The 230,956-nt window shown below is 53.7% G+C and overlaps 19 protein-coding genes across 40 annotated transcripts; 8 read left to right on the forward strand and 11 right to left on the reverse strand.

Moving 5' to 3' along the window:
- Positions 1–1,504: 1,504 nt before the first annotated feature.
- DPM3 (dolichyl-phosphate mannosyltransferase subunit 3, regulatory) lies at positions 1,505–2,167 on the reverse strand. Its single transcript, XM_055696859.1, has 2 exons — positions 2,019–2,167; positions 1,505–1,812 (listed from the first exon to the last, which is right to left on the reverse strand). The coding sequence occupies exon 2, from the start codon at positions 1,804–1,806 to the stop codon at positions 1,528–1,530; it is 279 nt and encodes a 92-aa protein (XP_055552834.1). The 5' UTR covers positions 1,807–1,812; positions 2,019–2,167; the 3' UTR covers positions 1,505–1,527.
- A 745-nt stretch (positions 2,168–2,912) lies between these two features.
- KRTCAP2 (keratinocyte associated protein 2) lies at positions 2,913–4,789 on the reverse strand. The gene is made up of 5 exons (XM_055696864.1): positions 4,475–4,789; positions 3,868–4,022; positions 3,732–3,795; positions 3,381–3,447; positions 2,913–3,121 (listed from the first exon to the last, which is right to left on the reverse strand). The coding sequence occupies exons 1-5, from the start codon at positions 4,476–4,478 to the stop codon at positions 3,001–3,003; spliced, it is 411 nt and encodes a 136-aa protein (XP_055552839.1). The 5' UTR covers positions 4,479–4,789; the 3' UTR covers positions 2,913–3,000.
- Positions 4,790–5,018: 229 nt separating this feature from the next.
- Positions 5,019–10,974, forward strand: TRIM46 (tripartite motif containing 46). Its single transcript, XM_055696867.1, is given in 11 exon segments — positions 5,019–5,151; positions 6,514–6,693; positions 6,695–6,770; positions 6,888–7,231; positions 7,338–7,481; positions 7,600–7,695; positions 7,815–8,068; positions 8,165–8,286; positions 9,445–9,744; positions 9,833–10,130; positions 10,270–10,974. Coding segments are annotated over 11 exon segments (2,253 nt in total). The 5' UTR covers positions 5,019–5,088; the 3' UTR covers positions 10,646–10,974.
- A 2,859-nt stretch (positions 10,975–13,833) lies between these two features.
- MUC1 (mucin 1, cell surface associated) lies at positions 13,834–19,179 on the reverse strand. The gene is made up of 7 exons (XM_014276272.3): positions 18,689–19,179; positions 16,639–17,792; positions 16,352–16,425; positions 16,107–16,246; positions 15,713–15,828; positions 15,284–15,430; positions 13,834–14,227 (listed from the first exon to the last, which is right to left on the reverse strand). Exons 1-7 carry the CDS (start codon positions 18,732–18,734, stop codon positions 14,156–14,158), a joined length of 1,749 nt encoding a protein of 582 aa, XP_014131747.3. The 5' UTR covers positions 18,735–19,179; the 3' UTR covers positions 13,834–14,155.
- A 2,000-nt stretch (positions 19,180–21,179) lies between these two features.
- On the reverse strand, positions 21,180–30,045 carry THBS3 (thrombospondin 3). Its single transcript, XM_055696637.1, has 23 exons — positions 29,100–30,045; positions 27,873–28,079; positions 27,449–27,705; positions 27,263–27,365; positions 26,975–27,001; positions 26,575–26,657; positions 26,415–26,466; positions 26,183–26,331; positions 25,851–25,991; positions 25,593–25,670; positions 25,358–25,510; positions 25,116–25,226; positions 24,885–24,992; positions 24,483–24,642; positions 24,269–24,387; positions 24,088–24,140; positions 23,710–23,903; positions 23,456–23,634; positions 23,297–23,345; positions 22,919–23,115; positions 22,664–22,836; positions 21,639–21,778; positions 21,180–21,441 (listed from the first exon to the last, which is right to left on the reverse strand). The coding sequence occupies exons 1-23, from the start codon at positions 29,194–29,196 to the stop codon at positions 21,383–21,385; spliced, it is 2,889 nt and encodes a 962-aa protein (XP_055552612.1). The 5' UTR covers positions 29,197–30,045; the 3' UTR covers positions 21,180–21,382.
- Positions 30,046–31,023: 978 nt separating this feature from the next.
- MTX1 (metaxin 1) lies at positions 31,024–34,060 on the forward strand. Its single transcript, XM_055696807.1, has 8 exons — positions 31,024–31,130; positions 31,225–31,294; positions 31,864–31,943; positions 32,095–32,187; positions 32,549–32,731; positions 32,917–32,993; positions 33,428–33,582; positions 33,662–34,060. The coding sequence occupies exons 1-8, from the start codon at positions 31,050–31,052 to the stop codon at positions 33,886–33,888; spliced, it is 966 nt and encodes a 321-aa protein (XP_055552782.1). The 5' UTR covers positions 31,024–31,049; the 3' UTR covers positions 33,889–34,060.
- A 1,736-nt stretch (positions 34,061–35,796) lies between these two features.
- Positions 35,797–39,634, reverse strand: LOC102056935 (lysosomal acid glucosylceramidase-like). The gene is given in 15 exon segments (XM_005434614.3): positions 35,797–35,905; positions 35,985–36,110; positions 36,202–36,365; positions 36,445–36,669; positions 36,750–36,758; positions 36,760–36,988; positions 37,092–37,264; positions 37,440–37,573; positions 37,751–37,897; positions 37,986–38,094; positions 38,096–38,178; positions 38,336–38,454; positions 39,333–39,538; positions 39,540–39,607; positions 39,610–39,634. Coding segments are annotated over 15 exon segments (1,926 nt in total).
- A 2,123-nt stretch (positions 39,635–41,757) lies between these two features.
- Positions 41,758–45,215, reverse strand: LOC102046183 (lysosomal acid glucosylceramidase-like). The gene is made up of 10 exons (XM_055697232.1): positions 45,143–45,215; positions 44,736–44,927; positions 44,506–44,652; positions 44,238–44,371; positions 43,725–43,897; positions 43,398–43,632; positions 42,398–42,622; positions 42,157–42,320; positions 41,949–42,074; positions 41,758–41,863 (listed from the first exon to the last, which is right to left on the reverse strand). Exons 1-10 carry the CDS (start codon positions 45,213–45,215, stop codon positions 41,758–41,760), a joined length of 1,575 nt encoding a protein of 524 aa, XP_055553207.1.
- Positions 45,216–48,999: 3,784 nt separating this feature from the next.
- LOC102046013 (lysosomal acid glucosylceramidase-like) lies at positions 49,000–52,347 on the reverse strand. The gene is made up of 10 exons (XM_055696735.1): positions 51,865–52,347; positions 51,517–51,708; positions 51,296–51,442; positions 51,031–51,164; positions 50,776–50,948; positions 50,438–50,675; positions 50,042–50,266; positions 49,790–49,953; positions 49,503–49,628; positions 49,000–49,384 (listed from the first exon to the last, which is right to left on the reverse strand). Exons 1-10 carry the CDS (start codon positions 51,953–51,955, stop codon positions 49,282–49,284), a joined length of 1,593 nt encoding a protein of 530 aa, XP_055552710.1. The 5' UTR covers positions 51,956–52,347; the 3' UTR covers positions 49,000–49,281.
- A 186-nt stretch (positions 52,348–52,533) lies between these two features.
- ENTREP3 (endosomal transmembrane epsin interactor 3) lies at positions 52,534–58,736 on the reverse strand. 5 transcript variants are annotated; one of them, XM_055696671.1, is made up of 12 exons: positions 57,713–58,736; positions 56,976–57,032; positions 56,695–56,805; positions 56,401–56,526; positions 56,195–56,302; positions 55,849–56,009; positions 55,627–55,726; positions 55,457–55,541; positions 54,784–55,362; positions 54,427–54,492; positions 53,951–54,213; positions 52,534–53,414 (listed from the first exon to the last, which is right to left on the reverse strand). In XM_055696671.1, exons 1-12 carry the CDS (start codon positions 57,920–57,922, stop codon positions 53,223–53,225), a joined length of 2,058 nt encoding a protein of 685 aa, XP_055552646.1. In that variant the 5' UTR covers positions 57,923–58,736; the 3' UTR covers positions 52,534–53,222. The 5 variants fall into 5 exon arrangements, with proteins under 5 accessions (XP_055552646.1, XP_055552645.1, XP_055552649.1 ...); XM_055696670.1 differs by having other exon boundaries at positions 54,427–54,495; XM_055696674.1 differs by having other exon boundaries at positions 52,534–53,393; positions 57,713–58,730.
- Positions 58,737–58,918: 182 nt separating this feature from the next.
- On the reverse strand, positions 58,919–73,130 carry LOC102056756 (dual specificity protein kinase CLK2). 4 transcript variants are annotated; one of them, XM_055696742.1, is made up of 20 exons: positions 72,928–73,130; positions 71,151–71,320; positions 70,750–70,984; positions 68,900–68,996; positions 68,486–68,552; positions 67,986–68,102; positions 67,586–67,752; positions 67,016–67,110; positions 66,525–66,654; positions 66,087–66,169; positions 65,773–65,852; positions 65,462–65,552; positions 62,118–62,195; positions 61,883–62,023; positions 61,670–61,790; positions 61,452–61,580; positions 61,098–61,257; positions 60,727–60,828; positions 60,501–60,618; positions 58,919–60,354 (listed from the first exon to the last, which is right to left on the reverse strand). In XM_055696742.1, the coding sequence occupies exons 2-20, from the start codon at positions 71,318–71,320 to the stop codon at positions 60,208–60,210; spliced, it is 2,328 nt and encodes a 775-aa protein (XP_055552717.1). In that variant the 5' UTR covers positions 72,928–73,130; the 3' UTR covers positions 58,919–60,207. The 4 variants fall into 4 exon arrangements, with proteins under 4 accessions (XP_055552717.1, XP_055552716.1, XP_055552714.1 ...); XM_055696739.1 differs by lacking the exons at positions 58,919–60,354; positions 60,501–60,618; positions 60,727–60,828; ... (3 more) ...; positions 61,883–62,023; positions 62,118–62,195 and adding an exon at positions 64,367–65,028 and having other exon boundaries at positions 68,900–68,993; positions 72,928–73,129; XM_055696738.1 differs by lacking the exons at positions 58,919–60,354; positions 60,501–60,618; positions 60,727–60,828; ... (3 more) ...; positions 61,883–62,023; positions 62,118–62,195 and adding an exon at positions 64,367–65,028 and having other exon boundaries at positions 72,928–73,129.
- A 135-nt stretch (positions 73,131–73,265) lies between these two features.
- On the forward strand, positions 73,266–83,725 carry HCN3 (hyperpolarization activated cyclic nucleotide gated potassium channel 3). 2 transcript variants are annotated; one of them, XR_008729886.1, is made up of 9 exons: positions 73,266–73,883; positions 76,524–76,953; positions 77,102–77,263; positions 77,727–77,945; positions 78,409–78,555; positions 78,660–78,900; positions 79,509–79,673; positions 80,226–81,478; positions 83,145–83,725. XR_008729886.1 is itself a non-coding variant. In XM_055696638.1 (8 exons), exons 1-8 carry the CDS (start codon positions 73,573–73,575, stop codon positions 81,359–81,361), a joined length of 2,811 nt encoding a protein of 936 aa, XP_055552613.1. In that variant the 5' UTR covers positions 73,266–73,572; the 3' UTR covers positions 81,362–83,725. The 2 variants fall into 2 exon arrangements, 1 of the variants encoding a protein (XP_055552613.1); XM_055696638.1 differs by having other exon boundaries at positions 80,226–83,725.
- Positions 83,726–85,817: 2,092 nt separating this feature from the next.
- On the forward strand, positions 85,818–88,486 carry FDPS (farnesyl diphosphate synthase). The gene is made up of 9 exons (XM_055696793.1): positions 85,818–86,116; positions 86,192–86,332; positions 86,407–86,487; positions 86,588–86,710; positions 86,947–87,035; positions 87,309–87,381; positions 87,526–87,603; positions 87,682–87,816; positions 88,090–88,486. Exons 1-9 carry the CDS (start codon positions 85,979–85,981, stop codon positions 88,288–88,290), a joined length of 1,059 nt encoding a protein of 352 aa, XP_055552768.1. The 5' UTR covers positions 85,818–85,978; the 3' UTR covers positions 88,291–88,486.
- Positions 88,487–88,616: 130 nt separating this feature from the next.
- Positions 88,617–95,974, forward strand: RUSC1 (RUN and SH3 domain containing 1). Its single transcript, XM_055696619.1, has 10 exons — positions 88,617–88,691; positions 89,228–90,858; positions 91,534–91,635; positions 92,141–92,217; positions 92,364–92,538; positions 92,648–92,753; positions 92,843–92,889; positions 93,144–94,161; positions 94,489–94,617; positions 95,254–95,974. Exons 2-10 carry the CDS (start codon positions 89,298–89,300, stop codon positions 95,420–95,422), a joined length of 3,384 nt encoding a protein of 1,127 aa, XP_055552594.1. The 5' UTR covers positions 88,617–88,691; positions 89,228–89,297; the 3' UTR covers positions 95,423–95,974.
- Positions 95,975–97,638: 1,664 nt separating this feature from the next.
- ASH1L (ASH1 like histone lysine methyltransferase) lies at positions 97,639–161,864 on the reverse strand. 5 transcript variants are annotated; one of them, XM_055696552.1, is made up of 28 exons: positions 161,706–161,864; positions 153,420–153,942; positions 144,997–145,060; positions 133,793–133,894; positions 129,766–130,507; positions 128,453–128,632; positions 121,549–121,643; positions 118,811–118,884; positions 117,189–117,234; positions 116,841–116,949; positions 116,266–116,472; positions 115,112–115,258; positions 114,055–114,163; positions 113,709–113,870; positions 113,389–113,483; positions 112,972–113,129; positions 111,334–111,486; positions 110,807–110,861; positions 110,572–110,704; positions 109,863–110,111; positions 109,329–109,415; positions 109,043–109,133; positions 104,381–104,519; positions 103,597–103,769; positions 102,948–103,114; positions 101,747–101,787; positions 100,717–101,018; positions 97,639–99,966 (listed from the first exon to the last, which is right to left on the reverse strand). In XM_055696552.1, exons 2-28 carry the CDS (start codon positions 153,840–153,842, stop codon positions 99,875–99,877), a joined length of 4,395 nt encoding a protein of 1,464 aa, XP_055552527.1. In that variant the 5' UTR covers positions 153,843–153,942; positions 161,706–161,864; the 3' UTR covers positions 97,639–99,874. The 5 variants fall into 5 exon arrangements, with proteins under 5 accessions (XP_055552527.1, XP_055552526.1, XP_055552524.1 ...); XM_055696551.1 differs by having other exon boundaries at positions 141,469–145,060; XM_055696549.1 differs by having other exon boundaries at positions 140,311–145,060.
- Positions 161,865–161,950: 86 nt separating this feature from the next.
- Positions 161,951–176,836, forward strand: DAP3 (death associated protein 3). The gene is made up of 14 exons (XM_055696777.1): positions 161,951–162,050; positions 163,490–163,568; positions 164,235–164,281; positions 167,753–167,872; positions 171,062–171,163; positions 171,949–172,057; positions 172,515–172,607; positions 173,116–173,246; positions 173,639–173,719; positions 174,128–174,286; positions 174,679–174,738; positions 175,433–175,522; positions 176,201–176,318; positions 176,719–176,836. The coding sequence occupies exons 3-14, from the start codon at positions 164,240–164,242 to the stop codon at positions 176,802–176,804; spliced, it is 1,191 nt and encodes a 396-aa protein (XP_055552752.1). The 5' UTR covers positions 161,951–162,050; positions 163,490–163,568; positions 164,235–164,239; the 3' UTR covers positions 176,805–176,836.
- Positions 176,837–176,888: 52 nt separating this feature from the next.
- On the forward strand, positions 176,889–181,261 carry MSTO1 (misato mitochondrial distribution and morphology regulator 1; the record flags this gene model as incomplete). The annotated part of the gene is made up of 12 exons (XM_055697237.1): positions 176,889–177,032; positions 177,365–177,479; positions 177,699–177,875; positions 178,072–178,210; positions 178,318–178,435; positions 178,524–178,658; positions 178,759–178,911; positions 179,463–179,594; positions 179,746–179,930; positions 180,160–180,261; positions 180,357–180,475; positions 180,734–181,261. Coding segments are annotated over 12 exons (1,758 nt in total), but the record flags the coding sequence as incomplete, so codon positions are not given.
- Positions 180,959–213,081, reverse strand: LOC102056417 (GON-4-like protein). 8 transcript variants are annotated; one of them, XM_055696556.1, is made up of 32 exons: positions 213,054–213,081; positions 212,173–212,542; positions 210,209–210,370; positions 209,268–209,464; positions 207,757–207,831; positions 207,371–207,421; positions 206,930–206,980; positions 206,183–206,278; positions 205,831–205,935; positions 205,125–205,295; positions 204,091–204,283; positions 203,216–203,317; positions 202,485–202,525; positions 202,091–202,194; positions 199,649–199,847; positions 195,689–195,775; positions 194,995–195,166; positions 194,142–194,286; positions 193,788–193,938; positions 192,994–193,110; positions 190,263–192,005; positions 189,439–189,682; positions 188,250–188,431; positions 187,534–187,731; positions 186,851–186,994; positions 186,229–186,372; positions 185,797–185,916; positions 185,398–185,511; positions 184,698–184,905; positions 182,991–183,777; positions 182,425–182,527; positions 180,959–181,830 (listed from the first exon to the last, which is right to left on the reverse strand). In XM_055696556.1, exons 2-32 carry the CDS (start codon positions 212,528–212,530, stop codon positions 181,681–181,683), a joined length of 6,714 nt encoding a protein of 2,237 aa, XP_055552531.1. In that variant the 5' UTR covers positions 212,531–212,542; positions 213,054–213,081; the 3' UTR covers positions 180,959–181,680. The 8 variants fall into 8 exon arrangements, with proteins under 8 accessions (XP_055552531.1, XP_055552530.1, XP_055552528.1 ...); XM_055696555.1 differs by lacking the exon at positions 213,054–213,081 and having other exon boundaries at positions 182,991–183,774; positions 212,173–212,913; XM_055696553.1 differs by lacking the exon at positions 213,054–213,081 and having other exon boundaries at positions 212,173–212,913.
- Positions 213,082–213,133: 52 nt separating this feature from the next.
- On the forward strand, positions 213,134–224,964 carry SYT11 (synaptotagmin 11). 3 transcript variants are annotated; one of them, XM_055696770.1, is made up of 4 exons: positions 213,134–213,305; positions 216,722–217,545; positions 220,193–220,316; positions 221,885–224,964. In XM_055696770.1, exons 1-4 carry the CDS (start codon positions 213,272–213,274, stop codon positions 222,193–222,195), a joined length of 1,293 nt encoding a protein of 430 aa, XP_055552745.1. In that variant the 5' UTR covers positions 213,134–213,271; the 3' UTR covers positions 222,196–224,964. The 3 variants fall into 3 exon arrangements, with proteins under 3 accessions (XP_055552745.1, XP_055552744.1, XP_055552746.1); XM_055696769.1 differs by having other exon boundaries at positions 220,193–220,313; positions 221,882–224,964; XM_055696771.1 differs by having other exon boundaries at positions 220,193–220,313.
- Positions 224,965–230,956: the final 5,992 nt, after the last annotated feature.

A 230,956-nucleotide genomic window follows, 5' to 3' on the forward strand; every position in this document is an offset into this window, starting at 1 on the left:
CAGTGGTGAGGAGCCCCCCAGCAGTGGGGTGCAGCTCCCAGCCTGGGTGACGGTGCTGCTGAAGGACCGACTGCCTGGGGAAAGGGCAGCTTTCTCCGCTGACGCACCGGGCAGAAACTTGGCTGCCGACCGGTCACTCCGGCTGGCATGTGCCGCAAGCGGCTGGCGGGAGTGGCCACGATGTGGCCCCGTGCGCGAGGCCAGAGGTGAGCGGAGCATCCCCCAGGGATGCAAGCGCTTGCAGCAGGCATGTCTCCATGCAGGGAGAAGCTGCTGCCTTGCTACTGCCTACCGAGCTGCTGGAGGGCTATGAGTAGCCCCTGGATGGTCCCGAGTAGCCTGCAGAGGGCTGTGAGTAGCCCACACAGGGCTGGTTGCCCTTGCCCTGTGCCCAGGCTGCAGTCCCTGCCCCAGAAAGGCACCATTTCGTCGAATCCAGTGTGGTGCCACCTCACAAACAGCCGTGCACAAGTGAGACCACGGGAGCTGCCCACCCTGCTCTGAGCTGCCATTGTTGCTCAGGAAACAGCTAATTAGTTGCTCCTGCTAATTAGCCTGAGTCCTCCCTCATGATACCAACTGCTCCTTTTTGCAGAAGGATGCGCAGCCGATAATTAAAAACAAGAAAGTCCTTTGGCTGGTATGCGAAGAAGCCGGGGAGGCTGCCAGGAAGGCAGGCCCTAGCATGTGTCACCATCAGCCGCGCAGCTCTTCCAGCCGGGCCGGCAGCGTGGGTCTGGGGCCCCCCAGGACAGAGGGGCACCCCCGGACAGAGCCCCTCCTGCCCACAGCTGGGACGCCTGCGCTGCAGGGCGCCCGTCCCGGTGCTGCGGCGTGTCTGCCTGCCACTGCCCACAAAGGTGAGGGCAGAGGAGTGGCAGCTGCAGCCGCTGCGCCGGCAGGAGCGGGGAGCAGCCCCCCGGCGTGGGCTGAGCCACCCCAGCAGGCTGGGGGAGACCACAGGCTCTGGGCACTCTGCATTTTAAAGGCTGCGCTGCCTGCTCCACCCAGCCAGCCTCTCTCCTCCTTCCCCTGGAAACCGGCCAGCGAGACCGAGATGAGTTTTCTCCAGCTCCCACCTGACGGGGTGAACCACATCTGAAGGGCAACCGGGAATGTGCTCTGCCCACAGTGCTACCCAGCGCCGCAGGCCTTCGGGGCAAGGCCCAATCCTGCCCTCGCCACCTCGCATCCCTGCCTCTACAGCCAAGCTCCAAGAAGCCTGGAGAGGGAGAGGCCAGGCTGGGCTGGGGGGGGGGGGCTCCCTGCAGGCTGGGGGGAGTGCTGAGAGGGGACCCGGGCCTGTGTGGAGACCCCTCCCTTGTGTGGAGCTTCCCAAGCACCAGTCTCATGCTGGGGAGATGACTGATTCCCCACAAGTGTGGCTTGGGGTGGTGTCCCGAGGTCTCTGGCTGCCTGCGGCCCCCAACCCGAGCAGCACCGCCCAGGGGAGCCCCAGCCCGGGCCCCCCGCCCCCCCCGGGAGCACCAAACATGGCAGCAGCCACGGTCCCTCAGCTTTATTGGGTCAGAAGCGCAGCCCTCGCCGCCGCAGGTCAGCCCGCGCCGCGCTGATGTGCTCCTGCAGCTCAGCGGCCGCCTCCTCGCAGTCGTTGAAGGTGGCCAGGCGGTAGCCCACGGTAGCCAAGGAGTAGCAGCCAAAGGCCACCAGCAGGTAGACAGGCAGGGGCAGCAGGGCCTGCCGGCACGGGGCGGGCAGCCGCAGCCCCGGCGGCGCCAGCGCCAGCGCGGCCCAGGCCGAGCCCAGCAGGGCGAGTCCACACAGCCACTGGCCCAGCTTGGTCATGGCGGCCTGCGGAGAGAGCGGCCGTGAGACGGGACCGGGTCGCGCCCGCCCCGAGCCCCCCGCCCCAGCCGGGCCGGGCCCATCCGGGGCCTCCTGTACGGAACCCGCCCCGAATCCCACCGGGCCTTCGCCCACCTGCCCCGGACCCCTCGGAGCCCTCCTGAGCCAGCTGAAGGGCTGCCCCGGCCCCAGGTACCGGCCCCCGCCCCCACCTGAATGGCTCTCGCGCCCCGCGCCCGCTCAGCCCCGGCGCGGCGATGACGTCAGTGCAGCGCGCCGCAGCGCGGGGGCCGCCGGGAGCTGTAGTGCCAGGCAGTGCCACGTCGCCCCACGCAGGCGCAGTGGGAGGCGGCGGGGCTCCCCCTGGCGGCGGGGCGGCGGCAGGCCCGGGCCAAGGCTGGCCCCCGTGCCGCAGGAAGCGCCGGGCTCTGGCGGCGGCAGCCGGGCGCAGGAAGCATCTGGTTTCCTCCGCGTCCGGCCTTGGCGGGTGGCGGGGAGCCGGCGTGGGAGCAGGCCCTGCCGGCCCTCCCACGGCTCGCGGGGCCTGGGCCCTTCCCACGGCTGCCCCTGCCTGGTGCAGCCCCGGTGCCTGGCCGTTGCCCCCTGCCTGTCCGGGGGAAGGCACGGACAAACTGGGCTGCACCAGGACGGGGGCCCGGGGGCCAGCTGGGGCCAGTGCTTGCCCCTCCTGCCACAGCTCCCCCTCCCCATCACTCACTGGAGCCCCGAGCCACGGGGACCCCCCAGGCCCCCACCAGCTCACTCCAGCCGGGCCAAGCCCCTGTGGCATCAGAGCCTGCTCTGACCCGCCCGGCTCTGCTGGGATTTTCCTCCCTTGCAGGTCCAGGCAGACGAGACGCTGTCAGCACATTTTCCCTGCAAAGCGGCAGGGGGGGTCGGCAGCTGCTTCCCTGCCCTGGCTGTGCTCCGCTGGCCTGCACCGAGCTCCCCCGGGCACCAGTGAGGTGGGGAAGCCACCCCAGGCTCCGCTGCAGCTCAGACGAGTGAGCAGGAGCACTCTCAGCCATGCTGGAACACAGCGGTGCGAGGAAACCAGGCTGAGAGCCAACAGAGGAACCAAACCTGCGACAGCTGCGGACAAAAAGTTATAAAGAAATGGCTTTATTGGGCAGCTGAGAGCCACAGTCCAGCCTGGTGGGGAGGGGGCTGCCCCACAGAAGGGGCAGCAGGACATCAATTCCTCTTCCTGCCTTTGCCAACAGCTTTGGCGGGAGCAGCAACAGGCACTGTGGACTGGTAGAGCGTGGAAGAGATCTTGTTGATGTAGTAGAGCCCAATCATGGAGAAGATGAGGCTGCAAGGAAGGAAAAGGAGAGGCTACTCAGCTGCTGACAGACAGGAGTACGCTGGGGTCAAACCAACCCCTTTTCCCCCTTGATCCCACTGCACTGTGGTTTCTAACACTGGCCACCCTGGGGGTCCCCAGCCAGCCTTGGCCCTGCCTGGTGCTCTGTTTCCCTCCCCACAGCAAGCACAAGCCATCAGGGTCCCCAGCAGCAGCCAGAGCAGTGCAACTGCTGCTCCCTACCCTCTGGGGCAGGCTCTGGACTTACCAGGTGGTCACACAGACTCGGTGAATGAGGCCAGAGGCAAAGAGAGCCAGCAAGAGGCAGGTGAGGACTGCAGGGAAAAACCAGGAAGAGATAAAAGATGCAGCCACGCTGCCCCAACACATCAGCCTCTGAGCAGCAGGGCCCAGGGCCGCAGCAATGCAGCACAACATAAAAGCTCAGGGTAACTGCCAGGGTGGACCCTTCCTCCAGGGCAGGGCTGGGACCCTTCAGTCCCACTGACAGAGCAGGGCCCCACCGCAGGCCCATCGCAGACCCAGCCCTGCCGCAGGCTGGCACACCTGCTGCCTTCAGCTGATGGCACACACACCCGCGCCCTTCTGCAGTGCTTACTCTCAGGGAATATCTTGGCCTGGAAGCCCTTGCCAAAGACGAGGTTCTCCAGGTTGTTGAAGGCCTGGCTAGAGGGTTAAGGGACAGAACAGTGCACTGCACCCCTGGCCCCACTCCCTGCCACCCCAAAGGATACGGTGAGGGAGCAGACAAAGAGCGCGGAGCCCAGCAGCCCGCCCTGGATGGTCAGCCACTCGGTAGAGGCCAGCTGCCGGCTGTACATCTGCATCCCAGCGAAGAGCAGCAGCGAGAGCAGCGAGGAGAGCGCCAGGGAGGTACCCGTGCCTACAGCTGGGGTTGCAGGGCCGCCTCAGCAAGGCCACTGGGACCCCCGCTGGCACAGTGAGGGGCACTGCTGGGCTGTGGCTTCACCCCAGACCCACCCCACAGCCCCCAGGCCCGGGACCCTCCCCGGATCAAGGTCCGGGTCCAGGCCCACCCCGCAGGCTCGGCGCGCCCCCTGGGCCCGGGCCCACCCCGCAGCCCCCGACCCCGGTCTCCCCCTGGGCCCGGGCCCGGACCCGGACCCACGCCGCAGCCCCCGGGCCCGGGCCTCTCCCCGGGGCCAGCTCCAGGCCCACCCTGCAGGTCCCGAGCGCCCCCCGGGCCTGGACCCATCCCACAGCCCTTGACCGCTGTCTCCCCCTAAGCCCACCCCACAGCCCCCGGACCCACCGCGGCCGCCCCCCGTTAGATGCCAGGGCCGCCTTGGCCACCCGGTACCGCCCCCCCGCCCCCGTTACCCATGGTGCCCCGCGGCGTCGCCCCCGTCCCCGTCCCGTGCCGGTGCGGCGCGCCCGCGCAGGCGCACTGCGGCCAGGCCGGCGGGACGCGGGGTGGTGTCAGTGCGCATGCGCGGCGGCCCCGCCCGCCCCGGGGGCGCAGCGCTCCGACGGGTTGGGGCGCCCCCTGGCGGCCGGGCTTGGCGCGGCGCTCCCCGCTGTCTCGCGCGCCCCCCGACGGCGGGGAGGGGCGCGGCGGGCGGCCCCGGGGCCGGGGCCGGGTGGGGGGGCGGCGCGGGAACCCCGGGAGCTCCAGTACCGGCTCCGGTCCCTCTCCTAGCGCTTACGCTCAGCCCGCCCGGGGTCCAGCCCGGGCACCGCTCCCCGCGCTGCCGTTCGCACGGACCCGGCGGGGGGTGCCCGGGGGCGCGGCGGGACCCTCCCGGTGCCGCCCCCCTGCCCCCCGCCGCCCCCCCGCCGCCGCCGCCGCCGCCGGGGAGGGTCCCGCTGAGCATGCGCGCCACCGCCCCCCGCCCTCCCCCCGGCTCCGCCGCTCCCTGCAACAGACCGGGGCGTCCGCGGCCGCCGCTGCTGCCGCCGCCGCGGGGACCGGCGCCGGGAGCGGGCGCGGAGCCATGGCCGAGGGCGAGGACCTGCAGACCTTCACCTCCATCATGGACGCGCTCGTCCGCATCAGCGTGAGCGGCGGCGGCGGCGGGGTGGGGGGGCACGGCGGGGCGGCCGGGCCGGGTCGGGCTCCCCCCAGGCCCGGTGTCGCCATGGCAACGCGGCGGGGCCCGGCGGCGGGTGCGGGCGGGGCGGCGAGGGTGCCCTTGAGCGCCGGGCGGGCCGCGGACCCGCGCCCCGACCCCCCGCGCGGCCATCGCAGGGGAAGGCCGGCACCGGCCCTACCCCCGTCGGTGCCACAGCCGGGGCCCGGAGCACCGGGAGCTGCTGGCACACCCCGGGGCGGGGGGGCTGGGCCCCGGCCCTGGTGCCCATCCTGGTCCTTGCCCAGGTGCTGGTCCTGGCGCTGGTCCCAGTGCCGGTGCCCATCCTGGCCCAGGTGCTGGCCCCAGTCCCCATCCTGGTCCCAGCTCTGGTCCCCATCCCGGTGCTGGTCCCAGTGTCAGTCCCGATCCTGCCCCTGTCACTGGCCCCAGTCCTGGTCACCATCCTGGCCTTGATCCTGTCCATGCTGCTGCTCCCAGGCCTGATCCTGGCCCTGATGCTGGTCCTCATCCTGGCCCCAGCCCTGGTCTCCATCCTGGCCCTGGTGCTGGCCCCAGCTCCAATCTCCATCCCAATCCCAGCCCTGATCCCCATCCTGGTGGTGCTGCTGCTCCCAGGCCTGGTGCTGGTCCCGATGCTGGCCCTGGCCCTCGTGCTGGTGCCAGGCCTGGTCATGGACTTGGTGCTGGTCCTGGCTCTAGTCCCAGTGCTGGTCCCAATCCTGGTCCTGGTGCTGGACCCACCCCCAATCCCCATCCTAGTCCCAGTTCTGGTCCCCATCCTGGTGCTGGTGCTAGTGGTGGTCTTGATCCTGACCATACTGCTGCTCCCAGGCCTGATCCTGGTCCTCATCCCGTCTCTGGCCCTGGCACTGGTCCCCGGCCTGATCACAAATTTGGTGCTGGTCCTGGCTCTCGTCCCAGTGCCAGTCCTGATCCTGGCCCAGGTGCTGGCCCTAGCCCCAGTCCCCATCATGATCCCAGCCCTGGTCCCCTTCCCCATCCAGGTGCTGGTCCCAGTGCTGGTCCTTGTCCTGGTCCTGCTGTAGGCTGCGGGCTTGATCCTGGTCCCAAGGCCTGATCCTGGTCCTGCTGCTGGTCCTGGCCCCAGCGCTGACCCCAGCCCCAGTCCTCATCCCAATCCCAGCCCTGGTCCCCATCCCCATCCAGGTGCTGGTCCCAGTGCTGGTCCTTGTCCTGGTCCTGCTGTAGGCTGTGGGCCTGATCCCGGTCCCAAGGCCTGCTGCTGGTCCTGGTGCTGGTCCTGACCCCAACCCCAGTGCCCGCCGTGCCCCCGCTGGCAGGTGACGCTCCCCCCTCTCTCCCCAGACCAGCATGAAGAACATGGAGCGGGAGCTGGTCTGCCCGGTGTGCAAGGAGATGTACAAGCAGCCGCTGGCCCTGCCCTGCGCACACAATGTCTGCCACGTCTGCGCCAGCGAGGTGCTGCTGCAGCACGGCTACCTCTGCTGCGACCCCACCTCCGAGCCCTCCTCGCCTGCCGCCACCCCCCTCCACCCGCAGCCCCCGCCTGGGGCGCCGGGCCGTCCCCAAGCCCGACCGCCTCGACCGCCTCCTGAAATCAGGTGGGGCAGCCGCAGGGGGACGGGGATGGCACCTGCGGGCTCCCCCTGCGCGAGGTGGAGGGGTCTGGGGTGCTGTGTCCCCCCGCCCCTGATGCCCCCGCTGCCTCCCTCCCGCAGGCTTTGGCACCTACCCGGGGCGCAAGCGGGGCACCGTGCACCCCCAGACTGTCAGCTTCCCCTGCCCGGCCTGCCAGCGCGACGTGGACCTGGGCGAGCGGGGTCTGGGCAGCCTTTTCCGCAACCTGACGCTGGAGCGGGTGGTGGAGCGCTACCGCCAGACCATCAACATCAGCGCCGCCATCATGTGCCAGTTCTGCAAGCCCCCGCAGCTGGAGGCCACCAAGGGCTGCACCGAGTGCAAGTCCAGCTTCTGCAACGAGTGCTTCAAGCTCTACCACCCCTGGGGCACCCAGAAAGCCCAGCACGAGCCCACACCCCCCACCCTCACCTTCCGCCCCAAGGTACGGCCGCCCCCGGCTCAGGATTTTGTGGGTGCTGGGGGGAGGGATCCTGGGGAGGGGGGCAGGAGGCACGGAGCCCCGCTGAGCTCCCCCGTGCCCCGTGCAGGGGCTGATGTGCCCGGAGCACAAGGAGGAGGTGACTCACTACTGCAAGACCTGCCAGCGGCTGGTGTGCCAGCTCTGCCGCGTGCGCCGCACTCACACCAGCCACAAGATCACCCCGGTGCTCAGCGCCTACCAGGCTCTCAGGGTAAGGGCTGCGGCCGCGCCGGGAGGAATCGGGGGCACCGGCGGAGCCCCGGGGCGGGGGGGTTGCACGTGCATGTTGGGGGGGTTGCCAGCACCTTGCCTCATCTCCTCCTCTGCAGGAGAAGCTGACAAAGAGCCTCGCCTACATCTTGAGCAGCCAGGACACGGTGCAGACCCAGATCGCTGAGCTGGAGGAGACGGTGAAGCACACGGAGGTGAGGGCGGGAGGTGCCTGCCTGTCCCTGAGCTGCCCCCAGGCGCTGGGTGGCACTGCCAGCCCGGGCCCCTCTCCGCCCCAGGGCGCGCGGTGTGCTGACCCTGCCGCGCTCGGCAGGTGAACGGCTCGCTGGCCAAGGAGGAGGTGTCGCAGCTGATCCAGGGGCTGTGCGCCATGCTGGAGGAGAAGCGGGCGACCCTGCTGCAGGCGATCGAGGAGTGCCAGCAGGAGCGGCTGGCCAGCCTGCACTGCCAGATCCAGGAGCACCAGGCCATGCTGGAGAACTCGGGCATGGTGGGCTATGCCCAGGAGGTGCTGAAGGAGACCGACCACCCCTGCTTCGTCCAGGCTGCCAAGCAGCTGCACAACAGGTACCGGGCTGGGGGGACCCTCAGGGGTGCGGGGCTGATCGGAGCCAAGGTGGCCACCGTGTGCCACCCTGATGTCCCTGCTCTCCCGTGCTGCAGGATCCTCAGGGCCACTGACTCGCTGCAGAGCTTCCGTCCTGCGGCCACAGCCTCCTTCAGCCACTTCCAGCTGGACGTCAGCAGGGAGCTGAAGCTGCTCACCGACCTGGCCTTCATCCGAGGTAAAGGCAGCAGGACCGGGCACCGGCTGTGCCCTGTGTGGAGGTGCAGCCCCTGCGGGCAGAGCGGCTCCCTGCCCGCCTCGAGCCAGAGCTCAGCCACGGCCGCAGAGCGCTGGGCGGGTGCTCGCGGATCTGCCGGTGCCCCCTCCCCGTCAGGGACGGCCCCCGCCCCAGCAGCCCCCAAAACAATCCCTGCCCCTGCCCTGCCCTGTGCCAGGGTGGCCGGGCGAGGGGGCAGGACAGGCAGGGCCGTGGTGCCAGGTAAGGGCAGCAGGAGCGCCAGAGGGTGAGTAGAGCGGAGGCTGCCCCGCTGCAGGGCAGGTGCTTCCCCACAGGGCAGGAGCCGCGTGGCCCTGCCGGACCCGCTGGCAACACTTTTCAGACCTGCTTCTACCTCTCTTTGTTTATAGGCTGCGGCCGCTGCTGAGTCGTCACTGAAGTAACTGAGGCAAGTCACATCCCTGCCCCAGAGCCAGCCCCGCTCTCTCTGTCCCATCCCTCCATCCCCGCTCCCGCCCCATCCCTCCATCCCTGCTCCCACCCTGTCCCACTCCGCTGCCATCCTCCATCCCTGTCCTGCCCGCTGGCAGTGGCAGGCAGCGGCTCTGCCCCTCCTCCATCTGCTGCTGCTCCTCCTGCCCTCCTGCTCCCTCCTCGCCCCATTTCTGCCCCATTTCCGCCCCCCCTCCTCACCCCATTTCTGCCCCCCCTCCTCGCCCCATTTCTGCCCCATTTCCGCCCCCCCTCCTCGCCCCATTTCTGCCCACCATCCCCTCATCTCTCCACCCCTCCTCCCCACCCTGCCTCTCTGCTCCCACTGCACCACCAACATCTTCACACCACCCTGCCATCCCCATCTCCTCCCCTCCTCTTCTGCTGCCTCCATCCTCTCTCTTTCTCTCTCTCTCTCTCCTCCCTCCTCGACTTGCACTCAGCCTGTCTGGTCCCTGGAGCCTCACAGCAGCGAGCTCCTCTGTCTCCCTGACTCTTGCTCTCCTCTGGTGCCTACACACGGTCTCCGCAGTCAGATCCCCCTAGACTCCTGCTGGTTGTGCGTCCGTGCGTCCGTCCGGAATGCCCCCTCCCTGCGTCTGGCCGCCTCCCTGCCTGCCGGGGGGGGGGATGCTGCCTGATGCCCGTCGGTGCCTCTCCCCGCAGCACCCGAGGCCCCCGTCATCGACACGCAGCGCACCTATGCCTACGACCAGATCTTCCTGTGCTGGCGGCTGCCGCAGCACTCGCCACCCGCCTGGCACTACACGGTGGAGTACCGCAAGACGGACGCCAAGGCCAAGGGGCTGAAACTGTGGCAGCGGCGGGAGGAGGTGCGTGGCACCAGCGCCCTGGTGGAGTACCTGGACACCGACAGCGTCTACGTGCTCCGGGTGAAGGGCTGCAACAAGGCGGGTTTCGGGGAGTACAGCGAGGACATCTACCTCCACACACCGCCCGCCCCAGGTGAGGAGCGCCGGGGGCTCGCAGCACTGATCGGAGCACCCGGCCGGCTGCTTGTGCCATCCTTCTCACCCTCTGCTCTTCCCTGCAGTCCTCAACTTCTTCCTGGACAACCGCTGGGGCTTCAACCGGGACCGGCTGGCCATCAGCAAGGACCAGCGCGCCGTGCGCAGCGTCCCCGGCATCCCCATGCTCTTTGCTGCCGAGCGCCTGATGACCAGCTGCCACCTCTCCATCGACCTGGTCATCGGTGACGTGGCCATCACGCAGGGCAAGAGCTACTGGGCCTGCTGCGTGGACCCCAGCTCTTACCTGGTCAAGGTGGGCGTGGGGCTGGAGAGCAAGCTGCAGGAGTGGTTCCAGGTGCCACAGGACGTGGTGAGCCCCAGGTGAGCGGGGGCTTGGTGGGCGTGGGGGTCCTCTGCCTGTTCCTGCCTCCCCGCCAGGCGCTGGCTCTGGGACGCATAGGGCAGCCCCAGCCTGTCCCTCCCGCGTTGGCGCTGGGACTCACCCACGCCCCTGCCGCAGGTATGACCCCGACAGTGGCCACGACAGCGGGGCAGAGGACACGACGGTGGAGGCACCCCCGCCCTATGCCTTCCTCACCATCGGCATGGGCAAGATCTTGCTCTCGCACGGGTCGGCACTCACCTCTCGCGACCCCAACGGCTGCACTGTGCCCTTGCCTCCGCGCATCGGCATCTGCCTGGACTACGAGCAGGGCAAGGTGAGCTTCTATGATGCCGTCTCCTTCCGCGAGCTCTGGGAATGCGGCGTGGACTGCTCGGGGCCCGTCTGCCCTGCCTTCTGCTTCATTGGAGGGGGTGCCCTGCATCTCCAGGAGCTGGTGGCCAACAAGCAGGAGCGTAAAGTGACCATCGGGGGCTTCGCCAAGCTGGACTGAGCTGTGCCTGCGCTCCCCGTGCGTGTGCCGGCCATGGCCCCCCATTGCCCAGCGAGCTCCAGGGCCCTGGGGGGACATGGGCCAGGGCCAGGGGGAGCAGAGCACAGGGCAGCCCCGGCCCTGCCGCCACTGGGAATGGGCCAGTTGTTTGGTTTATGGGATGGGTGGGGATGGGGACAGCTCTGCCGTCCCCTCCTCTCCCTGTCACCTTGCCCCTTGCCCCAGCTTGGCTGGAGGTTGCTCTGAGCTGGGGCCTCGGGCAGGGCTGGGCAAGGGGTCAGCTCTAGAGATGGGGAGCGCGAGCGGGATGCGGGGCTGTGCAGGGAGGGGGGTGGCAGGTGACAGTGGGGGTGACGGTGGGGGGGTAGAAGCTGGGTGCTGGCTGGGGTGGGGGTGGCAGCTGGGCTTGGGGAGAGAGGGCGGGGGGAGGCTGGGCTGGAATGAAGTGTGAAGACTTTTTTTTAAAATGCCTCATTTTCAACGTGGCTCACCCGGCTGCAGCGCCATGGCCGGGCACAGCCACCACGGCCAGGCACAGCTGCCATGGTCTGTGCCGCGGGCTGCCAGGCTGTGGGATGCTGGTGCCTCCCCCCTGCTCTCCCCTGGGGCTGCAGAGTGCCGCTGGCTGTTCTGCCCTGTCCCCAGCTGAGCCACGTGCCTGGCCAGCCCTGCCCGTGTCCCTGCCTGCACGTGCTCCGGCAGGACACGCTCGGCCCCCGTTACACCGCTCAGTGCCAAACCGCGGGCAGCCGGGGCTGGCTGGGGCCGCGGGGTCGGGACCTGACCCAGCCGGGAGCTGTGCCGCGCTACCATCCACCACGGGGGCCCGTGCCAGCGGTCCCATGCTGGGATCTGTCCGAGCTGCTGTCGTTTCTCCTGGGTTCTGTTACAATTGCTGTATTTTCATGGTTTCCTACAATAAACTGCGATGCCAGACTCCTCTGGAGCTGCTCTGCGGTGGAGGGCAGCCGCCCCACAGACACTGGCGCTGTGGGGTGCTGGTCGGTCTGCGGTGTGGCCATGGGGCTGAGCTGTCCTTCGGGCCATGGCCAGCAGGGGCCAATCCTGCCCAGGGAAGGGCCTGGGGCAGCGTGGGCAGTGCTGACGTGTCTGGTCCCTGCCCGCGCCCTGCCTGGCCACGTGGCTGCTGCCACCCGGTCTCGGGGTGTCAGTGGACCAGCCGCCAGTGGGGTCTAGAAAAACCCCGGTAGCATTAGCGAGGGGTCCTAAGGGTGGCTGGTCCAGCCTGGGGGGCTGCTGGGCACTGGGGCATCCTCTCAGGGTAAGGGGGTCTGGACCCCCACCCGGGTACCCCCATCCTGCAGGGGAGCAGCGTGGCAGGTGGAGGAGCCGGTGACTGTCCCCGGGGGTGGCTGGGCCGGGCTCCCCGTGAACAGGCGGCTCTTTGTGGGGCTGAGCCTTGGCGCTGGTTTCGATTCCTGCGGGCCCTGCCCAGGGCTGGGGGGGGCTGGCACAGCCCTGCCTTGGCATGTGACCCCATCCCTGGGGGGGGGGGGGGGGGGATGTGATGCTGTGCCACAGCTGACCCTCAAGGCTGGGCTTAGCTTTGCCCCTTCCTCCTGGCACACGACAGCAGAGCCCGGCAGGCTGTGGGTGTCCCCCACATCATCCCGCTGTTCATGTGCATGCAAAGACCCCCTCCCAAAGCCCTCCCTGTGCCAAACCCCCCAGCTCCTGCCCTAATCCCCCATAGGGTGCACCCGATCCATGCAGCCCCCCGCATGCAAAGACCCCCCAGAGCCTTCCCCGTGCCAAGCCCCCCCAGCTCCTGCCCTAACCCCCCCATAGGGTGCACCCCATCCCTGCAGCCCCCATCCCCGCAGCCCCCCCCCTGCCCCCTGCCTGCCAGGCTGGAAGGCTGCTGGGTTTTACTGTTGCTGTTGGCAACTCTGGCTATCGGCAAAGCGTAAAGGAAACCAAAAGCAGCAACTACACACCCCCCCTCCACAGACGCACGCAGCTGCACACACCCTCCCCCCCCCCCCCAGCCTCCAGCCCCTCTCACCGAGCAGCCCCCAATCCCCCCCCCCCAGCACAGCCCAGACACATACTGGGGTCCGCGGGCACCCAGCACGGCCACGTCCCCCACCCAGAGCCCACGTGCCGCGGCCACAGCACCCACCAGCCACACGCTGCCGGGCTGGTTCCCAGCAAAGCGGCTGGCTCCGCGCCTGAGCTCACAAGCAATTTCTTTCGGGAAGGTTTGTTTCCTTGTTTTTTCTGCCTTTTTGGTAGTTGCCAAAACCCTCCCAGCCCCCAGCATGGGCCCAGTCCAAACTGGGGCTGCCAGGGGAGCCGCCCTGCGGCTCAGGGCACAGCAGTCCCAAAGGCATGTGCCTCGGCACAGCCTGGCACGCGGCTGGCCCCATGCTGGGCACGGTCCTGTTTCGGTCCCCGGCCCCCACCCCGCTGCCCCTCAGCACATCCACAACCCCTTCCCCCTGGCAGCCCCCAGGGCCCTTTTGGGGCTCACTCGGGGTGTGGAGGATCCTGAGCCTGGACCAGGCAGGGGAGGGAAGTGGGACCAGCAGCGTGCGTGCCATGCGGTGATGCACATGGTGATGCACATGCAGCCTTTATGGCCCCACCGTCACCTTTACACTCTGCCTGTGCAGCCGCACCGCAGAAGAACCGGTTGCGTTGCCTGAACCGTGTTTGTTCACAAGACAGAAACCGAGAGTGCGGGACAGGCGGGTGGGATGTGAGCGAGAGGGACAGTGTCCTGGCAGGGCACAGGCACACCCTGGGGAACGCAGCGGATGGGGACGCTTGCCCATGCCCAGGCAACTGTAGGTGCAATGGCAGCGAGGGCAAAACAACCCCAGCACCAACCCTAGGTCTGCTCAGCCCCAGAAAGGAGAGCAGCCCCCTCAGCTGGGGTCCCCTGGGTGGGTGACAGCCGTACCATGGCAGCCACAGAGCCAGAAGGGGAGGCACCCGGATGGAGCGCTGGGGAAACCCCCGCAACATCACCAGGGCTGACGCAGCCCTGTGGGACACTGTGCCCGACTGCGCCCATCTTTTTATTGTGAAATAACGTAAATATACTGCGGCTGAGGACCCTGCCACCCTGCTTCCCTGTCAAGCTGAACCCGGCACCGATACCCTGCACACACACACATATATATATATATATATTTATTTATATAAAATAAGACCACAAAACCAGCAATTGAATCCCTAGGGGTGAGCGCAGGGGGAGCACGAGTCTGGACACACACCCCCCCCAGCATGGGGATGGTTGCAAAGCCAAGCGAGCGCGGGGAACAGGGGGTGTGGGGGACCCTCCCTCCCGCCACGAATCTTTGCTCATCCAGTTCTGTCATGCGCACGAATCCGGCTGCTCCAGAACCATTCAGCTCCCGCTGCCCGTGGCAAGGGGCCGAGCAGCACCGGGGGACGTGCCCAGGGCCGGTGCTGCTCCCCCGGGAGCAGGGGGGCACGGCCACCCCCTGCCCTTAGCAGCCACCCTCTGTCCCAGCATGTCCCTCAGAGGTTGTCGGAGGTGGCAGGGTTGGTGTAGGTGAAGGTGCCGACCCCCGCGCCATTGCTGCTGGCCACCTGGGGAGGGAACAGTGAGGGGGTGTCAGAGCTGGGCTGGGGAGAAGCTGGGCTGAGCCCCCTCCTCAGCCCCTGCCGGGAGCAGTGGGGGGACCCCCACATCCTCACCACAGGCACCACGGGCATTCCCGTGTGCTCAGCTAAGAAATGCATCTGCCCTGCATGGTGGGCAGCTGCCCCCAGCCATGGGTAATGCGGGCACCCACAGCCCCCTTGGGCCCCCCCCGAGCACCCCGGGGTGCAGGAGCTGGTGGAGGAGCTGAAGCGGCTCTGGCCATGTTCCTCCCCTGCTCGATAAGCCTGCCCAGCAAGAGCAAAGGTAAATATTTACCCAGGCCCCTGGTATTTGAACAGGGTGAGCTGCTCGCACACAGCCAAGCAGCTGGATAGGGCCCCAGCCCACAGCGTGCAGGGGAGTGCAGTGCACCAGGGGCTGGGGCTGAGCCCCCAAACCCCACATCACTTGGAGGACCCATGCCCTTTGCGCATGTGAGCAGCTCCTGATGCTGCACCTGCAGCTCTGGCTTCAGAGCCACTGGTGTGGGACACGGGGTGCAGGATACGGGGATCAGCACCCCCGGCCCCAGCTCCAGCCCCAGCCCCACTCCCCATCCATGGCAGAAGGATTCTCTGATGCCAGCAGATGCAGGGGGCCGGCTGGGATGCAGCCGAGCCTGAGAAGGGCCAGTGCGGGGCCGGCAGCAAGCCCCCCACCCGCTTCCCAGGGCTGGGCACGGGGAGCCGGCATCCAAGGTCGTGGGGAGCTCCCCGGAGCTGGGCCAGGTCTGCCAGCGCCGGCCACGCGCCCAGCGCCGCTGCTCCATCCAGGCGTGAAAGTTACGCTCACCTCCCAGCTGGGAGGGATCGGTGTGGGGCGGACACCCAGGGCCACCGTCTGTGCCCCACTGGTTCCATTAGCCATTAACCCAGCAGCCAAGGGACCTGCCCAGCTTCCCAGCTGCACCGAAAACCACCTTCCCCTGCCCTACCCCAGCCCTGCAGTGGCTGGGATGCCAGGCGCAAGCCGCCGCGGGGACAGTGGCACCCGGCTCTCACCTGGCTGTAGGGGTTGGGTTTGCTGTTGGGTGAGACGTAGCGCCCGTGGCTCTGGTACAGGGCGTACTCAGCCATGGGGTGGTAGGAGTCCTTCGTGCTGAACAGGTCCAGCTTCCCTCGGCTTTTCCGGCGGCAGGTGCAGGTGGCCTGGGTGGAGAGGGAAGGGGTGAGGGGCCTGACGGCAAGGGGATGGGGACAGGGGACCCACCAGCAGAAGACAGGAAGAGGACAGGGATGGGGACAGGGCACCCACCAGCAGAAGGCAGGAGAGGACAGGGATGGGGATGGGTGATCCACCAGCAGAAGACAGGCGAGGACAGAGATGGGGACAGGGCACCCACTAGCAGAAGGCAGGAGAGGACAGGGATGGGGATGGGTGACCCACCAGGAGAAGGCAGGTTAGGACAGGGATGGGGACAGGAGACACACCAGCAGAAGGCAGGCGAGGATGTTCAGCAGCAGCAGGATGCAGACCAGGACCAGCAGAGCAATGGCCCAACCTGGGACTGCAGGCACCGGTGCCGGGGACATCACCTCCACAGTGCCTGAAAGAGGACCAGAGCCATGTCTGCACCACTGGGCAGAGCCGTGGGGCTGGCTGGGACAAACAGCCCTGAGAGACCCCCCCAGGATGGGGTGTAAGGGGATGAGCCCACCTCCTTGGGGTCCACTTGGTCTTCCCAGTGCTGCCCGTCACAGGCACTGGGAAACCACATCATCTCCACCGGCTGCAAGCCCTGAGCCTGTTGCACTGCCAAGGAGCCTCCCCACCCTGGCGGGGCTCTGCCCACCCTCGTGCCCCCAGCCCGAAGCTCCCGCTCACTCTGGATGTCGGCCAGCTGCAGGTCCATGATGAAGCCCTTCGGGTCCAGGCTGCTCCTCAGCCGTTGCTCCATGGCCTGGCTGGTGGTTTCATTGCCATGTGCAAAGATGAGGGTGGACTGCACCTGCACCGAGCCTGGGCTACCCACGAGAGGAGGCGTCAGCGCCCGGATCACCGCCCCCCGCAAGGGGGTCTGCCCTGTGCGGCCAGGGCACACCGGCCTCAGCAGCCACTGGCCCGCTCACCTGAAACGGAGCTCGCTGCACCCCTTGTAGGTCTGCCTGCCCATGCAGCTCGCGCAGCCGAAGACATGTTCGAACTGGAACAAAGCACAGGGGTGACAGCCACCTCCCCAGCAGACACCTCCTCCCTCCCGTCCCCTTGTCACTCCACCTCACAGGACTGCCAGGGCTGCTGAGGCAGCTGGCAGAGAGGATGCTCGGGGCACTTTCACGGGAAGCCTCCACGGGCAGTGGCTCCTTCCCAGCACAAACTGGGGGTCATCACTCGCCCAGGCAGGGCCACGACTCACCATGGTCAAGACAGTGTGGCTCAGGCTCCCGTACTCCTTCGACGTGGGGTCGCGCAGGCTCTCATTGAAGCTCCTGTTGAGGATGTGGAAGGACAGCTGGACGTGGGTGAGCAGCTGGACCATGCTGGGGTTGGGAGCACCGCTGCTACCCAGCGCAGCCATGGGGGTCTGTGTGGGAGCCGTGCTGCCCTGTGTGGTGGCAGAGGTTTTCCGTGTGGGGACAGCCCGAGTGCTGCTGCTCCCACTGTCTTTGGTGGTGGAGATAGGGATCACTGTGCCACCACCTGTGGTGGAGGTGGGAGCCACAGAGCTGCTGTTGGTTGTGTTGGTGCCGAAGGAGGGGACCGAGTTGCTGCTGTTGGCTGTGGCATTGATGTGGGAGATGGCAGTGCTGCTTGGGGCAGGCACCGTGGTGCTGTTGGCAGTGGCGTTGATGATGTGGGAGATGGCAGTGCTGCTTGGGGCAGGCACCGTGGTGCTGTTGGCAGTGGCGTTGATGATGTGGGAGATGGCAGTGCTGCTTGGGGCAGGCACTGTGGTGCTGTTGGCAGTGGCGTTGATGTGGGAAATGGCAGTGCTGCTTGGGGCGGGCACCGTGGTGCTGTCAGCAGTGCTGTTGATGATGTGGGAGGTGGCAGTGCTGCTAGTGATGGGCACCATGGTGCTGTTGGTTGTGGCATTGATGATGTGGGAAATGGCAGTGCTGCTAGTGATGGGCACCATGGTGCTGTTGGTTGTGGCATTGATGATGTGGGAGGTGGCAGTGCTGCTAGTGACGGGCACCATGGTGCTGTTGGTTGTGGCATTGATGATGTGGGAGGTGGCAGTGCTGCTAGTGACGGGCACCATGGTGCTGTTGGTTGTGGCATTGATGATGTGGGAGGTGGCAGCGCTGCTCAGGGTGGGCACCGCAGTGCTTTTGGTTGTGGCATTGCCTCCAGAGCTGTTGCTGGACTGGAAGTTTGTGGTGGGGGGGACCGTGGCATGGGAGAAGACAGAGGATTGGGTCCTCTTCATACTTGTGCTTTTGGAGTTCATTGTGTTCAGAGTTGTGATCGTGGGGGTGATGGTCGTCTCAGTGGTCATCGCTGTGTCAGTCGTGTCAGTCATGGCTGTCACTGCAGCAGTTGTGTCAGTCTCCATGTTATGTGCACCTAGAGGAAACACTAGGAGTGAGCAGCTGGAACAGCAGCGCTGGTTTGGGAAGGTTTTACATAACACAGCTCCTCAGCTGGATGGTCCCCTGGGCCACAAGGCACCAAGAAGGACCATGACCTCCAGGAGCCGACCACTGGCAGCTCCCACTGCCCACAAGGCCGACAAGACCTTCAGGAACATGTTGCAACCAGGGCTTGTGCTGGGCACATATGGCACCACTGAGGTTGCAGGCAGTGCCACCTGGGCGGCTGGCACCGGCCCCATGCCCAGACCTACAGACCCCCCCTCATCCTGGGGTGACCCCACCACACCGGGGGGCTCAGGCACAGCCCTCCCACCCCAATAAAGCCTCCTTTGCCATGGGTTGCCAGCTGGGAGAGTGGGGTGCCATGCACCCCACCAGACACGCATAGCCTGGCCGCTGGCCAGCGCAGGAGGCTGCCGGGCGGTTTCCCAGCAGGTGCCACCGGAGCCAGCGGCACTGGAGGAGAGCCCGGGGTCCGGATGGCTCCATGAGACACACCTGCATACCAGCCTGCAAACCCCGGGTGCAGCCTGCTCCAGCTGGTCCCAGCACAGCCCGGCTGCCTGGCCCCAGCCGAGCCTTTCGGACACGGCTGAGAGGGGCCACAGGCTGAGCGAGGTCCCCAGACCCCAGCTTTGGGGGGGACAATCTGCCCTGGGACACTGCACTCCAGGGCCAGACCAGGAGGGACAGCGAGGTCCCTGCCACTGGGGTGCTGAGGGCCACCAGCTCTGGTGTCCTCTGGTCCCCGCTCAGAAAACAGCCCAGGGGACCCTGCCCTGATCCCCCTGTCCTGTCACCTCCCCACCTGCCCATGTCCCAGCCTGGTCCGTCCAGCTCAGGGTGCCACCAGCCCCAGCCCCTCACCTGTGCTCAGCAGCAGCAGCAGCAGCAGAAAGGCAGTGAACGCCATGGGGGTCGTCCTGGGGGGTCCTGGCACCTCTCAGGGCTCTGCGGCGGCTGCTCTCCCGTTAGCCGGTGGCACACGCCGCAGCCCAGGGACCAGGAACTGGCGGCTCGACAGTGGCCGGAGCTTTATAGAGCACCTGGAGCAGGTGGGGACGCCCCACCCTGCTGCCGGCCCCAGGAAGGGGGGGTCCTCTGCCCCACTTGGCACTGGGCACGGGGGTGCCGCCTCGCCGATGGGGCCCTTGCAGCATCCTGCCCCCACGCTGGGTCCCCCATGCACCTCCAATTCGGGGGGACATCGCCAGCAGCATCCCCACGCCGCGGGTGGACACAGCCTCAAGTGGGGGCACCAGGAAGGGGCAGTGGCTGGGCATCCCTGGGCAAGGGCGGGGGGCAGCGTCTGCCCGGCCCCGTGGGCTGAGCCACAGCCCCCAGGACCTGGTGGGAAGCACGGCGGGGGGGGGGGGGGGGGGGAGGGGATGGAGCCCCCCCAGCTCCTCGAGCAGGGAAGGGGCCTCATCCTCTGGCTCAGCCTGGGGTTAATCATTACCCGCCAGGCACCGCCTCGCCCTACATTCAAATAAACGCTGGTGTTTCCCCCGCGAAATGCTTACGCAGGTGGGGTCCAGGGCCCCATGAAACCCCAGCACCTCCCAGTAACCCCCTTCCCCAGGTCCCAGGGCCCCCACCACAGGCACGAGTGCCCCAGCAAGCACAAGACCCTCTTCCCACTCAAGACCAGCCCCTGGCCCAGGCTGACGCCCGCTGCCAAACCCAAATGCCGATGCTCCACCCCGGAGATACCAAGTGCCACCCATGCCGGGGCACCGAGCCCCCGTCGTCCCCCCCCGGTGACGTGAGCTGCTGGCACGGCCACACCTCACCAGCCCTTCCGCCTCCCCCCCCCGCCCTGGGGGATGCGCCCCAGTTTTCGGGGAGGGCTTGGCAGCACCGCATGCCCAGCATCCTGCCCAGTCCTGTGTGGAGCCAAGCGGGGGGGTTCCAAGGTGTCAGTGCAAAGGGGAGCAGAGAGGAGGGGACCCCCCCTCACTGCGGTGACAGCGGGGCAAGGGATGCATGGCCTGGGCGTCAGCACGGGGTGCAATGGGACCCACAGCACCCAACACCCCCTCCCCCTGTGGGGTCCCCAGCCATAGTGCCAGCCAGGGGCTGGGCTGCAGGCTCTGGGTGACCGTGGCCCCACCGGGAGCCCTCAGCCGTGGGAACGCTTCGGCAATGCTGACCCCCCCTGCGCCCCCCCAGGTGGCTTCGCCCTCCCACACCGGCCATGTTCTGCCCTTTGTGCCAGCCACGGCGCCGGGTTCGGTTTGGCACCGGGGATGCAGCTCCCGGCCCGTGTCCCGGGAGCCCCCCCGGTCCACTCGGGGTTTAGGGCCTCGCAGCAGGGATCCACGGAGGTCGCGCTGCGTGGGGGGAGCTCAGGAAGTGGAAGGGCCAGGACGTGCAGAGGCGCGTCCCCATCCCCCCGAGGGCACCCCACGGCACCGGTCCGGGGCTCGGTGCGGCCAGTCCGGCGGTACCGGGCCCCACGCGTGCCTGTAGGGCTGAGCGGGGCCGCCCCCGCCCCACGCGCGGCGCCGCTTGAGCTACGGCGCCCCCTGGTGGGCGCACCCCCTCACAACGCTCCCCCGCTCCCCGGCTCCGCCGAGCGGCACCGGACCGGGACCGGGAGCGGAGCGGAGCCCACGAACACCGCTCGCAGCTGCGGGGCGGGGGGGGCGCACGGTTCCCGCCCCGCCGGGCACCCCCCGGAGGGCTGGGGGCGGGAGGCTTTCGGTACCGAGCGGGGATTCACCTGCCCCAGCACCGCCGGGATAAGCCGGTACCCCCTGGGCAGCGGCCGCCCCGGTCCCGCTGCGGCCGCCGGGGTGGGAACGGGCAGCGCTCACCCGGCCACCGGCACCGGCACCGGCGCGTTGCCCTTTTAAGAAGGGGGCCCGGGGCTGCCGCGCCCATTGTCGCCGCCGCCGCCGCGGGGGGGGGGCCGGGCCGGTGGCGGCCCCGCGCGCTCCGGGGCGGGAGAAGGAGGGGGGGGGGCACATTCCGCCGCGTTGCCGGGACACCCGTCGCCATGGCGACCGGGCACTGCCGCCGGGGCTCGGAGCGCGCCGCGCAGTTCCCACGGAGCGGCCCGAGCGGCGGCGGCTCAGCTCCGGTTCCTCCGGGGCGGCGGGAGGGACGGGATGCGGTGCAGTGTTGTGCTCTCGCCTACCAATATTGCACTCGTCCCGGCCTCCCGCCGCCACGGGCTCCCGCCGCCGGCACCGGCGGGCACCGGCTCCCCCGCCCCACCCCCGCGACGGCCACCGGGAGGACGGCGAGGGACGGAGCCGAAAGCACGGGACGGGGGGGGGCGGCGGGCAGCGCCTTCTCGGGGCACCGCCCCCCCCCCAGGAACCGGGCGCGCAGGCTAGAAAACACTCAAAACTTTATGGCCAGACATGGGGCAGGGGCCGCAGCGCCCGGGCGGGGCGGGGGAGCAGCCCCCCACCCGCGGGGCCCCGCTCGCCCCGGTACCGGCAGTGCAAAGTCCGCGGGGGGCCGGGAGAGGGGCCCGGCCGGGAGCGGCTGCGGGGCCCGGGGCACCCCGGGGTGCCACTGGCTGGGGGGGCCCGGCCCGGGCGCGGCCGCTCACTCGCGTCCCTCCAGCAGGAACCGGCGGAACGGCTCGAAGTCGGCGGGGATCGTGTCTGCGGGGGGACAGCGGGGGATGGGGGGGTGTGTGTCAGGAGTCGGGGGGGACTACACAAGCCTGGGAGACCCCCCCCCTCCGGCCCAGGAGCGACCCCCGCAGCGGGGGCTCTGGAGATGCTCCACGAGCCCCCGGTTCCCAGGCCGGTGCGGGGGTCCCCGGGCCGGTGCGGAGGTCCCCGGCGGCCCCGCTCACCGTTGCAGCGGTACTGCAGGTTGGACCAGATGATGTTCTCCTGGGAGAAGCAAAAGACCCCCAGCCGCCCCCCGCGCATGGTGGTGTCGATGATCACCCCGGAGTCGGCCACCAGCCGCGGGCCCTCGTACAGCCGCACCCTGCGGGAACGGAACGGCCCAGTCGGGCCCGGTCACCGGGGAAGCAGGGCCCCACCGGGGCCAGTGCCGCGCATCCCGGGCCGGGGGTGAGGGCGCCGGGCTGGGGACGGGGCATCCCGCCCCGGGGGGAGGGGATGAGAACACTCGGGCGGGGCACCCCCCCGGGGCCGGACCCCCGGAGCGGGGCCCCCCGGCGGGGACAGGATAAAGCCCCCAGCGCCGCCCCCGGCCCGGCCCCGCCGCCTTTGTCGGGCGCTTTGCATGTGAAAGGCGCCGGCGGGGTCGCCATGGCGACGGGACAATGGCCACGGGGGCCCGGCGGGGCGGACGGGGCGGACGGGCCCGGCCCGCGGAGCCCCCCCGCGGCGGCCGCCCCGACGGGATCCTTAAAAGGGAAACGCGCCCACGGTCCCACCGGGGCAGGACCCCTCCCCAAGGCCAGCATCCCCCCACCGGTGCGGCCCCACCGCGGCAAGACCCCTCCCCCGGCTTGGCACCCCCCCTCCCAGGGCTGGACCACACCGGGGCTGGATCCCTCCCAACGACTAGCATCCTCCCTACCAGGGTGGCCCCACCGAGGGGGACCCCCATCCCAGTCGCTGGCATCCCCCCACTGGTGTGGTCCCACCAGGCCAGGACCCCTCCCCACGGCTGGCATTCTCCACACCGGGCTGGACCACACCGGGGCTGGATCCCTCCCAGCAGCCGGCATCCCACCAGGGTGGCCCCACCGAGGGGGACCCCTATCCCAGTAGCTGGCATCCCCCCACTGGTGTGGTCCCACTGGGGCTGGACCCCACCCAACGACCAGCATCCACCCCCTGCGCCGTGGCCAGAGCAGCCCCCCCCTAACCCTAGCAGCCTCCATGCCGGACCCCCGCTCACCTGATATAGCCCACCTGGGGCCTGTGCGCCAGCTGCCAGCGGTACGACGTCTTGTCCCGCCAGCCCACGTTACGTGGGTCCTTCCAGAGCAGGCGGACATGGTCGGGTGTGTGGCCCGTGTGCCACAACGCGTTGCGCAGGTGCTCCCCAGGGCCCGTCGAGGACTTCACTGCCTGTGGGGGGACGGGGCATCAGGGGGGACCCAGCTGGGGTGGGGTGGGGTGCGACCCAGCCCATTGGGTGGCCAGCACCCACCTTGAGCTGCAGCCCCGGCTCGGCCACGGCACGGAAGGGGGTGGCCTGCCAGTATGTCTGCTCCGTTTGCTTCCACATCACCACGTAGAAGCTGGCGCTGTCCTGGTAGCTGAAGATGAAGCCGGCGTAGTCATCATCGGTGACAGTGTTGACGTGGAAGGTGCCCTCGAAGTCCACTCCGTTGAAGGCTGTGTAGCCTAGAGGCAGGCAAACGCTGCGAGAAGCCCTCATCCCCAGCACGGGACCTCGCACCCCAGCTCCCTCCAGCCCACCCTTCACCCCTCTGGGAGGCAAAGAACAGCCCTCGCCCCCCAGCGCAGGGGGACAGGAGCAGGGGGGCTGCCTCAACAGGTCTGCACGTGGGCCAGCATCTCTTACCAACAGCCAAGCCTGGGTCACTGTTCATGGTCTGCACGATCTCCATGCCCTGTGGGGGACGGCTGGGTGAGGGGCAGCCCCAGGGACCCAGCCCCCCTCTGCCTCCCCCCCCACCCCCAGCAGCACAGTCCCCAGAAACATGGGGGGCAGCACCCACACCTGGTTGAGGACAACCCAGTTGGGATCAATCTGGGCATCTCCCTCGGGGTCCAGGATGACGGTCTGGTAGGCGCGGAAGTCAGTCAGTGTCACCTCGGCGCTCTCGGGGCACACGTCCAGCTGGTCCACCACCGTGTCGTTGTCGAAGTCCTCCTCGCACACGTCACCCACGCCGTTCCCTAGGGACACACGCTCCAGTCAGGACCAGGCTGAACCCACATGGCTCTGCCTCCTCCTGCCTGCCCCACGCTCACCGTCCGAGTCCTTCTGGTTGGGGTTGGGGATGAGGCGGCAGTTGTCTGGGCCAGGCGCTGTGTAGTCAGGGATGCCATCGTTGTCATCGTCATTGTCACAGTCATCCCCCAGCCCATCGTTGTCTGAGTCCAGCTGGGAGCTGTTGGGGATCTCAGCGCAGTTGTCCTTGGTGTCCTGATGCCCATCCCCATCGCTGGGAGCAAGAACAGGGTCAGAGCAGTGCCGCAAACTGGGGACCCAGCACCATGTCCCAGCACCCCTGAAGACCCTGTTGTCACCCTTCCTGGGTCCCTGAGCTGGGAACCCAGCTCTGCCCCTGGGGATGGGACAGGATGGGACGGGATGGGGAGGTGACCCCACAGCAGTGTGGTCCCCACCTGTCCTCGTTGGTGTCACAGATATCTCCTACCAGATCGCTGTCCATATCTGTCTGGAGGAGACCAGAGCCCGAGTTCAGTGGACACCCTGGGGTGAGCGGGCCCACCGGAGCCCCTGCTTCCCACCGAGCAGGGCCCTGCGTGCCCCCAGCCCCCCGCCCCAGCCTGGCCCCAGCCATACCTGAGTGGGGTTGCTCATTTCAGGGCAACTGTCACAGGCGTCCCCAACACCGTCCTCATCCCGGTCTGTCTGCAGAGGGTTGGGCACCTTGGGGCAGTTATCCAGCATGTTGGGAATCCCTGCAAGGACAGCGCTGGGTGGATGCCCTCACCCTCCCAGCGTGGTGTGACAGCCCCGGCCCCGTGCAGGCGGGCCAGACCCCAGAGCCGCTCACCGTCCCCATCGATGTCGTTATCGCAAGCGTCCCCCTCGCCGTTGCTGTCTGTGTCCCGCTGGTCGTTGTTGGGCACGTTGGGGCAGTTGTCACAGGCATCCCCAAAGGAGTCAGTGTCTGAGTTCTGCTGGTCCTTGTTGGGGAAGAGCCGGCAGTTGTCCTGTGGGGAAGAGGACGGGGATCCTGTGCTGCAGTGGCTGGCAGACGGGAGGCCACAGTCCCACACGGCTCAGGGCAGGACACCTCCTCCGGCATGCAGAGCAAGACCACCCCAGAGCCACAAGCCTGCTGCTCCCCAGGAGAAGCATCTTGAGGGTGTCAGCACCAAGTCAAAGGCAGAAGCCCTCTGCTCAGCATGGCCCCCACAGCCACAGGCACATCCCGCCTGCCCAGCACAGCCACCTCCACATTCTTGATGCCATCACCATCAGCATCGTCATCACACTGGTCCCCAATGCCATCATTGTCGGCGTCCTCTTGCCCTGAATTCGGTGTCAGGCGGCAGTTGTCCTGCAAGTGCAGACAGCATTAAAGGCAGGGAGGAGGTGAGGTCTGCAGCAGAGCCCTGCCACGGGCTCCCTGCGTCCCAGCACCCCCTGCCTGAGGATGCTGCCCTCCCCCCTGGGAGCCCACCTGCTTGCAGTGCTTGTTATTGTCGATGCAGGGCAGGGGCTCATCTGGGTAGCCATCGAGGTCTGTGTCTTGCCCGCACACATTGCCATTGCCAGCCCAGCCCACATTGCACTGAAGACAGAGTAAAATCAGGGGCTGCGAAGCAGGGAAGGGCCCCGGGTTGGGCAGGACCAGCTGCTGCTTGTGCCGACACCTCCTGCACCCCCTGCTTCGCCTTCACCTGGCCCCTGGACCCCGCTCACCGCGCAGGAGATTTCACCGTTCCTCTCGAACATGCAGAAGCCATTGATGTCGCAGGGGTTGGAGGTGGGAGTGCTGCAGGACCTCTGCGGGATGCAGCCGGACGTTTGGTTCCCCACAAACCCTGACTTGCAGGGACCACACTTGTAGGAGCCCTGGGAGAGAGAGGGTAGGGGCAGGATTAGGGGAGCAGAGTGGCCCCCGATGCCAGGCAGGGGAGTAGGCAGCTCTGCTCACCAGTGTGTTGGTGCAGATGGAGTTGGGGTCACAGCCCCCGTTGTTCCCATCGTTGCATTCATCGATATCTGTGCAAACCTGTGAGCAGTGGGGGAGAAACCATCACCCGGCGCCTTTCCCTGCCTGTAGCTCTGCCCGTCCCTGCCCCAGGAAAGCGGCCCTCCTCCGGCAGGCACAGCATCCTCCGGCTGTCCCCACAGCTCAGGAGCCCAGAGCACCCACAGGGATGCGGCCAAGTCCCCTGTGCACTGCCCTCACCTGCTTGCTGGCCCTCGCATAGTCCGCACCCACACCAGAGACGGTGTTGCCCCGATAGCCGCGGGGACAGGGCTCGCAGCGGAAGCCGGGGGCCGTGTTGATGCACTTGGAGCCAGGGAAGCAGGGGTTGGCATGAGCGCACTGCGGCATGAGGAGAGAGATGGGCTTCACCCTCGGGCACGGCACCCCCCACACCAGGGTGGCCACTGGCCCGAGTGTCCCGGTGGGGCCTTTCCTGGCTCGGGGATGCATCCGGAGAGAGGAAGCATCGTCTGCCCACACTGCTCTGGCAGCACTAGGACTGCCGACCCCCACCCCAGGAGTGTGCCCACCTCGTCGATGTCGGCGCAGTGTGTGCCGTTGCCCTCCAGCCCCGGCGGGCAGGGCCCACAGCGGTACCCGGGGTACTCGTACGTCTCCATGCAGTCCACGCCGCTGAAGCAGGGGTTGGGGTTGCAGCGGGACCGGTGCTCGTGGAAGCCTGAGAAGTGGAGGGCCAGGCAGGGGGTGAGACAGGGCAGCCCTTGCCTCCTGAGGTGGGAACGGAGCTTTGCCAGCACTCACCGCAGACCTGGCACTCCATGATGGTGTTGCGGATCAGAGACATCTCCTTCACCTGCGAGGCAACAGAGCATGGCGTGTCAGGGGGATGCAGCGCACTGGCTGGCACTGTGCCCTTAGGAAATCCAGCCCGGGGAGAGCTGACGCTGCCCCACCACCTCACCTGGTCCCTGATGTCCTCCCGCAGCTCGGTCAGGACCCGGTTGAAGAGGGTCAGCTGTGTGACCAGTGCCTTGGTTTGCTCGCCTGCCAGGGTGCAGAAGGGACATGGTCAGCCCCAGGACAGACACAGCCTGCCAGGGCCGTGGGCTGGGACTGCTCTGCCCTCTGGCACTGAACCGGGAGGATGAGACAGCCAATGGCCCATCCTCATCCTCCTCCCTGGTCCACACAGTGTCCCCCCTCTGTAGCGCATCCCATGCCCTCTGATCCTCCCCATCCTGGGACCCTGCAGGTGCCTGGGGCACTGGGGTGGGCAGCAGAGGGTTTCCTGCCTCTGCAGAGCCCCGGATGCTGCCGTCAGCCTCGTGCCGGGGAAAGGGACAAAGAGAGCAGGGACTTACCCAGGATGGAGGCCAGCACGCTTGTCACTGCAAGGAGAGAGGCGAGATATCACCAAACGCAGCCACCAAAGCCCAGTAGCACCACCTTGCACGGCTGCTCCCGGTCAGTGTGCCCACAGCACAGGGGCTCCCACCCACCCAGGGCTCCCACCCACCCACACCTGGGCTGGGAGAGGCAGGAGCACCCCTCTGTGTGGCACGCTGTCACCTCCTGCCGCAGACACATGGGTGACCACAAAAGCCCCCCGCGCTGCCCCTGCTAGGCACAGACTGTGGCTGTGCTGTCACCTGCACTGTGAATGGACTCGTCTCCTTGGAAGGGACACTCGCTCAGGGCCCCGACGCGGCTCATGGAGCCTCCCAGGATCAGCTTCATCGACTCTACGTACCCCTGAGGTATGAGGGGAGACAGAGTCAGTTGTGGGGGGCTCTGCCTGTCCCTGAGGGTGCAGTGGGGGGGTCTCCAGCACTCACCTGCATCCTCTGGTAGGCCTTCTGCCCCGTGCGCACCTCAATGGACTCCACCTCTGCCAGGGGGATCTCCGACAGCTCGGGCAGCCCCACGCTGGAGTCTGTCTGCTTGCAGTCGATGTAGAGCTCCACGCTCAGCATGTCCCCGCGCAGCCCACTCAGGCGCACGATGATGGTGTGGCTCTGCCCATCCGCCACGTGCGCGTGCTGCAGGTTGACCGAGTGCAGCTTGTTGTCTTCCCGCAGGTAGCGCACCAGGACTGCGGAGGAGCGGGAGGGGGCCATCAGCTCTGCCCCCTCCCAGCGCCAGCAACCCCCTGGGTGCCCCCGTCACTGCCCCTTGGATGGCAGGAACTTGGTCCCCCGTTTCTCCCTGAGCATCGGGACAAGAGCGGGGCCAGCACGTCCCAGCGCAGCAGGCACCCACCTTTGTTGATTTTCCCCACTATGGAGACCTCCAGCCACCTCGTGTTGTCCTTCTTGGAGTAGAGCCCGAAGAGGGTCCCCCCTTGCTTGGGGGGCAGGCGGAAGGTGGAGAGCAGGTAAATGTCGTTAACCGTCAGGAGCTCCATCCGGATCTTGTGCGTTATGCTGGCCATCTGCCGGGCCTCACTCACCATCAGCAGGTCGATGACTGCAGGAGCCAAGCACGGGGGTCGCATCCTGACCGGCCGCAGCACAGCAAAGGTGCCCAGTGCAAGGCGCTGCGGGCCGGCCCGCTGCAAGCCAGGCCGGAGCCGGGCCACGGGGCGCTGCGCGGTGGGGTGGGTGGTCTTGGGACTACCGGACCCGAGGGGGGGCCGGGGAAGCCCCGAGGGCTCCGGCCCCGCCCAGCCCCGGCCCCGCGCGGTGGCGCTCCAGGACCGGCAGCGCCGCGAGGGACCGGTGGAGCCGCCGCCACCGGCGAGCCGGGCAGCGTAGCGGGGTCCCCGGCCCGGTTCCCCCGCGGGGGCGGCCACTGCGCCCCGCCGGCCCCGAGCATCCCGCAGTGCGCCGGGCCGGCCCCGCAGGATCGCGGAGCAGCGCGGGGACGCAGCGGGGGCAGCGCCCGAGCTCCCCCCCCCCCCCGCTCCGGGGCCGGCCTCGACGGACGGCGCGGAGCAGCCACCGGCGGCCGCCCCGCCGAGGCGCAGCGGGACCAGGAGCCGCCGGGGCGCTCCGGGGAAGCACGGAGAGCCCGGTCCCGCCGCCGCACGGCTGCCTGCCCGCTCCACACGGCACGCACCGGGCGGACCGGGAGGAGCCCCGGCCCGGGGCGAGCCCCGGCAGCCGCCGGTGCCTCGCGTGGCGCGAGCGGAGCCCTCCCGCCGCCCCCGGGAGCGGCGTCCAGGCGGGGCTCCCTGCCCCGAGCTGCCCCCGGGGGGTGCCGCCGGCCGCCCCGGCGATGAATGTCCCTCTGTCCCCTCCGCCCGCAGCCCGGCTGCCAGACCTCCCAGGGCGAGCCGAGCCCGCTGTCAGCGGCCCCGCGCCGCCGAGCGCAGCCGGGAACCGGCACCGGGGGCCCGCGGCTGGAGACAGCGGGGCCGGTCCCGGAGGAAGGGGGGCTCCCGCCGCCGCCTCCCGCCTGGCAGCGGGCCGGGCGCCCCGTCCGCCTCGCCCCGTCGGGGCGGCCCCGCCGCCGCTGCCCCGCGGCCCCGGCCGGCAGCAGCCTTACCGTGCAGCCCCGGGCGAGCCGCGCCGGCGGCGGCCAGCAGGAGCAGCGCCAGCAGCGCGCCCAGCGCCGGGCCCCCCGCGCCCGCCGGTGCCCCCATGCCGCCGGTGCCGCCGGTGCGGAGCGGAGCGCGGCGGGGCGGGGTGGTGCGAGCGGGGAGGGGCCGGCGCTGCCGGCGAGGAGGAAACAAAGAGCCGTCAATCACGGCCGCGCATCCCGGGGACCCCGGCGGGCGCTCGGCCGCGGTGCCCCGGCTGCAGCCCCGCCGGCCGGAGCGGAGCGGAGCGGGACGCGGCGTCCCGGGCCCGGGGCTGCGGGTGACCCGCCGGCCGCCCCGCCGCTGCCGCGGCTCCCGGTCAGAGAAATGGAGTGTGGCAGGCGCCGGTTCACCGGGAGGTCAGGCAGTCTGGGGCCGCCTCCCTGCGAGCCAGAGCCGCCCCAGCAGCGCCGGAGCATCCCAGCCCGGGGGATCCGGGGATGCGCTGCCGGGGGTGCCCCCGGCGAAGTGCCAGCCGCCGGGCCGGGCGGCGCTGCCCGGGCAGGCGGAGCCCCGGGGCCGGGCGGTGCTCCCGGGGCGGGAGAGGGGCGAGCGCAGCCAGCCCGCCTGGAGGGCGCTCAGCGGCGTAAATCAGCGCCGGGACGCGGCCCAAGCCCCGCAGCAGGAGTGAGCTCATCCCGGGAGCTCCTTCCCCCCGCCCCGGGCCGCGGGGAGGGGGAGCGGGGGTTCGGGGGGGGGGGGGGGGCTGGGGATGCCCCGGGCCGGCAGCGCGGTGCCCCGCGGGCGCTGCCCGTACCGCAGCCTCCCCCCGCCGCCCGGGATGCTCGGGGCCGGCCGAGCCGCTCCCCGCTGAGCCCCGGCCAAGGCGGGCGGGCGGCCCGGGACGGCCCGGCCGTGTTTACTCCTGTTTCCCCCGGCTCCATAACAACGGGCCGGGCCCGGCCCCGGGGCCGCCCCAGCCCCGCTCCCCCGGCCTCAGCCCCGCGCCAGCGGCTCGGCGCGCGCCAGCGGCCCCGGGGGCCGGGGGGAGCGGGGGGGCGGGAGGCCGGGGGAGCGGGGCTGCTCCCCAGCCGCAGGCGGGGTTTTCCGTCCCTCCGCTGCCAGCGGGCTCCCGCCCCCGTGTTCTTTCCATGGAAACGTGCGGAGACGGGGCTGTGGAACCAGGGATGCGGGGATGGGGAGCTGGGAATGCGGGGGTGGCATTGCGGGGTGGGGGTGTGGGGCCGGGGATGGGGAGCCAAGGCTGCAAAACCGGGATGTGGGACCGGGGATGCGGGGGTGGAGATGTGGAACCCGGGATGCGTGGACCGGGATAGGAAGCCGGGCATGCGGGACTTGGGATGCGGGGGTGAGGATGCGGGACCGGGGATGCGGGGCCAGGGGTGCGGAGGTGGAGATGTGGGACCGGGGATGCAGGGACTGGGATGGGAAGCCGGGCATGTGGGACCAGGGATGCGGAGGCAAGGATGCGGGACCAGGGATGCAGAAACGAGGGTGCCTAGGTGGAGATGTGGGACCAGGGATGCAGGGACGGGGATGGTGATCGGCGGCTGCAGGGCCGGTGCTGCGGAGGCAGAGATGCAGGACCAGGGATGTGGAGACAGGGATGGAAACCCGGGCATGTGGGACCGGGGATGCGGAGGTGAGGATGCGGGCCGAGGGTGCGGGAACGGGGATGCGGATGGAAGATCCAGAGCGTGGTGCGGGGCCGGGGGTGCGGAACCGGGGGTGCGGGACCGGGGATGGAGATCCGGGGCTGCGGGGGCGAGGATGCGGGCGGGGTGCAGAGCCGGGGTGCAGGGCAGGTCTCGGCCGCAGGGCCGCGGCCAGCGCAGCCACCCCCGCCCGGGCTCTGCTCGCTCGGGCACGGGGCCGGTGCGCCCGGTGCTGCGGGGGGGCGGGCGGGGCCGCGGGGGGGCGGGGCCGCCCCGTGTGGTTCCGGGTCGGGCGGGAAGATGGCGGCGCCCATGGAGCTGTTCTGCTGGGCGGGGGGCTGGGGGCTGCCCTCGGTGGACCCCGACTGCCTGGCCGTGCTGGTGAGCGGCGGCGGGGCCGGGGGCGGCGGCGGGGCCGGGCCGGGCCGGGGGGTCCCGCCGGGCGACCCCCACCTCCCTCTCTGCTCTCCCGCAGACCTACGCGCGGTTCACGGGGGCGCCGCTGAAGGTGCACCGGGTCAGCAGCCCCTGGCGCAGCCCCTCCGGTAAGGGCCGGCACCGGCGCGCCCCGCCACAGGGCACCGGCAGCCCCACGGCACCCCCCCGCCCCACGGCACCCCCCCGCCCCACGGCACCCCCCCGCCCCATTGCACCCCCCCAGCCGCATGGCACCCCCTCTGTCCTATGGCACCCCCACCCCCCCATTGCACCTGCCCGCTGCACGGCACCCCCTACCCCAGCGCACCCCCTGCCCCATCGTGTCTCCCCACGCCATCGCTTCTCCTTGTCCCATGCCCCCACTGCCACATGGCACCCACCCATCGCATGGCACCCCCAGCCCCACTGCACCCCCAGCCCCACTGCGCGCCCCCTCACCCTGTTGCACCCCCCTCATCCTCGCGCACTCCGTGTCCCGTCACACACAGCTTTCATCCTCTCACCCGCACCCCGCGCATTGCCGTGCCCCCCTGCCCCACCTTATGCACCCCCCACCCCCCCCACGTGTACCTCTGCCTCGCGCCCCCTCCCCGGTGGAGCCCCCCGCACCCCTCGCCCGTGGCAGGGTGGCATCGCGGGCACCGCTGCCTGCAGCCGCCCCTCTCCCTGCCCTTAGGGCGCCTGCCTGCGCTGAGGACGCGGGATGAGGGCACCATCTCCAAAACGCAGCAGATAATAACTCACCTCAGGAAACAGGTAAGGGGGGTGGGGGTGGGTGAGGGGCATCCCCTGTCCCAGGTTGGGGCTGGAGGGCACTGGAGCCCCCCTGGGAAGGAGAGGGAAGAAGAGGCGCAGGTGGGATTTGCCGCTTCCCTGCCGGATCACACCCGTTGCGCTTGCTCTGCAGAAGTACAATGCCGACTACGACCTCTCAGCTACGCAGGGTGCAGACACGCTGGCCTTCGTGTCCCTCCTCGAGGAGAAACTGCTGCCAGTGCTGGTGAGTCTCCCTGCGGAAATATCTCGGGGGGGCACGTAGGCAAGGTGGTCTCACCGAGAATGGGACCCGCTCCCCAGAGCTGTGCCGGTGAGCTCGGGTGTGCACCCACCTGCCCGGAGAGCCAAAGGACGTTGCAGGCAGCAAAATCCCGGTGGCCTGGAGCATCACCAGCAGGGATCAGGGTGCTGAGGGTCTTGTGTGGCAGTGGTGGGTTGTGCAGCCAGGGCTGGGGTCTTGCCTTGATCCTGAGGCTCCCCCAGCCCCTCGTGACCTCTGGGGCAGCCAGCCCTGTGCTGGGCACCTGCCACAGCAAGAGGCTGCGCTGGCGCCGTGGCCTGGGTACGGATTGTTCTCTGTGCAGATCCACATTTTTTGGGTGGACGCAAAGAACTACGTGGAGCACACACGGAAATGGTACGCGGAAAACATTCCCTTCCCCCTGAACTTCTTCCTGCCCAACTGCATGCACAAGCAGCACCTGGAGCGGTTGCAGCTCATGTGGGGAGATGGCTACATGGAAGATGAGGAGAAGCTGGAGAAGGAGGTGAGGGGATGTGGTCTGGGCACGGCAGGTCCTTGGCAGGTGCCCATGGGGGCTCACGTGAGGCCGAAATCTTAATTGGAGTCCGGGGTTCTTCCTGGCTGAGCACCCCCTTCCCACTCCCCTTCACACCATGGCAGTCTGCCACGTGGCTGGGTGGGTGACAACCCCCTGTCCTTCTTCTCCAGCTCTACCGGGACGCTCGGGAATGCCTGACACTCCTGTCCCAGCGCCTCGGCTCCCAGAAGTTTTTCTTTGGAGACTCGTAGGTGGCCGTAGGGAGAAGGTGCTCTGGGGTCTGCGAGTCCCCTGCACCCAGGCAGGACTGAGACCCCCTGGTTTGCAGGGAAGCTGCAGCCCACGCACGTCACTTTGGGGTGGAACAGGCTCGCAGGGGACAGGGCTGTCCATGCAGCATGGAGCTATGTGGGTGGCAGGAATTAAGGCTGCAGGAGGTGCCACCAGCCCTGGAATCTCTTCCCTGTCTCCTGGAGCCGGCAGAGCTCCTCCGGGCTGGGATCATCCTGCTCCCCCTGTCAGGGGCTGGAGGCAGAGAGCCCCCCCAAGGAGGGGTAGCCACTTGCCATCCCCTGGGGCACAGGGGGCTGGGGGTGAATGATGCATCTGGGTGGCTTTGGGTGGGGATGGTGGGAGGAGGCGGGAGGGACCGTGACCCAGTCGCAGGTCTCTGTGCCCCAGGCCGGCCTCCCTCGACGCCTTTGTCTTCAGCCGCCTGGCGCCGCTCCTGAAGGCGAAGCTGCCCAATGGGAAACTGCAGCAGCACCTGAAGTCCCTGCAGAACCTGTGCAACTACTGTACCTCCATCCTCAGTCTGTACTTCCCCTGGGACGGAGGTGAGATGTGTTCCCCTGCCTTGCCCCGCACGCTTAGGGTGACCTGTCCCCCCTGCACACCCTGGCTCTGCCCCCCCAGGTGAGCCCCCAGCCAGCGCCCCACGGGCTGCAGGCACCAACGGCAGCGAGGTGGAGGAGGACCCCCACAAACGGCGCAACCAGCTGCTGTCAGTGCTGGTGGGGCTGGCAGCCATGCTGGGCTATGCCTTCCTGAGTGGCATCGTCTCCATCCAGCGTGGTGGTGCGGGGCCGGCTGGCCGCCAGCCCATCGCCCTGGAGGAGGAGGAAGAGGAGGAGGAGGAGTGAGGAAGAGCTATGCAACTATTCCTCCTATGGTCCCTGGAACTGACTTTTTTTTATGCCAGGAGCCTGGCAGCATCGCTCCCTGTGGGTGCTCCGCTCTGCATCCCGCTGGGAATCACAGTCCTTTCCACGGGGAGCGCGTCTGCCACGCCAATAAACGTCTCTCTCTCTGCCAGTGTGCTCTCGTCCTGCCAGCAAGCTCAGGGCCCTTCCCAGTTTCCCCAGTTACACTAGCTGGAGGACTGCAGTGGGCACTGGTGTGCCGCCCTGTTGCCTGTCCTGCTCTGCCCTGGCACCACACCCTGCGTCCTTCCTGCAGCTCTGCCCCTCATCCCCAGCCTCGGGGCTCCCTGGGGGTGAGGCCAAGGGGACACTTGCAGATTTTTAGGTTCCTTAAAGCATCTGTGCGTGTCTCGCCAGCATCCCCCATCCTTTTTCCAGCAGCTGTGGGGCTGAGCCTTGGCATCCCTGCCCTCCAGCTGCCAGGCAGAGCAGGAGCAGGTTCTGTGGGGCTGGTCCCCCTGCCACCATGCTGCTGCCAGCCCGGCTTCCCTGAGAGCCATGGCATGGCCGGGGATGGTCCCTGGCCAGCTGCAGAGGACATGTCCCCAGCACAGGAGGGCACAGAGGACACGAGCACTCCCCGTGCTGGAGGGATGCCTGGAGCCCAGCTCCCGCAGCGGCACAGGCAGGGTGGCGAGCGGCCATGGCTGCAGCAGGAATCCCTCCAGCGCTGACAGCTGTTTGCGTTCCTCCGTGCCTGCTAGCGATGGGGAGTTCCTTGCAGCTGGCACTGCCAAAAGCGCACTGCGCGGTCAGCGTGGCTTCACGGTGACGGCCGAGGGCACATGGGCTGCAGAGCGGGACCAGGGGCCGAGGCAGATGCTGGGGGCCCATGTGCCCCAGCTGCACCACGGTGCTCCCCGGGACACCCTGGGAGCTGGCTGCGCCGCCGCGGTTTCCTCTGGCCGCTGCTGGTTTATGAGCGCGCAAATGGAAAAGCGGCGCCTGGCCAGGCTCGCCTGCGCGACGGCTGCCGGCGACACACAGCCCTCGCTTGTTCGGCCGCTGGCTGCTGCCGCCACCGGCATCCTGACACTGCTGCTGCGGGCACCCTCGGGGCTGGCTGTGTCCAGTGTCCTCAGGCTGAAATCCCTGGGTGCGTCCCCCCTCCGCCCCCCGTGCCCCCTGTGTGCGTGTGATGGTCAGGGGGCCCTCGTGTTGTGCTGGGAGCGGAGCCACGGTGCTGGGCTGGGGCCGGCTACAGAGCCTCCCCCACGCTGGCCCCCACTGGGAGGGGGATGACTCAGTGCAGCCCCCCCACCCCCCCCGTGCCCGCTCCCCCATAACGTCACTCGGGAAGTATGTGCCCGATGCTCCCGGTTCCCATTAGCTGGGGGGGGCTGATGGCTGCTCCGGCAGGAGAAACCGCAGCACGTGGCCGCCTGCTCCGGCCGGGAGAAGCCGCGGCTGCTGACACCACGGCCCTGCGCTAAATCCCGGCTGCGGGTCCTGGGTGCTGCCGGCCCCGGTCCCTGCTAGATTCTGGCCCCTGCCCTGCGGGGGGGCTGCTGCAGTGAGCGGGGCGGGGGGAGCTGCCGCCCCTCGGGTACCAGCCCCCTGCCTCCCTGCAGCACAGATCCTGGGCACAGGCAGGATGGGACCCCATCAGCAGGTACCACTGCCCCACAGCCTGCCTCCTCTGGCTCCTGGTGTGGCCCTGCCCGCTGAGTGGGCACGAAGGAGGGCAGAGGGGCCGCAGGCGAGGCTGTAGAAAACTGTTTATTTTATGAAAACATCTAGAAAAGAGCAGGCATCGCAGCCCACCGATCAAACAGGTCCCTGGGGTGTCACGGGGCCGTGCCCGAGCCCTGCACCAGCACCATGCTCCCGGTGCCGGCCACGGCTGCGCTAGGCTGGCTGCCTCCACAGGAACGTCTGGATGGAGTCGCTGGGAGCTGTGGCCTCGATGAAGCCCACCCGTGGGTCGGAGACGCCGAAGGACACGTCCACGGGGGAGCTGTGGGGAATGCAGGAGGGGCTGCGGGTCAGGGGGGGCAGCGGGCCTCTGAGCTGGGGCACAGGGCTGAGCCACTCACCGGTTCAGGACCACCAGGACGATGGCGCCATCCGGGCGCAGGAAAGCTGAGTGCTCCAGGTCACACCGGCGGCACTTCTTGGAGACAGCCAGCCCCACACGCTGTGAGCCCTCGGGGATGAACTTGCTGCGGGACAAGCAGGGAATGAGCCTGGACATGCCCAGGACTGCAGCAGGAGCCGACAGCCTGTTGCCGGCCACCCCCGGCCCCAACCCACCTGAAGTGCCCCAGGTGGTAGAACATGGGCTGCTTGTAGAAGACATCCTTGCTGCTGTCCACGATGATGGGGCTGTCCACGTAGTTCTTGCTCCAGTTGGGGCCCCCCTCCAGGTCCAGCGCCAGGTTCCAATCGGTCCAGCCCGTCACGTAGTTGTTGAGGTTCTGGGGGGCAGGGGATGCCGCTGAGCTGCGGGTGGGTACGGGGGTGGCCAGCGTGTCAGCGGCCCCTGCCCAGCCCTACCGTCAGGATGCTGTGGCTGTACTTGCTGCCGCGGTCCCAGCCGCCCAGCACCACCCTGGGCTCCCAGAAGTAGGAGCCAGTGGAGGCCTCCGTGGAGAGGAGGAAATAATCCGGGAAGAGGTGGTGGGTGATGGAGAGCGTGAGGTCGATGGGTGCCAGGAAGTCCAGGTACCAGTGGATGCCGATGCCGCTGATGTAGCTGGCAGCCACGGGGTCTTTGAGAACCTGGCAGGAGAAAGGAGTCACCAGTGCCCAGGGCTGGGGGGAGCCACAGTGGGGCTGGGAGAGCCGCCGTGGGGACTCACCACCTGGGCCCCAGTAGGGCAGCATCACCCTCTGGTCATCCAGGATGATGAGCTGGACGTTGCGGTGGGAGCTGTTGGCCAGCGCAGGGCCCAGGTCCTGTGCGATGAAGTCCCGCTGGTGTTCAGGGGAGAAGCCCAGGCACTGGAAGGGGTAGAAGACGATCTCACCGGCCGTGGGCTCATTCCCTGCCGTCACTGCCCAGAAGGTCAGGTTGTACTTGGCGTATTCATCCAGGAACCTGGGTGCGGGGGCAGATGGTCAATGGCCCCGTTGTGGCACCACCAGCCCCGGCCCTGGGCATGGTGACCCTGGCGCCACACCGCGCTCCCGCAGCTCCTCACCGGATGAAGTACTTGGCCCAGGCCTGGTGGTACTTGTCCCCGGGGCTGCCCTTCAGCGTCCCCCTCCCCGTCATCGCGCCGTTTGTCTTCATCCAGACTGGAGAGGTCCAGGGGCTGGCATACAGCGACAGTGGCCGCTTGGCCACCGCCTGGGCTGCCCGAAGGATGGGGATCTGGGGGGAATCAGGATGGTAGCAAGCTCTCCGGGTCTACCCAAGCATCGGCATCGCCAGCAGCAGGATGAGTCCTCTCCTTCCCCATCAGCAGGAAGGTGGTTCCCGTCCCCAGCCCAACCCGTGCTAGCCCGGCTGCAGCCCTGGTGCCTCGGGCTCATCCCGTGGGACTCACCTTCATCCGTGTGTCCTCCTCCGTCAGGTTGAAGTGCTTCAGCTCAAAGTCGCCCTCCGCATCAGCATAGGTGTACAGGCGGATGGAGAAGTCAGTGCTGGCCATGGGGACGCGCACGAGGTTGTACTCAATGCCTGGGGACAGGGTGGGTGGTGATGGGTGTCCCTGGGGTGTATTTGGGGGTACAGCCCCACGGCTTCCAGCAGCCTCCCAGCCCCTTGGCACAAGTCTCAGTAGCCAGATCTCAGCAGCAGGGGAGGCTGGACAGACCGGCCCCACCAGCCAGCAGCATCGCCCTGCCCCAGGCTCACCTTCCTCGGAGAAATAGGAGCGGAGCAGGTGGTTCTGGGCATCCTTGGACAGGGACTGGATGTTGATGGCAGCCGAGTCTGTGACAGAACCGCCAAAGCCCTTCACCTTCTGGTATTGCTGCGCCGTGTCCAGGGTGAGATGGAAATCTGCAGGGGACAAACGACATCGCAGCCGCCACACGGGGACAGACCCTGCTCCCTGGTGTGCAGGCAGGTGCTCAGCTGCAGCGGGTACCTGGGGTCTTGGTGTTGTGCTGGAAGCTTCCCTCGCTGCGCTCCAGCCGCTTGCCAGCCTTGCTGCTCTCGTACTTGACGTAGGTGCCCGGGGCCGGCAGGACCACGGGGGTCCAGCGTGTCGCAGTACGTGGCGCTGCAGGCGCACACCAGCGAGCCGTGGCCGAAGTCCTTGGCGTCGCAGGGGCGGCCGCCTGCAGCAGGAGGAGGGACTGGGCAGGCACCCAGGGTTGCAGCAGGAACCCAGCTCACCGCTTCGACCCACCACCGACACCGAACCCCCGGCTTTGCCATCCCGAACCGCTGACCTCTGCAGCCCCCTCTGCTCGAGGACTTGGTGCCAGCACTTACCTGCTACCCGCGATGCTGCCTGCGCCAGCAGGAGCCAGCCCAGGACGCTGGCACACCCAGGCCCCATGGCACCTCCGCTGCAGCACGGCTCGGACGGACGCCGACGGCAAGCACCAGGGCTGGGAGCGGGGCCGTGGTTGTCAGCAACCAGCTCCTCTCACCCTGTCTCAGCCCCACACCAGGCCACAGACCCAGGACAGGGACAGCCCCAGCATCCCCCTGCACGGGAGCCTCGGGGAGCAGCAGGACCCTCCCAGCCAGGGCTGAGCCCCCGCTGCCCTGCCTGCTCCCCACAGCCCCAGCCCAGCGCTTGCCTTCCCTCCCATGCTGCCGGTGCCCACGGACAGCTCAGGCCGCATGCTGGCTGGGGGTGCAGCTCCTCGGGCACGTGCTGCCCCACGGCCACCAGCCTGGCACTCCCAGCCGCCCACGCCACTGTACCCAGCAGCTCGGTTCACTCCCATCACCTCCCTCCCACTCCTACCCCCTCCTTGCTCATCCCACAGCTGTGCTGTGCCGCTCCACAGGTCCCTGGTGCCTCCCGAGCCGTGGCTGGGAGCAAACAGCTCCACACTCCTGACCCCACGAGCATGGCAGTGGGGGCTTACCCAGCCAGAGTGGTTTGGGGCTGGAGCCCCCTGGGCAGAGGGGTCCCGCACTTCCCTGCTCCCACCCTGCCCTGTCCCTTCTGTGATGCTGAGCAAGGAGCTCCTTGACGAGGGCATGGGAGGACCCCCCCCCAGTGCCTCGGGACCACAATGCCAGGCTGCTGCCCCCAGGCAGGGGGAGGTGAGGGTTGGACAGTGCCAGCTCGCTGCTCCCCGACACCGTACAGGACAGGGACCAGGGCCAGGTGGGCTGTCTCGCACATATCACCTCCCACTCCCTGTGCGGGGATGATGCCCAGCACCGTGGGCATGGCCTCAGCATGGTCCTGCTGGCTGGGCCCATCTCCACCCTCCAGCTGGTGAAGCTGCTCAGGACCCAGGGTACTCACCCGCTGCCGAAAAACCCTCCTGCCGTGTCTTGCTGGGTGCAGGGCAGCGGGGCGGCAGGACCTGCTTTCTGGGGTGCGTGGTAGGAGGTGACGGTGTCTGGTGGAGCAGGAAAGGTGAGTCCAGGAGAGGACAGCTCATGGGACTGTGCAGCTGAAGAGGAGCCTGAGGAAGGTTTTGCAACCTCGCTCCAATGAGAGCTTTCTGTACTCACCGCAACATTTGCAAAACTCTCCTGAAACCTGTCCCAGTGGCCAGAGGCAAGCTGCAGGGGGATGCTCACCAGTCCCCCAAGTGCCTCCATCACCCCAGACAGGACCCCTGCGGCCCCCTCTGCCCAGCCACAGTGCAGTGCTCCCCTTGAGAAGAGCCCCGTGAAAGCAGCCTGGTCTCCCCAGGGCGCCCTCGGGCAGGGGTAGGGTTGGCCGTGCCCACCAAGGTGTCCCTGCTGGGGTCCCGTGGCCACTTGGCCTTGAGTCCCAGCTGGCAGCAGTTCAGCTCGCCGCAGGCACGGGCCAGAGCTGCCTGCAGCTGGTGTCGCAGCTGCGACCCCTGCCCCACTTGTGGCTGCACCAGCAACTTTCCTGGCAGAGGCTGCCAGGGCAGAGGCAGAGGCAGAGCCCGGGCAGAGGCTGCCAGGGCTGCGGGCGATGCCACGAGCAGCTGGGCACGGCAGGGGTGACTGCAGCCCATTCCTCGCCACCCAGCTGAGGAGGCGATGGGCACAGTGGGGGGCTGCAGTGCTGCCCACTGGGACCCCGCTCACTCCTGCCGTGGGGCTGTGAGCCCCACGCCTGAGCCCCACGCTGGCAGCTGGGCTGGGTGGAACAGGCTGCCGCAGTTTATCATCTGCAAAACAAGTCTGGGCTCTGCACCTTCTAATTTGGGATCCTTCCTAATTGCAAGCACCTGCCCGTCAGGAGAAACAGGAGTGGGGCAGAGCCATGGGAGAGGCGGCATCTGCCCAGCCTGGCCCCGGTGTCCCCCCGATGCCACTTGTGTGGGTGGCCAGGGAGGCAGCCCCTCGCCCAGGGACCACTCCTCCTGCTGTGGCCAGAGCAAGGACCCCCCAGTGGGGACAATGGGGGTGACTCCTCCAGTCCCCCACCCCAGCCCCTCACCCCCACTGCCAGGGATGTTGCATCCCTCCTTTTCTCTGTCCGCTTCTCCGCTCCAAGGGAAGGTACCAGCCCTGGCAGATGTGTTTCCAGATGGCCAGGGAGCACGGAGCCCACCCAGAGGGGCTGTGCTGATGCATGTCCTTGCACATGCATCCCTCGGCGCTGCTGAACATCTGGGGCTGTGGGCTCTGTGTGCACCTCCCCTGCCCCGCGGAGCTCTGGTGTTCCGAGCTGCCACTTGTGCTCTGGGAACAGGGCTGAGATGGAGCCCGGTGCCACCTTTATGCTGCACTCCAAGGAAACAGCTGTTAAACCTCTTTTTTTTTGGTAAAAACTTTTTTCCCCAACATCAGCAACTCTGCAGCTCACACACGAGGGGAGTTTGCCAAGGAGCGCTCTGGCTTTCTCATTCCAAGACTTCAAAGATGCTGGTAACTTTCCCGAAGGCTGGAGCAAGCAAATACTGTAACTGGTATTTAAAGAGAGCAAACAGGATCGCCAGGTAATTGCGGGCTGCCAGCTCGGTGTCAGCCACGGCAGAATAGAGGGGACTCTGTCCGGAGGCCACACCGGCAGAGGGTGGCTGGATGCTGCCAGCGCTGTGAGCCCTGGAAGAGACGGGATCAGCTTAATTTGTCTGTGAGGTTTGGTGGACGGGGACATCGATGTAATTTACTCGGCCTTTTCTACAGCGGCTGCCCTGGTGCAACAGGACATTTTGATTAAAAAAAAATAACAAAAATGGAAAGAAAAATTAAAAAAAAAGTAGTTTGGGGAAAACCAACGGCACATATGAAACGAATCAAGAGCTGGCGAGCGGCTGAGGCTCCAGCTGCAGCGATAAACAAGGCAGCCACATGTGGGCCGCGGGGCTGGAGCCCTCCGGGGCACCCCTCGCCCTTCGCCGCCTCTCTGAGGAAAACCGAGCAATTTCCGAGAGCGTAGAGGAAACACTGACGGGGATGGCGCATACCGGAGGGAGCACGTCACAGCTTTACTTGGCGCCCGAGACACACGCGAATGTTTCAAGGAAGCCACGTGTGGAAGCGTGGTCCGGGAGACGGCACAGCAGGAGCTTTCAGGGGGCTTTCAGGGGGTGCCAGGGAGGGAGGGGGGAGGCTGGGAAGCAGCAGCAGCCCGGGCGAGACCCCAGCGCTGGGAGCGCACGCAGCCCCTTGCGCGGGGGCAGGACCCCTGGTTCCTCCCGTACCCCCAGCAGGGTGTCACCACCCACTTCCCCCACTGAAGGATGCTGGAAAGGGTGGGGGAAGCTGAGCCCTGGGGACGCCCAGCCCTGCCCTGCCCATCAATGCTGGCGCCACAGGTAGGTCTGGATGGAGTTGGCCGGAGCCACAGTGTTAATGAAACCAACGGCGGGGTCCCGGATCCCAAACGGCACGTCCAAGCCAAACCTGGAGGGGAACAGGAGCTGAGCAGGTCGGCAGGGCCGGGGCCAAGCATCCGCCCACATCCCCCCACCTGGGCTGCCCCATTGACCTGTTCAGGACCACCAGGACGAGGGTCCCATCAGGACGCAGGGCGGCCACGTGCTCCAGCTGACACAGGAGGCATCGGCGGCTGCTGTGCAGCCCCACGCGCCGCGAGCCCTCGGGGATGAACTTGCTGGGGGGAGAGGAGCAGGAGAGGGGTCACGCCCCTGGTCTCAGGCTGGTGGCAGCACCCGAGCCCCCCAGCCCCAACCCACCTGAAGTGCCCCAGGTGGTAGAACATGGGCTGCTTGTAGAAGACGTCCTTGCTGCTGTCCACGATGACAGGACTGTCCACGTAGTTCTTGACCCAGTTGGGGCCCCCCTCCAGGTCCAGCGCCAGGTTCCAATCGGTCCAGCCGGCCACAAAGTGGTTCAGGACCTGGGCAGGCAGGGAAGGGGCTGAGTGGGGCTAAGCCAGGCCCCCAGCCCCGGGTGGGCAGTGTCGGGGGGCCGTACCGTCAGGATGCTGTGGCTGTAGTGGTCCCCTCGCTCCCAGCAGCCCAAGGACACAGAGGAGCGGAGGGTGAGGAAGCCGCTGCAGGCCTCCGTGTAAAGGAGAAAATGGTCAGGGAAGAGCTTGTGAGTGGCATCCAGGCTGCAGCTGGCTGGGACGATGCTATCCAGGTACCAGTGAACCCCCACGCCAGCCACATAGCGGGCACCAGTGGCGTTGCCCAGGATCTGGGGGAGCAGAGGAGACACCTCGCACCAGGGCCACCAGTGCCCTGAGCCCTGTGGGGACGCACACACAGACCCCACACACCAGTGGGGTCTCCCAGGGCCACTTGCCTCCCCTCTTGTCCCCTCCTGTGGGCACCGCAGGCTCCCGCACCTGCTCCCCAAGCCACGAGCAGCGCCCCAGCATGGCTCCAGCACCCTGATGGGTACAGCGCTGTGGCTGAGGGTGGGCTCCTCGCTCCCCACATGGCTCCTGCTGCTGCCTCATCCTCCCTCCACATCCCCCTCCTGGGGTGGTCTCGCACCACAGCCCCGCCTGCTCGCTGGGCGCTGCGTTCGGGGCGAGGGAGGGACGTGCTTCGCCCCCCACAGCACCAGCCTCAGTCGAGGTGGGGGCAGGAACACCGTTTCTTTTCTTTCCTTTCCCTTTAAATTAATTCCTACCAGCAGCTCTCCAGCATTGCAAAGGGTAAACCACATCAGCCAAAGCTCTGCCTGGAGAAGGTGCTGGTGTGCCGCCAGCAGCTCTGCGTGCAGGAACCCGTGCCATGGATGCCACCTCCCATCCCTGCTTTCGCCAGGCACACGCAGAAGCGGCTGCTACCGAATTAGCCGGCTCCGGCATCCCCGCCAGCAGACCCGGTATGCCTCCTGCTCTGTCTAGGGCTGGGAGCGGCTGCTGGCTTCGTGTGCAGCTAAAACCCAAGGCGTGGGTGGGATACGAGGTGTAGGGAGAGGAGCCGGGCACAGTGATGGGCTTCAGGGCTTTGCTCCTCACCGCTTTGGCCCAGTGTGGGAGGTGGATGCGCTGGTCGTCCAGGATGATAAGCCGGGTGGGGTGGGGGCTGCGGGCCAGCGCAGGGCCCAGGTCATGGATGACAAAGTCCCGCTGCTGCAGGGCGGTGAAGGCGATGGTGGGGAACTGGGGAGGGGTGAGGAGCGCTGCAAGGGGCTCATTCTGTGCTGTCACCGCCCAGAAGGTCACATTATGTTTGGCGTATTCGTCCAGGAACCTGGGTGCAGGGAAGGGGGGGCAGAGTCAGTCACCCCTGCCCAGCCCAAGCCCCCAGCCCTCTGTGGTCCAGCCCAGCCCCAGGGACGGTACTTGACGAAGTAGTTGGCCCAGGTCTTGTGGTACTTGTCCCCCGCCTGCCCCTTCAGCGTGCCCTTCCCGCGGACGTCCCCGTTACTCTTCATCCAGGCCGGGGAGGTCCAGGGGCTGGCATACAGTGACAGCGGCCGCCTGCTCATGGCCGAGGCTCGGTGCAGGAGGGGGATCTGCAGGAGGGGGCAGAGGGACCGGCTCAGCTCCAGCTGCAGCCCCCTGAAACCACACAGCCCAAGGTGGGAGGAAGGGCACTCAAGGGACCTCTGCCGGGAGCAGCAGGCTGCCAGCACCACCCCATGGCACAGTGCCCTGGCTCCGTGCCCTGCCAGTGCCAGCCGGGATGTGCCAGGACGTGCCCTGGAGGAGGTGCCAGCTCCCATGGGCTGGCCCCACGCAGCCTGCCACCATGTGTGGGACTCGGCAACACCTGGTTGCGGGGGTCCTGGCATGCACAGGAGCTCTGGTGGGAGAGGGGACAAGGTGCTGATGGCAGTGGCTTCAGCCTCCCACCTTCATCTTCACGTCCTCCTCTGCCAGCCTGAAGTGCTTCAGCTCGTAGTCATGGGGCACATCATCATAGCTGTAGGGACGCACAGAGAAGTCGCTGCAAGCCATGGGGAGCCGGACGAGGTTGTACTCAATCCCTGTGGAGCATGAAAGGCATCAAGCAGCACCGGAGCAGATACCCAGGTGATGGGTGTCCCTGCAGCAGGGGTGGGCACAGCTGGATTAGGGACCCCACGAGCCGCCCCATGCTGCTGGTGCCCACAGTGCTCACCACTCTTGGAGAAGTAGGAGCGCAGCAAGTTGTCCTGGGCCGGTGGCGACAGCGCCAGGATATTGAGGGCAGCAGCGTCAGAGAGGGACCCACCGAAGCCCTTCACGTGCTGGTACAGCGAGGAGACATTGAGCGTCAGCAGCAGGCCTGCGAGGGAGACCGCGGCTCAGCTCACAGTGCCCGGGGGTCCCGCAGTGGCACCTGCCCCCCCACCCGGCCGCAGCGGGTACCTGGGGTCTCGGGGTCATGCTGGAAGCTCCCCTCGCTGCGCTCCAGCCGCTTGCCAGCCTTGCTGCTCTCGTACTTGACGTAGGTGCCCGGGGCCGGCAGGACCACGGGGTCCAGCGTGTCGCAGTACGTGGCGTTGCAGACGCACACCATGGAGTCACTGCCAAAGTACTTGGGGCTGCAGGGCCGGGCACCTGGGGGGTACGGGCAGGGTGGGGGGCAGCTGCCAGCTTGGGGACGGGTCCCTGCCAGAGCTCCACTACCTGCCCTGGGGTGCTGCGCTGCCCCCGCACCCCATCACTTCCCCGGGCCCCCTGGCTCCGGCGCTGCCCCAGGCTGACCCTGTCCCAGGGCACCTGGCGCCCAAGCCATGCTGTCATTGCCACCCCCGCCAAGTCCCGGCGCTCACCTGCAGCCCAGGGCACCGCCTGCAGCAGCAGCTGCAGCAGCCAGCCCAGGATCAGGATGCTGACAGCCCCCATAGCCTCTCTGTGTCCCCGCAGCTCCGGTGGGTCACAGGGAGCAGAGCCTGCAAGCGGGGGCACCCTCAGCCAAGGTAGGCGCGGGTGCAGGAGGGGACGGAGGGCCAGGCTGTGCTCCCTGGTTGGATCAGCGCTGTCTCCTCTACCCCCGCTCCTCCTGCTGCTGCTCCATCCTCCCTCCGGCAAAGACCCTCGCCTTGCAGGAAGGTGAGGTGGGTCCATCCCTCCCGGGAGCCCGCAGCCCACCCACCTCTGCCCCGGCTGCTCCCTGACCTGCGCTGCTGCCAGCCCTCCTCCTCCTCAGGCAGCTCTAGCCTCCCCACCTCACCTTTACAGGAGCCACTCGGAGACCTGCCTCCGCAGCACACCCCCTGCCACCCCCACAGCTCCTCCTTGCTCTCCTCCCGGCCTGTACTGGCCTTGGACCCACACTATCTTACATCTCCTCGCCACAGGGCTGGGGCCGGGGAGGGCTGCGGTCCCCCCACCTTCTGCTGCTATGCAAGGGTGTCCTCCAGGGAGGAGAGATGGGGGCATCACCCTGGAGCTCTGGCCACGTCAAAGGTCCCACCAGCACAGGGAGATGCAGCACGGGGCAGCTCCCAGAGCCCACTGCAATGCCCCAGAGAAAGAGCTGATTTCTTTCCTCTGTCAGGGAGGTCTGGATGAATCCCCGGAAGCACATCAGAGCCCACAGGCAGGCTCACGGGCACCATAGTTCTGTCCTGCTAATGAGCTCTAACAGCACCGCGGGCGATTCACCCCAGCCCATCATCCCAGCTGCCCCATTCTCCCCCGAGCTGCTGTGGCCATGCACCCATGGGGAGCACCCAGGACCCTCAGGCAAGGATGGCAAACGTGGCTGCACTCCCCGCTGCAGCAAAAGGACCCACCCGGTGCAGCCACACGGGAGCTGGGGCCGCTGCCGTGCCCTGCCCAAGCCCTTTACATTGCTCACCCCACCTCAGCACGCATATGGAAAGCGGCAGCAGCAGCCACAGCAGCAGCAGCTACAGCAGCAAGCTGGCAAGTGCCCCAGCTCCTGCACAGCCAGGGCTGCGCGGCTGAGCCAGACCCATGGAGGGAAACCTGCTGCCCCCACACCAGCTCTGTGACCAGGACAGGCCGTTCCCGCGGACACAGCACCATCGCCGCAGGGATGCCCTCAGCATCTCTCTGCAGGGGTGACCCAGTGGGACAGAGCGGCAGCTCCCAGTTTCCCTCCACAGGGTTAAACCACTCCGTTAGCTCTCCCTCTCCGGGTGGAGCAGCATTTCATGACTAATTTTCTCCTTTTCTGGCGTATCAGATGCAGCTGTGGGGCAATTCAATCCATCAATGTTCCTCCTACCTTCCAGTGCTGCCCTGCTGGGTCCCACACCGGGGTGACACGTGGGGCTGAGCCATGGGGCACCCCCACACCTGCACTGGGGAAGGGGCAGACGGGACCCAGCAGCCCCCAGTTACGACTCATGGGGCAAACAGGCAGCCTAGAAGGAAGCTGCTGATCCCATTGCTGTGCCCCACGGCTCTGCCACCCCCAGCTGTGACTAAGGTATCAGCTGGCTGCTACACCCAAGGCTAATAACCCCAATTTTGGGAAAGGGTTGATAGGTCGGTCCCTGCTGCCCCACGGTTAGCAGCTGCCTCTGGCTTGCTGCCAGCTGCTGGGGATGCTCCATACGTCCCTTCTCTCCCTGTTTTTGGGGTCTGGCTCGGGTCCCCACAGCCCCCACAGCTCCTGGGAGCAAAAACACTGCGGAGGCTGCTGGAGCTTGTCCCTATCAACGCCAACTGATAAGAGCTTCCTGCTGAGCAGGAAAAGTGAGACCCAGGGGAAGGGTAACGCCTCGGAGCGGGTGGCATGGGAGATGCTGGGCAGCCCCACCAAATCCTCTCAAAGCTGCTTCTTGCTGCCTCTCCCGGCACACAGGTCTTCTCCCAGCATCGCAGACCTGCCCCGCAGCAGGCAGAGGAGCCTGGGGGGTGAATTTTATTCTTTGGCCAGTGGGGATGGGGAGCCCAGGACCACGGAGCTGGGGCTGAGCTGCCTTTACTGGGACCACGACTCCAAAACTACCGATGCCAAGGCAGGAACTGGGCATGCAGAGCCTCAATGCAGCATCGTGGCACCAGCTCTGGCTCCAGGGCCCTGCCAGGCAGCTGGACCTCGGCCCTTACTGGTGGTCACTGGTTCCAGGCCAGATGCTAGGAGGGTCCTATCCTGCCAGTCCCAGCAGCCGGTGCATGCCCCAAAATGAGCCAATGCTTTGCACAAGAATTAATGAGCCAAGCCCAACGCCATCGGAGGGTTTGCCCCTTCTCCGCTGAACCTGGAGCTAATCAGCCCTTCGGAGCCAAGCGGAGCACAGGGACAGGGGCACGTGTCCCGGGATGATTCAGCATCCGGCCACTGGCTTTTACTACCGGGGCCCCTAAAACGTTAAAGGAATCCGGTAAGTGAGAACCTGGGAAAGAAGCAGCAGGTGGAGGAGCAGTCCTGCGCCCGGGTGCAGGGATGCTGGGATCACTGCGATTCTGGAGAAATATTTCCCTCTTGTGGACAAACACAAGGAGCCTCCGGGCAGGATCAGGATGCTCCTGCCCCTCTGGCAGCCAGCTCTCCCCAGGACTCAGGCACCCCCGGGTGCTGCAGGGTCCCAGGGCTCCTGCCTCAAGAGCAGTGTCCCGGTGGCACCGCAGTGCAGGATGTGACCCTGTCACACACCTACCCACTGCCCTGGGCACTGCCAGAACCGGTGCTGGGCTGTGCCCAGCCCACACAGCATCACTGCTGTCAGCCTTGACAGCATCCTTGGGCTGCATCCTGCCTGCCTTGACCCAGCTGACCCGGCTCAGCCCAGCAGCCTCAGCCTCCCTTCCTTACCCTGCCTGCAATCCTGACCTCCCTGCCCTAATCTTCCGCTCAGCACACCCTTGGATGTGATGGAACCTCCATCCCTCCTTCCTGGGTGTGCCCGTGCTCAGCGCCCACTCCTGCCCACACCCACTTGCTCAAGCTGCCCTGGCTCCACTGCAGGAGCTAAGCCCCTGCTGCACCCCGAGCCTCCCCGTCGCAGCAGGGGCTGCTCTGCCCCATCCCCGCAGTGCCAACATGCTCCCCTGTGGGGCCACCATGCCTCTCCCCACAAAGCTGCATGAGAAGCTTGTGGGTGCCCTGGCCCCATCCAGCGCCAGCTCGTACATGGAACCCACGGTACTGTGCTGTTCCTGGAGCTGGTTTGGCCTCCAGCCCCGACTCGGGGAGCACCCAGCACCCTGGGCCGGGTGGGATGTGATCCATACACCCCCAGCCCAGCATCGGGCTGTGAGCAGCTTCAGCTTGGTGGGAAAAGCAGGACAAGCTGAAGCTTGGCCACAATCCCTGCCCCGGGCTCCCACCCAGGTGGGTGTCCAGGCGCTTTGTCCCCACGCCTGCTGCAGGACCCAAAGCATCTGTGTGTGGGATAAATCCCGAGCTGCCTGCCAGCTCCCAAACCTGCCCGCAAAGGTAGTGGGAGAGCACCCGGGCTCGGCTGACCCCCCTGCCGGGCAGCACATGCCTGAGGCTGGGAGCGGACCGGTGCCTGGAGCCCCCCCCCCGGCAGGGTAAGCCCCGCTGTGAGCTGGAGGGGGGAGCAGCACGGGGGGGGGACAGGGAGAGTGGCCACCCCGCAGGGCTCCAGCTCTTGGGACTCCCACGGGCTCCGTGCCCAGGCGGCACCCAGCCATGGCACCCGGGAGCAGGGGTGGGACCTGGACGTGTCTCTTCCAGCCGCAGACATAGAGGCAGCATCAGCGTTTAATGTCGGAGCAGCAGGAAACAGCGTTCACAGCCTGTGGGATCTCCACCCCGAGGGGCACCGGTGCCCCCGGCCCTCCTGCACACACATGGTGCTCCCCGGCCCGGCTCTCTCCTCCAGCCCAACCGAGTGCTCGGCTCCATCGCGACACGGAGAGCGGTGAGCCACCTCCTCACGCGCCCAGGTCCGAGCCTGTGGGCAGCGCAGAGCTGCTATCCCGGCTCGGCTCCGTCCGGCCCCTGGCCATGGGCATCCCAGCCCTGTCACTGCCGCTGCCACAGGTAGGTCTGGATGGAGCTGGCTGGAGCCATGGCGGCAATGAGGCCAACCGTATCAGCCAGCCCGAAGGTGATGTTCTGTGGGGACCTGGAGGGCGAGGAGCAGGGTCAGACCCGCAGCAGCACCCCAGCACCAGCGGGACGAGCCACATGCAGGGCCTGGCAGGACAGAGTGCCATGCTCACGGGTCAGGCTGCATCGCTTACCGGTTCAGAACCACCACCACCATGGCACCATCGGGGCGCAGGAAAGCCGTGTACTCCAGGTCCGTCTTCTTGGACTCTTTGGAGGCAACCAGCCCCACACGCTGGGAGCCCTCAGGGATGAACTTACTGCATGGGCATGAGCAAGAAGCAGCCCCAGGAAGGAAGTCAGACCCCAGAAAAGCTCCTCTCCTGACAAGCCTGCCCTGCTCCCCTCCTGACAAGCTGCTACTGCAACCATGGAGCTGGAGCCCAGGCAGCTGAGAGTGTGTCGGGGGGCCCTGACCCACCTGAAGTGCCCCATGTGGTAGAACATGGGCTGCTTGTAGAAGATGCCTTCACTGCTGTCCACGATGACGGGGCTGTCCACGTAGTTCTTGACCCAGTTGGGGCCCCCCTCCAGGTCCAGGGCCAGGTTCCAGTCGGTCCAGCCAGCCACAAAGTGGTTCAGGTTCTGCAACAGGACAGCCCAGACGTCTGCCCAAGGAGTGGGGTGCCAACAGGAGAGGGAGCACACCGGCAGGGTGATGCAGGAGGCTCACCATCAGGATGCTGTGGCTGTACTGGTTCCCTCGCTCCCAGCAGCCCAGGATCACATCTCTCTCCCAGAAATGGGCCCCGATGCATGCCTCCGTGGCCAGGATGAAGTAGTCGGGGAAAAGCTCATGAGTGGGCACCACCGTGTCCTGTATGGGACCAATGAAGTCCAGGTACCAGTGGATGCCGATGCCATGAACATAGCGAGCTGCCTCTTCATCCTCCAGGACCTAGTAGGGAAAAAAGTTGGCTACCAGTGGGTCCCGAGGGGCAGAGAGCCAGCGCCCCAGCCCTCGTGCTGCAGGATAGAGCAGCCAAACCCTCCATGGGGACATGCTGCGCCAGCAAGATGGGGTCTCTGCTCCAGCTTGCCGTGCTGGTGGACCCCACGCCACTCTCACCACTTTGGCCCAGTGTGGGAGGTGGAGCCGGTTGTCATCCAGGATGATGAGTCGGATGTTGCTGTGGGAGCTGTTGGCCAGCGCAGGGCCCAGGTCCCGTGCGATGAAGTCACGCTGCTGCTCGGCTGTGAAGCCCAGGCACTGGAAGGGGTAGTTGTTGATGAGCCCAGCCGTGGGCTCGTTCTCTGCCGTCACCGCCCAGAAGGTCAGGTTGTGCTTGGCGTATTCGTCCAGGAACCTGGGCACAGGGGAGAAGGGTGAGGCGTGGGTCCTCCCCGATGCCACTGCTGAGGGTCCCTGGGTGCCTCCCCCATCCCTTCGCCCCAGGTGCTCCTTACCGTATGAAGTAGTTGGCCCAGGTCTTGTGGTACTTGTCCCCTGCCTGCCCCTTCAGCGTGCCCTTCCCTACGAAGGACTCACTGGTCTTCATCCAGGCCGGGGAGGTCCAGGGGCTGGCGTACAGGGACAGCCGCTGCTTGCTCATGGCCAAGGCTCGGTGCAGGAGGGGGATCTGCAGGAGGCGGGCAGAGGGACCGGCTCAGCTGGGCCCCTGCACCTCCCCACATCCTACCCCGCTCCTTCCCACCACTCACTTTCAACTTCGTGTCCTCGTCTCGCAGGCTGAAGTGGGTGAGCTCGTAGTCAAAGGGAACATCATCGTAGGTGTAGGCGTGGAGGGAGAAGTCGCAGCTGGCCATAGGGAGCCGGACGAGGTTGTACTCCAGCCCTGCCAGGCACAGCGGGATGGGACGGGCAGAGGTGGGCAATGGGACAGGAGGTCTCCAAGCCCTGCCAGTGCCCAGGCAGAGGCCTGCAAGGTCCCTGTCACCATCCCTCCCACCTCCCTGACATTCTCACCTTCCTCTGAGAAGTACGAGCGCAGCAGGTGATCCTGGGCTGCTTCTGGCAGGGAAAACACATTCATGGCAGCAGCATCAGTGACAGAGCCGCCGAAACCCTTCACCTTCTGGTACCGCTGCGTTGTGTCCACCGTCAGGACGAGATCTGGCAGGAGGGAAGCGGTGTGACGGCGGGTCGCAGGTGGGGTCTGGCCCATTTCTGCCTGCCACAGTGGGTACCTGGGGCGCACAGGCTGCGCTGGAAGCTTCCCTCACTGCGCTCCAGCCGCTTGCCAGCCTTGCTGCTCTCGTACTTGACGTAGGTGCCCGGGGCCGGCAGGACCACGGGGTCCAGCGTGTCGCAGTACGTGGCGTTGCAGACGCACACCATGGCATCACGGCCGAAGTACTTGGGGCTGCAGGGCCGGGCACCTGGAGGGATACGGGCAGGGTGGGGGGCAGCTGCCGGCTTGGGGACGGGTCCCTGCCAGAGCTGTGCTGCCCACCCCAGGGTGCTGCTGCTGTCCCCGCACCCCATCACTTCCCCGGACCCCCGGCTCTGGCGCTGCCCCCACCCCCCCTGCTCACCTGCGGCCCGGGGCACAGCCAGCAGCATCAGCAGCACCAGCAGCATCAGCAGCGCCAGCAGCCGCCGGCCCGGGGCACCGGCAGCCCCCATGGCCCCGCCACTGTCCTGTAAGCGCTGGACCTGTCAGCGGCGGCACCGTCGAAGCCTCTCTCGTCCCGGTGGCACCCCGAGCCGAGCCGAGCCGGGCCGCGCTCCCCGACCTGCCCCGCAGCACCGGGCCCACCGCCAGCCTCGCCTTTAAGGCCGCCCAGGCTTCCCGTCCCGCCCACGCCCGGGGCGCCGGTACCGGCAGGGGGCGGGCCGGGCCCCGGTGGGGCAGGGCAGGGGGCGCGGGCCTGGCCCTACCCTGGCCACGGTAACGGGGCCGCGGGGCAGGGGGACACGCGCGGGCACCGGGAGGCGCAGGCGGGCACCGGGCACCGGGCACCGCGCCGCGTCCCCGCTCCGCCCGCGGCAGACGCCGGTACCGGCCGTCCCGGGCTGCGACCCCGGCGCCTCCCCGGGCCCCCGGCCCCGCCCCTCACATGACCGGTCAGCTGAGCGCGCGCCCCGCCCCGCCCCGGCCCCACCGGCAGCACCGGCCCCACGGCCCCGGCGGGCGGCACCACCTTTATTCGGTCTTTAGCGAGGGGCTGCGAGCGCCGCGGCACCGGCACCGGCCCCGCAACGCGGCCCCGGGCGCAGCCGGGTGCGGGGGGAGCGGGCGGGGACGGGGACAGGCACGGCCGGCGCGGGGCACCGGGCACCGGGCACGGCCGGTGGGGGGGCGGGGCTGAGGGGCTGGGCAGGGGACAGGCACGGCCGGTGCAGGGGACAGGGCATGGCCAGCGAGGGGGACAGGGCAGGGGACAGGCATGGCCAGCGCAGGGGACAGGACAGGGGACATGGCTGTCCTTGGGGCACAGGCACAGCTGGCGCAGGGGACGAGACACGGCCAGCACAGGGGACAGTCACAGCTGGCACAGGGGACGGGGCAGGGGACAGGCATGGCTGTCCCAGGGTACAGGCACAGCCGGCGCAGGGGACAAGGCATGGCCAGCACAGGGGACAGGCACAGCCATCCCAGGGTAGAGGCACGGCTGGCACAGGGGACAGGGCAGGGGACAGGCATGGCCATCTCGGCCCCCAGCGGATGCCCCAGGGGACCAGCCCCTCGCCCTGGTGCTGCCTGGGGAAGGGGCCCAGCAGAGACCCCGCGGCAGTGGCGCAGGACCCAGCCCTGCTGGGGCAGCAGCAACGTCCAAGCAATGTCCACAGGCCCTGGCCCAGAGCGGGACCCCCTCTCCACAGTGGGGCACCCACACCAGGCCACCGGGAGGGTCCCAGTAGAGGCTGCGCCGTCGGTGGGGGTATGCTGTCAGAGGATGCTCTCCTTGCAGGTCCCGCTGAGGCTCCGCGGGCGGCTGCGCTCCAGGCGGCGGGCAGACAGGAGCCGTCGCAGGGACGAGGTGGAGCTCAGGTCCCCGCAGCTTTGCAGGTGGATGCCTTCATGGGGCCGCTCTGCTCCCGGACAGGCGCTCCAGGGCACCTGCAACACCGTGGGGACAGGCTGCAGCCACGTGGGTGGCACCCCGCGTGCCAGGGGGAGCTGGGTGGGCACGCAGGGCAGGAGGGAAGGGGTGGCAAGGGGTGGCAGAGGTGAGCATCATGCGCCTATGCTGTCGTTAAGGACAAGCCATGAGGGCCTCCTGGGCTGCGCAAGGTCTCCAGCATCCCATAAGCCACAGCAAGACATCCCCGTGACTGCCTGCAGGCTGCGGCGACTCGGGGACAAAGCCAAAGCTGTTGTGACACATATGATTTTCCCACATGCACGATTTTCCCACTGGTGGCTACGGTGGGGACCGAGGGGAAGGGGCTGCCGTGCCAAAAAGGGCTGGGGACAAGGACAGTGCCGCAGGAAGGAGGCTCTGCCTGCAGCCAGGGTGCCGACACCATGAGGGCACGGCAGGGGAATGGGGACCCTGGAAGAACCAGCGTGGAGGTGCTGGTAGAGAATGCAGGGAGGGAGAGGGTGTGTATGGGGCTCCCTGGGAAAGGGGGGCTGCCCCCATCCCCTGGGGCACCGTGGCTGCCGGAGCCCACCTGCTTGTGCCCCTGGAAGCTGTGCCCAGACACCTCCACACCGGCTGCCGGGCTGCGCTTGGGTCGCTGCAGGAACCTGGCCACCAGCCCGCGGGTGCCCCGGCAGACCTTGAGGTCCCCCAGGGAGCGGGTCGTCGTCTTTGACAGCTGCTGCGGCACCTTCTTGGAGGGCAGCAGCTTGCTCTTCCCCACAGATCCAGCCCGGAGCAGCAGTGGGGAGTCACAGTGTGAATGGCGGAGCAGGCAGGCCTCCGAGCACAGCCCTGCGGGGACGCTGCCATCAGATGCCAGGACACTGCTCCAGACACTGCCCCCGCAGCCCCTGGGGGTCCTGCTGTCTCCCCTCCCCAGCCACCGGGAGCGGTACCACTGTGGGTCCTCCTCGTCCCAGCCCCGACAGGGTGAGCCTGACCCCAAAGGGGTGCAGAAACACCCCCTTCACCTCTTTGTATTCCAGTACATCCCAGTGCTCTGACCTGTATCCGCAGAGGAGTTGGACGTGGTGTCCTCCAGTGCTTTGGTATAAAGTACTTCCCTGAAATCTGCTGGGAGCAGAAAGAGCACTCAGGCTTCGGCTGCGCCCCGTGCCACTGTGCAGACCCCCAGCACCAGCCCAGGCAGCATGACCCACCTGCCCCCGCCCCGTCCCGCCAGCCCAGCAGCCCCCACCTGCTCCCCCCACTCCCCTGGTGCAACCACCCACCTCAGGCCTGCTCTAATCCTGCCCCCCCCCCCCCGGAGAAATGCAACCAAAACCCGCAGCGCATCCCAGCTGCAGCATGGACAGATGCTGCTGCGCGCATGTCCCTGTCCCGGCAGCCACCGCCACCTACCAGTGTGGCTGGCCATCAGGACGCCGGGGTCACTGTGCGACCTGACGAGCGGGTGCTGGCTCAGCCCCGGGGCCGGGGATGAGGGGCAGGAGGTCTCGCTGTTGCGCCGCGGGTGGCAGAGACGCCCGGTGTTGGGCCCCGCAGTGCGGCCGCCCCCGCGCCCCTGCAGAGAGCCCTTGTCCTTGAGCCGCACCTCGGGGAAGCAGGGCCCCATGCAGCGGGCCAGCCCCTCCAGGCGATTGCAGCTGTGGGTGACGGCTCCCCCCACCAAGATGCCGTCGTGGCCGGGCTCTGCCGTGGAGCAGGAGTAGGAGCGCTCCCCCCGCACCCGGGGCTGCGGTGTCTCCTCGAAGGGTCCCTGCAAGCCCAGCGTGGGGCTGCGCGCGTGGTGGCTGCACTGCACGCAGTCCACACTCAGGCAGTAGTCCGCGCGGCTGCGCTGGATGGAGCGGAAGAGGACGTAGTCGACGGAGCGCATGGAGCCCTGCAGCTCCAGCAGGCACGAGTCCTCCGAGGGGCTGCTGTCCCCAGGGATGTCCATGATCTCGGACATGATCAGGGACCCGCTGTCCATGGACACTGTGAGAAGCGGGGCAGGCGTGAGCGAAGAGCTGCCGGGAAGGGCTGGTCCCCTCGTGGCCCCTCTGCTGCCCCACCGATGGAGCACGCTCACCTTCCCCACTGAGCACGATGGAGGGGACGCGGTCGCAGGTGCAGGCATGTGAGCCGTCCGTCAGCTGCGAGTCAAACAGGGTGGCCTGCGGGGCAGCACGGTCAGCGCAGGCAGAGCAGGAGCCCAGCCCTGCCTGGCTGACCCCAGCCCCCAGCCCCCCAGCCTCCCACCTGGCTGTCTCCCCGCAGCCCCATCACGGTCTCGTAGGAAGGGGGGAAGTCAGTCGGGTAGAGGGGCACAGGGCTGTCCATGGAGCCGTTGTAGGTGATGCTGCGGAGGCAAGACCAGAAAAGCCACATCAGGTGGGACAAGCCCTACTTAGGGGCAAAGGGCCCACCCTGCTCCTGCGGCACAGTGGCCCTGCTCCACCAGCCTTGCTCCCAGCCGGGTACCTCTGCGCATCCGTCTCGGAGCTGCAGGTGTACTCGGGGGGGTAGTAGGGGGGCGGTGGCACTGGGGGCACAAACTCCTCGAAGTCCATCATGTTCTGCAGAAAGGTGTCAGGGGGGGACGTGCATTCCAGTGTCATGGAGCTCGAGCGCTGGGGGACCAGCTGCAGGGAGAGCGAAGGAGGGAGAGCTGGGACCCCCTGCCCAGAGATCCAGCGAGGGATGTGCATCCTGGGCCTTAATCTGCACCTGGCTGGGCCCAGATCTTGCCCTGGCACCCCAGGACCTTCCCAGTCTGGGAATGCTGCTCCTCAGCCCTGTCTGCTCCTGGGCCAGGGCTGGGACTCACCACATGGACTATGTCAAGGGAGAAGATCTGGATGCAGCACACAACAGCGGAGAGCGTACAGATGATGGTGGAGAAGACAGTCAAGCCACAGACACTGAAGAGGAGGTCCTGGGGAGGAGTGGGGTGAGCTGTGGATACCTGCAGAGCATGGCAGGGTACACAGCCACTCCCCCAGAGAGATCTTGACCCCCCCCCGGGCCCCCCACCTTGAGTGCTACACGGATGCTCCGGCAGTTGGGGTTGGGGAACATGGTCAGCATCTCGCTCTGCTGGCTGCAGGAGGCAGGTGGGGGCTCTGAGCGGGCCTGGCAGCAGACACACAAGTCCTTCTCCTGGGGACAAGGAGCACTGTGAGGAACCTCGGGATGCTGTGCTCTCCCTTAAGAGCCACTGGCACATCCCACCAGTAGACCCCTCCCCACAGCTCCCCATGTCCCCAAAGCCCTGCAGCCAGGGACCCAGGTGCATGGGGGGCTGCAGCAGCCCCCGGCCAGCCTCACCCTCTCGCAGGCCTCCAGGGACTTCACCAGCTGCGCGTTCTGGCAGGACAGGATGGACCCGGCAAGGCTCAGCATGATGCCCAGCACTGACAGCAGCGTGAAGAAGGTGATCTGCAGCAGGGAGGAGAGGGGCTGCCAGCTGGGCAGGGCTGTGGAGCAGGGAGCCGACATACACGGCTGTGTGTGCAGGAGCACGTGGGGCTGCTGGGCCCTCTCACGCTGCCCTCCCCACCCTGGCCCCCTCCTGCAGCCGGGTATCCCCCCCCCCCCCCAACACCTACCACCAGGGTGAGCGGCCGCTTCCAGGAGACGATGCCGACAAGCCCAGACAGCGCCAGCTGCAGACGCACAAGCCCAGGGGTGAGGATGGGGAGGGGTCTCTGCCAGGCAGTGAAGCCCAGAGCATCCCCTGCCCTTGAGCAGAGCCCCCTGAGCCCTGCGGGCCCAGAGCTGGCCCAGGAGCACCAAGGCCGGAGGGGCAGCCCCGGCACCACAAGCCAGGAGAAACTGCTGATTCAGGGCACTGGGGAGCCTGGGACTGCGGGCAGCTCCGTGCTGGGCAGCGAGCCGGGCCGGGATCCGTGCCGCAGGGTCACCTCGGGGGACCCCAGGTCCTGCCCACACCCCACGCCCGCAGCACCCCACGGTGTGGCTGGGGAGCAGGGTGGCCCCCACCCTGCCACCACCGCAGCGCCCCCCGCATCCCCCCCCCCCGCGCCCGCGGCCGCACAAACCTGCCCGCCTCAGTGCGCCCCCTCCCCGCCGCAGGGGTCCCCATCCCTCACCGAGTGACCCCGGGGGAACCCTTGGGATTCTCCCACAATGCACCGCGGCGGCCCCAGGCAGAGGGTGGGGGGAGCAGCGGGGCCACACTCCCCTGGGACTGCCGGCAAATTCAGCATCCAGGGAAAATTCAGCACCCGGGGAGAACCGCTCGGCAGGCGGGGAGCGGCCGGGAGCCGCAGGGCAGGGCCCCCCCCCCCACCCCCTCCGCGCACCGCCCCGACCCCCGACTCACCGAGAAGCCGGCCCAGGACGGGCAGGAGTGGCGGATCCTGGCGGAGGGGGTGATGGTGGCCGCCACCAGGCTGAAGGTGACGATCAGGACGCCCAGGATCACCTGGACAAAGCCCAGCACCAGCAGGATCTGCAGCCAGGTGCGCTGGAGGCGCAGGCGGGTGAGGCTGCGGGCCGGGCGGCCGGACAGCGGGCGGCCGGGGGCAGGCATGGCTGCCGGGGGCGGCGGGCGGGGGAGGCCGGGCCCGGAGCCCCGAGGCAGCCGGCGGCACCGCGCCAGGACGGGGCCGGTCAGCGAGAAGCAGGAACGGACGCTCTGCGGGAACTGGCCAGGCTCCACCTTTCGCCTCCCGGCGGGGGCTGGCGACAGCTTCTCCCGGCCCCCCGGGGGGACCGTGCGGGACCGGGGGCCGACGGCGGCTCCGCGGCGGGTCCCGGGCGCAGAACCAGCCTCACCGGTACCTCGGCGTCCCGCAGGCGGAGCGCGGCCCCGGGGCTTCCTCCTCTCTCGCCGTCCCTGGAGCGCCGGGACCCCGCCGGGGGATCATCCCGTCCTGCGGAGGCCGAGAACCGCCGCCCGGGACGCGGCGCCCGGCCCAGGCCGCTGGCCCCCGGGGCAGCACCGGCAAGCGGGAGCCGCGGGCCGGGCAGCGGGCGGGGGGCCGGCCGCCGCCCAGGAGCATCCTCCGCGGGAAGCGGGCGCAGGGGCCGGGGCGCCCGCGGTGAGGGTCGAGGGGAGATCCCGCTGCCGGGAGCGGCGGCGGGGGGGAAGGCTACCGACGGGCTGGCCGCCCCGCGGCCCCCAGCCCCGGCGCCGCGCAGGGCGGCTGGCGGGGACGCCCGTGCGGCGGGATGCTCCGCGGAGCGCTGCCAAGCATCCCCCCCCCCCCCCCGCCCCGCTTCCCCGCGGCGGCCTCCGGGATCCCCGCTCCGCCGGGGCCGCAGCCCGGTGGCCGCGCCCGGGGCAGGAGGCGGGCGGCGGAGCGGAGACGCAGGGCAGCTCCGGGCTCGCTCCCGCCGCAGCCCGGCGGCAGCTCCGGCCGCGCCCGCCCCGGGGCCACCCCTCCGCTGCACGCCGGGAGCTGTAGTCCGGCCCGCCCCACCGAGAGGCAGCGACAGCAGCCCAGGGCCCCGGCCCCGCCGCCCGCCCCCGGTTCCTACCGCTCCCTGCCCGCCCGCGGCTGCCAGCGCACGGAGACGGCGGAAGCACGGAGTGAAACTTCATTTATTCCTTAAATAAAACCTGAAGGCGGCTTGGCAGCGGGCAGGGCAAGGGGGCCACGGTGGGGCAGGGACCCCCCGCCAGCCCCCAGCACAGCAGGGCAGGGCAGAGCCCTCGCTCCCACCGGCCCCGCGGATGAAGGCATGGACCCCCTCGCTGGCCCAGGAGAAGCAGGGACCAACCTGGGAGATGGGGCAAAGCAGATGAGACCTGTCCCAGGGAACGGCAGGGAGCCCCAAGGACACTGGCACAAGGGACAGGGGGACACCAGGGGCTACTGGGGGCACGTACTGGGCAGTACTGTGCACGGGGGGGGTGGCTCAGCGCCCTGAGAAGGGGGGCAACGGCCCCCGGGGGAGGCACAGGCTCCGGGTGAGGAACACCAAGGGGTGGGAGGAGGCACAGGCTCCAGGGCAGGTGGAGAGGAGGGAGGGAGAAGCTGTTCAGCCCCTGCTGGGGGTGAGGAGGGGGCCCAGGCGGTACCAGGATCCCTCCTCAGCACCCAGCCCGGCTTTAAGGCTCGCCGTGGCTGAGCGTGGGTGCAGGCTGAAGGCAGGAAGGCCCACCAGCAGCACCAGCACCCCTGGTGCCTGTCCCAACCCCACTCTCCTTATCCCTGCACCCGGAGCCGGCTCAGCCCAGCAAAAGAGGACAGGGAAGGGACTGGAGGAAGGGGCTGCCTCCCAGCTCAACACCCCGAGGGCAGAGCCAGCCCCTGCCCCACCCCAGAACAAGCCCCTGGGGGAAGAGGGGGACGATTTTCTTGGCAGGGAATTGGGTGCCATGTCAAAGGGAAGGCAGGCAAAAGCCTCCAGGGAAGAGCTGGCCTCTGCACACCCTGGCACTGAGCACAAGGGGAACCCTTCACTTTTCTGGGCACACAAGTGGCATCACTAGTCGAGGAAACAGGAGAGCCCAGGGAAGGAGAGTGGCCATTTCGGTCCCTGTCACATGTCTGGAGGAGGCTCCTGCCCCCAGCAGCCAGTGCTGGAAGGGAGAGCGATGACAGGCGCAGGGCTGGGCCACAGCACCCCCCCATCCCACTCCTTCCCCAGTCCGCTGAGGGGAAGGGACCAGCACAAACCAGAACAGCCTCCATCTGTGAGGAAACGGGTTAGAGCAGCAGACAATTCAGGCACCAGCACTTTCAAGCTGGGATGAGGCAGCCTCTGACAGCTGATGCAGACACACGGGGATCCAATGAAAGTGCAACTTGGATTTCCTCTTCCTCAGAAAGAGCCCACGTGCGATGAGAAGCTGGGGGCCCTGCCTGGCTAGGGTGCCCGGAAGGCATTGGTGGCGGCACCCGCAGCAGCGTTGGCCGCTGCGGTGCGCACTGCCTGGTTAGAGAAGACCCCGGCAGCAAACTCCTCCTGCGCTTTCTGGAAGCTGGCACCTGTCCGGCGATACAGAGAGTGGATCTGGAAGAGAGGAGCAGGGTCAGGGTCAGGGCAGCAGCCCTGTTCCAGGCTGCCAGTGAACAGAGCTGTGTCCCTGCCTGTGCCAACACCACCACCCTCATCCTCCCCAAGGGACACTCCAGCCCCGAGGTTGGATCCAAACTCACCTTTTTGAGCATAATGATGCCCAACACAGCCACTGCTGTGAAGACCAAGGACACCAGAATCATCATCACAGCCACGGCCGTGTTCTTCCGCAGCGCTATCAGGCTCAATATCCAGCCACTGCAAAAGAAGAGGTGGTTGCCCACGGGTTCCCTCTTCCCCACCCACCTCCTCTCTTTCTGGGGTACTCAGCCAGCCAGGGCTCCTAGCGGTCAATCCAACACACACCTGAATCCCCAGTTTGGTATGCCGATCGCCTGCAGCACATACATCACATTCTGGGCAAAGAAGACGAAGAAGAAGACAAAGAAGTTGAAGGAACTGTCACTCCTGAGAGAAAGAGACAAGTGCAGTTAGGCCACAGAAAATTCTCAAACCTTCCTCAAAGTAGGGGGACACAAGGAGAAGATGAAGCTCAGTACAGGATTACCACATCCCCCAGACCCAAAGGCCACAAAGGAGCCAGGACGCTGTCGATGCTGCACTTGGGGCAAGGGCCTGTTCAACTGAGCAGCCGGTTCTCCCCAGCTTCAAGCACCAGCCATGCAGTCCCCCCACCCCGCTGCTTTGCTGGCCTCGGAACTGAAGCAGATACACACCTGAAAGCTTTGTACATCGGCCTATACCAGCAGACAAAGGAGCAGGGCGTGTAGAGGAGAGCCCAAAGAATGGAGAGGCCGAACCCAGAGCCAGACGAGGGCTCCACACAGAACCAGGCCAGCGAGGACAAGAAGTTCAGGAAGAGAGCAATGGTGCTGGCTGAGAGAGAGGGCAACGGTCAGGCAACCCGAGCGAGGGTCCCCCCTCCCCACACCAAGGGCTCAGCCCCCCCAGACCTGGGCGCAACATCTTAATGGTAACTTCTCCCAAGCAGCAGTATTTGCTTGCATGCCGGACACTTGTTGCTCTACCTCCTCCCAGGATCTGCCCTTAGATTTCCCCCTGGGACTCACCCATCCAGAGGTAATACATGGTAGAAACGGTTTTCTGGAAGTCAGCAGGGATCTCCACGGGGATATCTTGGTAGAAGCAAGGCTTCACTGGGCAGAAGGACGGCAGTGGGGGCCAGTTGTTTGGCCTCGCTGTAGAGGGAAGGAGAAGGCAGCAGTGCCCGTGCAGGGGGGCCGAGGGCAGGCTGCCGCCATCCCGGCCCTGCCCGCAGGCCACTCACTTGCCGCACCGCCCAGGGCCGCGTTCTGCAGCTCCCGCTCCCGCCGGTCCAGCTCCTCCGCCTTCCGGTTCAGCTCCTCCTGCCGCTTCAGCAGCTCGGCTGTGGCGGCTGCCGCCGAGGCCTAGGGGGACACAGGCCCTGGGGCTCCCGCCTTCTCCACCGGCCCGGCTCGGCCCACCCCGCGGCGGCCAAGCGCCTGCCCGCCTCCCGTACCTGCGTGCCGTAGGAGCCGTAGTTCCGGGGCTCCGTGGGGCTGCCTTTCCGCGGAGGCTGCGCGGCCCCCTGCGGCGGGGCCATGCCGGCCGGGGACAGGGGCACCGGAGCCGCCGACGGGGCCTGGTACGGCGGCGGCGGCTGCGGGAAGAAGAGGGGGATAGTGAGGCGCCACTCACCGTGGGGCAGGCCCCGGCCGCCGGGAAGCGGCCCCGCCGCGGCCCGCCCGCCTCACCGTGCCGCTCTCGAAGGGGTTGTAGGCGTCCAGTGCCGATCGCTCAGAGCCGGGCCAGGCCTGCACCGCCGCGGGGTCCTGCAAGAGACACAGCCCGTGTGAGGTGCGGCCCAGCCCAGCCCGGTACCGGGGCCCCCAGGGCCACCGCCACACTTGCCCCGAACGGGGCGCACCTGGAAGGGGTTGTCCGGGAGCACGGCGGGACCGCCGCGCTGGGCCATGGCCGGGTCAGGACCAGGACCGGGACCGGGGCCGCCGCCGCCTCAGCCCCTCAGCCGCCCGCCCCGCCCCGCCGCCGCCGATTGGCTGCCGCCCCGTGACGTCACCAGCCCCGCCTGCGGTCCGGGGAGCCTCACTGCAGGGGGCCTCCGCGCATGCGCGGGGCCTGGGCACGCGACGCGCTCACGTGACACTTCCCCCGCGCAGGGCCCGCCGGGAAGTGCGTTCCATGGCAATGCCGGGACCGGGCCCGTCCCTGCCGCTCCGGGCCGGGCCACGCCGTCGCCCCCCGAGTCTCTTTGGGCCTCCCACACCCCCGCGGGGCTTCGAGGCTCCCGCCCAGTGCCGGCTTCGCTGCCCAGCGATGGCTCCGTTCAGCCAGGCCTACCGCCACAGCAGGCCCCTCCCCGAGGCCTCGCATCTGAGCCCCTCGACTGGGCCCCCGCCTCTTACCAGGGCCGTCGCGGTGCTGCCCGCCTCCGCCTGCACGGAATCCCCTGGGTTTTGCCCTCGGGAAGGCCAGCGGGCACGCGGTAGAGCAGCTGTTCCACTGGGCCCACCAGCTGTATAGCTGAGCCCATGCAAGTAAAAGACTCAAGGAAGAATCCGTGGCATGACGAGCAGCGTGGGGAATTTAACTTTTGTGACTCCTGGACCAGTTATTTATAGGGATCTCTGATTCCATCAACTACCAGCTGCATATGGACAGCATGCCGACACCCACTCTGGAGCAGGGATTCTGCAGCATCCAGAGCGTGGCACAGGACACCTATCCATACCTGCCCCTAGCTCCTAGGCCCAGCTCTCAGTGCTTAGCAGCAACTGCTCCTCTCTGCTAAAAATATTCCTTAGCCTCTGAACAGAGTCTTACAAAGTTACACACAGATCTGTGAGCTCCCACTTCAACCCAGGCAGCTGGCAGCTTGAGTTGTGCTCTCTGTGGGGAAGGTAAGAGCTGCGGAATCAGGTTTGGGGCATGGGTGTGGGTTATTGTTTTTTAAGTCTGACACAGACCACAGGTGTGTTATTTGGTCAGTCTGGCTCTCCTCCAGACTCACCTGGGGGCTGGCTATACACGCAGCAGGACATGGTCTTCCCCTGCTCCATTCCCTGGCACACAGCACTGGGCTGGCTGCTGCCAAGCCAAGTGAGACTGCAGGCAGCAGGTGAAAGCTTCCAGCCCAAGCTCATGAAGATGACTCAATGTCACCCCTCCTGAGACTCCCCCATGCTACTCCCCACAAAGCCAGACTTTTTCCTTTATCCCTCTGGCATGACAACAGTCTGCCAGAGCCAGGACAGAGCCTGCCACAGACTGTGCCACAGCAAAGCGATAAGCTCCTGCAGAATGTATCATGAGTGTGTCTGCTCTGTTACTGACACTATCCCAGTGAGACCCTTCCAGACATGCTGACAAAGCATCTATGCAGAGCTGCCATCAGGTCTGAAACATCCCCAGCAATTTCCATGGGAAAAGCCAAGCCAAGGCCCCAGCCTCACTGCAGAGCTGGTGAGAGCGAAAAAGGTGCAAAGACACCGCATATGTGTTTGACAGCTGAAAGCAGGCACTTGGACACCCCTTTTCCAACAGCCATCACCAGTAGCCACTGTTCCACCCCATCCAGGGAGCAAGAGGTTTCTCTCATAAAGAGAACATGTATCTTGAAGTACCCACTGTCCTCCTGTTTCTACATCCCACTTCAGCGTTGATCACAGGGCACAATGAAGGAGACAGCCTGTGTTCCGCTGCCCCTCACACCAGAATCTGCTCAGGTCCAGCTGCAGCCCTCAGATGGTCAAAAGCAGCTCACACCTGGCGCAAGCTCAGGCACTAGGCCAGCATCCAAGCTTGGGAGAAGTGGTGGAGGTGGACTGAGCTGGCTTTGTTACTGAAGTTTCCTGGACCACAAAGAACCTCTCATCCCAAAAGGGAATGCACCTTCCTTCCCTCTGCAGGGCACACAGAATGTAACCAACCACCAGATCAGCCCCAGGAGGGGCTGCTGCTGGTCCAAACCCAGACCAAGTGGTTTATTCACTTCATATTTATTTTTCACAAAGACTGTACAAAATTCTTATAAAACTCTGGTGTGGGGATGGGCTATGACATTGATCCAAAAAATAATTCCCATGCAGTCCCACCAGTTTCATAACTTACAAGGAAACAGATAAGCTACAGAGCGCTGCAAGTTCTGGAGTATTTACACCAAGGAGGGCAGGAGAAGAACAGGAGACAAAGCAACACGTGAACAGAGGTATTTACAATATGGACATACAGGCCCCCTCACCTCACAATAACGGCAGCAGCAACAGCAGGAGGTTGGGCCCACGGTGCTCAGAGGCCAATATAGAATATGGGCTATTTACAGTATCTCACATATTAACAGCTTTACAAATGTGTCCAGGGAGTTCTTCTCATGTATAAAAAAAAAAGCACCAAGTGTCTGAATAGAAATCACACAGGCCTCCACGGGGGCTAGAATCTGAGGGCAGGCTGGCACCTGTGGCGTCACCGGCTGATGTCTCTGCTAGAGTCCCACATTTTTGTGCTCGGCTCCACCTCCAACATGTCAAAGAAGGGGTGCTTGAGGGCTTCGGCCAGGGTGATCCGCTTGGACGGCTCGTACTCCAGCATGCTCTCAATGAGGTCAAAAAGGCGGTGATGGTCCTCAGCCTCAGAGGTCAGGTATCGCTGGAGAAATGGAGGGGAGAGGTTAGGGCCAAGGATGCTGTGCCCTGTCATGGTCACAGTAAGCTCCCTGGGCTGAATGGCTAAGCTCGGGGAGGACTGGTTTGCTCAGTCACTCATCCTAGACCTGAACCCTGGGCTGCTTTCCCAAGCATCAAACTGCTGATTTTTCACACCCTCCTGCCATCTTTCCCAGGCACTTCCTGAGGTCTCCATGCCCTCCTCCTCCTCTGCTTCAGACTAAGCTCAGGCTGCTGCAGTCTTCCTAGTTTACGTCTGGGACAGCCAAGACTCCTTCAGGAAGACACTGGTCTAACCCTTTCGCTGGCCTAACCTTGCCCACAGGAACAATCTTCACAAATGGGGGCAGGCACTATAAGACTCTGCAATGAGAAAAGGATAAAGCAACCAGGTGCTCTTGCCCACCCCACCTTACCCGCAGCGGCTTGCAGTTTTCCCTAACGTAACGGCCAGCGGAGGTGTTCTCGTCCCAGTCCAGGCGGCCATGGTAGAAATATTTCTGTTTCCTGTCAGAGCAAGAGGTGGGAACAAGTTACACACAAGCACAAAATGTCTTGCAGCAAGAGCAACGCACCAGCCCTGACAGTGCACGCTACTGAGGACGATGCAGCAGCACAGGCAACCGGCTCAGCAGGCAGCTTCAGAGCTTGACCCCTCAGAGAGAACAGCTACACATGAAGTGGGAGAGCACTGGAAAGCCCATGGTGCCCAGCCAGCCTTGCTCACCTTGTCTTCCGGATCATCCGAGAAGGAATTGGCCCCAAGATCCTCTCCATCATGGCCAGGTGCTCCCGGTTGTCATGTGTCTGAGAGATAGAAACGTAAAGGGAAGGCATGGAAGAGATTCTGGTCCTTCAACTTCCAGCCCTGGGTACTCCCCCACTCAGAACCCCTGGCTGGGCAACACCTCAGTCATCTCTACAAGACTGCAGTGATGGAGGGAACCCCATCAGTCCCAGAGGCTCCTGGCTGTACTGGGACACAGCCAGCATCCTTTTTCACAGCAGTTGTGAGGTAGCCATACAGCACACAGTTCTCACCTGAAACAGGGTGAAACCCACATAATACTCAAAGATGATGCAGCCAATGCTCCACACATCACAGGGCTGGCTCCAGCCAAGCTCTAAAAAACAATGTTTTTTAAGTAAAAGATCCAGTTATGGCCTAAGATTCCACACCTCTCTCCCTTACCCTTTTAAAAATGTAACAACTGGAAAAACAGTTCTCATTCCAGCCAGGCTCCCCGATACGCCAGTGGCAATATACTTCCCAGCTGGTAGTAATGCCAAAACACCAACTTTTAAACTGTTGGCCCTCCCAGAAAATAGCACATTAAACAAAACACTTCTCATCTCCCAGGGTAAACCCAGGACAGCTACTGAGTGACGTGGAGGCCAAATGCTCCTTAATCCAGCAGGCAGCACCCAGTGCCCTCGAGGTGAACACCTGCCTCTGCAGAAAGACGAAGCGGTACCTACCCAGTATGACTTCTGGGGCCCGGTAATGCCTGGTGGAGACAATCGTGCTGTGATGTTCATGATCAAATGTGGCACTGCCGAAGTCCACCACTCTGATGGCTGTGCTCTTCACACTCCGCTCATCCCGCTTCTTCGCGAGGGAGAATGGCACGTTACTCAGGGGTTTTGAGATGTGGACTTAGCCCCTTCCTTACACAACTGAGGCTTCCCCACAGGGCACCGTGGGAGGGAAAGACTTCAGAGGGTACATTAGTGCTGGCACAGCCCCCAGACAAACTATCACCATCAGCCAGGTAAGCCTGTGGTTCCTATGGCTTACTTACAGATTACACAGGCAGGTCATGCAAGATATGGGCCCTGAGTAAGTGCAGGAACGTAGTCGGTCAACCCCGTGTCTCCTGGGGCCTTGTTCCGACTCCTCCCACCTGCTGATAAGGTCAGGAATACCAAGAACCCAAGAGAAGAACTCTAACACAAGGCAGCACTGTTACCTTTTCCAGGTTATAGGAGAGTTCGTAGTCAGAGTTGACAAAGAGGATGTTCTCTGGCTTGAGGTCAGTGTGAGTGAGTTTATTGTCATGCAGAACTGAGGAAGCAAACAAGAGTCGGGGTGACCGAACAGAATCAAAGCAAGGCTGCACCCACCCGCAGAGCGGACGTCGTTCATTCAGTTTGCTCATACTGGCACCAGTTTAGCCCACATTTAGAACTGGGTGTGAACAGTTAGGCTAGTCCAGGCCATGATGCTTCAGCAGAAGCATGAAGATTTATTGTATTGATCACCAGAATGTGGGGGGACGTGGATGCTGAAGTGCCCTGAGCTACTGCCAGCCCACATGCATCGGAAAACATTAGAGTCAGGAAAATAAAAAGGATTCATTCCAAACACGCATTCACTGCTGGAGGGGCAGGAAGGCTCAGTCTCAGAATTGGCACAGCAGCACCGCAGCAAAAACTCACTGCTTTGGGCCACCTGTCGCAGAACTGGCATGGACATTGGGAGCTGCACAGCTCTCCAGGTCAGTCAAGGACCAGTGGAGAGAAGAGCAGTGAACACTTACATTTCACAGCCTGGCACACCTGGTAGGCCATGTGCCGTACTTGGTGGATGGGGTAAGGCAGATAGTTGTTGTCCTTCAGGAAATCAAAGGTGCTGAGCCCCAGCAGTTCGAAGGAGATGCACATGTGGCCATGGTAGTCAAACCAGTCAAACATCCTGACACAAAGACTGAGAGAAAAACTCTGATTCGGGACAGATCTGCACGCACCACTCGGCTATGTCATCCCTGCGTCAGGCTCCTCCTTTCCTCGCTCAGTCTGTATCCCACAGCAAGCCAATACGCCTCAAAAAACTAGCTACGAACAAATCTGGTCACACAACAAGTAACTCTCTCATCCCATCCCTGTAACTGCGCTAAGGTGATCCTTGCCCTTCCATTTTAACACCAAAAGCACACTCACTTTGTGTTCTCAGGATCCTTCTCATTGATTTTCTCCAGCACATTAATTTCCAGTCGAGCAGCCTCTTTGTATTTCTCCACATTTTTAATGATTTTGAGAGCAACACGTGCACCACCCCTGCGGGAAAAACAGGAAGAAGGTGTAAGATCACCCCACGCCTGCTCAGATAGCCTGTGCCCTGCAAGAAGGACTTTCCAAACCAGCTTCACCCTCTGCAGCACAGCCTTCCGCCACCCTTGCTCAAGCCAGAAGGTGGCTGTTATTAAGGGATGTCCACCAAAGCAGTGCCTTTCCCCTCCCTATGAACAGCCCCGAGGCTCCCCCCGACCCCTCTCCAACATGCCCAAACTGAGGAATTCTGGAAAAGGACATCCATTTTCACCCCCAGGCTCCCACGTTAAGTGTGAAAGGCTCCGTCACCAGCTGCGGTCTCTCCTTTTCCCTCACCACCATGTCATCCGTCCCGTCCCGTCCCCCCCCCATCCCAGGAGCAGACATACCTCCGGTGATCGATGCACTGCACCACTCTGCCGAACGTGCCTTCCCCTAAGGTGCTAATAATCTCATCTGGGAGGGAGAGAAAAAGAGGAAGGCAGATGAGAGAGTGAGCACGACCTGGATGCAGCGCATACACAAGGCAGAGGAGAATGCATTGCAACACCTAACCTGCACACAGCTTGAGAGACCGGAGCAGCGGAAGGCTGACACCGGCTGCACAAGGCAACTGCCCTAGTTCCCTGGCACTTCAGTAACAATACAAAATATAAACGTAGCTTTAACAAAAGGGGAAGGAAAAGGAGAGGGTTTCTCTTTAATAAACAATGAAAATAAAATGAAACAGAAAGATAAGACAGATCTGCGACTGCGATGGGAGCTTAACTAGAGAGCTAAATTATGTTACGATTTGGCTGTACATCTTTCTTGTAGCCAGTCGCCGACGCGATAGATCAGATGCCCCTCGTCGTCGTCCTCCACACTCTTGGCCCTTCTGCTGCTCTGTCGACTCCGCTGCTGGCCCAGGCAGACAGGGAATTCATCATTCACCAATCAGATTTTCAAACCAGCGCAGCAGCCAGCGTCACGCATTGGTTGGTTTGGAAATTCACATGGTTGTTTGAGGAGGGGTTGCAGGAGGAGATTCCCAGCCAATTCATACGGCACAGAGGAATATATAACGATAGGGATATTGCAAGGGAACATGTCAAGATACAACACACTAGCTCAGAAAAGAAAAAAACAGTTTGCTTTTCGTTGTAGCAAAAAAAAAAAAAAAAAAAAAAAAGAAAAAAAAAAGAACCTACAAACAGCCCCACCCGAACCAGTGTGAGAGCAGAGATGGTCAGAACAAGGACTAGCGGAGGGGCAGTGGAAGGGGCCAGCTGCTCTCGCTCCTAGGGGGCTCGGAGAGGAATGGCACTGGCCTTCAGGTCCTGGGTAAGGCCAAGAGAGCACACTGAAGCACAACTCTGCAGCCGGGTGCTCAGTGGCCGCAGGGAAAGGCTCACTTCAGCCCCACGGCAGCCACTGAGGAAAGGCAGCAGAACGCAGGTGCTGGGAAGTTCTGCACAAGCAAAGGCCCAGGCTGCCCCACACAGGCACTCCCCATCCCAACAACCACCCACATAGCTTCCCCCAGCCCCAGCACTCAGGAAAAGATGAACTCAGAGATTTCAGAAGCAACTCTTGGTACAATGATCCATCCAAAACCAGAGAGAATTTACGAGTGACTGCCTGGGGGAAGATGTGACACCTCTTCCTAGACCCTCACCCTGCCAAAGAACCTGATCCTGGAAGGACTGACTTCCAGGAGAGAAGCAGAGGCCCAACAGGGAATAGGGACAGCCTGGGATGAGGCAGATAAGAGGTTTATGCCAGAGAAGAGAAAATTCCTGCCTTCAGTTCTTCAGCTAAGTATCCCCACACCTAGGAGCAACTGGCCAGCAGACCTGGGACCCGAATCCAGCCCACATTCCCATCCCTGGACATACAGCCAGAACAGACCAGACAACACTGAGCGCTCCACACACAGAGCAGAGAACGTGTCTGGGGTCTAACAGAAGTGGAAGGTGAACAGCAGAACAGACAAGAAGAGAAAGGCAGGGAACACTGCTGGGAAGAGCCCGTGATGGCTGCTGCCTCCACCTGAATTGACCAGTCCGCAAGCTCTACTTCTTTGCAAAGCCCCTCGCACGACATCCCATGTCAGCTGGGCCCACCCAGAAGGAACCTCCTCTGACACAGGACCTAACCCTCAGGGACTGGAGGGGTTCCTGCCACAGAACACAGGCCCCAGCCAGGGACCACGGGGACCAAGCTGCCTGTTGCAGGCAGACCGAGCTCACTGGGACCAGGATCAGCTGAACACTTGCTGTACAAACCTCGCACAAAAGACTGCTTGGCTGGGGTTCCTGGACAGCTCTTAATGAGCGTCACGGAACAAAAGCAGCACTCTGCAGGGATAAAGGAGCTGAGGACTGCAGCACCACCCCGGGGGACACGCCAGCCTCGCAAGGCACGCCTGTCCTCCTCCCACCTCCAAGCCGGCAACACTAAGAGAGGGTCTGAGCTGCCTGTGCCCAGCTGGCACAGGGCAGCCACTGCCAAGGCGCATCAGTGGACAGGAACTGCTGTCTGCATCAAAGGCTTTCTACGCATTTCTCAAGCTCAGTCCGAGAGAGCGTTAGAAAGTGAGTTTTCTACTTACCCAGCTCGCCACCTGGGAGAGAAAGGTTACAGGGGAGGCCCAGCACAGCAGGATACTCACCGATGAAGAGCGACTAAAGGACCGGCTGCGGCGCCGCCTCCGCCTGTGCTTACGCCGGCTGCTTTTGCAGCTCCGGTAGCTGCCCTCACGGTCCCGGGAGCGTCGGTACTCATAGGAATGACGGTACTCGGGTTCATAGTAGGCTTCCCCTCGCTCACGGCTGTAATCGTTCCGCCGGTAGCTGTCACAGTAACGCCGGTCATAGGCCCTCCTGTCGGCTGAGTGGTCATCGTAGCTAAGGAGGGGAAGCAAGCCAAGGGGATTCAGTTATGAACACCGCCTGGGGAGTTACAGCTCAGAGCACACGAGAAAGAACCAGGCCCAGGCCACGCAGGAGCTCAGCTCCAGCCAAACTGGAGAAACACCTCAGGGTCTGAGGTCCCTCATCTTTGCAGACTCACCTCCTGGATCGAACATGGTAACTGTCTTCCCGACGGTGCCGACGGTCACGTTCGCTGCTGCTCGATCGTGACCGTGTCCGCCGTCTCTTGTGTTTGCGACTTCTATAGCGCTCATGATAACTGCCTCGGCTGCTGTGCTCCGACGAGCGGTACCTTCTAGAGTGAGGCATCTGCATGGACAACAGACAGTAATGATTACACGAGGCATTTGCAAGGGAGAGAAACCAGCACAGATCATCAGTGGACAAGGAGCTGCTAGGGCAAGGTGCAGGGGAGGCAATCAATAGCATGTCTGAGCACGCGGTGGGGGCTGAGAGAGAGATGAACTTCTGAGAGATCCCAGAACCCCATATGAGAGAGAATGTGATCACACACACAGGCGGTGCTTGGTGCAGTTCTGTTTTCCAGGTTACTTTCCTCTCTTCACACCCATCCCTACTACCCACCACTCCAGGAGTGGCATTTCCACCCTCAGGGCTTCCACCTTCTCTCTTTAAGCTAACATACTCCCCAGGACCAAGGAAAACTGAAGTGAAATAAAGCTGAGGATATCACCGGTGCTTGGCCCAAACTCCTGCACCGGTGCTGGAGACACCTAAGCGGGCAGCTTCTGAAGAGATGTCTTTGCTTTACTACCAAGGAAGCAACATTTATGCTTCCCACTGCAAGCGGGAAGAGCTCTACAGAATCAAGGGAGCAATACCACCCTTTCCACGTGGAGATGAGTTAACAGAGCCTTGTAGACCCTGCCTCAGAGGAAAGGAGTGCTCTCTGGTGAGACGTGAGGATCGAGAGCAAGGAGAGAACGCCTGAGCAAGATGGCACACCAGGTCCCAGCTCTGCCGAGCCAGCCCACGGGCTTGGGCTCCCACCCCCACCCCTCACTCCACAAGTCTAAGACATTCCCCGCACGTATTTTGGTTCTGAAGCATCCAGCAGCTCAACCTGCCTTGCCTCCACAGACAAGCAGCCGGGGCTCCCTTTGTCCACAAACCTCTCACCGGCAAGTTTTCCCCTCCCCGAAGGGTTCGCTCCCGCACCCGGCTGCCTTCCCACACCCACACCTACGCCAGCACTACCGGCAAGGCTACCAAAAGGTAAACCCGCCCCCGGCGATGCGGTGACCCCCGGGGGGGGTTGTTACACCGAGCCAGCTTCCCCCGCCGGACCACGGGCGGGCTCTGCGGGGGCGCTCACGGTTCGCCCCCCTTCGGCGGGTCTCGCCGTGCCGGCGGCGGGCGCCGAGCGCAGCTCCGGGGCGTCGCTGCCAGCCACTGATTACAGGCGGCGTGTGAAGGCGACGCTGGCGGCCGGCCAAAGCCGGGCACCCGCGCCGCGAGCAGCCGGAGCCCGCACCGGGGCGTTCCGCAGCCGGTCTGGAACCGGTTTGGGGACGATGATGGCGGCCGCGCCGGCCGCCCTGCTCCGCGGCCGCCGGGTGGGGCCTCCGCCGGCCGCGGGGCCGCGCCGAGCGCCAAAAGCGGAACGAGCGGGCCCCGGCTGCGGAGCAGGGGGGGACGGGGCCCGGCCACCGGGAGTGACCGGGATGGTGGTGGGGAACCTCCCGCCCTGGTGCCCCCGGGCCCGGCCGCGGCCTCCTCGGGCCATCCGGACCCGCCGGCCCCCCTACGCCTCGCGGAACGCCCCCCCCCCCGGGCCGCAGCCCCACCAAGCACCCACAGCCCGGGCCTGCCTCACACGGCCCCGGCCGCCCCCGCCAGCCACGGAGGCCGCGGCCTACCCTCGCCCCGCCACGCCCCGCCGCGCCCCGCCGCACCGTCCTCGCAGCCAGCCCGGTGCGCTTGTCCCACAGGAAATCCGTGATGGCGGCCGTGGGCCCCCGGGAATCCCGGGCCCCGCTCCAGCTGCTCCGGCTCCGCCGCTCGCTACTGCCGTCGCCGCCGCGCCCCGCCGCGCCGCCGATCCGGGTTACCCCCAGGCCGCGCGCAGCCCGCCGCGGCGCCGCGCACGCACGCACGCACGCACTCACGCACGCGCGTCACAAGGAGCGGAATCGAGGGGCGGGGCCAGGGGGGCGGGGCCGGGGCTGGGCGCTCCGCCCGCCCTGGCCCCCAGAGCCCCGCCCCTCCCCGCCCCGCCCGCCGCGGGGTCCCGCGCCGCCGCCGCCGCCGCCGCCGCCGCCGCCGCCCGGGCCTCGCTGCTCGGCGCGCCGCCGCTCTGGTGCCGGCGGTGCCTCCCCGCTGGCGGCGGGGCCCGGCCGCCGCGCCCGCGCCAGTGTGTGCGCAACAGGCGGGCGCCGGCGGAGCTGCGGGCGCCGGCGAAGGAGCGCGACCGGTGACCGAGAGGCCGGGGGCGGTGAGCGAGCGCCCGCCCGCCCGGGGCCGGGCATGTGCGGCGGGGCGGCGGGCAGGGCGCCCGGGCAAGGGCGTTTGAAGGAAACGTGAGGCGCGGCGGCGGCGGCATGGACGCGGCGCCGGGCCGGAGCCCCGAGCCGCCGGAGAAGCCGCCGGTGCTGGACGGGGAGGCGGCGAGGGCGCCCGCGGGGGCGGCGGGCGCGGACACGGCCTCGCCGGCGGCGGCGGAGCAGATCGTGGCGGAGGGCGAGGCGGCGGCGGCGGGCACGTTCGTGCAGCGGCAGCTCGGGGCCATGCTGCAGCCCGCCGTGAACAAGTTCTCGCTGCGCATGTTCGGCAGCCACCGGGCCGTGGAGATCGAGCGGCAGCGGGTGAAGTCGGCCGGCGCCTGGATCATCCACCCCTACAGCGACTTCAGGTGGGACCCGGGCCCCGCGCCCGCCCCGGCCCCGCCACCGCTGTCCGTGGTGCTGAGCGCGGCCCCGCCGCCGCCGCCCGTCGGGGCAACAAGTGACGGGCCCCGGGGCGCCGCCCCGGGCCGGGGAACGCGGCCGCCCCCCGCAGCCCGGCGAGCCCCCGCGGGGCACCGCCGCTGCCCGGGGCCGCGCAGCCCCTTCCCCAGGCTCTGCTCCCCGGCGTCGGCCCCGCGCAGGCAACTTTCTTCTGCCTCAGCCCCCCACGCGCCTCCGCGGCCCCGGGCCCTCGGGGCTCCCGCTGGGGTGGGGGCGGCCCCGCCGAACCGGGGACCTCCGCTGAACCGGCTCGGGGCGTGCGGCGGAGGCTGGGACTGCCTGACCGCCTCCTCGCACAGCCAACCCCCACCCCACCCCCCCGACCCCCACCCCACTCCCCCTTTTCTCGCTGCTGTTTTTAATTTCTTCGTCTGGCGAGGGGCCGCACCATCCCGACGGACCCCCGGGCTGCCCACAGAGCCTGCCCCGCACGGGCTCCATCCTGCCCCGCATGGGCTCCATCCCGCACGGGCTCCATCCCGCCCAGCATGGGCTCCATCCTGCCCACCACAGGCTCCAGCCCCCGGAGCTGGAGGAGGGCAGGGCACCCAGCGAGGAGCCGGGCCTGGCTGATGGTGTCACCGGGATCACAGGGAGAGCTCAGGGACAGATGATGTGGGAGGAACTGGGTGTCACGGGGATGTTGAGTCATATAGGGTGGGCTTTCTGTACGGGGGATGAAGCTGCCAGGCAGTCAGCTCCCACAGCAAGCTGTGACACCACTGATGTCCCCAGCCTGGCAAAGCACGCCAGAGCAGGGCCAACACCCGCCGCAGGTCCCCGGCACCTGTAGCCAGCTTCCCTCACTGCCGAGCCCCAACCTCTGCACACACCAGCTTCCCTGCGCTGCTCCAGCGCGATGCTGAGGGCTGCAAGCCCTCCAAGCCCTTTTCCCAGGGAAGCTGCCCCAAAGTTTGTGAGCCTGAGCGTGGCTGGAGTGGCTTGTGCAACCGGTGACACAAAGTGAGCTGGCAGGTAAACAGCCGGTGGGGATTACACTGGTGTTTATCACATTATGGGGCTACATAAACGCCATTGGGATCAGGGCCCCACGTGTTCGGCCTGACACAGTAAAGGACAGGGCCTGCCCTGCAGGGCTTAAGCCTAAATCTGAGCAGAGAGCTGGGGGGGCTCAGGCAGCAGCGGGGGCAGGCAGCGTCCCCGCTCAGTGTGTGCCATTCCCCGGGGCACAGCATGGGGCGGTGGGAGGTGACTGCTTGGCCAGGTCAGGCCCCTTCTGCTTTGGCTGGCGTTTGCTCGCCTGCCCCAGCAAACCTCAGACGTGGGCAAGAAGGTGTTAATTTCTGCGATGCTCCTGGGCCTTGCGCCCCCCCCCCTTCTCCCTGAAGGAGCCTTCAAGTAGTGCCATGACTTCTCTTCCCTCCTCTTCCCCGTCACCTGCAGAAAGCCCCGTGGCACCCGTGCCCACCCAGGACGCAGAGTGGGAAATGCCAGCAGGCCTCGTGTCACCTGCAAAGGCCAGTTTGCATCCACAAGGCACCAGGAGTGCCCCGAGGTCACCTTTGGAGATTTGGGCCAATACCTACAACCAGGGCTGGGGCTAATGGAGGCACCTGAAGGTGGCCTCGCTTTTCCAGGCACCCATAAAGACTTTGAGCAGGGAGCCTGGGAGCCCACCAAACTGTTGCAGGAGCTGTCACAAACCTTGAGAAGGCATTGCATGCGGTTTTCCTGAAGAATGAAAACATCCCAGCGACATTTGCATGTGAATGGGGATGCTGAATTTCAAGGCATAACTAAACACGGCTGCTGCCCGGGTGCCTCTTGGCATCTCCTCCGCAGCCCCCAAGCCTGTCAGCTCTCGGAGAAAGGAGATGGATTTGAGGGTCCTGCAGGCCCAGGGCTGTGTAGCTGGTGAGCAGCCCCTTTGGGGTTATACCTGCTCCTTCCCCCTTTTGCGAGGGGATGCCACTCGTCTGTCCTTGCTTGGCTGCTGCCTGGCTCACCTGTCCTACAATCCTGACAGCCTCCCCGGTCCCCAAGCCCCCTGGCTGCCCCAGGAGCCTGGCACTCAGTTTGCATAACCAGCAAAGCTTATTGTAAATCCCGCTAAGCCAGCCCGGGTGGTGAGCAGCAGATGACAGGGAGCTCCAGGGAGCAAAGCCCACGTCCTCTGAGTTTTCCTCAGGGCGGATGTCAAGTTTGGGGCGGGGAGATACGTGTGCATGCACTGTCATGCCACGAGGAGAGGGAGGAGCGACAGCCAAGCTCCTGGAGCTACAGCCCGCTGTGCCTGCGCACACAGGGTGGCATTTGCTCCCCCAGAGCCTTGGCCCTGCTCTGCCTCCAGAGCCGGTGCAGAATCGCTCCTCTCCACACACACGTGCTTGCATGTGTCCCGGTCAAGCAGCAGGGTCTTCGTCATGTGTGTGAGCAGGCACGTGTGTGTGTGCCCTGAGTGCCTGGCTCTCCACGATGTGATGGACTCTCTAACTTTGAACTCGGGTTTGCCTTTTAACCGGTTGTGTCCTGCCTCTCCCCACTTCTCCCTGCCCCGCTCCATCCCCTGTGCTCCCTCCCTGCAGGTTTTACTGGGACCTCATCATGCTGCTCCTGATGGTGGGGAATTTGATCATTCTGCCTGTGGGCATCACCTTCTTCAAGGATGAGAACACCCCTCCCTGGATCGTTTTCAATGTGCTTTCGGACACTTTCTTCTTGGCTGACCTGGTGCTGAACTTCCGGACAGGCATTGTGGTGGAGGACAACACAGAGATCATCCTTGACCCTCACACCATCAAAATGAAGTACTTGAAGAGCTGGTTCCTGGTTGACTTCATCTCCTCCATCCCTGTTGACTACATCTTTCTCATTGTTGACCTGGAGACCCAGGTGGATTCTGATGTCTACAAGACAGCCCGGGCCTTGCGCATCGTCCGCTTCACCAAGATCCTCAGCCTGCTGCGCCTGCTGCGCCTCTCACGCCTCATCCGCTACATCCACCAGTGGGAAGAGGTGAGAACCACTTGGGGGTCCAAGGTCAGGGTCTCAGGCCAGCTCAGGGATCCCTGGCTGTGGGGTACAGCCAGCTGAAGGGGAGGGGTTCAGAGGGCTGTTCTGGCCAAAGAGTTTCTCTTTAGCTCCTCTCCTGTCTCTTCCCCAGATCTTCCATATGACATACGACCTGGCCAGTGCTGTGGTGAGGATCTTCAACCTCATTGGCATGATGCTGCTGCTGTGTCACTGGGATGGCTGCCTGCAGTTCCTGGTGCCCATGCTGCAAGACTTCCCGCGGGACTGCTGGGTCTCCATGAACCAAATGGTGGTGAGTGCTCCGGGCACTACCTGGGAGAGGGGGGGCAGGTTGGGGGAGAGGAGAGGATTTGGTTACGCATGTCGTACTCTGAGGCTGGATCCATGTGCTGCGGAGCAGCGTCTCTCTGGCCACAGCCCTGCAACAGCAGTTTGGGTGAAGGGAATCTCTGCATCACCTTCCCTGCTCAGCCCATCGTGTCAGCGCAGCCAGGGGAATCCCTCGGGCCCTGCCAGGAGGGAACGGGGCAGGGGGGCTTCTGCCTCCTCCCCAGCACAGGGGCCGGTGCAGGCTCAGGGCTTTGCACAATCCCCAGTGCCTCCTCCTGGAGCAGAGCTCTGCACTTTGGGCTCGGACACATCAGAAACCTTTTTCTTGCTGGGGCTCTGGATTCCTTGGAGAGGGGGAACTGGAGTATTCATCCCAGCAGCTCCTTCCAGCAGAGCCCCCAGAACTGCTGTTCGCTTGTCTGCAGAACGACTCCTGGGGGAAGCAGTACTCGCACGCCCTGTTCAAGGCCATGAGCCACATGCTCTGCATTGGCTACGGTCAGCAGGCACCTGAGGGCATGACTGACGTCTGGCTTACGATGCTGAGCATGATCGTGGGGGCCACCTGCTACGCCATGTTCATCGGCCATGCCACCGCCCTCATCCAGTCTCTGGACTCGTCCCGGCGCCAGTACCAGGAGAAGGTCAGCAGGGTGGGGTAGGGAATGCCTGGGTACTTGGGAAAGACGCCGTGGCACGAGTGGGTCCAGCTCCAGAGCCAGCTCAGTGGCTCTGGAACCTGCAGATTCCTGCCCTGATCTATACCCTTGCCACTCACCTGGGGGGCAGGGTGTGTGTGTGTCAGGATGCCCGTATGGATAGAGACACCCCAGTCGTGATGCTGGGGTTCACCCTAGTGTAGTGAGGCCCTGTCCTGGCCTCTGCTTTGGGACCCTCTGCATCCTGAGTGCATGGGGGTCCCATCCTTGGCCTCAGAGGTGGCCTTTGGGACAGGGCCCTTGAGCGGGTGTGCCTGGATCCCAGCTCCAGCAGCAGATGCTTCTCACTGCCCAGGAGAGAGGAGGCCTTGGCTGGCTGTGCCACTGGCCTCCGGCACGTGCGGCTTGTTTCAGCGCAGCCCTGTGTGGCTCTGCCCTGTCCCCACAGTACAAGCAAGTGGAGCAGTACATGTCATTCCACAAGCTGCCTGGGGACACGCGCCAGCGCATCCATGAGTACTACGAGCACCGCTACCAGGGCAAGATGTTTGATGAGGAGAACATCCTGGGGGAGCTCAATGAGCCGCTCAAAGAGGTATGGGCAGGCACCCCAGTGCTGGGGACTTGAGGGAGTGGGGGCCAGTGCTTGCTGGGGTCAGGCTTGGTGATGTCTCTGCTGACCTGCTCCTCACCCCACAGGAGATCATCAACTTCAACTGCCGCAACCTGGTGGCCAACATGCCCCTGTTTGCTAACGCAGACCCCAACTTTGTGACGGCCATGCTGACCAAGCTGCGCTTTGAGGTCTTCCAGCCTGGGGACTTCATCATCCGTGAGGGCACCGTAGGCAAAAAGATGTACTTCATCCAGCACGGGGTGGTCAGCATCCTCACCAAGGGCAACAAGGAGACAAAGCTGTCTGATGGCTCCTACTTTGGGGGTGAGGCTGGGCTGGGACACCTGGAGAGCAGAGGGGAGTGCGAGCTGTTTGGGGGGCAGGAGCTGGGGCATCGTGATATTTCTGCCTGCTGCACCCTCTGCCCATCCCCTCTTGCCCATCGGCATCCCCATCGCACTGGGCTCAGCAGTCCGCCGCGCCTGTTCTGACAGGGGACCTTGTCCAGCAAACAGAATCAGAGGGACCAGCAGGCAGAGCCCTGAATTCTGGCTGGCTTGGGCAGGGGGGGCATCCACCCACCCCCACCGCTGGCTGGAGAGGAGGGTGGCATAGAGCAGAGCATCTGAGCCAGTGTATAGGCTACAAGCACAGGTTTGGGAGAGGAGCGGGCTGGGCAATCACAGCAGTCGCACCCAGGGGTGTCTCCATGGTCAGGGGAGGGAGGAAGAGGCTGTGCCTGGCTGCGGGCACGGCCGTGGCTGTCCACACTCCCAGGTCTGCCCCACCTCACGGGTCATGCCCTGCTTCTGTGCAGGCTGTGTGAGTGCCGGGAGGTCCTGTCCCCGCTCTGGCTGCTGTTGTCTGGGGAAGCTGTTGGGAACGGGATGGATGGCTGCATCACCCTGACACCCATATCTGTCTCCCTGCAGAGATCTGCCTGCTGACGCGGGGCAGGCGGACAGCCAGTGTGCGAGCTGACACCTACTGCCGCCTCTACTCTTTGTCAGTGGATAATTTCAATGAGGTGCTGGAGGAGTATCCCATGATGCGCAGGGCCTTTGAGACGGTGGCCATGGACCGGCTGGACCGCATAGGTGAGGAGCACCCTCTGGGCCCAGCACAGCTGCCTCTGTGCCATGGCACCCCAGCCCTGTGGGTGATGGCATCACACACTCCATGGTGATGGCATCCCAGACTTCACGGTCATGGCACCCCAGCCTGATGGATGCCCAGTAATGAGGATGAGGGGGAGCACAGGGAAGGAGCCTGCCCCCAGGCTCCCTCTTTCTTCCCAGGAAATAGCTGGAGAATGCTGTATGACAGACTTCCCAGGGGGCTGTCGCCTTACCACCCCCACCACCCCCCCCCCGTTTATACTGTCTGGCACTGGCCAGCTGCTTGTCCTCACCCCCCATTGCCTGTGGAGAACAAGCAGGACCACAGCCCCCAGCCTGGAGCCTTTGGAACCAGGATTCCTCGATTTTGTCCCTGTTTCTCCTTCTGCTGCAGCCTAGACCCTCCCCAGGGTGTTGCTTCCCTTTGGCACCAGTGAGGTTTTACTTCCCTTCGCCGCTGCCACCCTGCCCTCCCCAGTGCCCCTGAGAGCCAGTGCTCCCAGGGTGGGTGACACTGCTGCCTCCTTCCAGGGAAGAAGAACTCCATTTTGCTCCGCAAGCGAGCCGAACACAGCTCGGGGCCCATGAACAATGAGATGATCCAGCAGATCGTGAAGCACGACCAGGACATGGCTCACAACATCCAGGACCTGCAGCAGATGGCGATGGGCCGGGAGCTGAGCGGCAAGCCGGTGATCTGGGAGCCGCTGGTGCACGCGCCCCTGCAGACGGCTGCTGCGACCACCAACGTGGCCATTGCCTTGACCCACCAGCACAGCCTGCAGGCCCACATCTTCCTGCCGCCCTCCTCCATCTCCAGTCCGCTCTCTCCTGAGGCCACCCTGCTCACCAAGCAGGTGCGCAGGTCCCAGCCCAGCCTGGGGGGCTCCCGGCCCTCCTCCATGAGCTCCCCATCGGGGGCGCAGTCCCACCTCCAGACGCCCACCGCTGGTTCACCTTCCTCCCCCATGGTGCAGTCCCAGGCACCCCTGGAGAGCGGGGGGCAGAGACCGAGCGCTGGGGCACCGCGCATGGCGCAGAAGGGGGAGCCGCCAGCAGCAGCCAAGCAGCCCCTCGCCGGCCCCCAGCCCCAGCTCTCCAAGTCCCGCGGCGCCTCAGTCTCCACCTCCCTGCTGCAGCAAGCAGCGGGGGCTCCATCCCCCAGCTCGGAGCAGGCGCTGCCGTCGGGGAGAACACTCCACTACAGCCTGTCCCGAGCCACCGGCTCCCACATCTCTCTTCTGATGCAGCCTCAGCAGCTGGTGAAGCACAGGAGCATCCAGGGCTTGCCAGTGGGGCGGCTCACCCACGATGTCCGGCTCCTCTCCGCCTCCCAGCCTTCCCTTCCCAATAAAGTGGCCCAGCAAGCTGATGTGGGCTCCTTGCAGCAGGGCAGGAAATCTGCCGGGAACCTGGCCCGCAGATCCTCTCCCTCAGTAGCCGGACTCCTTGCCAAGCCATGTCCGGCGATGCCAGGCCAGCCAGCACACTCGCAGCAGATGCCTTCAGGATCGCTGGCGCAACCCAGCCGCTCCGTGGCGGGAACATCCAGCCCGCAGTCCCCGGTCTCCACGTCCCGGCAGGCAGCAGGTCCCCCCCGCAAGGGCTCCGTGGCCTTCAGCCCCGAGGTGGAAACAGGGAAGCCCAAACTCCCATCAAACATGTGAGTCCCCGGCGGCACCCGTGCGCAGGCAGGAGGGACCCAGCACCCCGGCGGCGGAGGCGGGAGAGGCAGAGCACCTGGTGAAGGACCCCAGCCCCAGCTGCGTCGGAGGGCAGGCGAGGTGAGGGGCAGCACCCGGGGCCATGGGCTGGCTGCTGCGGGCATGGGGGCACAGCAGGGACGGGTACGGGGCAGCGCCAGAGCTGGTCCAGCTGGATGAGGAGGGGGCTCTTCTGACTGCCCCAAGGAGGGGACCCTGCCCAGGCTCTCCCCTCCTTGCTCCACCACCATCGGTCCTGAGCCCTGCTCTCCTCCTGGAGGCAACAGGATGGGTCAGAGCCCTCACCCAAATGCCAGCCGCCCTGGGGAGCCTGGCTCCCCGCAGCTGCTCCGCGGGGGCCAGACCCTCGCGCCCCACAGCCTCCCCCTGGGGCCAGTGCTGGCAGCTCCTCTGTTTTCCTCTCTCACCGCCGCACGCCCACCTTGATCCCCAGCAAGCTCTGCCCAGCACCTTCGCTTTTTGGGGGAGGAGAAAGGGGCAGCCCCCCGGGACCCACAGCTGAGATTTGGGGGGGCTGGAGCCCACGGTGGGGGTCTCCCTGGAAAGAGAGCGTGGGTACCCAGGGGCAGCAGGGGCCAGGTCCCCCCTCCCTGAGGCCCTGGCAGGTCCTGTGGGCTGTGGTGCCAGGACCTTGGAGGGGTATGGGACAGGGTCCCCCAGTGTGCCGAGTGCCGAGTGGGGGAGCCGGGGTCAGAAGCGTCTCCCACTGAGCAGCCCCCAGGTGGCTCTCCCAGCTTGGGGGAGCATCTTGCCTCAGAGGTGCTCGGTCCCCCTGGGGTTGGGATGTGCCTCTGGGCAGGGCTGTGCCCCACACCTGGGTGCTGTGGCCTGGACCCTCACCATGCTCTGGCAAAGGGGGCAGCCTGGGGCGGGGGGGGGGGGCAGCCCAAGGGTGACCCCACTGCCTGCGGCTCTGGGAGATGCTCAGAGGGGGCAGCCCAGGGGTGACCCCACTGCCTGCGGCTCTGGGAGATGCTCAGAGGGGGCAGCCCAAGGGTGACCCCACTGCCTGCGGCTCTGGGAGATGCTCAGAGGGGGCAGCCCAGGGGTGACCCCACTGCCTGCGGCTCCAGGAGATGCTCAGCGTGGGCTCTGCTCCCCCCTGCCCTGCATTGCGGTCCTGTTTCCAGACTGCCTGGAGATGCCGGTCACCAGTGCCACAGAGAGCAAAAGGTTGTCACAAAGAGTTGCCAACCTGGGCAGCGCCTGGGTGATGTGCGAGGCCGTGGGGCTGCCTCCCCTTGCCCTCCTGGGTCTCCTTGTGGGAAGGCAGCAGCCCGGGGTCCCCGCAGCCGACCCACATTGCCCCTCCAGAGCCAGTAGTCAGCAATGTGTGTTCGAATCGTGGCTCTGCCGAGCAGCTGAGCCCTGCTTACAGTGTCGCTTTGGGCCAACCGTGTTAACAGTCCTGGTTAGAGTAGTGTCCCCTCCCAACCCTGCCGCGCTGTGCAAGCTGCTTCCCACTCCCGGAGTCAGGACCCGTGGCTTGTAGTCATGCTCTGGGGCTTGGCTGCCGCTGCGCGGGGCCCGCCAGACCCCCGGTGCAGCAGGTGAGGGTCTTGTTCCATGCGGTACTTCTCAAAGTGAAGTCTTCAGTTCTCCCCCTTCGTGTTTTGGGATGTCGGGACCAGTCCAGACTGCAGGGCTGCTCGGGGAGCCCAGCCTGCGGGGCACAAGCGTGTCCGGCAGAGGAGATGTCCAACACTGCCTTTTTTTTTTTTCACAGACTTCAACTCCCCTTCCCCACCCGCCCCCACGTCCCGCTCCATCCCCATGGTCCGTGTCTCCCCTGCAGCCCCTCGGGAAGGGGTCTGCAGCTGGGCCGCATAGTCAGACATTCCCGGGCTGTGTTTACACTGCGTGATGTAGATGTTTTAGCCGTCATCCTAGGTGTCCCCTGCAGAGCCTGTGGGCCAGCTCGGACGGCACCGCACGGCTCTGCTTCTGCCAGCTCACCACCGGTGCTGCCCGCGCTGCAGCCCCGTGGCAGGAGCCAGAGCCACCCTGTGCTCCGGTCGCCGCCGTGGCAGACCCCTTCCACGAGCCACGGTGGCCCCAGCGCCCCATCCCAGTGGGGAGGCAAGAGGGGGCGGCCGGAGGGGCCGGGGATGCCGGCCGCGCGCGTGTCTCCGCAGCGTGCGTGGGCGCAAGTCTAGCCACCAAAGACCACGATCCTTCACTCTTGCACTCACGGCAGTCGATGTACAGAGCTTGTAGTTTTCATATCGCAGAGAATTTAAAAGCGTTTTTTTATTTTTGGTTGTTGTACATAATGGATTTAAATAATAAAGAGAGATTCTGAGCTGGTCTGGGGGAGTCTCCTTCGGCGCTGGCCGCCGGCACTCCCAGCACCCTGCCTACAGGGATGGGACAGGTCAGGGGGCCACACTGCTGACCCCCTCCTGATTAAAAGCCGGATCTGATCCCGGCCCTCTGCAGAGGCAGGAGCATCCGGAGCATCCTTGGCTTCGCAGGCAAGGGGCCTCTCCCCAGCCTCACCAAGCCGGCCAGCACAGTGGGAGCCCAAAGGCAACCGGTCCCCTCCTGCCCACCCCTGTCCCTTTAGGCTCCGGGGAGATTAATGTTTAATCTTTGGTTATTTTCCCCTTCCATCTCCCTTCCCTTTATTAACCAGCGGGGAGGGGGAGGTTCGGTACTGCCTGATTGCAGAGCAGGCTCTAGGCATTAACTAGATTAAATGAAGGTCAGGCAGCATGAGACGGGCTGGGGTGCTCCTGCCACGGCAGCTGGGGCGCTCGCTGCGCACAGCCCCAAGCGGCACTGCGGCACAGCTCTGGGGGCACAGCTGCCCCCCCAGCACCATGGGCATGGCATGGGCCGGGTGCGAGCAGAGGGGGCCACCCCGCTGTGTCCCCCCACCAGCAGCCCCACCCGGGGGGCTACATCGCTGGGGCAGCCCCTGCCCGCAGGGCACCGGTGGCGGCCCCACCGGCAGCAAGAATTAGGCTCTGTGACACATGGTGAGATCAGAGCTGATTAACGGTTTCTTTCTAATTTGATTATTTTAGATTACACCAAAGTCAGCCCTGATTAAGAGCGCATGTTGGCTAACAGTTCCCTGTCCCAGCATCCTGGGCCTGGCTCTGCCGGGCTAGCGAGCCGCCTGGCCAGCCAGCTACCCAGCCAGCGAGCCACCCAGCTGGCCAGCCATGCAGCAGAGCACACGAGGCTGCTGGACACAAAAGGAGCATTTTCTTGGAAATACAATCCCAGCCTGCATGTGTGATGCCCGGCCACGATTCGCCCCCTGCCCGCAGTGCCCGGCTGCTCGGGCAGTGATGCGGCCGGCGCTGGGGAGGGGGCAAAGGCAGCTGGGGCTGCCGCAGGGCAGAGCAGCCCCCACGCTGGGGTGGGGGACATAGCTTAGCGCTGGGGCCGGCAGCCTGGCCCCCCGCTCTGCGAGGGCACCCAGCCGCAGCATGGGGGGATTCTGCCCAAGCCCCCGTGTCCTGGCTGCGGCAATGGCGGGTGGAGGATTTAGCAGGCAACAAGGCAGAGATTAATTAAACCGGGTTTAACTGAGATTAGAGGATTAGGGTGGATAAACGAGAGATTGCCAATCAGCAGCCTGGGCACGGGAATGGAGCTGGGAGGCCCCCGCAGAGCTGCGCCCACCCCACGAGTCCTTGGCCCAGTGGGGTGACAGCTGCGGGGATGGCGGGGTGCCAGGGACCCCCGGCACCCAGGGTCTCACCCACACGCAGCAGCATGTGCTGCCCCCCCTTCACCACCCGCCCTGGCATCTGCCTCCCCATTACCCCGCAGTGTCCCGTTCCCCCGCACAGCACCCCTGCACCCCCCGCTCCCCTGCACCCCCAGCTGCACAGCACCCCCATTACCCTGCACAGAACTCCTGCACCCCCCAGCTACACAGCACCCTTGCATCCCCATTACACTGCACAGCACCCCAGTACCCCCCCGCTGCACAGCACCCTCATCACATTGCCCAGCATCCCTGCACCCCATACCCTGCACAGCACCCCTGCACCCTATACCCCGCACAGCACCCCCCAGCTGCACAGCACCCCATCAAGTTGTACAGCACCCCCGCCGCACAGCACCCCTGCACCCCATACCCCGCACAGCACCCCTGCACCCCCTGCCCCGCACAGCACCCCCATCCACCGCGTAGCACCGCCCCGCGCCCCCGCCGCGCCCCGCCCCGCCGCGCCCCCGCGCCCCGCCAGGCGCTGGTTCCATTCGCCCTCTCGGCCAATCCGCCCGCTCAGCCCCGCCCCCCCCGCGCTCCTACTGGCTCAGCTCCCTTGGGCTCATCCTCATACGATGGAGCGGGCCAATGAGCGCGGGCGCCAGCCCTAGCCCGCGGCCGGCTCCGCCCCCGCGCGGGGCACGCCGGGAGCCGCAGTCCGGCGTCGGCGAGATGGCGCCTGCCCCCGCGGGCCCGCACTACGCGCCCCGGCGGGCCCCGCGGCCAGGCGGGGCGGGGCGGCGGGGCCCGGGGCGGAGCGGCGGCCTGGGGTGCCCGCGGTGCCCGGGGCACTGCGCGGCAGCGGCGGCAGGGCCGCGCTCTCGGTCACCATGAGCGGCAGCGGGGCGCGGGGCGCGGCGGCCGAGCGGGAGGAGTTCCTGGCCTTCTTCCCCCAGATCGTCCGCGACCTGACGGAGGGTGGCCTGCGGCACCCGGAGGTTGGCGACGCCGTGGCCCGGCTGAAGGAGGTGAGGGCGGCCCCGGCGGTCAGGGCCCGGCGGGGGGCCCGGGGCCGCCCGCTGCACGCTGCTCTCTGCCCGCAGGTGCTGGAGTACAACGCGCCGGGCGGGAAGTGCAACCGCGGGCTGACGGTGCTGGCGGCCTTCCACGAGCTGGCGGCCCCGGAGCAGCGGGACCCCGAGAGCCTCCGCTGCGCCCTGGCCGTCGGCTGGTGCATCGAGCTGGTGAGCACCGGGGCGGCCGGGGGCCCGCGGGGGTGTGCCAGGTGGCCCCCGCCCCCTGACCCGGTCTCCTGCAGTTCCAGGCCTTTTTCTTGGTGGCCGACGACATCATGGATGCATCCCTCACACGCCGGGGGCAGCTCTGCTGGTACAAGAAGGTGAGGGCGGTCAGGAGGCCCCTGAGTGTGGGGGGAGTGCAAGGGGGGTGTCCTGTGGGGTCAGGGTGTTTTGTGACACCTCCCTGCCCTCCCGCTGCAGGAGGGGATCGGGCTGGATGCCATCAACGATGCCTTCCTCCTTGAGTCGTCCGTCTACAGGCTGCTGAAGAAGTACTGCGGGGAGCGCCCCTACTACCTGCACCTGCTGGAGCTCTTCTTGCACGTGAGCCTGGCCCCTGCACCCCCTTCCCACAGAATTCCCTTTGGGTCATCTCTGGATCTTGGATGGCATGTGGATCTCTTTCCGTTCCTTAAGTTCCTGGGCATCCTGCCAGACATGCCACCCTTCCTTCAGACTCTGAGAGGAGCCAAAATGGATGGGTCTTGGGTTTGGGATTGTCACTGCGCTGGTGGGACTTCCCTGGGGGACTGTGAATAAAGCCTTTTTTCCTTCTTCAGACTGGCTACCAGACTGAGCTCGGGCAGATGCTGGACCTCATCACTGCTCCTGTTTCCCGGGTGGATTTGAATCGCTTCAGTGAGCAGAGGTAAAGACACGGAAGGGCACAGAGATGCCAGCCCCGCTGTGGCCGGGCGGCTCTGCTTGCAGTCCCTTCCAGGCTCTGTAAGAGAGACAACGGCTTGCTGAAACGCTGCTGTTGCCTCCCAGGCTTTGCAGGGCAAGCCTTGCTCGCGCTGGCAGAGCGTGGGGGCTGGTTTGGAGGGAGATGCTGCTCTTCTCCTGCTGGCCCTGAGCTGCAGAGCCCTGATGGGAGGGGAAGGCCTGGGCTTTGTCACCGAGCGTGGTTCCTCTGCCACAGGTATAAGGCAATTGTTAAGTACAAGACGGCATTCTACTCCTTCTACCTGCCTGTGGCTGCTGCCATGTACATGGTGAGTTTTATAGAAACAGCCTCAGGAGGGGCCTAACCTTCCTGAGGTATGAGGCTGAGGAGGAAGGCAGGGGGTTTGGGAGACTGGAGCAGTGATGGTGGAAGGCAGGGACTGGAAGGCTTTATTTCTTCCCCCCCTCCTCAGACTGGTATTGACAGTAAGGAGGAGCACGACAATGCCAAAGCGATCTTGCTGGAGATGGGTGAATTCTTTCAGATCCAGGTAAGAGATGGCTCTCTGTCCCTCAGTGCTTTTGCAGGACGCTGGTTGTGGTGCTCACCTGTTGCCATCTTTGTCCAGGATGATTACCTGGACTGCTATGGGGACCCGGAGCTGACGGGGAAGGTTGGCACTGATATCCAGGACAACAAGTGCAGCTGGCTGGTGGTGGAGTGTTTGCGTCGGGTCACACCAGACCAGAGGCAGATCCTGGAGGTAATGCCACCAGGCTTGCTGTCCCCTGCAAGGGGGGAGAGGTGGTGTGGGCTCCCCTCCTGAGGGTGGGGTGTGGAGGGAGCGTAGTGCCCTAAGGTACACCTGAAAAGCCACCTGCCACCCTGCGTAGCTGCGCTGTGCCGCTGCCTGCCTGGGAGGAGGGTCGGGGGTTGTGGTTAGTAGGAGGAGACAATGAGAAGGTGACTCCTGCTACTCTTCGAGCAAGCGGCTCTGGCAGCGGCTTCCACCTGACTTGTTCTGGTGTTTTCTCAGGAGAACTATGGCTGTAAGGAGCCCGAGAAGGTGGCAAAGGTGAAGGAGCTCTACGATACCCTGGGCATGAGGGCTGCTTTTCAGGAGTACGAGGAGAAGAGCTATCAGCGCCTGCAGGAACTGATCGAAAAGCACGCCAACCGCCTGCCCAGGGAGATCTTCCTTGGCTTAGCTCGGAAGATTTACAAGCGGCAGAAGTGATGGTGGGCCTGGCTTGGGACGGAGAGGGCCCGGGGGGCGGTTTGCCCCCTTGCCTGGAGCTGTTCCCTGCCCGCCCCGCCCCCGCGGGTCTCCTGCCCTGGGCAGGGGTCCGGGTGCAGCTTGTGGTCGGTGTGATGGGGCTGGGGGGCTGTAGGTCACCGCCAGCCTTTGTGTCAATAAACATAAGTTATTGCGGGTGCGTCGCTGCCGGGTGTTGCGGGGGCCGGGGCGGGAGGTGGTGCCAGCCCCGCGGCGGTCCCGGGGGCGGTCCGGGCCGCAGCACCGCCCCTGCTGGCTCCCGGGAGGGGCGGACCGGGGCGGCTCCCGGGCGGGGCGGCGGCGGCGGCGGGGCTGGGGCTCCTCCCTCCCGGCAGCCGCATTCGCCGCCGCAGCGCGACGAGGTGAGCGGGGCGGGGGGGGGGCCCGGCGGGCGGAGGGGAAGGGGCGGCTGCACCCCCGCCTCATCGCGGGGCCGGGGTGCCCGGTCGCTGCCCGTGGCCGGGGGGGGGGGGGGGGGGGCGGGGGCGCGGCCGCCAGCCCTGCGGCGCGCTGCTGGGCCCGGTCCGGGGGTCTCCTCGCCCTTCGGCCGCCCGCCCCGGCTGAGGCTTCACGGGCGTTTTCTCCTGAACGGCACCTGGGAGATGCTCCCGGGGCTGGCGCCCGGCAGAGGGGATCCAGCCCCGGAGCCCCTCGCAGCGCTCGGGGTGCAGCCGGCAGAAGCCCCCCCCCGCCCCGGCCGGGCAGCCCCGAGCGTGGCAGGGCGCCGTGGGGCAGCCCCCCCCGCTGGGCACGTTCCCGGCTGCGAGCCCCCCCGGCCCTGGCGCTGCTCCGGGCGGCTGCTGCAAGGTCACTGCTGTCCCCTCGCCCTGCCCTGTGCCTCGGTGGGTCTGCGCTGCCGCCGCCCCCCCGCCGACTGAAGGGTGTCTGGTGTTTGCAGGGGGCTGCATGGTCTGAGGGGAGCTGGGGGGCTCTCGGAGGAGCCCCGGCACGACCAGCGAGGCAGCATCATGCTGGCTCCGAAGAAAGGCCTGCTGTGCAACCTCAACCACATCCATCTGCAGCACATCTCCCTGGGGCTGCACCTCTCCCGGCACCCGGAGCTGCAGGAGACCTCGGGCTCCATGGGTGGAGAAGACCAGACTGGCTGCAGCGCCTGCCCGCAGAACTGCGAGCAGGTGGATGCCAATTCCAACAATCCCTCCTTGAAATGCCGGTGCTGCGCATCCCATACCCAGCAGCCGGTGACGTTGGGTCTCCAGAACCAGGTGGCTCAAGAGGATTTCCCCTGCCTGCATGCTGGGGAGGAGGTGGCTTCCCCTTGTGATCTGGCCTCCTCCTCCTCCTCCTCCTCTGTCAGTAGCTGCTCGGATTTCAGCTTGGATGACTCCCCGGTCTCTGTGTACTGCAAGGAGTTCCCCAGAGAAGAGTCCCAGTCCCCCCAAAATCAGCCCGTCGTCGTTCCCACAGAAGACACCCGGGATGGCGGGTCGCTGGCTGACCAGGGTGGTACATGTGATGGAAGAGATGCCAACCTCAACCCCCTGGCACTCCAGAGACCTGGCACCCTGGCCAGAGAGAGCCCGGACAGCCTCTGCAGTGGCAGCTCCCTCGACTTCCAGTGCGATGAGACCTCTCCCAGCGTGGCAGTGCAGGAGACCACCAGCACCTGCGCTGACCTAGACCCTAACTGCAACCCCCTCCCTGCCCCTGGCGCTGCGCCTGCGGCACCACCTGCGCCAGGGCGGTGGGATCCCGCTGGGAGCAGGGCTCCTGAGCCACGGCCCCGGGCTGGCAGCCTCCCCCCACCCGTGCCCCCCCGGCCCCGCAGGCGGCTGCAGGTTCTCAGCGGGCACCGAGCAGAGCAGCCGCCCCTGCCCGCACGGCTGCCGGAGCCCGGCGCCAGTGACCTCTGCAGGGATGCTGGCAAGAAGACCATCACCTCCTTCCATGAGCTCGCCCAGAAGAGGAAGAGGAACGCCGCCGGGCCTGCTCTTGCCCAGGCCAGGGCTGACCGGAGCGACTGGCTGATCGTATTCTCGCCCGACACGGAGCTGCCCCCCGCCAGCGAGCTGCTCTCGGGGGCCACGGGCCAGGAGCCAGCCCAGCCCCAGCACGACTGGCCGGCGCGACCCCCCAGCTCGCAGCAGAGGGAGGTGACGACGTTCAAGGAGCTGCGGTACCGCAGTGCCGCCAAGGCCAAGGGCCACCCCGGGGGCGAGCGGGCAGAGCCGGCGGCGCCTCAGCACCCCTCTGCGCCCCTCGAGATGGCCGCGGGCGGTGGCGGCTCGGGCTGGCTGCCCCCCGCGCCCCTGGGGGGACAGGTGCTGGCACCTACGGACAGCCACCAGCTGAAGAGGAGGAGGTCCCCGCCTGCGCTGCAGCCCATTGCGGAGGGACAGCCGGGGGACACGGAGGACGGGGGGCTGCCGCCACGGAGCTGCCTTCCAGGAGGGACTGGGCTGGGCTCTGCCCGCGACGCGGGGACCCCGGTTTGGAGGCTCGGGGACCCCGGTGGAGACCCCTGGGTGCCAGGGACGGTGCTGAGAGGAGACGAGCCCTGCAAGGAGGGTAAGGGTCGGGGTGCCCTGCGGGGTGGGTGTGGGGCTGTCACCCCCGGGGGGCTGCGGGCCGGGGGGTGCGTGCGGCAGCTGCGGGTGAGCCGGCATGAATGGAGCCCTGGGGCGTGCTGTGCGGGGGGGCGCCCGAACCCGGGGGGCACATGGCCTGGGGGTGCGGGGGGCTGTGGCCAAGCACAGGCAGGGCACACGGGCCGGGGGCTGCGGCCAGGCTGGGGGGGGGCGCACGGGCGGGGGGGTATGGCCGGGGGGTGCTGGGGGTGCGGCCGAGCCGGGGGGGGAACACATCGGCCGGAGGGTGCCGGGGGCTGCGGCCCCCGGAGCTGCCCCGGTCGTTCCCTCCCTGGCCGCGGCCGGGCCGGCCCCGCCGAGGCGGCACCTCCCCCGCCCCCCCCGCCGCCCTCGCCCTGCCCCCGGGCCCGGCTGGGCCCTGCCCCTTCCCGGGGCTGCCCCGGGCCCGGCCCCGCCCGCTGCCCTCGGCTCGCCGCGGCCCCATGGGCGAGCGCGGCCCGGCCGGGCCCGGCCCCGGCGCTGCCTGCGGTGAGTGCGGCCGGTGACGGGGCGGGCGCAGCCTGGGCCTCCCGCAGCACCGGGCCCCGGGCCGCGCCCCCCGGCCCCGCCGCCTCCCGGCCCCGCCGCCCTGACCCCGCCGCCCCGCTGTCTCCAGCCAGGCCCTCGCCGCCCGCCGCGGGAGCCGCCCTGGGCCCGGCCCGGCCCGGCGGGGGCAGCACGGAGGGAGCCCGCCGGCCCCGCGCAGAGCAGAAGAAAGGTAACGGCCCCCCGGGGGCGGACCGGACCGGACCGGACTGGACACCCCACCGGGAGCGGAGCGGGCAGCGCCCCGGGACGGGAGCGGGCACGCCCCTGGGAGGGGACCGGGCAGCCCCCCCGGTACCGGGCAGCCCCCTCGGCAGCGGGCAGCCCCCGGTCCGGCCCCGCCGCCGGGGGACCCCGGGGGGGGAGGGGCAGGGGCGGGCAGCGCCGCCGGGCCCTCGACAGATGGTGCTGTGGGTCTGGGGATCGGGGCCGCCCCGGCGTCCTGCAGCATCCTGGCCTTGTCCCCTTGGAAACGGCGGGTCCTTCATCCCTGCAGGTTCCCATGGCAACAGCCTGGGATGCTCCGGCACCCTGCGCCTGCCCGCTCCTCCCCGGCTCCTCCAGCCTCAGCGTGCGGAGCTGCCGCTCGCTGTAGCCGTGGCCGGTGCGGTGCCGGCAGCCCCGCGCCCGTGGGTCGGTGCCGCGCTGACACCTCCTTCCCTTCTGTCGCCCCGCAGCACTGCTGGTCGCCGTCAGCGTCGCCGTGGATAAGATCATCGCCCACTTCAGCACTGCACGGAACCTGGTGCAGAAGGTGGGGGTCTGGGCCGAGGATCTGCCCGGGCGGGGTGGGCAGGGGCGAGGGCACGCTGTGTGGGCCTTGGGAGCTCCAGCAGGAGCATCCCACCACCCCTCCCTGCCGGCTCGGGGTCAGGTGCTGCTGTTCCCCTCCTTCCTCAGGCGCAGCTGGGCGACAGCCGGCTCAGCCCAGATGTGGGTTATCTGCTGCTGCACACCCTCTGCCCTGCGCTCTATGCCTTGGTGGAGGACGGGCTGAAGCCGTTCCAGAAGGATGTTATCACAGGCCAGAGGAAGAATTCCCCCTGGAGCGTGGTGGAAGCCTCTGTGAAGATGGGTCAGTGTGAGGAACCTGCTCCTGGAGAGGCTGGCATCTCCTTCTCCAGCCTGGGCTGGGGGAGGATGCGCGCCCCGAGCCGTGACTGCCTGTGCTGTGTGTTCCGCAGGCCCCAACAGCCGCTCTCTCCACTCCCTGTGCTGGCACGTGGCCGGGCTGGCCCCCCTTGGCAGCACCAGGCAGAAGTTTCATGCCTTCGTCCTCGGCCTTTTGAAGTGAGTATTGGCCCCGGCTGTCCTTGCCGCTGTGGCAGGTCGCAGGAGCTGCAGCAGCTCTGACGTGGGTTCCCTTGGCCTTGTTTTAGCACTAAGCAGCTGGAGCTGTGGATCTCTCACCTGCAGAGGAGCCCAGGTAAGGACACGGTGCCCAGAAACTCCCCACCCAAGCCCTCTCCTGCTTGCCAGGCTGATAATCCCACACCTGTTCCGCCCCCCCAGTGCTTGGCTGGGATTTCTGTGGTGGAGAAGGGCATCGTTTTCTGTGGGGCAGCTTCAGCACAGACAGCTCTCAGCAGAAGCTTGCCTCACCTGTCAGGGCAGACCAGCTGGCCCGGGGAGGGCGCGTGGGCCAGGGCAGCGCGTTTTGCAGCCGTCCGTATCTCCTAGGTGTGATCTCTGTGCTGTACTCACCCATGGCCTTCTTCGCCCTGAGCCAAGGCCCCTTTCCCCACCTCGCTGATGAACTGCTGCTGCTCATCCAGCCCCTCTCGGTGCTGACTTTCCACCTTGACCTGCTCTTTGAACACCACCACCTCTCCGTGGATGTAAGACCCTTGTCCCGTCAGCTGGAGTCCCCTCTGTCTCCTGCCCGTCGCTCTGCTCGGGCTCGAGGGGCTGTGCAGCCTGCCCTGGAGGGGCAAAGCAGCGCTGCAGGGGCGAGCCTGGGCAATGAGACCCCCCCCGATACTCTGGGGAGGGCAGAAGGTGGCACAAGGTCCCAGTTGCCAGCAGCCGTGCGTGGGCTGCTCCCGGCCCCTCAGGTGGGGGCTGCCTTGCAGCAGACCTTCCAGCACGTGCTGCGCTGGGGCGACCAGCTCAGTCGCACTTTCCTGGGAGCAGACAGCTCCCCGGAGACCCACAGGCCCGCGGTAGGCCCTGGGGGGGCTGGGGCTGGCCTCGGTGGCTGGTGGGGCCAGCTGAGCCAGGCCTCCAGGGTTTACGCCGCTCCTAGCAAGGAAAAGTTCCCCTTTGTCTGGTGGACAAAGCTGCGGACGGCTGCGGGGGATTCCAGCCCCGGCCAGGCTGTGCGACCCCAAACGTCCGTGAATGAGCCTCGAGGCACGGAGCTGCAGCTCCTTCAGACCAAAGCTGTCCCTCAACTCTCCGGTCCCAAGCCCACCAGCAGCGCTGACACCTCCGGCACCTCTTCCCCTGAAGACCTCGTCCTGCCTGCTGGAGCTGCAGCACCCACCAAGCCAGATGATCCTGTTGCCGGAGAGAAACCCCTGGCTGTTGCCCCAGAGCCTGGTGCGAATCGGAGCCGGGTGGCACCTTCTGACCTGGAGGCGGCAGGTGGTCCCCCCGGCCCCAGCAAGGGCGGCTGGCTGGGCCGGCTCTTTGGAGCCAGCAGCCCCTCTGCCAGGAGCTTCCCTGCTGGTCCTGTCACCGTCTCCACCAGATCCAGGTAAGACCCAGCCTGGGCAGGCGGGGGGGGAAGCGGCGTGTGCTGAGGAAGGGGTTTTCTCCCTGGCAGTGGAGGGAGAACGTCCGTGGGGCTGGCCGGCCTCACGGGGTGTCTTGTCCTGCCCCTTATCCACACAAATGCGGCGCTCCGGGGCTTAGCGCGTGTCCCACCTGCTCCGGCCCTGTGTCCCATCCATCCCTTAGAGCAGCGGGAGCTCGTGGTGGAGGCTCGGTGGTGCCTGGTGGTGCCCTTGTCAGCTCCCAGGTCACCAGCACGGTCTGAGCAGGATTTCCAGAGGGGCCTGTGGCTTCCTTTGCTTTGTGGCAGGAGACCTTCTAGCTGGCTGTCCCCCAGCGCGCGTGTGCTGGCTGTGGCGGTGAAGGGGCTGGCCTCCGAGAAGACCCACGCTCAGGAGCAGCCAGCGAGGATCGTGCCCGACTCGGCCCAGCCCCGCAGGTGATGCAGGGCACGGGGTGCTTGGGGCTGGGGGCTGGTGGTGGACGCTCCTGGGTGGGGGCTGTTCCCAGACAGCCCTGAGGGACACGCTTGCGTCGCTCGCTGGTGCCGACTTGCACCCAGACTGCTCCCCTCGGGATTCCCCATCTGCTGAGCTGTGGGTGAACCTCTGTCTCTGCCTAGCTGTGCTCAGTTGTTTTCCCAGACATTTTTTGGGGGAATTTTGAGCGTTTTCTTTCTCTTGCGTGCTTTCTGGATTTGTAGTGGCTTGTTTGGAGCAACCCTGTGGCAGCTCTGACCAAAGTGTCAGGAAAGCCGCGGTGGTCCGGCATCTGTCCGAGCAAGCCCAGGGGGCGAATGGTGGGGCCATGCCGTGCTCGCTGGCTCTGGTTCCCTCCTGCCCAGGCCTCGCCGCCGTGTCTGCGCCGGAGCCGCTCTTGTTCCGTGGCTGCTCCCGGGGGCTGCTCGGTGGGACGGTTTTGGTGATGTGGCTTCTTGGTCATGTCCACTGGCAGCTCTGCCTGGGGTCGCCGGCCCCACACTGGGCATCAGCACCTGCCCCGCGCCCCGTGGGGGCCCCGCTCGGTGGTACCTGGGGTCCCGGGCGGCCGGTCTGCGACGGTGCTTGTTGTGCAGGGCAGTGCGGGCACTCTGCGACCACACGGGCACCGCCGATGGTCACCTCAGCTTCCAGAAAGGGGACATCCTGCAGCTGCTCTCTACCGTGGATGAAGACTGGATCTGCTGCTGCCATGGAAACAGCACTGGCCTAGTTCCTGTCGGTTACACATCCCTGATTTTGTGAGGAGGCGGAGGAGACCTGAGGAAGCGGCTGTGCTTGCTGAAACAGGTGCCACCTCCGGGAAGGACCATCTCCTGCTGCCTCTTCACCGCCTTTGGGGCTTCACCACATTTGGGGCTTCACCGCCTTTGGGGCTTCACCACCCTGGGGCTGGCAGTTCTGCAGGGGACGCTGCCCTGGTGCCCGTCGCTGCTGTTGTTTGCATGACGTTACCGTCTGCCGCGGGTGCGTCCCCCGAGCCACCGCCGTGCCCGTCCCCGCAGACCTGCTGGCACTTCACCGCGGCTCCCGCTCGGGAGCTGCTCTCGCTCGTGTTTCCTCAGCTGCTGCCCACGCCTGTGCCGGGAGGGAAGGGTCCTGTCCCTGCGTGGTACCACAGCCCTGTATGTCGTCTCCTTGCCGTTGTGTCTTGCCACCGCCGCCACCTCCACGTGCCCTGCTCTGCCCTGTGGCCAGGGCTGGTGGCCCGGGCCGGCCCCAGCACTCTGTAAATACTTGCAACCACAGGAATGAGCTTATTCCAGAGGAAAAAAGCTGGGAATAAAGGTTGTGACTCACGTGCCGCTGTGTGTGAATGGATCATGGTGGCCGGGGGGGGCTGGCAGTGGCCACGTGGCCCGTCCCTGTGTGGGTGGCCCGGGCTGCTGCTGCGTCTTTGGCCAGTAAATGCTCTTGCGGGGGGAGCCGGGGCCGTGCCGGTGCTCAGCACTGGGCACAGCACCACCCGGTACCAGCCATGGGGAGCCAGAAATCACCCTGGGGAAGTGTCGGGGTGGGAGCTGCGCGGCACCGGGGGAGGTTTGTGTTATGTGGTTATTTCAGTTAAACTGATCTTTTTACCAAGACACAGGCTTTCCGTAGGGACTGGATGCCTTGTATTTTTTTTTCCAAGTTTTTCTTATTGCTTGTGACCATAGATCCCGCTGGTTGCATTTCGTACTGGGTGCCCCAGTAAAAGGGAACCATGGGCATACTGGAATAGCCAGCGAAGGGCCACAAGGCAACAGCAGCTCGCCTTGGCGGCAGCCTTTGCACCAGTGCTCTCTCCTACGGCCCCAGTTCATCCTCCAGCTCCCACTGGCTTCTGCTCCGAGGAGAGAGCCGCTCTCCTGGTCTGTTCCTCTTTTCATTTCTCTCCCTGGAATTTTTACTCTCAGACGAGGGACGTTATATCTTAATGGGAGTGTTAGTTGGCTTGTCTTAAGTAGGTTTGATTGAATTCCACAGCTGCCTCTGGACTCTGAAATGGGGTCAAGTTGGCAGGAGATGAATCCAGGTGCTTTTTCAAATTATTTCAATAATAAAAATCCCTACTGCAATCCTTGGCGTGGTACCTCTAGTTTAAAAAGAACAAGTGTGTGAGTCAAACAGGGCAGGTTTAATGCCCACAGGTTCAGGCGAGGAAATGGAAAAAGGCAAATTAAAAGGGGATGGGGGTGGGCATCAAGAAGCCACTTCATTCCTGGGTGCCCAACGCAGAGTTACCAAACTGACTCCCAGAAACTGCTTTGGAACCCAAGGAAGTTTAAACCCTGAAGGATTTGCCAGACTGTCTTGGATCTCCTTGGTGCCACCCTTGAGAGGGGACGGGAGGGAGCATCAGGCTGGCGAAGCCCCGGCAAAGCTGAAGGGGCACAACCTTCCCCAGGTCTGTGTTCCTCACGTCCCGCTGTGGGATGAGGGGACGTGATGGGGCTCACGAACGCCCCTCAGCCTCTCACACTTACCTGCCTTTCTGCTACCGGAGGGGTCTGTGCGACGTGCGGCCGCCTGCCGCCAGCCGTGCCCACGCGCTGCCATGGAGAGATGCCGACAGAACCGCAGCCGCTGTCTGTGCGGGCAGGGAGCAATCCCCTGGGTACCGGAGTTACGTGCTGGCAACAGGCACGGGATGTGTAGATTTACTGGTTCACGTAATGACCTGCCATTCTCTACCCGCCGTCCCCCCCCCCCCCCCGACTACCCAAGAGCGGCCATCTGTGCCGACACTCCCGCCTGCACCGCTGCCATCACCCCTCCTGCCAAGGTCTGACCGGGGGAACCAGCAGCAGCAAATTAAATCCTCGCAAGATGCCATCACCCGTCGGGCGGTTTGAAAGAGGCAGGACAACAGCCCTGGAAAAGCGGCTGCAAGAGTCAGGACACAACAGGAGCGGCTGAGACAGAGGCAAGAAAAGAAAAGAGAATCAAAGCCATGTCAAAGAAAACCCCACAAGTCATCGATAGGAAAAGATTTTCCATTTAATACTAGACTCTCTCAGGATTGAGATGCAGGCTTTTTATGCAATTACATCCAATGTTAAAATTGGTAATACATAATTTACAAAGATTAACATCAAAACAATGATCTATTTAGATATGCTTTGTAAAAAGGAAATATATTAGCAGCATTTATTTTCAGCAATCACACAGCCTACACCCATGCAGACTAAGAGTTCATATCTATTTGCAATAATGTAGTGCTTCCTGGTCTTAAAACAGCGATCCTGGTGACACACTGGTCTTCTCATTATTATAAAATAACCGAAAAATAAAAAAAGTCATTAATTTCTACACCAGTAAGAAAAACAATTCTTTGCACTTACCTAACATTTGATTGTCTAAAAAACATTTTGTTTAGTCTTTCAACAAAAGAAAGATAAAATGACAGAGCTAGTGTCTCGCTTCTGTACGCACTTTATTTTTTAAAAACTTTTTTAGTGTTTAACACCATTTGAGACAATGATTTCTGTTTTAAACTAAATGAGACAACTCAAGATTTTGGACATGCGATATTCCTACTACACGCACGAGTATTTTATACTCAGGGTTCCTGGTACTGTACAGTGCTTCTCTACAGTAAGAAAATATTCCAAACTATTTTCTTATTTCTTTTTTTTTTTTAATAAAATATTTTTTCTCAAAGGGTTTTTTCCTTTCTTTTTTTTTTTTTCTTTTTAAATCAACACATAAAAGTTAATGGAATGAGTCATGTTCCACTAAGAGTAAAATAATTATAATAATAACAAGAATGTACATTAGGACAAGCTTGGTCCATTAAAAAGGAACATGTAACTACTGTATTGCTTTACATCCACGCAGCAGATATATACAACTTGGCACATTAAAAACTGGTTTTCTTATAAGAACATCTAAAACAGGACTGTATATGCATATGTACGTCTGAAAGACAAAAAAGCAAAGCCATTTTAAAGGGGCAGCGTATGCTGACCACCCCCTCCCTTTGCCACAGCCTGGCCCTGGCCCGGAGACAGGCGACAGCGTCGTGGCTCCGCGCGGGGAAGGTCGTCGGGGGCGGCACAGGGGGTCCTGCGGCAGCACCGGCTCCTGGAACGCTACAGCAGTCGCAACCTCATGCAGTGAGAAATCAGTGCCTCGGCTGTTGCTTTCGGGAATAATACTTTTCATCAGGGCAGAGAGAGAGGGCGGTGCGAGATACACTGTCTCTTAATTTAAGAGACGGACATTTTAAGCTGTACAACCAGAACACAAGAATAGTGTTAGCAGTTGATATATTCTACAGTTCACAACAAATACTCGCTCTGAATACTGCTTGACGGTTCATGTAGTGAAGGTTTCCTTTTTTTTTTTTTGTTTTTTTTCCTTTTTCTTTTTAACAGATTTTAATTTGCACAACACACTAGACACACAAGAACCACAGCTTATCAAAAAAACCAACAGCAATGGGGTTGTCAGGATTTGACTTGCTTTATAAAATTTCTCTGCAGAAAAAAGTGAAAAAAATCACACCCCGCTCCCTCCCCCCTCTACGACGCAGAACAAGTGCCTCAACCAGCCAACTCCTGCTTTGCTCCAAGGTGACTTTGGAAGTTTCTCCTTGTCACAGACCAAAGGTACATGTGTGCACTGGCCGTTCCACGGTGAACCTTTCGCACGTTTGGGTACGTTTCTCTCTTCTTGGAACTTGTGCAAATCAGAGGCCACAACTTCAGGGCAGCCTTTAACTTTAAGCCACTGGGCCTTCACCCTCCCATCTGGATTTCATTCACTGGCATGGACCATGGTGGTGCCAACAGTATCTTCTACAATCACAGGTTAATTGGTGAACATGGGGAACATTCTCATCAGAGAAAGTCAGTCCTTATCCTTCTTACCTCCCCATTTTTTAATTTTTTTTTTTTTTATTTTTTTCCTCTGAGTGGGAATATCAAGCAAAAATAAATTAAATTTGACCATCCTGGACAATAACCACGAGGTTTTTCTCAGTACCTAACATCAATACAAGGCACGCCCAACAACACACACACCATAAGAGCACTGCAGAGCAGGGCAGGGCAACCTGCCAACCCAGACATCTAAGTGCTAACTGTTTGTATATTTGTCAGTTTTCTGCTGCCCTCTTTTCCTTGGCTGGTACGGAGGAAGTTGGGCTCCTGCCCTCAGTCCTCAGCAGACCTTGTAGCAGACTCCAGACCACAGCTTGCTCTCGTGGCGTCACTTCCTGAAGCTGCTCTCTGGGATGGTGAGCGTGCGCCGCCTCAGTTTTCTTCCTGATCCTTCCTCCAGCAAGTAAGTGACATCAATAGCTGCAACAGACCACAGCCTTTTGGTAAAAGAAGGCGAAACCAGTAACAGTTTCCCCGTTCCCCTATTCACGGTTCTTTCCAGGATGCTTCCACCCATCGTGTTATTCAAAACAAGGCAACCTGAGCTGAGCATCAGGTGCTGAGCAACCTGATTTAAGTCTGAAGTTAGCCCTGCTTTGAGTCATGTTTGGGACAGATGACCTCCAAAGGTCCTTCCAACCTAAATTATTCTACAAGTCCATGATTATTTTGCACTAACTCCCAGAACATGGAAGAGACCGGACAGAGCTCAGCCTAGGCTTTAATTAAAAGCAGAGACATACTCAACCAGTGCAACCACCGTACCCTTATTCTACACAGAAGTTACTTAGAACCCAATGGAAAGCTCATTAAAGGTCAAAAAAGACTTTCCAGATTCTCTTCAGTCTTTCTTTGCCTGTCTGTTAGATTTCTCAGTTGTGAACACAGACTGGTGTGTGGGGGGGAATCTGTCTCCAGTAAAGTTTTTGTGGTTACTAAAAATGTTATACAAAACGCAGCGTCAGTCAAAAGATGCTTCATTTGGATTTAGTGGAAATTGCTACTGTTGCAAAAGAAAACGCTGCTCCAAAGAAAACTAACTATTAATGATGTCCACTAGCGAGAAATTCAGACAAAAACATTTATTTTATCGATACGGTCTGCAGTGAGCCGAAAACAAACCTGGTTTTGCTAGAAATGCTATTGTGCAATCATCGCATAAAATCTCACCGTTTTTCCCTGGGATTTTCTCTAGGAGGTTTAGCAGGATTTGATTAAGTCTCTCTCTCTGAATATTCCGCCTTTCCTCTGGAGTGCACAGCTGCCTTGTGTCAGAATTGCTTTCTTCCACCTTTTTATCAGTTTCACAGGTCTCACCAGAGACTGCCTCTTTTTCTGGCTCCTCCAGGCTAGGTATCTCGCTTGAACTTTGCTCTTGGTTTCCTAATACATCCTCAATAAGTGGAAGTGAATCTTCTTCTTGGTTTAAGTCTTTAATCTGTGGTTTTGAGCGATCTGTTTTCCAGGACGATCTAGCAGGAAAAGAAGGGTTTAAATACCACAGTCTTTCAGACACTCACCAATTACTAGTGAGCCCAGGACTTCTCAGCAGGGAGAGGGTTTTCTGGAATTTCAGTCACTTGACTTAATACATGCGTTCACACCCACCAGTTCCTACCTACGGGAGGCTACGCTCCTATAACCTTGCTTGCATAACATCAAATGCAGTCCTTGAAAAACAAACTGCATTTTTATTTCCAGTTGTAAAGCTTTTTATTTTCCAAAAGAGCGGAGCTCAGCACTTAACTGATGTTTTTCTGCAATAGTCATGGCTCTTCATGGGTATATTTTTTAAGTCTCGAACAGACCTGAGCGAGTGCAGCGGCCCTGGCTGTTACCACGATGCCAACACCGGGGGTCTGTTCAGGAATCCCACCCCCCTTCGTGCAGGGAGGCTGGGTGCTCTTGTCCTGGGCTCTGCCATCTCCCACGTTTAGCTGCTTTTGCTAACTTCCAAAACGGTTCTGTACTCTTCCTTACACACATTATTAAGGAATGCGAAGGCTGCTTTTATACTGCATCCCGCCCTCACTTGTTCCCCTTTAACTCTTTGAAAGTTTAGAGGATTGCTTTAAATAATTTAAGCTTACTATTTCTGCAGCACCCAGGGGAAACGGGTAGGAAGAAGAGTGGACACTTGACAAACAAACAGGGTTATCTCATCTCTTCCCAACAAGCAATCTGGGAGGTTAAGACTCACCTGCCTCCATTTCTCTTGTAGTTGTCTGGTACATAATGAGGCTGTAACAATAATAAAGATTATGGTTAATACCAAATAAAATTTGCAGTTGAAGAAAGCACTGGTTTATCAAATATTCTGGAAGTATTAATAAGGACCCCCCTAACCGATGCTTTGGAAATGCCAGTGCGTGGCTGGCGTATCTCGCACATCAGATGAACTCAAAGGAGATGGCATAATCAAGCAATAAGGAGAAATTAGAGCCAGACTTATTATCTGATCCTTCCTATCTTCTAAATAAATTTCAAGGCACAGACCATCACGATAAAAATCAACCTTGCTTTCTGCACAGCAGAAGTCTGGAACCACTTCTGCACTCACTACAAAAATCTCTCTGCTTGCAGGCAGAGGAGCGCTTCCTTGCGAAAGATGTGCCAGATCTGATACCTCTGTGCTCAGAGACAAAGCAGTTCTGTGGGAGGACATGCGCAACGCAGAGCTGCTACTTCCACGGAACAGGGGAAAACGAGACAGTGAGACGAACAGATATTCAGATGGAGGACGTTAGGGGAACTGTACTCTCTGATTTTGCTGCCTGTCTGCTCTTTTTTGCATAAGACATCCATTTTCAGTGTTAATTACAGACATGAAGTAAACAGTAGGTCATTTGATAGAGTAGGGAAATGGAAATAGGAAAATACAGCTTTTCTGTCTTGGGAATCACAATTCAACGGTACTGCTGAAAACCATTTCTGAAACAAATTGATTAAGACACAGAGTAATTACACCAAAGGAAAGAAAGCCTGACACAGACAGGGTAACAAACACACGCTGGACTACATTGTGTGATTCTCTAAACCATGCACAATTATTTTACAGCTGCAGAACAACGACCAAAAAGTGAGTTTTAAGATTTCCTTCACTCAGGAGTGAGTTAAATGAAATTAGCATCTAGATTTCAGTCCGAAATCACAATCTCTAAACTTATACACCACCATTCGTTCAACACCTGTTTGCCTTTGAACTGCATATTCTCTGGCCACACTCAATTTTACTTTCCAAGCTTTCTTTCCAGGCAACTTTTAATCCAGACTGTGTATGCTTGTGTGTCAGCTTCTTTCAGTTTACCAAGCTTCATTCATAAACAGAGAGCCAGGGACTTTCCAAAAATATGTCCAGCCTTCTAGTAAAAAGTAAGGAAGCTAAGAGAACAAGCACTTACTGAAAAATCTCTCTTGGGTGTGAGTTTCTTGGGGAAGTGGTCAAAGGCATAGGGCTTGGTGCAGACAGGGTAACGATTCCGGTGGATCTTGTAGAAGAGATGAGCTGATTTATCAAGGCGGTAATCACAAATATATACATCCTGCTCCTTCACCCCTTTTGGCCTCCCTGCGGTTTCAAAACAAAGCATGCAGGAAAAAATGTGAATTAGATTCAAGAGGAAATACACGGTACAGGAGAACAAGACCAAGCCACACGCCGTGTCAGAGCTGTTCAGTGAGATGGCACGCGTTCTTGTCTGTTTTCCTTTACTCAGAATTGCAATAGTGGACACACTGCTGGTTTAATTTAAGAGGAAAACTTGTATAGTCTCATCAAATACTATCCAAACTTTTAGAAAAACTGTACTCAGCTGTCATCACTTTCTCTTCCCTGCCCAACACAATCCCACCCAACTTCTGCCTCTTTAGTACGGGCCCTCTTAAAACAGAAATCACTGTCCTAGTGCTAAAGCAATAGCACTTCCTCAGCTCCAATACCCTGTAAACACTGGCTATGGCCTTTTTACAGCGTTAATTACCCTAGCGTACTTCCCAATTTATTAGAAAGGTGTGTTATATTTAATTTCTCATCCCATGAAGTCTCCTTACCTTTGCAGTAGGTGTACAGGTCAAGAACACAGCACGTTCCCACCACAGCTTCTAAGGGGATAATTTCATACAACGGCACCCGGAAGAGCTCATTGTGATAGAACTTTCGAGAAGGGGAATGATGTGTTTCATGTGGACGGAAGTAATGATGACCAAATGCAAAGCGCTCCTCTCTGTTTGAAGATGTGAAGGTAAGAGAAAGACAGAAACACAAGGGGAGGAAAAAAAAAAAAAAAAAAAAAGACTATTTCTATAAGCCTGTGATACAACTTTACTTAATGCCCTCCACTTAGTTTTGAATTATCTATCTTGCACTTTTGCAATGACTGTGATGAAAAGCGAAGTCACATAAATATTACACGTTCAACTGTATGCCCTCCAGTAAGTGGAAATACTTCTAGGGTGATTTTTACGAACACAGCAGACTTACTGTGCTGCTGTCATTGGGGCATATGCATTTAATCACGTTACAGTGGCTTAGCCAGTCAGTGGTCGTTAGCTGAGCCAATTCAGCTGTCAGGGTGTATTCTCAGCCTATTCCAACAGCGAGGAAAGCACATAAACTTCTACCTTTTATCCACTGCTTAAACCTCCAACCTCAGAAGCTTTTCCTTTGCAGTTGTGGAGCACAAGCAGAGACAAGGGGGAAAAATCATCAAGCCTTTGTGACTGAACCATGTTCAGTCCTGCGTTTTTAAGCCATGGCAAGACTTCCACAAAATTACTGTGTTTTGACAGGTAGGTATATGGAATGTCTCAAATTCAAAAGATGCCTTGAACATACTTCTCATTTTTCCAGAGTTTTTCAATGCGGAAAATATCGAGTTTCTCCCTGTTGATGTGGGACAGCAGCCGATACGACTGCCGGACAGGGTGTCCATCGGGAGTTCTACGGCTGTCTCTCATCAGGTAAACACAATCACCTGGCAATAGGCACAAAATACACACCTGTAAAGAACTTTTCATGAGTCCAGCACACCAAAAAAAGCGGAGTAAATGGTTTCATTAAGACTACTATGACAGAGCTACCTGATGTTGAATCGCAGAGCGATGCAAAACCAGTGCAGAACCCGCAAAAGGAGGAAAGGTTATCTTGATCATTTTCACGAAAACTTTGTAGCAAGAACTAAACGTAACTTGAATTGTATGCCCAGACTGAAAATACTAACATGAAATGAATCAAGATAAATTATGACAGATCGCAGGATATGTAACAAAATAAGTTTTGGTTAGGAAAACGTGTAGAAATTAGTGGTAGTTGCAATGTTTAAAGAATAAATCTTTAAGAGAAAAGATACTTATAGAGAGATTGAGAAAATACATCACCAACCAAGAAGCCCCAAGCCTTTGATTACTCCAGCAGAACTCAAATAAGATGCATATGAAAGCAAAAGAGAACTCAAGAAGGGCTGAACAAAATGACACTCCTGGCAACTAAAAAAAATATTTCCCAAGTGCAACCCCTAAACTTCTATTTATTAATTTCATCCCATGAGCGCATTAACTGTTAATTTCTCTGTTCCGATCTGTGAAATGGCATTAAAAGCACTCCCCCTCCACCCCCAGACCTGACTGCCATTCTTACTTGTATACTGCCCTTTTTTTGTGACAATGACTATCACTTGATAGGGTGAAAATACACTGCACCATTCAAAAAACCTTTCTCCTTTACGGAAAAGTTTTAATCCACGATGGTCACAAAGAACCTGAAGAGTCTCAGAGGGAGAACATGTGGGAAACTCGAAGTATTACTGAAAATACCGCTGGATTTAGTATACAGTATTTAAAACTCAATTCCATCTTTTCTGTTTATCTCACAATGAACAAAAACCTGGGAGGTCCCAAGTTATAAAAAGTTAAGGAAAACTACGCCGGGTAAGATCAAAGGTCATATAGTGTAGTATTCTAGCTGGAAAAGTGGGCAGTAGCAGATGGTTAGGAGGACAAACCACAGGAATAAGGCTCGCACAGGGAAAGCCTTCCCCTGGTGTCCCCTTAGGCTTCCTCCCATCTCTGTTTTACGGACTTTTGGAGCTGAAGGCTATACTGGGCCACTGCGTATAAACAGGCAGCGATTAATCCCTCCTCCAAGAATCTATCTAACCTTTTTGGAACCATTTTGGTACCTCTCCAACTTCCTGTTACAATGCTTTCCATAGTTCAGTTATGGTTTTATAAAAAAAACAGTCCCTATTGTTTAAATATGTTGTCTGCTAATTTCAGTGTTTGTTCCCCAGTTTCTACATTGTTGCACTTCCCTGTGCCACTCTGGATTTCAGACTGTTACCCTTTCACCCTGCAAATCATGTGGGTAGACTTTGTTCACTGAAAAGATGTTTCATAGCTGATGAGGTAAAAACGCTTGTTTTCACAAGTAGTAAGATACTCTTTTTGAGATGGAATGACAAGAACAGTCCATAGCATGCAAGACAGACACATGACGGCACAATTACTTTTTCTATTTTGCCCATAATGATTTCTAGTACTCTGTTTGCCTCTTTGACTCGTGCCAAATATTTCTCTTATGTTTCCATTAAATTGCAATGACTCCAAGAATTTTTTCCCCTAAGCACATACCTACTTTTGTCTACATGCAGTTGTGTTTATTTTCCTTGCATGTACGTTGCTGTTATTTAATTAGCAGGTCTGGTCTCTTTTACTTCCACAGCTTAGTAAAAAGATGCCAGGGAACCACCAAGTACAACGTGGCCCCACGTTCATGAACACCTCAGTTCTGCTCTCCCTTAGCTTACAAACAAATTCAGGATGAAAGTGAAGGATGTGTAATTGTATTTTCATAAATATAATCTCATTTATCAATCTTAAGTATAAAAGATGCTCCTAAGGACTCCTCATAGGCAAAAAATGCTTTAAGGTTTTATGCTGTCACCTGTCACTGTAACAGTGGAATTCCACTGCACTATTAAAAAAATCCTCTGATTTAAACCAGAGATGACATGGGCCAGACATGGGCACTGACATCTGTCTACAAGCACGAAGCCATACCGGGATTCCTATTAAACAAACAGAAGCTGTAGCTGTAGGAAGGGAAGAGATTTATTCTAGCTCGGTTAAGTGAAAAACAGACTGAAGACAGAATGACACAGGCTTGCACGTAAGCTAGCACAGCGCCAGCACTTCAAGGATTCTGTGTGTATTTTCTGGTGATTAGCAAAAACCCTCACCCATTTGATTAGTTCTCCTTGCTATCTGAATAAAAGGTGGGATAATAACATCTTTATTTTACTATGTTAAGGATTACTTTTAAGGAACCCACCTCCCTAATTTATTTAAAAGACTTGCAGAGAAAAAAAGTAAGGTACGTGCTGAGAGCATAAAACCACCTAATTTTGGCTGTTATTTTAAATGAGCTTCTGTACCTCTTCAGTGAGAATAAAGCAACTGTAGTACTTATTGTACCTGACTAAAAAAGGAATATTCAGAAAGAAACATACCCAGATACTCTCCTGCCCTAAGGATCAGGAAGCTTTATTTCAAATTCAAGTTTATCCAGATGTTACTAACTACTGAAATAGCTAACCCTCAGTCTCAAAAAGGAAGTTTGTAATTTGGTGTTTTCTAGGCAGAAATGTGGCTGCTATTGCCGGTGCAGCACAGATAATGATGTATGATAGTTTCTGGCTATATGGGTTTTCCAAGATCCATTTTGATTTCTGTTAATTAACTCACATCTGAGGTAGAACTCCTCGTGCACTCTGCAGGATGTGACAGATCAATTATTCAGATCTATTTGCATAATCTCCTGGTTTTATGTGTTAGGTGATTTTTGCAGAGGAAGCACATCTGTAAACCTCAAGTATTATCAAGAAATTAAAAAAACCAAGTCCTCTAACCAGATGCTGAAGTGCCCTCACTTATTTAGAGGGATTTTATTACAGCCAAGTGTGCGTACTCACACAGTTAAAGCTTTTCAGCCTTGTTCCTCAAAAATGTTGAGTTCTCAAGCTTGGAACTGGAAGCCAAACTAATTCAATGTACAGACACCACCCCCCAGCAGCGAGGGTGGACCGATTTATAAAGGCAGGCAATGGGCTCAAAAGCCCTTTCAGCCTTTACCAGCCTCTTTCTAACACACAACACACAGGGACAATGTCATAGTCTTTGCATAGAGCGACTGCGGGGCTGAAGATCACTGTGGTCTCTTTTGCCTTGAAAACTGGAGATTACATGACCTTGTAGAAACCAGAGGGAGGAAAAACATGGTTCTTCTTCTGTCTCCAAGAAAACTTTCTTCTACTGTTTCCCGGATGCCTTCTATGCCTGTGTGCCTGCATCACAACAATTTCTATAGGCAGGTGTCATGCCTCAGAACTTTTGGCAGAGAACTTGAGACAAGTGATGAAACCACAGATTTTCCCTTTTTCTACTGTAGCTGTGCGTTCCATTGCACCACCTTCTGCTTATATACCTTGCCTGATCTATTCCCTGGAACTGTAGAGGCATTTGGTGCCTAACAGCGGCAGTTTGGTCTCCTTTGTCCTCTGCTGACAGTACGCAGAGTTTAGCCACTTAAGGACTAACATTTCTCTAATTAAAGTCACCAAGATCAGATGAGAGGTAAGTGACTGAAATACGTGCCACAACAAATATTACCTTAATGCTATGAATGACTGGAAGATGCTACAAAACCCAGCTAAAATGTAATCCCTTTTAACAGAAAACATAAAAGCAAGTACCAATATAACCCTAGAAAGTGAGTTACTCTCCAGCAATGAACACAGCAAGAAACAAGAAATGAGAAAACCAAATGGCTGAGCTCTAGAATGAAAATGGAGGACTGAATGCAAATTCTAGAATCCTGCAGAGAGCATAAAGAACACCCTGCTCTTTGACCTTTTTCTTCTTTTTTAAAATTCTCCATTTCCTGAAGACTCTCCCATTCCTCTCTAGCAAACACACCAACTGGTTTTACTCATTCAAGAGCAGTTCTCTTAATTATTATATAGGCTTCTTTCTAACCTTGCATGTATCTGTAGGATGAAATAAAAAAAACCCCAGCATTCAATTAACTAGGATATGTGGCTGTGTAACTGCCTCTGAAAGACTCAGGGCTTTGGAACAATGTCCAGAAAGATACACTTCAGGGAGCAAACAAACAGTAAGCTGGATGTTTTAATGACTGTTCTACACTAAAATACTGAAGGTCTATAGGCTTCTTTACCTTTACTTCCAAATGTTAACTACCAGAAGTTGGCTCAGCATCTTTTTCCGGCCAGCAGGAGAGCCCTATCTGTGCTAGAAGTAATTAATGTTTCCTCATCAACCAGCCTGTGAGAACTCTTACTATGTGTCACTCCCATAACAGCAAAGAGTGCAGCTTTCTGCTTGTAAAAACATAAAAGCATTTTAAACAGGGTGATGCCAGAAATCTCAGTTACGCTCTTATCTGATGGAAATCACACCAGCCACCAGAGTTAGCACATACCTTGGCGTAGCAGCAGATCATCCCGTAATAAGCATATATAATAAACACAGCCAGGCTGGGCATAATGGGGACGAGGAATCATGGGAACCTCCTGGATGAAAAAGAAAAAAGGAAGGAAATTCTGAGATGCCCACCATAATCAGTGCAAAAAGGGGGCTGATATCCTTTTGGAAATAGGCAGAAGTGGACAGAGGAGAACTGACACTTAATGTCATAAATCTAAACCAAGGAATGCAAGAGCTGCTTTAGTTTCTAACTGTAGTAATGAAGAAGAGACTTGTTTTACCCTGTTCACAGACCGAGGTTCACACTGCTCACACAAGTAGTGTTCAACATCAGAATTCACACCCATGCAGTCACAGTGCTGCCAGACCTAGAAAAAGATACATCCCAGTTAGAAATTCCTGTTATAGATTTTATTTACAAATTGCATTTTCTCAAAAAATATTAAGGCAAGCAGGAAAACAAGCTTCCCAAAGAAAATTCAAGATTTTTTTTGAACTATTTCACACTATGTCAGAAGACAGAAGAGATCCCCACGCAACCTTTTGAGTAAAAGCCCAAAATTCCTGAAATTAATTCTGCTTGCCTACAGACAGGAGCTGTTGGCAGTTTCAGGAATGTGCTAGCTCCTCTATATAGAAAAGCAAGTTGCATCTCCTCTGTGAAAACAGAATCACTCAATTCTTTCGGAGAGGAAATTAAGGTCTGAAGAGGTAATTAATGCTACCAGCTACATGCAAACTGCTGGTAAAAGTTCCACGGGTTATGAAGAATACAACAAGAGCACCAGGCTCCATTTTTGTTCCCCCTGCCTCACCATGCACTTTTCACACTGGATCATGAGTCCTTCATCTTTGTAAAGGCCACAAATGCAACGGATCACATCCTCATCCTTCTCATGCCCATTTTCTTTTTCACAGACTGATGTCTCGCTGCTGTCAGCTTCACTTGCTGTTTCTCCCACAATTTCATCAATTTGGGCAGATGCCTCATGGCGAGCATTGTAATATGCTTTCCGTAGCCGGCATACATCACGCCCAGTCGGAGATTTTCTGCCATAGTATTTCTGAATAAAAATAAAACAAAGAAACAAAAAATAGTTTTTTCCAGGTTCCATGTTTTTGGTGCACTCCTCCTGCCTGCATCCACCCTTACACAGGTCTTCACTAAAGCTGTGGCCACAGATGTGGCACACACCTGTCCAACCTCCTCCTTATTCTGAACAGCAGGTCCATGTATCTTACACATGCCACTGAGTAACAAGGTACTTCTTCCAAAAGGAACTGATATTTCTTTAGGTTAGCTGTGTTCTTGACCTTCTATTTGTCTAACCTAAGGCAATCAAAAGGCACTAAGAGTAAGCTGAAGCCCACAAATTACTATCGATGTCTGTTCATCAGAAACGGATCATCACAAGTTCTCTTTCTCTAAAATATTTTTCTCATTACTGGAAGTCAGTAAAAGCATTAAACAAGGGTATATCCCCAATGTCTATGCAACAGCTTTAAGGCCAGAGAGCACCTCACCTCTGCATTCCGGAAGACCTTCAGCATGTCCCCATCAAAAGCTTCCACAGTTTTATAATAGCCAGTCAAGATCTGTTTCTCAATTGTGGCAAGGTCCAACGGGTCAGAAATCTTTTCATAATAGTCTGCATTTCTAAAATGGGAATGTAGGCACAATGTCATTTTCACTAGCAACTCAAAGCTGTGCAAATCCATTATAGAGAACAACGGGTTGCTCTGAGAAGCAAGTACTTACTTTTTCTTTGGGGGTAGGTTCAGGAGGGGAGCTGCAAGAGCCTGCCTGGAGGAATCTGTAACAGGAACACACAGTTTAGCAACATTCACTTGAGTAAAACTTCAAAAGACAAGCAACTAACAACATCCAGCTAGGCTAAAAAAAGGCTCTTCTACTATCTGAGGCACAGGGAATTGAAATGCTTTTGCATTTCTAGAGGTTGGTTTCTGTAATTGGGCTACACGTATTGAAACAGAGGATAGCTTCCTTGCAATTCTGTCAATTGTACAATTTTGCTGAACTACTGAGAAATCAATTTAAAAGGACAGCAACATCTACAGATTCTGGTGACAGAGGAAGGGGTTGAGGATAAAGCGAAGTGATTACTGGTAGCAGGAGAAAGGATAAAAAAAAAAAAAAGGGGGGGAAGGTTGTTTAACATCCTGAAATAAACCCTTTTCCCCCCTAGTATTTTCTATTCAGAGAGTCCATTGTTCCAGAGGCTGAAAAAGTCTCCATGAAGATTTTTTTAGGAGTGTCACCTTCACCTTTATAGGATATGATGCTATCACATATTTCCTTGAAGATTTGTGCTAGGCGGGCAGCACGAGCTACTTCAATATTCTCTTCAGCTGCAGCCAAGCGTCGTGTTCTCACAGAGCGGGAGGTCTGAAGGGCTGAAAACTGGGTCATGAAGACATCTGAAAGAGGGCAAAGAATTATCTCTAAGCAAAAAATTAAAGGTCAAGTTACAGCATTTTTTCCAATACAGCAACTCCACCACCACTGATTAAAATTAGCGTGTTTTCTAAGCTACTACAAAAGGCTTCAGTTTCACATTCTCAAGTCATCTCTCACTGCTTATAGCTCACCTAAATGGTTAAGGTGGTTACCAAAATATTGTCCATTGCAGGAGCAAAACCAGCATGTCACTGAATTTACCCAAAATACCCACTTCCCAGCTTCTCCTATACCTGACAGTGGGCACCAAATCCTGCATGGCTGTGAAGATTATGACCCTACGAACAGTGCTATTTTTGCAGCAGGGTTAATACATCTTCTTGATAGTCATATTTTGTCCCATTCCCATAACTGACTGCATGCCCAAAAGCTTTGTTCTCTAAAGGCCTGAAATCCATCACATTATGAGGGTAAATAACAATTTTCAAAGTCAATGCAACTGCTTCTGGTTTAGGGATACAGAAAGGGAAACCCAGCCCTTCTCTGTAAGGGGCCAATCATAGAATATGTTAAATATTGTCTTCCTCCTCCTCGGAGAAACCACTCCTGATGAAATGCAAGACATGACAACTTCTGCCAGGACCCAAGAGACATGAGGGCTGCAGGGCTGCTGAAGGAACACAAACAAATCCAGCAACCAGACAAATGGTTTATATAGTACTAAATTCTCATTCTGAAGAAAACAGCATTACGTTGTTTTCAGAGGAAACGGCAGAATCCCATAATGCAAACAATACACTGAAACAGTAAGAGCTTCTGTCTTACCCTGCCACGTAAAGATAAGGGCACTGACACACGAATACATACATATATAGGTATTTTGCCTGTATAGCATTCCCTGTATTTATTACAAAACGTGTATGGATCTTGTAGTAACTCTACATTTGATTTATACACAGAGCTTACTTAAACTCTTCATAGCTATGCCATACAAAAGACACTGAGGTGCTGGAGTGTGTTCAAAAAAGGATAATAAAGCTGGTGAAGAGTCTAGAGAACAAGTCTTACGAGGAGCGGCTGAGGGCACTGGGGGTGTTTAGCCTGGAGAAAAGGAGGCTCAGGGGGGACCTTATCGCTCCCTACAGCTGCCTGAAAGATGGCTGGAGGCAGGGGGGTGTCAAGTCTCTTCTCACAAGTAACAAGTGATAGAACAAGAGGAAATGGCCTCGAGTTGTGCCAGGGAGGTTTAGACTGGATATTAGGAAAAATTTCTTCACTGAAAGCATTGGAACAGGCGGCCCAGGGAAGTGGTGGAGTCACCATCCCTGGAGATGTTTAAAAGATGCATAGATGTGGCACTCAGGGACACCGTTTAGCGGTGGACTTGGCAGTGCCAGGTTAACAGTTGGACTCAATGATCTTAAAAGTCTTTTCCAACCTAAACGATTGTATGATTCTGTATAGGTTCTCCAAGTAGCAACCTGAGGAACCTGTGTTGGCCTCACCAGATTTGATGTTGCCATCATCCCGACAGATTCCATTCCAGCGGTTGTACAGCGATGTGGTGTGGATATTGTCACTGACATGCTTCACTTCCTCTTGTTTTTGTCGAATCTTTTCCCAGTTTCGTACCAAAAATACATGGTGTTTTAGCACAAAATTCCTACAGAAATTAGAAAAGCATTCAAGAATCACCTTCTTACTATAAAATCCATTACTTAATGTAGGGAAAAAGACAAGATATTGAGGTACAATTCTGTACCTTCTCTCCTCAGTGGAGAGGAATTCTACCCTAGCTGATTAAAGAACTAAGAACTGCTTACTCAGACCTTTCATGATACCCTATTTTACAGAAAAAAATAATTTTGACATTTGCACAACACTCCATTTCTGAGGAAAATCCCACGGAAATCATCTCTTACCTTTCTCTGTTGGACATGGGCTTCATCTGAAGCTGTGGTGTCAGCCTTGTTGGTGCATTCACACTTTCACTGGGTTCCTCTGGGATGTGGCCCCTCTGGAAAACAGATCATTCTGATAGACAGGAAAAAACCTGTGCCAAGAACTTAGCAAAGCAGAAAAAACAGTTCCTGAGGCAGGACCTGTAGTATTTCATTAGCTATTTCTCTGAGGAGACATACTGTATATTTACAATATACAAATACACAGGTTTTCGGTCTGATGGGACAAACTGATTGCCTATTAAACTTTATTCATGAAAAAAGCTGTCTTTACTACTTACTCGCTTCTTTAGTTTGTGCTTCGACTTCCTTTTCTCTTTTGACCGCCCGGGCCTTCTGTGGGTGCTCACAGGCTGATTGCTTTTGCTTGAAAGTCCATTCATTCGCTGACTTTTACCCCCAATTATTCCTCTGCATTTGTCAAAACCGCATTTGCAGAGTTGCTTGGGGAGGGAAAGAAAGATAAATTATTTTAAATAAACCCCAAAACATTTAGATTATCTCTCCATACTATAAAGAACCTGTTCTGTCAAATACGACCCAATAGGTTTTGTTATTCAACTTTCAACCTTACGGAACTGTTTGTCCTTGGTGAGTTTTTTCAAGGCCTCGCACTGTGATCCTTACCTGCTTTTCAACATTAAACGAATGAAAGTTGTAGTCGTAGGTCAATTCAGTACCAGCAGGCATGTCTTTAAGCGCATACAATCCAATCCGGTAAACACCATTAACAGACCTACAGGGAAAAATACAACAAAATATTCACAATAATTAAAATTATCTTTGTCCACAGTGGAAGTGTTAAGAGACAGGAAGCAACACTTCTGCCCTGCTCTGGATTATGCCTGTTCTTCATTTTTTACTGTTCTGTTTATCTCTTACAACAAACTCTGAAAGCTAAAAAAGTGAATACCATATTCACAAAGAGCAGGCAGCTTTGCTTCAAATACAGAAGCTGCAAACTATAGTGGCCATCACGGCAGTTCTACTGATCAACCACCAAAATTCAGGCCCTCACCCTAAATCAAAAGCTTCCACTGAACATCACACCTTATTTGATGAGATGCACTTAAACGAGCTGCCTCTCCAATTCTTGTACTTCTTTTTTGGCGTTGGATTTTAAAATGTAAAACTTGATTACTATTGCTTAAATCATCTGAGAATCACAAGCTACTCGGCTGTACTGCCACCACAGCTGATTCCTATTACGACCATCTGCTGCTTCACTGCAAGCCCTCCACTACACATTCCTCAGAAGTACTTCCTACTAGTCTGGCACTCAATTTCTTCTGATAACATGGTACTGATAAGACACAGGGTGTGCTGAAATCAGACTACTTCCCTATTTGCCTGCTTTACAAAAATAAAAATAAAAATCCAATTGCCAGAAGGAAAGACTACATACACATACATTATTTTACAGCATTACTTAGGATTCAGACTTTATAGCAGGTTAACAATATGACAAACGACGCTGGATTTGCCTTGCCAGAAAACTTACATCCCACCTCCAAAATGACCAACACCTGCAAAAATTACTTCTCTTGTGCAATGCAAGTATGACAGTAAGTATTATTTACACTGCTCAGCTATTTTTAGATCAGTTTCTCTTAGATGATGTGGTTATCTCTATCTTAGTCACTGGTATACCAGTCTTCCAGTAAACAGAATATATTTTTCTTACCATTTCTGCATCTCACAGTTAGGATTACAGCTGTGGTTGATAAAACGAGCCTCATTGCCCATACGATAACTATCTATCACCATTCCACTGTCTAAATTCAGGCAGTAATGATCACTGTGATTATGGTACTGTTCAATCATCCGGTTCCTAGGAAGCAACACAGGAAAGTTAGTTGTGATTCTGCTTGCTGCTGCAAAGCAAACGGGGAGTAACATAATAATAGCACATTCAAGAATTCTGAGAGAGGGTTTTGAAGAAAAAGCAATTATAATCTTTTATATTTTATAGAACCATACACCTAGAGATGGAGGAAAACCATTATTATACCTATTTTTATAAGTCAAGGCCACTGACAGAGCTTGGATTAGAATTTAGAAATCTGCTCTTCTGGAATGCTCCCTTTTGGGTTCTGCAGATTATTTGTATACAATTCATGTTGATAACCTGTGTATGGAAGAGAAAATGCAGGTATACATATTCTTTGGTGTGTTTATGTACGCACGTGTACAACAATCAGCTTCTTCCTTTCATTATCTGGGATTGGACACAATTTCTGGATTTACATCCATGGATTACAGCTACCTCTTTTTAGCAAGAGAGCAACAGTAACAAGAGTCGGTTGTGTAAGCAGTTAATCTCTGTATGAGAAGATTGCGTTTGTCTTCTGATGTAGCTCTAAGAGTAGCAAGTATGTCTCTCCAACTTCAATTATCCTATGATGCTACGTAGTACAAGACTACAATTCTTTCATTGGTGTTGGTGCTCCCACTTGTTGTTTTTTCATCATACCTATCTGCCAAAGCTCACTTCCCTTCCTGCCCCGTTCTGCCCTTCAGCTGTGTCTTGCACAGTTCAGATCCCACATGGTACTCATAATTATATCAAATTCACATTCACTTGTGGCATTTGGCATTTACAGAGCAGATGTGGCAGATGATGCATTCCAAACGCTAATCATTCCCCTCTATTTGACTGAGAAAAACTTGGTTGATCAAAAAAGCCAAATTCTAAGCCTTCCTCCTGGTGGCTGTGACCAGAAAAGCATTCTTTCCCACTCCCCTTCGTTCCTATCTAAGGATTTCCCAGCAATGATAATAGATACTAAAATCATTTATTGAGCCTTCCATGCTAAAGCAGCAAATAAATATTTCTACCTGAATTCTTGCTCACTAACAACTTCTCCCAGATATTCAATGATAAACTGTCCTGCTTTCAGGGGTTCCTTGGTACGAATACCCCATCCTTTCTCCTCAGCCCGGAACCTTTCCAGACACTGCACCCATTCATGCCTCTGTATCCGCTGGTTACAACACTGTTCACCACAAGGGCAGGTGTTTGGTGAACACTCCGCAAATATCATCCTGAAATAAAAAAACAAAGAAGTTAAAGGAAGGTGAATAGCATACTTTTAGATCTATCATACAAGGAAATAAAAGATCACTCTGTTAAACAAAAGTTATTAAAGAACTAAAATGCTTCTTATTTTCGAGGTGTAATTCACACGAGGATTCAGAGCCTGGCTCTCACTGCTATTCAAAGCGCAAAGTGGAGCTTTCAATGGGACCCTCCTCTGAGCGGGGGAGCGTACGTGCAGCAGAAAGTTACCCTGTATGCTTGTAACAATGACCTTTGTTACTGGGGTTGCATCCTTCTTAAGATATTATTAGGTGATGTGAAATAATACATTTGTTGAAATTGTTTTATCATAGTCAGTCAATCTATTTCTAACCTGTTAAGACAGTCTTCCACACAGCCCTTTCCATTGTCATCATCCGGTTTCTTACAATTGCAGGTAGTCGCCTCATAGCCAGAGAGAGGCTTGACATCCACATACACATCTGGAGAAAAAAAAAAAAACAACAAACCAAACACAAAAACCTAAACCCAAACAGGGAAAAGAATTCTTTCCAGGTGAAAAAACAGAACTATTTTCATCCTACAGTATTTTCATTCTAATTACATAAAGCAAAAAAAGACAAGGTGGAAGCGTCTCTGGTAGGATGAAGAGTATGACAGAAAGGAGGGGTGTCATGGAAATTCCACAGTTAACACATTTTAGTAATAAGATTTTACTTACTAGAACGGATTTTTTTATAAAGTGGGACATCTGGCTTTTTATACAACTAAAAGGAAGAGAAAGAAAATTTTAATACATTACATAAATGCATCTATTATTCAAAAGAATCAGGGAAATTATGTTCTGTACATACATAACAGTTTTGTAATCGTTACTAGAAAATACATCTGCATTCTCCTCTTTAGGCTCAGACTACCTTAGCAAACAGGTCAAAAAATAGTACCTGCATAAGTAGAACTTAGGCTTAGTGAGTTAGCTGAGCAGTTTTGCTAACTATCTGAACAGAGCAATATGGCTAGCAGGACAGGCTATTCTGAACGATGCTGTCCCTTTCAATACTGAAGAGTAATTTAAATCTGCTTTGGAGAAAGCATCTTTAGTGGAATTACCATGTGCTGACCCTTTAAAAAATGAGGAAGAGAAATTCAGGTGCGTATCAAAAAGGTTGGGCTCAATGATCTTAAGGGGCTTTTCCAAGCTAAACCATTCCATGCAAACGTGACTACAGGTAGGAGCCAAGAGAAATGCAGATTCATCTTCCAAGTAAAGAAACTTCCTCTGCTGATGGAGATGACTGGAGGGAAAAGGGGAGCTTAGATCACACGTCCTAACTTCATATATATTCCATTCTTTCAAACAAGCTTTATGGAATAATTTCAAATTATTGCATATTTAACACGCAGGTACTACATTAATAGCCTTCCCTCTGTAACTTCTGTGGCAGACAAACCAAACACCCTACACAGCCATGGTACAAGCAAACTCACTCTGCAAGGGTTTTTGATATTCTAGGTAGATAAGAAAAATATCAAGGAAATAGATGACATATATTTATTATTTATGTAATGCTGAATAGGTAAAAATAGGCAGATGTAAGCCAAAACTGTCCTCAGCTGAAATGTCAACAGCGATCATTACTTTAAGATTAGATTTTGGTGGTATTACAAACAGTAGCTGGAGCCACAACCACCTGGGAATTTGTCTTGCTCATTTACATGCTTAAGTTACATGTTTGAGAGGGCTTTCTTGCTGTAGAGCTGGGGACAGATTTACCCTCCAGCTTAAATCCTGTGTTAAATCACTTGGTGGAAACTTCTCAGAGGGGGGGGGGGGGGGGAAAAAAAAGCGCCTATTTTTAGGTTTGCACATATTTAAAGCTCTTTAAAAAGAATGAGACTGTTAAACGGCTTCTCTTCTTTCCTCAGTATCAAAATTTCAGCTTGCAAGTGAAAAATAAATTCCACTCTGCTGGGATTGATCCAAGAAAAATAAGGCCTGAAATTTCTCAGTGCTGTTGGCAGTACATCTGAATTCTCCTGAGGCGTGTCTAAAACAAGATCATTGCAGAAAGCAGGCACACTACCAAAATAAAAGTCTGCAGCAAAATTAGTGACTTTTTTCAGCAGAAACCCACAGGATTGCTATTTTGCAAGAGACGGAATAATGGGAATTATTCACATTAAATACATATGCAAATCCTTTTTTTCCTCATACAGTGGCAGCAATAAGAATATTCATCAATACACAGGATATACAAACATAGCTTTCATGTAAGAATCCTGCTGTTTTCTTTCTAAGACTTCTGATCATAATCTTGGTAACGCGGTAACTTTATCTTGTACCTGATTGTGTTTCCACTGCCAGAGGATGTCGTAAGGCAGCTGAAAGTCAATTCTCTTTTGTCTGAGATACTTTCCTGAAACAAAAAGGTCTGTAAGTTGCACACATTCATATTCACATATATCCAAGAGCAAAAAAGAGCCGTTCCCAGGCACACCGCCAAATTCTGATAGGGCCTCTCGACGTCTGAAAGTCAAAAAGGCAGAAGAGCAGAATGCTCCCGGAACATTCTGTTTGTCAGTGGCAAGCACAGCGACGAGCCCTCCATGACACTGCCTTCTGCAGCCTACTCCGCTGTTGCAGCCAGGTTTAAAGCTTTACTGACAGCGTGGAAAGCTGCTGTCTTAGCTACAAGCTGCCTGGTGAGGGAGGTGGCAGAGGGGGGCTGCCTTCTGTGCCGAGCGGTAGGGATGCCACTGAACTCCAACAGCCGCAGTTAAACCTTAAGAGCAGTGCCAGGAACCTCAGGTGTTTGCCCAGGAGGGGCCACCGAACGTGAGCTCCTGAAGGGACAACAGCAAATAACTGACACGACCGAATACAACTCTGTGCCTTACAGTACACGGTGGTAACTTCTGTGCAGAAATCTCAAAGTTGACACCTTCTCCTGAGCTTTTCTGTGTATGCATGAATACAATGATTTAGCACAGGGAAGCAAATCTGCATGCACAATTCACGCAAGACGGTAAATCACAGTGTTGTACTCAAAGAAACCAAATTAGTTTTGAAAATAGTATCCCAGCCTGTTCCTACGACCTTTACCAGAAGAGACTTAAGAATGAATTCAGACTTGGCAAACACATGCCTGAATGTTTCAGAAAGACTTCAAGATGATCTCTATTTTCAGCAATAACTGAAAATCATTTTATATAGGAGTTACTGCTTTCATTAAGGGTTCTGTCCATGTTCTAAAATTTACTGTCACCCCTAACCTCTTCCCAAAAGAGGGAAACCGATCCATTACATCCTTTGTTAATATAAGACCTCAGGTCTGACACAAGGGCTAGGTTAGTTCTAGCCAAAATGTTCCCTTATCATTTCGTCAGAATAGTGTGTCACAAAATTGCAGTGAGAAGAGTTACTAAGGATGAGGTGTCGGTCCCATGTCTGATTTTCCCAGCTTTTCTAGATGTTAACAAGTGCCTTTACATTCCTCCAGCAGGTCTGTGGTTTCATGTAAATTCACACACATACCCTCACCACTGGAAAATAAAAATTGTAATGTTTTCCTTACAATTTACTCCCAAATTACTGTTCCATCTTCAATGCTTTATTCATCCATAACAGGTTCCAGGAAAGAGCTAAATCTGCTGGGAATTTGCTTTTACTTCTATGACCTCAGCAGGCAAAACAAAAGGCTCTTTCAGGTGCCCTGGCACCGTGCCTGGAGCGCATGGAAGGTCCCTCCAGCCCTCGTCAAGTGGGCACTGGTGCGGTCATCTGGCAGAGTCCTAAAACTCCTCACTCTGCCCTGCAGCTAAACCACTCTCCAGCTACCTGATACGGGGTAATCAAAGCAGCTTTATCTTCAGTGCAGGAGCTGGTGCGGGTCTGCTAGCACAAACAAATGTGGGGTTGGGGCCTCGTGCAGAGAAAAGAGAACAGGATCGTGGGCACTGCAAACTGAACCCGAGCATCCCGACAGATGGATCGGTCATGCAACAGAGTTAGATGACCCAATTCAAAAAGGAATGGAGAAAGGTCATGTTTTTTACAATTTAAATTAACACCTTCAGTTCTGAAACCTGTTTCGCGGCCAACGATCCACAGATCTGTCAAACTTCACCTGCTACTACCTCTCTCCAAAAGTCAAAGTTGCACATGGAGCAAAAAAGTTCAGTTAAAGAAGACAAAACAATTACACATTTGTATTTGATGGGAGAAATATTCCTACTGAACAATGTGGAATTTCCCAAACTCTCTTCACATGACAGCACTTGAAGCAAGAAATCACAGCATTTTAAAGGTTGAAACGATTACCTGAAAAAATCAATCAGCCCTGGTTTATCCTGGGAAATGAGCTGCAAAAACATCAGCCTGGGAGTTCATGATCAATCCCCTCCAGGCAGCCCAGTCCAGTGGACTGGACATGTGAACAACATCCTGGACCTCCATGAGCTCTAAATGCTCATGCTTGCCCGTAGGTTATGGCTTCTTTCTGCAGAAGGCAAAGAGAAGCCCTAAACCTCATTTCTGTTCTACCTGAGACCTCAAAATGAGGATGAAATAAAAATTTATATAGTATCTAAGTTTTTAATTCTTCCTCACTTTTAGCCATGCTTGAAGACAGACACCATTAAGTGCATGGGGGCATGGAGGAGTTTATCATTGCATGCTTAGTTTTTGAGATTTTTAACAAACAGTCATAATTGCCTCTGGCTATTCCACTGTAATATTAGTTTGAAAGGAGACTATTGTACTGCATTTAAGCACAAGTATTACGGCAGTTAAAGCAGGTTTTAAACTAGACTGGTATTTTCTTATGGTAAACAAAAAATGAGAACAAAGTTCACGTGGAAAAAAAAAGCCTCTCGAGTCACACTTCTGCACTGAAGAACACAGACAAGCATGACTTTTGGCAAAGTTCATATGCTGAAGGACATGACTAATCTGGCAAAGTGATAAAACAAAAGAACAAAAAAGGGCAAGGGGCAGAGAGATTGTAAAGTCCAGACTACTTCCATGTCACCTAAGTGCAATACCTGTTTCCCAACAACTAAAACACACATGAAGTACCCACCAACATGAATAGGGGCTGGAAACAATCCATGCTCATGCTCTCCAGGAGTGTACTCCAGCTTTTCTTTCTTTAATTGTATGAGGCGGCTCTTTGGACTGTAAAAATAAATAAATAAATAAATCATCAGAATGAGGAACACCTGTCATTTGCAAAAAACACATTTTCTGTTTTCATTAAGGCACAAACATCTAGAACATCATCACGCAAGAGAATAATAAGGAACAGCCAAAAAAACGGATTAAAAATTGATTTCCAGGTTGCTTGCCAAAGACATTTACCACATCCATTTCAAAACTCGGTGATTTTTCTCCATAACTTCTTTTCAGGCAACACCTAATGGGACACTATAAATTTGAAGTGCCTAGTATGTGATACGTAAGTAATAACTAAAATTACAAAAATAAAAGAAGATCAACAAATTGTATCTGATATTGCTTGCTTAGGTATTTGACACGTTATACGAGCATACTGTCTGCTTTCCTAATTTGCTAAGAGTGAACATTCACATGTGCTACTCCTCTAGAAAGCTGTTCATCAAGAAAAGCAGGAAAAGAAGAGTGTTAAAAAAGCAATGAGATAACCCCCTTACAGAAGAAAAGGATAGGAATATGAAATAAGAATGGTTGTCTGGGTCACGCAGATGTCAAACCACCTAACGCAGTAACCTGTCTTTTATAAGCATCTCCTTTTGGCTACTGACAAACTATGGAAAGAAAAAACTGATGCAGTTATATTTAGTAGTGCAGCCCTGCAACATTCAGAGGAGACTTCTACATGTTAAATACACCGAAGATTAAAATTATGTTGACGCCTATTAAAGTTTACTGAAGTTTTTAAGGGATTTATTTTAATAACTGGACATACAACTGAAAGCCGACTCAATAAAAAAAGTCGTATTATTGTTTAACTAGTGAATGGAAAATGCAAGTTAAAAACAAATTTTGAGATACAGGTATCAACAAGTGACAATAATTACCGAAGGTCAGAAACAGAACTGATGGAAGGCAATAATTTGTGGTTCATATACTCTTCTAACCTTTTCTGGATTTCTGGTACTTATTTCACAAGCGTAACAGGTTGCTAAATTTTAGATAGCGAAATAAAAGCTAAGGCATACTGCTGAAATGAGGGCTCTGTTGAGCTAGACACTGTATATACTCTTTAAACAACCCTCCTTTTAACAGAGAGATGGCAAGGCTCTAGTTACTACGATACACTTGCATTTAACTTCATGTTTACAGCTGGACACACAGTTATCCTAATCAAAAAGCAGTAACATTCTCTCAGACCGTAAAGGTTAAGGTTTTAAATTATTATGACCCTTTGTTTAATGATGACAAGAAATAATTTCATTTCCTTTGGCAAACAAGAAGCTCCTTTGCCCACCAGGCAAAACCGATGTTCTAGAGGATTAAAAAACCAAACCAAAACCCCCTCGCCCAACAAACACTCCCCCTCCCAGCTCACGTCTTCTATCCTTCCAAGTCGTGCTGCAACGAAACACCAAGACTTGCAAAGAAAGGCCATCAAGTAACTGCTCACAAGACCTGGAAGGCAAGTTCTTCTCAAGAGGAAATAGAAAAAGGTATTTTCAAAAGGCAAAGTGTGAACTTCTATTTCCAAGAGCCAAGCAAATCCTTAAACCAAAGGCAGAGAAAAAAGGGAAACCATTCAATAGAAAGGTGACTTAATTCAAGCGAAATGTGCATCCTTCAATGCCCACATATTCAGCGTAAAGGATGCCAAAGGAAAAATAAATTATGGTAAATAAACTGCAAGGAGGAAACCAGTGTGGAAAGGAAATGCAGAAGGCAATTATCTAAACCCACAAAATATAACATGAATTCCTTCGGGCACTGCAGGCACACCCGCCCCAGCCCCAGTCCCAGAGAGCACTGGGGAAAGCACCTACCCTGCTTTCCTTCCAAACCCAGCGATGAAGTATTGTTAGAGGCATGTAAAAACCTGTTATGACAAATCAGTAAGCTGAACAAAGGCCATCAATAATTTAGGGACTTCAGAAGGAAAGGCTGAGATGTCAAAATAAAGCATAATTATTCATAGAAAAAGGGGATATACTAACACAATCAAGTATAAATACATGCAGTTTTATAAACAAAAATATGTTTGATTCTATGATAAATGCCATGCAAAAAAAGTCTCATGAATCAAAGAAGGCCCCTCTACACAATGAGGAACAGGCCCACATATTCTCCCTAGGAAGACGATGAGCTATTTTAGCTGGGGTCTCTGGGCAGGCAAGAAAGGTTCTGCTTCTGTGTTTAGCTGCTACCTGTGTAAGAAGACCCCTGCCTCTCGCTGTACTGAGGCACGCTGCCAGCCTTGCAGAAGCTTAAATTCAGTGTCAGGGCCCCCGAGCGCCACTAACATGCCTCCATGACCCTGAGCAGCCTCATGGGGGGCCTCCACAGATCCCTTGGTGCTCAGCCCTGGGCACTCGCTCTGGGGTACCTCCTGGGTGCACCGATCTCCGGCTCAGCCGCAGCCACAGCCGCTGTGGATCTGCTGGTGAGCCACGCGCTGGCTTCCTGGCTTGGTCCTGGCCCTGCCTGGCAATCCTGGCGCGTGGCTGACCCCAGTTCCCATCACCAGACCTGATCCTGACCTGCCTCGTCACCGTCTGGCAATCCGGACTCTTGGCTGACGCCGGGTATCGCTGGCTCAGGGCTGTGGGAGCGACAGCACGTTTCCTTTGCCGCTGCTCGGGTCCCGTCCCGTTCACGTCAATTTTTAACTAAGCTGGAACACCGGCTCGCCAGGTACACCTCGCTGCAGATGGCACTGGTCGCAGCAGTTCCCAGGACGGAACCGACTGTCCTCGCAGCCTCCCAGGATCAGCCGACTCTGCGCTGCTATCAAGGACAAGCACCTGCTCCTTTTTTCATACCACACTCCAAGATGTTCCTCTCAATAAGCAGATGCAACGATTGCTGCAGCTGAAAAGCAGAAGATCTCTCCAGAAAGCCAGGATCACTCTCTCCCCTTTCCAAGCAAGCCAGTTAGAACAGGGTGAGAACTCACCAGTAATCCCAAAGAAAGGACAGCTCCCAACATCTCAGGTTAGCGTACTTTCAACAGTAAGCTGGGGAGTACATTTCTGATCGCGTGACAGGCTGAAACATAAACCTGGGTGGATGAGAAACGCTTCCCTCGCTATAATCCGCTGCCTACAGTTGCCTGCTTCAGTTTCTGTAGGGACAACTCTCAAACACCCGTTTTGTAAATGGTCCACCTACCAACAACGGACTAACTGGCCTCCTTGCAAGCTCCCAGTAAGAGCAATGGCAAAGTTATTTCTTTGCTTAAGAGGAGAACGTTTTGTACCACTCTGCAAAGGCTGAAGGCCAGGACGTCAGAATGTCACTCTAAAGTCTCAGGCAAATCAAGAAAGTAACAAAGACCAGAACCACAGTCGCCTTTTCTGTACCTCCATTTCTCTGTCCCTCTCCTTCCTTTCCTTCTGATGGAGTGTTCCATTTCTGTCCTGCCTCTTCAGCTTCTCCTTCTCCCTACGCTCTTACCCCCTTGGCTGGGATTAGTTCTCTGCAGAATGCACAGCTACATTTTTGAGGCGTGGAGCCCCGTTTTCTCTCACAGGCCATCGCTGGACAAACATTTTCAGTCAGTCTAAGCTAGCTTTGACGTTCCCCACCTTCTGCTGGTGTAACTGCTGGCATGACTGCGACTGCAAGGGTAACTGCACCAGGAACCTACAGTGGAAGGTGAGATTTCACCTGAATCACTATCCCAGCCTGGTTCAGTTGCCCTGGTCATGACGATGAGACATGAAAGGAACAGGAATAAGCTACAAAGGTGAGGAGAAAGTAAAGCTGATTCTTTCAGTGCAATGTTAGCATATACCAACTTAAAGCATTTGCTGAACTGCAATTAATTTTCAGTTCATCTGCACCATCATTTTAATTCGGCTGGCTGATTTTTCAATCAATTCGAAATCGATTCAATTCGAAAATGTTCAGGTGCCAACCCTTGAGTCACCCTGCAGCTCCACAAACTCTAACATCATCAAAATGGAGGCACTGTGGAAGCAACGTGCCCATCACGTAGAAACGCCACGTCCCAGAAGAGCAAGAGGCTGCACGAAGCTGCACCGTTGACCAGCCATGGATACCTAACCATGTGTGGGATGCAGGTCGGTGTCCGTCACAGCAAATTCTATAGGTTATGCTTCCACAATGAGGACTCATATTTGTTATTACTGATAAAAATAACATCTTATATAAAAATATGGTATTTCCCTAAACAATATGCAACATTTAACTTAACCTACTAATTTACTAATTATTATTTCATTTCTTTGGTGAACTAGACTTTGCACTCCTCTAGGAAAGGTGCTGCTGGGTAAACAGATAATGACTCCTGCACAGAATTTCCCTTTGTTTTCAAAGCTGCAGTCTTGTGCAACCACATGCTGAACTTTTCAGCAGAAGAGCTGTATAATTCTTCCAGTGGGAGCTGAGGATTCTGGAAAATTCGTGTGGAGGTTAACGTCAGATCAGCTATGCTGTCTACAAAATTACATTCAGAAATAGAGGTAGAACTGAGAGTGACTCCAGAAACCATTCATTTTATTCGTAGTTCATTTGCAAGGAATCAAAATCTAAGCTTTCTTCACTGTGTTTTAATAAAGTTCCTAGACCAAGGTGAGCTGCAGTGAAATCCTGTTGTGGCAAACTACAATTCAAGTGGCTGCAGAGAAATAATGCTGCCTTCTCTCTTTTGACAGTAGACCAACACTGGCAATGACAGGGCAAACATTTTCTGTGCTCTTGTTTAGCAGCTGGATGTGACTGATGTAGACAGAGGCTGTAAACAGTTAACAGTAAACCTCAGTAAAACTTCCACTACTTCCTATGACCTACTGGTGTTTAGGAAGTATTTAAGAAAGACAAAGCAGAGCAGACAAATGGTCTTTAAAGCAAAGTGTCTGCAAATGAATACTGCAAACAGAAATACAAGAAAAACAGGGAGTACAACACCCATTAATAGGGAACAGAGACTGTTTTAGTGGAGACAGTGATCAACGCTTAACTGTACCATCACTAGAGGGTGCCCTATGATTACAGTTGCATTTTTGTTCCCAACTAAGATCACTTTTCATACTCGTATAGCAGGAAGTTACATAAATAATGGGGTAACAACATGAACTTCTGCTCTCCTCTTGCACTGACATATGTCTGACTGTAGTAGAACTGGAACAGCAAGTTAAATCAGCAGAAAACCCAATTACAAAAAGGTGACTATTGTTCTGCTGTTTAGGTTGCTGAACCAACTTAGTAAAGCAGTGAGCCACTGCCAGCACAAAGGAATGGTGAGATCAGCCCTTCAAGCTGCACCTTTGCTGTAAGACAAGACACCCAAACTGAGATGGGCACAGTTCTGTCCTTGCCCAACTATGCATTTCCATGCCTTGTTTCAGTATCAAACAAGTGTGCAGAGCAGCAGTACAGACTGTGCAGGCAGCATCTGCTTCCTTGGTAGGGTAGTTTCCTCAGCGTTCTTAAGCCCCTCAGGACACACATTAGTATCAGTGCAAGGGAAGAACTCGGCATGTAGAGCACCAGGCAAACGGGGAGACCAAGTCAGAGCTCTTCAAGCTCCCAGGGAACTGCAACACGAAAAGTGATGGCGAGGGAGGGCTGTAGCAGAGCTCAGCTACAGGGTGGTGAACTTGATTTCCATCATCATCTGCAATACCTACAAACCTTGACTTTCACTTTCTGTATTCATACAATTTTTCAAATGACATGTTTGCTTACTGTCTATGAAATAAAAAGATCTTCCCTTGGCTCACTAGGACTGACAATGTAACTAACGTTTTATAATAAAGAAAAGAAGACTCTCTCCGGTCCTCTCCTATGGCAACAGACCTAATTTTTATGATACAGTATTTGAATGTTGCACGACTGCGTACAGCAGTGAGACCATCCAGATGCTAAAAAATTTAGCATATCTGCTTTCAAACTATTAGAAACACAAGCAGTCTCACTTTGATCAGACCTAGACCTTTGTTTCTTCCTTAGAGTCTTAATCCTTTCATTGATGCCTTCATTGTACTATGGAGAAAGAATACACCAGGAGCAGCCGATAAACTATACTAGCAGTCTCCCAGTGGTCTCTGCAACATTTTTAAGTGGTCTACAACATAGTGAGAAGGTGCCAAATCTTCTCTTTTTTTAATCTGTCAGATCACATTACAAGAGAAGCACTAATTCCTGACTTCAACACATTTGTTCAAATGGCTGTGGAAAACTTACGTAACTACAAACAAAAGCCAAAGTGGGCTGGTATCAGAAACGGGGAGATGTCCACTTTCTAATGTACACTAGGTTGTGAGCCAGCCAGTGGAACAAAAGAAAAAAAAAAAAAAAAAAGAAAAGCAATAAAAAAAGAATGCTGGATTTTTATTCTGTCTCACAGAAAACGAACTTCACTTAACTGTGAAATGAACAGAGTGCGTATCTGAAATTCCTTCACACCAAAGATGACCAGTTGTCATCGGTCAATGAAAATAGAAAACTAATGGCCCCTTTTATGTAGACACTGTACTCAGCACCTGAACACCTCAAGCTCTCCCAGCACATTTACTGCCATAATCATTAAGATTGTCGAATGAAGCTCTCCTACCTTCTTCAAGGTCGATAATCAGAAACGCTTTCAGATTGCTTGAGGCTGCTTTCTGACTGGGGTTACATTTTAAACCTTCAGTGGGTCAGACTGATAATTACCATGCATGTAATGTTTTCACAGGCTTGAATTAAGTTGATGGTTTTATTTTAGCTACTCATTAGTAGCAGCTCTTTATGGCTCTAGTTGAAAAGAAACAGTTTCCACTGGAATATCAGACAGCAGCAGTATTACTTACTCTGTTGTTTTGTACACATCAGAGTAGAGCCCTGCCTTCTGGTACTTCTTCTTTGGGGGTCGAGGGGCTTTTTTCTCACGCTGGGCTAGAGAAGGCAAAGGCTGTTCAGGATTTTCAGATTCATGTGGTTTCCCAAGGGTATCGTGTGGACTAGGAGGTTCAGCTACTGTCTCAGCAAAACTGGAAGAAAAAGTAAAGATTAAAGATTATCTCGCCATATTTCTTACCAAAAAGATTATCTTTCCATATTTCGTTATTCCTCTCTATAATCTGGTCAGTAGGAAAAAAAAAGTCCATGCTTCTGAATTACTACATGTTGCAGCTATTTAAAAAAAATGCAATTCAATGATCATGATTGAGTGGTGGTTAAGCATAATTAAAAGAAATGTATGATCTTTTTATAGTAACTTTATTATTAATTATTGCAAAAATAATGTTGTTTGTACTGCTAATGTTTATCCCTTGGAGCCTCAGCTGAGTAATTTAGAAGGCGGCTTATGCTATCTGCTTTGTACTAAAAATAGCACGTGGTAAACCTTTTCTTAGCCTTCAGGAGAGCCATACAATATACTCTTCTGAATGTGTGGTTCCAGGAACTTTCTGTGAATTTCAATGCATATATTACAGTATTCATTTCTGAAACACCAATAGTTATTTTTCAGAACTGTTCTGAAAACACCCAAAGGAAGACTTCTGGAAGAGTTTGATCTGTTTGCATTGATGATTTTGGGGATAAGCATATGAAGATTAGACCAGAGACAGATTTCTGGTGTGGTCCTTTACTAGCCAGTCATTGCACAGGCACACACTTTTAACTCCCCCTTGCTGCTTTGGTTTTACTCTTTATTTGCTCTCAATCAACTGACCTCACCTTACATTCTGTGTTGCTTCTAAGTATTTGCTTGTAATGCATATGAGTAACACCCTTTAAGATCCCCAAGGCACATACAACTCTTACAGTTCCTTATTCCGCACATGATGAAGGAACAATCTTTGCTGTGGCATCTCATCAGTAAACCCGTTACCAACTCATTACTCTTCACTGAGAAAACCATAAAATTTGCTTCGCTTGGGACACAAGCACAAAACCAACAGTCTTCAGTTACCTGAGACTCCATCCCACGCTGGGGTGCGTTCAGTAACTTACGAAGAGCCTAAGCTTATTTAAAACTGACATGCTGGTTCCCTCTAAACTGAACTCCTTAATAAAAACAAATGCAACAAGCAGAGCTTGTTAGAGTGGGATTCTTTCACCATTTGAAAAGTTATAAAATCAACAATGTACCGAGGGTACAAAATTGTAAGGAAATTACCTCTTATTGCTCTCCTGTTCATCTTCTGGTAAGGACTTTTGCCGCTTCCTGGCTTGCTCCTCTGCAAGCCACCGCTTTCTCTTCCAGCCTTTTCGGTGATCTGTATTCAAGTTCACACTCTGCACTACAGCTTCAATCACATCTGTGATGGTATCGGGTCCAAGGTGTAAGGGACTGCTGCTTTCTTCTCTTTTATCTAAGTCCTGACCGACCAGTCGAGCCGCCTGGAAAGCTTGCATCGAAACGACAGCCTGCATTGGGTATTTCCGGGGCCTGCCTGGCCTGCGCTTCACGAAATTATTCCCTGTTCGTGACTGCCTTTGCAGCTTTTTGGCTTTCAGAATTTTATTGACGTGGTCAAGATTTTTTTTTGTTGCCAAGATCTTGTTATAATTGCACATCTTCCTAGCTTGTCGCTGCATGGCTTCAACCACGCTTCTCTTGAGATGCCGTGGGGAATAGCTGTTCGGTAGTCTGTCTGACAGCAGGGAGATGCTATCGCTGCAGGAGCTGCTGGGAATCGCTGGAGCTACGAGGCTGTCCTGTTTCCCCAGACCTCTCTCTCTGTTGTGGTTTCGAGCAGGACTAGCTGACGGGGGCGCAGACACATTTGCAATGACTGACTCTAAGGTTTTGTCCAGAGTAGCTTGGCTGTCATGCTGCGCCATGCGCTGCAGTAAGCTATCCACTGAATCGTCAACCGCGGTGGCCAGCCTTCCTCCCCGGGCCGGTACTCCGATCACTGGAACACAAACAGACGTACATACACTGTAACAGACTCAAGATACCATCAAATAAAGCCAGAATTAAAATACAGTAGTTGGACAGACTGACAGCCTTTTATATCCTGTAACTGTCCGGAATGTTCAGCAACAAGAAACTAATTTCTCTAACACAAGTTCTAATGGCAAAGGTTTCTAGTGATGTAAGTACGTGGAAAGTTTACATTCTGTATCATCAGTTTTAACATGTAATTGTTTAATCTTTATTCACACGCAGTCCCCCACGTAATAGCAAAGAGCAACGAGGGCATTTCCTATGCACATACAGTCCAGAACTCTTCTCAAGCTTCTTTCTATTCAACACAAATACTCAACAACTTCAACAAATTCAACAAAACCTCAACAAATATTCAACAAAAACAAAAATAAGAAAGCTTTTGTGCACAGAAAAATTAAATACTGATGAAAAAACTGAGCAACATCTGAAATGCTTTTAAACTATTTTTTCTTTTTTTGAGGTTTGGCAGTACTGAAACAACTTCTTCATTGCTCTTGAAGTTTCTCTATCAAAAAGACAAACATAATGATGACAGAACTGATCACTGCAATAAAGTATAAGCTTGGATAAAGGTAAATCAAAATATCTGGACAAAAGAGAAAGGCTAATTTACACAGAAAGTAAAGTTAGATCTCACTTTTTAAACTAAGTACTATATGCTTTAGAGCTGTGGACTGGTATTTGAAAAAGAGAACTTCCAGGTCAACCATATAGTTTGGAACAAATCCCTTTTTAATACAGCATAATCTAAGAGCTTCCTAAAGCTGCCTTGCTGGTTCTTAGTGATAACATTTTATTAGAAGAAACCCTGTTCTTTCTGGAATAAAATGGGTGCTGTCTTCTCATAAATATATCACAATTTCACATTAGCATTTACAAAACGTTACTGTAATTGTGGCCAATTATTTAGATTAGATCTACTTAAACTTAAACTAGGCTGTAGACTCAAAAGCATGTACTAGTGTAAAGGTAATGTTAAAGGAAAGGCAACAAAATTTTTTTATAAAAGGGTTTCTGTCACTTGACAGGAGGGAGATTATGCATTAGCTGACAAAGATAAAGCACAAACAGTTTAAAATAAATATTTTCTGTTCCTAGTTCTTACTAGTCCAAGTGTGGTACTCTGGAGAAATAAATTCCTCATTAAGATTCCAAAGTCATGAATTTGCAAGTGCAAATGAAAATGTGCTTTAGAGACTGCACAATTTAAAGAAGGAAGAATCAGCACAAGTTCTAAAAATCCTCCTATGAACAATTTTTCTTCCTACAGGGTGAAAAACGAACAGAGAAAAACACTTGTCAGGTCACTGCTGTAAACCTACTTTAGAAAACCTAGCAACCTGAACAACTTCCAAAGAACTGGAAGGATTTACACTTTCGGCCTTCAATTCTAGATGAAATAATAAATTACCCTTTGTTTTCTTATGGTCTTTAAATACACACTGGGATGGAGCTGCGGGTTCCTCACAGAAACACCATCTGCTTAGCACAGTGAGCTCTGCAAACAGCTGCATCATCCAATGATAACCAAACTATACAACACAACGCATTTGGACACAAAGTCTAATGGATGTCCTTGAACTAGGATTTCTGTTTGGAAACTGATCCAAAAGGAGGGGACAACTGAAGGCTGAGATCCCCAAAACAGCTGCAGCCCCGGTCAGGCACACTCGCAGCCCTTGGTAACAAAGGAGCTCTCTGACAAACGTGCTGAAATCCCACATGCATTCCAGATCTACGGAAAATATAACAAAGACTGGTCTTTTCAGCTGCATCATCAGTTCAATGACTTTGAAGTTGATAAACTTGTGATTCATTTCATTCCTATGCTCTCCTGCACAAAATAGGCCTGAACTTTTAACACCTTCCTAGGCACAGATTCACACCGATGGCAGCTGCCCCTTTAGAATGAGTAAGTAAAAGAAAGTTAACAAGACAGAGAGGAAAAAGAGAGAATGCTTCTTCACTGCAAAGGACCTTCTTTAGTACAGGCTGAAAAAGCATCTGTTGCAAGTATCTGTTCAAAGGCAGGAGGAAAAGCAGTTTGGGCACATTCTTCCTCTATGGAAATCATAACTAGTTCTGTAAGTACCAGCCCTAAGCATGTTTACTACAAATCTGCAATCAACTTCAGTGTCTAAGAATGTTTGAATGCTGCTAACAGGAGCTCTTTCTACAACCGGGCTTCTTACAAAATTAGTCAATGTTACAGACTTTTTTGTGTCTAATCGTAAGTAAGTTCACATTGCGTTTTCCTCAGAGGGACTGCAGACAGAGTCTGGTTTTACTACACGGCTGACAACTTGCTGGGGACATACAGGAAATGAGGATTTTCTCATCTTCCCCCTGACAATTTTGCCAATGGATTCGACAGTTTTGTAGGTGTGAAACCGTGACAGATAGCAACACGCATGCATTCACACACAGTGTGACTGCACAAGCCTGACCTTCTTAAAAAACAAAAGCTCAAAATGCAGCAAGAGGTGCATTCCCTTCCTCATGAAGACGGACTTCCTCAAGCAGCAACCTGCACAGTACATCACCCCATAGCTGAGAAAGCCAGCTCCCTCAGTATCCTGTTGGCAAGCAACTTGATGATGCTTTTGTGCATCTGAGACTTGGTCCTCATTTGACAGAACTGATGAGAATGCCATCAGAGTTCCCAGGCTTTTCAGTACTTCCGTCTCTCTCCTACCATATGTTTTGACCTGCCTAGGTTCATTCACAACTGTATCATTAGCGCTGACTGGGATGAGCTGCTTGTCATCCTCCATCACCTTAGCAGGATTCACACATGCTGCGAAGAAAATGTAACAGCACACCCCGGTTTGATCCTAACAGTTATCTATCCAAGGGCAGAAAACCATCTGCCTTCAGAACAGTGCAGAAGTCAAGCCCTTCCCCATGGAGGAATTATTTTATAAATCTAATTCATTGACTAACTGTAGCATCACAGGTCTTGCTAGCATTAAAACACTGAACTTCATGAAGACTAATTTACCCTGCTGAGGAACTAAACCCCATTCTGCCTTAGCTATGCTGCTGCTTCTGTACGCGCCAGCTCAAGCTTCCCTATTCTACAATCCAATGTGCAGCACTTGTAAAACTTATGTGAAAAAATTCAGTATCTCCACGAACATATTGCCGCTGTTAAAGTTCTTGTAGCAATGCTGTCTCAGCTGTCTGCAGTAGCACAGATTTTAGAATAGCAGTGGTCCCAAAACCGAGGCCACCAAATATTACTTGCCTGTAGAAGACGTGCTCTCAGATGTCGATCTCTTTCTGGAAGGGCTGCAGTTTGTGCTCTCTGACTGCCTCTGGGAAGGTTTGTCCTGTGTTGGCAAAGTGCCTGAAAAACAGATCAGGGAAGAGGAAAGCACAAAAAAAAAAAAAATTCAGTCTGGCAGCGCCAATACAACACGCTGTAGATACTAAATACTCAGACTAAGATTATTCTTCTTTTTAGGAACACTTGCTTGCTATGATGCACATAGGTCGAGAAGGACAGAAATGGACCATCAAGAAGTAGTTTCTTAAAGGGTAATGTCATAGGTAGGACAGTAAACAAGCCATGAGAAAAAGCCATTTAGTATCACCAGAGTGTTAGTTTTTATGTAAAAAAACCCAGAAAAAATCCCCATATTTCCTACTCTCATATGAACTCCCTAAGTTCATTCCTTCATTTTCACAGAACAGTCGACTTTGGAAAGGACCCCTGCAGATTACCAAGACCACAAACACTCTGCTCAAACCAGGGTCAACCTGGTTGCTCAGGGCCACCTCGTTCAGTTGGGTTTTCAGCATCTCCAGAGATGGAGACTCTGCAACCCAGAGTTCAGTCACCCTTACAGCAAGACACTTTTTTCTTATGTAGGAACAGATTTTTTCTGTACTTCAGTGTGTGCTCACTGCCTCCTGCCCTGTCCCTGGGCACCACTGAGGACAGTGTGGCTGCTTCCTCTTTACTTGCCCCCATCAGGCATATGCACACATCGGTAAGATCTCCCTCGTGCATCCTCTTCTCCAGGCTGAACAATCCCAGCTCCCCCAGCCTCTCTCCGTATGACAGATGCTCCAATCCCTTAGTCAGCTTTGTGGCCTTCCACTGGACTCACTACAGTGTGTCCATCTCGGTCTTTGTACTGCGGAGCCCAGAACTGTATGCAGCACTCCCGATGTGGTCTCACCAGGGCTGAGTAGAGGGGAATAATCATCACCCTTGACCTGCTGGCAACGCTCTTCATAATGCAGCTCAAGTTGCCATTGCTCATAGGAGTCTTTCCAGCCCATTCCGCCAGCCAGTGAAGGTCCCTCTGAACAGCGGCACAATCATCTGTGCATCTACCACTCCTCTCAGCTGTATCATCTGCAAACTTGCTGAGGGCACACTCTGTCCCATCATTCAGGTCATTAGAGAAGAGGTTAAATAGTATTGGACCCCGTATCGATCCCTGGCGTACACCGTGAGTCACTGGCCTCCAGTCACTGTGATCACGACCCTCTGTGCCTGGCAGATCAGCCGATTTTCAATCCACCTTGCTTTGTAAAAGCATTTCTCTTCCACTCCTCAAGCAGAACTGCTTCAGGTAAAGCACTACAGAAAGCTGAAAAGCTAGAAAAAAAATTCTTAAGAAAAAGTACTTTAGATTTGTCTCTTGCTATGTTAACTTTTCCTTTTTAAGATCCTGTCACAAAAAAAAATAATTCTGCTTCGGTCAGTCATGGCAAATATGTAAAAACCGCCAGGTCTAAACAAATGCTGGAGATGATTATCTACACACAAACAAGTGTAACACATTACTGGATTTTAGGCACCTGCAAAACATGTTTCACTATATGTTCTGAATGCACGGGGCTTTATATTACTCGTTAAATCATTAGATATTGGCTTATCACTGCAAGGTATCATCAGGCAGCGGCAATCACAATTTTCATTAGTTAAAAACAATTCTTGAAAGCTATAGAAATCTGATGACTACTGAAAGATTAAGGGAGAAAACTGGGAATGGCATCTTTGTTGGTAACAAGTAAAGACCTGTTTCTGTTTTCTTTCTTACATATATGTATTTACTTACTGTAAATTGTTGTACTTCCCTACAAGTTAAACTTTTAGAGGAACCCAAATACTCTTAAAAGCAAAGACAGTGGGATTTGTTAAAATTTCGTAGAAAATTCTGCATGTTGAAATTACGAAAATGTTGAGATATTAAAAATCCAGATACTAGTATAAAAAACCACGTAGGCAAGAATGCATGTGGCAAGTGCGGAATGAGAATATGCACATCATTAAAATCTCTAGAAGATAAAATCTAATGCATACTCTGAGATATCATTTGTGTTAAATAAGCTCAGTGCTGCACATTTTGTCCTCATCTTTCCTTAATAACAGACTCCAAAGAAATGAGTGGGCCACTGAAGTTATGCTCTAAATCAAGGCCACAAATTAGCAACTCTGCAAATGACCATTTGCTTCAATGCCTGAATAGAGACCCTAAAGTACAAGATGATGGGAGAATCTTATAATGCACCAAACGGACTCACCAGAAGTCTTTAGGAAAATCTCTTCTGAGACCCTGTCCTGCCTCAAAGGTTGGGTATTTTTTTTTATCATGGGTGTTACTGGCTCACAGTATGACACCTAAGATATGGCTGACTGATAGAGGAAATAATATCACTTTTCCAAATACTCTAACTTCTTGACAAGGTAGAGGAATAGTTTTCTTTTTCTTTAACTCTTCTCAACACAGGCACAATCGTGAGGCTGCTGGACATTGTCCCAAGTCGCAAATCATGTTTGTGGTGAAGATTTTCTGATTTTCCTGCATGGCATCCTGATGCAGATATGGTGCTGGTGGGCTCTTAAAGAGGGCTCCTGTGCTCTCCGTTTCTACAACACGCCGGTAAAATAGAAGCAGCAGCAGGGCTGTGCGGGGAGACTGCACGTGGTTGCTTAGTACTAGAAAGAGCAGTCACCTGGGGTTTTATTCCAGAATGAATTTTCCTACTGAGAAACTACAAGATGCATTGATTTCATAAAGTGTAGATTAACACAAATACCCTGGAACCTCAAAGAGAAAAAAAAAAAAAAAAAAAAGAAGGAATTATACAGCAGGAATAACTGTTCTAAGCAGAAACAGGCTATAACGGGGGGTAGGGGGGGAAAGAATGTGGGGGACCGCATGGCAAAGCTGTCGGTAACTGCCTTTGGGGCCAGATGATGTTCACGTCCTAGAGGTCTCCTTCCCGTCGCAGACGTAGTGCTCATTCCCTCGCGGACTCCAGCCCACCCCGGGTGGCAGCTACCGCTGCCGAGCTCCAGCCAGCGCTCCGGGGGGGCCCTGTGGCACCGGCACCCCCACCCCGAACCGCGCCGCTACGGGCAAGGGCGGCCGCCGGGCCTCGGCCGCAGCGGCTCCCGCGGCACAGGCAGCGGCCGGCAGAGGGCGCCGCTGCCCGACGGCGTGGCCCGGTGCTGCCGCCCCTGCAACGGGCCCTGCTCCGGGCCGTGCCCCGGCTCCATGCTCCCGGCCCGCGCTCCCGCCGGCCGGCCCCGCCCGTGGCTCAGCTCCCATCGCCGGGCCAGCGGCCGGCAGCGCCGAGCTTCACCCGCGTCGCCGCGGGGCAGGGGGTCCCACCGAGACGGCTCCGCCCGCGTGGAACAGCGCCGCCTGCCCCGGCCCGGCCCTGCCCTGCCCCAGGCCTGCCCCGGCCCGGCCCTGCCCTGCCCCAGGCCTGCCCCGGCCCGGCCCTGCCCTAGGCCTGCCCCCGGCCCTGCCCTGCCCTGCCCCAGGCCTGCCCCGGCCCTGCCCTGCCCTACCCCAGGCCTGCCCCGGCCCGGCCCGGCCCTGCCCTGCCCCAGGCCTGCCCCGGCCCGGCCCTGCCCTGCCCCAGGCCTGCCCCGGCCCGGCCCTGCCCTGCCCCAGGCCTGCCCCCGGCCCTGCCCTACCCTACCCCAGGCCTGCCCCGGCCCTTTCGCCTTCAGATGGAACGACGGCAGTAACGACCTCGGCCCCTGCACCGCTGTCCACCGAACGGCTGCCCGTGATTTTCTTTGCCTTTCCTTCCAGGAACTGTGAGCAGCACACCCAGACGGGTTTATAATAATCTATCCGTAACTTGAAATAACCCGTGGTGTGAAGCTGCACAAATTTACTGAAGACCACTGCGAACATCGGATGAACAGGTAACAGCATCCTACGAAAACCTTAAAGACGAAACATCAGGGCCTGGTGACCTTCGCTGGCACAACGCGTGTGCACACCACCTGCACGAAACGCCTACAGCATGTAAACTTCTGTCTCTATGAAATACCGGCTTTCGCTAGAGCCCTGTTTGCCAAAAGATGCACGTTTCTAATAACATCTTGGACACGGGCTATCTCTGAAAAGCACCACCTAGTACCATAGAAAGAATTGGTTGAGTTCATTCAACCAGGCAAGGTTCACAAGTCCATGGAAAGGAAGCGTATTTTCCATATGGGATACTTTGAAATAAACTATCATGAATATCCCCTACATATCGCTCAGCACAATTTCAGAAGGTATTCTCCGATGCTGGTCTCTGACTGCTCGTTGTAACTGCTCTGATTCAGCGTTCTCTCCACCATGCACCTAAATTGCATGTGGTTTAATAAATAAACAATCTTTGATGCATCGCAGGTTTTTTCTCCATCTGTGCTATTTTCTGAAGTGCACAAAAACATCTGAAGTCTTTCATGGTAATAGTTTCAGAATCACAGTTCAGCACTACAGTTAAAAACAAAAAACCAAAACACAACATGCAACTTGACACCCATCTTAAAAAAAAAAAAGCCAGTCTTTTTACTTTGCTGGGGCCTTTTACTCAATGCAGTTTTAAGTTTTCAGATGCACCGCATGCACATGACGCAGGGCATTAGGAGCTCCTTGTGAATGCGATGAATACTGAGCTGAAAGCCAGCCTCACAATGAACACAGCTGGTTTCCATTGCAGGAAATGGACTCACTGAAAGCGATACACGGCATCTGAGGAACCAGTCAAACAGACTGTGAGAGGGAGAGCGATTCAGAACCTCCACCAGCAGGTTTCAGCTTAAAACATCTCTGCTTTTTCCCTTAATTAGGTTGTTCCTCATAAAAACCCAAGTCAGATCATTCACTGTAATGGAAATCCTCAGGAAATTCCCAGAACTGCACAAGCTACCACAACCAATTCTTCACTTCTCTGAGCCAAATTTAACCCTTTTGGTGACCTAGTGCGCTTTGAATTTTTCTTTCCATGGCTGCAGGAGAAGCAATCTCATGGCTTTATTGCTTTCTCCTGACTGCCCCCTGCCCCAAGCAGTTTTAGTAACATGAAATAGTATGAAGGAATATGAACTTGTAGAAAAAACCAGCTACATCCAACTGCCCTTAAAATAAAGAACCAAAATGCTACCCCCTCAAATGCCAAAATAAAAAAAAAAAAAAAAAAAAAAAAAAGAGAAAAACCCCTTCCATACATATGTGGCCAGAGCAGGGGGGTGGCGAGAGGCATCAGAGCAGGAGTATCACAAGAAAACAAGGAAGATGGGAGTAAGGAATGTGAGGAGGTATTTATTCATTACTGGTAGCTGGTTTTTTGCTTGGCTCTTGCTCTGTGAAATACATCACAAGTGCTTTTTGACAAATGATATAAATTTCAAGGGAGAGTGTAGGTATGTGTTGGAGGGAGGGGAGAGAAGCTATCAGACTTCCTTCACACATCAGAAGTAAGCAAGTCAGAGCACAAGCCACACTTTTATCTTTCGCAGGTTATCTTTGTTATGTGGTCTCACCAATGTGTCCCTGGCAATTAAAACAGAAGTGGATAAAATGTGAAAACTATTCCCACAAACATCTGTAATAATAAACTACAGCATGAAGTGACACTTAAGGCAGAAGGGAAAGCAATGTATAATATAGCTTCGTCAAGTCTTGAATTTCACATTAAATTTTTTTTCTCCTTAATATTATGCAAATAATTGTGATCTTACACAGTTTCAGAGTGGAGGTCTTTTCCTTAAGCAGCAACCCTCTGACAGCATCACTGCAATGTTCTGCATATACAGACTGAGCTAGCTCTGTTTCAGTTTTGCTTGAGGCTATGTAAGATGAGTTTCCCAACTATGAATAAAGCAGTTATTACAAGGTTTGGTCTTAGGCATTCCCACCATCATTTAGCAACTGTTCTGAGGTACTGCTAGAGGCCGCAACTCAAGGATCAAAAGCTATGCTGTAGCAAAGATTATCAAAATAACTAAAATGGAGATGCAAAAAGAAAAGGAAACATTTTCTTAAATGGAAAGGTTATTCACAACAGTAGCACCAACAGCTAGTCTAAACCAAATCAACCAAACTTCAAGACAAACAGAAACAAGGCTCTTAAAGTATCAAAAAACACACAAAATTTTAACTCATTTCTCCAGAAAGTTAAAATTGCAAGGAAAAAGACCTTTTCATGAGAAAGCATCCTTAGCATAACTTTATATACTGCTATAACAAAGCAAGGAAAATCTGGTGGGAAGAGGTACTTACACAATCCCATAAGCAGCTCTGGAGGAGACACGATGTTAATCTGTACCAAATGCTGCATGGAACAGTGCTTTACCAGAATAGAGACGCTTGCGAAAGCAAGAGTAGTACTGAAATTCAACACTGAAAGAGTCCTACCAAGCCACAGCTACACCTGCCATCCCTTTCTAGCGCATGTTTGGTAGAACAAAATAGCAAGATTCAAGGGAAGTACGCGCAATGAGAGCTCCCTTACCTGACAGCGGCTGTAACGCCTTTTCAATAGAAGGCAACGGTTCCTTTCTGAGAGGTCGATTTAGCGAGGTGTCTTGTGCACTGAAGAGTCCAGGGCTGTCAGTTAATTTTTTACGTCCATTGGTGCTGGTAGAGTTTGTGACTCTGCAGCTGCCTATTGCACTTGTGAAAAGATTTGTGTGTTCATCGCTGCTGGCTGGCTCAGAGCTTGGAGTAAATCCCCCCAGGGACAGACCTGGGGAATTTTCTGAACAGTCTATCTGTAGCGGTGTCTGCAATCCCAGTGCTAAAGAACTAGACTCTGAAGGCTCTCTCCTGACCCACTGTTCATCTCTGCTTAGCAAACCCTTTGAAGGTGACAGGTGTGGACAAGACATGTGACATCTGTGTTTCTCTTTATGTTTGTACCTCTCACCAACAGCCTCCTTCCCAAATCTGTAGCGCTTCAAGGACTCCAGAACTGTTCTAGAAGAGCTATTAGCTGTTATAGTGTCCATGGAAACCTGTGGTTGTTCAGAAGAACGATGTTCTCTGTGTTTGTGGCGATGTCTATGCTTATGTTCAAGCATCCAGCCATAAGCCATTTCAGGTGGAACACTGGGGTACGTGCTCATTGACAAGAGCGGAGTCCTACTTGTCGTGAGGAAAGCCTCCTGGCGTAGCAGTTTATGTTTCTTCTTGTGATATTTGGTGGGATTGAGAAGCAAATGGCCTGTATGCATGTAGGAAGGTGGTGGCAGGGGGGTAGTAAAAGAAGGAGAAGGCGGAGGAGGATAAAGAGTAGGAGGGTACCTTCCATAATAACCTAAGCCTATGGGAGCAGCTGCAAGGGGAGAAGGAGAGTAAGGCATGCCATAAGAGGGATAGAACCCAGTACTGGAGAGAGGAAAGCTGAGACTATGCATAAAAGGCATTTCTGCCATAGCCTCCCGCATTTTTGGAGGCCTGCCTCTCTTTTTCTTTAAATCGGGTTTTCTAATGTAGTGCAAAGGATCTAAAGGAAAAGTAGGATGGGTATAGAAACTATTGAAATTTATCCTAAAAATGGTAGGCAGTAAATCTCGGGGTATAAAATGGTGACTTCTGTGGGTTATTCTAATTTCACTTAACCGACTTATTAATTCTTCTAATTCAGCAAGGAAATCTGGGTCCTGCCTACCTCGAAGCTGAGGATACTTCTTTTTCCTTTTTCGCTTCTGTCGCTTCATTTTGTCATAACTAAGGTAATCATGACTGCGGCGCTTACATTTGTGTTTATGCTTTTCTTTTAGATTACTTAAAACGGTGGAAGTTTCAGGTGGAATAAGGGAAACATGATCAAAGGAATGCCTTTTCTTCTTTTGCCCACAAAACTTCTCCGCTCGATCTGAAGTACTGTTGTTATCTGTTCCTATTCCACTGTCGCTGGGAATCGTCTCATCGCTGTGAGACTCGCTTACCGGGGAAGGAGTGGCTTCTTTCAGGGATGTCAGCTCACTCAAGTGAGAAGGAGAGTTTGGCAGCAATGTAGGTGGAGATAATCTCCTCCTTCCCTTAGCAGCTTTTTTCATTGCAAGTGTCTGAACAACACTTCCTTGTCTGGAGTGTATGTGTAAATACGGCACTGAGCTGGGCTCAATAAATCCTGCATCGCTGCTGACAGGGCTCTGTCCCCCGCTCACTGCAGAAGACTGGGAGCAGACTGGAGATGGAAGAATCTCTGAATTATTAGCTGTTGAAGGCAGCAAATGGGGAAGTACTTGTCCTAGTGATGTACCAGGAGCTTGTTGAGCAGACTTCTCAAGAACTGTCAAACTGGCAGAGCTGCTAGTTAAAATGCCGTTCAGCACAGCTTTAGGTTTCCTTCCTCTCCTTTTTCCTATATAAATTGTTCCTTTCTTGCTGACGTTTATTTGCTGGCCTAATTTTGAACCAAATGTGGCAGCAAGAGTTGACACTGTATTGTGGAGTTTAGATTGCACTTTCCCTTTGTTATTTGGTTCCACTGTACTAGACAGAATCTGATTCAAAAGCTTCTTTCGCTTCAGAGTTTTCATTTTATTTATTTTTCGAATAATTGTTTTCATTAACTGTCCATTATTTCTCTTGGCAACTTTTCTGTCTGAGTCTACTTCCAAATCAGTCATGCTACAAATATTAGGTTTTTGGACTTCTTCTGGCCCTCGGAGCTGGTCCTTTCTCTCAAAAAAATCCCCAGTTCGATGCTGATCGCTCTCAGACCCTATCTTGCTCGAGTTATCTGTTCCAACAAAAGGTGCCACAGAAAGAATAGGTGGCTTCATTTTAATTGATGACCTGATCTGTCTTTTAGGTCTCCCTCTCTTTTTAGGAAAAGGTTGTCCTGATAAGCTCTGTTTTAGGGAGGGAATTTCTACTTCAGGCTGCAAAATGGGAGGTTCTTGCTCTTCTTTTGACTGCACTGAAAAGACTTTTGATGCTGGGATCTTTAGAGTTCTTTTGGGGGGACCTTCGAGCTCTGGCATCTCCTTGGATTTAGGTCTTCCTCTTTTGGGTTTATACATGTCAGGTAAGAAATCATCTGACATACACAAACTGGAGGGTTGTTTGTGAGTACTGTAGAACTTTTGAGTTTGCTTTTCAGTCTCAGCTAACAGCGCAAGAGACTGTCCATTAGCTTCATTCAGTTTTGGCAACTGATGTTTGACAAATTCATGCTCCACAAATGAAGAAGATCCTATGTTTTTCAAGAATTTGGCCTGCTCCAAATTACTGCTTGATAGTGCACTGTATGAAATGTTTTTAAAAAGCTCTGACCTTTCTAGTTCTAGACCCTTGGGAGGTCGACATGTGCTTCTTGACACCACCTTAGTCCATCGTGGTTTCCTTCCTTTTCTTTTCTTTAAAGGTTTTGACTGCTGAGAAGTGCTCAGATTTTTCGCTCCTTGGCAGGATTTATCTGATGCAGCTATTGCACCAATCTTTAGGAACTGCTTGCTACTAAACAAGCTTGTAAAGCTAACCACTGAAGGGGTGACAGTAGCATGAATGCTTGTTTCAGCTGCCAAAATGGGCTTTTTCCCTGTAGAAGGACTAGTTCTTGAAGTTTCTACGTAAGTAGCTTTTGAATCATTTAAATCCTTATCAGCACCTTTAAAATCGGTGCTCAGCGTATGGTTCAATGTTCTGTTTATATTCAGAAGTGTACTGTCAGAAGAAAACTGAGTTTTGCCAATCTGATCTGAAATACCTTCCAAGAGATCTGCTGTGGAACTTAAATGCAGCGGGTTAGATGCTAACTGTGAAGACGTTGTTGAGAGGCTCCTGTTTAAGGTGGTAACAGACACAGTGGGTGATGGCGATGGGAGATTTCCCTCTCCTACTGCACTAAATGGGGACTTTGCTGTCGATACATCTGAAGCACCTCCTGTTCTGAAGTCTGGTGAAGTGCAATATACGGGAGGCTGTTTTTCATGCTTAGATGTTTCATAAATCCCTTTTTCACTGGTTGAGTAAGCATCCTGTGGAACGCAGATTCCTTCATTAAACATCTCTTTGCCTACATCAGCAATTTCTTTCCGAATCGAAAATTTGTCCAAGATACTTTCTTTATTCTGTCTCATAATATGCTTCTCAAATGTTTTGCTAGCAGTATTTTCCTTCAATAAATCTGTAGTCTCATGGCTTTCAAGGCTACTGAGGTTTGAATTGCAAGGAAGCTTAAAGGGCTCCGCGGCAGGCGCAACAGAGTCTGCTTTCAGAGTTCCAGAGTCCTTGTTAACCAAACCAACCGGACTGCCGATTCCTGCTGGCTTCTTTCCAGAGTCCTTGCTAACCAATCCCACTGGACTGCTAATCCCTGGCATCTTCCTCCCAGCATCCTTGTTAACTGGCCCCACTGGGCTGCCAATCCCTGGTGTCTTCCTTCCAGAGTCTTTGTTCGTCAGAACTGTCGTATTGCCAGTCCCTGGCATCTTTCTCCCAGAATCCTTGTTAACCAATCCTGTAGGACTATTTATTCCCAACAACTTCTTCCCAGCATCCTTGTTAATCAATCCTGCTGGAGTGCCAATCCCTACTGGCTTCTTGACAGACTCCTTATTAGTCAATCCAGCTGGAGTGCCGATACCTGGAAGTTTCCTCCCAACATCTTTGCTGATCAATCCAACCGCAGAGCTGGTCACTGGCTGTTTCTTTCCAGAGTCCTTGCTAACTAACCCAGTCGGAGTGCTGATCCCTGGTGGTCTCTTTCCAGAGTCCTTGTTAACCGATCCAATTAATGGGCCGATCCCTTGTGGCTTCTTCCCAGAGTCTTTGTTAACCAATATGGCTGCACTACCAATCCCTAATGGCTTCTTCCCTGAGTCCTTGTTAACCAATCCAACGGCGATACCAGATCCTGGCAATTTCTTTACCAAATCTTTATTAACTAACCCACTCGCAGTTATGGTTCCTGGTAGCTTCTTCCCAGAGTCTTTAACCAAACCAGACGCAGATCCATTTCCAGGCTTCTTCTGCTTTGTTTTGGAAGACTTTGAAGGAGGACAAGTTGCAATAAGTTGAGCCAATTTTTCTGTTACCGTTGTTGCTCCGTTAATTTGTGTTCTATCCTTTAAGTCAGAATTATGGCTACTGGTAAGAGTCGGAGGAGATGACTTTATATAATCTGTCATTTCAGAGTGCAATGGGGAAACTTTCTTAGATAAAGGATTTGTTTCTACTTGTATACCTTCTTCCACATGTAATTCAACTGTTGCAACTTCTCCAGCTTTCTTGTACGACTTTGAAGGGTCCTAGAAGTTAATAAAAAAAAAAAACTTTAGGAACAGAGCACAAAGACTCAAGAGTAACACTGTTATCTTTTTATGTTGAGGTGATGAATACCTGCTTTTGATAATATGGTGACTATATAAACACATGCTTCATGATCCTATTAATTTTAAAACAAATATATTTCAGCGGACACGTTAAGGCTTTCCTGATGTTAAATCAAACTTGCTCCCAGTCCTGAAACATAAACCATTTAATCTGTCCCCCAATTATAAACATTCTCTAAAAATACTGTTGGTGTTTATGAAAAAAAAAAAAACCAAACCAAAAACCCCAAACAAAACACTAACAATTATGTATGGGGCTAACTATATATAGTGCGATAGCACGTGAAGATCTCACATGCTCACAAGCAGCTGAGCAACACACTGCAAGGGCAGGCATCGTGTAAACCTGTCCATGCACAGCTCCACCAGTGCTTCTCAGTCTTGTCCCACGATATCCTCCAGCCACTGTAGTAACAGGTTCTCCTCACAGCAGACTGCTGACAGTACTAAAATAAGTCAAATTCTTCTGTGGTTTGTATGGGACGGGACGGATGGACACACACCACGCATGGCCTAAATGAAACTTGTGAAGTCATGTTCAGTTCTGACCTAACCGGATTTGAGATGTATTCTGTAAAGTTTAAGAAAACCTGCAACACTCAATAAATCCTATTAGGAACATCTCAATAAATTAATCTTTTATTTTGGAAGGACATTTTTCCATACATACAGTGCCCAGCACATCTCTGAAACGCATGGGATACACTCACCCCAAGCAGGGGCTAAGAAAGGAAGACTGATTGCTTATGGGATAATTGCATATGCACACTATTTGAAAACCTACTGGGATCTACTTTCTCAAGCATAAAGGGCAAAGGGCATCAACGCCACACCTATTTATCCCTCTGCAGTAAAAATTAGTAAGACAATTGGATGGCACTGTACTTGATTACAGTCAGCATAAGATTTATCAAATTTTACAAAACGGTAACTATGGTTGGCCATAGCTATGCCGAAGAAAGATATAGCCTGGATTCCTTTGAAATCATTTGATAAACAGCAAACTTTGGTGCTGATCATGAACAAAGTACTTGTTCGGTAAGCTACACCAGCATGGCTTAAACAGAAGGCTGCAAGCTGGATTCAGTCTGGCAGTTTCCTGGAGATGGGAAGTAGCTGCTTGGCTAATGCGCTGCCTCAGCTGTCAGAGCCTCTGCAGCGCACAGCCAGGCACTCCAGACCTCGAGCGGCTGCCTTCCCGCAGGCATGGAGCAAGAGGTGTGTTCCCTGCTGCCCACATCCAGGCCTGGCACTTAGGTGGAAACTATCGAGTCAGCAGGACACACAACCTGACTCCAAATCTGGAATCTGACCAATTCTGCTGATGCTCTTGGACATACCTGGAGTAGACTCCGAGTGCTACAGATATTAACTAAATAGTATTAGTCTTTCTGATCAACCTGAATGAAAACCTCCATAGAGTTACATCCTCTTTTCTATGGTCTTAAGTTTTGAAATGAACTTTGGAACTAAATTTTAATCTTTGTTCAGTGGGCTTCAGACACATTTGAAAAATTCACCAACTGACTTGGGAATTCAACTCTTCGTTCCTGTATTTGCTGAGCCACCTGTGTATACACTCTCTTCCTTCTTCTTTCTCCTAATTCTCCTGTATAGTCTGCTACCTTACTAGACAGCTTCTGTTGTCTTCTCATATTTTACCATTTCTGAGTATCAAATGCTTCATGTTAGGCTCCACTTTTTCCTAACCACTCTTGCTTCCAAACAAAGAGCTTGGAAGCTTTATTAAGTATTTAAATAAATACATACATGCATACATAAGAAAACCCTTCGGAACACTAGCTTTGATCTAAATAAGATGCCAAGATTTTAAAAACATGACTTCAGCATCAAACAAGGATTCTTTGAAAGCTGAAGGCATTTGCCCTGGAAAATTTTTTTCTCGTCTAGGGTGAGTGAATTTTCCAAGCACACTGAAAATTATTTCAAAGAACATGAAAAACAAACCAAGAAGAGTCTATTTGAGATGACAGACAGGAAGTCAAAAAAGTTCGTAATTCTCTCAGCATTTTAACCCAAAAATTTTTATATGAGAAATCATTTTTTTCCCCATAAAGCCACTTAATAATCAGTATGATTAACAGAAGCATTTTTGGGGATGGTGGTGGTGTTAATATAGACATCTTGATCAAAATACCTAATCTTCAGAGAAAGCTGTGCTCATCTGACTGCTGCAGTAGCTGCAAAAGCATTATAAAAACCAGCCAACACAGAGCATAGAGTCAGAATTCCTTCTTGCAATTCCGTATTACTAAGAATTTCAAATTTTCTGTTAAATTGAATGGGAGGCATTGGTATCACTGAGAAGTATCATACAGAAAGAATAAGACTACTGCAAACAGATGATAAAAATTAAACCTAAGTAGTGCACAACCACAAACTTCAGGAATAACAAAGACATCTTCTGCATGAAGGCAACAATGGAAGAAAAGAATTTGAATACACTGCTCACAATCTGACGAAATCCTCTCAGCTTACACCAGCATCAGTACAAGCCTACCAGCAACAGCTGTAAGTGGTGGTACACTCCAACTGCAAGCATTTTTAATAAGGTTATGTAAAAACGAGTGAAAACAGATCACCCCACATGTCTCAGCCTAGCCTTGATCACTGCCTATTTCTTTACCAGGTCCACGCTAAAATCCTTGATGTACGAGAAGCTAAATTCCACCAGCTGTTATGATCGCTGCCCTACCAGCCCAAGTATGTTTCCAGAAAGTAAACAAGATTTCACAAGAGCAGTGATATGTCACTGATCAAAGTTCTTATCCTGGGGGAGGGTGGCCCCGAGCATTGGTTGGGGTCACATCGGTTGGGGCTGGATGTCTCTGAACCTGCTGCAGTTGTAGAACAAAACCCACCAGTCCTATCGGTTACTGGTTTTAAAGCTGTGGCGTAAAAGAGACTGTGGTCTGTGGAGAATAGTTTGGCACTTAGCCCAGCTTTTCTGTGGCAGCTGCAATCTTATGTAAATTATGCTGGAGCATCACATTTCAGGAACTTCCCCTCAACTTAGCCACCCTCATACTCACAAAACATACAGCTGGGAGGCGGGGAGCAGCCATGATACGTCCTACTGCACTGGAGACAAAAAAGGTGCCACGCTTTCCTGAAATAACTTCTATTGCACAAACAATCACTCCATCAGATGGGAAGGAGAGATGGTGAAGTCCAAAACAAGTTACAGAGTGCTTTCAGTGCGTACAGCACTTCCAAGCTTCAGCAGCTGCCGTGGCCACGTTCATGCACAGCTCTACAAATGCCTATCTAGCCTCTTGTTTTCGTTTTGCTCCTGGTGCTGGAAGCTGGCCTTAAATGCAGCGCATTCTCGTTTCAATCTTGCGGTTCCAGGGAGCACAGCGCCCTGCTTCACTGTTTGACTTGAAATGCACAGTTTTGTATCAGAGAAAGCGTCAGAGTTTAATGCAGATAGGTCTGTGAGGACTATTAAATCACTCGCAGAAAAAAATCAAAACCTGCCCCCCCCAAACCCTAACATCTTCTAGATGTTTCATCCATCCGACTCACCTCATACGTCTGCAAACAAGCACACACTTCAAGCTTCTTCGCTGATGCCTCTATGTTGCAATGCCAAGTTGACAATGACCATATAAGTCTAAAACAATTTTTCTTGGATTATACACGTTTTCAGTCAAGACTTCTAGACTCATCCTACATTACTCTGGCTTTCGGATGGTAGGTTTCATCTAGGTGCAAAGCTGTTTAAAAAGGTCTAGATTACATTACAATAAAAACCATTTTGTGCTTTAAAAATGAAAACATTTATTCCTGTGCAATCTTTAACTGGCTGCCCTAAATATATGCCCTAAAAATAATAACTGGCTGCCCTAAAACTCTATCCAACAAAAGAACTGCCCAAAGCAGTTACATAAAACATGTAAGTTTTTATAAAATTGGTATTATTGTTAATTCTGCACTAAGCTGAATCTAAAATTTTAAATCTTCTATGCAGACATATGGTTTCTAGATCTGCATCACTAATTTGAGGAGTAAAAATTTCAGGTTATTTCAATATAAACTATTAACAGGTTATAATCAATCATTCCAGAATTATCACAGGCACTAACAGCAAAAAACTGCCTTTACATCTAAAAAAGGCATTCATTGCTACACTACAGCATGTTCTCAAGGTTTATTACTACCAGATTATTATTTACTGTTATCATTATTGGTACTTATTTGCAAAATGCTTAGGAGTAAATAATCTTTCACAAGAACAAGTCTATTGTAAAATTCATACTTCTAACACTACAACCAAATTAGGAAATGCAAGATAGTCTCAGCTTCCAAAAGCTGAAATAGAAGAAAACAGATTGTTAATGAAAATTTTGTTTGTTAATTCTCTTGAGAACTACCAGCAAGCAATGAGGGTTTTTTATATGTATATATAGAGAGAAAGACAGAGAGAGAAAGACAGAGAGAGAGATTTACCCATTATTATTTTAGCTATTGTACTTCTGGCCAAGGCCCAGGCTGTAATTCAAATGAGCATTCAGAAGGATCACAGAAATTGTTTGTGTAGTTGTGGCATCAATATATTCTATACAAGTTCCCCAAATAATAATGACTGAAAGTGTTTGCTGTTGATTTTTCACCACCAAGACTTTTTAGTCTTTTCTAAAAGGAAGTTTTAGCTAACCACCAGGGAAAAAAAGACTTTGTGCAATTAGTCTGAGACAAAAAACTTATGTCCCAGATCCTGCAGAAAATGTTGAGCTACTCCAAAAGAAAACAAACCACTTATTTAGCTTTGTTACTTTTTTGCTTGAAAATCTGCAGTTAGTGGCTGTGATTTCATCAGCAAACTTTCCTGTAGAGTTTCCCTACATAACCAAGGGCAATAGAAAGAACTACAGAATACCGCACTCAGCACTTTTACACAGAAATAAGGAGATGGAGCAAAAGACATGTTCCAACTTGCTTCACTGTTTTACCATGACTATTTTAGAATTACAACAGGCTGTTACTACCACTTTTTGCCTTCCTATTTTCTAAAACTTAACGAATGCAACTTTGCTGTATCACTGGCTACATTTACCTTGCAAGCATAGGTAAACCATTCACACGTTCTTGTGCTAAAACTAACAGAAACAAAATTTGTATTCAGGGCTTAGGTTTTCAGGCTTAGGAAAGGTACACTGGCCATATAGCAAAGTCTGTCTGTCACAGGACACTCCTCTGAAAGCAAGAAATCTAGTTTCTTATTCAGTGTCAAAAAGCAAACTGAATACTGCTTTGCCATTACAGTAACTTCTAATGTTGTTTCTCTTAACACCTGGGAAACTTGGCCATTTCCTGGTCTCTCTGTTCTATGATTTTCTCTTCAGAAGACTATTAACTGTTTTGCGTACACATTTCTGGAGGACAAATTGTTAATATACAAGTTACCCACCTCACCTACTCACTCACCTCTCAGAATTAAGGTAAACCCTCTATTAACACAACTGAAGACATTCCCCAAGTTTTAAAGCGTCCTTTTGAGCACTAAGCTTGAGAAAGAGGCATAACTGCCACAGATGGGAGTGCGAAGTATCTCCCTACTATTTTAACTTTTACACTGATATTCCCAGGTGAAGATTTCCACTACTTCCCTTTATATCTTGGTGGTTAACTGCATATACTGCAAATACTAAATTTTTGTTCAAATTCTTTATTCCTCCTTTAAAGGTACAGAGAGCTGAGGTGCACAGCTCAAAGTATTGCCACACCTTATTCCGAATTGGTCATATGTTTGTTTTTCCCCCCCCTCTTCTCCACCAAAAGGAAAGATTAAGTGATCACTTTTATTTTCTGAAGCGTAATTTGCAGCGCTAAAACCTGCTTTATTTCATTGCAGTATGAAAAAAAAAAAAAAGTCCTTCAGGTATTATATTCAAAGCATGCAATAGTTTTAAACCATGTTTATAATTTCTTTCTACAAAGACACTTCTAAATCACACTTGCTCACTATCAGTAGGATGCTGCAAAGCATCATTTCCAACAACCCAAAGTGCCGGAATGGCAGGGAACATACAGAGTTAAACAACTTGAAAACCATTTCAGTACAATTCGAGTGAGAGAGCGGAGTATCTGAAGTGCATTACCATTAGTCAGGGATTTGAAACTATTTTAAGTAATGCAAATCTAATGCAACAGATCTGCGCTTCTCTACACTAAACATTTAGGTTGTTCACCAGACAAGGAGCAGGAGTAACTCCACTTAAAATAGCTGGAATTAAAAAGTTATATGGTACCACATACAATATCAATATTATTTAATAATATCAGTCCTATTTGTTTCCCAACTTTGAATACCATTTGAAACATGATGGACTTCTTGAAGAAAAACTTAGTATGTAAACAAAGATATCAAGAATGAAGAATCCATGCTATCACCATCTGAGTTTAAATACAAATTATTCTCCCTGGTAAAAATTCCCAGAGCACGATCTCTTGATGCAATGGGAAAGTTTCCATCACTCAATGGCTCTTTGATAGTAAAAGATTTTCAGTTGCAACTACCACCTCAATTCAGACATCAAGAGAGATCAATGACTGGATATTCCAGATTGGCCCAATACTCAACTCATTGCAATATATATACATATAAAAAAAAGGGCTTAAAAAAGAAACCACCACCAAAAAAAACCCAAGCCACAAACCAAAACAAAACCAGAAAGTCATCAGTATAATCTGGACAAATTGTGATCTACTCTTCCAGTGTTTTTCAAGATGAAGTTAGAGAATAATTAGAAATAATAAGCTTGTTCTAAAATGGAATAATGTCAAATAAAGGCCATTGCCAAAGTTTTAAATTATATAAGGCATCACTTGAGAGTTTCTTGTTTGATAGGCTGACTAAAAACACCTTTCTGTTTATAATGGAGAAAAAAACCCAAAGCAGTTGCATGCTAGAGTCTGGGAAAAGTAATTTTAGTCATTACACGTAACATACAGAACACTTGTTCTTTCAGAGCATGAGTTATCATTTCTTTGAAGATCCTCTTCCTCAAGGAAAATTTAAGTTTGGGTGTGCTGGGGGAAAGAAAAAGGTTTGGGTATGTCAGACACCATCTCTGTACAAGATAAAGGAATCTTCCTTTCCTTTGGGTAGGCTCTACCTTATGAGATAGGCCAGGACAGATTTATGGACAGACAGAACAGGACACAGGCTAGAGGAATGACAAGCCTTTGGCCTTGGGAACCTTTGAAACAGGAGCCCCATGAACAGACAACCCATGCGAAGGAAGGACTTTTAACTTCCAGGGACTCGTATTCCCTTGCTGAACCGCCTGGTATTGCAAAGTTGAACAAGGCTACATAAGGAACATGCAAGGAAACGGGGTGAATAAATATGTGCTCACAAGGAAACACAGATAGCTGCAAGCAAAACGGGAGTGTAGGGAAAACCTCTGGCTTTAGATCAGCAGGCATGGACTAAAAGTGGACAGAGTATGGAGGGTATATTCTAACAGTTTACTAGTTAGCAAAACTTTTATGCGTATTGGAAAAAAAAGCATGCTGTAACAAAACACTTAAAAAATGTACCATCTATGCAACTACATTTATAATTCTTGCCATTTATCCTATTTTCCCTATCTGTTACTGCTGCTCTTACTTGTTACATCATGCAGATCATAAAAACAAGACATCCTCAAGGCAGGGCTATCTCCTTACATTTGGAAAATACCTGGCACATCTCTCAAGCCACTGCATTTATATGCAGTTTATCACTGGGCTGTTCTCTCACATACCTGGAAAAGTATTTTTTACTTTTCAGACACTGCTTGATACATTCATCGCAGAGTTATCAGTTAAGACACACAGTGAAAACAAGGGTTCTAACAGGTAAGGGAAAAAAAAAAAAGTAAAGCCAAATACTAGAGATAAGCACAGCAAATACACAGCCCCATTTAAATAGAGACAAGACACCCCCACTTTCTTCTATGCAGGAGACTAAAAATAAAGGTGCCATTTTTCAGAAATTTACCTATGATGTTCACTTCAAGTTAACATGGGAATTATCTTTCATTACTGTTAAAAACCCCAACGTTGGCAAGCTGTGAAAGAGCAAAAGCATTTTTTCCTATCGATGGAAACTAAATCAAACCATTTCTAACTTCAGCATCTACAGTATCAGAGGTTACATGGAAAAACAGTTAGTAGAACAGGATCGTGCAGAGATGCCGGAAACTTTTAGAAACAGTTTAAATTTACTATGACTTGCAAAACACTACAGAACCACACTACTCACCTGTTTTGAAGGACAGTGCTCACCCTTCTCATCTGTCATCTTCCCACTCTTCGGTGCCCTTCTTGGTTGCTTGATGCTGGTTTTTATAGCAGGCCGGCACACATAATTCTCAAGGTTCTTGGGAGGCTTTTTCGTTCGCTTTGCTTGAAGACCAATCTTCAGTTTCAAGTTTCCCTCTGAAAAGTTTGTTTCTTTCACTGAAAACTGTTGCTGTGCATCAGTCAGAGCCTCATTCTTCCCATTCTCGGTACTGTTCCCCTCCCGATTCTTCTTCTTACTGTCGTCTTCTTCCTTGGTGCAACTTTCTAGCTCTACTTCTCCTTTACCCACCAACGTGCCAATGTTTACTACAGAGGGGCTTTTCCCAGAAAACCCTTCAGAATCAGAACCCAAGCCTAACATAGCAGTATTCCGAGGGTCCATCACAGGCGGAATATATGCCTTCAGGTAATTTTAGGGAAGATTTAGAGAGATATGTTCCACAGAAGATCTGTTCTACTATTGGCAGCCAGCATCTTTTACTCTGTAGAAGGAAAAGAAAGACAGAAGTAAACTTCAATTTTTCTAGCAGAAATGAAATAAATATTAAGAACCGTCAGAAAGCAGACAATCCTATTTCAGACAACCATAATTATGCACCAGCCCTTCCTGTAGCCTACTACAAAAATACAATTTATCTGTAAAACCACTTTTAAATGATAGGTGAAAAATCAAAAGTATGTGAATATTTTCATTTCCATTTCATCCACAGGACACTTCAAATGATGGTTAAGGCTTTTAATATTGATCACCTGAATGTTTTTATTTAAAAGCAGGGCCCAACTACTCCTAGTACCGCCATTCTTAGTCCAGACCCGGTGAAACAGTCGCATCTAAGGAATGATGCAGCTAACGAAACCTACGATAAAGCATCCAAAACACAGAGACAATCTGATTTTAATCATCTGGGCCACTAGGAAAGTTGAGCTTAACCCAAGTATGCATTGGTTTACAAACACGCCACAAAATCTGCTTATTAGTTATGGACTTTCCAAAATTCAGGAAGAATGATGGGAGAAGAGAAAAAACCCCACCAAACAGCCCCACCAAACACATTCACACACTAATTTGTAATTCCTGGAGCATGGGAACAGAAGAGTCCACACATCTACCAGCAGAGACACTGTTATGTATGCATAATTAACCTATTTATCATAAGAAATCAGAGGGAACTTTTTAATCTTAACTACAGGGAAAGTTGATTGGGATCAACTCGCTAATGCAAGGGTTTCCAGTCCCTGGCTGGCAGGCTCCTTGCGCAGCGTGCCAGCACTGCCTCCCGGGCTCGCACACAGACCACCACTGAGCCCTACACTGCCCTTTCCCCCACGGCCAAAGGACAAACCTGTGTACCCCATGACATTTTTATCCATGCAAACAAAAATCATCACAGGAAGAACCTGCAGAAGACACAAACAGGGTCTATTGACACCTACCAAAGAGGGCAAAGGAGAAGTTACACATATACATTTCCATAGGGTCAGATATTGAGAGTATGATGTAGGCGAAGGGACACGAGCAACTTTTACAGAGCTGGGGACCTGAAAATCAGCAACCCTCAAAAGAAGCCTGTGTGTAGGATGAATGGGGACTCCTGGTGAAAAGTGACAGCCGCAAGGACACGCACAAGCCTTGTGGTGGACTGAAAAAGTATCAGGTGCTTTTGACACTGCTATGGCAACCCACTGCCCATATGCCCATCCACCCCCTGGACAGAGCACACCAAACTGCTCCACATCAGACCCTGCTCAGCCTCCACAGCAGCTCAGGAGAGAAGTTCTCCCTTCTCACATTCCAGGAGCCAAACCAGAACAATCCAGGTGGACCTAATTGTTGTAGGGGCATTCTAAGCAAAAAACGTTGAAGTATCTTCAACATTTAAATATATTAACCATTTTGAAAATTAAATGTGTCAGAAAAAAATATCAACGCACTGAAAAGAGCATCACGGGAACTAAACCAGCATCATTTTCTGTTCTTATCTTCCGTACAGTCATTAAGGCTGAATTGTAAGGAATGCCATGAGAAGATTTCAACAGTTTCAATGAACTTCAGAATAAGTTTCAATGGTTTCAAAAAGGTTTCAATGAGCTCAGCAATTATCTATGACATTTGGCCTCCTGGCAGGTCAGCACATGCATAATCGAGCCCATCAGCACATGGCAGATCCCAAAGCCATATGCCTCTTGTCCAGACAATAATTAGAAAAACAGCAGTGGGGAGGTGGTATTTTGAGGTGGCTCAGTAAACACAAGCACTGCATAAAAAGGAGGAAGAATAAGGAATGTGAAAGGCGATACTGAAAGAGGACTAAGGCAACTGCAGTTGACACAGGTTGGAAGGCAGATGCCAGGATTAGTGGGGACAGAAGAAATGCTGCTGAGAACATGAAACGCCAGTCGTTAGAAAGCTAGGCTTCCCTGGCTACATTCTCAGAGAAACCAAACTTTATTTTCACGAGTTCTGTGCACATTATTAAAAGGGATCTGTAGCTGCAGCTATGCCTTTTCAACTGAGAACATCCTGAAAAATCAAAAAAGCTATTACTACTCGTAAGACCAGAGGTAATTAGATAAAATCTCCATTTTAAAGCTAGAAAAAGTAGGTAGAGCAGTGTGATGCAGAGGGCTAGAAAGCAACTCAGACAGTTCCTAGTGCAAGGCCCAATGTCCATTAGGCTACACCATGTCACTGAAAAGGGGTTTTTTCGTACATGCCAATGCACGAAGGAGAACTGACCAGCAGTAAAATAATGGAAAAAAAATATTATTCAAGAAAAAGAGAGAATCCTACAGGCCATCATGCAACTCTCAAATTCTAGGTTCACACAAATGTTTCCTTCTCTAGTGACTACAGTCCAGAAGAGCTACAACACTTCAGTCATCTTCTTACAAATAAAATTAAGAAGTTTAAATCTGAAGCAAAGTTAAACTGGAACAGCATCTATACTGCTGTATTTGGCTCCGCATTTAGCTCATAGCAGGACCTGAAGTAACTAATTACACTCATACACTGACCTTAGAAACCACAAGACAAAGTGCACATTGAGAATTAAAGGAGAACAACTGTGTTAAAATCTTACTCTGTGGTAACACAGAACCCGTAACTGTCCTAGAAACAAAGTCACAAAATTGGTAGCTCTCAAACACATCACAGGTCATTTTATTTATCCATTAATTCCTCTCTACACAGACAACAAAAATGCTAATCCTGGACCTAATCATCATTTTGCTTCGATCACTGTAATCTTCTCCTCCCTGACTCTCCAATTACCCCACTCTAATTCACAGAAAATGCGTCTGCCAATTTGATCATTTTCATAACCATGAACTGATTAGACTTCATCTCTTTGAATTCCAAGGATGCTGCTTCTCCCCTACCTCATCAAGTTCAAGCCCCCTGTCGCTGTCTTCAAGGTGTGCCTAACTGTGCCTTGGTCCTTCACCTGTTCCTGTTCCTTAGCGCCTGCTGTTTCACCAGTGACAACCATTACGTGTGCTCTTTTATTTTCTTTTTGTTTTCCTTTTATTTAAGTAACACCCCTGCTTTCTCTGAGCTACGCTTCACACTCCGTATGCCCCTCCTGCACCAGTCTACAGGATCTTTACCATTCTTCTTGCAGGTCGTGCCTTCAAATCTCCTTCTGGATGTCAATGTAAATGAGCAGCCAAGAGGCAGCTATAAAAGCTTGCATGAATTTAACCCTCAAAACTTCAACAATTTGGTACTTTCAAGACCTCAAACTATCATATTTGCCTGTCTGATACAAGGTTCTTATCTGTGTCTTTGCTTTCCGCATCTGTTCCGTTAATTTGCAAGTCTTGTTTTTAATTATACCATAGGCTTCTTCAGATCAGAAAAATGGGACTATGGACTTGCAAAGTACCTGTTTCAATGATACTGATCCCTGAAAGAGATTTTTGCGCGTTTTCATTACGAAGACCTTCACAAGAAAAGCACTCTCCATCTGGTGCACCCTGTCAGATTCATATGAAATTAAAGCAGTGGGGTCCGACTGTCCATGCCTACAATTAGGTATTTTCCAAGCTCGCACAGTCATTTAACCAAACTGCTTCATAACTTCTAAGACAAGGTACCGCTGTAATCAAGCAGCATGGCATCCTCCATCAGGCCAAGAACTCTGCTCAGCAATTCCTATCCCACTGCTCACATTTTGCAGACCCACTGCAGGTCTTTCCAAAGCAACATCAACATTTTTTATTTAAAGACTTTTATGATCCTAACCATCTCCCTAAGAAGCAAAACACATCAAACTTCCAGTCTCTCATCCAGTACATTCTGTAGATCTCAAATCCCTCCTGTAATCGTTCTTCCCAAAAAAGATTAACTAGGAAGCATTTTAACATCCGTTTTGACACGTGCTACCTAGAAGTAAATGGTGTTCACTAATGATTTTTCTAATGCCATCTACAGTTTTAATTCCTATTATTCATTCTTATTCCCCTGTTGACACATCCAAAGCCTTTTTTGCCCATCATCTTCTAAGATGTCTGTTCTGATCACCTGCTTTTCCAGAAAAAAAACACAGCTAAAGGTTGACTTCTACTACCAGCTCCTAGATACGCTTTCCCCTCTGCCCCCTTAGCAGTATTAAATGAGATTTCCCCCCTCCCCCTCTGTCCAATTTACTACGTAACTGTAATTTCTGCTACTGCTTTTGTTGACGAGAACATATTTGGATTTTAGATTTGGAAGGTGGAAGTATTTTTCTTCTGGTTCTTTCCATTGCTTCAGCTCCAAGGGACCTTTAAAAAATTCAGGTTAGTGTCTGAAATCCCAAAATATTAGCAGCCACTCTATGGCCTCCCACAATCCCTTCTAATATTCCTTGTTTTCATTCCTCTGCTACAGAAGACATCTACCACACTCAGAAGTTCTTTCTTAAGAATAAAATGTGTCATAAAACCTCAACTATATTTCTCCACATCACATACTCTAAACAGCATCACAGACCACTGGAGGTCACTGAAATAAGATGTTCAAGGCCCTTAGACTACCTTGGGAGTATTTTTTAAATGTTTTGAGATGGAGACACTTATCAGAAATAAAGTTGCTGTTTGTATTATGAGGTGACAAATATTTTACAAATAGACTCTCTTAGATGTGTTTTTGACAGCCATAAACCAACAAAAGTACCTGTCTCGTCAGGAAGAAGACCCTACAGAAGTGTTCATAGCAAAGCTAGCACAGGCCAAGTGCTGGGAAAGCAAACTGTAGCAGGACACTGATTTTGCAGGAAGAAATGCAGAGGGCAGACATGATGACACTTTGCAAGTATGCTCCAGTGGGAGCAAAACTTTGCAAGCAGCTAAAACATCTCCTCTGGTTTCTTAACTTTACTTCTCCTGATAATTGCACCTTAACTGAAAAGTCTGGAAACAAAACATGGAATTTTGACTTGCCTGATAATTTCATTGTTTCACTATTCATATGCAAATTAATATGAAATTGCTAAACACTGCGTAACAAAACCTGTATTTGATCAGACCAAAGATTCCTTTAGCCTTAGGCTGTTAGTCCCAACATTAGCCAATACTGATTGCCTAGGGAAAAGCATAAAAACCTCAATGTATACTGTGGTAATTCTGCTAAAACATTCTCCTGGCCTCTGAATTTGTGATTCAGGAACTTCCTAAGAGGTATGTCTCTATGTCTAACGCCTTTCAATGGATTTTTCGGGGGGGGTGGGGGGTGGGGGGTGGGGTTGGGGAAAAAAGCCCCAACCAAACCCCCAAAGCTCTGTTATTTAGACCCACCTAGTAAAAGACAACGTAAGGGACATAGTAAACCACTATTTCACCTTTTAATTCCTGACATAATGTGCAGACAATGCCTTTGGTTATGCCAAAAACACCCCAGTGCTAGGATGGGCATACACACCATGTGAGCCATGCCGCACAACAGGTAATGCTGTGACAGAGAAAATTAGGAACAAATACAGATTTTGCTTTCACAGAATAATCACGTTAGGTCTGTTTATCAGATATTTTTTTTTATCCTTTTTGAAAGCTGCGAGATTGAAACACATGACCTCGCTGGAGTGGAAGAAATGTGTCCACAATGGCAAAAGTTGACCTCTTGCCAATGGCAGCACAAATTAAATTTGTTTTAAAAAAAAGTCAACAATCCATTTGACAACAATACCTATTTTAAAATAACTGTAATTCAGTAACTACACGTGCTATTTCCATTTTTCTCTTGTGACAACAGTGTTATAATTTACATCAATAAGCCCGTCTATTGCACCAAGTGTTTAAACTGCTTTTTGCATCCTCAAGGACAGCTTAAACTTCTGAAAACAACTGAAAGCAAGCTGCTTCGTTTTGTAAATTATGACTCAAATTATTTTATTGTTTACTATCACTCCAACATTTTAAGTGCTTTTTAGATGACTGTTGACTGCCTGTAGCAATCAAATGTAACTGATGTCCAAAAGAAGTTGCGATCATTTTGTCTTTTAAACCAGATGTACTTAGACCCCCTTAAAATAAAGTCTGTCTTGTACTCTTATACAGTTTAGAAAAGCTAATGATTCTTTAATTTTCGAGTAAGAATGCTTCTTAAGAACTCAAGTAGGCAGACAGATGATGATTTTAGAGCCCATCTCCACCCATATGTTCAGCCAGCTGCTAGAACTTCCCCATTCATGCAGAGGCAGAAGCACCGGGGATGGTCTCAGGGTCCTCAAGGGTGACCACGTGAAGCACAAGCCTTCCAGGTTACACCCAAACCCCCTCACATTCTGGGAACACGCTGCTTTTGCAGGTGCAATCTGCAGAAACGCCAGGAAGGTAATCAAAACAAACAACAAAAGATGCAAAAAGGGTACGCTGCTCCTGAAAAAGAAAACTAAGAATATTTAAACGTGTGAACGTAAAGTCACAGATTTTTTTTACCACGCATCTGTCCCGCAGTCCCGGCTCCCCAAATCTCCCCTACCAAGACTGGAAAGCCAGCGTAAGAATCCAGTATCTCCCGTCTCCCTAGCTCCTGACAACAGCTCCTGGGAGAGCGAATGTGTGTCCCGCAGCCATCGGATGGAAACCCACACGCCAAGTAGTTTCTAGTTCCCTGCGAGGTAATTAACAGGGTGCAGGAACCACAAACCAAGGGTAAAAAGAGAAGTTAGAAAGTCAGGAGACTGTCTAACAGAAAGAAAAGGACAGCACCACATTCTGCCTTCTGACCTGAGAGACGGGTGAGGCAAAGGCACGTTAGGCTTGGCCACCTACACCCAAATTACCTGGTAATAAAAGTGAAACAGGATTGAAAAGTTAATTTTCAGAATTGGGGGTGGGGGGGTGCAAGCAGGAAAGTCTACAAGCCACTGACCTAGAAAACTAGCCAACATCCCGACAAGCAACAATAATAAAAAACCACTGTGTGCCGGCGGAGCCCGGCGGCCCCGCGCTGCCCACCGCCGCCCGGCAGAAAAATTAAAAGTTCCGGGGCCGCGGGGACCCGCGGACGGACCCGACCACCGGGAAACTTCCCGCAAGCGGCCGTGCCCGGCCCGCGCCCCCGGGCGGCGGGGGAGCCCCGGGAGGGCTGCCCGGAGCCCCGGCCCCTGCCCCGGCCCCTGCGGCGCGGCCCCGGGCCGGCTGTCAGGTGACATCCCGCCCCCCTCCCGCGGGGCCCGGCACAACGCATGAGCGCGGCTGTCAGGCTCCCGCCGCCCCCGCAGGGCCCGCGCCCGGCCCGGAGCGCCCCGCCGGTCACGGCCCCCCCGCGCCCGCCCCGGGACCCCCCGCGCCGCCCCGCACCCCGCCGGCGGGGATACCCCGCCTCCCTCCCGGCGCGGGCCCGGCTGTCAGGGATCCCCCGCCCCCTCCCGGCGCGGGCCCGGCTGTCAGGGATCCCCCGCCCCGCCTCGCGCAAGAGCCCTGCCGGGGTCCCCCCCGCTCCGCTCCGGGCTCCGCTCCGGGCTCCGCTTCGGGCGCCGCCGCGCCCCGCCCCACCCCCCCCCCGCCGGGGATCCCCCCCGCCGCCGCCGCCCCGGCAGAGCCCCACCACCGGGAATACCCCGCGCCCGCCAAACGGGGCCCGGTGCGGGCGCGGCGGCCGGCGGCGCGGCGGGGATGCGGGGCAGCGCGCGCGGCTCGGCGCCGGTGCGGGGCGGGGCGGCCCCCGCGGCGGCTCCCCGGCCAGGCTCCCCTCCCCCCGGGCTCCGGGCCTGAGGCGGTCCCAGTCCCCGCCCGCCGCCCCGCTCGCTCGCCCGCTCCTCACCGTGTCAGCGACAACACGGCCGGGGCCGAGGGCGGGCTCCTCCGCGCCGCATCTTCCCGGCCGCCCGCGCGGACGGGGCCAGGGCGGGACCCGGACCGACCGGCCGCCGCTTCGGCCCTGCTCCGAGCCGAGGCAGCGAAACCAAAATGGCGGCGGCTCCTGCTCCACCGCGAGCAAGCGCCCGGCGCCCCGCCCCCCCGCGCCCGGCGCCGCCCCCGCTCGGCCACACCCCCCGCCCCGCCCCGCCGCGCGCCGCCTGGCCCTGCCCGGCACCCGTACCGGCCGCTTTGCGCCCCGGCCTCCCGCGCGGCGGATCCCGGCAGCGGGGTGGGCCTGCCGCCCGCGGTGAGTGCCGCCTGCCCGCCGCGAGCCCGGGGCATCCCGGCACAGGCCCGGCGCCTCTTGGTGTAGGCCTGAGCCGTCCCGTCCCGTCCCGGCGCGGGCCAGGCCCATCCTGGCGCAGGCCTGGGCGCCTCCCGCCGCGGGCCCGGAGCATCCCAGGGCATCCCGGCGCGGGCCCGGGGCACTGCGGGGGGGGCGGCTTGCGTGGCGGCGGCCGCTGCCCGCGGGTCCCGGCTCCGAGGCCGCCGGCGGCCCTGCCTGTGTGGGGGCTGGGGCAGCAGCCGTGCGAGGGCCGGGCCCGCGCCGGCGGCGTGCGGGGACGCGAGGCGGAGGGAAGAAGGGAGGGAGAGGGGACGCGAGCAGCTGCCTGCCGCGGGCAGGGTGGGGGGGCAGCGCCTGGTGGCCCTTACTTGCCCTCCGCAGGTTTTACAAACAGATTTATGGCTTTCCCGGTTTTCTCTAGTGGCCCCCCTTGCGAGGTCGGGTGGGGTGACCTGTTATCCCGCTCCGGGGTGTGCCTAGAAAAAGAGAGTACTGGGGTACAGGGGGGAGGGAATGTGGGGAGGAGGAAGGTGGGGGAACAGCTCCCTGAAACAGCAGCGGCGGTGCGGGCGTCCATTGTCCAAAGCCGGTAACGCTCCGGTAGCTCAGAGTTTGTTTCCATCTTGTGTTCCTCAGTTTCTGGCACTTCAGGAACCTGATGCCGCTACTAAATACACAGACAGCCAGCAAGCTGAAATTGGCTTTTAATTTAGTCTGCAGAGGTGATAGGTTAATGATGTCTGCAAATGCAACTTTCAGGGTTCTCTGCATAATTCTTACTAGCAGATTACATTCTGATCTATAAGTCCTTCCCTACAGACCACGTGCAGTCAGTATTTTTTCTATAATGGTACATTGTGCTGTGTTGGACAGTTCTCTGACTTGATCCAAACAAATCAGTGAAGTGGCCGCAGTTTTAATTTATTCTTTGGCTAAAGCTCCTTTCCCACGGATTGACAGTCCCTGGAGAAAAGGGCCCTGACAACTTGTGTTGAAGTAGTCATTCAAGAATTGTTAGAATATTAGGGCTGCCCAAAATAAACAAATTTTCAGGTTTTTGTGACTCCTTAATTTTACGAGGTTTGTTTGAGAAAACAGCTTTCCCATCCCTGCTTTCTTTACTGTTAAAACTGTGATTTGAAAATGGAATGCATCCTCACATGGAGCAGAATTTCTTCTGCTGCTGCTGTACGTGCTAGCATGGCAAAGTGAAATGTCTCAATAAGCCTCCACAGGCCGATATCTTCACTTACTCTTGAAACAGCAAAACTGGGGCTTATTTTTCAAGTATGTATTGTGTGATGAAACGGTGTAAAGCATCTTTACAAAATTAGCATCCTTTAGCATGGAGTTATTTTCTCATTCTATGCAGTAACAGTTGTAAATGCTGTTCTATGCAGGTAAATCATCTTTGCCTTGCTTAGCTGCAGTTAACCGTTGATTCCACTAAGACAGCTATTCCTCCCAAGGAATTACAAGGTAATTATCTTGCTTTGAATGGGCTTTGTGACGTATGGCAACCAAGAATTCGTAAAGCATCTTCCTTAGGTATTGTGATTATTTTCTCCTGAAGGATTGGAATGAAGAGGACCTTGAATGCTGCCAGAGTTGACAGATTTAACTAACTGACTTACCTTTATTTTTGCATCATAACTGTTCAAGTGTTTTGCTTTGGGGTTTTTCTCCTGTTGTAATCAAAGACAGCTGAGCGGTAGATACTAATATATGATTAGGATGAGCCAGAAGCACAGAAGCATCTTCACACTCTGCATTATTCCCGTTTCTTTAAAATAATCACGGTGTAGCCCTTGCTCTTACGTCTCTTAACAGCTGCAGTCAAAACAGATGACCTTCCCCAATAAAAGAATCTGTCCTCCTCATTAGGCAAATGAAATATCTTGACTTAAAATTTTTGTAAACATCTCTCTGAAAAAAGGCAACATCATTAGTGGAGTGGTGTTTTTTATTAGGCAAATGATGCTGATTGCCAGTAGTCAACTGTATTGCTGCAGAGCATTCTGACAGTTTGTCTGAATTATATGTGTGCCTAGACTTTGAGTTCTTTAGGCAGGAATGATTCCCTCCCAGCGTAAGGTACATTAAACGTCATGAAAAACCTAAAAAAATCCACTTATGTCTCTGCAGAAAAAATGCTGAGGGGTTTGAAAGGACTTGTCTGCCATCCTCTAAAGGTAAGTCCTGTAACAGAGTGATGCTGCTTCCAGTATTTCAGCCGTCCTGAAAACTGGAATGACAATTTATAACTGTAAAAAGTGAGATTCTTCTTACATCTGTCATCTAAAAACTTAGTGTCTCCCATAAGCTGGTTGTGTAAAGTCCCATTACAGGCAAAGCAAAGAGAGATGGCTCATGTGTGTTAGTCCCACGTTTCTCTCCGTTGGTTGGCGAGAGAGAGAGAGAGAACGTGCAGGCAAGCTTGGGTCGTTGGCTTAAATGAGACGTTTGTTAGAATACTAGAGTTTAGCATTCTGCAACATCCAGAATGCTGAAATTCTGCATCCTTGATGCAAATGTTTCTCAGAAAACAGAATCTACTTGCTCTGCACTGCTGGAAAATAGAAGGAAGAAGCCCTTTATACAGAACAGAACCAGCAGCCTCTCACCTGTGTTGCTGGTGGGAAGATAATTTTGCCGAAGCTCAGTGCTTCAGGTGCAGCAGCAGCGCTACTTTATTAGTAAAGCTTCAGTGTATTATAGACAGCATAATGAGTTAATGTTGCATCTCTGGAACAACTTCCTAACGGTAAAGAATTTGTTTTGTTCACTCCTGTCTTTTAAATGCTTTTTCACTAGTACATAGTTAGATGCAGCCGTTAAAGAGGATGGCTGTGTAACTACTTGTTTCCAGAGATGAGGTTCTGATTGCGCGGTGCAGTACTTATGATGGCAGCCTTTATGAAATAAACAGTCTTTTCTAGAGAGTCAGATAAAGTGGAAACATGTAGGAACAGCTCCACCTTATGGCACATGACTTTGTGATTAATCTCTGTGTACCACGTGATAGTTTGCTGCCATTTCAGGGATCCGAGTTAGACTACTATGTCCTTTGGTAGATGGAAACTTACTATAAAATACACTCTATACTACTAGGGTAAAAAGCATTAAAAGATGGTGTGAGAACTTATGTATATGTTAGGATTTAACTATGCAGCGTTCTGCAATGAGCCAGAAAGGTGTATGTGTGTGTTTCTGGCATTTTGCATGAAGCCAAGGGCATCAGTGATAAGCCACTGTCATTTTTGTTCAGGAGGAGGGACCAAGTGACATGTTGCTACTGTAAAGTCAGAATATATAATGCATTAGCAGTTGGTGGTCTAGGTCACTCAAAGGTCTTGTAGCCTGTTAAAGTGCACCATGCAGATGCACTTCTGGGTAAATTTTGTAAACAGAAACACAGTAATTCTTAAAATGCAAGTCTGCATCTCTCAAATTCAGGATAACTGTGAGTAGTGTCGTATTCGCTACTCTAGGAGTTTGTGTTGGTTTTGTAGCACTTCAGAGAGTTAGGATTTCATGTTTCCAGGTACTTAGAAGCTGCTTCTACAGCCCAGCACAAGCTACAGTCCACAAAGGAAAAGTTCCAAAGCACAACAAGGCTACACGGTGATTTTGAGGAAGACTTACTGTGCTAAGGCTCAAAGAAGTGGTGTTGTAAACAGTGTCATTCCAGGAGAAAGATGTAGTAATTTACAGACGGGCTATCTTCTGCTGATGGAAAACCAGAAATTCTATGCACTTGGCTGCAAGAACAGAGGACGGGAGCTCAAGACAAAGCCCTCCTCACACTTGCTCCCTGTCTTACCGTGGTGTCTTCTGCTCCCCTCACAGAACTTATTAGGAACTGGCTTTTGTACCATAGAGAATCCAACTCCTGCTCTTCTGAGATTGTGCTTTTAAAAAAAAAAGTGGTATTGATAATCCTGGTTTGACTAAGTATCATTCAGGTGAAGTCTTGAGCTGTGTCTAGACACATGTGAAAACTGAACAAACTCAGAACAATTAAAATCCTTCCTTAATTTTCATTCACTGTTACACAGGTCAGGGACAGGGTACCCCGGAGAAAGGATGCCCACAGGGCAGTAAGCTTGCCTTTTCTTCTAAGTGAGCAAAGCTCACGGCCCCAGGACCTTCACTTGAGAAAGGAGGAATGCAGGATGTGTAAAGAAAATGAGAGGGACTATGAGTCCATGCTGGGAGTGACTTTGGGCTGGCGTTATCTACGTGGACCGGTGATAGTAGTTGCACGCTCTAGTTATTCATGTCTGAAATGAGCATCTTGGTGCCTTGCTCTAGGCTGTAAACTGAGTCACTTCTGTGGACTTAAAACTAAGCATAGCCAAATAAGACACCCTAATTAATGGTTTGGATTTGAAAAGAACATCGTGGGAACAAGAGATGAATGTGGTGACCAGAGTGAATGTTCGGTGATCTTCCGTATGGACGCCGTAGTGGTTGGTTAGAGGTCTCTAGCATTGAAACTTCGAGCACTGAGACATTTGAGCATTAAAACTGGTTTAGTGCCTTCCCTAGAAGGAGAGTGAGTGCTGAAGCGCTGATTCAGGAGTCCGTTCTGCGTTTCACACGGGATGTGGGGTAATCCGCTGTTACACTTTCTTCTGAGCCCTTGTGGCTTTTAGATGACCCCCTGAGGAAAACTGGGATGGCAGCAGAATTGCATCATGCCAGGGGGAACTGAAACAGCTGTTTCTGTCTCTGAACTTTAGTTTATGGCTACTCTCCTCTGTGCAGGCAGACGGAATAGGAAACTACTCGCTCTCTTAACAGTGAGAGCCTGCAGCTATTCCAGTCAGTAATATGAAGGGTGGCTTTCAGTTTTGCTTGCTTTGGTCACCACCTCTGGAGTAGACACTTTTTTGTTCATTGCCAAATGATTATATTTCCTTTTGCCATAACATAATAAAATGCTTGTCCTTCTACTCCTCACTTTCTTGCCTATTTTGGCTAGGCTTTACAGGCATGCTTCAGCAGTCTGTCTGTGGAAAAAAGAATTAATCAGCTTAGCTGGCTGTTTCAGTTTCTCAGCCCTGTCTGTATTATAATGAAAGAGTCTGTATGCAGGGACACAGTTAGGAAAACCAGTGCAGGGAACGTAATTATAAATATCAAATAGTGGGCAGCACTGCACTAATCCCTCAGTAATTGAGGTGATTATGGATTACTAGACAGCTTGAATTTTCAAGGTGCTAGCTACTGTTCATCAGTGGAGGCAGAAACATTGTGGGAGCATCCCAGCAGTAAGACCTTAATGGCTGTACTTGTGCTCCTAAGCAGCCCCCAAGGGGATCGCTTTCAGGTACAGGGCTTGGCTCTCCGGGTGGCTTGAAGTGGCAGCCGACCTGAGTGAACGGAGGAGGTTTAGAACCAGGCATCGAAATGTGAAACCTGGTTCTGAGGCATGTGGGTTTTCGTTACGAATTTACATACTAATGATGAATTTTTATGCTAGTGGCAGAGAATTCTATTCTGTATTGCAGGCTGCCTTGACCCAATCGTAATGTGCATCCTGTTGGTGTACAAAAAGAACTACTTAATGGATTTTTTTTATTATTACTAATTTTTTTAGTGGTAATCATTGACTGCTGGGAAGTTTGTTGTCTGTTTGCCTTTTTTTCTTTCCTTAGCTGGACCATGGGTATGCCCTCCATACAGCAGCCAAGCGCTTAAGCTCCCCGGTCAGCCAGGATGTCCAGGCGCCAGCAGAAGCATCCAGAGCAGTGTTCTACACCAGCCAGAGCGACCCGGTGAGTTACCGCCACTGTCAGACAGCAGGTGCCTGGATTCCATCAGTCTGCCTGTGGGCACCGCGCAGCCGGGAGCACTCGCTGGGATTTCGGTGTTCCTGTGAACATGGGGGGCACAGCGGCCTAATGATGGGCATCGAGGGCACGATCCCCAGCCCGAGGGCGAACAGGCCGCGGCGGTGCAGTGCACCTGCCTGGGTTTAAACAAGATAGGGCTGGTCTTCCGCCTGCAGGCTCCCGGGAACGAGTATTGATTCCTTCTCTGTAGTTGCAGGGGTGAGATAGGCTGCGTATTGTAGAAGCTCAGATGTGGCTTAGCTTGTCATCAGACACCATTAATTTCAACTCCAGGATTATTCTTCCCTAACTAACCTCCCCAAATTGGCAATGAAGGGGAATAAAAAACACACCCTGGATGACCTCAGCACAGCACAGCTCTCCAGCATCATAATTCCAGCCTCACACTCTACGTCTCAAGCAGAAAATGAAGTGGAATAAATGAATGGAATAAGCCTTTGAGGTGCTTTTCTGCTGCCTCTGTAATTGGAGTCTTTCAATACTGATTCCTCAGGGGTCTCTATGGAAACAGCAGCATGCAGATGATCTTCCTCACGTGATGCGAGTGTCTCTATAGATTGCACAGAAGAGTCCAGATGGCAAGGATTGTCCCCACTGTCCTGTGCCTACCATTTACGTTGCCAGGCAACTGGCTTTGGCATTCTGACTTCATGTGCCTGATGTTTGGCGACAACCGCCATTGCTTATTAATTTATCAGATTGGCGTTGCTCGGACTTGCTGTACTGCAGATCGTGTGCTGCAGCAGAGGCTGCGCTGGCTCGCTTCATCAGCAAACCCGATGGCTCTGCCTGCGCCCGTACTTGTGCACCATGAAGTCCCATTAAAAATGGATTAAGAAGACAGATGAAAATGCAATTTTTAATAAGACTTAGCTTTTAGATACCTTCCCATTCGCAACACTCGGAGTGACTAAACATGAGGATAAAGATACTGACCCACTTCACGGGTGTAGGAGCTGAAGAGTGAAGGGATTTGCCCAGGGTTATGCAGCAAGTCAGTCATGAAAGCAAGAATGAAAATGGGCTCTGGAATACTGCTGAGTCCATAGATAACGCTGCCATGCAACAACACGGGGGCTGTCAGTCCAACACATGCAGGAAAACTAGGGAATCGAGCCCAGCACCTGAGATACAGCTCTGCTTGGAAAAAGACTGGAGACTCCTAATAGGCCTCCTAATTAGTCTATCTCCAGGTAACATCTCCTTAGAGCAGAGGAGCCACTGACTAACCAAGTTTTAGAAATTCTTCTCCTGTTCCTAAGATTTACTGACCAGTAAACACCAGATTGGCAACTCAGGTAGCAGTTCACTGAAGTTACCAAGTGGTTTCTTCCTATAGTTTGGCAAACCTCTGGGTACCTGCAATCCTGCTGCTGTCCCAAGGTAACCACCGAGTCCAGGGCGCATCCACCTGTCCTGGGAGTCACCTTCCCTCAGGAAGGTGGGGGACAGGGGGTGCAGGTAAGAGAACGGGCATGTTGCTTGCTGAACAACTGAAAATCTGCTCTGAAGAAAAGGAGAGAATGCTGACATGTAGCAGGAATCCTGGGGCTAGAGAACTCATGAGTCTGCAGGAGTCACACGTGAAGTGTCCATCAAGGAACTGGGAAAAGCAAAATATAAACGGGAAAAGCTGGCAGCAGACAAACCCGTAGGTACGGCTGTTTGCGTGGTTCTGTGTGAGGAGTACAGCAGGCAGCCAGGCCAGGGTAGCAGTACTCATCACAACTCTCTTTCTTTTTCTTTTTTTTTTTTTTTTTTTTTTTTCCCAATCCGTTCATTCTGGTCAAACCTTTTCTCAGCCAGACCACGCAGGTGAGCAGCGGAGCCCAGCCCAGTACTGTCTCATCTATTCTGGGCCTCGGTAAATTAAGCCCTGGGTCTATGCCGAAGCTAGTAAAAGTACAAGGCTAATAAGCACAATAGATACAAGCTAATAAAAATACAAGGAAAGTCTGGCTCAGCCCCCAAATCTGCTAAGGCTGGCAGAAATGATGACTACTGCTTTTTCTTTCTAAATAGTAAATAAAACTACATTTCCTGGATCGTTATTATGCAAAATAAAGGAAACAAGGAAGTTGTTATGTTCCGATTCCATCTCAACTAAAACCAAAGCAAGAGATTGGCATGCACAAGGATAAGAATAAAGAGAAGAACTTTTTTTACTTTGAATCAATGGAAAAGTGCGGAAAGTGTTAGAGGAGGACATCATACAAGCTTCAAGGCTTGGCACAAAGCTGCTGAAAAGGCCAGACGAAGCTTGGCACAAAAGTTGCTGAAAGTCACGCAGGAAGTACTGCGGACTAGTGTCTCTATACACTGTCCTAATTGTACAGGGCACAAAACCTGATGACTAGACCAAGATTGCAAGTATTGCGTGGTAGGAGAATAGAATAATGAAGGGGAAAACTAAGGATGTGTAAGAAGGTGTGAAACCGGTATTAAATTTTCAGATACCAGTAACAACTGGTTCTTGGAGGGCGTAATCGGAGATCTTCAAGTGATCACTGTAAATAAACGCAGAACGACGCATGTTTGCTGGAGGAATAAGACTGACCACTTATGTCACAACAAGGACCTGGAATTCTTGCCCCAGAAAACAGATTGTGAGTTCTCAAGCGGCCCGTACCAGTTAATGAGACAAATGGCATGTGAGGAATTTATACTGAGAGACAGCAAAGAGCAAACCGGGAAAAAATTTTGTTGCAGTAAAGTAAATTTGAATCCAGATGGTAACTCAAAAGGGATCCTAATGCTGTTAAGATATTGTGGTGACCAGAAATACAAGTGGTCTAATGAAAGATTAGATAAATTCCTGAAGCATAGGGCTGCTGGTGCCCACAAAGCATAGTGGTTCATATAGAAGCTCAGGGCATCCCGTTATTGTTTATTGCCACATGGGATATCCTTTCTTTAGACGCTTCCTGCGCATCTGCCAATGGTGTCCTGGCACTGCAATTCCTGCTTTGATATGCCAGTTCTTCAGACCCTCAGTAGATACTCAGGTTGATTGAGCATTCCCTCCCTGTCCCATTCTCACAAGCCACCTGTATCCAGAACAGAGGTATCCGACTTCCCCTGAGTTTTACAGCTCGTGTTGTGCCTTCCCAGGCCAGCCAGACGGAACGCCATGAGGGTCGTCACTACAGCATTCCGCTCGAGGAGGTGAAGACTGTGTTCCCGCACGGGCTGCCCTACCGGTTCCAGCAGCAGGTACTCTGTCTCAGAGCAGGCGTGTGGGAGCGCGCTGGTGTGTGGGAAGGACCAGATCCATCGGGTAACTACGATGCTTTCCCGTTGGAATAAGAGTGATGTGCTGCAAGAATGCAATTATTCCTGGTCCTCGCTGTTACTCTCTGCATCTAGAAGAGATGAGTCAACCTAACCAGAAGAGTGGTAGAAGGGTGTGAGGATTCTGCCTTAGGCAACAGTCTATCCAATATTTTTCATCTCTAACTCCCGAGTACGTAATGAATTGCAGAAATGTTTTCCACAGTTACATTTCCATATGAAGCAGGCTGTCTCGTGAAATGAGCTTATATCAGCAACAAAAAAATACTGCCTTTTATTTCTGTTGTGAGACAGATCATGCTGTGACTGCATCAGGCTTCGTGAGCAGCTAACACGAAGTGCCTGCTTGAGCTGGGGAACAGATTTCTTATCTGTTAGTAATTGTAGGGGATTGACTTTCAATTCATTGACAGGCTGGTCAGCCTCACTGAGATCTCTGGGAAAGTGATGGAACAGCTAATCCTGGAAAGCATTTCCAGGCGCACAGAGGGCAAGAAAAGTCATCGGGGGTAGCCGGCATGGCCTCACCAAGGGGAGGTCACACTGTACCAACCCGATAAACTTCTTTGACGATGTGACCGGCCTGGTAGATGAGGGGAGAGCAGTGGACATTCAGACCCTGCACAGCACCAGGGACGGAGTCACACCAGAGGAGCTGCAGTGTGCCAGCACCTGGCTGCTTGTTCATTTTCTGTCCCTTTTCTCAGATTAAGACCTTCAACGAAGCCTGCCTGATGGTGCGAAAACCAGCTCTGGAACTTTTCACTTACCTGAAAAACTCCAACTTTGCACACCCAGCTGTCAGATATGTGATCTGTATCTTTTTGTCACTTGATGATTGAACGCAAATTAAATACAAGCTGGTGAGTTTATGCAGAGGAGGGTGATGTTTTGATCCTCTGCTGACCACTGTGGTTTAGTCTTCAGGATGTGATTCTGCCACGTGTCTCTTGCCAGCAAAGCTAGTCTGAGAAGCTCATGAAGCTTGTATACTTCTATTCTAAGCCCTGTTTGGCTCATGCAACAGATCTACAAACAGGGCTATCAGCACAACTAAGGGGATGGGATTCCTCAGCTCTGATGTATTGGGGTGGGGGAATATAGAGAGAAGAAACCCTTTAGGCTTTGTGTTTGCTGCTGAACAGGAGCGTGGTGGAGTGCCAACCTGCTGTTACGACCGTTGAACTTCCTTTGTGCCTTTTGCAAAAGAGTTATGGTCAAGTGTAAGTGGAAGTGGTTTTTCAGAGACTTTCCTTGACAGTCCGTGTTGGAGATGGTGAGAAAGGAACAGGGAAAACCATGACACTGTGCCACGTGATTCACTACTGCGCAAGGCAAGGGTGGCTGGTGCTGCACATCCCCGACGGTAAGGACCCCGATGCTGCCTGTGGTACATCAAATACACACGTGTTGCATCAAATACACACGTGTTGCATCAAATACACACGTGCTGCACCAAATACACACGTTAGTCCAGGAGATGCTGCTTCGAGAGGAAGGTCTAGGGTAGGCTGCAGCAAACCATTTTTGTTTTTCCATAGAGAAGGCTTATAAACCACAAAACCCCGAAGTAAAGTGGAACGTAATTACAGTTATTTTCACCTGCTCTCACGTGCTTATAGTCAGTCTTCTTTCCCCGCTGTTAATGAGTGTGAGAGGAGCCTTCCCGTGTGTGGGTCTGTGTGACCTCCTCTGTCCTCACGGGAGTCTTCTCCATTAAGGATAGCGGACTTCTCTTACCCAGTGTAGCAGAATGAGGATAAGAGATACAACTGCAAATTATTTTTTTAATTAACAAATTATTAAATAAATCATTGTATCATATAACTAAAAACAAACCAACCCCACTCGCCACTGTTTTACTTTGCTTACAGCTCATCTCTGGGTGAAAAACTGCAAGGAGCTTATACAGTCTTCCTACAACAAAGAACGGCTTGATCAGCCTTTGCAAGCATCTTTCTGGCTCAAGAACTTCAAAACCTCGAACGAGCGCTTCCTGAAGGAGGTTTGTAGAGCCTGTCAAGTTGTCTGGGTTAGTAGCTAAGAACAACCCACAGGATCGTCTCTCGGGGACTGCGTGTGCACGCGCTGCCTGTCGTTGAGCACCTTGACACACATTCCAGATTAGCTCATTTTTGAGAAATGCTTCATGTATTAATGCATCGCTCATACTTCACAGAAACCCACAAACCCCACCCTTCACTGGAATTCAACTTTTGTAGAAAAAGAAGTACGTTAAATCCCCCCTGTGGAGATGGCTATTCGCGATGAATACTTCTCCCAGATTCTGCACTCCTCCTTAACACTGGCAAACAACCAGGAATTTTGCCATCCAGACTTGACAAGCCGTTTCTGCGCTACTTGGTTCCCAATCTAATTGTAGTTCTCTTACTGCAGATAAAAACGACAAAAAAATATCTGTGGGGCAAACAAGAAAGCACTGAGGAGGGCAGACCGCTGGGTGAGGTGGTGGAGCAGGTGAGTAACAACTCTTCTGGCTTTGTCTCACCTTTCATTAGAAGAACCCATCACTGTGTATGTAGAACAAATTGCTTCTAAAGATCTTAACGAATATGAGTTCTAGGAAATGGAAGGCGTTTCCCTGTCAACAAGGTGGCTACAAAAAACATTGTGGAAGATGTGATCGATCTGTAAAGGAAGTTGTACAGAGAACTTGGGCAGAAGCAAAAATTAGAATTTGAAAGTTCCTACATCTGTGATGCTCAGTGCCTTAGCCCACACTGCTCCTCTGAGAGGAGTGAACAGGCTCTTGGCTGTCATTTTATCTTCCTTCCCCGTTGGACAGGGCAGGCAGTGCCCAAAGTTGCCAGCACTATATAGTAATAAGAAAACCAAGCTGAGTTCTGTGCCTTTTCCTACTTAAAGGGTTTAGCTCGCGTGAGAAATGCCAGCGATGCTGTAGGGGTTGTGCTGAAAGAGATAAAGCAGCAATGTCATCTTGGCTCCTTCCACCTTCTTGTGGCAGTGGATGGCGTCAACGCGCTCTGGGGAAGGACGACATTGAAGAAGGAAGACAAAAGCCCTGTAAGAAGTTATCTGCTCTGGTGATATTTCTGCATCCCTGCTGCAAGGGACGGCAGGGGAGGGTGTTTTGTTCATTTGTAAGTTTTCTAGTAATCCCTGAAAGATGTACTTTGCTAGCTTGGAGGGACCTGCAGCATCCATATTGTGCTGTAGACCATTTTTATTGAAGTTCAGTGAGAAAAAAGTACATATACATCTTGTTACAGCAGGAGAGCTTTGGGCGTTTCTCTGTGTGACGTTAACTCGGGTTGAATGCTACGGTGCTAAGTAAGAGCAAAGAAAAAAATGCACCTAAAGGATGCAGATGGTCCTTCCATCTTACTTAAAGTAGGGGAGGGGAATTTGTCTGGGGTAGAAACTGCTGGCAAAAGAAGTGATACAGTCTTCACCAGGTTTCTCCAGAGGAGCTGACGCTTGTGTACAATCTACGGAAGATGATGATGAATAATTGGGTGAGTTCCAGTCTGTACCTTCGTGCTATTCTCAGCAATTAACGCTACATGCTGGTACGCGTAAAGCTACAAACCTGCATCAGGCTGTTCCTTCAGCGAAGGAGCGACTGAGCATCGTGCAGCTGTTCAGGGTTAGTATCTCGTCGGTGTTTCTGACATCGCCGAGGAGAGTAAGAAGGGGTCAGACATGTAACAATGCTTTTCGTGATTACTGTGCCAAGCTCAAGTTTGTGACCCTGAGCTGGAGGCATTTGTAAACCTTATGGCACTTCATGATTTTTTGAACTATTGAGAAATTTTAGTTGCTAAACGTTTTGCTACAGGGGGTTCTTCTGCTTTATTTTCAATCCCCTGGATGCTAATAGCTCGTAACAGGTAGTCTTCAGATTTGAAAGTATCTGGAAAAGTCCTTTTTAAAGTATTTCAGTTTCAATAAGAAACCATTTATAGGCAAGAACGACACGTTTACATGCCAGCGCTGGCAAGACCAGCCGTGCATTCCCTGTGGCTGCACGTGTTCTTGGGGTAGCCAGGGTTAGTGAAGGTAGGCGCACTGTAACAAGTCCCTCACGCAGAACTTTGGAATTAACTGTAAGGTCAAAGAAGAAGAAACCTCGCTTGTTTAGAATCAGGCCGTAACTATTTCACAGATAACGATGCTTGTAGCCAATAGGGTTTCTTGTCTACCTTTTAGAAGGGAGGTGCCATTGTGACAACCCTCAGCCAGACCGGCTCCCTCTACAAGCCCAGTTCTGCCTATTTGCCCCAGGAGTTGCTGGGAAAGGTGAGGAGGGGGGTGGGGGATGGGGGGGGGGAGGGCTTTGGTTTGGGGTTTGTTTTTTCCCGTTCTCATTGGGAAACAAGCAGAAATGCTGGTTTGGAAGCTGTGTTCAGTGCAGGGTGGCACGTTGCTTTAGTCTCTCCTCAGATCTAGATCTTGGTTCTCCTTTGACTGAATGTTAACTGTGCGGAGGAGGCCACAGAGACCATCCGAGGGCTGGAGCCCTTCTGCTGTGGGGGCGGGCTGGGGGCTGGGGTTGCTCAGCCTGGAGAAGAGACGGCTCCGGGGAGACTGTGGAGCAGCTCCCAGTGCCCGAGGGGGCTGACAAAGCTGGAGAGGGGCTTTTAGCAGGGCCTGTAGCGATAGGGCAAGGGGGAATGGCTTTAAGCTGGAAGAGGGGAGGTGGAGATTAGATGTTTGGAAGAAATTCTCCCCTGTGGGGGCGGCGAGGCGCTGGCACAGGCTGCCCAGAGCCCTGGACATGCGCAAGGCCAGGCTGGATGGGGCTGGGAGCGCCCCGGGCTGGTGGGATGGGTGTCCCCCTGCCCGGGGCGGGGGGCTGGGTGGTTGTTGAGGTCCCCCCCAACCCAACCCGTTCTGGCACTGCACGGAGTGCACGAGCTTGCGGGCAGCCGGGGAGCGGGCGCTGCCGTGGGGTCTCACCCCAGCACTGCCCCCCAGGAGGGGTTCGATGCGCTGGACCCCTTCGTCCCCATCCCGGTGCCCAACTACAGCGCGAAGGAGTTTGAGAGCTGCTACCGCTACTACCTGGACCGCAAGTGGCTGCAGCACGAGAAAGGTGAGCTGGGGCTGGGGGGGCCGGGCTGGGGCCGGGGGGGCCGGGGGGGCCGGGGGTGCGAGGTTGGGGGTTCTGGGGCTGGGGGGTATCCAGGGGTGGTGGGGGTGCAGGGGCTGGGGGGACAGGGCTGGGGGGTGGCAGGCTGGGGGGCCAGGGGTGGTGGAGCTGGGGGTGGCAGGGGAGGGGGGGTGGGGGGTGGCAGGGTGGGGGGGGGCGGGGGTGAGGGTCGCGGGGGGTGCTGGGGCGGGGGGCTCTGGCGCTGGGGGGTGGCAGGGCGGGAGGCCGGGGTCAGGTCGGGGCCGGGGGGGGGGGGGGGGGGGGGCAGGGCAGTGGGCCGGGCCCGGGGGGGGGGCCGGGGGTCCCGGTGCGCGGAGCCCCGGCCCCACAGACGCTGTCGCAGCGCGCACGCCGGACGGGCAGGAGGAGCTGCGGTTCCTGAGCGGCTCCAACCCGCGGCAGCTGGAGCGCCTGGCCGGGCCCCTCTAGCGCAATAAAGGCCGGCGCGGCCGCTCCCTCCACCTCCGTCGCTGTCGCTGTCGCTGTCGCTGTCGCGGGCGGGGGGGCGGGGCGGGGGGCGGGGCGGGGGGGCGGTCCCGTGACGCGCTTCCTGCGCGTGGCGGCGGCGGCGGCGCGGGGCGATGCCGGGGGAGGCGGGTGACGCTGCAGCTGGGGCAGTACGCGGGCTGCGTGGGCGCCCACTGGTGGGGGCTGCAGGTGCGGGGGGACGCGGGGGCGATCGGGAACAGCACCGGCGGGGAGAGACTGGGGCGGCGGGGAGCGGGGCGGGGGGCGCTGGGGGTCGGGGCCGGGACCGGGAGCGGGGGGTACGGGCGGGGACAGTGACGGGCGCCGGGGCGAGGAGTGGAGAGGGGCCCTGGGCGAGCTGGGAGGGTGGTCGGGGCCGGGGCGGGGAGGGGGAGGGCGGCGCAGCAGGCCTTGGGGGGGGGGGGGGGAAGCACCGGGGCTGGGGGGGGGGGGGGGGGGGGGGGGGCGCCGGGGGCGGGAGAGGCCGGGGCATAGGCCTGACACCCCCCGCGCCCCCGCAGGCCGCCGCGCTGCGCAGCCCCGCTGATGGCGCCGAGCTCCGCGCCGCCGCGCTGCTGCGGGCCGGGGGCGGCCGGGAGGCGGCCACGCCGCGGCTGGTAGCGCTGGAGCTGAAAGGTACCGGGGCCGGGACCAGCACCGGGGGTGGGAGTGGCGGGGGCGGCACCGGGACCGGCCCCGCCGTGACCCGCCCTTCTTGCAGGCGGCGTGGGCGCGCTGCGGCCCGGGGGCGCGGGCCCGGAGGCGCCGGTGGCCTGGTGAGTGCGGGCGGGGGGGGCCGGGGGACGCGGGGGGGGGCCGGGGGCTGCCGGCAGCTGCCGCCCGTTTGCCTTGCAGGGCTGGGCCGGTGGCCGCCTACCTGGATCGCGCCTCGGCCGGGGGCTCCGCGCCGCGGGACACCGGCAGCCACACGGCGAGGACCAAGCCCCTCGGCCCGGCGCCCCCCCCGTGACCCTCTCCCGGTGACCCCGCAGGACGCCGGTGCCTCGGGAAGAGCGAGCGCCGCGGCCCCAGGTGCGGGGGCACCGGGTTCTGAGCCACGCCGGGACCAGGCAGGGCCGGACGAGGGGCACGGGGGGTGCGGGGCCGCAGGAGGGTGGGTCCCCGAGCGGCGAAGGGCTGAAGCCGCAGGCTGGGACCAGGAGCTGGGTTTGCTTTATTCGGGGGGTGCGCGGAGCTGGAGACCTTCGCTCACCCCATCTCCTTCCAGGCGTGGCTCTGGCCCCTGCGCCCCTCGTCGCCCCCGGGGAGGTTTCCTCGGGCGCCTGCGTGCAGCTCTGGTCTGATTACCTCAACGTGCACTTGCATCCCCGGAGCCTCTACGTCATCCGCCAGTACATGCACGATGGGTGCGTCCAGGAGCTTTGGTCATCGCTTCCAGAAGGATCTTGCCTTTGCCTTCAGGGAAAAATCAGGAGGGGACACAAGCTTTTCCCCCCTTTTTTTTTCCCCTTAGGGACTGCGGTTGCCTGGAAGCCTTTGGACAAGGTGAAAGTCTCCTGCAGGATCCCGGCTGCTTGGAGGAGCTGGAAGATCGGTTGCACTTTTATGTTGAAGAGTGCGATTACCTGCAGGTTTGACACGGCCCGAACAGCCGTTTCTCTCAGGAACCTTTCTGCTCAAGATCAATTGACTCTCTGATGCTGCCTTCATATTACACAGGGGTTTCAAGTCCTGTGTGACCTACACAATGGATTCTCTGGAGTCGGTGCCAAGGTGACAGAACTGCTCTGCGATGAATATTCAGGAAAAGGAATCCTGACCTGGGGCTTGACTCCCGTCATGAGTAACATGGGAGTAAGTAAACAACAAGGAAAACCAAGAACCGGTGCCGCTTTTGTGCCCAGTGCAGATTCGACCACGGCTTGGTTGTGTCTTTGACTCCTTTTCCCTCCAGGATGCTCAGAAGAATTTGTACAGACTGATGAACACAGCCCTGGGAATTGTCCGTCTCTCCAGCCACAGCTCGCTCTTCTGCCCCCTGTCACTCAGTGGGAGCCTTGGGATCAAGCCACAACCTCCCGTTGCATTTCCATATATAAACTACAACGTATGTACCACATACAGTGGCTTTACCTGGAGCCACCACGTGCCTTGGCTGGCTTTCACCTTTTTCAGATGTACTGCTCCAAGTGTTTTCTGCAGCTGTGTGTTTTTAGCAAGTTTTTTTCATGAGGGTGTTCTGCTAAGCAGAGGTTTTCCTCCCTGCTTTTTTCACCGAGGCTTAACTGCCAACTTCTCATTCCCATGTTTTTTTCATACTTCTAAAAACACTAGCACGTTCCCTTTTTTGCAGCCTTTCCGTTGGTGCGCTGTCTTCGCTTTCGGCACTGAAAAAAATGCTTTACCGCAGCGTTTGTCACGTGTGGAGTACGTAACTCCAGCCCTGTCTGAGCGCTAAGAAGCTGCCAATAGGAGGACTGGCAACAGATCATTTGTTAGCAAACGGTTGACTTGCTTACCCCACACCTGAAAAAACCATTAAACACAACCTGCAGAAACCCCATAGTTTACAACGTGCATCAGTTAAATATACAAAAATCTGTTAAGGAAGATGAATTTAACTTGTCCTGTAAGTCTTCCATTTTTCTCACTCCACAGGCATCGCTGAACTACCACAGCAGCGCTATTTTGGCGGCAGCGCTCGATACCCTCACTGCTCCTTACCGGCTCCATTCCTCTCAGGGCTCTATGATGCACCTTGCCGACACACTGAACTTCTCTGGGAGAAAGGTAATGGCACAGACAACCCTGATCCTTTCGGCTCTCCCTGAACTACTGCTCTGAGCAGGAGCTGGTGTTCTGCTCCACATCCACGCACACGTAACGGGATATGGGGAGCGTGCTCTGGATCGTGACGTGTCACCTCCTCTCCGACTCGTAGGTTGTAGCTGCGTGGGCTTCAGTTCCCTTTCCTGCCCGATGTGGTTACTCGCTCCCCGATACTTTATGTGCCTACCAGCAGGATGTGCCCTGGAAGCTTCTGTCTTCATGTAGGGAGCAAAAGGTCAGCCACTGTTTTGCTCAGTCTGTTGTGCTACGAGGAATCTGCAAAGAAAGTCCCACCAGGTAATCGGCGCTCGAGCTGCATGCTCCCCTTCAGAGCTCTGGCACTCCCAACAGCAGCGGTTTCTTACAAAAGTGAATCGTCATCCTTCTGTTGGGAGTGTCAGCGGAAGGGCCAGGGTGAACTCTAGCGATACACGACCAGCTTTGCAGCAGAGCAGCTAAAACGCAGCTGACACTGACGTTTTCAGTCAAGTCCCCAGGATAAGCCATGAATTGCTTTTCTCTGCAGCAGCCGTCCAGGAGAGCTGCCCCCTTCACCGCTGCACGCCTGCGGGAGCACCGAGCAGATCCTGCAGTGTTACCTGCATGCAGCGTTCCCCGGGGCATTCAGGTTGGCGACGGGCTTTTTTATACGCCAGGGAACGCGGCCTGGAGAATGAAGGCAGAGCGGCGTTCGCATAACTCCACTTGCCTTCTCCCTTACAGCACAGCCCACGTGCTTGAGCAGCCGTGTCATACCCTACCTCCGTACCCCCAGTTTTTTTCTCCGCTTCTGACCAGACAAGGCTTCCTCCTGAACAAACCTCCTGGTTATTCCTCAGCAGGTAAGTACCCCTTAATCTTACTTTGCAAGAGGAAGCAATCACATGAGGGCAGCAGGGTCTAACACAGGTGAAGAGAAGTATTTAAAAAAAAAAAAAACAAACGCAAAAACAGTTGAGTGTTTGTAGAGCAAAAATTATGAGGGTTAAGCAACTCTTAAGCTCTGCTGAGTTCAAGTAAAGCAACTGCTTGTAAAGTAGGATAGGGCAGGGCAGCAAAGTTTGATCAATTTATTTACAGAGAGATGTTTTTCCCTGCAGCTGTTGAAAGCATCCCTGTGCTCGCAGCCCTGCAGTCCTCGCCGGTTTTGCACACGCTGCTCTACAGCCTGTACAAGGATGTGCGGAAGCTGAACATGGGGCGATGGGCCAGCTTCTTCTCTGCTGGGGTGGAGCCAGATGACTTCCAGGAGGCCTTAGAGGAGCTAAGAACTCTATCCCAGTGCTATGAAACAGGGTTGGAAGCAGATGAATCTGAAGATGAAGCAGATTCAGACTAACATCTTTATTACTAAAGAGTGGAAGGAGGAGTATCGTTCAAGTCATTTCCAAAATAAAGGGACTGGCTTTAAAGGTGGCCCAACTGCTACTTTCTCTTAGTTTCATAAAAGCCCTGTTGCAAAGGCTGGCTTAAATACTCCAGCTCCTTGCAGTTGTGTTGTAAAGGAAGAAAGCTGCTTTTTGGAGGTTGTTTTTGTATGTTTGGGGTTGTTTTTTAAAACTTTGCAAAGTGAATTTACTCTGCCTGTTAGAGTAAGACCACACAATAAATACAGAATTTGGATTGTACGTGGGAAAGTCACAATCAACACAGGGGGAAAAACTTACAAAAAAACCATGTGTTTGTCCCACATGAAAACAGACATCTTATGATACAGTATTTACATGTTCTTTTCAAAAGCTGGTGGCCCAGTCTTCACTACAGAGCAAGGTCAGTGTCCACAAGCATCAGTTCTGTCAAAGCTCCCCATGCAGGCCCTAGGGGACGTTACCACCCTAACACCATTCTTCATTCCTTTAGCTTGATGCAGATGAAGTGCAGCTTGTCAAAAGTGTAGCAGGAAAGTGAAGGGGAAAAAAACCCAACAGGTGCTATCTTAAGTACCTGGGCAAGCATTTTTCCTTTAGGCACAGCACCTGTCTAGCAGCAAACTGGCAAACAAACTCTCCTTCTGATGCAGTCGGTAGCTTATCAAGCCAGAAAAACCTTAGTCATCAGGTTCTTCCTCAGAAAGCAGAAGATCTTTATCTGACAACTGGTCTGTGTTACTGGTACTAGTTGCATCCTCCTCATCTTCAGAGCTCCCATCACAGGATGTATGAAACAGCCTCATCAGTTCTCTGAACCTGTGGGATACCTGAAGAACAAGGGAAATGCAACATGAGTAGTGACCTAAAAGGTGGTAGGAAATAGAACTTGCCTATTATGAAGTTCAAGGTGTTTTGTGCCTTTACATTTAAAAAAACCCACACAATCACATTTTGTGCGAGATTCAGTCATGAAGGGATAGAGAAAGAGAAGAGCACTGGGTGGTTTCTGTTTTCTTTGGAAGAACAGTTATACTCCCCTGACTTGCAGGGAGAAAAACTGGCAGTTTGGAAAGGTTCTTAGGCAGTGATGTGGAGAAGGTGAAGAGACCAAACCCAGTGGATGCCTTGTACTGAAGCAGGCGGCTGAAGACCCAAGGAGCGGTCACTGAAGCTCCCCTGGTACCAAATGTAAGGCTGGAGTTACCAGTGGTAAATGTACAAAGGACCACGGCAGTCACGATTTTGGGCTCCACCAGAACAGATCAGGGTTGGGTTTGGGTTTGCTTTTTATTTGCAATTGGGATTATTTTCCTCTGATGCAGCATCAAAGTGAAGTCTGGGAAATGAGCACGACAGCAAACCTCCACCCCCTCTGCCCGTTCACTGCAGCAGCTGCAAGCTTCTCCACACCAACCCCTCACCTCACTAGCAGTCTTGTTGCCCAGTTTCTGCGAGATGGCATGGAAGGTTTCCAGATGGGCTCCTTTCTCCTGACAGGTGGTGAGGATGACTCTGTCAGCCTCCCTGCAAAACGGTACAGTAGCTATGAAACTGCTGAAAACAAGTGTTGACGCACTTCAACCACCACAAGCCCGAGAGGCTTGTTCCTGGGTAAGGGTAACGATCACAGAGCAAGCCCTGCAGGCTGCTCCCTTGACTGCTACTACGTGCCAGCAGTCACGAGACACAGTTCTAAGCAGAGCTGCATTTAGCCTCTTTTTAAGCTTTTTGAAGGAGAGAAAAAAATAATTCTTTCCCAGCCTGAAGTACTACAATAATTACAGTGCCACAAACAGACAGAATTTCTCACAGGCCCAGGATGGCAGCTGTCAGGCTGTGGTTAGAGGAAATGAGGCAGGAACATTCAAAGAAAGGGCAGATCACATTAGGAAATGGGAATACAAAATGAAAATAAAAGGATCCTCTTTAATATGAAGACTGAAGCCAAATACTGAATGCATGAAGGATGCAGTTCAGGCAGATGTACCTGGTCCAGAGGACAACCTTCTCCCCCGTCGAGCTGACCTTGCTGTTCTTAGCGCACACAGTTGCTTCTGTGATTCGCTGCTGTTGCTGTTCCTCTTCCTTCTGCCCCAGGGAGGCAGTAACCACTCCGTATTCCAGCTGCTCAGAATGCTGATGCACCTGGAAGCAGTTGTTTGCATTTGACTTTAACCTGTTCTCCAGAAAATTTCCAGTGCAGCCCATATCATCTGTTTCCAACATGCAGTTATCAGGGGACTGAGAGCTGCAGCTCTTACCCAGTGTCGGTTTTCTACCCGGTGTTATCCAACCCTGCTTTGCTTCAGGTTTTCCTTCCAGAGGCAAAGGCGGTCCCTCAAAGTCTTTCATACCTGATTTTGAAGCGTGACCAAAGACAGGGAGCTTATCTGATGAATCAGAATGAAGCCCTTCAGTCTGACACAAACTCCTTCCAGAAGAGGAACTAGGTCCCGTTAAACCTTTCACTGCAGCAGAGCGAGAGGACAGCAGATCTCTGCTCGGCCCAGCAGAAACAGCTGCGTTTCCTGGCTGCTGCTGGCTTAGTCCCTCACCTCCCGCAGTGCAAGGGCAGTCTTTGGTTTCTTGAGGTAGTTTTAGAGTAGGTTTTTGTAGATGTGTCCACCTGGGGCCAGTGGCAGAAGAGTCACTGTCCTGTGCAGCATTCACAACAGCACCGACACCTGCTTCTTGAACCTGACTGTCAGGCAGTGCAGCTTTTTCAGAAGAGGCATGTCTGCTGGAGACGATCTTTCCTTCCAGGTGAGATCCTGCTAAGAAATCCAAACAAGAAGCATTTGCTGTTAGCAAGAAAAACTTCTGGAGACTTCATTCATTTAATTTTTAGGGGATTTTTTTTTAAAAAATACGATTCTAGAGCATAATGCTGTAAATGAGAACAATATTTAGGAGCAGCTTTGTAATTTTATCTGCAGTTTACCCATCCTGTACTTCGAAGACAGTACTCTGCAGTCAATTTTCTTCACCACTGTGGGTTTCTTCACCAGCTGCTCCGTGAAGAAGTGATGAACACACGAAAAAGCTTAAGCACATTGCCCAGAACAAAATTCTCAAGTGAAACAGATGTTGGTGCTCTTGGCACCCTATTTACAAAACCACTATAAACTAGATGTCAGGTTGCATCGCATTTAAACCGCTCCATTTAACCTGTGCGGCGCCTCCAACAGTAGCATTAACTGAGAGATTGTTACTGAAGGAAGGAAGAGATCTCTCAGGTTGTTTATCCGGTAATAATTATATTTCCTTTTGTCTGTACCAGACTGAAGGAAAAACAAGTAGCATGAAGGAGATCATTTAAAGGAAGATTTGAGAGATGGTGATTTTGAATTGTAGTGCTAAAATGAAAACTGGAATAAAAAAACCCAGTATCATGGACTGGTAGTACTGGGAATCAGACTAGTATGTTAGCAAGAGAAGCTTAAATGGACTGATCATCTGAAAAGGGGAGAATATATCGCTAGTCAAGAAAGCTTTTTTTGAAGGGAATCCTCTGGATATATGTGTGTTTACAGCATCCAGAGTGGATGAACACAAGGGGGAAAATGAAAAGAATAGTATTAGAAGTTCTCATTATCTCAATGAGTTTGCATTGGGAAGTCCTATACCTATTTTCATTTGTGTGAACCAGTTTGGAGATGAACGACCTACCTGCCCGCACACGACTTTCACATACCTGAGGCCAGAGAGTCCACTTTCCTAGACATGGGTTTTGTTTTGCTCTGGAAATCCTCTCCCTCATTTCTGTTCTCCAGGCTTTCTTCTGCAGGTTCCTTAGACATTCCAGAATCCTTCCCTTCAGGCTGAGGACTTGATTCTTGCTGAACAAGGCTTGCAGTCAGCTCTGGAGAATCTTTATTTTTATAAAATTTGTTTTCACACACCTGCAAATCAATGTATAGGCATATAGTTACAGGTGTGGTGTACCAGCCCAAACCTAACATCTCGGCCTTTGCTTCCCAAGCGTTCCTTGGCCCTAACAAAGGCTTCAGTTTGGCAATATGTTTGCATTTAAGAAAGCTGAATCTTTTATATTCTTATGAACAGGCACAGTTCTTTTCACATAGTGGCCACGCAAGCATCTTCCACTTAAAAAAAGCCTAGTCTTAAACTCAAAAGAACATAAAACACACTATTATTTAGCACAGCAAGGAGGGGCAGCAGGAAGTGAGCACGAGATAGAGAGGGGAAGGCCAGGTAGTGTGGTCAGGGCTCCAAATTGGGAGACACCACTGGTCACCTTTTGATTTAACTTGCTTCCTCAGCACATTATTTCGGAGACATGAGACCCAAGGCTGGGCAGATCATCACAACGTGGGGACCCTCAGCGGGACTCCTTTCACTCACCACTCCAGTGACTTGGCCTATCAACTAACCTTACTACTACAATGGCTGCAGGTCCTCCTTTTGCTTTTCTTTAGCTTGAGATCGCTACTCCCTTCATGGCAGGAACATGAACATTCCTTCATCCCATCTACCCACTCGACCTCCTGGAAACAGACATACTGCAGCTGACAAACGTGCATGTACACAAAGACAACAGTCAGGGGAATGTTTACCCCAGAGGGAGCCAGGAAGGGCTGAGTGGCGCTCTGCGTACACCCGGAGAAGTAAAGCAATTATGCTGCTGGCAAGAAAAGCACAATGGAAACATTTCAATCCCCTTTCTTCAAATCCTTCTGTTGTCATGCCTCTTGATAAGACACATTTACCCTCACGGGCATGCATTTGTTCAGAGTCCAGACATGTGGACTAATGAGATACCTCAGGCCCACCTTGTCATTGTTCTGGCCTCCGATCTCCTTCCGCTTCTTATTTTTCGAGGCTGCATGCATCTTGGGGGGTTCATCCTCCTCTTCTACATCTGGCAAAGACACCTCTTCAAACCCATCGAACTACAAAAAAAGGAAACACACAAAACCTGCTCTTATCATGACAGCTCTTCAGCAGACCAGACTTTGTTTTCCCCATGAATTTCTGAATACTGAGCATAGTTCCAGGACAAGACAAGTTCAATTATGTTAGAAGAGACATAAATGCTGTAAAAAAAAAAAATCTGAAAACTCTGCTTCAGTCCACCAACAGTTATCTAACTGTGCTGCTTCCCTCTCTCTGGAAATGCAGCCTCAATCAGAGTTCTTCAAGTTCCAACATGTCTAGTATTTCTGCTTTTATCTTTCCTGGTCTTGGGGAAAAGATTGCTCCACCTCATACTCCTTCTCTTCTGTCCAGTTGATCTCCTCAAAGTCTCCCATGCGACTGGCTGAGGGACGCAAGTGATCAAAGAAAATGGAGAACTCATCCTGCAAGTGGTCATGTCCTTTCAACAGCTGCCACATTTGGGTCTTCAGCTGAAAGAGAGAAATCCAGAGAAAATGAGTGTTTCATTCCATGTTGTCACGTTCTTCTCAGAAGGATTTCTGAAAGCAAGTGGAACATCAAGGCTTATCAAACCTCCAATATGGAAGTTTATGCTTGCATTGGTACTATTTCATGAGTATTTTGAGATCATTCCACATCCAGCTATCAAATTACCATGGAAATATCCCTCCAAAGTTCTAGGCAGGCTCTGTGAGAGGCACTAAGGTAAAATTTCACCTGCAAGACGGTAAAAGCAAGGTGGAGGTAGGAGAGAGGAGGCACACAGGTCAGTTAAATGTAAAGCCTCTTGAAGAGACAGCTTCGATTTTCTACCATGCCCCACAGAGGGACATAGCACACCTGATAAACTCCTGGGTCTCAGAGCAGCCCGTGGGAACAGTGAAGCAGGCCAGCTAATTGCATTCCCAGGGTTTTTGCGGGAAAGGAGATACCTGAATGCCCAATTACCTCTGCAATCTCCTGGGGAAGGCAGTCTGCACAGCTCTGCAGAACTTTGATGATCTTTTGATGGTGGGCAGGATTTTCAGCAAAACAAATCTCCAGCTGCCTGAGGAACTTCCGGCTTTTTTCAAATGCTTGCTGCTCTTCAAACTGACCAAAAGAAAAAGATTCACCCCTCACATTCAAGAACATATTTCCAAGCATCTCTAGCTGGCTTCAGCAAACTATAAAATGCCTGTCTTGCTTTTTGTTTTCCATTTGTATTGATGCCCGCTGCAAAACTGGGAAGAGGCTGACGAAGAGAAATAAGACTTTGTACAATCAATACTTAAGTGAGCTATAGAGTTTTGCTTGAACCACTTGCACATAAGGTAAGAGAATCCAGAAAGAAAGTAACAGGTGAAAACCTCTGTCTCACAAAGTGGAAGGCTGATCTGAGAGAGACTTGCAGTACCTGCACACCGTCTCTGCAGTCAGGTTCTATGACCTAACTGGGAAAGGCCAGTCCTCCACAGTAACACTTCGTACGAGACTTAAAACAAACACTTTTCAATTCTGATTAATAAAACAGCAAGGTAAGCAAATGATTTACCAGCTGTTTACCTTCCTTGCCCTAGAAAGAATTCCTTATTCTTTCACTCCCACACAAGCCTGCTTAAAATTTGCTCTCCTTCTCTAATTCTACCTACCAATCCACACTCCAAAGCTTGTTCTGGTAAGAGAAAGGCAGCAAAATCTGTGAGCAACTGTGGCCAGTCATGCAATAGTTTCTGTAAAGTGGAATAGAGATCCACAGCTGTTCGCTTGTCCGTGCTGATCTCAAACTCATAGATAACGCGAAGAAAGTCTTCGTACTTCCCAGGAACATGCTGCAAGGCTTCACGCACCTGGAAAGAGCAAGACACTTTCACACGACTACATAACATCCAGGAAGAAAGCAAGTTAATTTAGTAATCTTTGATCTCTTGCTACTCAGAATTTACACAGTGCTTCCAGTTTTGTTGAGCCAACCAAGTCTCCTCCTTTAAGATATATTTGAACTGCTCACAAGAGAGAGTGGAACAAAATCCAAGACTGAAATTCTGAAATTAGGAGGCCAGTGTTGTGGACTGACTGCAGCCAGCAGCTAAGCGCCCCCACGGCCACACATTCCCTGCCTCCCCAGAACAGGACAGGGGAGGGAAGAGGAAAAGCAAAAGCAAGAAAACTCATAGGTCAAGATAAAGACAGCTTAGCAAGTCAAGAACCGCCATTTGGGGTGCTAGGAAGAATGATAACTCGATCCTGACCAGATCCAGCACACCCAGTTAGAACTGGCAGTTATGCGGCTCAGGCATGAACAGAGTTAAGAGGACTCAAAGTATCCGATGTTCCTGCTTCTGGGTTACAAGCCAATCTGGCTTACCCTGGTTAGATAGGCTTGTGCAAATGCCAGATCTTTCTGTTCCCGCAGGGGATCTCTCTCTAGGATGTCTTCATCATACAAGAGGAGCAGTTTAGATGTATCTTTGCTAGCACGAGCCCGTCCCCTCTTATTCCTGGTTCTGTGGGAGCTCCTGCTCTTCCCAGGGGCTTTCATGTTTTCTCCTGTGAAGAAACACAAAGCAAGTTGTACAGGTGCTTTTCATACATTCCCTGGGCTGGCAGACAACTACTCTTCTAGACCGATATTGCAACAGAAAAGCAAGTTTTCAGAGCTAGTGATGAGTTAGCTGCTTACGCTCTCCTGTAATAATAAAATAAAAAAAAAAAAAAAAGCGTGTGAGCAATCTGCTTCTCGTGAGTCAGGCTGGCTAACGTATTTTAAATTGGCTGTTTATAGCATCTGATGGGAAAAATCTCTGGATACAGCAACAAACCCATTCTGTTTCTCAGCTAACAATCTACTAAGAACTAATAGATACGTCTACTGCATACCAGGGGCAAAGAAGTCGCGGTGGGTGAACAGAGATACAGTATAAGCATGAGAGCTGGCTGTTAACACTTGCAAATTATTCTTTTAGCTTATTATTTACACAAAGAGAGTTAACATCATAGATAAGTAACTGGTGTCATGTAATATGGAATGTAATAGTGTACCAAGAGTTGCTACATCAAGATTTTTATGTCTTTAGGTTAGGAATCTGTTGGTCTAACGGGCTGAGGTCCACCTCCTCAAGGTGCACTGCTCAAGTTCATCTACTTGCTAGATCCTGTTAAGGTATTATTTTGTTTCATTTATTTTTCCCCCAACATGACCTTGTAACACAAAATTCAATTTGGCAAAAATTTGACTATTTAATATTGTTCTTATATAGGTGTTGAGGATTAACTGACACAAACCACAAATGTTAGACCTGCAAATTTTCGAAGCATAAATGCATTACGATGGACTAAAGACACTCTCTTCACATGCACAAGGGCCTCTGGTAAGAACTGTTTTTACAGAATTGTGACTGTGTTGCAAAATTTGACTTCCAGAGGGACAGCTTAGTGATGCTCAGATACGCTAAGTGAAATTAAACCCAGATAGTTTTCCCCATTGTTCTGCTTCTAACGCAGAGAGCAGCTCTATTTCCCCTTGCCTTCTATCGAAAGAAACGCACGGAACTTACCTGCTGGGATTCTGTGGGCTTCCACCTGCGGGGCAGTCTTTGTCAACGTGAAGGCAGATTTAGGTTCCTCTGATATATCTCCACATATTTCATCATCTTTCTGTGAACTCTCTATTCCTTCCCCTTCCTCCTCCTCCTCTTCCTCAGGCTCAGAGTTGTCTTCCTGGGAATTCTCTTCTTCAGAATCTCCTTCTTGGCTTAAACGTCTCTCTGTTGCAAGCCAAGTAAGTTTTTCCATTGTCTCCTTAGAAAGCAACAACAAAAAAAGTCACATTGTTTTCATCTAGTGTTTGTTTTCATGTCATTCAGTAACTAGCTCGCTCCATTGTAATTCTAACAGCCAATTTCACAGACTGACATCTGACCAACTAGAGGATTCCACTGAAGGGACAGAATTCAGTAATAACCAGAACAGCCTATTTTTGTATCACACACAAAATTAAATTTCAGAATCTGCCACTTACAAAAGCCTTAAGTTAGACGGAACTCCTTAATGATCATCAGGCTTAGAGCAACTGTGACCTGGAAAATAATTTTCCCTTTAAGTACTTCTTATTATAGGACAGCCTCCGTTGAGGAAGTCCTTACAACTGAGCAGAATTTAGAACTGTGTATTTGCATGATATTCCCTTAGCTTGGCCTTAAAAAATCTTCCCAGAAAAAACGGTGTCCAATTTCTCTGCAAAACAGCACAATACTGTGCTACTGTATAGTTAACAGTCCAGCTTTTCAACTGGATCCAAAATGCGATTTGCCCTGACTCCACTAGGGTGTTTCAGACATTTGGCATTAGCAAGATTTTTTAAAGTTTTGTTTGCTTTTACCTGAAGTTCTGGCACTGAAAGAATAGATTCTTCTGAGGCTGATGACATTTCTTCATCCTCATCTTGTGTAAAATCATCAAAATCATCTTCTTCCTCTTCTTCTTGTCCTTCTCTTTCTCCTGCAGCTTCAGGGCCAGCTGGTGTCCCAACAGACTGGCCATCAATACTGGACGAATCCTCTGGTCTTCCTAGCGGACTACTAAATTCAGCCTCAACATCTGCTGCGTAAGAAAGATTCTTTGGAGACTCACTGCTTACTTGTGGTCCAGCAACAACACCTGCATCCATCTGCTGTTCACCATGGGGAGTCGACTGCAAAGCCCGTCGTTCTTCTTCTCCCTTCTCCTCACACAAAGCGTGCTGCTCCTTCTTAATTTCTTTCAGGTCATCTGAACATGAACATTCAGCCTCCATGTTCAGCTCCTGACCAAGATCCAGCATGAATTCCTCCTTCACTTCAGCGCATAAGAGATCCCTCTTCTGTACTGGATTCACTTCCTTGGTAGCATCATTGGACTCTTCGGGCTCGATTTTCACCGTTTCATCTGGATCTTCTAAATGAGGCAAAAGGTCCACAGACAAGGGCTCTGAGACATTCTCGTCTCCTTCCACCACTGTCCAGCTACAGCAGTCGCTCTTATTTACCTCTTCCTGACTGCTGTTATTTGAAGTGGAAGGATTTGTACCACACTCCTCCTTGGGGGAGACAGCGGAGCATGAAACGTACAGCTCCGGGGGCTCTGCCTTGGGCTCCACCGTGGGATAGGTACTTTTGTTCTTTCCAGCCAGGCAGGAAGGAACCAGATTCAGCTGTTCTTCGTTTTCACCAACAGATGATGCAGAAAGACCAACAGGGTTAGGAGAGACAATCAACGAAGGGATTGAAGAAGTCACTAGAGGCTGATTTAATGGACATGGGAAAGTGGATGGATTTACCAATAAGGTTGTAACTGGAATAGCCTGAGTGCCTCTACCAACTGTTGTATTTATGGGCTGAATCATATTGCAACCGTTGCCTATATTAACCACTTTCACGGTGGTAGCGGGTACAGTAAGGATCACAGGAGATGGCTGAATCAAAGCCGAAGCCTTTATCAGTGGGGCAGATTTTGTCCCTTTTTTCTTTTGGTATCCCTTACGAACACAAGGTTTGCGTATTTTTGCTCCGGCCAAAGCTGGCAACATCACTTTTGGCTGAAAAGTTACTGGATTTGAGGACACTAGAGCTGGTGGTACCGCAGCTGAGAAAGCTTGTCTGGAGTCTGAATGTGAAGTGGAGAGCACATTCTGGAATTCCAAGCCATCCCCGCTTCCTACCACTGCTGGAACATTTAAAGGCTGCACTCCCGGCACAGTCTGCATAACCGTAGCCGGCTGGATCAGCCGAGGAATCTGAACCATAACTTTGCTGGGAGGAGCTTCTGACTGGGACAACTTCACAGTTTTCTGGATGTTAATAGCGTTGGAACTGGGCTGCAGGCAAGGACTCGGTCGAATGAGAACAGGCTTCAAAGCTGAAGACCTCTGCCTCCTCCATGCTCTCCTAGAGAATCGATTGGCAAGAGGCTTTAGGGTCAGTACTAGTCCCTTTGGCATGAGTAGAGGGTATTTTTCATCACGTTCTGTGTCTGCAGTGTCCTTTCCTGTCCCCAAAAAGACAGATTCTGCATCAGGTGAACCTGGCATCTCCCTGGCATCTTCCGCTAATTGCTTCAGTTCCCTCTGAATGGAGGGCAAGCTTGCCTACAGGGAACAAGAGTTTATTAGTCCAGTCCATAGGCTATTTCTCTATTACAGCCTCCAAACAGCACCACAGAAGGCGACACACACCATCTTGCTTCTAAAAGTGAAGTATTTACTTTCTACTGCTGTATATTAATTTATATTTGCCGTATATTACTTCATATTCATGAGTTTACTCCGAAGCCTTCAAAAGAATCTGAGAGCCAGAAAGACACAACAGAACCGAATTGCTTTGTAAAGGTTCCCTTAATAAATACAAGATTTCGTGGGAAGGAAGCTTCACTGTAACAGTGAAATACAACGGGCAATTAGAGAACTGGATTTCATGGCATCTGGCTCCAATTCTTTCCTCAGATACAGTCCTAGACTGACTCGCAGGCATGGTCACTATACCTGCAACTTAAAAACCCCCACCCCAAACCCCCAGATTCCTTCTCTTCTCTTAGAGGGTGAGGTTTTTAAGGGGGAAGAACACACCCTCTTCTCATGGCTGTAATACAGTGACTGACTGGTAAAGATGGCAACACTGCTAACCGTAAGGCAAGGGTCAGACTACGTTGATTAACAAATTCACAAAGCCAAATAAAACCAACACATCAAACCAGAAACGTTAGAAATACACCCATGTAGCAAAACGAGGATGTGAGACCAAATGCTGGATGTCCCTGGTAAGTTCAATCACGTACTGCAGCTGGGCAGACAAGCACCAAGAGCAGTGTGTAATGCTTGTAATGCTTGCACTTGCCAAGTGCTGCTGGCTTTGCTATGTTTACTAGCTAGACTTGGGGTAACACAGGCTCCCATGCAATATGATCAGACTACCTTTTGACATCAGAGCTGCAGGCTTATCAAACAACTCACTGTGGACCTAGAGGCTGCAAAGAAAAAGAAAGAAACCAAAACCCAAACAAAGAAACCTGAAAGAAAACCAACCAACAAGAAACCAGCAACCACCACCCTGTGCTGGATGAGTAATAGCAGAAAGTACCTTTAGCCAAAAAGGCAGGCGATGTTCTTCTCTCTCCACAGGTGGCTTCCACTCATTAGGTTGGATTTCCTCACAGCACTTGAACAGAATGGGCAGCTGTTTTGTCTTTTTGTAGTACTGTGTGGAGAGAACACAAGACAAGATGACTGTGGTCAGATCACCTGTCCAGTAACTGCTGGGATGCAGGATAAGGAATGTGCTCTGTAAAAGTGTTCATGTCAATAAAGCGACTCTCATCACTACTATTTTAATAAGGTACTACCCACAGAAACATTAAAAAAAAAAAAAAAAGGCTGAACAAGAGCTCACTGCCATCTTGGTTTCTCTCAAAAGCAAGCACGAAGTTATAGCAGATGTGCAGGCGTACTTGCTTTAAGTGTTTCTGGTTCTTACTCTTTCTTCAGCAGTGGCCATTAGCTTATGTGATGGGGTATTTGGCCAGCTGGACCTTCACCCTGACTGCAGACAGCACTTTTGTTTAAGCTTCGCTACTTGAAGTTTATTTGTATGAGTTTGTCAGGATTACTGAAGCCACAGTTGTACTAGGACTGCCTGCAAGTGCTGGGCTCTAAAGAGTCAAAATAGTAACATAAGTACTCACAAAGTACAGAGGACAAGGTCTTTTTGAAGAAATTCTCATTGCTAAGGATGACAGACATTTTATTTTAAGAAAGTGTCAGCACACACACAAAAAGGTCCTTGGAACAAACAGCACATCTCCTCTTGTGCAACAAACGCCAACCAGACACACAAATATGAAGAACACCAAACCATAATCTGAACGCGTCACTTACTCTGATGATATTATCAGGGGCTCGATTCATATTGAGATTCTTGATTCGTACTGTAAGCTGGTGGGCAGTTTTTGTTGGCAAGAGATACTTGCTGATCAAAGGCTTTGGAAACTCTGTCCCTTCAAAATGTTTCAGACCTAAAGCTAATAAACTGAAGAATGAAGAAACAAGGAGACGGGGGGGGTGGGGCGGGGTGGGGGGGGAAGACAGTAAGTCCTTTAGACAGTACAGCAGATTGCTATTTGGATGTGCTGTTGCACAATACACAGACATCCCAGAATCTGCGTCCTAGAAATTCTCCTTAACAAAGGAGTCTTGTTTATATGCATTTTATTCAATAATTCTAACACCTACTTGTCCTCTGCCTTGGTGAAGATAATCTTGTCCCGGGGAGGGTTTGCTTTCAAGGCACATATTGGCAGTAACTCTGGATACATAAAGACTCTCCTTGTTGCCAAAATCCATGCTACTTGCTTTGGCAAACATGGAAATTCATTGGCTGTGAAAAGAATTAACAGATATGAAAATGAACAAACAATGTTTTTTCACAACCAACTTCTCAAAAGCACTGTTTCTTTTACTCTCTTCACTGCATCAAGAGAGAGATTTTCTCCCTGGTTTTTAGAATTTGCGTATTTCCTGTGTTTTGCCCATTAAGTTTATATCAGCAAAAGGTACAATTACGTGCCCCTTCCATCTTTTCTTTTGCTCTGTATGAGAAAGCACCTGTAAAAAGCTCTGTTTATTTCAAGGTTCTGCCATCCTCTAGGTAGCAGAAAAATCACAAACCAAACTATTTGGAAGACACAGGTTGGAGCTTTTTTTTTTTTTCACTAGCATACTCCAACAGAAGGAAAATTTCCTTGATGTGTGTTAACCAACACACCTGGCACAATTATTTCCAGTTTCATAGTTTCTTGATGGACTTCTGCAGCTCAAAACATCATCTGCAGAACAATAAATGGCAGGATTATGATGCCAAAAGTCAACAGCTGATGTAACATGCTTCACTGTCTTGCAAGTTGAAGAAGCAAAAAGGGAGTCAATAAAGTGGATGGGTTTATCTAAAAATGTCACAAAATTAACAAAAAAATAAAAAGTATCGTTCTGAACAGCAGTCTGAACCATATTTCATCTGGAGGGTGCAGAGCATGAAATAATTCTTGCTGCAAATGCTTCCCTGCCTCTTGTCCCTTCAAACACATACCACTCTTCTTTACAGCTTTGCGAGGGCTCCAGTCAACTTGGACTTGGGCATGAAAATCTTCAATGAGCTGCAGCGCTCCCTTCAAGTTACATGGCTGGAACATTGTCTGAAACTTAGGATTGAACGACAGACGAAGGAGTGTAGAGCTTCGAGCAAAGTTACCAAGCTCACTCTGCAAAGTCGAACACAGAAAAAGATAAAAGAACGTGCCTTCAAATGGAAGGTAAAGAACAAATACATGCAACGCAATAATGCAAAAAATAAAAGCTGGTGAAGTGACAGCCATAAAAAAAAGTAGAGTGTTACAGATCTTATTTTTGAGCATTACAAATCTAGGAACAGAGGAATTTTATTTTTTTTTTTTATTCCCCAACTTCCCAGAAACTTTCAAGGTCACAGAATATTCACTAATTGCAGAAGTTGTGGTTTTTTGAGCTTTGTTTTCAGTATTTCCAAGAAAATAATAAATAAAAAAATACAAAGACATGCCAATTCAAAGCACTGTTAGTCAGCACAATGTGAATTATTTGTCTAAATATTGAGCATGTTCATAGTAGGCTAACAACATCAATCCCTTACTGAGTGGTAGTCTGTCTCAATTTCATGGGACCAATTAAATAAATTAAGTTCTCTAAATATCTCAGTGACCAGCAATCACTAAAATTAATGCAGCTCAATTTTAGAATAGCCTTACCAAAAACATCCTGGTAGTACCAGCCTCTGAACTTAAAGCAGGGTTGGAGCTTGCGAGAAGATGGATTTGAGTCAGAAGCTGAACATGCTGGAAGAATAAAACCAGACAAATTATTATTTTCAGTGTTATCAGATATCCAAGAACCTGGAAAGCATAAGTATAGAGGCACAAGAAGTATCTCGCGAGCACCCAAAAAATCACATCCTGACTTCAAAAAACCTTTTAAGCAACAGAAAACTGAGGGGAAACTTTAATATCCACTGGCAAGAAGTTTATGACACAGATTTTGAATACGCCGTCTGTTTAAGTCTTAGGGCAGATCCCTTTTGTGCCAAGTCTCATACCATAACAATCAATACACAAAGGATGTTTTTTTCTAATTAAATACTAAAGTTTTTCTTCAGAAACAATGCCTTCAGCTATCAGAACTCCCCATTATGCACACAAACACCGTACATCTTGCTTTGCAGCTCAAAAATTAACAAGGTCACTTAAATCTACCTGTACAATGCAAGATCCGTTCTTTAGCTCATATCTGAGAGGTCTGTGCTCTTTCCTTGCTGCCACAGACCAAGACATGCCACTCACGAAGTACGCAGGATATCAAAACAACTACTCAGCAAACCCTGTATCAAGTTCACACAAAACTTTGTCCTCCCCGATTCAGTTGACAGTAAGTTTGAAGTTTTGCGAAGTCCTCTTCAACTTTCTACGGACACGGAAAAAAATTCTCGAAGTACAGCTTCTCATCGACGCTGCTGATAGCTTTTAAAATGTTCAGACTGTATTTCTACACAGTTTTGCGTGGTGGGAGGAGAAGAAAAAAAATCCAAACTACATCAAGAGTAATATTAGAATCATATAATGGTGTGGGTCGAGAGGGACCTTAAAGATCATCTAGTTCCAAGCCCCTGCCACGGGCAGGGGGACACCCATCCCACCAGCCCGGGGCGCTCCCAGCCCCATCCAGCCTGGCCTTGCGCATGTCCAGGGCTCTGGGCAGCCTGTGCCAGCGCCTCGCCGCCCCCACAGGGGAGAATTTCTTCCAAACATCTAATCTCCACCTCCCCTCTTCCAGCTTAAAGCCATTCCCCCTTGTCCTATCGCTACAGGCCCTGCTAAAAGCCCCTCTCCAGCTTTGTCAGCCCCCTCGGGCACTGGGAGCTGCTCCACAGTCTCCCCGGAGCCGTCTCTTCTCCAGGCTGAGCAACCCCAGCCCGCCCCCACAGCAGAAGGGCTCCAGCCCTCGGATCATCTTCATGGCCTCCTCTAGACTCACTCCAACAGGTCCATGTCCTTCTTATGTTGGGAGGCCCAGAGCTGAACACAGTTAGGTTCACCTCCAACCTCGTGACAGCAGGTGATTCATGACAGAGAGGCAATTCTCCCCCCCGGCACCTGCTGGTCACGCTTCTTTTGATGCGGCCCAGGATTCAGTTGGCTTTCTGGGCTGCAAGTGCACGTTGCCAGGCCATGTTGAGCTTCACATCCATCAACACACCCAAGTCTTCCTCCTCAGGGCTGCTCTCAATCCATTCTCTGCCCAGCCTGAACTTGTGCTTGGAATTGCCCCAACCCAGGTGCAGGACCTTGCCCTTGGGTTGCTGAATTTCTATTGAGGTTCACACGGGCCCACCTCTCAAGCCTGTCAAGTTCCTTCTAGATGGTATCCCTTTCCTCCAGCACGTCCACCCTGCCACACAGCTTGGAGTTGTCAGCAAGCTTGCTGAAGGTGCACTCAATGCCAGTGTCCATGGGACTAACAAAGATGTTAAACAGCGCTGGTTCCAGTATGGACTACTGAGGAACGCCACTCGTCACTGGTATCCACTTGGACATTGAGCCGTTAACCACAACTCTCAGTGCAACCATCCAGTCAATTCCTTATCTGTTGAGTGGGTCCATCCGTCAAATCTGTGTCTCTCCAGTTTAGAGACAAGGATGTCACACGGGACAGTGTCAAATGAATCGCACAAATCCAGGTAGGTGACATCAGTTGCTCTTCCCTCATACACTGTGGTTGGCTGACCTCAGCTGGATGCCAGGTGCCCACGAGGCTGCTCTATCACTCCCCTCCTTAGCAGTACAGGATGGGAAGAAAATAAGATGGAAAAACCCCTTGTGGGTCAAGATAAAGGCAGTTTAATAAAGCAACAGCAAAAGCTGCACATGTGGAAGCGAAGGAAAACAAAAGACATTATTCTCTACTTCCCATCCGCAGGCAATGTTTGGTCACTTCCCAGGAAGCAGGGCTTCAGTATATGTAGCAGTTGCTCCAGAAGACAAATGTCGTAAATAATGAATGCCCCCTTCTTCCTTTCCCTTAGCTTTTATATCTCATCAGACGCCATATGGTATGGGACATCCCTTTGGCCACTTTGGGTCAGCTGTCCTGGCTATGTCCCCTTCCAAGATGCTGCCCACCCCCAGCCTACTGGCGATGGCCGGGGTGGGGGAGGCTGGAGAGACAGCCGTGATGCTGTGCGAGCGCTGCTCAGCAGTGGCCAAAGCACTGGTTTGTCATCGCCGCCTTCCCAGCGCCCGGTACAAGCACAGTGCTGTGAGGGCTGATGCGGGCTCACCCAGACCCAATACACACCCCAACACCATAGTCCCACCATAGAAGGCCACCAAATTTGTCAAGCGTGATTAGCCCCTAGCGAAACCATGTCAGCTGTCACCAATCACCTCCTTAGTTTCCATGTGCCTCAGCACAGTTTCCAGGAGGATATGATCCATGAGCTTGCCAGGCGACAAGGTGAGACTGCCCAGCCTGTAGCTTCCCAGGTCTTCTTTATTTCCCTTTTTGAAAATGGGGGTTACATTTCCCCTTTTCCAGTCACTGGGTACTTCACCGAATGACCATGACTTCCCAAATATGATGGAGAGTGGCTTAGCCACTTCATCTATCAGTTCCCTCATCAGATGGACTTGTGCACCTTCAGGTTCCTTAGATGATCTCAAACCTAATCTTCTCCAACAGCGGGTGGTTCTTCCTTCCCCCAGCCCCCGCCCTTTTCCTCCTGCGACCTGGGCAGTGCGGATGGAGCACTTGCTGGTGAAGACCAAGATGAAAAAAAACCATCAAGTACCTCAGCCTTCTCCACGTCCTGGGTAACCAGGACTCTCATTTCTTTCCAGAGAGGACTCAAGTTTTCCCTAGTCTTCCTTTTATCATTTTTATTAATTTTATTTTATTAAATATCCTTTTATTTACCTGTAGAAGCTTTTCTCCTTGCCCCTGATGTTCCTGGCCAGATTTAATTCCTGACCTTAGCTTTCCTCCCCTGATTCCTAGCTGCTAGGACAATTTCTCCATATTCCTCCTGTCCTTGCTTCCACCTTCTGTAGACTTCCTTTTTGTGTTTGGCCAGGACCTCCCTGTTCACCCATGCATGGCATTTTTGCCCGACTTCCTCGTCGTTGGGATGCATCACTCCTGAGCTGGGGGGGGGTGACCCTTGAATATTACCCAGCTTTCCTGGGCCCCTCTGCCCTCCAGGGCTTTATCCCAGGGTACTCTACCAAGACAGATCCCTGAAGAGGCCAGAGTCTGCTCTCCTGAAGTCCAGGGTAGCGATCTTGCTCTGCAGCCTCCTTGCTGCCTTAAGGATCTTGAACTCCGTGTATTAATATTCTCAGAAAGCAATAAAGTAGTTAGTGAAAACAGGATTTTGACAGATTACAGTCAGAATTCAAACATGCCAAGGCAGCTAACTCACATGAGAACAATACAGATGCCAAGAAATAAGCTCTACTTTGCACAATCAATTCAAATTACCTTTCATTGTTGAATCAGGCATGTGAGTATCACCTATTAAAGCTCTGGCTGCAAATGTAGCTTCTTCAATTAATTTCTTTAAGGAAGCACACCAAAGTGCTTGCCGTACCATTGGCTCTCCCACCCCCTATGGTATACAGCAAATATTCACTGGGTCAGACCAAATAACGTTTTATTACCTGCTGCATTTGCTGCTGGAGCCTCTTTCTTTGCACACTGTCCAGAACAAGGCTCTGGAGAGGCTTCTCATTTTGAGGTTTTGATTTTTCTATCTCCTGTGGTGGCTTTATTGAGGATTTTTTCATTCTCAGCTGCTCAAGCTGTTCCTTCACTGTCCGGTGTTGTTCATTCAGTAAATTGGCCAGAGGCTCTTCAAATCTGTTTGAGATCAGGCAGACCAAAATAAAATAAGCGTATGATTTAATAACCATTCACGTTCATTTAGAACATTTTACTCTGTGTCTGGAATGCACAGTTTCAGAATTATCATCCCTGTACTACTCCACACTTTGACAGCATACATACAGTTGGTTTATACATAAATCTTTTCATCTACCACAGCACTGTTATAGTTCTGGGATGTAATGCTTCAACTGTTTATTCCAAGGACAGTTAACAGTCTTGTCCACTGTTCCCAATCATACCCCATGTCTGTTTCACTCAAGTGCTCAGATACCCTCAACAGCAGTCAGGATCTAAGATAATGTTAGAATGTTAGAACGAATCTTATTTAACTTGTATCATCAGGCAAGGTCTGAACCCAAAGTATTATGGGTGGCATTTTACCACAAGGATCTCCAGAAAGATCACACACTGACTCAAATGCTGTTACTTAAAAAAAAAAGCAAAACCAAAAACAAAACCAAAAAAACCCCCAAACATTACCTAGCTTCATGCAGAATACTCTACTAGACATCTGCTGATACTATAGTAAGAGCTACTCCTATCACAGAAAAGAGGATATACATATTACAATCCTTTCAAAACCAGCTTTGACTATTCCCTGCTTTTTGACAGATTCTTACTTTATTTTAGCTACACCAGTTAATACTCTGATTTCTACTAGTGATCAGCTTCACTTCTGTAATAGGCCTGAAGTCAGCTATAAGTAAAGTTGTTCCATCATGCTACTAATGCAAGGTGTCATAAAAACAACTACCCTAGCAAATGGGTATTTTACCAAAAAACAACTTCAGAATCCTGTAGATAGATATATCTATGTATATAGATAAAACTGGGGAAGAAACAACTGGGAGAACTGCCCACCGAAGACACATACAACCCACCATCAAAGACAAAGGCACACAAATAGTAAGAGAGAGATAACGTTTCCCTGCTTTTAGTCTGTAGCTGGTTTAAGAATTGCTGCACTCCCCTCTGGTACTGCTCATCCCAGAGAGAGTATTAAGAAACTCCAGCCTTCATTTTAGCTCCTTTCCCAAACAGAAACAGCTTGATCTTGAGCTGATCTGCCCCATAAACAAGGAGACACCACTCATACCACAGTTCCCCTTTAGCCAGTTTCTGCAACTGGTTAGAGCGGTATTATTACCTAGAATAAAGGCCTTAGACTCTCCTCTTGCGGGCACTGTTTCAAATATAACCCATACCAAAAATCATCAAAAGCCAATTTCCAAACATTTTAGTTATGTCAGACCTAGGTCTCAGCCATCTTATGCAGTCTTTTTCCTTAGAAAAGGCCACTGTTACATCCAAGATATTTACTTAAAAGATAAGGTGACACACTTGGCCAAACCAGCTCCTCAAGTGTTTCCTGTCATCAAATAAAAATTTAAGAGCGCTAAGTGACCCTTACTCCACCCCTTAACAATAATAAACATTTTTAAAGGCAAGAAAAGTATTATTTTCTTGAAATTACTCCAGAACGTTACACCCACCATGACAGTGTAAAGCACAACAATTAAGACAGCTAAAGTGGCTATCACTCTGAGGTTGGGACCTTCTTCGCTCAGGTCCTACACAGCTTCGATCACATGCAGCACCACCCCAGTACCTGCTGTTCCTCTACCCACTGCCTTGAAGCATTATCGCCAGCCATGCAGTATCCTGCTCCACCAGTGTTAGTTTAACAGCTGAAGTGACTTTGCAGGTAGTGAAGCTATTTTTTCAGAAGAATTAGCCTAATAAAGGGGGGATATGTGGATGGACTTGAGAAATGAACACAATTTAAATACACAGGGACAGTACCTATAGCATGGAGATTAAAGAATCCTCTACTAGAGACGCTGGCTTGTTGGAACAGATCACCATTCTGAAAAACCTCAGCTGTTTATAGCTACGGTACAGAATAGCCAGCACCAATCTCTCAGTACCGGCATTCTTGCTGTCTTTTTGAACAGTTACATTTTCATTGTTATCATCGTTTTCTTTAGATGCATCACAATCAGTAAAGTCAAATGTGGCAGACAGAAAAAAAAAGGGTCAAGTGTTCGATCTCACCAATCAAAATGACTCAGAGCTTTCAAAACAGTGGCCTGTGCTGAAAAGGCATTATTATCTCTTTGGTGGATGGCATAGTACAGCTGCAGGTAACCATAGGCTTTTTATCGTAACAGACTTGTAACTATTTAATTGTACAACTGTAACCAAAATTATCCTACCTAAGTGCCTGTGGCGTATTAAAATTTGGCCGTGACTCTGTAACATTATCTTCATCTTCTGGACCTTCATCTTCCATGTTTGAGAAACCCATCTCGTCCTGAAACTGACAGCAAATGTGTAGCAACAGTCAGGAATAGAAAGCTCAAGCAGTGCATTTACCATCATCTGTCTTCAGCTAATAAAGCTCATGATGATCCTTTTAGCACAGACATTCACCTCTGCAGGGACTTACAGAAGTTCCTATGTATGTTCTTTCCAAAGGCTAAAATTTACGCTTTTATGGTGGGGCCCTTTGCACTAAGCATCTTACAGAGACCACCCCTTTATGGCTTTAGGGACTTCATGTCAGATCCAAGATCTATTCTTCAGTGCTATACCAAATTTATCACTTACTGTCTCAAACAGCTCCTCCATCAGTTCATTCACTTCCTTTTCTGCAAGTAAAATTAAAGAAGTATGAAGATTCCTTTTCCAAGAAACACTTAGCAATCCTGTCATAATATCAAGTCATTTAAGGAATCTCTCTTGCAAAGAGAAACCTTCCTCTTGCAGAGAGAGGACCAAGAAGGAAAGGCTCCTGATACTATATCCCTTTTTAATGCTGGGCCCCAAAAAACTTCAGCCAAGACTGTTTTGGTTCAAAAACGTAATATAAAAACTAATTTTCAGAATTAAATTTACAGTTATGTTACCTTGTAATAAGACCTAAACCAAGTGCACTTTGCTGAAAAGATGAAAAGCAGTATGTTTATAAAACGAACTCAAAGATTGTAAGGACTTGGAGAAAATTTAATTACACTCAAGTCATAAGGCAATCATTCAATTCTGAATTGGCTGAAGCTTTATGAAAGACTGTACTATCACCTATGTATTATTCTTCAGTCTTTGCTACAGGGTGAAGTTGCATCTGCTGGCACAGCAGCTCTGGCTAGATCCTTTCATGTATTCACAGAAAGCCAGCTTTGCACAGAAAAGCTTTTCAAGTCAGTACACAGATTTATTTATTTTTTTAATTAGCCAACACTGCAAAATCTTCGCAACAAAACACTCACTTTTCAAAATATATTACTAATCCTAACAAGGAAGAATGGATCCAAAGAAGGTGGGATTCCCAAAGGACTTACTGGTAATTCTCACAGCACGATCATTTCTGAAATCTTCTGTGTCTGGTTCATCCAGATCTTCCAGGAAGTTGTACTCGGGGTCATCATCATCATCTGCTTCATCTAGTAAGAAGCATGATTTGAAAAATCACTACCCTGCCCCAAGACCAATCAGTTACCAGGAGCAGAAGCACTTCATTTACTACCTGACCAGGCACAAAGAGGGCTACAATTACTGCTTGAAACTGTATGAATGTTCCTTTTTATGGAAGTGATATCAAGCCCATCTTCTTTTCAAACTGAGCTACTAGCATCCTTATTTGTAGCCATCCCCATTCTAAAGAAAAGCTAGATTCATTCTTTGTGACCTGAGTTTCAGCTAAATTTAGGATTGAAGTGGTATTATTTCACTTTGTGTTTTATATTCAATTTGCAAAACTGTAAGGAACTAGTAAATTCAGGACAAAAGGAAGTCAAGCCCCAAAGCTTGTTCTTGTTTCTCCTTGAAGAATAAAATAGTTGTTTCTACCAAAACAAGTCATGTCCCTAACAAGGAGCATGACACACTCAGATTCAGGTATATCAATGCTACCAGCTTCAGGACCCAGCACAATGGATTAAGGGCTAAAACACGTAACTTTTAGTTTTGGTTACCAGTTACTGCATGTGCTGGCTAATAAATATTTACAAGTGAGACACCTGAAGTTTAAAAACCCTCACAAATGTCCAGAGAGAAGATGAGGAAAGCTGATGGCATGCAAAACATGCATATTACTAAACAAGATAATGGCTACAGCCAAGAACATCATGTATAAACAGAAAGAAAAAGCTCCAGGCTTTCAATGTAACCCCTAATTCCAGTGAACAACAACAACGACAATGTATCTGTTGTATACCTTCATTCTCCACATCATCGTTCATGAGTCCTCCAAGCCACCTTTTCCATTCTTCATCATCTGCAGTGTTGGGATCATACATATCAGGTGTGATATCTGGGGCTCGGAGCTCAGCCTCCAGCTGACCCAGCGGAACATCCTTCAGCGGTCTCTTTGATCGGGTTCGGAAGGCAATGAGGCTGTCTTCCAGAGACTAAGAGGTGAAGGAAAAGCACAACGGAATTACAACAGCTCTGCTTTCCTCAGTTTCTCCAGCAGTGGGATTTTCACCCCAGCCGAAAAAGCCCAATACCAAAAATGTTAAGATTCCTGCCACAAAGCATCATTTACTTTGGTAGCCTGAGAAAAGTAAACTTCCATTACTCTTGCTATTAAACCACTATTGTTTATAAATATATTATTGTTCATTTATCTCATCCTAAACTCATATCTGCTACCATGGAAGCAATCTCCATTTGCAGTATTTGATTGTTTCACGTATGTTTTACTGAGTTTGCCCTCTTTGCTATCCGACATTAATCCCGAGCAGCAGCAGCACAGGACTGTCTCTTCATGACCCCTCACCCTTGCACACTAACACAGACCAGTAATATTTTTCTGATTATTAATATGAAACAGTGGTTCTCTTTACAACCAAGCTTCCTCAGGTGCTAATCTATACTTGTCTGCAAAACACAAATAAGCTGACAGGATATCTTCCAAAAGGAAAACTATTTTCCTCAATTATGTAAATGTCATAGAATTACATCTAACAGCCAGATCAATGGCAGCGAGAGACCTATGAGCATAAATAGTGCAGTTCCAATACAAGAAACTAAAAGCACAGGTCACTAACAACACTTTACTAACAGCTACCTCTGTTCTCTCACAAAGCTAGCATCCTACACACTATGGAGATTCAACTTCTTTGAAGTTACAGAAGGAGAGCAAGATGCAGCAAAAGTGAGAGCAGAGAACACCAGAAAGCTACCTTCCTTCCAACAAATTTTATTCAAATTAAAACCACACGATTACAGCATCCCCCAAACCAGTACCTGGTAAGAATCCATGCACACTGGGCTTGAAGCCAATTCTTCATCCACTGCATGCAGCTTCTCCATGAACGTGCTGTCTTTGTTTTGCTTTGGTTTAGGAGGTGGTGGAGGTCCCATGGGAACTACTTCAGCACTAATATGTCTAACAACAGATGTAGTAACCTTCTCCATCTAATTAAAAACACCTTTGTGTTAAAAGGTTTTATTTAGAACATAAATTTCCAAGGACAGAATAAATCTCCTTTTCTGCTTGACCAGTGTCTAGCACAATAGAAATGAAATAAACGCTTCACAGAAGGAAATGGATTCTTCATATTACACTCAGTTTGGTTTTCAGAGTACAAATAAATTTACTATTCAAAAGACTTGGAGGAAAGGAGACGTTTGGAACATTTGAGTATCAGTGTCAACATTACTAGAGCTGATAAACCTGAACACTAGTAACTGTGGCACACCCCCAGCCCTCCGAAAACCAAACCCATGACAAGTAGAACATGGAAAAATCACGTTTATTTTAGACTAAGCTCTTTCTGCAAGGGATGCACTTCACTACTTATGCAGGAACCACTGGAGTGGGACCCTAAAGCCACATAGCACCTGTAATGTCACACAGCTTTAAGCAATAACGTGTATTTTTGCTTTTGCATTAATAATTTAGGACTAGTGACTGAAAGTTTTTTCTAAAGGCAGCAAAAAACAAGTTCACCTCGCAAAGCGTCCCGCCTTCTTCATCAGATGATCGCCTTGTCCTAGATCGTTTTGCTCCCCGAGGAGAAGAAGCAGTGCTCTCTACATCACTTTCCAGTAAGCTCTGTAGCACAAAAGATGCAAAACGCAATCAAACAATCATGCCACAATCAAACACTGCTTCAACTAATATTCCAAAGACTCCTTTTTAGCCAAATGAATAAAGTAGCACTGAAGAAAGATTACTAGAATGTCCAGGACAACTTAAAAGTTTTCACGTGTTAAAATAAAGCAAGCATTCTACTACCTTAAACACACAGGTAAGTCCATGCATGCTGAACGAAACAGGTCTTTGTACAAGCTGCATTTACCTCTTCTGCAGTCTCATCCTCATCCTCATCATCAGGCTGGTACTCTTCATCAGAAGAATCATCTTCCTCAAGAGGAATGTCCACAAACTGAGGAGGCTGCAACAGAACAGAAAAAAGGCGTCAACTTTTTAACGGTGGACTGTCTTGCCTGTAAGAGTGCATGTCTATCAGGATCAGAGATTTCCAACTGAGGAAAATCCCTGAAGGTCAGAGAGGAAGGAGACTACTGACAAAAGCTGAAGAAACCAAAGAAATTACTAAAGTAAGATTGGTTAAGCAAAGGAAGTGATTTGAAAAGGTGCAAGAAAATTATTTAGCATTTATATGACGGAAACACTGCATGAGCAGACACTATTTCAAAGACATGTTTCTAGTACTTGAATGGCCATTCACTCCTGCTACACTGCTGAATCCTGCCTACACCTAGGTAACAAATCTTTTGGAGCAGGCAGAGCTCAGGAAAAGAACCTGAGACCAAGGCCACATTTCCAGGCAGTCCTACAGCGTATAAAACAGTCCCAGGGAGGAGCATGTCATCACCTCCCCATGTTCTGTCTTCCCCTGAAGGCAGCTCTTTTGGGCCACCTGCGCTCCTGCTGCTACGTTAACTGCATTGCCCACCCTGTCTGCAATGCTCCTGGTCACCAATACTCCCAACAGGAGTCTGCTCCGCCCCTCCAAAAAATTCCTTGCTCAGCAAGGTGCCTTTAAGTATGGTCTCCGATTTCCCAGCAGTAGTTCACTTACCTTCACCTCATTTGCCTTCTTAATTGGAGATAAATTCCATGTTGGAATCACCTAAAGATAGCAAAACCACTTTAACTGTCTTTGAAAAGCACGGTGTTGCACAGCTTACACAATCTATCAAATCACATGAGTACTTGAGCTTGAGCTCTCATTCTCCAAAGTAGCCAAGTAACAACAAACTTCAAACAAAGGCTTTCTAAACTGCCTGCATGATCTTTACAAGCAATAACGTTAGTATAATGGATACTGTCAATTCACTGCATTTTCTAACTCTCACCTTGTTCTATTCTGCTCATCTAAAATGAATTCTATTTTACATTAACTTATTTTTTTCATTTTAAGAATAAGTCACTTAAAAGTGCACTTCACACTTCTTTTACAATAATCAAAACCATTCACATAAGAGGAGGGTGCAATAGTAAAAGCAGATGATGTACTTACCACTCCTTTCTCCACAACTTCCTTCAGTTTAGAACGAGTCATTTTGGGCTCCTGAGAGTTTGAAACAACACAACAGCAACCTATTCAGCTATTTTCCTTAACTGCAAACTTTTCCCCAGCAACTCTTCACTACAAGACTTGTCTCTCTTTTTCAAATCCACTACCTTTTAGACATGATCAAAGCAGCGTCAAAAATAACCCCTCATAATTCTGTTTCATAATTTAAACTCATACAGAGACACTACTCAATTCATCCAGGTGGCAAATCTGGTAATGAAACTTAAATTATGGTACCACCTATTCTCTCCATACCACATCACGGACCAAGAAGATAAACTGCTGAAGATAGCGTGCATTTGGAACAACTGAAAAAGCTTTTTACTTACAAACAAAGGTATATCTTCTGTCTCACTGATGGCTGCTTTCATCATGGCAACCACATGCTCATTTGTGATTACTTCCTACAGGGACACACAAAAAAGTCTCCTTTACATTCAGTTTGTTTAAAAAGAAATCTACTTAAGGAAAGATGATGGATAAATACTCAGCATACAATATACTTTGTACGATAAATTATAATAGAATTATATTAAATATATATTATATACATATATTACATAATATATAACATATAACATTATAGAATTGTATGATAAAAAGATTGTTCAGTGATTAGACAAGAAAATATGAAGCACAGCAGCGATAGAAACATTTGCACTATATATCTGTGAGTGCTCCACAGAATAAATCTCCAGCAGAAGAAAACAGGCGCAACAAAAGCCCACGCCAATTTCCCTTCCCCCATGTCATACAACCAGTAAAATCTGCCTACCCCAGCCACATGAAAAATGCTGCTATGAACCTGCAACAGAAAACTCACAAGCTTTCAAAATAGCAAGGCTCTAATTCTCCGGAGAAAGTACGTAATAATCTACTCTTTGAAACCTTGTGCTACATCATTTCAGAAAGCATTGTATATATCTGAAAGAAACAGGGGAAGGCAGAAGAGACCCCGGTATCCATGACTACATTTTCTGACTGACACCATAAGGTTCCAGGGAGGGTAGGCGACAGATATTTACAGCCCTTCCACAGCACCGTGTGACAGAGAAAGGCATTAATTTACAGCACTTGCACAAAATCAGCTGATGAATCTGCCTGAAAGAATCATGGCAGTCTCCAGTTTGTTTGCCACAGGGATGGCAAAAAGGGAAACATATCTGAGATCACCCGGATTAGAACATCACTAGCTGCAGGGGAAAAAAGAAAAGCACAACTTGCGATCCTGTGGGAAAATAAATACTACTGCTCTCCAGACCCTGCTTGTGAGATAAACCAAAATCTAAACCTAATATAGGTGTAGAATTAAGAGTTTCACTACACAGCTGTGACAACGCGAATACTCTTCTTGCAGTTCATTTATAACTGGAAATTCTGTGATGTATTTTGATGTTGGTTTGGGTCATTAACCAAGAGTAATGCATTTCTGTCAACACCACTAGAATTCCGTCAGGACTTTATGATGAAACAGTTCACTCAAAACAAGAAACATTTGAGTTCACAGTGTTACACCGCCTCAGCTGGAACCAGAAGCATGCATTTTAGTTCAATTATTACTGTACTGCAGTACAGTAAAACAGACCCATTTGCCATTGTAAATAGATGGAAGTCAGGGATCGATACCTATTAACAAGGCCAGGTCCAGGTAACTTACACAGACACCACAGGATTCTCTCTTTACAGCTTTTTATAGCAGAGGTTAGGACACGGGTGCCTACCAAGTCTTCCTCGTCCATGAAATCAAGTGCTGCCATTGCTACCATACTCAAGTCTAGCATGTACTTTCTCAGAAAGCTGGGCACTTCTCCACTCCCCGTGACAGTCCCACCGCACTCACATGCAGGATGTTTCGCACGTTGACAACTGTCAGGTTATGTTGTTTAGCTCCATCTTCTAAGGTGCGGTCAAGGGTATCATCCAGCTTGATGTCACAAGACAAAGATCCTTCCTCTTCTTGACTTTTCCCTTCTCTTTTCCTTTTGGTTGCCTTCCTCCTCCTCTTCCTTCTCTCAATATCCTCTCCATCTTGCTCCTCTGAAAATGAATAAAAATGGAATCTAAAAATTCAGGTACTTCACACTCAGCACATTCTGACAATGTAAGTATTTTTTTTAAAAAAAAGCTAAAATTCTGCAGCTACTGAAGTGGCAGCAGCTTTCCAACAGCTGATAAGGAGATCATCCAAACGGAGATGGCTGTAAGAACCAGACGCAGTTTTTTGAACAATGGCTTCACATTCTGTAGGACCTGAGTGGGTCACGTTAGTCAAGCAAATAAAGGTTATGTATTTGCCGTTTCTAAAAGTGATTTGACAGAATGGTCTCAGCAGCCTTTTTACATCTTTTCCAGGAGGTGTTTTAAGTATGCCATCCAGATTAAAAGTTGCAAAACTCCAGGGGCCATACAGCAAGAGCAGATGACAGTTTCTAGGACTTAAAGTGCTCCTCAGTTGGTGCTGCTCTGCTGACTCAGGAAAATGAAAGAATTGTAACTTCCTCCAAAGGAAAGCAGTGTTTTTAGTAACAGAAAATCACAGAGGTCAGCTCCACCAAGTTTCATTGGATACCTACAGTTTATTTAGCCACTGAATTACAGGAGCATGGGGTGAAAACTTCAAAAAAACATCGCACCTAAACAGCCTCTGCTGTAGTGCACACATTTCCAGAGTTCTGCATCTACTGCATCAAGTCACAGGTCTGTCCCTTGCACAAAGCTTATGCAATGGAATCAACTGCCCCAAATCCTCATTTTTCTCATCACTCTGCTGGGGCCACTCACCAGCTCTAATGTTCTTCAGTGGCTTTACCATGGTAGGACTTCTAACAGCCAGCTGCGAAGAACTTCTCACTGGAGACTCTGGCACTGCAGACTGGTTTTCAGTCAGATACGGATCTCTCTGTGAATTCATTTCCACTTCTGTATACAGCTTAGGTGTTTTCCCTGTAAACAGTATACGCTAAATTGTAGTCAGATATGCCATACAGACAGAGCAGAGTTAAGAGGCTGCTGCAATTACAGAAGTTTATCACGACCCATTCAAAACTGCACAAGTCTAACCCAGCTTGTGAAAGTGATGCAGGCAGGCTGAACGCTGCAGCAGCAGTCCCATCTTGCTGGAACAGCTCCAGGTAAAGAGATCTCCAGCTATTTCAGTCTTGTTCCCTCCACTACCAGTTCTGCACAGCTACGCTCAAAATTGTTCCTGTCAAACGATCCAGTCACAAAAAGATGATCTGTTTAAAACATGGTTGTACTCCCTGTTGTATAAATGCAACCACAGCAACAAATCGACAGCAGGCACTCCTTCACCCAGACAGGTTATTCACAGCTAGCCCAGCACAGCTGACTGCAACCTTCAGATGCAGTTTCACAGCCCCCTTGGGCCACTTTCAAACTACACTACTGCTGACAGCAGTGGCTACGTGCCCTTCTCACTCCTGCTCTGCAGAGTCCTAGAATACAGCTGGGAACGGAATCCTGTTCCATGCTCCTTTCTCCTGACACAAAAGTAGCTTTCAGTCAAATCAGTGAGCTGATCACAGCAGCAAGAGAACCAGAGATGACACTTTTCACAAGGAAACAAGGAAGCGCCGTCCCTTTTGCTGCAGCCTGTAGTTACACAGGTATACGATTATTAAAAATCAGCTGAAACCTAAAGTTTCACGAACACCTTAATCCAGTAAGAAAACACACTGTCATCCAGTAAAACCAGCTCCCCGACACTGCAGCAGCTGCTGCTCTGGGCTGGCACAGCTGTTGCTGTAGCTGCACAGAAAATCCGATCAGGGAGTTGATCCAGATGGAGAGGAAGAAACACCACCACCCCCACACTTCCCTCACACCCCCACTTTTTTTGCCAGATCCACTCTCCAATCTAACTGAGCTCACTCAAAGATGTATGTCAGAAGAGAAAAAGATTGGGACGGGCCATCTGAGGAAAGAACCACTCACTTCAGTAAGGTTAAAGACAGCTGGAGATACAGAATTACTATCACCTTGACCGTGAACACCTCTTGCCTCCCTTGCCAGCTCACACTTCCACTGAGCAAACCTCAGAGAACACAAAGCTCACCTGGGCTTTCCACAGACTTCCCAAATACCCATGTTCTGCACCAAACCCGCGCCTCGCTATTAACCCAGGGGCTACTTGCATCGCCTGTTGCAGGGGGGCTCAGCAGGGTCCCCCTGGACGTCTACTGCAAACGCCTGAACTATCTTCTGAGAATGATAGCAAATATGGACAAAAACCTCTGAAAGCCAGTATTTCTGGAAGCAGCAGCTCATGCTTTTGCTAGTGTCACAACTCACTAGCCAAACATTTGTTTTGAAAAACCAAAGGGCAGGTGGCCGCTCCACAGCGAAGCCTGGGCTCGCAGAGCCCTGCCAGGGCCAGCGGGAGCCACCCAACACCCAGGGCCCACCCCGCTGCCCCCCCGGAGACCAGCTACCGGGCGCAAGGCCGGGGGGGGCAAGGCCGGGGAGCGTGGGCAGGCCTGGAAACCTGCGCATTTTAGTTAGGAAAATTGGAAAAAAGCGAGTTGAAAGCGCCTGGTGCTCGGCGGCACTAGGGGTAAGCGGCTCCCCAAGTTCCCCGTGAGGTCTGGCCTGTGCTGAGGCCGGCGCCCCGCGGCTCTGCGAGCTGGACGCCCGCCGGCTCGAGGTGCGGCGGAAAAAACAAACCAGCCACCGGAGCAGCTCGGCCCACCGGGCCGGCCCGGCGCGAGGCGAGCCCTGAGCGTTACCTTCCGCCGCCGCCGAGGGGCCCTCGGGGAGCGGCGGGGCCGCGGAGGCCTCCTTCGCGCCCGGCGCCTCCGGAGCGGGGCCCGTGGCCGGCCTGCCCGGGAGCCTCTTCCCGCCCTTCGGCGCCGCTTCCCCGGGCCCCCTCCACAGGGCCGCGCCGCAGGCGGGCTGCCCGCCGGCCCGGCCCGGCCCCGCTCTGGCGGAGGAGGCGCCGCCATCGGCAGCCCCCGCCGAGGAGGAGGCGCCGGCGCCGGGCAGCTCCCCGTCCTCCCCGGCGCCGCCGCGCTCCCGCGGGCTCTGCGGCCCCGCCACGGCCGCTCTCCTCTTCTTGCAGGGCAGCATCTTCAGCGAGAGCGACATCCCGGCGCCCACCTGGAAGAGAGGAAAGCGGCTGGCAGCGGCACTCCGCCGCCCGGGCCGGGCCGCGCCGTCCTGTCCCGTCCCGCTCGCTCCGTAGGAAGCGGAAGCGCCGACCCCCCCGCGCAGGCGCCGCGCCGCCATGTTACCCGGCCGCGGAGCAGCCGCCGCCATGTTGGCGGCGCAGGGGCCGCCGGCGCCGCCGTGACGACGCGGGGCGGCGGGAGCGGCGAGCGCAGCCGCGGCCATCTTGGCTGGGCGACCTGCCCGCTGCCTAGCTCCGGGTCTCCCCCGCCCCCGGCCGCCGCCGCCGCCCCGGGGGGGTGATCCCGAGAGGGAGGGAGGGAGGGAGGGCCTGCCCAGTGCTGCCTCCCGCGCCCCCCGCCTCCGCCCGTCAGCCCCACTGCCGTGTCCCCACGGCGGGGGAGCGGGGTCACCGGCCCCGCCAGCCCACGCACACGCCCCCGCCGCGCCGCTGCCGCCCGGCCGCTGCCCCGGGAGGCGCCGCCGGAGCCCCGACACTTGCCGAGTCACCGCCGGGCGGCCGCGGGGCGGGGCCGACCGCCGGCTGGCGCGGGAGGGGCGGGCCGGGCCGCCGGGCGGGGCCGGGCGGGGCCTGCGCCGCGTCGGGACCAGTCGGCAGCGCCTGCATCCCGGGCGGCGAGCATCCTCCGGGCGGGGGCCGGCAGTGCGGCGCCTCCGCACCGGGCTGCGCATCCCCGCGGCCCCGGCCTCGGCGGGGCCATGGCGGAGATCACCAGTGTCCACCCCGGCTTCGGTGAGTGGGGCCGGGCCGCGCGGAGGGGCCCCGTCCGCCGCCCCGGCAGCGCCCAGGCGAGGCCCCGCGCCTCCGGGCCCGGGCCCCGCTCGCCGCGCGATGAGCCCCCCCCCGCCCCCCCCGCTCCCTGGTGGTCCCGGCTCCCGCGGGCCGCTCGCCTCCCGCCTCCCGCCCCCCCTCCCCCGCGGCAGCCGCTCCCCCCCGCCCGCCGGCGGCGCCTGGGGCGGTGCCAGCGCTCGACCCCGGGGCCGCGGCGGAGGGGCCGGGCCCGCGGCCGGCCCGGCGGGGAGCAGGTGCGCGGCGGCCCCCGCCGCATGACGTGATGGCGGTGCCGGGCCGCGCCGCGCCCCGGCCTTTGTTCGCGCCTCCCCGGGGGCCGGGGCGGCTGCGGCACCGGCACCGGCGGCCCGGCGAGGCGGGGCCTTGCTGGGCGAGGGGCTTCGCGGGGCGGGGGCCGTGGCGGGCCGAGCCGGGGGCGCTGCGGGCCGGGCCCGGGGCAGCAGCCACAGCCCTGCTACATCATCGGGGCTGCGCGGGCCGGCGTGGCCGCGGGCCAGGCGGTGGCGGGGGCCCCGCGGTGGCGCGGCTCCCGGGCCGGCCGCGGACGGACCCTCCCGAGCGGTGGCGGCTCGGTTTTAAGATGCTTTTTCCCGGTAGTGCGGTGGGTGCCCGTGTCGGTTGGGTTTCTCCAGGCCCGAAGATTACAGGTGCTGCCCCTGCCCGGCCTTCGGCAGCAGCCGGCCTTCCCCTCGCTGCACCTTGCCTTTAAATCCTGAAGTACTTAGTAATAATTCTCCATACTACATCCTTTATCCCCTGTACAACACATCTGCTCACCTTTTACCATCTGTCTTCCCTGGGACCCGTGAGCCACGTGCTGTCATAATTTAACCGCTGGCCGCCGTATGGGTATAATCAGCAAAGGCCAGTTTTAAAAGGAAACTTCCGATGAATTTTTTTTGTCAATTGAAAAAGAATTCCATATCCCCAAAACCTGGGTTTGTTTCAGCTAAGTCCTCGGATCACATCAGAACAAAGATGTCTTGTACAAAGTTTGAACAAAAAAGCACGGTTCTGCTCTTTTGGGGAGGGGAGACAGGCTGCGGTGCCGTTCAGAATGGACGTTGTGCATAGCAAAGTGCATTGAAAGTTGCAGGAGCTTAATTAAAATTGGGTTTAGGCAGCTGTACCTCAGGAGTTTTCGACTGTAACGAGTCATGGAGACAGGACTGATGAATATGAAACAATAAGGTGTAAGTAGGAGCCTTCAGCCAGGAAAAGAGGGGTGTCACAAGCAGCACAGAGTAGGGAATGATCGCTCCCTGTTTCTTCCACCGGCAAGAACAGGCATCAGATGAAATGAGGTGGGGTGGGCTCAAAATAAAAGCCCTGGTTTTCTCGTGCCACATAATTAAGCTGAGGAACTCTTTGCCACAGAATGCGATGGGAGCCAAATCTAAGAGTTAAGATAATTCAGTGGAAGAAGGATCACAAAGACTTGCTAAAGTGCTTTCTAGTGTGACTGCTGGTTGCTTCTTCTGAAGTTGTCCCATCGGATCTGCAGGAAATGAAGGTAGAAGAGCTGGTTCTAAGAAGACACAATAGAAACAAAACACACACACACACACAAAAGAGATCAGAATAAGAACAGAATTTTGGCATTTGTCCTTTTTTTTTGCGTATCCACTGAAGTTGTTAATATCTGTATATGGCTGAGTTGTATTCAAATTCAAAAGACCACTTGCCTCCTTTCAAAGAGGGAACATTAAATAACAAAATTAAGGGGTTTTTTTGGGGGGGGTGTTTTGGTAATATTCCAAATTCTTCTTGCTTTCATTAGTTGAGTCCAAAGCTATACTCGCAGTGGGGTCTGAGAGATTTATCTGTGACATTGGTCACCATTGCGAAAGACTTCCCGTTCCAGGCAGGGAAGGCTTCTCTCTAACCCAAAGCGACTTTGCCATTTTTGCAAAAAGGAGACATATTTGCTGGAAAATCAGAGTTTTCCCTAAGCCTATCAGATATTTAGATTATAGTCCGGCAGTCTCATCTTCTTGCCTGTTAACCTCAATAAAATAGTAATGTGGAAAGAACAGAGAAAATACAAAATCGAGGTGCTCTTTGTAGCCTCAAGTATGAGGTTGGAAGATTGTTTTGTGCTGTTTGTGGTACAGAATGAAGACAGGAAGATCAGACAAGCTTACCTTTTTTACTAGCTGTTCCATTTAGCTGTTGCTATGAGTGTCATGATGATTTTTGGTTTTCCTTTTTACTGTGGAAGCAGTTTGTACAATTTGCGCAGAAAGAGACATAGGGTCAGAGGGCTTTTTTGTTTGCTTGCTTCTCCACATCCACCCACCCCCCTCAAAAAAAAATTGCTTTAATAAGCAGTAGTACAGTAACAAGTTGCAAGAAGAGCCTGGCTCTACCTTCCCTATGACCTCCCACCAAGAAACTGAAGACAGCAAAAAGATCCCTCGCTTTTCCTTCCCTTTTAAGACTGAACAAACCCCGTTCTTTCGGTTTCTCCTCATCTTCCATCTGCTTTCCGTTCTCCATCCACTCAAACTTTTTCATCGTCTTGGTGGCCCTTGACTGGAATTGCTGGAGGATGCCAGTATAATGTACTGGGGAGCTCACCAGTACTGGCTTCGTTCTGTATCTTGGTGATACTTCTCCGAAGTCAGCCGTTACAAATAGAAAATAAATAGCATAGTTGCTAAAAATTAACATAGTGCCTTTTTATTCTGGCTTGTCATCACTGAAGAACCATAGTTGACACAAGCTCTAGAAAATATCAGATAATCCCTAAATCCAAATACAGGATTTTCTGTCTGTTGTTTCTGGACATTGGATTTCCACATGAAATTTTGTGCATCCCATTGGCCCAGGATCTGCCACGAGGGGCTAGGACAAACCAGTCACACATTTCAGGCCAAAGGGATTTTTAAAAAAGTGTTAATAAAGGATAACTCCAGATCCAGTGTTATGGCCATATTTATTGCTCCCTTCTTGTTGTTAAAATAGAATTGTGTAATGTTTCTGAACAGGGCGTTAAAAAAAACAAAAATAATGCTTCCTGCAAATCAAGAAACCATATTCCTGCGGAGCTGTGGAGATGCTGGTAATGCGGGAGCTCGATTTGGCAAGATCAGGCAATCAATCATTTGAAATTCTTAGCACATGAAACACAGGTCAAGCATGCCTTAGGAGTGTAAAACTGGTTCCCACATGGGAAAATATAAATTTAAGGATGTAATTTTTTTTATTCTGGGGAAGCTTTGATACCAAGATGGTTGAATTAAAAACAGCGTGGTGGTATGGTATCGATCTCTGTCCGGATGTGCTTGGCCCTCTAGGGGCATGGCCACTGTGAAGGTACGAGCTCGGTCCTGACTGCCTTGTCTTCTCCGCAGATGTCTCGCCAGTTGTGGCAGGCCTCATTGGTGCTACTGTCCTGGTGGTTTCTGTCTCCGTAACAGTTTTTGTGTGGACATGCTGTCACCAGCAAGCAGAAAAGAAGCACAAAACCCCACCGTATAAATTCATTCACATGTTGAAAGGCATCAGTATCTATCCGGAGACCTTGAGTAACAAGAAGAAAATTAACCGAATCCGGAGAGACAAGAATGGCACTCCTAAGGAGACTGGAAGGGGAAACCTCTTGGTGGATGCTGCTGAATCTGGTTTAATAGGCTCTGATAAGGCTCCTGATGGGCCAAACGCAGCCCCCCATGTCGACCAGCTCCCGATAAAAGTAGATTATGGAGATGAACTAAGTCCAGATCAAAGCCTCACTCCAGGAGGAAGTAAAACCTCCTCCCCATCTTCTCCAGGGGATGACGTCATGTTGGGCGAACTGACTTTCTTAGTGGACTACAACTTCCCTAAAAAAGCGCTGGTAGTTACCATTCAGGAGGCTCACGGGCTGCCAGTGATGGATGAGCATACTCAGAGCTCTGACCCTTACATCAAGATGACAATTCTTCCAGATAAAAGGCATCGAGTGAAGACTCGCGTACTTCGCAAGACACTGGACCCAGTCTTTGATGAGACCTTCACCTTCTATGGCATCCCGTACAGCCAGCTCCAGGATTTGGTGCTTCATTTCCTCGTGCTGAGCTTTGATCGCTTTTCTCGAGATGATGTTATTGGAGAAGTCATGGTGCCCCTTGCAGGGGTGGATCCGAGCACTGGAAAGGTTCAGCTGACCAGGGAGATCCTCAAAAGGAACATACAAGTAAGTCGCTTTGTATAGTGTGACACAAGACTCCTTGCATTGTATTTGATTCCAGTTCTTTTCATCCAGGAGCCTCCATGGTTTAATAAGCAGAAATCCTGGAAATCCTTAGCTGTGAAACACATTTTTCCACAGATTCGTGTTACTAGTAGCGCGATGGCTGTGCTCTTTTAGCTAGGCAGTTCTGTGCTTGTGGTTCTGGTGATTTGATAAGGCATGGTCACTATTTAGGCCTAGAAACGATGACTGTTATAATATGGTCTGACCATGTTAAACACCTACACTTGTAATTATCTACATCTGAACTGTTACTGTAAGCTGTAAGTAAGTGGGAATGCACCAGCGGAGTCTGACATGATTCCTCTTGTCCTGGAGCAGATGCCTAAATCAGCTCAGATGAACCCACCTTGGATGACGATTTTTTTCTCACTCAAGAAGACAGTGTGTCTAAGATGGCTTTGCCAAATGTAGAGATCTAAAATTTAGGTGAAGTGAATCCCACTCTTAGTGTCTGGTGCTGTAAACTAGAAAGCTGAGCCATCCGTGTAAGATACTGAGGTTACGTTGGGGAAGGTGGCTGCTGTCCTCCAAAAACACATTGTCTTCTGGTAGGAGGGTGAGGTGGTACTTCAGATTTTTATTTTCTTCCTTAGTTTATTTCTGCTACCCGTCGTCCAGGTTCAACAGAAAACGGCGCTTGGGCTCACTTGTTGCCTTAACGTATTGGAAGTTGTTGCTGAGCTCTGTAAAATACTTCATTATGTCCCAGAGTGGCAGTATTTTAATTGAAAAGTTTTTTCAACTATATGGGGCACTTTGGTTTTTTTGTTTTGAAGTTCTTTAAAGGAGACTGTGTGTCAGTGACCTAAAACAAAGCAAAAGAATCCCAACAAAACAAGAGTCCTGGTAATTACTTTGCTTTTCTTAGGTTCTTGGGATGCTTTACATTATAATTAATCAAGTGGCTGGTTTAGGTTCTTTAAATATTCTTTTCAGTGCATTGACCGTATCTCTTAGAGGTCATAGATTAAAAATAGAGGAAAAAAGTCACACTAAATAAAAATAGTTTTAATCAAGGATTCAAATTATGTAACATTTATTAGTAATCAGAAATAGATTTACCTTGGTGTCAGGTGTGCATTCTTGAAAACCTGCATAGCTCCACAATGCCAAAGCAGCTGTTACGGAACAAAGTTTTCAATGTCAGGAAATTTCAAAATCTGGAATACAAAGTTGCATTTAAAACCCAGTAAATTATTACACAGATCCAAGCCAGCAGAGGCGTACCTCCCATCCTCATGAATATTCCCAATAATTTCTAACAGCCAGTCTGAGAATGCAAATTACTTGGAAGTAACGGCATTAAATTCCTTTGGATCAAAAGAACCCCCAAACCCTTTACAATGTACGCACACCCCCACCCCGGCCTCCCAATACTCTTTCTGGCTGCCGTATTCAGGTTGATTTCTAGCCAGGGAGCCAAAGTTCTGAATGTTTCCCTTCTGGGGCCAGGAACTTGCTCATATATTTGCTCTCCTCCCAAAATTTTGCATGAGCAGAATTACCCTTCTTTCCTTGCATTTGGAAAACTTGTCTGAAACACACAGGAACCACTCCGATAAGAAGAAACCACCAAAACCATGATGAACATTTTCCATTTTAAAGTTTACACGCAGAATTTTTTCCCAACTGAGTAACAGCAGTTGAAGGAACACCTTCATCTCTTGGGTGATTGCCAGAGCATTTAGTGTGACATTCACCAGTCTGAAGTGAGAAAAATTCCTTTTCTTGGGGACACCCCCTCGAGCCTTTGCTCTGCAGGGTTAGCAGTACCAGGCACCGCTGGGGGCAGGAGGAGGGCCAGGTACTGAAGTCAAGATCTTCAGCAGGCAGCTGCTGGCGTGGTGGCAGGGATGTGCAGCGATGGCAGCAGTGCCATTGGCGCGTTGCTGACACCCCGTGAGTTCATACCCATCGCTAATACCGTTTGCCTTGGTAGCAAATAAACTTAATCTAAATCAGTGCCATCTCAGTGAAAGCTAGCGAGTGCCATCTGGCAACCAGAACTAATTATCTTAGTATTACGTTACTCTTTGAGAGGATACACAGCAAGTTTAACTGAGTAAAGCTGGTTTTATCTTCATATACCTTCATCCTGTACCTTTGCAGGCTATGATGGGGAAGCTGTCAGAGCATACCTAGGGAACGTGAGGTGCTTGGCCATTGAAGCTCCACCAAAACTCAATGAAACTTAAGCTCCTAAACCCCACAGATGCCTCTAGCAGCAGACCTCAAAAGGCAGCCACAGCTGCTGTGCTCTGGGAAGGTGCCCACCGGGTTTGCCCTCAGGGAAACACAGAATTCCAGGGGCGAGGCTGTAGTGATGCTTGCTGAGCTCAGCAGGTGTGGGGTGAACAGTGCAGCATGATTGACCTGATGCCACTTGCTCCTTCTCCCAGGGGCTCCTCCTGCCCGAGGCACTTCAATGGCCTGCGGCTCATTTTCCAACTTTTTAGGCATTTATTAGCACAAGGAAAGGAAATTCTGGTGACCTCCACCAACATTTGCCCCTATTTATATGACTGTCTTGTCCTAAAAAGTTCTTTCTGTTTTGGGTTTTTTTGTTTGTTTGTTTGTTTTTTCACAGAAATGCATTAGCAGAGGGGAGCTGCAAGTCTCCTTGTCTTACCAGCCGGTGGCACAGAGAATGACCGTTGTGGTGCTGAAAGCCAGACATTTGCCAAAGATGGATATCACTGGCCTCTCAGGTAGAAGCTATTTTCTCCAGCTCTAAATGCATGGGGGGGAGGGGGGGGGGGGATCCCCAATTTCCTTTTCAGATCTTTTCACCCGTCTTATCTGAAGGATTTCTTTGCGCATTTTTCCTCAAACTCTTTCTAAGGGCGCTGGGTCGCTGCGAGTAATCCATCCCTCGCCAGCAGATGGTTGTACAAACAAGACCACGTCCTTCCTGCTGTGAGACCAACAGTTGCATCTTTCTGGCATCGCCGGGGTTGTGGATGAAGACCGTGTTTTCCATATTTAGCAGAATCTCCGTGTTGCTTTTGGCCAGAGCGCGCAGGCTCCGTGTCTCCACGCTGCTGTCACTCCTCGCTGCCCTTAGCAGCGTTTTTGCCGCGGCACAACTGCTGCTCGCTGCATCTGCCGCAAACCCTGCCCCTGGAAGAGGAGAGTGAAAGAGGGCAAGCGTAAGAAAGAGGAGTGATAGACTCAGAATAGAGAGGGGCAAATTCATACAACATTAGAAAAAATGCTGCTTTTTTTTTTCTTTTTTGTTGTTTTGGCTGGTTTTGTTGTTCCTCTGTTTGGGGAGAAGAGCAGCTGTTCTGGTTTTCCTATTTTGCAGTTGCGGATTCTCAGACTCCTGAATCCCCTTAGCAAAGTTTCCTTCAGGATTATGGGAAAATGGTTAGAATCAACTCGAGAGTCAATAACAGACTGACTGATAACAAATTTAGTCCTGGTTTTGTGGCTTTCTTCTGTACGCCTCAGAAAGAATGCGGACTAGGCTTAATTCTCTATTGTAGGCCTTAATTTTTTTTTTAAAAAAAAGCTTTCTATGTGTGGTCTCCCACTACAGAATAAATTTTTTGGTAAGTGTTCTTCTCCCTGCTGAATCTTGTAAGGTTAACATCACTTCTTTATGTGATCTTTACATTATGCATAAGCTCATCATTTCAGTTGGATAAAAAAAGTGAAAATTAACTAATGTCAGCTGGGCAAAAACTTGGGTTACATGAAAAAACCCCACTGTGTGCGTGGTATCTTAATTTAAATCCTAAACAAGTACCCGCATAAAGAGCGAGCTGACTGATAAAGTGAGGCTGATGGAGACGTGAAGGCTTTATTTTAAACTTTCTTCTTTTTCAGTACCTTCCACTAGAAATGTTTTCCATCTGCAAGTTCTTAAAACTGTTTTGACACTTTGTTGGGCCATTTTCTGAAACAGGGTAAAAATATTTCTTGTTATAGATGACAGCAAAGAGTGAAAGTTTTGGCTAGTCAGGCACTAACCTCATCAAAAAGCTGCCCATTTGGTATTTCTGGGAGTAATTACTGCCATTTCACGTGCAACTTGCTTCCCCTCCCAATCCCCATGCAATGTCCATGAAGAACTTGGGCTGCTAACATCAGCTGGTTGCTTTGCAGTGAGAAAATACGCCAACAACACCCCCCTCCTGGGGCAGCTGGAGTGAGTAGCCAACATTCACACCGTTTACTTGAGCTCGCTCAAGTTCAGTGAGCTAAAACCTACCCGTTACTTGCAGGAGCATTGCTGGGCTGTGTTATTAGTTTATTTCTCTCTCTCCTCCAGCAGATCCGTACGTTAAGGTGAATGTTTATTACGGAAGAAAGCGCATAGCAAAAAAGAAGACTCACGTGAAGAAGTGCACTTTGAATCCTGTCTTCAACGAATCCTTCATTTATGATATCCCCATTGATCTCCTTCCTGACATCAGCATTGAATTCCTAGTTATCGATTTTGACCGTACCACAAAGAACGAAGTGGTGGGACGGCTGATTTTGGGAGCACACAGCATCACTGCAGCTGGTGTGGAACACTGGCGAGAGGTGTGTGAGAATCCTAGAAAGCCAGTGGCCAAATGGCACAGCCTGAGCGAATACTAGCAGAGGTGGCGGCAGCGACAGCCGACTTGTAGAACAGACTTAAACCTTGTTTTAGCTGTAGAACTAAACTTTCGTAAGAAGCAGCAGCTGATTGGTTCTCTAGTGATGTGATTTTGCAGGGCACTAAAATTCTAAAGAGCATTAAATGAAAAAAAAAAAAAAGATACCACGAATATATATAACAGTGTAATCACGCTATTGCATGCCTAATACAAACTGAAATTAGTATAACTACCAATATCAAGTTGCAGATTTTAATACAATTATCTGTCACTATGGAAGTTGTGTTTGTGCCGAACTGTCTTTGCTGGTATTCACCAAGATTGGCCTGTCTTTATTAGGCTTCTCCCAAAGTTTCTGAATTCTGCTGTTTAACCTCTAGTTTCTTGTTAGTTTGCCTGCCCATTGGTTCTTGCAGTTCTGTTCTTTGCTGGTTTGGGAGTACCAACCGCATTTCCGTATAAAGGTGGTTTAGAATTCTGCACTAGCGCAAAAGGAAAATACAGGGAAAATGGCACTTTCCTTCAGAAAAGAAATAGTTCTGTTGTCAGGTACCGAAATACTTGCCGTTGCAATGTGCTTGTGGAGGAGCTGTAAGGTCACAACATCAAAGATTTGCATCTAAAACTCAAACACCAACAAACTGATCGCGTTGCTTTTGCCAACATGGAAGTTAGCACAGGCATGATCTCAGAGACTATCAGAACTGGGGAAACTCTGCTCCATTGCATTTTATTTAACCCTGTCTGTGCATGAAGGGCTGAAGAAAAAAAACCAAAACCTGATATGTCATTGATTGGTTAAGGAAGCTCTTGCTGATTCTTCTAAACATTGAATGTGAAATTCTACATGATTGATAAGTTCTGTTATCGCGGTGTAACATACCTGAGACAGGAAAGAATCTTGGGGGAAGGGGTTTTAAGTAGAAAAATTACAAAGCCTCCCTTCATTCCTGCTTGAGTCAATTTGTGTTGCATATGATCTTGTAGTTACCCAGAGCCAGCTCTTAAGAAAAGGAATAAACACAGGGGAAAGCCTGTCACAACAAAATGTGTCGGGCTCTTCAAGAAGTTAATTTTCAGAGTTTCAAGGCAGCTCGAGTTCATTCTTAAATTGTGAATGACTTCTGAGACTTGGGCTATGCTTACCGTCACCTCTGAAGTGTAAAACCGTTACATGGCGAGCGTGACCTGTAGCACTTCAGGCTATTAACCCTGACTAGTCAGAAGTTTTGAACAGAAGTTCATAGAATCAAGTTCCATGATCACAAGTTTGGAAGTCGCTGCGTTAGATGTGATGGTAACGCCCTCACCTGTCAACTGGCTTTGTACAAGACACCAGCATCCTGGCAAGTAACGCGATTTGGCTTCTTATCACAGTCAAGCCAGGAAAGATACAAGGATGATAATTGGCAGAACATAATCAATTGTAAACGTTGTTGGTAAACCGAAAGAAATAGTTACAACCAGCTGTAGAAATTAAAATTATTTCTGAACTCTCCAATGGAAATACAAAGCAGAAGTGAGCTTGCAAAGAGGCACGTAGGAGACCGCAAATTTTCAGTAAACATTTTGTTGATTCCAGGCAGCCAGTCTGTTCTGTGCCCTGTGGAATGTAAATAATGTATTATAATTAAAAAAAAATCAAGATCACTTATTAATTACTTACAGGACTTGACTACTGAATTTTAAAGCCCTGTTGGAAAAATGATCCTTTCTACCTTCATACTAATGAAAGTAGAGTAATTGAGCAAGGCTTACTCAGTGTCCTCTCCAGCCACCGTGTAAAGCCACAGCTGCTGGGAAGGCTCTTCGTGCAAACAGTCAGCACTTTGTTAGTTGGCAATACTTTGGCGTCTCTTCCTACGAAATTATTTTTGGAAAGTTGAATTTTCTCACCCATAGCTAGTTACTCATTGAAACTTCCTTCCAGGCAGAGTGTCCCTTTAGCAACAGAAGTCACACTGAAGCTGAAGCTCTCTATTTCTCGGCCTTGCATGGCAGGCAGAAGCATGGACTGTGTTCGTGCTTTATCGATCCTGATTACGAGGATTTCTGCCTGAGGTTATTAGATTTTATCTTTGTCTTAAATGCTTTCTAGCTCATGCTGTATTGGTGGCTCACAGCCACAAACCAGAGAACGAGTTCTCCCTTGGAAATTGGTGTAGATCTATTTCAACCCTAGTTTTTGCACTAAGCAGTTGTGTTGCTGAAGTTTAGCAACTGTCACGACTTTTCCTCAGAACATGCTTTCCAGCACCGCTCCAAACATCTGGATAGGACATACTAACAACAACAAAATTCCCTTTTTCCCTCCGGTGTGAAAAGCATGCTTAAGCCTAGATGATCTCCTTAAGATTCCTTTAGTTGAAAAGGAAAGATGAACTTCTTGTCAAGGAAACATGCTCAGGGTAAATAGACTTAGGCTATCGGGCAGATAGGAGTAGCTCCAACACTCTTCTGGAATAATAGGAAACTGAAGATGTGCAGATATATATTTTTTAAAACGTAAAATAGACAGTAAGTGACAGCGGACTCACTGTAAAATCTCCCAGGTGTGGTTATTCTTTACCTTGTGTCTTCTATTGTAAAACTAACTTGGACAGTTACAACTTTGTGTGAAAAAAAGAAAAAAAAAAAGGCAAAAAACCTAACTCAACATGTGTGAAACTGCATAATGCTATAAGCTAATCTACATTATGTAATGCTATCTTGTATGTTGAATTTGTTAACGCACATCGAGCGTGCAAATAAAAATGAAATCACTTTAGCTGCTGACTGTGTGCCGTGTTTGACCGTGGGCAACACATCCATGACCACACCGCACACTTTTAAGAATGTGTTTCTAAAAGCATTTATTTCTGCTGTGGCAATCCAAGGGAAAAGCACGCACAAAACGTGCCTCAGAGACACAGAGGAAGGTGACAGAATCCTGGCCAGTGATGTAGAACATCATCACTTAAGCGCTAGCGCATACAGAAACTTGGTACGCAGCGTTACAGTTTGGCACGAATGGATATTCGTTGGCTAAGCTGAATCGAAGTGAAAAAATAGGCTCAGGTGGGCAGGAAAAGAGGCCGTTTGGCTCAAAGTTCTGTGATTTAGAAGCGTTCCTGGATTCCTGGTCAGAACTGAATTATCCAGGAACACTTTTGTCCATCTCGCTCTCTGCGAGATGCAACAGTCTCCCTTAGTGCAGCGATCTGGCTCCTGTGACTTGTTTTCCTGCAGCCCCACGTCAGCCCCACACAGAACAATATTGCTGGGCACAAAGCCACGTCTTTAGAGAACGCCAAATAGCGGAGAGCAGCGAGCCGCGTTTCCCCAGCAACACAGACTCCAGCGAGCGCTTCAGCGCCGCGCTTCACGCTTTTGTGGTGGCTTCCCACGTAGCAAAGGGCCCATCTCCAGAGGTGCTTTAGGTGTCCCCCTACTTAGAATGAGCTTCAGGTCTCAGCTTCAAGGAGCCAGACAGTTTCAGCCCAAGCTTTACAGAAACATCGCCCAAGGTCCCGTAACCAGGAATGTGGCTGGTGCTGCGGCTCTCCGCAGGCGGGAGCTTCCCAGCCTTCCACGCCACGTGGGAAGTGCACTCGGGAGTCCCTCCCCTGCCTTCTCCAGTAGAAACGCACCACAGTTAACAGGAGCAGCCGGCTCTCTCCGACTGTACCCCGGGACAAAGATGAAAACAACCTGCAACAGGTGCCTCTCCCATCACCGGTGACGTGCTTGGTACTACTGAGGAAGGAGCGGCAGAAGAGCCGGAGAAGTTCCATGAGCTGGACGTGGCCCCTGCCCTGGTGACCCGCTCCCACATTGCTGGACGCAGCAGTTGGACTCGGCGCTGCACACACAGAAACACTGGCAGCCACCGAGGTTGAGCAGGTAGCGACCCACACGACGTGCACACGCATCCGAACGCGATGCCCAATGACCCGAGACACGGTGGTTTATTTCACACCATTCTCTGCACTGCGACTGACCGCAGCGTTTAACCTCTGGCTGTTATTTCTCATGGTAATAACCAGGGTTATAAGAGCGGTTGGCTGAAACTGCTCAGCCAAAGCGCACAGGCGCTGGTTATTTTCTACTTATTGTGCAAAATGTGAGAGAAAAATCTCTCTTCATCCTTCCCTGCTTGGCTTCCGCGTCTTGTGCTGCCTGCCTCTAACAAATGTCCTGTTTCAGGTTCTTACACCATTCAGCTGAAGCAGAAACAAAAGAATTTGCATAAGAAAAAGGAGGAGGAAAAAAAAAAAGGCAAACAGAATGGGTTTGACAAACCATGAAAAGAGAAATGGTTTTGTGGGGAGCCTGGAAGCTCGGCCCTGACTCCCTTCCCACCTTCCCGGGGCTGGCGTGCTGGTGCCACTGAAACCAGCAGGATTCTGCGCCGCTTCCAGCACAACCGGGTCTCTCCTCCTCCGGCAGCTTCTGCCTCACCTAATTCCCGGTAGGAGCCAGGCACGTTGCCACAGCAATGTGATTCACTCCTGATGGCAGATGCTGGGTCAGGGCTGTTCCAGTTCTACCATTCCGTGATTCCTTTCAGCAGGCAGGGACGGGAACAGCTTTGTCGTCCCCCCCCAAGCCCCAGATACTCAGGGCTGCAGCCGCCGTCAGGGGCTTCAGGGTGCCCTTTCGCCCTCACCAAAACGCAGCAACTGGATCCTGAGTGTTCAACGAGCCGTTCCACCGCGTCAGCCAGGTTGCAGGGCCCCAAGGTTGCTGTCGTTAACTTGCATCTGCTCCGATAACTGTTTAAAGCCAAGCTGGTCCCTTTCAGAGCCTGCAGCACCGGAGGCCACTGCGCCCGCGCACCAGTGCCTGCCCCGGCGTCGGCGTCTGAGCGCCCCGTTGCGCGTCTGTCCTGCAGAACAGAGACAGTTCTTGGGGAGATGCTTTCTCTGTTGGGCCAAATGGGAAACGGGACAGGAAAGGAAAAACATAAGTGAGTAAAACATAAGGAAGTGGCAGAAAAGGCAATGCCCAGGAAAAAAAAAAAACATACCAAAAAATAAAAACAACAAACAAAACCACCACCACCCCAAAACCAAAATGACCCTCCCCTTTACCTCTGCTGTATTGCACAACAGTTGGACCCTTCTTCCAAACGTGGATGGGCCCATACTGACAATTTTTAGACTCTACCTCAACACAGAACCTGTTCCATTATATACATTATTACATTAATTCACCTGGTCCTGAAATCAGGCATCTCAGAGGACTCAACAGCCGCTTAGGGATGTCCCATTATCACTGAAGAAGAGCAGCCAGCTGCTGGAAAAAAAAAAAAAAAATATTAGCAGTGCACCTAAAATCAATGAGAGTGGGGGGAGCATGATACCCTCCCCTGCCCCCAAAATTCCCCAGTGAAGCTGTGGGGAGGCTCGGGGACACTGTGCACGGCTGGTGTCCAGAGGGTGAGGGATGTTCGGAGTCACTGTGTACTCAAGGACACGTGAATTTCAGCTGGGACAGGGGAAGGGCTGGACCCATCCACATCCAGAAAAGAATATAAAACACGGGCAAAATTATTTGGGGAACATTCAGATTACATCACCTTGACTTTTTAAAAATTAACACAAGCAATGCAACCCACCGCAGGGAGCTCACCGCCTGCATTTTTGGTCCTGAGATGAATGTTAATACACAGACATCAACATGCAGATTCAGCTGACACTCAGAAAGGGAAAATGTAAAAAAAGTGTCTGATTCCTTCCTGCTGGTGAATGTAATGAGACGAACAGCTCAGCAAAGCAAGATTTAGCAAATACAAAGTGCCTCACAGTATTACGCTGTTAAAAGAATTAATTACAACACTGAGATCTATGTACTAAAATCTTATAATTAAAAGAACTACATATGTCACACCTTAGGATATATATTTAGGTCTCTGAAAGGAACACCAGGAGTGTAGGCAGGAGAAAAATCCATGTGTTGCCACGCATAGAATCGTTACAGCACAAAGCCTAAGCTGGTGCTCTCAAGTTAATTTTTTTCTTATAATAATATAGCAGTAACGGGTTTGGTAAAAAAAGTATAAAAGGATTGAATAGCAAAGGTGCCCTCACACAAAAGCTGCACAGCCCAGACACAAAAATCCAACAGCAAGCCTGTACAGAGCATCATCTGATCATGCTGGATGTTGTCAGATCGAACCCACGCTTTGGCCATCACCAACCTATAGGATGGGGCATTTTAAAAGTTGTTGTTACCGATACTCTGCAGAGAACATCTGTATTTCCAAATAACTCCCCTATCGTGCTCACACGATGACTCTAGAGGACTATTCCACCTTTTCTTACCCTGTCTTCCAAGTGCTGCACTGTATTATTTGTAATACAGAAGAGGAAAACAAAACACACACTAACCCACAGAAAAAAACCCACCAAAACCAAAAAGCAAACAAGATAAAAAGATTAAAGCAAATTCATCCAAGTGTTCTCTGAGATCTCACGGCAATATTGGTTTTAGTGGTTTGTGTGGAATAGCGAGACCATGCTCATGCAGATGCTTATCTTCAGGCCATGCCACAAGCTTTGTGCTTTTTCCTTTTCGTCCTTTCTTAGTCATCCTTGGGTAATGTTTCTCAGTACTGAGTTTTGGTAATGTTTTCAGAGGACTTTTTCCTGTATTTCTTGGATTTATTTCTTCATAGAGCATTCAAATTACACGCAGGATTTAAAGCTGATTATTAGTAAAGAAAGCATTTGTCAGAATTAACCTTTCCAACCCACTCAGTGATGATTACTTCTTCCACTGCGGGCTATCGAGTGGCTTCGCCGTTAGAGCGCAAATTCAAGTCAGATGCTTTTTGTGCATCTTCTGTCGATTTAACGCACAGACTCACTGGAAGAAATTACTTCAGCCTATGCCAAGCGAAATGTGCCATTTTCGCTCATTTGCTGGGGCGAGGTGCTTGCTAGGATAGAGTTGGTTTGCCCCGGAGAACAAAGGACAGCTCAGGAGCATCCGCCTGGAGCTTGTAGGTTCACTCGCACCCAGATTTACACAGGTGTAAAACAGACCCCACACCAGCAGCTGCTGCCCATGACCCAGATACTTGACTTGATCATCTGGTTTCTACATAGGATTTTGCTTCACTCCTCCAGTCTTGTGACACAAGTGTTGCTGCTTTAATTCAGCAGTAATTTTGGCATCGTTTGGGGTTGGGTGGTTGGTGGGGGTTTTTTTCACTTCTCAGTTACATGTAATTAACCTCCATGTATCTTAAATTTTACCAATTTTGCACTTTTTGAGAATGACTTCTTGTCCTCTTGACAAGCGGCTGACCTCTATGAACAGCGATTCTGCATTCCCACGATACAATCTCGCAAAGCAAACCTGTACCAGCACCGCATCAAGGATTTTCTTCGTACGCTCCAAGCGGACAGCGAACAGCAACATGTGCTCAACTTCACACCCACACCCACGCCGACAGCGTTAGACCCTCCATAGCTGAGATTCCTTCATTCCTGGTGATGGATACGCTGTTTGGGGGCAGATCTTGGCAATTACAACCTGAAACGCCTTTGAGCCTGCCCTTAGGGAGGTGAAGCACTGCAAAGCTCGCTCTCCCCATACGTCTGACACCTCTGCAAACCCTCACGGACCCAGGCAACCAGGATGCAAAATGGACCCACTTTGCTCCATAAGGTCGTTTTTATTTCAAGGCTCCATTACAGTAAGCTTTTATGTAAGAACTCCACTCCTGTGACTTATTTAGGTGACAGATAAATGGCACTTCACAATCATGTTGGAGGAAGAATTCGAAGAATGTAGTGGTAGGAATTTTTTCATCCCACAGGTTTTTTCATGCCCTGTTAAGAAAGAGGTCACTGCTGGGACAACTGAAACAGCTTCCAAAATTCTACGGAGAAGCCTAAAATCTAAGCTCTTAGTCATCTGCTTCTTAATTAGAGGTCTTCCCCTAATTTGCCTCTAGATCTTATCACAGTACCTACATACAAATTTTTAGTGTCAATGTTTGTGACTTGATTTGGTCTACGCTTTGAAGTCACATAGCCAAAAAGGATGCAAGAACAGCCTTTTCTTCTGGTCTAAATTATGGTTCCTGTAGTTACGGAGAACACAACAGATATGGAGCAAAACTAGTGAAGAACCATCACTGAACACAAGCCAACACGCTGGCTTGGGATCAACTGGCCCAATCTGTAGCCAATAACACGCACAACAGCGCGATCCGTGACAGCACAGCGTTAGAAAAAAGTGTTTCTGCTCTTTACTGGGCGTGTATCACAGGATGGGGTAGGTGGGGGGTGAAGCAGCTGGTGAACCGTATTTGCGTTGTTTGGATCTCACCTGCGACTCTCAAGCAAAGCTGTCCTGGAGGAAGAAGGAATGTCAACTCTGAAAAATGATGAAACCCGAAAGCAGCATGAGCAAGGCAACAGCGTCTGCAGCAGACGGGTTACTGGGAAGCCCCGAGAGAACACGCGCTAAGCCCGTGGTGTTCAGTGTATTCTTGGTCTGCAAAACAGAGCGAGCTGTGATAGAGCACGGCTTTTGAGGTAGTCAAAGCCAGGCAAACCCGGAGTACTTCCTAGCAGGCTTAGAAAGGAGCTGCACCATTAAATGACTGGCTGGAAACAGGGCAAAAAAACAGCACACAGGAAGAAAGTAACGCTACCAAAGCTATCGCTCTTGTATCACTTACTACTACTCATAAAATACCCTGAAGTCATTTGATGTTGCTAAAAACATCATGCAGGCCTAGCCTACCAAGTTTTCACTGATTT

The sequence above is a fragment of the Falco cherrug genome, chromosome 19 (assembly GCF_023634085.1).
Source record: "Falco cherrug isolate bFalChe1 chromosome 19, bFalChe1.pri, whole genome shotgun sequence".
NCBI lineage: Eukaryota > Metazoa > Chordata > Aves > Falconiformes > Falconidae > Falco > Falco cherrug.

Bases quoted from the DNA above. Each gene is read 5' to 3' on its own strand.
- KRTCAP2 (XM_055696864.1), bottom strand. The intron at 3,448-3,731 runs GTAAGCACTGCA...TTTTCCCTGCAG, and splicing joins GGCCAAGATATTCCCTGAGA to TCCTCACCTGCCTCTTGCTG. The intron at 3,122-3,380 runs GTAAGTCCAGAG...CCTTCCTTGCAG, and splicing joins CGAGTCTGTGTGACCACCTG to CCTCATCTTCTCCATGATTG.
- LOC102056756 (XM_055696742.1), bottom strand. From the start codon at position 71,320: ATGCCTCACTCTAGAAGGTACCGCTCGTCGGAGCACAGCAGCCGAGGC. The intron at 70,985-71,150 runs GTGAGTCTGCAA...TCCCCTCCTTAG, and splicing joins TACCATGTTCGATCCAGGAG to CTACGATGACCACTCAGCCG. The intron at 65,853-66,086 runs GTGAGAACTGTG...TCTATCTCTCAG, and splicing joins TGGGTTTCACCCTGTTTCAG to ACACATGACAACCGGGAGCA.
- LOC102046013 (XM_055696735.1), bottom strand. From the start codon at position 51,955: ATGGGGGCTGCCGGTGCCCCGGGCCGGCGGCTGCTGGCGCTGCTGATG. The intron at 51,165-51,295 runs GTGAGAATGTCA...TGTGCCTGGCAG, and splicing joins CTCGTACTTCTCAGAGGAAG to GGCTGGAGTACAACCTCGTC. The intron at 50,267-50,437 runs GTGAGAGTGGCG...TTTCCCTACTAG, and splicing joins TCCCACACTGGGCCAAAGTG to GTCCTGGAGGATGAAGAGGC.
- MTX1 (XM_055696807.1), top strand. From the start codon at position 31,050: ATGGCGGCGCCCATGGAGCTGTTCTGCTGGGCGGGGGGCTGGGGGCTG. The intron at 31,944-32,094 runs GTAAGGGGGGTG...CTTGCTCTGCAG, and splicing joins TAACTCACCTCAGGAAACAG to AAGTACAATGCCGACTACGA. The intron at 32,188-32,548 runs GTGAGTCTCCCT...TTCTCTGTGCAG, and splicing joins AGAAACTGCTGCCAGTGCTG to ATCCACATTTTTTGGGTGGA.
- HCN3 (XM_055696638.1), top strand. From the start codon at position 73,573: ATGGACGCGGCGCCGGGCCGGAGCCCCGAGCCGCCGGAGAAGCCGCCG. The intron at 76,954-77,101 runs GTGAGAACCACT...TCTCTTCCCCAG, and splicing joins ACATCCACCAGTGGGAAGAG to ATCTTCCATATGACATACGA. The intron at 77,946-78,408 runs GTCAGCAGGGTG...CTGTCCCCACAG, and splicing joins GGCGCCAGTACCAGGAGAAG to TACAAGCAAGTGGAGCAGTA.
- ENTREP3 (XM_055696670.1), bottom strand. From the start codon at position 57,922: ATGCCTGCCCCCGGCCGCCCGCTGTCCGGCCGCCCGGCCCGCAGCCTC. The intron at 56,527-56,694 runs GTGAGGCTGGCC...CCTTGTCCCCAG, and splicing joins CCCTGGAGGCCTGCGAGAGG to GAGAAGGACTTGTGTGTCTG. The intron at 53,415-53,950 runs GTGGGCTCCGGC...ACGTGGCTGCAG, and splicing joins GCTTCCAGGGGCACAAGCAG to CCTGTCCCCACGGTGTTGCA.
- FDPS (XM_055696793.1), top strand. From the start codon at position 85,979: ATGAGCGGCAGCGGGGCGCGGGGCGCGGCGGCCGAGCGGGAGGAGTTC. The intron at 86,711-86,946 runs GTGAGCCTGGCC...TTCCTTCTTCAG, and splicing joins TGCTGGAGCTCTTCTTGCAC to ACTGGCTACCAGACTGAGCT. The intron at 87,382-87,525 runs GTGAGTTTTATA...CCCCCTCCTCAG, and splicing joins TGGCTGCTGCCATGTACATG to ACTGGTATTGACAGTAAGGA.
- LOC102056417 (XM_055696553.1), bottom strand. From the start codon at position 212,776: ATGGCCGCGGCTGCGCTCGCCGCTCCCGCCGCCCCGCGTCGTCACGGC. The intron at 195,167-195,688 runs GTAAGGCTATTC...TCGACTTTGCAG, and splicing joins GTACTACCAGGATGTTTTTG to AGTGAGCTTGGTAACTTTGC. The intron at 184,906-185,397 runs GTTAGTTGATAG...ATTGATTTGCAG, and splicing joins GCAGCCATTGTAGTAGTAAG to GTGTGTGAAAACAAATTTTA.
- ASH1L (XM_055696549.1), bottom strand. From the start codon at position 153,842: ATGGACCCTCGGAATACTGCTATGTTAGGCTTGGGTTCTGATTCTGAA. The intron at 133,895-140,310 runs GTAAGGGAGCTC...TCTGTTTTTCAG, and splicing joins GGCGTTACAGCCGCTGTCAG to GCACTTTGCCAACACAGGAC. The intron at 103,770-104,380 runs GTATGTTCAAGG...ATCTTCAAACAG, and splicing joins AAACTCTGGAAAAATGAGAA to AGAGGAGCGCTTTGCATTTG.
- RUSC1 (XM_055696619.1), top strand. From the start codon at position 89,298: ATGCTGGCTCCGAAGAAAGGCCTGCTGTGCAACCTCAACCACATCCAT. The intron at 92,890-93,143 runs GTAAGGACACGG...CGTATCTCCTAG, and splicing joins TCACCTGCAGAGGAGCCCAG to GTGTGATCTCTGTGCTGTAC. The intron at 94,162-94,488 runs GTAAGACCCAGC...GCTTTGTGGCAG, and splicing joins ACCGTCTCCACCAGATCCAG to GAGACCTTCTAGCTGGCTGT.
- DPM3 (XM_055696859.1), bottom strand. From the start codon at position 1,806: ATGACCAAGCTGGGCCAGTGGCTGTGTGGACTCGCCCTGCTGGGCTCG.
- MUC1 (XM_014276272.3), bottom strand. From the start codon at position 18,734: ATGGCGTTCACTGCCTTTCTGCTGCTGCTGCTGCTGCTGAGCACAG. The intron at 15,829-16,106 runs GTGAGCGGGAGC...GTCCTCTTTCAG, and splicing joins GCAGCTGGCCGACATCCAGA to GCACTGTGGAGGTGATGTCC. The intron at 14,228-15,283 runs GTGAGAGCCGGG...TTCCCTCCCCAG, and splicing joins AACCCAACCCCTACAGCCAG to GTGGCCAGCAGCAATGGCGC.
- DAP3 (XM_055696777.1), top strand. From the start codon at position 164,240: ATGCTGAGGGGTTTGAAAGGACTTGTCTGCCATCCTCTAAAG. The intron at 172,058-172,514 runs GTATCTTTTTGT...TCCGTGTTGGAG, and splicing joins AGCTGTCAGATATGTGATCT to ATGGTGAGAAAGGAACAGGG. The intron at 172,608-173,115 runs GTAAGGACCCCG...CTTTGCTTACAG, and splicing joins GGTGCTGCACATCCCCGACG to CTCATCTCTGGGTGAAAAAC.
- LOC102046183 (XM_055697232.1), bottom strand. From the start codon at position 45,215: ATGGGGGCTGTCAGCATCCTGATCCTGGGCTGGCTGCTGCAGCTGCTG. The intron at 44,653-44,735 runs GTACCCGCTGCG...TCTCCCTCGCAG, and splicing joins GCATGACCCCGAGACCCCAG to GCCTGCTGCTGACGCTCAAT. The intron at 42,623-43,397 runs GTGAGGAGCAAA...CTGCTCCCCCAG, and splicing joins TCCCACACTGGGCCAAAGCG to ATCCTGGGCAACGCCACTGG.
- SYT11 (XM_055696770.1), top strand. From the start codon at position 213,272: ATGGCGGAGATCACCAGTGTCCACCCCGGCTTCG. The intron at 213,306-216,721 runs GTGAGTGGGGCC...TCTTCTCCGCAG, and splicing joins CAGTGTCCACCCCGGCTTCG to ATGTCTCGCCAGTTGTGGCA. The intron at 220,317-221,884 runs GAAGCTATTTTC...CTCCTCCAGCAG, and splicing joins TATCACTGGCCTCTCAGGTA to ATCCGTACGTTAAGGTGAAT.
- THBS3 (XM_055696637.1), bottom strand. From the start codon at position 29,196: ATGGGGGCACCGGCGGGCGCGGGGGGCCCGGCGCTGGGCGCGCTGCTG. The intron at 26,658-26,974 runs GTAAGTCCCTGC...GCACCCTGGCAG, and splicing joins CGTGCTGGCCTCCATCCTGG to GCGAGCAAACCAAGGCACTG. The intron at 21,779-22,663 runs GTGAGCGGGGGT...CCGTTCCCGCAG, and splicing joins CCCCAGGTGGGCTATATCAG to GGTGCGGCTGTACGAGGGCC.